The sequence below is a fragment of the Coptis chinensis genome, chromosome 8 (assembly GCF_015680905.1).
Source record: "Coptis chinensis isolate HL-2020 chromosome 8, ASM1568090v1, whole genome shotgun sequence".
Taxonomy (NCBI): Eukaryota; Viridiplantae; Streptophyta; class Magnoliopsida; order Ranunculales; family Ranunculaceae; genus Coptis; species Coptis chinensis.
In genome coordinates, this window is record NC_141463.1 from 24,745,810 (window position 1) to 25,034,167 (window position 288,358).

At 37.5% G+C, this 288,358-nt stretch overlaps 9 protein-coding genes, 4 long non-coding RNA genes and 4 pseudogenes across 27 annotated transcripts; 9 read left to right on the plus strand and 8 right to left on the minus strand.

The window, feature by feature from the left end:
* Positions 1-3,165: 3,165 nt before the first annotated feature.
* LOC147480716 (uncharacterized) lies at positions 3,166-16,712 on the plus strand (annotated as a pseudogene). Its single transcript, XR_015204203.1, has 13 exons — positions 3,166-3,260; positions 3,473-3,572; positions 3,669-3,797; positions 4,029-4,223; positions 5,642-5,689; positions 5,768-5,896; positions 8,200-8,324; positions 10,051-10,160; positions 11,716-11,824; positions 12,025-12,144; positions 13,992-14,148; positions 14,269-14,414; positions 15,389-16,712. The product of XR_015204203.1 is annotated as an uncharacterized LOC147480716 (transcript).
* Positions 14,335-16,712, plus strand: LOC147480717 (tRNA-specific adenosine deaminase TAD2-like). 5 transcript variants are annotated; one of them, XM_086576764.1, is made up of 3 exons: positions 14,335-14,414; positions 14,520-15,191; positions 16,010-16,712. In XM_086576764.1, the coding sequence occupies exon 3, from the start codon at positions 16,010-16,012 to the stop codon at positions 16,631-16,633; it is 624 nt and encodes a 207-aa protein (XP_086432890.1). In that variant the 5' UTR covers positions 14,335-14,414; positions 14,520-15,191; the 3' UTR covers positions 16,634-16,712. The 5 variants fall into 5 exon arrangements, with proteins under 5 accessions (XP_086432890.1, XP_086432891.1, XP_086432887.1 ...); XM_086576765.1 differs by having other exon boundaries at positions 14,520-14,997; XM_086576761.1 differs by lacking the exons at positions 14,335-14,414; positions 14,520-15,191 and adding an exon at positions 15,355-15,489.
* A 2,623-nt stretch (positions 16,713-19,335) lies between these two features.
* On the plus strand, positions 19,336-20,051 carry LOC147480718 (uncharacterized). The gene is made up of 3 exons (XR_015206930.1): positions 19,336-19,515; positions 19,799-19,918; positions 20,016-20,051. It is a non-coding gene; the product is annotated as an uncharacterized LOC147480718 (long non-coding RNA).
* Positions 20,052-77,841: 57,790 nt separating this feature from the next.
* LOC147480719 (polygalacturonase At1g48100-like) lies at positions 77,842-80,252 on the plus strand (annotated as a pseudogene). The gene is made up of 6 exons (XR_015203680.1): positions 77,842-78,505; positions 78,627-78,794; positions 78,892-78,936; positions 79,035-79,242; positions 79,356-79,437; positions 79,529-80,252. The product of XR_015203680.1 is annotated as a polygalacturonase At1g48100-like (transcript).
* A 4,093-nt stretch (positions 80,253-84,345) lies between these two features.
* Positions 84,346-95,477, minus strand: LOC147480720 (uncharacterized). Its single transcript, XM_086575766.1, has 14 exons — positions 95,246-95,477; positions 94,877-95,183; positions 94,679-94,802; positions 94,310-94,368; positions 94,066-94,137; positions 93,251-93,321; positions 93,025-93,121; positions 89,462-89,536; positions 88,849-88,947; positions 87,871-88,014; positions 87,764-87,793; positions 86,457-86,519; positions 84,967-85,044; positions 84,346-84,877 (listed from the first exon to the last, which is right to left on the minus strand). The coding sequence occupies exons 1-14, from the start codon at positions 95,362-95,364 to the stop codon at positions 84,791-84,793; spliced, it is 1,425 nt and encodes a 474-aa protein (XP_086431892.1). The 5' UTR covers positions 95,365-95,477; the 3' UTR covers positions 84,346-84,790.
* Positions 95,478-107,021: 11,544 nt separating this feature from the next.
* LOC147480721 (uncharacterized) lies at positions 107,022-109,857 on the plus strand. Of its 6 annotated transcripts, none has more exons than XR_015204937.1 (4): positions 107,022-107,179; positions 107,286-107,396; positions 107,957-108,013; positions 108,078-109,857. It is a non-coding gene; the product is annotated as an uncharacterized LOC147480721 (long non-coding RNA). The 6 variants fall into 6 exon arrangements; XR_015204939.1 differs by having other exon boundaries at positions 107,024-107,179; positions 107,892-108,013; XR_015204941.1 differs by having other exon boundaries at positions 107,024-107,179; positions 107,892-108,013; positions 108,154-109,639.
* A 7,663-nt stretch (positions 109,858-117,520) lies between these two features.
* On the minus strand, positions 117,521-118,063 carry LOC147480722 (uncharacterized). The gene has a single exon (XM_086578734.1). The coding sequence runs from the start codon at positions 118,061-118,063 to the stop codon at positions 117,521-117,523; it is 543 nt and encodes a 180-aa protein (XP_086434860.1).
* An 11,376-nt stretch (positions 118,064-129,439) lies between these two features.
* Positions 129,440-130,740, minus strand: LOC147480723 (uncharacterized). 2 transcript variants are annotated; one of them, XR_015203515.1, is made up of 4 exons: positions 130,609-130,740; positions 130,217-130,479; positions 129,754-129,924; positions 129,440-129,675 (listed from the first exon to the last, which is right to left on the minus strand). It is a non-coding gene; the product is annotated as an uncharacterized LOC147480723 (long non-coding RNA). The 2 variants fall into 2 exon arrangements; XR_015203516.1 differs by lacking the exons at positions 129,440-129,675; positions 129,754-129,924 and adding an exon at positions 130,037-130,124.
* A 1,924-nt stretch (positions 130,741-132,664) lies between these two features.
* Positions 132,665-136,181, plus strand: LOC147480724 (NADH dehydrogenase [ubiquinone] flavoprotein 1, mitochondrial-like). Its single transcript, XM_086581173.1, has 3 exons — positions 132,665-133,003; positions 133,647-135,093; positions 135,936-136,181. The coding sequence occupies exons 1-2, from the start codon at positions 132,959-132,961 to the stop codon at positions 135,078-135,080; spliced, it is 1,479 nt and encodes a 492-aa protein (XP_086437299.1). The 5' UTR covers positions 132,665-132,958; the 3' UTR covers positions 135,081-135,093; positions 135,936-136,181.
* Positions 136,182-136,335: 154 nt separating this feature from the next.
* On the plus strand, positions 136,336-138,832 carry LOC147480725 (splicing factor U2af large subunit A-like). Its single transcript, XM_086581174.1, has 4 exons — positions 136,336-136,448; positions 137,222-137,255; positions 137,347-137,456; positions 138,628-138,832. The coding sequence occupies exons 1-4, from the start codon at positions 136,398-136,400 to the stop codon at positions 138,721-138,723; spliced, it is 291 nt and encodes a 96-aa protein (XP_086437300.1). The 5' UTR covers positions 136,336-136,397; the 3' UTR covers positions 138,724-138,832.
* A 2,099-nt stretch (positions 138,833-140,931) lies between these two features.
* On the plus strand, positions 140,932-141,870 carry LOC147480726 (protein FAR1-RELATED SEQUENCE 11-like). Its single transcript, XM_086578735.1, has one exon. It carries the CDS (start codon positions 140,932-140,934, stop codon positions 141,868-141,870), a length of 939 nt encoding a protein of 312 aa, XP_086434861.1.
* A 6,318-nt stretch (positions 141,871-148,188) lies between these two features.
* Positions 148,189-152,469, plus strand: EMB2786 (COMPLEX 1 LYR-like protein). The gene is made up of 4 exons (XM_086581175.1): positions 148,189-148,404; positions 148,472-148,516; positions 151,832-151,929; positions 152,079-152,469. Exons 1-4 carry the CDS (start codon positions 148,351-148,353, stop codon positions 152,155-152,157), a joined length of 276 nt encoding a protein of 91 aa, XP_086437301.1. The 5' UTR covers positions 148,189-148,350; the 3' UTR covers positions 152,158-152,469.
* Positions 152,470-154,910: 2,441 nt separating this feature from the next.
* LOC147480728 (putative boron transporter 2) lies at positions 154,911-159,597 on the minus strand. Of its 2 annotated transcripts, none has more exons than XM_086576650.1 (12): positions 158,810-159,597; positions 158,634-158,716; positions 158,194-158,386; positions 157,965-158,103; positions 157,533-157,698; positions 157,173-157,339; positions 156,867-157,040; positions 156,659-156,754; positions 156,359-156,496; positions 155,919-156,238; positions 155,564-155,831; positions 154,911-155,391 (listed from the first exon to the last, which is right to left on the minus strand). In XM_086576650.1, exons 1-12 carry the CDS (start codon positions 158,911-158,913, stop codon positions 155,089-155,091), a joined length of 2,151 nt encoding a protein of 716 aa, XP_086432776.1. In that variant the 5' UTR covers positions 158,914-159,597; the 3' UTR covers positions 154,911-155,088. The 2 variants fall into 2 exon arrangements, with proteins under 2 accessions (XP_086432776.1, XP_086432775.1); XM_086576649.1 differs by having other exon boundaries at positions 154,911-155,394; positions 158,810-159,326.
* A 21,842-nt stretch (positions 159,598-181,439) lies between these two features.
* On the minus strand, positions 181,440-184,274 carry LOC147480729 (boron transporter 1-like; annotated as a pseudogene). Its single transcript, XR_015205447.1, has 5 exons — positions 184,147-184,274; positions 183,917-184,055; positions 183,563-183,650; positions 181,872-182,217; positions 181,440-181,784 (listed from the first exon to the last, which is right to left on the minus strand). The product of XR_015205447.1 is annotated as a boron transporter 1-like (transcript).
* Positions 184,275-226,819: 42,545 nt separating this feature from the next.
* On the minus strand, positions 226,820-228,630 carry LOC147480730 (uncharacterized). Its single transcript, XR_015207025.1, has 3 exons — positions 228,482-228,630; positions 227,240-227,342; positions 226,820-226,983 (listed from the first exon to the last, which is right to left on the minus strand). It is a non-coding gene; the product is annotated as an uncharacterized LOC147480730 (long non-coding RNA).
* Positions 228,631-232,825: 4,195 nt separating this feature from the next.
* On the minus strand, positions 232,826-233,822 carry LOC147480731 (uncharacterized; annotated as a pseudogene).
* A 20,219-nt stretch (positions 233,823-254,041) lies between these two features.
* On the minus strand, positions 254,042-256,405 carry LOC147480732 (GDSL-like Lipase/Acylhydrolase superfamily protein). The gene is made up of 5 exons (XM_086580558.1): positions 256,051-256,405; positions 255,140-255,325; positions 254,782-254,942; positions 254,430-254,700; positions 254,042-254,344 (listed from the first exon to the last, which is right to left on the minus strand). Exons 1-5 carry the CDS (start codon positions 256,298-256,300, stop codon positions 254,112-254,114), a joined length of 1,101 nt encoding a protein of 366 aa, XP_086436684.1. The 5' UTR covers positions 256,301-256,405; the 3' UTR covers positions 254,042-254,111.
* Between the last annotated feature and the right edge of the window lie 31,953 nt (positions 256,406-288,358).

The following is a 288,358-nucleotide window of genomic DNA, read 5'->3' on the forward strand; positions in this document are numbered from 1 at the left end:
GAGGGGGGGGACTCGGAGGCCGTCGCCGCCATCAAGAGGAAGATGAACAGATTAGAATAGAGAAACGATGTTAACAGTTGTAGGGGAAGTATAACGAGAAGGGATAGAAGCAAACAAAGAGGACAAAACGATAAGAATAACAAGAACCATAAAAGACCAACCTGAAACGGAGTCCAGCAACGCCAAAATCCGGTCGGAACCAAGCCAAAACGAGTCAAGTCAGGTGAGAAAGCACAAGGAAGTTAGAAAAGGGAAGGGAAACGCAAGACAAGGAAGACCAAAGGCAAAAAATGGGAGAAAGAACGAAAGCGGGAGTTTAAATAGGGCGAGGGTAAAATGGTAACTGCCAAGGTGCGGAAACCGAAGGGACTACAGGGGAACCGTTAGAAGCTTGACACGTGGAGCGCAGTACCCGAGGAGACGCAGGAGCGGCGCACGCAATGAGTGACATGCGGCGCGTGCAAACCCCGAGGGAGGACCAAACAAATCTAACTAATGACAAGGGGTGTAAGGTTCTCGGCCTCGGGCCAACCTCAGAGGCCGCGAAGCCGAGAAGGGGCATTTGTAGTGGTAGGATTCGTGATTACGAAGATTGCTGGACGACGAACCGATGCAAACGGCCATGGCGGAATGAGGGAGTAGAGGTTAGATGGGAATAGGGGGGCCGAAGTAGGACAAGCGGCAGAGTCGAGTGTACAGGATCAGGCTCGAGGTAGTATAAGAAAGGGAAGGCAGGAAGCACCGGATGTGGGCCGCAGCTCTGCAAAAGTGGGTAGGCCGTACTCAAGCATGTGGGGACAGAGCGGTCAAAGTCCTATAGGAGACAACTTAACAGAGGAAGAACAGGTGGCATGACAGCTAGTCCGCGGAACCCTAAGAGACAGATGCGCTAAGATGGACCGAAGGATGAGAGGAGATCAAGGGGTAGGAAAAGAAGAGGGGCAGTATAAAAAGAAACAGTGTAGAGGAAAAAGAAGGGAAAGAAAAAAAAGGAGGAAGTGGAGAGGAGGTGAGGTTGGAGGACATTGAAGGTTGGGGGTAGTATATAGTGTTCTTATATATATATATATATATATATAACAAAATAACAAATTTTATTAGTATATATTAATCATAGAAGATTCCCGAACTTTGCTTAGGGCCCCCGATTATCTTGATCCGCCCCTGAATTTACGGTAAACAAATATACAGAAGAGATTTTACAGAGACAAGAGAAGCAGCCTCACATTACATTACCCTTTCACTACACATAGCACAACAACATGCATGGCAATACTTAAAAAGAAGCACCACATTCAACTAATTTAGCGTGTTGTTAAGACATGACATTCATTTATAAGCATACACAAGTTTTTGTTGGAATTATTGCCACAGGCTAAAAATGGTGTTGGTCAGTTCATTTAATGGGTTTGCAGTATTATTCATGTTGCATATGCGTGATCGATACTGAAAAATATGAAAAAATAAACGGAGAAACCGAAGTTGTTACCTGATAAATCCGAACTTGTCTCCGCTGTGATGAGAGTTTGGAGAATGTTTACTGGTCACTGCTGTAATGGGCTTTGACCCAATTGGGACAAGTTGTGGGCCTTTCAAATATTGCCTCTGGGGCTAAACTCTCCTTTAAACGTAAGTTATTACTATGTTCCTTTTTGGTTCCTCAAACAAATGATACTAGATTTACTGCTATGCAGTGGGTGTGAGCGTAGCGGAGGTGGAGAAGAGAGAAGACTGAGACAGAGAGAGAAGAGAATAGGCTGGGTATGGTGAAAAAGTAGAGAAAGGATGAGGGGGGAGGTATACAGACAGACAGAAACGAAGTGAATATCAGCGAGGCTTTTGGAGACAAACCTCAAGAGTTCGAAGTGAGAGAGAAAGAGAGAAAATGTGGAGGGAGTTTTTTTTAGTTTGGGGGGTACAGACAGACACCACGAAGTGGATTTTAGAGAGACTTTTAAAACCGACCTCAAGAGTTCACTACGCTCACGGATGATAGAGACTACTAAGATTGAATCCAATGGCTCCTTATCCCCTTAAAAGTAGAGCTAAAGTCAACAGATTTTACTCTCTATCATTAATTTCCTCTTTATGTATACAAAAGATTTTATTCTCTATCCTTATTTTACTCTCTAAAGTCAACAAATTTTACTCTCTATAAAATCATTTATATACAATCATTTGTATACATAAAGAGGAAATTAATGATAGAGAGTAAAATCTGTTGACTTTAACTCTACTTTTAAGGGGATAGGGAGCCATTAGACTCAGCCTAAGTTTACATCAAATTTTAAGTTATTACAGTGTTCCTCTCATGTCCCCATTTACAATATCATTAAGCCTACTAGTGTCAAGAGGGGGTAAATAATAGAGTAACTAATCATCAACAGAAAAGGCTCATTAAAATGCCTTCAAATATGGACTCAACAATGAATCCTACAAGCAACACCACTAGTACAATGGCTACACCACTGCCATTTCAAGTGTTCAGCAACATAGTTTACAACCCCATTCGCCCTATCTGTTGAAGAACATGAGTCTTTATACCCTCCTTTCTGCTTCAATTCACTCTTTACCTGAGCTCAAATAGAGCATACCATAAACTGTTTCACACATCGAACGTTCTTATACGACTAAAAATTGATTGGAAAAAACTAAAGTTTTTGGTGGAATACATGAATTAGTCATTATATACGTAAGCAAACAATCCAAAAACCAGAAAAGTGTTTGAGAACATTCAAAATCATCAAATGCCTATACCCAATTTAAGAAAAGGATTATAATGTTGAATTCAAACGACATAACAGATACTTAAATACCACAAGAATAAGATAGAAGCAAAACTAAATTTAAAGTTCATGGAGCTGAGCCTATATTCAAGTGAGCGGAGCGAACGTTCTGGGCGGGGGATATGTGAACAAAATGTCATTTGGTTGGTTTCTGACTGTCTTTCTGTCCTCATTCCTCATTTCTTCTCTTAGTCCATCTCTCTCTCCACGCCCTCTCAATCTCTCCCTTTCCCTCTCCGCTCAGGCCCCCACGGGATAGTATAGTAGTCCTAAGTGTTAGTACTTGTAAATAGTAATGGGCTTCGGCCCAATTGGGACAAGTTATGGGCCTTTAAAAATATTTTTTCTCTGTTTTTTTTTTTTTAATGCGTGGGTGCGTGAGTGCGTCATGCATTTTGCTCTGCCTCTCACTCTTGTAATATACTCTTCTCTCTCACTCTACCATTTATTTATTGTTTGGCATTTTGCATTGAGGTATGTATGACTATGTATGTCCACTAATAATTCCAACTGATTTTTCTGTCACTTAAATTTTCAGCAACACTAGAATATTATCTTAATCGTGACATGTGACAAATAGAATCTTAAGTTGACTTTTCTTAGATGCAAGTTATTTCATGTTTATAACTAAACATTTTGAAGATTGAAGAAACCACATTCCAAACACCAAAAATGCATGCAAACAGGCTTGATGATTTAAGGGAAAAGCTCACCGCACACTTTAGACCTGTGCAAAGGTCGTTCCAATTCTGGGTTCGTGCTGCTGATATCTATACTGGTTACAAGGTCTCTCTCTCTCTCTCTCTCTCTGATTTCAGTAATGTTAATATTTGTTTAAGTGTTTTAAAAGAAAAAAAAACTTATATTGTTGGGGTGCCGCAGGTTTTTCAGTTTCGTGTGAATTTTGTGAAAGACGCAAAGAAGCAAGAGCTTATGTGGGAAAGACAACATGAAATTGCTGCTGAAAAGATCTACTCAATGTGCTCTGAACTTGGTGGCTTCTTTCTCAAGGTATTCCACAATTTTTATTTTTCACCTTACATGGTGTCTCAGTAGTATGGGGCCCAGTGTCTTCGGTTCGATTCCCACCTTCACAGGGAAAAGGGGTTTTAAGGGGTCAAGGAATAAAGTTCCCAGGAAAGAAAACAGAAAAGAAAAAGAATGCCTATTTTAAAACTATTGTGATTTCTATGTCTTCTTCAAATAATGAATTTGGATCTACATTTTTCGAATTTGAATTAGGTTGCTCAGATTATTGGGAAGCCTGATTTGGCCCCACCTGCATGGGTGAGAAGGCTCATTACATTGTGTGATAGAGCCCCTGCAACACCATTTGAAGTAGTTCAGCTTGTTTTGGAGAGGGAGCTGGGTTGTAGTGTTGGCGAAGTATTTGAACGATTTGATGCAGAACCGCTGGGATCTGCCTCAATAGCACAGGTTTCTGTATCTTATAGTCTTATTCTGACTCTCAACTAACTATTGATCTATGCTTGTCTTTCGACATGTATAAGTTTTCTTTAGCGATCAACATTCATATATGAATAAAAAATAAGTTTGACTCTTGATTTTATAAAGTGTGTTGCACCTATATGACACGAGGATACATGATATCATTACACAACATTTTTTTTTGAAACAGTTTCTCTTGTGTGCTTGTCAGTACCACAGGTAGCAAACGACATGTTTATGACATTCCTATATAATGCTGAATAATATGCTGCCGTTGATAAATGATGAGGTAGAATGAAATGTAAAATTTCTAGGAGACATGAATTTTGAGAGGGTATGTGGCTCCAAAGTAAAAATTGCAGGGCGCATCAATGGAAAAGAAATTGTGCATGTGGAATGCACGATGTTGAGATTTATGAAGACCTCCATTAGGTTTGAAATAGGACTGCAAGTATAAGATAAAGATACAATATAGATAACTATGACATAAAACAACTCTTCTTGATTTGAAAGAAGAGGAAGGATAACTAATCAGCAACTATAAGATATGAGGTATTTTGGTTGCTTTTCTCTCTCTGAATTTATCAACACAATACGATCCTTGTTCCAAAGTTTGGTAGTCTTAGAGGAAGGCTCCATTCCCAAATCATGGTAGAACACTTAGAATCTATGAAGCATGGATGCGGACACTGACGCGGCGACACATGCATATCTTAAAAAAGTAGGACACGGACACAACACGGACACGGATATTAAATACAATTTAAAATTTTATTTGTATTTATGTAACATTGGGTTTAGGGTCATATATCATAATATATCAAGATTCAAAACCACAAGAACAATAAAAAGAGTGGTTGCTGGGGGCAAGAGACTTTACAAACTTTTGGAGGCGATTTATGAAGTCTGTTTAGTTGTTTAGACTAGACTATTATTAGGTTGTCCAAATTAGAATTGTTCTTTTGGGTTTTTCCTTTTCTTTTTATTCCATTTCAGACTTTTGGACCTTTTCTTTTGAGATTTTTCATTTCTTTTTATTCCATTCCAGTCCTAATCCACGTCCATGATGTGTCCAATCCACGTCCAAACTGCTGTCACGTGGAACACGCATGTGCCCGTCGGACACGCGTCCAAGCCGCGTCTGACACTGACACAGTGAAATTTTTGCCGTGTCCATGCGTTAGAGCTTAGAATCTCTGTAAAAACTAGCTAGCTGCTTAATTCTTATGGAATTTTCCCTCCTCTCCATGCCATGATTTTGTAGAGGAACTTCTGCCAAGAAACAGTACTCTCATAACCCTGTTCCAAACAAATCCTTCCAATATTCTTTGTTTCTGCAATTCACCAACAAGGGCCTATTTTATATTTCTATATGGTCCTCACATTTGCATCATCCTTGATCGTAGGTCCATCGAGCTAGACTGAAAGGTGCAAAGGGCGATGTTGCTGTGAAGGTAAGATAAACAGGATACATGTTATCTTAAAAGGATCAAAGCACTCTTGAGTAGTTGATTTCTATGTGCTCTTTATAGGTGCAACATCCTGGAGGTCAGGATCTGATGATGACAGATATCCATAACTTGCAAGCTTTCGCATTATATTTGCAAAAGTCAGATATCAAATTTGACCTTTTTTCTGTGACTCAAGAATTGGAGAAACAGGTGCATATTGCATCTTTGATTGTCTTCATGATCTACATTTAGCATACTTTTGTAGTATCTTGTATGTTGGTTTCTTAATAGATCCTTCCACCTAAATTTGCTCTATGCAACAATCCTGTAACAAAAAATAGTATATTGAGATGAGGTCCCTCCCATTCAGACTGCATCAGTGATACAATATTACATGTTTTCCAATTGGCGCACCACATTTTAACATGAACAGAAAAGGGTCGAACATTCCTAACACCTGTTCCTTGTGGAACTCTTTTGAGGAGGATGTGTATCAGATCTTAGTCTCTTGTTTGGTGGCAGTTAGTATTAGTGAAAATTTCTCTCTTGCATTCTCAAACCATGTGCTCTGCCACTCAACATCATGGAAGCTGTGGGCAACAAAATCATTATCCACTCACCCCCTCCGGCGAAATGGTCGCTGGAACATTTACCCAAGATTATTTGCACATTATGGAATGAATAGAATAGAAGGGATTACGATCTAGAAGAGTGGGATATTCATCGAATCATTATAGACATCAAGGAGCTTCTCTTCAATTGGGCTTCCGGGGTATCTACTATTATAGGATGGAAATCTCAGAATTTGTGTTTAGTTCAGAGAATATAGTCATGTAGGCTTGCTTTATATTTTCCTTGGAATTTGGAATTGGCCTCCCTTTAGCGTCTTGCTAATGGGAAAAAATCTGGTCGCCTTTACTTATCCGCTATAATTTGTGGTTGCATTAATAGAATGCAGATCTACTGACAAGAAATACACAGAGAGTATATATTTCATCTCGAGGGAATTGAGTATGAGAAGGTATATAAGAGAGAGTAGTTTATGTTTAGAGTATGTGGGTTCACCTGAGTTCATGCAAGGTTGAGTCTTTGTAGCCATTCTCAAGAAGTTTGTGTGACTATTAACTTCAATCAATAGAGTTTTATTTCTTCGAAGATACATTTCGTTGAAAGGGATGGTAGGCATCTATGAAGCACCGATACATCTGTAAGGGTGAAGTATCGGTGTCCGACACGGATATGCCCCGATACGTGTCGGATACGCGATTTGGAGTATCCGATTCTATAATTAATTTTTTTAATTTCCGACACGCGGGGGACACGCCAGAATAGTAATCTCACAAAATTTTTTTGGAACTTCAACAAAAAAAAAAAAAGTGAAATAAAATCCAAGATAAGAAGAGATGCAAGAGAAGAAAGATGAAGTGATTAAGTGGTACCTGACTAACTAATTTTAATCTGCAAAAAATAGGAACTTCCTTTTAAAACCTCCATGGATAAATCTTCAAAACCTTCCTTTTAAAACCCCATTAAATCAATTGGAGAGAGTGAGAGACGGATATCAACGGGAGAGAGAGATAGTAGAGATTGAAGTTGGACAACTTGATTGACAAATCCTTTGTATTGTTTTGAACTTTTTTGTTGGCATTTGCTTGCAGTGTTATACAATTATACATGTAAGTTGCTGCTTAATGTGTTTGAATTGGTCATTTTATGAAGTAGAATTGTCATTTTAATTTGAATTTGGTGAAAAATGCTCAATTATATATATATATATATATATATATATATATATATATATATATATATATATATATATATTATTCAAACGGTCCATGACGATCCATGTCCTATATTTTTGAAAAATGCCGATCCGTGTCGGTGGTCGTGATCGTATCCGTGTGTCGCATGTCCATATCCGTGCTTCCTAGGTAGGCATCCCATCTTCCCACCATGCTTGCACACACCGATTTAACTACCACCATTGTGGACTACCCAAAAAGTTCCTTTCTTCATCTACCATGTAAGTATGTAATACTGAATTTTGTGATTGCTTATTATGGGACAATTATATTGAGTCTTTAGAAATAATAGATGCACTGGTTTATGTCTAGGTTACATTGACATGGGCACGCGCGTGTCGGTGTCCGACACGGATATCACGGGTGTCGGATACGGGCGAAAGCAAATAAGATCGACACGGGGACACGGATAGGAATAATTAATTAATTTTTTAATAATTATAAATTTATTAAATTAGATGGTAAATCAGAAATTCGAGGTAAATTAAATACAATATGTGTCCGACATGGACACGGACACGGACACGGACACGGACACGGACACGTGGATACGTATCCGACACAGATTTTATTCAAAATAAGGCGTGTCCATGTAACCTAGGTTTATGTATATCTTTGTTCTTCATCCCACCTCCTCCCCAGATATGACATGATAATTCAAGAATGCAAATAATGTGACTGTCTTCTTTGTTTTTGTGTGCATTTTGTTAGATTGGATATGAATTTGACTTTTTGAGGGAGGCTGAAGCTATGGAGAGAATTCAACGCTTTCTGTGCGTACACAACAAAAAGCCTCCTGTATTGGTGCCAAGTGTAGTTCGGAATATGGTGACCAGGTACTTTCACACTAAAGGATCACATGGTTAATATGGTTGAACATGCAGAATTTGAATCAAACAGACTCTTTTTAGGTCCCTCCTTTCTTAGGATTCTTTCTCGTAAGATTAATTATTTTAAGATGATTGATTCTTTCATTCTACATGATTTATAAGACGTTGATTCGATATGCTATACTTTTTTAGGGATGTCACAAGCATTTTGTTAGAGATATTAATTTGTCAAAGGTGTAGTCCTTTTATGTCTTTTAGCTCTATTATGGTGTCTGCGTTCAATCAATAAAGAAAACTAAAGTTTTCTTCTTGGCTTATTCTTTTCTCAAGCAAATATGGAATAACATCGGTCTGTCTCTCTCCTTTGGCTCTTTCCTTTTTCCTCTTATTTAAATAATAAAAAATAAGAAATAAAAGGAAAAACAAAAAAAGCAAGGTTCTGATTCTGTCCATCTGTATCTTTTTTATTTTCCTAGTCAATGAGCTTCAAGCCTTTTTTCAGATGTGACCTTAATGCAATCTATGATCATGTTGATATAAATCATTTGTTCCTTTGTCGACAAGTTCGAGCTCTTAGAGAAACTGGTCCCCAACATGGTGTCAGAGCGGTTCTTCCTAGCAGGTCGCAGGTTCAAATTTGTTCCATAGTATCTAAGAAGTCTATCCAGCTGTATCTCTATTGAGGTGTGCATGTGGGTGTCTGCCTGCTCTAGAATCATAGATAACACACGTTCCTACCTAGCTTGTGTTTGTCGTAAGCCTATGTGTTCTCGGGAAGGGAATGCTTTGTCACAAGGGGAAGTTTTTGTTATTGGGAAATGATTTGTTAAGGGTTGTTGCTAGTGGAATTACATCCTTAGGGATGAATAAAATTAACTAGTTTTCAAGTGAACTCTTTGGTGAAGACACTACTACCAAAGACGACTTAAATTACATTAATGACGTACCCAAGAAAAATAATAAAAATGAAAGAAAGAAAGAAAAGAAGAAAATGAGAGGTTTACATGGTATGTACTGTCTAGGACATAGTTTTAGCTCTATTCGATAGTCTTTTGGTGAGAGAACTTTGTCACAATGTTATTAGAGCCCTCTTCTATGTCTCAAACTTTGGAGCATCCATCTCAAAACCAATTGGTGATGAGTGGAGAGACCCACTTTTATACCGTATTGCAAGGCTTTAAACACCACATACGGGCTATTCTAAACATCTCAATGTACCCCCTAACGTGTGGCGCATTTGAGCCTAACACGTGAACAAAATATTAGGGTGACATGGAGTAAACATGCCTTTTGGCCAAATACATTAGCCTGCTCTAATGCCATCTCAAACCATTGGAGCATCCAAATGAAAACCAATTGATGTCAATTGGAGAGGCCTAGGAACTTTTATACCGTATTGCAAAGCATTAAACATTCCATGTGGGACTACACTAAACATTTCAACAGAGTCAATACGAGTTGCTTTGGCATTTCATTTTCTCATTTATAACTCTCAAATTGTTTAGGGTGTGTAAACTCACATTTGTTTGTGCCTTCACTTTTTTGTCATCACATCTTCAGATACTTCCTTGACATCAGTTCCTCTTCTTTGTCACTTTAATCTACTAAACATTAGATCTAGGAATGCATTGCTCGGTTAACCGAATTTTAGTAGTATGTGTTTTAAGCTGGTTTAGATCTTTAAATCCAATGTTGAAAGCATTAATATTACTTTTTTTCTTGATTTTGTTAGGAAGGTTTTAGTAATGGACTTTGTTGATGGAATCCCAATCCTTAACCTTGGTGATGAAATAGCTAAAAGAGGCATAAATCCTGGTGGTAAGGTTTGGCTGCAGCAAAGCAGTAAGCTCCTTCTACTTATCCTACAGTATCATATCTCTTTTTGACATTATTTATTTTGTCTGAATAAATTTCCACTTACATTTATTTGAATCAACAGACATGGATCAATATGTTATCTGTATATGCTCTGACATATAGTTTTTCCTTGTTCTTATTAGTACACCTTCACTCTGCTTGCTTCCAGTAGTTTATCTCTCCTTTATTTATGAGTAGCCTTTCATAAAATTAGTGTCTTCCTCTCGTCTCAGTGTGGGGTTTCCGTAAAGTAGCTGAGATGATCACAAAATGACGTCAATTTCACTCTATCAAAATACCCTGTAAGATCGCAAAGGGCAATAAGCTCCAATAACGGTTACCAGCGAAAGAGAATGGACCTACATCCCAGCTCTTAAGCAAATCCTACATAAACTGTGAAGCCTTCTTTGGAATAGTTCAATAACCGGATGCCAGACACGTCTTCGCTCAAAGTTGGTCCCTATAGGATGTCCCGCATATCGACAAGGGAGCTTTTGTACTCCATATTCTAATACTAGTTGAATGCTCCAAATTTGGAACACGCCAACACAGAACATCCCAAAGGATTGAAGATTTTGTCAAGCTAGTTTCCAAACTGGGTACCGCCTAAAAAATAACTAATATCTTGATTCATCACTCACCAATGCTTGTGTGAGGAACCAAAAATCAACAATTTGTAGTAACTCTCTGGCCTCTGGACCACCATCCGCCAGCTTGTGTCCACCTAATGAACCCAAAAGATATTGCCCTGTGAACAGTCTAATCAAGCGTAACATGACAATGATGAAAGGAAAGGAGAAAGTGGATTTCATTTGCAAAGACCTTCTTTCCTATGTACTTGGGGACCCATCGTGGCTTGAACAAGTGAACAAGAATTAATGTCGAAAGAGGATCTCCTTTGGATTGTTGTTTTTGAAGACCTATCATTACTTGATCAAGAAGTAAACAAACGTGATCATATCTTCCATAACGGACTCAAAGGCTTATTTCCCATGTGTCAGCGTTCCTACAATATATAAAACTTTCATCAGATCAATGGTTCAATTGTAGCTGGAATGGAAAGGATCATATATAAGACAGCAAACCCATGCAGTTCCACTGTATTTTTTGTTTGGACAGTTGCAGATGGGATCTACTTGAAAGTGTGTTTCCGTAAGACCAGGAACATTCACTCTGACTGATTCAGGTTATTTTTTGATTTTGAGTTGAATGATTATCCTTTGCATTTACCTTAACAACATATTTATGTCCAAAACCTTATTAAGCCATTATGCCTACTTCCTTCATATTATTTCATGTCATTCTTACCTAGTTACCTCTTTATACTCTTCTTTGGAACATTCTTTTCCCACTGCCACCCTAAGGTGTATATGCTCTTAAATTTTATCTTCTTTGGTTCTTTCGGGTGAATCTTTTGTTATTCTGCATTCCTCGAGACGCATCTCTATCAGTGACTTTTCTGTATCTTTTTAATATATGAAAACTCAAAATTGATTTTTTTTTTTCCTTAATATTTTTCTCTCTTTTCGTTTAAATATAGGAACATTCTTAAGAGTTTGATGCTAGTATATGGCCAGATGATCTTGAAGAGTGGTTTCTTTCATGCAGATCCCCATCCTGGAAATATCCTGATATGCAAGGGGTCACAGGTAAATTGATCTACTAATGCTTAAGTATTCAAAGTTTTATCACATTCTATTTCTGGGTGTTTTACAGTATATGTAAAATTCACAATAGGGCTCATCTTCAGTTTCAGCTGAGAACCAATAGATAGTCCTACCCTCCTAATCACCCAACTTGTTTCTAGTTATCAACCAGAATGCTCAAATATTTAAGCTTCACTTTTCAGGTTGCTTTGCTAGACTATGGCCAAGTGAAGGATCTCCCAGACAACCTCAGGCTTGGTTTTGCTTAATATGATCCTTGTTATTGCTGACGATGACCCTACTAGGGCATCTCAAAGTTATAGGTACTGTTTTTTTTTTTTTTTGTGCTCATCTTGGTTATGGAAAAGTAAAAAGAAGATATGGCCTTCAAATGGGAGCAGAAGGAAAGTTTTATTCATGTGTTACTTGTTGGGCTCTACCGAGGGATTGATCTGCTTGTCGTATCATATGTTTTATATGCCTTTATACCCTGGAGTAATATGATAGAGCATATTGTGGAGTCATTTAATCAATAATACATCATCTTACAAACTTTCATTATATACTTTGAAAATTTGAAGCATATTAATATGAAAACTTATCATGAAAGAATCAATAAACTCTTACACATAACACAGCATGTTGCAAATTTGCAAACAACTTTTTTGTTATATTTCAGTGTTATTATATACCCTATCTAACCCTATTATATATATAATTTTATTACCAATTGTTGAATTTCTGCAATGTTTGGATCAAATGCCAAAATTTTGCAGAAAGCAGAGTACAATTACTCTAAACAAAAATAAACCTAGGATTAAAGGCTCATGGTGGTTAGAATACAAAGGGCAGTCAGGATTGTCAAGTATGAAAGTCATCAAAGTGGTGGGTCACTTGAGCATGGTGCCACTTGATGCACTGCAGTAGGTGGATCACAAGAGGTAGTATAGCCATTAGTCCCATCACAGTAGAAGTGTCGTAATACTACATTACTATATAATTGATTATCTTATGACTCAAGGACAGTAGGGGTCTGGGACTGATGGTAGTGAGGAAGATTGTAAGTATTTTGGTGATAGTCATGTAGGTCAACACTCAATGGCTCTTGACGACCTTTTATGGTCTTTTATGATTCATCTACCATGGCCAAATTACTTGTAACAGTAAAATTATATTATTGCTAATGAAGAAGAAAGTTTAGAGAAACCACCATGGTATTGTATTAACTTAGTAACAAGCATTAGGCAAATGGGTTCTAGATTTGAGAGAATGAGCTTCAAACATGTATATAAAGAAGCCAATAGGTGTGCTGATTACTTAGCATCTTTATCCTCTTGTAATGAGTCTTGTCAGTTCTTTTTATACCTCCTCTAGGCAGTCGACTGAACTCTTTTGTTGAGGAGGATAAAGCAGGACATATTGTTTTGAGGTTTTATACAGGTTTAGGCTCTACCTAACCCACCTAAAAAAAAAAAAAAAAAAAGTTTAGAGGGAAAGGAGAGAGAAAGAGAGTACGGCTTAATTAGTTTCGCCTTCTCTCACGCTTCTTATATAGGAAAGCAGTTTGTTTACAATATGTAAAACCTCAAAAAAATCCGGTCGGGGGGTAAGGGGCCTTTATGTTTAGGGGAACACTTCCTCACTCTTCTTCGGTGGGCTAAGTGTCCCACCTATCTAATGACTTACGCAGAACTCTAACAATAACATTGCACATAATTTAGGAATGTGATTATTAACTAGGATTATTTGACTGTTGGATGCATGTGACTTTATCTTGTTTTCAGTCAAAGTTGTTCTTGGTGGGGCCCATCCAACGTTTTGTCTTTGCATCTGTTGGAAAAAATATATATATATGAGACTGCTGGTTATGTCGAAATTATTATTGTTGGAATTTTGCATTTGTCAGCATATAGACACTGCATTGGACTGGCATATTGACATACCAGCACTAGAGAATATTGTGCCCTTCCTCAGAATCTCTGTAGAGATGTCGAGATAATGCGCATTTTTCCTTCTATGGATGTTGATTCTACAAGGAGCTAATGTTAATGAGATGTGGTTCAGCAACATGATCCTTCATTTCTTTTCTGCCATGATTTAAAATTAAGCCAGAATCCTATTTTAAATTGACAATTGATTTTATTTCTTCTTTTTCTTCCAATTTGTCCAGGCAGCTTGGTATAGAAACCTTGAGCAAATGCAAGGATGAACAGAAAGAAATGCTTAAGTTGGCACAGTCTATGTTCGATACAAAATTGCCTGCTGGCTCCAAGATGTTGCAACCATTTTCAGAAGACTCCTCGTTGAAAAAAAAGATTGCTGTTCGGGTATGGAATATATACTTGCACAGATACAATGACTTTGTTTGCTTGTTAGTTCTCTTAATCTTAAGAAGAATGGAGTCCGAGGCAGATACCCTGTTATACTAACTTTAAGAATTATGGTAGAGTTTTCCAGAGGAGTTGTTTTGTGTTCTTCGCGACGGTGCATTTATTGAGAGGACTTAGTGTTGGTATGGGCATCAATATATCAGGTGCAGAGCAATGGAGATCCATTATGAAGAAGCGTTAATATGACGCTGGGAGAAACGAAGGTTCACATCTTTGTCGAATTTTAGCTAATGTTAATGAGATGTGGTTCAGCAACCTGATCCTTCATGTGCTGCGTGTGTGATTGTCGTTTTGTGATACTTTTTCAGGTAAAGACCTCAAGGGAATGGTACATAAGCGTGGTTTCGTAAGAAGAATATTTGGTTGAGATTGATATAATATATGAATTACAAGTATTTTATTTTATTATGCTGGGTTTGTCCGTCTGCTGCAATGCGGAGAGGCAAACTTCATTCTTTATCATTGTATATATGCACCACGAGGTGGTGTATTTTTTTGGGCGATTTATTACATCACTTTGACCAAATCTTCATAACTTGTACCATCCATATGAGCGTGAATATTGTGCCTTATGCATTAAGTGTAAACATTGCCTTATATTCAGGTAGCTACATGGTCATTATACTATTTTGATTCCAATTCACACGTACAAGGAATTGCAGTAAAAAATGGATCACAATAGGCCCACGTTCGAAGGTCCGCATTTCTCTGGCCCATGTATTTTAAATTGTTTTGAAATAAAACGAACTTGTTGGAGGGAAAGAAGAATCGTGTTCGGATCTCGAGGTAATCCTTCTTCTTCTGTTTCTCCGATGCATTTCGAAATATGGCCTTTTTAGATGACATATCATTGACATTCCAAACTGCATTTATTATGATGAAATAAGTTTGTTGTTTGTTTGATAAAATGCACGTGAGACGATTAATTAAAGTTAATAATGCAAAACATCTTTCTTATTACTAAACAAGAGTAATCATAAGTAAGTCTTTCTTGTTCTCCAAGCTAACAAACAAAATATTTTGATACTACTTTCAGCTAGGATCTGGAGTATACACATTTTTAATCAGATGCATTTCAATGATTACAGATTCAGAGAGATTTCGTTTAATACCTAGTTCTGAATGAATTAAGAATTGTTGAGGCTTCAGGCAACTTAAAACCATACTGATTTTTCAGGTGCTCTGGTGTTAGGTTACAACTTTAGAAGCAAAAGCTGTGTTACTTCCAAAGGACAGGGTTTCGGTTTCGATCTGAAGTTTTTATTTGGACTAATGGGAGTATTGCTCAAGCTCTGAGCCTTTGATTGTTCGAAATGCCTTTTCATCTCTTTCCCCGCTCTAATTATCTTCTTTCATCTGATTAGCTGTCTATGCAAGTTATATGTGATGAATTTGTGTATCTGGCTGTTATGAGCTTGTAAGCTGTAACATTGGAATATTTAAGTTTTGAAACCATAGCATGTTATTTTTCTGCTTCCGTTTTGTTACATGTGGTGATTCAAAATTACATAAAAGCATATGGGCCTTTGCTATGTGTGCTTCAACTTAGTTTTTCTGATTTTTGTATGAAGATGTTGGTTTAGTTTATCTTTTCGTTCTCTGTGGCATTAGGCTGAATTGGGTATTTCTTTATCCTTAGTCGTGCGCAGCAAATTTTACCTCCTGTATAATAACAGGTTTTTTTTTTTGGTATCATGAACACTGGTTTACCTTAGGATTTCCATTATAGCAATTAGTTTTCTCTTTCAATCTACTTCTGAGATACTGAGATTGACATCTTTCTATATTTTCATTGCAGATGGCCTCATTTGGGGAAGAGAAAACCGCAGACACTCTTGCATTCATGGAGCTTGCAATGCAGCAAGCAAACCTTGCTTTGGAAAATCTAGAAGTACCAATAGGGTGCGTGTTTGTCGAGAATGGAAAGGTGATCGCCGCGGGGAGAAACCGGACTACAGAGACACGCAATGCAACCAGACATGCGGAGATGGAAGCAATTGACGATTTACTTAGAAATTGGCAAGAGATTGGATTCTCAGCAACTGAAATTGAAGGGAAGCTTTCAAGATGTGACCTATATGTCACATGTGAACCATGTATAATGTGTGCATCAGCCTTATCGATTCTTGGGATAAGGGCTGTGTACTATGGTTGTGCTAATGATAAATTTGGAGGATGCGGCTCGATCTTGTCATTACATTCGAGTAGCTCTGATAAGCATAGGAGCAATGGGGTTTCACAAGGAAAGGGTTTCAAATGTACTGGAGGAATAATGGCCTCAGAAGCAATCTCTCTGTTAGCAAGATTTTTTGAACAAGGGAACCCCAATGCTCCAAAGCCTCATAGGCGGCTTCAAATATCAAAGCGAGTCATGCAAACATGTAAGATCTTTGTGTTTAAATTAGATTATGAAGTTATATGACATTTTTTGTAATTGCGTTGGTTGTACTTTAGGACATATTATATTGCTCGCATTAAAATGCCCTTTACCTCTCTCCTCTTACCCTCCCTTGTAATGGATAATAGTTGCAGAGTATTTCTAAACTTATATATTGAATTTAAGTGGGACAGTTGTCCTTATTTGTGCCAACTATAATAGAAAAGATAGCTTTTGGAAGAAAAATAGTATGGTGAGTGTATAGTTTGCACAAACTGTTTTACTGACTAGCATCAGTACGCAGGAAATGTAAAACCAAAATGTTTAAGTGTTAGTACAGTCAAAATAAATGGTACATCATAGATAGGTTCATACTATAAAGATTATATAGTGAAAGAGTATGTGATACAATCAACAAGTGATATTGTGGATATAATGAAGTAGTCTAGATGGATCTATGTTTTAGAAAACAGTCTGTTTAGAAAATTGTCTGTCTTTCTGTTAATTTGAGGTAGAGACTGTTGAAGTATAGCAATTTTGTTTGTCATGAACGTGACCTGTAGGAAACCTCAAATGAATGTTGATAGAGTCGCTATCTTTGATTTTCTAATCTATTACTAATTTACTATGAACCGCTCTTTAGCTTCCCAAGTTGGGGTTTTTCGTGTTGGCACCTATGTGAACTGAGATAAAAATGTACATGTTTCTTAATGATTTCTTGCACAGAGTGATATGAAAATGTGCAGGAATTGAGGAAAATGCTTTATATTCCTTTATTTTTGTTGCGAAATAGTAGATACCATTTAAGGAGCTGGGCATTGTTTCTACTTTAGGTCATGGCCTGAAGAACCACTGGGAACTGGTTTGGCCTCATTATCCATGTTGTCCAATCTTTGTGTAGGACCTGACACGAGGTTATTTGTCCTAAATCTTTCTGATCGAGAGGTTACTTGTCCTAAATCTTTCTGGCTAGGTAATGCTTAAACCATCGACAACCTAACCACTGTAGCTCCGAAGCCCAATCTCTCTGACATTGTCGTAGAGGCTCTAGTGCAGAAGCTCAGTAGTGTGAGTTGTCACGGTACATCTGTGAGTGGTAATATTTCTCTCAAGTTGTTTATTGTTCTATCTATCCTATCTCATCCTACATCGCAAAACTTGTGAAGTGCCAACTAATTTGTGAATTGCTGCTGGACGGAGAGAGGAGCAATTACTTGGAGCTTCAGAGAAATGTTCGGCCGTGGGAAATGATCGATTTGAGTTCATTGATTATAAGCTAGAGGTTGAGTACCATTGGTGGCGGAAGAAGTTATAGTTTCAGGAAGCTGTTGTTGGATGCTAGGTGGTGAAGGCCTCAAGACCAATGAAGTAAAGTTTGCCGGTTTACACTGATAAAGATCAATCTAGAAAGAAATATGCTTTCTTTTGCAGGGAATGTGGTTTTACTAGTACAGTCACTTTCTGAGCTCATATTCTTTGAGTCCGTCATATCTTTTAACTTGCAACTATAGTTTACATGAGCTGAAATTGTCTAACATCCTCAGAATACAGTATATCTTCGTTACTCTGGATCCACTTCGCATGAAAGTAGCCGAAGGAGCTAGTGTACTTTGGCTGGACATAATGATTAATTTTGAGGCGTGTTCCCATCTAAGGAGGGCTTATGCTTGTGCTGTTAACGATTAACTCTGAGGTTCACTGAAGCAATGCCTGGTAGCTAAACTATTGACCTACTTGGTAAGTAGCATGAGGTTGCATGGTTGCTATACGGTTTGCTTCAGCCGTGGGTTTTGCTGTGCTCTCGCTTGGCCTATTCAAATTACACCGAAGTGCAAGTCCTAGCCGGGACCCTAAGGCCCTACGTATATTGCATATTTGTCTCTCTGGCAATCTGGCGTGGTCATAAGCCAACATGGATCCTGCAAACCTTATATCGGATATTAGATTCACGTATATCGTTATGGGTTATTCTAATTTCCATCTAATCTGACTTCTTTTCCTTACAACATCCCCGCCAATCCATTGAAGTTGTACACTACAATTTTTCAATGATACACATGGAATCTACCAAACTTCCACAAACTATTTTCTTACATGCTTGTGATAATAAATTCTTTTGTCAACGAAGTACACAGAGTGAAATGTTAAATTGTGTTAAATTCTATGTTAGTGGTGATGCGTAGGAGAGTTGTGACATCTTTATATATATATAATAGCAGTCCCTTTTCCTGCTCTCTGAGGGTGTCCACGTAGGCTAATTTTAAGTACCCTTTTTACTCACGAGAAATCAGGATGGATTAAGAAAAAAAAAACGGAGAAAAAACTGGTGAACACCTTAAAAAGTCTGCAAAACCCACCGAATCTTTGTTTCGTATGAAACTCTTCTAGAATCAATTGCGAAATTATGAATGTCGGGATTACCATGGGCAGCTTTTCTTTTTATTCACTCCAAACTCACTCTTCAATCTTATTTTATGTTAGCTGATTTATGGGAGTCTTTTAAAGAATGGAGTGCTTTTGGCTAGGGGCACCTTTTTTAATACTCAATGATAGTGACGATGTTCTTCAATACTATGTGCCTTATGTATCCGATGATCAAATATATAGCGACTTCGATGAAATCGCCTGAAAGTTAAGGTATTGACTCTGCTCGTAATGATGGGTTTTGGATTATCGCGCGATGTTGTTTTCTTTATTCGAACTAATTTGATTATTTGTTTTGAAATAATTATTTTTATGAATTCAGATCCATTTGGTCCTTCGGTAAGATATAACTGTTTTCTAGAGGAAAATGACTTGGAAGAATTCGCTAAGATGGTAAACAATGAATCGGGAAAAAAAAAAAAGGGGGAAACAACAAAACTGCTGTAGAGGTCTCCCACTCAGAATGGAAGGTTAACTCTAACCTCAACCGCTCTTCGAACCTGGTAAGAGAAACTCTAAAAGAATTTTTGTTTTGTTTATTTTTCACGGTGCTGTAAAATTATTCGTACCTGAAGTGCAACGGAGCTTGAAATCAGCTACTTTTCTTCTTCTCTCGGCTTTGCTTTCTCCAAAACCCATCATTCTCATTAATTGTTTCTTTTCCTTTTTCAGATTCCCTTATCCTGTTTATATATACCCTATGGAACTAAAGTATTATGTGCCTTCTCCAAAACATTCTCCAAAACATTATTATATGCTCATTAATTGTTTCTTTTCCTTTTTCAGATTCCCTTCATTGCTATGTACCGTAAGGAAAGTTGCCCCACATTATTGAAAGATTTTTCCGAGGAAATGACTGTAACAGAGGATAGGAATAAGGATACACGTAAACTGAAGTGGCATAAGGTAATTTGTTTTTCATAGAAAAGATGAAGGATACTCACTCATCATCACTTGCAGCAATGAAACTAAATGTTGAGCAGTTGATGGTACGTCTTTGTAGGTACTTCGGGCCATCAAGGATTCGGACAAAAAGTGGTCTGCCGCTTGAAGAAGAAGAGCTTTAGTCATACTATAAGAAACGTTACGAGGAAGAGTCAAGACGGGTTTATGATCTAACCAGACTCAATTTAAACCAGAAGCTTTTCGAATCAATCATCGATTCGCTTAAGACCGCAGAAACAAAAAGAGAGGTTGATGATGTCGACTCAAAGTTTAATTTGGGTTAAATAATTAAAATAGTTTTGGCGGTTATTGCAAGTTATGAAAAAGAAAAAGGGTTCCGGATTTCTAAGACAACGATGATAAGGTTCTTGTCGGCGGTTTTCAAAAGGATGGGTTCTTTGGATGATTTGGACAAGTTGAAGGGAATGTATAGTAACAAATCGGGCTGAGAATTCTATGAAGCAAGTGGCTTCTAGGATTTCTAATGTTATTAATGAAAAAAGATTGGTTTGATTTCCCAAATGACGCCCAAATTAAGATACTTGATATCAACCGTATTTGGTCTCCGAAGTTAATTAAAATGGTAGTTGAGAAGGTGGTTGGTAATCCACGGAAAATTCTTTTCTTCCGGTGGTTTCAAGTTACTTTCTTTTTTTACCCGATTACTTCTTATATGATGCTGTGGTTAAGGTTTTAGCCCATTCACACAATTTTCGTTACATTGGGTGCATGCCTTTTGGCATATTGTTGTGGAAATGAAGGCATGTGGTCATGAAATGGAGATGGAGACATATTCTTTGTTATGCTACTGTTTTGTAAGAAGCAACTTATTGAGGATGCCGTGGAGTTGTATGAGTACAAGATGGGTTCTCGCAACTAAGCCTCCCGCTCGTGATGATGCGTGTCTCTCTTCAAATGTTGTAGAGTGGGGTAGAGAGTTAGATATCGCGGTTGTTTTCTAAAGTTGTGGAGACTTTCACCGAGGGTGGATATAGCCCGACAACGCCTATTTTTGATGAAGTTGTTAAGTCATTGATCGTGTTGAAAAAGTGAAGGAATGTGATAAAATCCTCAAGGCCATGGAAAAAGGAGGATGCGCACCTTCCAGTGAACTTTACAATAAAATCATCTACCATCTTGCTACCGCGGAGGTGAAGCAGTTTTGATGATGAGTGAGATGAAAGCATCCGACACATTCCCGATTCCAAGACTTGGACTTATTTGATTTTTGGGCAATGCGTGGCTGGTGATGTGAAAAAGGCATCCAACTCGTTGAACGATGGTCAAAAACTTTGGGATCACAGATGCCGGTCCCGCTTTTGAAGAAGTGGTGAACGGGTTTTGCCAAAGAGAAAAAACTACAGAGGCGCAAGTTTCGTTCAAGACGGTTCGTGAACACCACTTAAAGCCTCGGATTCAACATACAAAATGTTGATTTGGAAGTTGTTGGCTGAGGGAAGGTTCAATGAGGCACTCGATCCTTCTTGGATTGATGAACGGTCACGGTTTCTCACCTTTTCTTGATCCATTTATCGATCATATCTCCAAGTCCGGTCCGGGGATGATGCTATTAGCTTTCTCAACGCGTGGATCTAATAAGAAGTTTCCATCTACTTCTGTAGTTCTCCGTATGATTGAAGCATTTTTGAAGGTTGGGAGGCATAGCAAGGCACGTGATTGCTTTTCAAAGTGCCCCAGTTATGTTCGTGAATATCTAATGATGTGTTTGAAACTTTTTGTTGCCCATGAACCTGAAGGTGTCAATGCTACTGCTGTTGCAGCTTAGGCATCATGGCATGCTGACTTCTATTGTAATTCTATTTCTCTATTCGCATTAGTAAGGAAAGCAGTAGTGAAGTAAAGGCCAATGATACATTATATTGCGACAACTATAGTTTTAATGAGCCCGAACACAAATGGCTTTTACAGAGAATTACTAATTATCCAGTGATAGGAAGTGCAAAATATTTTGTGAAAGAGCTATACAAACCTTGGAACTTCAATGTTTGAGGTTTTTTTTTTATCACTTTATGGAAGTTGTTGTAACGAGGGTAGTACGATATAATTATCGGGCATGAAAACACTTATTTTGGAGTTCTTTTTTAGGATCTAAAGTGTCTCCAGATTGAAAGACTCTTCTCCACCGATAGCCAGTTCAATGCACCTCATGTTAAGATATCATATCGTATACAGAGCTTCTTACTGTGTTTGTGTCTTCGAAAAACTTATAAATGGTGAAACTTTCTAGAATCAAATTGTATTAAATTGCTCTCACCATACCCCCTAAAAGTCATTGGATACAATTTAGATTATGTTTTCTTTAAGAAAAGAGATCTATTCGTCATAATGGTTACAATCTTAGTTTCTTTGATATTCTTTTAGAGTTATACAAAGCTTGACAATGGTAATGGAACTATAGCAGTAGCCTCGACCAATATACTAGATCAAGTGGAACATTCTATCCAAATGCCTATTTTATAAATTGATTGAAATATTATATTTTATGTGAATGTTGGCTAAAACATCGGGATTCATGCACACTTGATATGAACATATCATACAAGTAAATTATATGAACCTTATTTACAATAAATTTACAAATTTGAGATGACATTATCAAACTTTCTGATTTGGTCTTAGATATATGAATTGTTTGAATATGATCTTTTATGCAATTGTAGGGCTTCAATCTCATGATGATAAGCGATTATGAACGGGTACCTCCATCTTTTTGGGATTTTTGCACAAGCCACAATCATTGATTTAAAATTCTCCAATTAATAAGGTATTTCTCTTCTTCTTCTTCCAGTTTTTTTCTAAATGTGTATATTTCGTTAGAATCACATACTTTGAATAAAGATGGTCAATGTTAAATGAATACCATTGGCCCTATCTTGAAGAATTACTGAATATCAAATTCTACTTCAATTCTTCAAATATGTATGCCCTATCGTGTTAACAAATATATCTTTTGATTATGTACTATGCAAAATTAGTAACTTTGACTTACTACAAAATCAATGCTTACAGGTTTATCTTCACTCAGATAGTTTAAAATGTTTTTGGATTAAAATATCATTTTAGACATTTTAAGTTTTGGAGCAGATTGGCTAAAGTAAAACCAAGGAAAACCACAATATACATATTTTTTAGTGTGTTGTCCAGATTTCACAATTTGTTTAATGAACTATTGACATGCACTATCGACATACTTGAAAATTTTGATTGGCACATTCAAATCAATATAGACACATCAATATGCTTTTTAGTGTGGTTACCACATCAATAAGCTATTCAACACTGGGTTTGAAAAGTAGCATGTTTAGAAGAAATTAAATAACATACCTAGACTTTACTTTATTAGTATTTTTTGTTTGTAGAAAAGGTTTTTTGTTGGACTTGATCTATCTTATGGTTCTATGTATCCCGAAAGGATCTTTAGCTTAGTAGAAGAGTGCTTAAGTGTGTTACTACATCTTAAGTGATTGTTAGAATGTCTCGCTGAGTTTGTTTTAAATACGTTATTTTGAAACTATGTTTTGCTTTCAATTATCTACAGCCAAGTCCTTTGATGTGGTAAAACCAAAAAAAACCATTCAATCGTTGCTCTCGCAATTCTCAGGTTTGTTTCATCAATTCTTATATGACTTTTATTCCTTTATCTTTCCTTTAGTGTTTCAGTATTATATAATTATTATTTTATTTTCTTTGGTTTCACTTTGTTTGAGTAATACAATAAATTGGATGCATGTTTAGTAGAAGGGGTAAGGACTAAGGACTTTTGATTAGTATCAGAGTCTTTTCTGGGATGAAAGAGAGGAGGAAATCACCAGTAGATTGGTGAATATGAAAAGTTCTCAGGTTTTGGTTTATTTCATTGCTCTTATTGTTTTCATGTTTTTTAACAGTTCACGAAAAGATAATGAAAGACACATCAAATTGAAGAAATCAAACCGAGAGTCGTTCTCCTCAATCGATCCCATTCTCCAGTATGACTAATATCCCGTGATCTTTTCATTTTGTAATGTATATTATATTAGAGTACTTATATCTCTTATAGGAAATCGTTATATAGAAGTTGGTTTTTTCCTTTGGGTAGGTTGCCATGAACATGAAAGTACTCAAGGATGTGTAGGAGTTGAAACAGGATGCCGAAGAGTTGAACATAACTAAGGATGTGGATGATGGGAGAGTAGCTAAGGCTAAGGGGGAATCCAAGCTGGTTGGGGATATTGAGGAGTTAAAAATTAAGCTAAGAAAAGTGGAGACGAAGCTAAATAAGGTTTGTCAGTCATCTGCAGTTACATCTCATTTCCAAGTAAACTTATTAATGGGTGGCTTGAATTGGTTGGAGAGGTACAATATGAAATTTTGTTTCAAAGAACAAAGTAGATTTATTCCAGCTTATGTTGCTGGACTTTGTGTCCTTCTCATCCTCAACATTTGCAGTTACAATGGGGATTGTTATCAGTATACACTGCATATGAGACACCATCTCAGTCAATATGTGCATTATATTAAGCATATCACCTATATGAATCACGACACTATCTTAAAAGCCTTTTTCTGTTCTGATTGATTGTTGAAAGTGGTTACTCTAAGGTATTTTCCATCTGCGAATTATTTCTAATAAGCCTACCTTTCCCTAGGCAAACCGCCTCCATATTTTATCTTTATATATGCTGCGTTGCACAGTGTTGCAGAGTATTGGTCCCTGTTGGTGCATGTTGCAATAACATAACTCACTCAACAGTTTTGTATGTGAAAGTCATTGAGAAATGTGGATTGCATTTGCAGGATGAAAGATAGTTACGAGGCTAAGAGAAGACAAGCGCATAGTTGCTACAGAAAGGCAGAAGTTAATACCATAACCAGAAAGTTGGCTTCTAGATATCATAGAATATTGTATTCCTAAAAAATGAGTTATAAGTACGATTGCTTTTCCATGTTGATTGATGGTCTTATGCTCATTATCGAGGGAAGAAAAATTGATATTAAACCTGAATAGTCCGAAATGTTTCATATCAAATTATTGCATTAGTTGTTTTATCTATAATGACTATTTTCTTTTTTCTCGTAAGTAGAAATGCAATACTTTCTGATTACATATTGTCTTTCCCATTGCAGCAATATTGGAAACACAGATTAGTCGAAAAAAAAAAATCAAGTGGATTTCCTCTTTCTCTTTTGTTTGTGTGATGGCCCTCATTAGTCTGGAACTTGGATACCAATTATTATTAGGCTCATAGAAAGAACGTTGGTAGAAACAAGTCAAGAATTTGGAAGGTCAACTTGCCTTATGAGTGGAGAGTTTTCCTATGGCAATGCATGGCTGGAGTTGTGTCTACAACAGACCGCTTTGCTTCTCATAGTTATCGTCGATAATGCTTGCTTTGCTACCGAGAAATTCAGAAGGTACATTCGTCATTTCAACCACTGTTTATGGATATTGAAGAGATTTGTAGTCAATCAAGATAGTTAACATTACAATGGTGGTATAGAGAGGCTGACAAGTTAGCAGTTTAATGACAGGATTTATCCGACTTCTTTTGCTTCTGCCTCGAATACCCTGATTCAATTCCCCCTCCCCATTTGCAACAAGCAGCAATACATTCAATGGCTTCAGTTTGGTGGGTAATCTCACCAGCATTTTTAGCTTAATGTATTTAGTATGATGTAATTGATTAAGTACTCACTATTTTATTCTAATCTCCTTCTTAAGCATCGTCTATTGTTCTCGCTTTGTTGATGATCACAAAGTAACACTTTGCTCATCCTCCACTTCTCCCTAATAATACCATTTGGTTTTTGCTTTTTCAAACACATCTTTTGTCTGTCCCTTTTTTTATTTTATGTGAAATGGTATGGGTTTTTCAGTCCCTAAGCCAGCCTTACCAAAAAAAAAGAAAGGAAAAGAATGGACTATTCTCTATCATGGATGTTTAAATGTTTACAAGAAGACTATAAGATAGAGTATGAATGTATGATGAAAATTTTAATTTTGTTTTCACGAAGGTTTACATTGTGTATATGGGAGCTCTCACTAAGAGCGCATATTCATCTCTAGCACACCACCAGACCATTTTAGAACAATTTCTTGAGAACAGGTACAATTATTGCGTATTAGTTAATTAATTCTTCACATTACTTGGGGATTTCTCTACTTTTTTGTATCCTGATTTAATCACCTGTGATTATTTTTTCTATAGTTTTTTTTTTTGAGTTTCCAGTTCGCTTTCAGATTCCTTGGTTCATAGCTACAAAAGAAGTTTCAATGGATTTGCAGCCAAACTCACTGCTAGAGAGAGGAAAAAGCTTGACAATTAGTATAGTACTTAACTTCGATTTTAATAATTAAAGCATAGCATCTTGCATGCTATATTATTCACGTGATATCTTTGACACATTTGCATTGGAGGGATTGTATCCATCTTTCTGAGTAGAACAATAAGTCTTCACAAGACAAGATCATCAGATTTCATGGGGTTCGAGTACAAAATGTGGAAAGAGTGGCTACGAGAGCAACGTCATAGTGGGCGTCATGGACACCGAATCGGCCGGTATAGAGTTTTAACGATGAAGGCTTTGGTCCTCCACCGAAAAATGGAAGGGTAGTTGCGACGGAGGCAAAAATATTACATGCAACAAGTATAATCCCATTTTTAATTGACGTAGAAGTCTATCAAGTATAAGTTACTTTTGTCCTAATATTATGTCATTCACGCTCGCTAGGTATGAAGCTAATATAGCAAAACATTTTCAACGCTTGCCCACCTTAATTGGGTGTAGAAACTATTATATCATTTATTTAAGAGGGTTTCTAACATTGAATGAGAGCTTATTTCTAATAATTAAATATTTGAGGTTTTTCACGTTGATTCATTGTAAATATTATGTGCTTTGATTTTCAACTCTATAAAGGTTGAGATTGACCCAATAATTGATAGCGGAAAAAAAAAAAAGATATTGGCCCAATAATTTGACAAATATCTTGCTTTTACTGAACAGTTAAGTAATAGGATACTTGATAAATGTTTAACAAAACGTATTATTTTGTTCAATATCATTATCTTTGGGGATATAGTTGTATGTGGCAGTAACAATATAGTATGGATCACAAAAGTGAGTAGTCGATGCTTTCATTTCCAATGCACTGGATTTGGGTAACGATTGGCGAATGAATGACACTACAAACCAAATGTTTTGCACTGCCAAGGATGGTTCTAACCCCAACTCCCCAACATGCTGCAGGCACCATATATTAGATTGGGCGTGCGGGCTTTCGACATTAAAGCAGGGTAACCATGCAGCCATGCTACGTACCTGACAATGTAGTTGCACATGAATCCTATGCCTTCGATGCATATTATTACTAGATGGGAATGTAGTATTAGTAATTTAAATCAGAAATTTGAGTATCTTTGTTAATCCCATACAGTGAATCATTTATAATTTTTTTTTTGGTGCCATGTTTGCAAAGACACTACAAAATGATCATTAGAAATTGGTATTACACACTATCTTAGATAATTAACGGGAAATCCAGTTTATCTTAGATAATTAACGAAAAATCAAAAACTGGATACAACTGCATTGATAAATTAACTTCAAAGAATAATTAACGAAAAATGGATACCTCATAGAATAATTAACGGAATTCAAAACTGAATGGATGCAATTTCACCGAATTGACCTCAAAGAATGATTAACAGAAATCGTGAAATTGGATGCAACTGCATTGAACAAATCTTAAAGGATAATTAACTAGAAATCAGAAAGTGAATGCAAATACATTGAACTAACCTAAAAAAATAATTAATAGAAAATCGGAAATTGGATGCAAATGCATTGAACTAACCACAAAAAATAATTAACAAAAAATCGGGAATGGGATGCAAATGCATTGAACTAACCCCAAATATTAATGGGAAAGAAATTGAAAACGGGACGCATTTGCATTGAGCTAATCTTAGAGAATAATTAACAGAAAATCAGAAATTGGATGCAACTGCATCGAAGAATGATTAAAAGGAAATCGCAAACTAGATACAAATGGAAACGAAAACTAGATGTAACTGCATCGAACTAACCTGAAAGAATAATTAATGAAAAATCGAAAACTAGATGCAAATGCATTGAACTAACCTCAAAGAATAGTTAACGGGAAATCAGAACCACAAAGAATGATTAACGGGAAATCAGAAAAATGATACAAGTGCATTGAACTTAGGGGTGTGCATGGGTACCCAATTACAAGAAATTGAACCGAAATTGGAATCGCTTAAAATGTTAGACCCATTAAAAGTGGATTTTCAATAACCGAGACCATTTGAACCAATAGTAAAAACCGATGGGTACCAAACCAAAACCAAAACCGATTATTATGATTTTCATGGGTGGGTTTTTTCTTTTTATGGAGAGTGGAGTTTTCACATTATAAGAAATTTGAACGAGCAATCAATATAATATAATATTCATATCTCACAATAGCAAATATTTTTCAGAATAATTTATATAACGACACCCGTTTGTAAGACGGGTTCAAAAACTAGTTGATATATTAGAGAAACCAATAAGAAGAACAATGGAGACTAGAAATTGATTAGGGTTAAAAAGTTATTAGACACTAAACTAAAACATGATAATAGAAACTACTAGATATGGATGTCTACACTTATAGAAACGTGAGACTTTTCATATTGGACATTCTAATACTGACATATTCTAACACTCTCTCTCAAGCTGTAATTACGCAAACTATGCAAATTACAGCTTGGATTACAAAAAACAAAAGATAAAAATATTGCTCCTCATTTCGCATAGAACTGTCTTTAGTTGAAGAACTCGAACAACTGTTGAGACGTTCTGGAGGTGAAACTATCAGTGTAGGTATGACCTAACTTGAATACTGAAGGTGTACAATAGTTACAAACTGAAACCATAACACCGATTTAGTGGCGCTCTGCTTGGCTACTACTCACTCCATTCACTGTTATGGCTGTCATAATATAAATTGAAAACAATAACACTGATTTGATATGCGCTTCTTGGTTGCTACTATCAATATCACTGTTAATGTCAACAAAATATTTTTATGGGTACTCTTGAATACAGAATACTGATGCAGTTTAGGCGCGCGGATCGTTATTACAAACATAATGCGGCAGTTTAGGTTTGATCGCACCTCGAAACATAATGCGGCAGTTTAGGTGTGATCGATACACTGAAACATAATGCATAGCTTTAGGCGGATCGCTACACAAAACATATTTGTAGTTTAGGCTTGATCACACCTCGAATCTTGATCAAGACCTAATAGTGGATATGCTTTATCATGAAGAGTTCGTCAAGGCATGCTGGAATATGGAGACATGAGTACTCTTTCTCATACGTCTCCATATTCTCCTTCCCTCATATACTACTGAATGTCTTCATATCTCCATATTCCCCCTCTCAAGTTGGAATATACAAGGCTGAGTAGGAACATACAAAGACTTGTCTATTCCGACTTGAACTTGAAACAGAGAAAACCAAATACCAACTTATACAACCAACCAATGCCCACTTCAAAAAACAATACTTCATACTCCAATACACAAAAAAAAATTCTAACAGAACATGCATCGAACAATACTCACTATAGAGGGTGGAGGGTGGGTCGCGCCTTTTTGTGACTGCGAACTTCTGGAATAGAGGAAGATGGAAAGAATAATTCCTCGTGAGATAGAAATCATGTGCCCCTATAATACTTCAAACAAACAACTTGATCATAACCTAGAAACTGAGACAAAAGACGGCATTAATACCAACTGCGCGGAAGCTAGAAACCCAAACATCCATAACGACATACAAATAATATGACCCCTCTAATCCTGGATGAGAGTGCAAACTACCTTCCAAAGGCTTGATGCTTAAAAAATCTTGAAAACTGATGTGTGGAGGCATGGGCATGGGCACGCTCTTGACAAGCAAATTTAGAACGCGTGCGCGCCCTCAGTATTGTTGTTTTGCGAAAGTTTTTTTTTCTTCCTTTCACAGCATGGGCGCGTGCGCCTTTTGGGCCTGGCTATACTTGAGTGCGTGCGCGCCCTCTTCACTGGAAAAACAAATCAGTACATAGAAAACTTACTTATTTTTCACGGGCATAGGCGCGTAGCAGAAGGCTTAGACTTCGCGCGTGCGCGTCTCTTCCAATACTAACTTCAGAGACTGCGAGATACAAAGAGGTTGTGCCCCTCTTATCAATACTAAGACAGAGAGATTGTGGAAGACGTAGACTGCGGAAGCGAAACTATACTAAGAAACCAATACTGAGAAACTTTGGATCTCTTTCCTAGCATTCTTCAAACAAACTTTAAACACCAGCGGAATCTTGAAAACTTACTTCGAACCATAGAGAATAATGAGACGAGAGATTCCGGAACTTAGAATACTTAAATATGTCGATGAATAGTACAGTAAACAGTGCTTATGAATAGTACCGGTGAACAGTACTGATGAATAGTGTTGGTGAATAGTACCGGTGAACAGTAAATTCTTCAAAAGAAAGATTGAAACTTGAATTGAGATATAAGAACTTCTTCTTGTGAGAAATCTTTCTTCTTCTTGAAACTTGACTTGAATACTATACTGAAAAACTTAAAGAAACTTGATTTTTTTTCTTGGTAAGGGATTCCTCTCCTAGCATACCACTGAACCTCGCTCCAATACCATATTGAATTCTATGTTAGTGGTGATGCTAGGAGAGTTGTGACATTGATATATTAGAGAAACCAAGAAGAAGAACAATGAAGACTAGAGATTGACTAGGGTTAAAAAGTTCTTAGGTTTGAGATATTGTTCTCTACCCAAAATTACATATTTATACTAAACTAAAACATGATAATAGAAACTCCTAAATATGGATGTCCACACTTGTAGAAACGTGGGACTTTTCATATTGGACATATTCTAATAGTGACATATTCTAACAAACTGAAAGCGTCTACACTAACTACTTATATAGTTGCAGTTTAAGTTTTTTTTTCCAGTTGTTTGATTAACGTAAGTTCGCTATTTTAGTAGTATTTAAGGATCCAAGTCATTAGAGTGATTATTTGCTCCCAACGGATTTGAGTTCAAAATTAAAACACTTTGAGCTCTATATACTTACTTAAAATTCAAACTTCTAGTCTCATCATCTCTATTCATGCACAAGATGGAATTTTCATTGAATGTGTTTGAAGTTTGAACTACTATACTTGTAAGACCATTATAGAGTCAAGAGATATAAATGTGTTTGAATTGTGTTTTAGTATTGTCATTGTTTTACAGAGTCTGAAAAAAAAATATATAAAGTTAAAAACAAACACAAAACCAGGGCCGATAAATATCGTCAAAAAATCTTTTCAGCCTACCGACTTCGAAACATTCAAAATATCAGCTCCGAAAATTAAATTAATTTTAAACCGATATATATCGGTAAAACCGATATAATGATACATATATTGGCGATATATTCTGATATATTTCGATATATATCGTTTGACTTGGTTGGACAGTTTGACTTTTGACTGATTTTGTTGACTGTTGACCGATATATCCCGATATATATCGTTATATATCGGTGATATTTCCAATATATCCCAATTTTTCAATTTTTTTAAATATTATCACTAAAATGGGCAAAAATGATATATCAATCCAACTTTTCGATTTTTTCGATATGTATCGGTTTTGGAGGGTCCAAAATATCTTCAAATCCCGAAATTTTCGGCCATGCACAAAACCAACGGTGCACTGCCTAACAGCTTTAAGTAACTATATAACAGTACAGGAAAAAAACGGAAACACACAACCTACGTTTTACTTGAGGGTTTATACTCAGTCCATTCGACATACCAAATTCAGCCCCACAGTGAGATCAATGATTTCCTTTTTTTCACTTTTAAAAGCAGTTCAAATATGAAATGAATCTTTGAATGATTCCTTGATCAATAAAATTTTCGAGTAGGAGACATGGAACACAGTTTCTTCATACATCATGCAATGTATAAACTAACTTTTGATTATACACATTAACAATGCTCCAATTCCTAAGACTTGTCAAAATATTTCTCTATTTGGTGCTGTACATACACCATAAACCAAGGAAACATATAAGATATTAGTGTTGGGACCCCCCATTAGCGTTTGTTGCTACTATAGCCGTTTAAAGGTTACAATGCTATGATCCATTGTAGGATTTCTGCCTTACCGTACACCAACAACTTACAAAAATGAAATTGACACTTCCGAAAGGACACGCACAATTTTTTTTCAAATTTGAAGCAACCAAAAAAGTGAGCATCTTCTTTAAGCAACAAAGGGTAGTTTAGTCTAGCAAAAAGACATACATGAAGACCAGTGTGTTTAGGAGACTTTAGATTATAAAATTCGAGCAACTTGAAAAGAAAAAATCCAACAAAATGACATGATTCCAGCGGAAAATGCTGCTAATTTATGTGAAGTGAGTACGACCGAACGTTACCGGTTGAACCGGTGATGACTACTACAACTTAAACATCTCACCAAATCCCATGATTTGCGGAATTTCCGTTTGGAGTTTTAAATGCTCTTATCCATTCATATTCTAATTGTCAAATACTAATATGTCAACATTATTGAATGACCAGAGAGCATCTGCATCAACTCCATATTTGCCTCTACCATTTTGAATTTTCTAGGTGGAGATAAATGTAGAGATATCAACTGTCAAGCTCCATCTGTGGAGGCAAATTTGCAGTTTGAGATGCGGATGCTGTGCGATAATAGTTAGTTTTTTTTTTTTTTTTTTTTTTTTTTTTTTAAAGAATGGTAGTGCAGCACTCTCACTTTCGCTGCAATATTGGTAGTGTCACGTGGATTTTTTTTTTTTTAACTTTTGGAATGGTATGTATGTACAACAGTGGTAATGTCGCGTAGGATAGGTCCTACATGAAATTTAAGATTCTGGTTTGCGTCCACTTAGAGTTGGTCATTGTTTGTAGATGTTTGCCTCATATAGTTGATACCTCCATCACCTAGAAATCCTCTTAGCCTTGACTCTAATATATCTAATTCTCAAAAAAATTTGGATAAGCAAGAGTAAATGGTGAAGAGAGACAAAGTGGTACATAACTTGAGCAGTATTGGGAACTTGTTATATTCCACAAATCCTGTATCAATTTATAGCATAGTTAGGCTTTTAGTGAAGTGTTAAACATTTCCTTATAATTCTTCTCCACTAATCAAACGTAACCTTAACTTTAAGCAATAATGCAATTGCTTCTTTTCAACAAGAAACAAATGGACAAAATTCCATTACAAATAATGGTCCTTATATCCTGCTTTAACTAACAGAGGCTAACCGCTAATGACAAGTGCCGAGGGGGGGATTTGAAGCCTCTTCCTTTGACAACGTAATCTTAACCGCCATGTAAATTAAATTGCATTCGTTTGGTACTAAAGGAAATTACACTTGGTTGAAAAAAACAGAAAAATAAAGAACGTACTGGTTTATATACTTGGGGTTCATGGATGACGTCGATTACTATACTTGCAGTTTCGCAATGACAGTCACAACTCACAACACACAATTGAGAATATCCGGTACTAGCTAGGAGAAATTAATGAACATCGATTAGTATGCACTCTGAGTCATGGGGGGTGTAAACCGTATAGAGTGGAAATTTTACACTCAAAATATCAAAAAACTCTCTCGGGGGTGCCGTAGGTAATAGTGTATTAGCTAATAGAGAGGGTGTGGAATTTCCCCTCTCGCTATTAGTTAATAAAAAGCCCGGACGCCACTTAAAATAACGTCTGTTTAACTTAAAAACTCGGACATCACTTCAACACACGTTTGAAGCTTTATTTTTCTGTTTGCGATGGTCTAAGTCCGTCGCTCAATGATTTATGAATGTTAAAAACACGGACGTTGCTTTGAATGACGTTTGAAAGTGGACCACTATTTGTTTTAAGCTTTTGCGACGGACCAAATCCGTTATTGTACATTATTTTGAATGGGTTGTGACAGTTTAAGTCCGTTGCTATCTATTTTTACACATTTGCCTCCACCTACCATTGGAATAACCACAAATAGTAAATATACACTTTATGTATTTGAGATTTCTCTAGAGTATATAATCCTAATGGCGCCTATGTGGAGCCTATGTGGAGGTGGATTTTTCCACTCTCCATTGGAGATGCCCTTAATCAAACAGGTCACATAAAGTAAGACATCTAGCTCAAAGATGTTAACAAGTGATAAAACATACTTCGCAGTAGTCTTACTTTGTGAAACACATTCATTGCACTTGTTGAATTTTGAGCGGATCGACAACGTTCTATTTGGTTACACTGACACTCTAAAGTCTAAACCCTTAGTGAGAACATGAAATGGGGCAGTTGTTGGTCATAAGTCTAGCTCTGCCATTGTCACCAAGTACGGTACGGGTTTAAAACGGTGTACTTGAAAAAAACTTAGTTCGTGTTTTAAACGGAACGTCTCGGAAAAAAAACGGAAAAAAAAGCGTAAAAAAACGTGGGGCATAAAAAACGGGTTTAAAACGGTAAAACGGGTTTAAAACGATAATACGTGATAATACGTAAAAAAAACGGTAAAAACCGATGATAAATAATATAATAGATAAAGAGTTTGATTTTCTATAAAAGTGGAAAAAAAAATAGACACATAAAAATAAAAAATAATAATAATACAAATAAAAGAAAATTCAAATACATGAAAATATCAAATTATCATTACTCATCCAAATACTATAAGTTTTAGATTCAAAGTGCAAAACACTACTCAAAATAAGATACTACTAATTACCAACCATAATGGCATAATTAAGTACTACAAATAAGTTAATAACTTTAAAATTTTCAATTAATTATTAATAGTCCAAAGCAAAATAGAACGGTCTCAATAAAGTCAATCTAACGCCCACTCTTCAAAAAGGTAAACTCCAAAACCCTTTCTTTTCTAGCGTTTAAAAAAAAAAAAAAAAAAGATTTTCAAAAATTTCAAAATCTCGGTTTTAAACGCTTTTTAAGTTTAAAACGGGTTTAAAACGCGTTTAAAACGCGTTTTTTTGAAAAACCCGGGTTTTAAACTGGAACCAGACGCCTTGGCAATATCTCGGGTTTTAAACGCCGTATTTGGTGACAATGAGCTCTGCTACTTCATTGCAAATCAATCAGGCCCACTAGTTATCCATAAATCAATCCAATCGCAGAATTTGATCCATGTGGCTCAAGAATTTACCATTTTTCATTTGGACACATCACCCATCTAGTAGGAGCAAAAGTCCATACCGAAACTATTCAAATACACGTCAATGAATGACAATAATTTTATCAAGTTGATTTCTTAGGTTCGGTGCAAATGTGAAATGTAGGACTGTAGGAGTCTATGGATCCATTCCAATACGTACATGTGGTCCTTTAAGAATGATCTAAGTTCTAAACATAACTTGATTGATGAATTGTAATAACAATGAATATATTTGAGCTCGGCATCTCTATAAAAAAACCACTTCTATTATTAGCTCCACAATATTTTCTTTTTGATTGGTAAATATGTTTTAAATGAGATCGGTAGTTTTTTGATACTGGTGGAGTTCGAGTCCCAAACTTCTAGTATCATCATCATATTGCTATAACATGAAACCAAACTAGAAAGGGCCAAAGGGGAGCAAATTGTGTGCTAGGCAATTTGATTAGGATTAGGTTCTTTGTTTTTTGTAATTCCAACTATTTGGTTCTAGAATCAAATTATTCAAAGTGAAAAAAGGTCAGTGTTAATTGATATATATAAAAAGGTGAATAGAATTTGGAATAGAACCGTACTCTCAATCTTAAATTAAATCGCTGGGTACGAACCGGCGACGAACATGAGGGAGGAAAGGAAAAGTGACTGAAAAAAAGAAAAAGTGACTGAAAAATATATCTATGGAACCTTATTCTCAAGTGTTTCCACCGTGAAGTTCTTGTGGATTGTAAAGGTGTGATTTGGTTTTCCTTACAAAACAAATACCGGGGACCGAATAGGTTATTGGATGAGACCGAAGTTCGACTTGAGAGCTTTAACCGCCTACGATCTTACTCGGGTTGTATGGGGAGAGTAGAATCGTCCGGCGTGGATTCATAGGAGGGTATTTATAGAGATTGAGAGTGTATCCTTGCTCACCACGTAAAGGATCTTCCAAATGAGGGGTGGAGATTAGGATAGCACGTGAGAACATGCTCTCATAGGTCCGGCCAGAATGATGTGGAGTTGCAGGTCAGTACAAGTAGCTTCGGCCCGCGACCGATGGTCGACGGTCAAGACATGTGCAAGTACACCTTTAGTCATGATTGCTTTTGGATAGGGGATCTGTGTCACTTCCTAGCGTAGTTCACGTGATACTGCGATCTGCATGTAGCGTTCTACTAGCTCGTGGATGCGACTTGTATCCATAGGTCGATGTGCCATTCCCGCCATGTTAGGCGCGTGCTGGATAGAGAATATCACTCCCCTACACAGCCCCCTCTTAGTAGGTTGTGAAAACGACTTGCTGAGAGAGATCGGTAGCGCGCGTGGAGTATGTTAGAGGTGGAATTTTCCAACGACCTGTGAGGAATGGCTCGTGTTAACCATGTGAGCTGGTGGGTGCGAACGTTTGACGCCGCGTTCAAAGACGCGATGATCCGGCGATTCGCGAGAAGAAAACGTGGCGCCCCGTTTTTTCGGGATGTGAAAAGACAGGACAGTTGGTTGGAAGTCGTGGGCAGCTAGGGCTAGGGTGTAATCATGATGCCTTGGAAACTGGAGGGGTGGTTGCTCAAAAATTTCACTTGCTCTTTTGAGACTTCATTTGGCTGCTTCGTCTGGTAGACAGAACTTCATTACCGCATCATCCTTCAGGTTAGTTCTCTGCCATTTTTGAACCTTTCTTCTTGTTTGGTGCTAAGCCTCTGTTCTAGATTTGTTAGGATACCCTGTTAGATACTAGTAGCTAGGCTTGTTAGGGTTAGAAGAGAAACAATGTCGGACTCCGATGACACTCGATCTAATGAGGTTCGCGAAGTTTCTCTTGGCTGGGATGACGAAGGTGATGAGAAAGATGAGTCTGTGTGTGAGGTGGGTGAGAGTGATGATGAAGGTGAGGTGGCTGAGGGGGCTAGCAGTGAGGAAGATGTGGCTCGATCTGCGTCTGTAGCTGCTGAAGCTAGCACTTCAGTCGCGCGAGGGGGGCGCCGTCTTCAAGCCGGCCGCCGCTATCGTGGATAGACATGCTTTGAGGGCGTTCCCATATCCGAAAAAAAATGGGATAACCATAAGTCGATCCGAGATCCATGAGCCCGATCGAAACGCTCTAGTTTATAGTGATAGGTACACCCCCAAATCATGGGGTGATCATCCGCGAGGGACGGTGAGGGCGCATTACGACGATACCGTTCTCCAAGCCGGTTTGGCGAAGTTCCCGAACCATTGTGGCAAGGCTTTATTGTTCTCAGTTTGGGGTAACACGTGGCGATTATTCAAGGTTTTTGACCTCTCCACTGAACGCCAGTGGTGAGTACCGAATCGAGGTCGCTGATGTTATCGAGCACTACCTCGTAAAGCGATCTAGGTCGCTGAACTTTAGCCTGCAAACTCGAGCTACGCTGTCGGGCGTTCTGGATGGTAAGAGTAACGAGTCATGGGACAAACGACCGCTGCTCCTTGTAGGAAACTACTGTGCTAGCGGGTTCAGTGTGGACCATAAAATATGCGACTTTATTGGTGGGTAGCAGCGCGTTGTCTGATTAGGTGAACTTGGTTTTGTTGAACTTATACTAAAACTGTCGTCTTGTTGCCTATGCAGATATCCGCCTGAAAAAGGAGTCGAGTCGATAGGTGATCGAGAAGTTCGCTAGGCTGACGCTGAAATTGAAAAAAAAGCAAAGCTACCGAAGTTGCGCATTTCTTTGAAGAGCGCGGAGGACCTGCAATCCAGGAGAAAAGAGAAGAGCAGAAAGCCAGAGCGCGGGGTAAGGTGAGTGGGGAGACGTCGAAGAAAGCTGTGATGGAGAAGCGTAAGAGCGATATGGTGACGCGGGAAGACAGGCAACGAGGCCGTACTGGGGTGAAGCGACCCGTTGGAAGTGCTGGGGCCTCTGGGTCTGGAGCGGGGAAGGGTCGAGAGGACGCTCCTTTGGATGTGGACGACGTTCTCTTCGACATCCCAGAGTATCGACCTGCGAAGGCTGCGAGGGTGGCTGAGACCGCACTAGGTGGTGAAGTGCGAACTGGGGGAAGGGCGGCTCGCAACTCGAGGGCGAGGCTGATGCCCGACTTCAGCGATCCTAGGTGAGGACGCCCCGGAGGTCGCTCGACCCAGGGTTGTTGGAGATCCCTCTGGCAAGATGAAGGGAAAGGTTGGTGCAAGAGAGACTAGTAAGGGGCACTCAAGTACTGGAAAAGATGAGCTGGAGCGCAACCTGATGTACATCGATGAGGTAACTGGGAAGAAGTGCTATGTGAGGAGGTCAGACTGCAGCTACAAGTCCGCACTAGGGGTGTCCATGGTTCGGTTCGGTCCGATTTTAGGTAAAATTTAAGCCGAACCGGTAGTACTCAGTTCCTAAAAAATAGAACCGGTAGCAAACCGATGGATCACAAAAACCGGGTATAGACCGAACCGGTTTACGGTTCGGCTTAAAACCGGTGCTTAAGCCCCTTTTCCAAAAATTCTTATTTAAGCCTGATTTGCACCAAGCCCATACACTAAAAGCCTTCGTACAAATTGAAAAGCCCAAGTACATGGTCCAATATTTTTTAGTTAAGTCCAACCTCTTTAAAGACTTCTCCCAACAGTTTTCTTATAATTTTAGGTGATGTGGGACTAAAAGAAAATGAAGTTACGGTGGACCAGGTAGAAAAGTACTTGCTGAGACAAATTTAGTCCCACATGGGCAAGAGAACACCATATATAGACAAAACTCTTAATAAATAGAGTTACCCTTTTACCACATTTCATGAGCTGTTGGGTTGGACTTTTCATAAGTGCGGTCAAACTTCAATACTAACTCTTGGGGTGTGCTGTATATAGCCGGTTCGGTTCGGTTTAAATGGTTGACCGAGAGCATAAACCGAAGACCGAACCGAAATGATTCGGTTTACAAAATAAAAACCGTTAACTGAACCGAACTGTGAATAAACCATTAAAACCGGCCGGTTCGGAGCGGTTCGGTTCGGTTTTTCGGTTTTTCGGTTTTCCGGTTTTAGTGAACAGCCCTAGTTCGCACCCATAGCTGCTTGCTTGTTGGAGGGGATGACCCTGGACAGTGATAGGAAGGACCTGGATGCTAAGGAGCTGGAGTCGAACCTGAGGGGGATGGACAAAACGATGTGCCTGGTGAGTAACCCTTTCGTTCTACTTGACTGTGTTATCGTGTTACATGCTGTTTGTTTGGTAACAATGTGATATGTTATGTGATCTATCGCAGCTAATCGCTGGGTACCAGAAGCTGAAGACGGCTGCGCAGATCGCTGAACTGGAGAAGGCGGACGTTGAGTCACTAAGAGACGACTTGTCGAATCTGCGAGCGGTGCAAGAGGCTGAGAAGGCCGAACTGGATGCTTGGCGAGGCCTCACCACCGCCCTCGACTCGAGAAGACCTCTGCTGTGAACGAGTCGATCGAGTTGAAGCATGAGGTGGAGGCGTTGAGGGGCCAACTAGCCGTGGCGAACACCTATGCTGAACGATGTAAGACTTCCACTCTGCAAGCAAAAAAGGCCTATCTCACCATCCGCGCTGAGGTGGAGGAGCTGGAAAGGAAGCTGGATGACCTGCAAGAGGAGTGGGAACGCCGGATTTCGGGCGAGCTCGAAACCGAACTGCCTGAAGATGCCGCCCCTATTCCTGCAGTCGTGTCACCCCCCACCGGGTCCGATGAGTGAAGCAGCCTTCAGGGTCCAAATGATCTCCATGTGGTTGGTTGCCGGTGCGCGATTGTGGCGTCTTCTGGTGATCCAAGCTCCGTCTTCGTTTTGAATGTCGCTCTTGGAGAAGGTTTAGACAAAAATGTTTAGAAAATTTGCTGTTGTATGTGGTTGTACTGGGCCTCTGGCCGTAAACAATAGAGCTGGGTTCCTAGGTTGACCTGGGCAGCTCGCTTTTCTAGTTTGTTATTAATTATGATACTAAATGATTAACTGTGCTGGATTTCCTGAGTGTTCTCAGCAGCACGGTTAGTCTGTGAACTGGGGCGTCCCTCTTGTCGTTAGGTCGCTCCTTGTATGAATGTGAATCTTGTTGCTCTCTCCCTTCATACCTAGCCTTGTGTATGAGAAGAATGTTTGTATTTGTAAGCGTGTGCATGCTGTTGCGAACTAAACGGTGCAGGTTGCTCGTCTCTATGAGGGCGCCAGGGCGTTCTGTACTCTGGAGCGGCCTGAGCTATAGTGTGTGTGTGGCACGTGTCGGGATGTGGGCGGTCGGGAGATATGAAATGATGGCTGCCAGGTTGGCTGGCGTTTGGTGTCTCGATGCCATAATGGTGTGCCTTGGGAAGAGACGTTTCGTGGGTATAAATACAACCGGTCTTGGGAGAGCAACGGTATTTGCTCTTCTTGTTCTTCCCATCGCTGCTCCCCCCTCCCACTTGCTTTTTACTTTCGCTTTTTCGCTTTTTACCGTGCACGCGTTTTCCTTCGTTTAGATCATGAACGTAGAGGTTACTGGCCGCTCTAACCATCTCTGTTTTGTTTTTTGTGCTCAGCTTTCATTATGGCTCGGTGTTTCCCCTACGTCAGAGGAGAAAGGAGTGCAAGAGCGGGTTCCCCCCTGCTCATGGAGGAGATGGAGTTCCGTCCTCATGTGCATGGGGACCGCGGGAAGAGGAAAGTTGTAGCGTCTGGGGGCAAGAAGAACAAGCGATCCAAGGGATCAGGTCGCTCTACGGGCGGCGTTGTATTCGTCGCCGCCCGCGGCGAATGCTCCCATCGATCACTGGCGAAGCGGGGACCAGGCAAGGTCATCACATCGCTAGTGAGAGTTCGCTTCCTCGTGTCGGGGACGTGGGGAGCGAATTCTACTATGTGAGGAGAACGGGAAAGAAGCATGCTGTAAAACACTCTGATTGCAGCTTCCACTCGGCTCCCATAGCGACTAGTCTGCTGAAGTCGAGGATGAAGACATGGATACGCTGCTGGGGACCATGGATATGGCTAGTTGTTTGGTGAGTGTTTCTCTGTCAATGTCGCCGCTTTGTTGTTTAAGTGATTCTGATTGTGATTGTGTCCTTGTAGTTTCTGGCTGGGTACGATAAGCTTAAGAACGCTGTGCAATGCGCTGATACGGACGTTAACTCCCGGGTCGAGCTGGGATGCTTGCGAGCTGCCTGGGGGGCTGACAAGAGGAAGCTGGAAGCGATGACGGCGAAGCACCGTGCTGCTGTTGACGAGAACGCTCAACTGGTCGCTGCAATGGCTGAGCTGCAAATAGAGGTAGCGGAAGTCACTGAGTACGCTAAGCGATGTCAGCGGGTTGCTCGCAAAGCTCAAAGCGCGTATACTACGGCCTGTAGCGAGTATGCCAAGCTGGACGAGAAGTATTGTCAGCTGACAAAGGCAGACGGTGCTCAAGGGACGGGTATGCGCGTTGTTCTACGGGCTGCGAGGCACATTCCTTCGACCAGCACAGCTCCTCAAGATAAACATGTGGTTGCAGCTCCGTGATGGTGATTTCTCTTCTTGGTAAGAAACTTAGTTCGTGTTGAAGTGACTGTATCTGTTCTTTGCCCCTACGAGGGTTAAACATTAGAGCTGTGTTTTCAGGCTTGCCCCGAAAGCGGTTAAGCTTTTATTTGGTACGAGAACCGTATCCACGAAAAGTGGCGCTTCGTTAATTTTCCTTTCTTTGTTCACCGGTCCGATCCGGATTTCCGGGTAGACCCAAAGAGACGGTGGGTTTGAACCGGTTACCCGAAACCCGTTGTATAGCTCCATGGTAATTGTATCTTTGAATGTTTACCTTTGCTTTGATCACCAGAAGCTATTAGTCTCTTATTTAGCCTCATTGGGCTTGTTTCTCGAGATGTATTCTCGTAAAAGCGTTATGCTTGTTTAGTATTGCTTCGGGAGAGCGATCTAGGAGATGTAAGTGTTTGATTAGCTTAGCTTAGGGGGAACGTGACCCCGCAAGTTCCCCGAGGTCGTGGTTGCTTTCGGCCGAGAGCCGCTCTTACGTAGTTGATCTTAGGAGTATAGGTCCTCAACTAGCGAGGGCTCGAGAGGCTATGAACCGTAAGCTCCCGAGAGCGCTACGCTTTGAAAGAGCGTGTAGCCCCCCCCCGAGGGCTTTGCTCTCGAGCATTCTCCGAAGTTGATCCTAGGAGTGTAGGTCCTCAACTTAGCGAGATTCAAGAGGCGATGAGCCCGTAAGCTCCCCGAGAGCTACGCTCGCGCTTGAGAGCGTCGTAGCCCCCGAGGGCGTCTTTGCTCCTCGAGCGTTCTCGCCGAAGTTGATCCTAGGAGTGTAGGTCCTCAACTTAGCGAGATTCGTGAGAGGCGATAAGCCCCGTAAGCTCCTCGAGAGCCGCTACGCTTCGCTGAGAGCGTCGTAGCCCCCGAGGCGTCTTTGCTCGAGCGTTCTCGCCGAAGTTGATCCTAGGAGTGTAGGTCCTCAACTTAGCGAGATTCGTGAGAGGCGATGAGCCCGTAAGCTCCCCGAGCGCGCTCGCCGCTTTGAGAGTCGCGTAGCCCCCCCGAGGGCATGCCGCCTCGAGCCGTTCGCCGAAGTTGATCCTAGGAGTGTAGGTCCTCAACTTAGCGAGATTCGAGAGGTGATGAGCCCGTAAGCTCCTCGAGAGCCGCTCGCCGCTGAGAGCGCGCGTAGTCCCCGAGGGCGCATCGCTTCCCGGTGAGCGTTCTCGCCGAAGTTGATCCTAGGAGTGTAGGTCCTCAACTTAGCGAGATTCGGAGAGGCGATGAGCCTGTAAGCTCCCCGAGAGCCTGCTCGCCGCTTCGCTTGAGAGCGCGCGAGTCCCCCGGGGCGTCGCCGCCCGGTAGAGCTTTCTGGGTTGATCCTAGGAGTGTAGGTCCTCAACTTAGCGAGATTCGGAGAGGCGATGAGCCTGTAAGGAAGCAGTGCATATGGTGCTTGCGTTGCGAGAGGCGTGGTTTGGAGATGCGAGTAAAACCGCAGTTCATGATAACAATCTTGAGTATCTTACACTTGAGCTTGTAGTCAATGGAAACATGAATTACAATACATAATGCAACTACTGGTAAAACTGTTTTAGCAAGTATGTGTTCCAAGGTCATGGCCACAACTTCCCTTCCTGGGTTTTAATCCAATACGCTCCATTGCCAACGACGCGTTCCACTATGTAAGGGCCTTCCCACGTTGGCGCTAGCTTAGAGTCATCTTGAGTTTTCTTCAAAACTAGATCCCCCGGTTGAAAAGATCGAGGATGTACTAGTTTGTTGTAAGATCGCTTTAGGACTTGTTGGTAGGATGCTACTCTGATAACTGCTAGATCGCGCCGTTCTTCGAGGAGGTCGACCTCTCGAGCTAATACTGAGTCATTATGACTTGACTCGAGAAGCTCAGATCGGGTTGTTGTGATTGTCAGCTCGGTGGGGATGACGGCTTCGGTGCCATAGCATAAGGAAAATGGTGATTCGCCGGTGTTGGAGCGAGCTGTAGTGCGGTGAGCCCATAGTATGTTCTCGAGCTGATTTGGCCATTGGCTCTTGTTCTTTTCGATTTTCTTCTTCAAATTCTCTAGAATGGCTTTGTTGCTGGCCTCCGCTTGTCCATTGCTTTGAGCGTACTGGGGCGTGGAAAATGCATGAACGATCTTCCACTTGGCCAGGAACTCTTTGACTGTTTTGCCTTTGAACTAGGAGCCATTGTCCATCACCAGTGTGTGTGGTAAGCCAAATCTGGTGATGATATGAGTCCAAATGAAATTCCTGACATGTGATTCTTTGACGTGTGCCAACGGAATTGCTTCGATCCACTTAGTGAAATAATATGTGGTAGCTAGGGCAAAGCGGAAGCTCGTGCTCTTCTGAGGGATGAATGGTCCCATAATGTCCATGCCCCACATGTGGAACGGCCAAGGGCTCGCGATGTTGATCAATTCGCGGGCTGGCTGTATGATGTTGTGACCAAATGTTTGACATTTGACACACTTGAGGACATAAAGATTTGGCATCAATCTGCATAACGGGCCGAAGTATCCTTGGGAGATCGCTTTGTGGGCCAATGAGCGACCTTCCCAAGATGATTGCCACACTCTCCTTCATGAATCTCAAAAAAATTAACCGACCTTTGCTCGACTGATGCACCTCAGATGAGGTCCCCCTGCGGACTTGCGGAATAACCTGTCATTCACCAAACAATAGCTACATGCCTGGTGGGGAACCTTTCTGGCTTTGGTACGCTCATCTAGGAGTGTGCCGTGCTGAATGTATTGTATAATAGGCTGCATCCATGTTTGACTCATCTGATCTTCAGAGAGTGGGCACAGGTCACTGATTGCCAAGACATGGTCCGCTTGTTAAGCTGGTCGATCGACCACTTCAATGGTCAATTGTCTAGGGGCACAGTTCGGTGTCTGAGTGGCTAGGTATGCTAAGCTATCTGCGTGACGGTTCTCGTCATGCAAAAAATGGTGTACCGTAGCTCTGCTAAAAGAAGGAAGCAAATCATTAACAACTTGAAGTACTTGGAAAGGTTACCTTCGCTGATAGTGTACTCTTTTGCAATCTGGCGAACGACCAGTTGCGAGTCACTAAAGATTTGGAGCTCCCTTACACCGAGCTGGATTGCCGCACGCATTCCCATTATTAGTGCTTAGTACTCTACTTCGTTATTGAAGTCATAAGTCTATGCGATCGCTTTCTATCATAGCTCCCTCGGGGGATACTAAAACGATTCTGATACCACTGCCTCCTGGGTTACTGGAACCATCGACGTAGAGGGACCAGATTGTTTTTATGTTCGCTTTTGTGGGTGCGACCTCTGTTTCTGCCTCCCAATTGGGGTCGTCGATTGGAAAATCTGTTAGGAAATCTGCGACGACCTGACCCTTCTGCGACGTGCGGGGGACGAAGTCCATGTGGTGCTCGTCCAATTCTTCGGCCCATATTGCCATCCTAGTGGTCTTATTTTCCTTGTGAAGGATCCTCTTCAACGGGAGATCGCTAAGTACTTTGATTGGATGGGCTTGGAAGTAAGGTCTGAATTTTCTTGCCGAGTATAACAAAGCAAGGACTGCTCTCTCTACGGGGGAGTAATTCCTCTCGGCTGGAGTGAGTGTCTTACTTGTGAAGTAGATCAGCTTTTCTGAATTGTGTTCCTCTTTGAATAGGACCGAACTGATGGCGAAGTCCGATACTGCCATATAGAGCCCCAGAGTTTCTCCGTCTGTCGGCTTAGCTAAGACGGGAGGTGTTGTGAGGTATTCCTTAAGAGTGGAGAATGCTTGGTGGCATTGATCGTTCCATGAGAACTGCTCGCCTTTTTTAGTATCCGAGGAACGGCCGGCACTTATCCGATGTTCTCGATATGAATCGGTTGAGTGCAAATGACCATGCGACAACTACAACTTCAGATTCTGCTTTTTTTTGTGGGTCGGGCATGTCTAAGAACGCCCGAATTTGGTATGGATTCGCTTCGATACCCGATACCGCCGAGACCGACATCCGAGAAATTTTCGAAGGGCGACGCCCAAAAGGCACTTCTCCGGGTTCACTTCATTCATTCATTCCGCTCGTCAGAGTCCGGAGAACGCTTGCTCGAGGTGAGTAAGGTGGTTGCCTGCTTTCTTGCTTTTGACAACCATATCGTCGATGTAGACCTCCATGGTATCTCCTAACATGTCCTGGAACATGTCAGTTACTAGTTGTTGATATGTTGCCCCTGCATTCTTCATTCCGAACGGGAGAACATTGCAACAATAAATTCCTTGCTCAGTGATGAATGAGGTCTTCTCCTGATCTTCTTCAGCGAGTGGTATTTGGTTGTACCCACTATATGCATCCATGAATGATAGCAACTCGTGCCCACAAGTTTGGTCGACAAGTCGGTCGATTCTGGGTAGTGGGAAGCTGTCCTTTGGAGTTTCTTGGTTGACGTTGGTGAAGTCGACGCACAGGCGGACTGTACCATTCTTTTTCGGAACGACCACTATGTTTGCTACCCAATCTGGGTAATCGACCTTCCGGATGAAACCTACTTGTTTGAGTTTATCGACCTCATCGTTGACTGCTTTTTGAAAACGTAATGACAATCTTTTAGGTCGTTGTCGAACTGGTTTGGCACCAGGGTTGACGTTTAACCGGTGGCATGCAACGCTAGGATCTATACCAAACGCGCCGATATAATGACCAAACGAACACATCTTTATTCATGGACGAAAAGTTTACAAGATGAGCCTTAAGTGTGGGGTCGAGGTTAGCCCCGACATAGACGAAGTTTAGTGGTCGCCTTCGTTCCCGTGATTCACTTGTCGCCTTTCTTGATTCGGTTCCGGTTCTCAGGCGCTTTGAGTGCTCTCTCGAGGATTGCACTTTTGCAGATGTTATCTTTGGTCCGATGACCGGCCGTAGTAGCCGTAGGAGCTGGAGCGTCTTCGTGGGTTACGACAACGAGGTCGAGGTGGATTTCTTTGTTGCGCGACAACAACAGAACCGGGTGGTTTTATCGCGACTCATTTGGTTGTATGAGAGCTGGTGGGGCGATCGCTAGGCTTTGCTTGCACTTGACGTTCTCCACTGGGGCGATCTCAAGGACTTGCAACGGTGGCACAACTACTGCCTTGGTGGAGGTCGGGGTCTGGGCTGGTGGGAGGAAGTTTTTATTGGAGCCCCCAGCGTTCTGTTTTGGTGTGTTGGCTCTCACCTCGGCCACTAAGTCCTTGGCCATTGTATAGCTGGTAGGCTCGTTTCTGACGATGATGGGAGATTCGGCGATCTTGCTTGCTGCGATGATCTGGTTACAATGATGGGCCTCGAGCTGGTTGCTTCGAAGCTCCATCATTCCCCTTGGGCCCGGAAAACGGATCACTTGGTGCAAAGTGGATCGGTACTACCTGCATTTGATGGATCCACCGTCGTCCTAGAATGGCGTTGTAAGACGACTTGGTATCGAGGACGCCAAACGCTGCGGTTGAAGCCGACCTTTGTCTTCTGAGCCCATCGAGATCGGAGTACGATGTCTCCTATTGGGTTGGCCCTGGGGCCATTGAATCCGAAGAGGGGTGCGATTGGGTCTATGAAGATCGACTTTGGCAGGTTCATCTCTTGGATCGTGTGGTATAACAAAATATCGCAAGAGCTGCCAGGATCTATCAAAACTCGCTTGACGGTCCGGTCGCTGATTTTGACGTGGACCACGAGTGTGCATCGTTGTCGGGGAGCAAACCTTGTTGAGGTCGGCCTCTCGAGAAGGTGATGTCTCCCCGCCCCGCGATCCCCGAATCGCGTGGATGGTGCGACACTGTGAAGAAAAGTTGTAAACTTCATGAAGGGGCCAACGCGCCTCTCTTTTCGCTAACTTGGGAGGAATCATCCCGGTGTGATCATGTGGATGGTTCTGTCATACTCACAACCTCTTGATGGTTGACGGCGATCTTGACGTGAGCGGTCTCTGGAACGTCCTCTGCTATGAGGACGACTTTGGGACCGCGGATCGCTACGTCGGGGTGGGGATCTGCTTCGTATTCTACGGGCCATGAGCTTGTGATGCAGGTCGCCGTCGGGTATATTGGTGTATTGCTTGATGTGTCCGGCTTCAACCAGGTCCTGCAAATAATGCTTGAGCCCCCAGCACACGTCGGTCTCATGGCACCTAGCACGGTGAAACGCGCAGTAGGGCTGGTCGGGGCGATCTACTGGTTGCCTTATCTCTGGTCGGTAGAAGGCAGCTCGCTTGATCTTCTCTAGTATGTAACTAGGAGATCTGGTGAGTATGGCGAATTCTCGGTCATTGCTTAGTTTGGGTTTGGAGGGTTGCTTTTGTTGTCGGGGTCGCTTTTTAGAGGATGATGTTACCTCGTAAACCTCTCCTTTTTCTGTTTCTTCTTCTTCTTGGTTCTGATTTTTCAAACCTTCTTGCAGCTTGATGTATCTATCAACTCGAAGGCATGTCGCCGCTTCGTTCGGGCCGCTTTCTTTTCGGGAGCGATCCGGTGAGAGTCGGGTATTGTGGGTGCGGCAGGCGTTTGTGAAAGCCACTGCAGCAAATGACTCTTTGAGGCCGCTTTCCATGTCCAAAAGTTCTGTTTTGAACCGGCTTAAGAAGGAGTTGTAGGTTTCCTCCTTACCAAGAGCGAGCTGGAAGAGTGAATTGAGATCACCCTTCTTACGTCTGTTGTGGACGTATTGGCTTGCGAACAGGTCGGTGAGTTGTTCGAAGCTTTTTATTGAGTCTGCCTCGAGGGAGAAGAACCAGTCGAGTGAGCCATCTTTTAGACTCGCCGAAAACAGTCTGCAATGGAGATGGTCGAACTCTGGTGCACTGTAGAGTGCAAGACTTTGAACATACCGCTATATATCTTTGGCTCGGCATGTCGCGCCGTCGTTACATTACATCGAACCGTGGTTGGACAAAGTTTGGAGGAGAGACTTTGTGAAGTATTTCAGCAAAGAAATGGAGATCGCGCCGATAGGTTTTCGGCATCTTTTGCACTATCCGGGTGGAATCTTTCTTTACCGCGATTTTTGTCGAGCCTTTGGCTCACCGTTGATCCGTTGGTAGCGTTGATGACGCCGTCCTCCTCAAGGGTGACACCTAGTGGGTTCTATGTATCCACCGTAACGTAGTGTGACGCTTTTGCCCGAGCTCGGCTATTTGCTCGCTCATCGCCTCTAGTTGTCCCCGCTAAAAGGTGGAGTTGAGCTTCGATGCTTGCCATGCTTTGTGGGCTTGAGAGTTTTGACTACAGATTTGTTTGGAAATGGTTTGGTTTCTCAAGCAATCGAGACCACAGACGGCGCCAATGTAAGGTGTGATTTGGTTTTCCCTTACAAACAGTCACTGGGGGACTGGAATAGGTTATTGGATGAGACCGAGTTCGACTTGAGAGCGAACTACCTACGTATCTTACTCTGGGTTGTATGGGGGAGAGTAGAATCAGGTCTGGCGTAGTTCATAGGAGAGGTATTTATAGAGATTGGGAGTGTATCCTTGCTCACCACGTGTAAAGGATCTTCCAAATGAGGGGTGGAGATTAGGATAGCACGTGAGAACATGCTCTCATAGGTCTGCTGTAATGATGTGGAGTTGCAGTCTGTACAAGTAGCTTGCGGCCGTGACCAGTGGCTGACGGTCAAGACATGTGCAAGTACACCTTTAGTCATGATTGCTTTTGGATAGGGGATCTGTGTCACTTCCTAGCGTAGTTCGCGTGATACTGCGATCTGCATGTAGCGTTCTACTAGCTCGTGGATGCGACCTGTATCCATAGGTCGATGTGCCATTCCCGCCATGTTAGGCGCGTGCTGGATAGAGAATATCACTCCCCTACATGGATCAAACATTTTTATAGGCGCTGGAATCAGCCAAGTCTAGAGTCTAGGCATCCATGTCTGTCCAAGATCACCTCGTCCAGTCTCTATATATAGAGGCAAATATGTGTAGGAAACACACTTGGCTAGGAGTACGTTCTTGACTTCTTGTGCGTGATACATATGCCATTATATATGCATGAAAAATAGAAGCGATTTGCATATTGAAAAGCAATTTATTTTTACAGAACAGCGCAGTTAAAAAACAACTGTTATGAGCTGTGACTCATGAGTATACCTAATGCCATTAACACCATTACAATGAAGCAAAGAACACCAATTGTGTAGCAACTAGCAGCATGGCATAACGTTGCTAGTGTCATGTAATGTATAACACCCCGTGTTTTATAATTTTTTCCTTATAATAATAATAATAATAATAATAATAATAATAATAATAATAATAAGTTAAACTAAATATAGATAACTATCAGATACGGATAAAAAGCCCGTAGGTAAATGGATAAGTATTGTCCTTGTTTTTCGGGAGTTTTTTTTCTCTCGTAGAGTTTTTGGGAAAAAAACACAGCGAGGGTTTTAGAAAAAAATGGGAGTTTTGATCGACGAGAAAAAAGGAAGTTTTTCTGATAGCTGACTGATAATCGGAGAGCGCTACAGGTGAGTAGATTTTATCTTTCACTGACTACTAAAACTATGATTTTCGTCTATTTAGAATTTTCGGATTTACTGTCTAAAATATATAAGTTTTGTTCATTCTTACGGTTCTTTCTATTCGATGCCGAAATATTCTGCCGGTTGTGAAAAACCAACTTATACTGAAAAAAAAAATGGAGGCGACTACTAATTAATTTTAATTAATAATCCACATATAATCAACTATTAGTGTGAGTATCGTTGTTTGGGTTATCGGCTTTCTTAGTTTTGGGTTGGACTGTGTTGATTGGTTGTCGGGTTAGAATTGGGGCTGGTGGCCGGACTTGAGCAGTGGGAGGTAGCTGTGGAGGAAGGGTTGATACAATTTCAATTAGAAATTTGTCTCGATGTTGGTTGAGAACTGATGGATTGGTGATGGGGCGCGGATGTTGGTTTACTGGTAGAAGCTCGGAGAAACCATTAATGGCGTCGGTTTGAGATTTTCGCAGTATAAGGAAATCAAAATTTTTGGATATCGGCATGTAGGGTTTTTCAGGAGGAGTGGAACCGATATGATGGAATTGGAGGAGGAGGAGAAATACGGTGGTGGCTGGCGGTGGAGAGGAGCTGCTGGAGAGAGGTTGGAGGAAGAGGACGACCTGTTGGGCAAGTTGGGCTTTGGGCCGGTTTCTTATTTTTTGTGGGCTTAAGTTTTGTGGGCTTAAGTTATTTTGGGGCTTAGGTCATTATGTGGGATTAAGTTATTTGTTTTGACTTTAGACTTTTGGGCCTCGATTTTGGGCCTTGGTTTTTGGGGCTGGTCCATAGTATTTTAAGTGGATCTTCAGGTTGGGCCAAACCAGTTTATGGGCTGGGTTAAGGCTTAAGTTATTGAACCTGGTCAGCTTAAATAAATCGGTTTGGGACTGGGTGACTGCTGTTGACCCTTGGCAGGTCGACTTTGACTTTGACCAGAGTTGACTTTGACTTTGACCAGGATTGACTTTTGACTATGGTTGACTTTGACTAGTTAACTCAATTTGATCTTTTAACTCGGATTATGATTTGGGTTATTAAGATAGGTCTAGGGCTATTAGCTTGTTTGGCTTTAGGCTAAGACCTTTATATATACGTGTGTATGTGTATTAACTACTATGTGAGATTTTCGTCTTTTATGAAATACAATGTTATGACACTAAGACATCCCTGAAATTAATAACGCGTAAATCAAAAATACATGAATCAAGATACTCTTTCGTTCTCTGAAATAATATATGAAATAAGGTTCAATAATGCGTAAATAAATTTACCGCACTCTTTTAGAACTCTCCACGCCTCAAGTTTTGGAATTGAGGTTATGACTGATGATGTCATATGTTAGGTGGGCATTTATTGAATGTGCCATAAATGGCCCGTTAGCGTTATCTATGGGTATTCATTGAATGTGCCATGAATGACCCAGGTATTCATTGAATGTGCCATGAATGACCAGATTGTTTGGACTACCCTGAGAGGAACTAAGGTATTAAGCCTTGCGGGGTTAGTTGTATTCCTTGAGTGTACGGGAATGTAGGATTTGGGTATTCCTTGAATGTGGCAGGAATGACCCAGGGCATTCATTGAATGTGCCATGAATGGCCCGTTAGTGATATGATAGGGTATTCCTTGAATGTGGCAGGAATGACCTAAGGTACATAGGTTGTGAAATATGTGTATAAGAAAAGTAATTGATTAATTAATAAGAGAAATTAAGTTGATTGTGCGAGTGTGTTTGGGTTTACTTTTGAATGCCTAATATAATATCTACAAAGGTTATCTAGAAGTTCTAACTTTCTTTTGCAGGAGGGTAGGACTTAATAACATTTTGTGCAGGGACGCGGTCCTACCCTTATACAGCAGTGGATATCGGTAAGTTTTAATTCAATGGTTTATATATTAAAATGAGGCATTATAATGAGTTATATAATGGAAGTCTTGCTTGGGAAGAAATTATGCCGGTTAAAATGACGGAACTACCTGTCTTCCAAGCTGTGAATGATTGAGTTATGGGATAAAATAAAGTGATTGTTTGAATAATTAAAGTATGATAATGGTTATATGTGGTTAGTCTACTCATACCAGCAAATTCCATTTTGCTGACCCATGTTTGCTTTGTTTTGGCAACGTGGGTGTGTTCTTGGGAACATAGGTGGAAGGCAGTGGAATCGCGGCGTGTGATTGAGATTCTTGCCTGGAGCAGTCTGGGAGTTTAGTTTATTAGGTATGATCTTTTGGAAGGATGTAATAACGTAGGTTACATTTTCATATGACATGAAATACAATGTTGAAGACCTGTTATTCTTAAAGTTTATTTATGTTTGTATTGGGATGGAAGAAAGTTTTTAATAAAGTGATAGTTGAGGAATTTGGAGATTTTTGTTGTTAAGTTGATCCTGTTGTGATGTGGGTTTTAGGTTTTGACATGTGTTGTATCACCCCGTCATAGCCTGGGTTTTTAGACAATTGAATATAGTGATGTTTGAGATATTTATATTTCAAATATTCATTATTTTAATTGTTTAGAAAATCGGGCTGTGACATAATGCAATCCAATAACCCATTAAATTTCAAATATTCCCATACGATTTGTTGTAATGAATTGATGGCGTAATTTATTCGTTTTTTAATTGTAATAAATTGATGGTGTAATTTCTCCTTTTTTAGTGAAGAAGACAAAGTTTAATTGGAAAATATTTCTTATATTGTGGGACTCTTAAATAGAAAAACAGGTTAAGTATCTTTATTTTTATATCTACTATCTATATACTAAAACAGAGACCTTTAAAAGAGAATTTTTTTCTCTCCTATTTAGCCCTCTAATATGAAAGTTAGTCTTTTCTTTATCCTATGTGACACTCTAATATGAAAAATAGTATTTTCTAATAGTCTATATCCACATGGAACCTCTTTGGAGAGTTTGAGTGTATTTCTAATTCCTATATTTGGAGAATTTGAGTGTATTTCAAATCTTATATATTTGATAAAATAAAATAAAAATTGCTAAAAAATAGGTGATTTGTAGACGGTAATTTTCTATTACGAATCAAATACTTTTAGTGTTTCAATTCTTATATATTTGATCAAATAAAAAAAATTGCTAAAAAATAGGTGATTTGTAGAAACTAATATATATCTATATCTATATCTTAATATTAAAGTTTTCACAAGGGGTATTTTTCGAGCTCTATTAAAATTCCACGTCATCAACTTAATAGTTAACTTAAAAGGAGAAACTCTTTTCCTTTTAGAATCCAATTTCAAACGAGAATCTCCTTTCCTTTTAAAACCAAAACTCAAATAGTATCATAAAAACTCTTTATTTCTATATTAAAATGGTATCCCTCCCCCAATTAAAAAACATGGGTTTTTAAAACATAATTAAAACAATTTGTTAAAAAATTAAAATGGGTTTTTAAGACTTGATTAAAACAATTTATTAGGAAATTAAAATAGGTTAGCGATGAAAACAGGAATCACAATTTGTTATGATTGTTGAGCAAATTTTTAAAAGAGCCAGTGTGTATGCACGGGTGGGTCTACTTTCTAGTCTTAATATTAAAGCTCTCATAAGGGGTATTTTTAGAGCTCTATTAAAATTCCACGTCATCTCCTATTAAAACATAAGTTTCTCTCCTATTTGAAAATGGAAATCCTTTTTTATAATGAGAATTTTTCTCCTATTATAACAGGAATTATTCTCCTATTAAAACAAATTCTAGCACCTTTAATTAAAGCGGAAATCCTTCTCCTATTAAAACAGAATGTCTCTCCCAATTGAAAAAATGGGTTTTTAAGACTTAATTAAAAATAATTTGTTAGAAAATTAAAACGGGTTAGCGACTAAAACGGTAGTCCCAATTTTCTAAAAAAAATTTACATGTTTTCAAAAGAGCCGGTGCATATGCACGGGCCAACAAGCTAGTCTTAATATTAAAGCTCTCACAAAGGTATTTTTCGAGCTCTATTAAAATTCCACGTCATCTCCTATTAAAACATAAATTTCTCTCCTATTTGAAAAGTGAAAATCCTTTTTTATAATAGGAACTCCTCTCCTATTATAACGGGAATTATTCTCCTATTAAAACAAATTTTAGCACTTCTAATTAAAGTGGGAATCATTTTCCTATTAAAACAGAATCTCTCTCTCAATTGAAAAAACGGGTTTTTAAAACTTAATTAAAAATAATTTGTTATAAAATTAAAATGGGTTAGCGACTAAAACAATGGTCCCATTTTTCTAAAAAAAATCTAAATGTTTTCAAAAGTGCCGGTGCGTATGCACGGGCCTACAAGCTAGTTCCATATTACAGATCATACAATTTTAGTGTCTATGATAAAGCACAGACTTCTTTCGAATATATCCTTAACATAACCTCAAAACATAGTTAAAAACAATTATACAAAAAATAACATCACAAAATATATAATAGAAAATGAAAAAAAAAAAATAACGGCAAAGCAATAGTGACAAATATTTTAAAATATGTATAATACTGAATGAAACTAACGTCAAAAAACAATTAATGGGGAACCGGAAATTGGATGCAAATGTATCGAACTAACCTTAAATAATATTTAACGGAAAATCAGAAATTGGATGCAAATGCAAGTATTAAACTAATCTTAAAAAGTAATTAATAAAAAAATCAAAATATGGATACAATTGCATTAAACTAACCTCAAAGAATAATTAACGGAAAATCAAAACTTGGATGCAAATACATTAAACAAACATCAAAAAATAATTGTTAGAAAATCGGAAACTGGATGCAACTGCATTGAACTAACCTCAAAGAAAAATTAATTATAAATTGGAAAAATAATGCAAATGCGTGGAACTAATCTTAAAACATAATTAACGGGAAATCAAAAACCGGATGCAATTGCACTAAACTAATCTCAAAAAATAAACTTGATGCAAAACCTCAATAAATAATTAACAGGAAATCGGAAACTAGTTGCAAATTCATTGAACTAACCTCAAACAATAATTAACAAGAAATCGGAAACTAGGTGTAAATGCGACTTTATCAAATAATAAATAAGAAATTGGAAACTGGATGCAAATGCAATAAACTAATCTCACAGAATAATTAACGGGAAATCAGAAAATGGATGCAAATGAATTAAACTGACCTCAAAGAACAATTAACAGGAAATTGGAAATTAGATGCAAATGTATTGAACTAACCGAAAAGAATAATTAACGAGAAATCAGAAACTAGATGCAACCACATTGAACTGATCTCAAAAAATAAATAACGGGAATTAGAAATTGGATGCAACTGTATTGAACTAACCTCAAAATATAAATAACTAAAAAACAGAAACTGGATGCAAATGCATTGAACTAATCTCAAAACATAGTTGGGTTATATATTGTGGGAATGTCTCGATAAGTATAGTTTTGCATTTTAAAATGATTTTTATCTTATCTCTTTCCGTATGATTTGGAACTCTTTGCTATTCAAGTAGCTTCAATATATATGAATTTCACCTTATTAGGCAATCTCACAAAACTTCAATCAAACTTTTATTATTAAACAACAAAATAAAGTTGAGGGGTTTTATCAAAGGTGAGTTATTTTTTTTTTAAATGGAGAGTGAGGTTTTCACGTTATAAGAATATGGTTGAGTGATCAATATAATATTAATATATAATAGTTCTGCATATTTGCAAATATTTTTCAGAATAATTAATATAACAACACCTGTTCGTAAATAATCTTTAAAGATTCCACATAGTGAGTCATGCATAATTTAAAGAATAATTAACGGAAAATCGGGAACTGGATAATCTTCGATGATCCCACATAATAGATTAAGCATAATTTACTTTTCATGTCATGTTTGCAAGGACACTACAGATGGATAAGTAGAAGTTGGTATTACACACCACATTGGATAATTATAAGGAAATCTGAAATTGGATTCAAATACATAACTAAGCTCAAAGAGTAATTAACAGGAAATCAGAAACTTTATGCAAATGTAATAAACTAAACTTAAAAAGTAATTAACTAGAAATCGGAAACTGGATGCAATTGCATTAAACTAACGTCAGAGAATAACTAACGGAAAATTAGAAATTGGATGCAAATCTTTGAAAAATATTTAACAAGAAATTGGAAACGGTATGCAAATATATCAAACAAACCTCAAATAATAATTAATGGGAAACCAGAAACTGGATACAAATGCATTGAACTTAACTCAAAAAATAATTAACAGAAAATAAAAAAACCGAATGCAACTGCATCTACTATCTATATACTAAAGTAGGGACATTTAATGGAGGATTTTCTCTCTCCTATGTGGCACTATAATATGAGAGTTAGCATTTTCTCTCTCATATGTGGCACTATAATATGAAAGATAGTCTTTTCTAATAGCCTACAATCCCACGTACATGAAATATCTTTGGAAAGTTTAAGTGTATTTCTAATTCTTTTATTTGGAGAGTTTCTATGTATTTCCAATTCTTATATATTTGATGAAATAAAAAAAATTGCCTAAAAATATGTGATTTGTAGAAGGTAATTTCCTACTACGAATCAAACACTTTTAGTGTTCTAATTCTTATATATTTGATCAAATAAAAAATATTTCTAAAAAATAGGTGACTTGTAGAAACTAATTCCCTATTACAAATTATACAATTTTAGTGTCTATGATAAAACACCGACTGACTTATTTCGAATATATCCATAACACAACCTCAAAACATAGTTAAAAACAATTATACGAAAAATAACATCACAAAATATATAATAGAAAAAAAAAATATATATATATATATATATATATATATATATATATATATATATATATATATATATATATATATATATATATATATATATATATATATATATATATATACAAAGCAATAATAATGACAAATATTTTAAAATATATATAATAATCTTGAATGAAACTAACGCCAAAAACAATTAATGGGGAATCAAAAACTGGATGCAAATGTATTGAACTAACCTCAAATAATATTTAACGGAAATCGAATGGATGTAAATGCAAGCATTAAACTAATCTTAAAAAGTAATTAATAGAAAATCGGAATATGGATACAACTGCATTAAACTAACATCAAAGAATAATTAACGAAAAATCAAAACTTGGATGCAAATACATCAAACTAAAATAAAAAAAATAATTGTCAGAAAATCGTAAACTGGATGCAAATGCATTGAGCTAACCCTCAAAGATTAAATTAACGGGAAATTGAAAACTGAATGCAACTGCATTGAACTAACTTCAAAGAAAAATTAATTATAAATTGGAAACATAATGCAAATGCGTAGAACTGATCTTACAAAATAATTAACAGGAAATCGGAAACCGAGTGCAACTACACTGAACTAATCTCAAAAAATAAACTGGATGCAAAACCTCAAGAAATAATTAACAAGAAATCGGAAACTGGATGCAAACTCATTGAAATAACCTCAAACAATAATTAACGGAAAATCGGAAACTAGATGCAAATGAAACTTTATCAAATAATAAATGAGAAATCAGAAGCTAGATGCAAATGCATTAAACTAATCTCACAGAATAATTAACGGAAAATCAGAAATTGAATGCAAATGCATTGAACTAACCTCAAAGAACAATTAACAGAAAATTAGAAATTGGATGCAAATGTATTGAACTAACCGAAAAGAATAATTAACGAGAAATCAGAAACTGGATGCAACTGTATTGAACTGATCTTAAAAAATAAATAACGGGAATCGGAAATTAGATGCAACTGCATTGAACTAACCTCAAAATATAAATAACGGAAAATCATAAACTGGATGCAAATGCATTGAACTAATCTCAAAACATAGTTGGGTTATATGTTATAGGAATGTCTCGATAAGTATAGTTTTGCATTTAAAATGGTGTTTATCTTATCTCTTTCCGTAGCTTCAATATATATGTACTTCGCCCTATTAGGCAATCTCACAAAACTTCAATCAAACTTCTATTATTATATAACAAAATGAAGTTGAAGGGTTTTATCAAAAGTGAGTTCTTTTTTTTTTTATTGGAGAGTGAGGTTTTCACGTTATAAGAAATTTAGTTGAGTCATCAATATAATATTAATATATAATAGTTCTGCATATTTGCAAATATTTTTCAGAATAATTAATATAACAACACCCATTCGTAAATAATCTTTGAAGATTCTACATAGTGAGTCATGCATAATTTAAAGAATAATTAACAGGAAATCGGGAACTGGATAATCTTCAATGACCCCACATAGTAAATTAAGCATAATTTACTTTTTATGTCATGTTTGCAAGGACAATACTGATGGATAAGTAGAAGTTGGTATTACACACCACATTGGATAATTATAAGGAAATCGGAAACTGGATTCAAATACATAACTGAGCTCAAAGAGTAATTAATCAAAAATCGGAAACTTTATTCAAATTGCATTAAACTAATGACAGAGAATAACTAATGGGAAATTAGAAATTGGATGCAAGTTTTTGAAAAATATTTAACGAAAAATCGGAAACGATATGCAAATACATCAAACAAACATCAAATAATAATTATTGGGAAATCGGAAACTGGATGCAAATGCATTGAACTTAACTCAAAAAATAATTAACAAAAAATAAAGAACCGAATGCAACTACATTGAACTAATCTCATAGAATAATTGGTGGGAAATCGGAAACTAATGCAAATGCATTGTAATAACCTCAAAGAATAGTTAACGGGAAATAAAAAATCGGATATAATTGTATCAAACTAATCTTAAAGCATAAATAATTGTAAACTAGATTCAAATGTATTGAACTAACCTTAAAGAGTTATTAACGGGAAATCGAAAATTGGATCCAAATGCAATGAACTAATCTCAAAGACTAATTAACGAAACATTGAAAAATGGATGAAACTGCACTGAACTAACCTAAATGAATAATTAACGGAAAATTATAAATTTGATGTAACTGCATTAAACTAACCTCAAAAAATAATTAGCGGAAAATCAAAAACTTGATGCAAATGTATTGAACTAACCTCAAAGAACAATTAACATAAAATCGTAAATTGGATGCAACTACATTGAACTACCCTCGAAGAATAATTAACGAAAAACCAAAAATTGGTTGCAACTGCATTAACATAAAATCAGGGATTAACTAACGGGAAATTAGAAATTGGATGCAAATACATTGAAATAACCTAAAAAAATAGTTAACTAGAAATCTGAAGTTGGATGTAACTACATCGCACTGACCTCAAAGCATAAATGTCAACTTTTTTAGCCTTCTCACATGAGTAATTACGAGTAATTAGGAACCCAAAATGAAAGTGAGTTTATAAAAAGAGACTCTTACATGTATGCAAACTGTATAGAAATTGTAAACTATCGAACTAGCCTAGAAAAACAATTAACGGGAAATCAGAAACTGGATACAGATGTATTGAACTTACCTCAAAGCGTAATTAATGGGAGATTGGAACCTGGATGAAAATGCAATGAACTAATCTCAAAGACTAATTAACGAAACATTTGGATGCAACTGTACTGAATTAATCTTAATGAATAACTAACGGGAAATCATAAAGTAGATGCAATTGCACTGGACTAACCTCAAATAATAAATAACGAGAAATCGAAAACTTGATGCAACTACATTGAACTAACCTCAAAGAATAATTAATGAGAAATTGGAAACAAGATGCAACGTACTACATTAAACTAACCTCAAAGAATAATTAATGGAAAATTAGAAACTTGATGCAAATGTATTGAACTAATAACCCAAAAACATATTTGTATTATATGTAGGGGGAATAAATGTCTCGACAAATATAGCTTTACATTTTAAATAGTGTTTATTATAATTCTTTTATTGTGATTGGGAATGCATTGCTATTCAAGTAACTTCAATATTATCTTCGCCACATTAGACATTTTCACAAAACTTCAGTCAAACTTCTATTATTAAACCTAACAATAAAAAGAATTCGTTGAGTTTTATCAAGGTTTGGTGCTTCCTTTTTATAGAGAGTGATGCAATAAATTTAAATGAGTAGTTAATATAATTTTCATATCTCATACTTATGCATAGTTGCTAATATTTTTTAGAATAATTTAATATAATGACATCCATTCAGTAGGACACGCGCTCATGTGATAAATCTTTTCAAGTGGAAGTAGTGTATTCTTTGAAGATATATAAACAATCAATCTGTTTTAGTGATTTGTACACATTAGTAAATAAAAATCGAACGGTGATGATTTACCGCTAAATCACCATAAATCTAATAAAACTATTATACAAGCTAGATCGAGTTTAAGATAATTCCATCTGAAAATTACGGATTAATATTCTAAACCACAAAGTGAAGAGGATATCTCAATTTGATCACTTAGTTTCCAAGTACTTATGCACTATAATCGCTGCTCATTAATGTATTTCAGTTTATTTTTAATAAAAATATATTCTAATTCGAAAATTTGCCGTTAAATCACCATAAATCTAATAAAACTATTATACACGCTAGATCGAGTTTAAGATAATTCTATTTGAAAATTATGAATTAATATCCTAAACCACAAAGTGAAGAGGCTATATCAATTTGATCACTTAGTTTCCAAGTAATTATGCACCATAATCGCTGCTCATTAACGTATTTCGGTTTATTTTCAATAAAAATATATTCTGATTCGAAAATTTGCCGCTAAATCACCATAAATCTAAGAAAACTATTATACACGCTAGATCGAGTTTAAGATAATTCAATTTGAAAATTACGGATTAATATCTTAAACCACAAAGTGAAGAGACTATCTCAATTTGATCCCTTAGTTTCCAAGTACTTATACACCATAATTGCTGGTCATTAACGTATTTCAGTTTATTTTCAATAAAAATATATTCTGATTCAAAAATTTGTGTGAAACATTTTGTAAAGCCTTTTCAGCACACAAAATATTTAATAGATCCCGGGCGTATGCCCGGGTCCAAAATCTAGTATATATTATAGTTCTACCCTCTTCAATTGAGGAAGCGTTTCTAGAGTGTCCACGTGTCATGGCTAATTAAGAAAAAGTAAGAGATAAAATAGGAAGCAAATATTTATCTTTATCTTTAGATATATATTATAACTATACCCTCCTAGAGACTCTAGTATTTTCTAAACTCTATTACTAAATATAAAAAAATATGATATAAATAAGGAAACAATCCCATCTAAAGTTTCACAGACTCTCCAACTTTCCCTAAATACTATAGCTAATTACAAAAAAACAATCCTAATTATAGCTCTACCCTCTTCAATTGAGCAAGCGTTTCTAGAGTGTCCACGTGTCATGGATAATTAAGAAAAAATATTACGAAAAAACAATCCCATCTAGAGTTTCACAGAATCTCTAACTTTTCTTAAACAATATAGCTAATTACGAAAAAAAAAAATAGGAGACAAAAAACTAAATTGCTAAAAACAATAATTTCCACCGAAAACGATTTTCCTAAAACCATTTCGATTTGATGCGCCATTCACTGTGTGATTTAGACATTTATTCAGTTAAGGATTCAAAAAATCACAATTACGGGCACAATAATTACGACATATTCCAATTCCTTAGATATATATTATAGTTATACCCTCACCAATCTATTTTTTGGAATACTCGCAGGGACTCCAGTTTTTTCTAAACTATATTACTACTTATAAAAAAGTAGGATATAAGTAAGAAAACAATCTCATCTAAAGTTTCAAAGAGAGTTGGACTTTCAAGTAAGTTCTTCTGGAGCACTACTGTCCCTACTAACCAGCCACCGACGTCATCTCTGACGGCCAGTGGCTGGATTTGCTACCCACCCCATCTCTAGCACGCGGTCTCTCTCAAGAGCACTCACAGGAGGCAACAAAAGCTTGGACTTGGCTGAACGTGTTGGATGTCGATCTTGCCGACAGATCTGAAAGGTATAATAGGTACAATTGTTCATTATTCATGGGTAGAGAGGATAGTTGTAATAGCCATTTTCATAAGATGGGCCTTTATAGGTATTGGGCCCAGAGAATAGGCCCAAGACCCTACTAGGCCCCATGAGGTAAACCTAAAGAGGAGATATAAAAGTGAGGAGAAAAGAACTTAAGAGAGGGGGGAGAAAAAGATGAGGGGAAGGAGAAAAGAAGAAATGGAGGAAAGAGGCACCAAAGAGAGCAAAAGAGAAAGGTTGAGGGGAGGAGGAGGGAGGAGACAACCAAAGTAGGTGGAGACGACGGCCAGAGGAGACGTCGGCCAGAGAGGAGGCGGAAGAGGAGGGGAAATCTAGATAAGGGGAGTATGGAGACGTCGGCCAGAGAGGAGGAGGAAGAGGAGGGGAGATCTAGAGAAGAGGAGAAGAGAGACGTCGGTCAGAGAGGAGGAGGAAGAGGAGGGGAGATCTAGAGAAGGGGAGTATGGAGACGTCGACCAGAGAGGAGGAGGAAGAGGAGGGAAGATCTAGGGAAGAGGAGCAGGGAGACGACGGCCAGAGAGGAGGAGGAGTATTGAGATGATGTCCCGAGATGAGGAAGAAGAGAGGAGGAGATATCTATAGTAGAGAAGGGAGAAGACGACGGCCAGAGAGGAGGAGTAGGGAGATGATGTCTCGAGATAAGGAGGAAGAGAGGAGGAGATATCTATAGCAGAGAAGGGAGAAGACGACGGCCAGAGGAGACGACGGCCCGAGGATACAACGGCCAGAGAGGAGGAGTAGGGAGATGATGTCTCGAGATAAAGAGGAAGAGAGGAGGAGATATCTATAGTAGAGAAGGGAGAAGACGACGGCCAGAGGAGACGACGGCCCGATGATACAACGGCCAGATAGGAGGAGTAGGGAGATGATGTCTCGAGATAAGGAGGAAGAGAGGAGGAGATATCTCTAGCAGAGAAGGGAGAAGACGACGACCAGAGGAGATGACGGCCAAAGGAGACGACGGCCAGAGAGGAGGAGTAGGGAGATGATGTCTCGAGATAAGGAGGAAGAGAGGAGGAGATATCTATAGCAGAGAAGGGAGAAGATGACGGCCAGAGGAGACGACGGCCCGAGGATACGACGGCCAGAGAGGAGGAGTAAGGAGATGATGTCTCGAGATAAGGAGGAAGAGAGGAGGAGATATCTACAGCAGAGAAGGGAGAAGACGATGGCCAGAGAAGACGACGGCCAGAGGATACGACGGCCAGAGAGGAGGAGTAGGGAGATGATGTCTCGAGATAAGGAGGAAGAGAGGAGGAGGTATCTAGAGCAGAGAAGGGAGGAGACGACGGTCAGAGGAGACGTCGGCCAAAGGAGACGACGGTCAGAGGAATCGCCGGCCAAAGGAGACAACAGCTAGATGAGACGACAGCCAGAGAGGATGAGGAATAGGAGGGGAGATCTAGAGAAGAGGAGAAGGGAGACGACAGCCAGAGAGGGGAGGAGGAGTAGGGAGATGATGTCCCGAGATGAGAAAGAAGATATAAAAATAAAAAAATTGTGAAATGGGTTGCAACAAATGGCGCCGTCTGTGGGGAAAAGACGAGCTATCCCTGGATATAGTTCGCACTACCCGAAAGCGAGCGCGCTGGGAGGAGTCTCCATGGACCTCGTGGTCCAAACAAATACCGCCGTGGGCGTGAGTAGTCCCCCCCACCTCGCGGTCCGGCCTCGAAATAGATAGGATCCACGGACCCTCATGTCCAAACAAATGCGGGGCAAAAGCCGAAGCCGCCCCAGATCGGGCGTGTCCGGCCTCGAAAGGGATAGGATCCGCTGACCCCTCATGTCCAAACAAAGACATGTGGGGCAAAGCAGAAGCCGTCCCGACCCTCGTGGTCCAAGTCTCGAAAGGGATAGATATATGGACATGAGATCCGAGTCAAGCCTGGGGGCAAGCGGAGTTGCCCCTCATCAGACTCCACTCCTGAGCAGAGACAGCGGGGGGGATGAGCCCTCCGCGAGATGAGATCCGAATCAAACATGGGGCAAGCCGAAGTTGCCCCCTCATCGACTCCACCTCCAGTGAGCGTAGATGGCGGGGATGAGCCCTCCGCAGAGATGAGATCCGAATCAAACATGGGGGCAAGCTGAGTTGCCCCTCATCAGACTCCATTCTAGAGTAGAGACAGCAGGGGGATAAGCCCTCCGCGAGCCGGAGTTCCAAATTGCAATTGGGAGCAAGCAACATATCTAGAAGGAATAATACTATTGAGTTCGACAAAAGAGAAATAGAGGGATGAGGCCCTTCAGGAAGAGATATCGCGGCTCCATGAGTAAGTGCAAAGAGGAAGAGACCTTGGCGGGATACAATGTCGAAGTTCTATGAAAGGGTGAGACACTCATGGACATAGTGGCGAAGCCCGGTGGAGAGATGCATGGTGGTCGAGGCGACACTCCGCGCATATAGTAGTAAGTTCTGCGGAAGGAGAGTTTATGGCGGGTGACACCCGCCGACATAGTGGCGAAGTTTTCGGTGGAGAGATGCATGGTGGTCGAGGCGACACACTCCGGACATAGTAGTGAGTTATGTGAAGGAAAGCTTATGGTCAATGAAACACCACCGACATAGTGGCGAAGTTTTATAAAGGAGAGATAGTGGCCGAGGTGAACCACTCCGCCGACATAGTAGTATGGAAGATCGCGGAATGAGAGCTTGTGGTCGGGCCGAGATAATCCGCGACATTGTGGGCGAAGTTATCTAAAGGAGAGATGGTGGCTGATGTGTGATACTCCGCGGACATGGTAGTGAGTTCTGAGAAGGAGAGCTGGTGGCTGAGGTGAGGCGTTCCACTGACATGGTAGGGAGTTCTATGTGAAAGGTGCTAGCTGGGTTAAGTTGAGACACATCATGGGTATTGTATTGAGTTGAAGAGTGAGAGTGAAGGGGATGAGACCCTTTGTGGATACGTTAATGAGGTATATGAACGAGAACCGATGGATTGAGACACTTCACGGACATGATAATTGATGGTGAAGACAGTGCCACGGGAAAGAGACACTTCGAGGAATGGTAGTGAATTCTATAAGAAGATCTAATAGCAGAAAGAGGGACTAAGTACCTTACAAACATACGATCCAGTAGCAGAATACATGGATATGAACGTCCTGAGGAGAAGAATACTGCAGACAGTCTCAAGATACTGCGGATATCTAGAGTTCAGAGGGAGAGACAATGAAGTTCAGACTTCGGTCCGGCCGTCATCATCACCGAACCCGGTAGGGGCAAATGTAATAGCCATTTTCATAAGATGGGCCTTTGTAGGTATTGGGCCCAGAGAATAGGCCCAAGACCCTACTAGTCCCCATGAGGTAAACCTAAAGAGGAGATATAAAAGTGAGGAGAAGAGGACTTAAGAGAGGGGGGAGAAAAAGAGGAGGGGAAGGAGAAAAGAAGAAATGGAGGAAAGAGGCACCAGAGAGAGAAAAAGAGAAAGGTTGAGGGGAGGAGGAGGGAGGAGACAACCAAAGTAGGTGGAGACGACGGCCAGAGGAGACGTCGGCCAGAGAGGAGGCGGAAGAGGAGGGGAAATCTAGAGAAGAGGAGTATGGAGACGTCGGCCAGAGAGGAGGAGGAAGAGGAGGGGAGATCTAGAGAAGAGGAAAAGAGAGACGTCGGTCAGAGAGGAGGAGGAAGAGGAGGGGAGATCTAGAGAAGGGGAGTATGGAGACGTCGGCCAGAGAGGAGGAGGAAGAGGAGGGAAGATCTAGGGAAGAGGAGCAGGGAGACGACGGCCAGAGAGGAGGAGGAGTAGTGAGATGATGTCCCGAGATGAGGAAGAAGAGAGGAGGAGATATCTATAGTAGAGAATGGAGAAGACGACGGCCAGAGGAGACGACGGCCAAAGGAGATGACGGCCTGAGGATACAACGGCCAGAGAGGAGGAGTAGGGAGATGATGACTCGAGATAAGGAGGAAGAGAGGAGGAGATATCTATAGCAGAGAAGGGAGAAGACGATGGCCAGAGAAGACGACGGCCCGAGGATACAACGGCCAGAGAGGAGGAGTAGGGAGATGATATCTCGAGATAAGGACGAAGAGAGGAGGAGATATCTATAGCAGAGAAGGGAGAAGACGACGGCCAGAGGAGACGACGGCCAAAGGAGACGACGGCCCGATGATACGACGCCGAGAGGAGGAGTAGGGAGATGATGTCTCGAGATAAGGAGGAAGAGAGGAGGAGATATCTCTAGCAGAGAAGGGAGAAGACGACGGCCAGAGGAGACGACGGCCAAAGGAGACGACGGCCCGAGGATACGACGGCCAGAGAGGAGGAGTAGGGAGATGATGTCTCGAGATAAGGAGGAAGAGAGGAGGAGATATCTATAGCAGAGAAGGGAGAAGACGACGGCCAGAGGAGACGACGGCCAGAGAGGAGGAGTAAGGAGATGATGTCTCGAGATAAGGAGGAAGAAAGGAGGAGATATCTACAGCAGAGAAGGGAGAAGACGACGGCCAGAGGAGACGACGGCCAGAGGATACGACGGCCAGAGAGGAGGAGTAGGGAGATGATGTCTCGAGATAAGGAGGAAGAGAGGAGGAGGTATCTAGAGCAGAGAATGGAGGAGATGACGGTCAGAGGAGACGCCGGCCAAAGGAGACGACGGTTAGAGGAGACGCCGGCCAAAGGAGACGACAGCCAGAGAGGATGAGGAATAGGAGGGGAGATCTAGAGAAGAGGAGAAGGGAGACGACATCCAGAGAGGGGAGGAGGAGTAGGGAGATGATGTCCCGAGATGAGAAAGAAGATATAAAAATAAAAAAATTGTGAAATGGGTTGCAACAATAGTTGACCCCTCTTGATCCAGAGAAGTCCTTTGAGGTTGGGTTGTGTCGAAGCATGGATCCATTACTGTGGTTGTTCTTGAAGGTTTGAGCTGAACAAGTTTGGATCTGGGGTGAGAACTTGATAAAGTTTGGGACTTGAAACAAAGTTGTGTTTGGCTGGAAACAAGGGAGGCGATAACAGTTAATGGTTACACTTCAATCACCTATTCTCTATGGGCAGATATAGTAGATTGACTGGTTAGAAATCGTTTTTCTTGGCTGATGAACATTGTTATGATTGTTGTATTTGGGTTTTGACGAGAGGAGTTGGTATTAACTTCTCGAATTGGATAATCCATAGCCTTGAGATGGGGAAGACACTACCTTAGGCGCTGGTTGCTTGCAGGTGGGTAGAGATGGAGGAGTTCGGGTCGTCCAGTTCCTTCCTCTATTCTTGGGCCTGATCCTGTTCGGTCGGCAGACATGAAATCTTGGTCTCTTTTTTGTCTTTGGGCTTGGCTAGGTTGTTAGTTCATGGGCATGTTGCTAGCGCAGGAAAATAGCTTTTGTACGGTCCATTTTGGGCATCCTCTAGATATAGATTTATACGCAGTTCTTGAATTCAATACAGGTGAGGGTCTACCTAACCCTAGCTTATTTGTTGAAAAAAAAAAAGTTTCAAAGAGTCTCTAACTTTTCCTAAACACTATAACTAATTACGAAAAAATAATCCCATCTAGAGTTTCACAGAGTCTCCAACTTTTCCTAAACAATATAGGTAATTATGAAAAAAAATATGAGACAAAAAACTAAATTGTTAAAAACAATAGTTTCCACAGAAAACGATTTTCCTAAAACCCTTTCGATTTGATGCGCCATCCACAATGGGATTTAAACATTTATTCATAGTTAAGGATTCCAAAAATTACAATTCTGGCCACAATATATATATAATTCGGCGGAATAACGAGATTCAGTTAAAGTGGACGTTGGGATTAAATAAATTATATACCAAAACAAAACAAATTACATGTGGAAAATTAAATTATATAAAAAATAACATCACAAAATATAAAATAGAAAATGAAAAAAAAAAATAACGGCAAAGAAATAATGACAAATATTTTAAAACATATAGAATACTAAATGAAACTAACGTCAAAGAACAATTAATGGGGAACCGAAAACTGAATGCAAATGCATCGAACTAACCTCAAATAATATTTAACGGGAAATCAGAAACTGGATGCAAATGCAAGTATTAAACTAATCTTAAAAAATAATTAATAGAAAATCAAAATATGGATACAACTGCATTAAACTAACCTCAAAGAATAATTAACGGGAAATCAAAACTTAGATGCAAATACATCAAACTAATATCAAAAAATAATTGTTGGGAAATCAAAAACTGGATGAAACTACATTGAACTAACCTCAAAGAAAAATTAATTATAAATTGGAAACATGATGCAAATGCGTGGAACTAATCTTAAAGAATAATTAACGGGAAATTGGAAATTGGATGCAATTGCACTGAACTAATCTTAAAAAAATAAACTAGATGCAAATGCATTGAACTAACCTCAAGAAATAATTAACGGGAAATTGGAAACTGGATGCAAATTCTTTGAATTAACCTCAAACAATAATTAACGGGAAATCAGAAACTAGATGCAAATGCAACCTTATCAAATAATAAACGAGAAATCGGAAACTGTATGCAAATGCATTAATCTAATCTCACAGAATAATTAACGGGAAATCAGAAACTAGATGCAAATGCATTGAGCTGACCTCAAAGAACAATTAACAGGGAATTAGAAATTGGATGGAAATGTATTGAACTAACTACAAAGAATAATTAACAAGAATTCGGAAACTAGATGCAATCGCATTGAACTAACCTAAAAAAAAATAACAGGAATCGAAAATTGGATTCAAATGCATTAAACTATCCTCAAAATATAAATAACGGAAAATAAAAAATTGGATGCAAATGCATTGAACTAACTTCAAAACATTGTTGGATTATATGTTGTGAGAATGTCTCGATAAGTATAGTTTTGCATTTAAAATTGTGTTTATCTTATCTCTTTCTGTATGATAGGTAACTCGTTGTTATTTAAGTAGCTTCAATATATATGAACTTAGCCTTATTAGGCAATCTCACAAAATTTCAACCAAACTTCTATTATTAAACAACAAAATGAAGTTGAAGGGTTTTATCAAATATGAGTTTTTTTTTTTAATGGAGAGTGAGGTTTTCACGTCATAAGAAATTTGGATGAGTGATCAATATAATATTAATATATAATAGTTCCGCATATTTACAAATATTTTTTAAAATAATTAATATAATAATACCTATTCATAGATAATCTTTGCAGATTCTACATAATGAGTCGTGTATAATTTAAAGAATAATTAACGGGAAATCGGGAACTGGATAATCTTTGATGATCCAACATGGTAAGTTAAACATAATTTATTTTTTATGTCATGTTTGCAAGGACACTACAAATGGATCAGTAGAAGTTGGTATTACACACCAAAGCTCAAAGAGTAATTAACGAGAAATCGAAAATTTTATGCAAATGCAATAAACTAAACTCAAAAAGTAATTAACTAGAAATTGAAAACTGGATTCAATTGCATTAAACTAACATCACAGAATAACTAACGAAAAATTAGAAATTGGATGCAAATCCTTGAAAAATATTTAATGTGAAATCGTAAACGGTATACAAATACATTAAACAAACCTCAAATAATAATTAATGGGAAACCAGAAACTGGATGCAAATGCATTGAACTAATTAAACTCAAAAAATAATTAACAGAAAATTAAAAACCGAATGCAATGCATTGAACTAACCTCATAGAATAATTGGTGGGAAATCAGAAACTAAATACAAATATGCATTGAAATAACCTTAAAGAATAGTTAATGGGAAATCAGAAACTGGATGTAATTGCATCGAACTAACCTCAAAGCATAAATAATAAATTGGATGCAAATGCATTGAACTTATAACCTCAAGAAATAATTAACGGGAAATCGGAAATTGGATGCAAATTCATTGAACTAACCTCAAATAATAATTAACTGGAAATTGGGAATTAGATGCAAATGTAATCTTATCAAATAATAAACGAGAAATCGGAAACTGGATGCAAATGCATTAAACTAATCTCACAAAATAATTAACCGAAAATAAAAAACTGGATGCAAATGCATTGAACTGACCTCAAAGAACAATTAACATGAAATTGAAAATTGGATGCAAATGTATTGAACTAACCGCAAATAATAATTAACGAGAAATCGGAAACTGGATGCAATTGCATTGAACTAAGCTCAAAAAATAAATAACAAAAATCAGAAATTGGATGTAACTGCATTCAACTAACCTCAAAATATAAATAACGGGAAATCAGAAACTGGATGCAAATGTATTGAACTAATCTCAAAGAGTAATTAATGAGAGATTGGAACCTGGATGCAAATGCATTGAACTAATCTCAAAGACTAATTAACGAAACATCGAAAACTGGATGCAACTGTACTAAATTAACCTTAATGAATAATTAACGGGAAATTATAAAGTAGATGCAATTGCACTGAACTAACCTCAAATAATAATTTACGGGAAATCGGAAACTTAATGCAACTGCATTGAACTAACCTCAAAGAATAATTAATGAGAAATTGGAAACTGAATGTAATGTACTACATTGAACTAACATCAAAGAATAATTAATGGAAAATTAGAAACTTGATGCAAATGCATTGAACTAATAACCCTAAAACATGTTTGTATTATATGTAGGGGGAATAAATGTCTCGACAAATATAGTTTTGCATTTTAAGTAGGGTTTATCATAATTTTTTTAGTATGATTAAAAATGACATGCTATTCAAGTAGCTTCAATATTATCTTCATCACATTGGGCATTCTCACAAAACTTCAATCAAACTTCTATTATTAAACTTAACAATAAAAAGAAGTCGATAAGTTTTATCAAGATTTGATGCTTCATTTTTATAGAAAGTGGTGCAAGAAATTTGAATGACTGATTAATATAATTTTCATATCTCATAGCTAAAAACGTTATATTATCCTAAAACTATTATTTGTTTAATACTGATAAAAAATACTTTTTTTGTATTTTTAAATATTTATATTTTTTTGTATTTTTTTTAAAACATTAAACATTCAAAATCTAACTAGTTTCAAATCACTAATTAACAGTTTGATTAATCAAAACCTAGATAATTAAACTACTGTGATCAAGATTTTGTACCTACAGAATTTCATTCTGTGAAACCAGAGGTGCGGGTGCGGGTCAAAGAGGCGCGGTCACGGGTCAATGCGCAGACGTGGGTTGAAGGAAGCATGTACGCGGCACTGGATGAATGGGGCGCGGGCAAGGCTTGAGTTGCTCCGTTTGCTCCGAATTTCAGACGGCTTTTTCAGGGATTCCGATCCACCGTGTTCCGATGGTGGTCTCCGTTTGATTGAATCTACAATAAAAACATGAAAACACGAATTAGTAAGTGATATAAAATAAAAAAAAGCTTTAAAAACTTTTTTAAAAAAATGAAAAAAGAGTTTAGAAATGGTTGTTTGTATCCATCTTTCTTCCCAAGCTCAAATCCATGACGGCGGCGCTATTTTTGAAGTTATGTAAAGTGGTGAGTATGTTTTGGGTATTGAGTTGAAGTTTATTCTAAATCTTAAGATGAGAAAAAATGGTTGATGGCTAAAAATAATAACTTCTTCAACTTTTCTTATTCATTGTTTTAACTTAATCTAAAGGGTATTGAAAAACTAGTTTTCTAGGAAGGGAAAAAGCATTGAAAACATTGAAGTTGATTAAATGAATTAAAACTTGCAAAGAGAAAGAAAAAGAGATGACTTTGTGAACAAGTTACACTCATTTGATGTCTTCAAATGAGTGTAACTTGTTTTATTCGGATTTAAATTTACAATAAAAGTTTAGAAACAAGTTTGATTGAAATGACAAGATTGAAAATAAAGATTGAATACAATGAAAACTTGAAAATAAAATAAAGCAATAAGATTGAATAAAAGAAAATAACAAGACAAGAAATAAATTTGCAATAAAATAAATCTATCTAAGAAAGCATGATAAAATGATCTCAATTCTTGGTTTGTTACGCTAAATATTGGAACATGTTTTCTCTCTACACTTTTTGCTTTTATACTCCTACTTTTACAATTATAGATTTGCCCTCTTCCTCTAGATTTAAGACACTTCACACACTTGTTTTTTATTTTTCCTTTTTGCTTTATGATTTTTGCTTTCTTCTTTCTTCTTGAGCAAGCTAGGGTTTGAGCAATGCTACTTTTGAGATAAGGCCATCATCTTCAATCTTTTGAGCTAAGGACAAGATCTTTAGTCTTTTGGGTTTGAGTTCTTGACCGTTGACTTTGACTTTGCCTTTTCAGTACTTCCTTATATAATCTAGAGTCTTCATAGCAAGCGTTAATAGAGCTCCTTTTGGCACTAAAATGCATTTTTTACGAAAAGTAGTCTAAAATTACATGTAACCTACAAAAGATAATAAAAGCTAAGAATGGTTGTAATGTAGTAATGTAAAGGGATAAATATGCATATTCGCGGTCTGATCACAATACCTGTCAAAAAATGGAGTGAATTAATAACCAACTAAAATTAAATTAAAAACAATATGAACTTAAGTAAATTACTGAATTACCTTATCCACTGGGGCCTCCTTGACTGAGGGCTGCAACATACAACATGTACACAAGGCACTCCTGACATTTGCAACTCAATGCAAGATCATTCAAGTTTGGCAATATCAACATTGTATTTAGTACGTCCCAGTCTTCCTGTTGATTGCTAAATATTCAACATCCGATACACCTTTTATCCCATACCAATTGTATCTCAACTCCCTTTTTTTTATCATGAACAACACATTTGGGACTACATCACCAGTCATTAATGACATTGACAATTTCCTTCTACCATAAACCAGTTGCAACAAATCCAGGTTGTACTTATCCAAAAAATTGACCAATGGTCTATCTCTAATCTTCAATATCCAGGAATTGAAGTTTTCACTGAAATTATTGGTCAACTCATCACACTTTGATATCGAGTCAAAATGTTCCCTTGCCTAACAACTCCTTAGCTCAGTGTCAACCAATCCAAAGCTTTACTGTCAGTTTTGTTGATAACACCCAATATCCTTATGAGTTCTTGTTGCTTATATGCTTGTTGTGCTGCCCCCATGCTAGATTTTCCCATAATTCACCACCAAAAAGCTTTTTGAAGTTTTTGTACATATTCTGAAGCAATACCTATAACAAATAACATACACATATTGTCAGTATAACTCAAATTTGAATCTGGACCAACATATACATATACATATGCATAGACATAGACATAGATACCTGTAATTTGAATATGGAAAATACTCATCAACAACACTTATTAGTCCCTTTTGTTTGTCACTGACGAAGGTAAGTTTGTCTTTATGCATGTCAAGATATGGTTTCATCTCACATAAGAAGTGCCTCCATGTATCTCCATTCTCCCCTTTGCATATATAAAAACCAATATGGAATATTCCATTCATTGCATCCAGTCCAATAGCTGTTAAACAACAACCACCATACTTCCCTTTTAGAAAATAACCATTCAAACCAACTATTGGTTTACAACCATTCAACCATCCATCAAGTGATGACTTGAATGCAACAACAACACCAATGAAACATTTACTATTAGCACTCACAAAATTCTTGGCAAGGCCACCTGGTTTAGACTTCATAATCTGCCTACACGTCTCTAGGGCTTGTCTATAACCTTCCTCATAATTGTCATTAATCACTGCAAGCATCAATGTCCTAGCATTATTCCAAGCAGTCTTATAGGATATGTTAACTCCATACTCATAAAACATCTCTCTTTGTATATATATCTTTTGGTTTGTATTCATCTCTCATCCTATTTTCAAGGGCTTGAGCCACCCATGGAGCTTTAGCCTGAGTATACTTGTTTTTCTCATTAGCTTCACATGTGTGTGTGCATCATTATACTTTCTCAGAATAAAAGTGTGCATGTCTGTTCTAGTAAGGGTAGAAATTATTGTCCACTCACAGTTAGGATATTTGCATACCAAAATGTATCTCTCCCTGTCATTTTTCAGTTGTTGTGTACTAAACTTGTGCTTAATTGTCATTGTCTGGAAGAAGTCTCTATATTCCTCTATAGTAGCTCATGTCATTTTAGGCTTCAACTCACATATGCCAAACCTTTTAGAAGCTTCAACTGGGTCAACAACCTTAGCCCATCTCCTCATCCTCAAAAACATTAGTTGTTGCCTTCATAGAATTTCCTAACACAGTGTCTTGCAATTCTTCTTCTAAATTATATTCTTGACTTCTTCATCAACCACCATTGTATCAATATCATTGTCTAACTCATTCTCAGAGTACTCACTATCTGTAGGACAATAGTCTTCATTATCACTCTCTTGTTCACTGCTATCATACCCTGTATCCATCCAAGTACCAAAAATTGGTCCAAATGTTTGACCATACTCATACCTAGCCTCTTCAATATCACTTCCACCATGATTAAATTCCTCATCTACATCAACCCTTACAGCATCACCGTGATTATTATTAGACTCATTCAATTCATCTAGAAACTCATTAATATTCTAAGTACAAAAATCATGCTCAATAGGATCTAGTTGAGACAAGTGCACATCATTCTTAGATGGTTGAACACCAATGTGCTCCTCAACTACATTCTTAATCAACTCATCTCTTGCTTCTGGCTCAGCAATTTCTTCATCATCAGAAATGTCTAAGATCATTGGCTCTCCATTAGGAACTAAAAGTGGTTTAGTTGTCAGTATGTTAAGCCTATTATATTGGACTTTCTTAAAGGTGCCATTGGTTGTTTAGTGGAAACTAGTTTTTGTTTTTGAGTGGCAAATGGTTTAGATTTTTTAGATTGAACTGGATTAGGTTGTTCTTGAGTGGAAACTTCAATGGGAACTGAAATTAAACTAGATTAATATTACATAATCTAGGTGATCTTCTAACACTTTCACAGACTAGCTTGTATATGTTTTTTTGGTGTTCTGGGTGCGGATTTAAGTGGTGGTGGAGAGTTAACAGCAGTAATGTTGGCTTCTGCAGTTGGTGGAGGTGGGAAGACAAATAGGCGGTATTTTTCAAGTTTAAGCTTATCCCACATATCCATCAAATGTTTGTCTCTGTTATCCTACATAAGTTCCCTTCAATCAAACTTGTAATATGAAACTCAACTCCTTCACCAACCAGTTTTTGCACATCCATTTCCAAATTTAGCAAAAAAAATCTCATCCCTATCATACTTTACAGACAGACTCTTGCTTACCCCACATTGTATTCACTAATCTTAATCTTCCCAGAGATAGTTCTCCCCCACTTACCACCATAATGAATGACAAAATCTTTTACTCCTAGTAAAAGACTGGCCATAGTACTCAACTAACAAGGCTACCAACATACAAACAACATATGGAGTAAATCAGATAGTGAGAAACAAATTTGATTCACAATTACATTCAAACAAAATTCAAACCAGTTTTAGGTGAATATATGCACACAAATTCGCATGCACAACTTCAACTTCATACAAATAACATATCAAATTTATATTTCAATTTCAATTAGCTACAATATGGCTTTAGACAAATAGAATATCCGACAACAAAATAAAACAATTACATTGAATTGAAACAATATCAGCAAATCCATCACTAATACTTCATACAATATTAGTCCTACTAGAAAATAAAAAATTAGATTTTAGTCCATGCTTCACTTTAGTGTTTTAGTCCATGTTTTTACTACTACACCAAACAATGCAATGATAAAGTCGCAACCGAACAAACTATTTGAAATTACTTTCACTTTGAAATTTTACCAAAGAGATTCCAAAAAGATATATGATAAAGCCACCGTATTTCCAACAGAACAAGCGACTATTTTCATGAAAAAGCTTTCAAACTTCATGAAAAATGATATTTTTAATTACTAGAATTGAAACATATAAAAACCTAACCTTTAAGCAACAACCTTCCTTTATTTTATAACAGCAACTGAAGATTACCTCAAATCAACGACGATCACTGACTCATAACCAGTTCATAACCTCAAAAGAACGATGATTTACAACAACACTTCATGAAACTTCATAAACAACGATGACGATCACCAACTCGATCAAACGATAAAATTCTATTGGAATTCGTTATGAGAGAAGACGAGGAGTTGGTTTCGGTGTTAGGCCATTGTTAAAGTTAGTGTTTTCACGAATGAAAGAGGTTGAGTGTGTGGTGAGCTTCGGTGAGAGAAGTCGAGTGCTAGCTAGGGTTTTGGTGTGAGAGAGAGAACAATGCAATGAATATGTGGTGGGAATTTTCTCCCCACATTCTCGAGATGCTGCGAAATGTGAAATTTAAGATCTAACGGTCACACATTTTACATTACTCAAAATTATTAAAAGTAAAATCACGTGATGTTGCATGCGAGGGGTATTATTGCCATATCTAAAATACAAGCAGATTGGCCATAGTCAACTGAGTTGACTTATGGTCAAGTACCAGAAGTAGGACCAAACCCTAATATTCAAGTTTTTCTAGACCAAATCCTAATAAACCAACTATTATTATTAGGACCAAGACCTAAAAACCCCTAAAAAAACTATTAACAGTTAGATCTTGATTTATGCCTTCCTCTCTATATATGCTCCATCTATACCTGCTAATTAAAAAACCATTTGACCCCTTGGCTTCAAGGAATAATCACCCTTTGTTTATATCAACTAACCCAACCCTATCAGACAAAAGCATACAAAGTGGCCTGGTATTAAAAGGTGTCAGCAAAAGAAGTTGTTTAGCCGACTACACACTAATAAACTAAGCTGCGCGCATAAGCACTGAAAGTGGGTATTTCATGTCACGTTACATAGATAAATGCAAACAGAACAATAAAGCTACTATCTTTTTCAGCATGCATACAATCTCTCTGTTCTATATAGCATGTCAAATTTGAATTCTTTGAACTTCTAGCTAAACTCGATCTACTGGTGACATGCTTAGATCCACAATATATATGCTGCTGGAATTATAGGAGAAAAAGTATCTTAATTGATTATGACATTAACCATTAATGATGTTTATAGGTATCTCAGATTTCAAGATTATACCGAAAAACTCTGTGGTTGATCTCATGCTACTCCTTTTAGGAATAACCTTGGCACCTTGCTCCTTCAGCATCACTTGTTGTCTCGGTGGGACAAATTCTTTCTCCATCAACATTTGCATGCCTGTTTTCATTTTAATTGTAATCATCCTATTATTGTAGGTAGATAAGAGTTTCACTAGCTAGTATAATAATAATCTTAATAGCAATAATAATGTTGTTAACCATTGCTGTTTTGAACACTTCTAGATCAGTAAATGCTGTTCTGTATACTTTAGTAAGCATCAATGAACCGCAGTTTATGGATGAAGTAACAAAGTGAAGCTGAATGGTATGCTAACAATGGTAAAAAACTAGGTTTGGGACCAAAGAAAGTGAAAGTTGTGGGGATGAACATGGGAATGTTATCTTCAAGTTCTACCCATATGATCTCTTCTTATTCTATCTGCCTTTTCCCTAAACAGTCATGCATATGCACACTCCACATTCTCCTTAAGACATGGCTAAATGGAATTGGTCGGTTCAAGCCATTAAAATATCGTAAGGTGCAGGAGAACTCAAAAGAGCTTCCACTAGCACTTCCTAGTATAAATGTAACTCAAGCCTGGTTGATATCCTATCTCTGTCTTCCTGAACTGTTAGTTTATATGATCTTTAGCAAGTTGCTTCTGTTCACCGTGGTCACACATTTACTAAAGAAGTTCAAGTGTGTTACGACTTCCTGAAACGTGGGGTGTGTAGATTATCATCTTATCAATCTAGTTGTTGAGTGCATATAGTCACAAATCCCATCAAAATCCAAGTTGAATTCTTAAAAATTCGGAAGCACGGTTTTGACTACCAAGCGAAAAAGACCATCTCTAGGATAGTGATAGTTGGATCTATAAGTAACTGAACTCACCCTGTTCCATTTATTCCTTAACTAAAATCTGGAATGGAATTTGGACGTTTGTTCGTACTGTTTTGCTGCATGTATGCCAATTTGTTCTCTCCTTCTGTCCAAGGTATACTACACAGTCATACAAAATACAAACGTGGTTATTATCCCATATCTCAAATCTCAATAACACCCTCTTCTTCTCCTTCACCTGAGCCTTCTGACGAACCGAATTCAAATTCTCCTAAGCATAATGCTTTTGATGTACGATCATTTGGTGCTGTCGGAGATGGTAAAACAGACGATACACAGGCCTTTCAAGATGGCTTGGGACACAATCTGCCAGACTGAAACTGAATCAGTTTCCCTCCTTGTTCCTCAACATCACTCCTTCATGATTCAATCTACAATCTTTACAGGTCCTTGTCAAAGCAAAATCATACTTCAGGTACGGTATTAATGAACTTGGGAAACCCATAATTTACCCTTTTTTTTTTTTTTCTTTTTACTGACAAGTCGCGATACAGTAAGTTTTATATGAACTAACGTACGTTCTGAACTATGTAAAGGTTGATGGTACCCTTATGCCACCTGATGGACCTGATTCTTGGCCAAAACGTAATAGTAGACGCAATTGGTTGGTCTTCTACAGAATCAATGGAATGTCCTTACAAGGGGGTGGTGTCATTGATGGAAAAGGTGAGAAGTGGTGGAACCTACCATGCAAACCTCACAAGGTAAAATAGCTACCTTGAGCATTATATACTCTTATATTTCAAATTCTTGGAGTTTACTGATTAATTGATGATCACATACTCTGTGTGAATGGAGCAGGGAATAAATGGAACAACACTGCCTGGACCGTGCGATAGTCCTGTTGTAAGCCGCGCAAGAACTCAATACCTTCGATCAGTTTCAAATTAATGCTTGCCCATTAATATAAATAGGTTATTCTTACGAGATTTAATTTGATGCAGGCCATAAGATTTTTCATGAGCAACAATTTGTTGGTGCAAGGAATTAAAATTCGAAACAGCCCTCAGTTCCATCTCAAATTCGATAACTGCAAAAATGTACTTGTTAATACTCTTACAATAAACTCACCTGCTTTAAGCCCCAACACTGACGGAATTCACATTGAAAACACAGAAAATGTGGGGATATATAATTCAGTAGTTTCGAATGGTAAGTTCAGTGACTTCATTTGTTTATTAGTTCATTCCCCTACTATCATGATCAAGCATCATGATTAACGAAAAAAATGATCAAGCATCATGTGTTCTCTTGTTGTCTTGTAGGAGATGATTGTGTATCAATTGGAACTGGTTGCTATAATGTAGACATAAGAAACATTACTTGTGGACCAAGTCATGGAATAAGGTACTTTTGGTGCATGCACATTATTCTTCCTTAAAACCTGTCTTTTCAATTCTAAATAAACTTAGTCGATCTTGTATGACACCATGTACAGCATTGGGAGTCTAGGCAACTACAACTCAAGGGCCTGTGTAAGCAATATCACAGTAAGTGATTCAATCATAAAGCACTCAGACAACGGGGTTAGGATCAAAACATGGCAAGGAGGATCTGGTTCAGTCTCTGGTGTGACCTTCAATAATGTGCACATGGACACTGTGAGGAATCCACTCATGATTGACCAATATTACTGTCTTTCCAAAGGCTGCGCCAACCAAACTTCTGCTGTTTTCGTGTCTGATATAATGTACACAAACATCAAAGGCACCTATGACGTGCGAAGCCCTCCTATACATTTTGCCTGTAGTGACTCAATTCCTTGCACTAACATAACACTGTCAGAGGTGGAGCTGCTTCCAGCGCAAGGAGATATACTATCAGATGCCTTCTGTTGGAGTGCCTATGGAACTTCGCAGACACTCACTATTCCACCAGTGTTCTGCTTACAAGAGGGCCTACCGCGATCAATCCTAGGGATTGACATAGATCGGTGTTGAGTGATTAAGTACGACAGTGTAAAATATATAGATACAGATCAGACGTTATGTGTATTTATAAGAAATAGGAGTATAGATGGACGTATTAGATATTTAGATTAATAATTTAGATGCAAGAATAAGACCATCCTTGTTTGACAAGGCAGTTTGTAGTGTGAGATTTTGAGTGTGATATACTACAAAATTGAGAAGAAAAATACACTTCTCTAGTTCTCTTTAAAATGGACTATTGTGTACTAGTTTCGAAGTAGTTGTTTCTTCTTTTTTCTTTGTTGATTGGAAGACAATTCAAAGTCAAATGAAAAGGTGAGCAACTAGCAAAGTTGGTAAAACCTTTGGGAGTTTGGGTGATGAGCAACAATAACATATATGACTATTGAATAGTATCATATATGACTGTTTAATCAGAAGCTCACAGCAGGCCGGAATCACCCACCCTTTCTCATTTTATGTAGAATACATGATTTAATTTGTTCATACTGTTTTATCCATCAATTTTCTGTCTTTGTCTTCGCCAGATCTTTTGTGTATGATTTTTGGTCGTTCTGTTGCCATTTCCTTGCACCAGGCCAACTTACTGATTAAATTTTGATCGGGAAATATTCAGTGTCCAAGAAGAAACACGTGTAATTTAGTAAAAAATATAAGGGATAGATAACTGAAAATATAAAGATAGATTTGAAGGCAGTGGTTTCTAAACCATGCTATACATACCTGATTCTCTAGTAGTTTGGATGTATTACATATTTTTTTCTGAAAATGAAATTATTCTTACATTACCAACTAAGATCCATTTGTCCTACAACAGAAAACGATTATCATGACAGTTACGTTCTAACAACTTTGTTGCACGCAAGTAGGGATATATTTTATAAAGAATAATGTACAAGTTAAAGCTTCACATGCTTCAAGGGCTTACAATTCCAGACTTAACTAAATCTGTAGTATGTCCAAAGTCCAAATTAAACAACACTTTGGTGTGCAAAACATACATAGGCTCTTGGCCTTGTTCAAGAAAAACTTACTTGGATGGATACACTGCGTGCATCAACTGATGGAATGGTCAATGGAGTGTGAAAAACTTGGGTTAGGACTACTTCCTAGGTTCTACTTTTTTTTACATAGAAGAGCCACCAAGCCTAGCTAATTTAATTCCCTTGTTTGAAGGAAATGTTCTGTTTCTTGGACACACAAGGAAAACATGTTAATGTCATCTGAGACTACCATACTCTTTTTGAGTTAGTGGGCAATGGAGGGTGGGTCTGGAGTCCTGACCATTCGATATATTGAGTGATGTATTTTTGTTTTGTATGGGCAACACTATTCTTAGTTCCAATACTATGTGGGGACATGGGTACTAATGTACTATCCCTCTGGAGGCGAGGCATCCATGCTAGGGGCGGATCCAGAGGGGCGGGATGGGCTACAGCATACCGGCGGATCCAGATCGAGGGGCGGGGGTGGGCTGCAGCACACCCAACTTTTACGTAGAAAAAAAAAATAGTTATAATAGTGTATAATTCACCCAAAAAAAAATATTTGTAGTGTATGTTAGTTGTAGCAACCCTCTTGCAGTGCCGGCCCTGAGGCAAAGCCACACAAGCAAGCGCTTTGGGCCCCCATTATTTTGGCAAAGTAAGGGGCCACCAGTCCACCATTAGAGTCCACTGAAACATTTTAACGCACCTTGCAATATACACTTACTAATAAGAACAATATAATTATAGGCTTAATCGAAGTTTATATATAGCTAATGAAATTATTAAATCCACTTGCTATTTCACAGATTATGAAGTTAAAAGATGCATAAAATCTTATTTGTTACATAAAATAAAAAGAAATTCGACTAAAAAGAGGAGAAAACAAATGATAACGCGAGGCAAAAAATGCATCGATGTTTGTTTTTAACATGTGAATAGACACATATAGGGCCACATTTTAAAAGTTGGCTTCGGGCCACCATAAACTCAGGGCCGGCGCTGCCCTCTTGAGTGGCAATCCTGGACCTCCCCAGACCCATGCCGACCTTGTTAAAGCGAGCATCCCCAGTAACCTGCTACTCTGCTAGGGTCCTCCAAGGAGACTTTAACATGAGACAATGAGAGTTTGAGACCCCTTTGAAGTATGGTCTACACTTCTACCAACTCAGCTAGGAACTGTGTTGTGCCGGATGAATGAAGTTGCAAATGAAGGAAAGAAAACTTTACTTAATTCACTTATTTTTCTCCGAATTGCCATATTATCCGTCTTTAATACACGGGCTTTTCGCTCTCTTTCCAATAATGAGGAAAGGATATTTTACTGTCGCATCAGTTCAATGAGAGTGACTTAAACTGATGAGCTAGGACAGTGACATAGATATGGCGTTGGATCTTGCAACTTTGCAAGTGAGTAAGAAGTGGAGGACGGCAGTGGGGCAATTAGATTGTTGATTCTAATAATTCTCACTCACGCGCAGCGGCTACGACAATCATGGGATGAAGAGTAGGCGCTGACAAAGTTTACAAAAAGGTCTGGGTCCGTGCACCAGCTAACTTCCAAAAGCAGCCCCCACCAAAACTCAACCATAGGAACTGCTTCAATTAGGCCAATCTCCTGTTAGTTAACAAATTCAAGGATTGATGCATAACTCTTGGGAAAGAATGCAGTTTGTATACACATTACTACATTAGGGAGTTAACAGTTAAGCTGACCTCATCCAATATTTTAAGGGTCCTTCACTCCTTCCTCTGCTTTTACTGGACCGTACCTCATCCAAAAGAACTTCTCCTTGAGAGCAATTATTTCCTTGCTAATTGTATATTTGAAAAGTTAATTTTCTTTTAGACAGAGGGAGAATAAATCTCCACATTTAGGTCATGCAACTTTTATATTCTCAACCTCTGTCTTATCGCAGGTTTCTTTCTTGGTTTATGACCAACTTACACATCGCACTTAGCAACAAACTGTCGGTGAATAAGATAATATTTTCAAATGTTTCCTCCTTCCTAATTTAACTAAAGGGGTATGCAAGAATGTAACCAACTCTTTAAAAACCCTGCTTTCCTACCCAAAAAAAAAAACTAAATTGGAATGGTTTAGTACTTTAGTATTATGCATGAGCATGAATTTTACTTAACGAAAAAAAAGTATTATGCATGAGCATGGTACTAACTCACTGAATTTTAAAAGCTAAGTGGAGCCGCCACCATAGACGAAATAGCTAATATCGGCCAATGACTATAGAGTAGGCCAATAAAGACGTTGACATTGGAAGCAATGTAGTATGTTAGGATCATACCTAGGTAGCTTAATGCCGCTTCTTGACAGCTTAGGCTTTTGAGGAATATCGGCTGGTTACTTAATAATTTTTCAATTATCTGACCACTAACTCCGGCTCCAAGTATTCAATTCGACCCATAACATTGCAACATGGAAAATAATTTATGTATTCGGATTGTCATTTGCACTTTATTTATTTATTTTATATTTTTTGAATAAATACAATAGAAAAACATGTGTGTTTTAGCCTTTTAGGGTTAGGACTTGGGATTTTAAAAGGAGTGGGGTGGGTTGGCTCTATTTGGCTAGGAGTGCTCAGTTTTGTTTGTAATCACTTTAAAATAGAGGTTGTGATGGTCTCACTGCCAGGAAATATAGGTATGTGGTATGTGGTATGTGGTATGTCGCATGAATGCGGAAGGCTGCTCAAAGCATGCCAAAAAGAGAAAAGGAAGCAACAAAAAGAATCTCGACATTGCAAAGCCATAAATTACATAATAAAGTGAACACGTTCCTTATGGGAGATTAATACGTTATATAGAGAGTAAAGAGAAACTGGCAAGGAAGAAACAATAGTCAAAGACAAAGCTGGGTCTCACAAAGGATAAAAGATCCAAGAATGCTCTACGGTCAAATTTAAAATTAAAAGCTAAGTAAGTGTCTTTTAGTTCGGTTGGTAAAAATTTTGGGTGATGATATCAGAAGTCTAAAATTTATACCCACTACACACAATTGAGTTACTGATCTCTTTAAAAACAGGCTTGCCCACACATTTTTTTTGTAGGTGCCTTTTAGCTTAGTTGGTCCAATCAAAAAAAAATTAAAAACTAACTAGACACCATTCCATCTTTAGGTGTATATATATCCATGGATAACACGCAACAATAGAAAAAATTAAACAAATTTAAAAAATAGTTCAGAACTTCAACAGAATAACTAGCAGTTAAATTATGTAAGAGTGAGAGGCGGGTTCACCACAAGACATAGTTTTCTTCCCCAATGGGTGACTGGGAATACTAGGGGGCACAAATATTTGTGAGGTTCGTCCCATGCGTATCATGAATTTAGCCATTTGCTCATATTTCAATAACATCTCCGCGATAGGATTCTGTGCACATCAAATTTTTGCCATTTTGGTTTGCCCAGTCGATTTTACAAATTTTGACACTAAAAAACAGAGTATGAAGTTCTACTTTTTGACCACTCCAAAGATTTGAAATATAATCCAGTAAGAAATGCTTTACAAAATTTCATGCTCTAACATTAGGTACTATTGCTTTGGCCACAAAGATACCTCTCGCACATACTGCCCCAGTACTCAAACAAACACCTGCACGTCACCACTGATTTTATAATCCAAAAAGAAGAGGGTGACAACTGCACGAGTCCACAGATCTTCCAAAATCACCTGTGGGTAGTACAACAATTCAGGAATCACCGTACAGACAACAGTTTTGCCGTCAAAACCCCAATAATTACAGTTTTCCATGCTACATTCATCAAGCTTCTGGTGCAGGATCCACTTTCCGATTGCTGTATTTCCCAAATCTTCGGGCAACTCCAGGATCAGATAATGTGTCCCATACCTGCAACCATATTCAGTATGATCGGTGTTCCTAATGTAGTACAAAATCAGAAAGGAATGTCAGAAGCAAGTGATAGTTTTGCAACTTACGTGCAATTTTCCTTTGGAACCTCCAATGGCTAGCAAGAACGGGCTTTCCTCTGAGAAAGAAATGGTAAAGACAGCACCCTGATAAAATTTGATAGCAAAGATGTCAGATTGAACAGGAGACAATGCCGTAAAGGTAAAGGTTGTTAATATCGACAGTACACCAAAAAGGATCAAACTTTTGAAATAAGAAGAGAAATAAGCATTGGGAACACATGCAAACGTTCGGCATTGCTACTTGATTCACAGGTGATGGATATAAACTGATGCCGTAGAATACATGATGTGGTAGAATACGTTACCTCTTTACTTTTTAGAGAAAATGAATACCTTACAAAGAATATATTATTTGTGTACAAGAATGAATTTGAATATGAACACCTTTGAAACTAAATAAAGTACAACCAATGTTAAATGGCAGAAGAAGGCACTGGCTAGTAACCTTAGTTTACTTTCAGTTTATATCGATAAAATGTAAAATTTGATATTAGATCAACACCTAGAAATTAGCCAGAAGCTAATACTAGGACCAGGACTCAGACCCCAAGACCCCATACTCTACTAGTATAATCCCTTACAGGAAAAAAAAAAAAAAAAAACACCAATCCTGAAACCACCGAAGCACCAGCAACCAGCAACCCCCATCCTGGTCTGTTCCTAGCTACACCACATTGTCTCCTTCCATTAGTTGTAAACTAAGATACAAACTAAGATCACTAGCACTGGTACATGTGTCGGTGTCCGACACCGCGACCTAAATGTAGGTCACGGGAACACAGCTAAGTTAAATGAAAAAATATTACTATTCTTCAGTTACTCAACTATTTCTTTGGGCCCAAGACATCACGAAGCCCTCCTTACATATAAATTACTGTGCAAGTGGCATATCATGGAGTTGTGACTATGTAATTGATTGTGTCCAAGTGTTTGACACACATCGGACATGGATTTTATTGAGAATATGAAGTGTCCATGTTACATAGCTTGTAAAGTATGCTGCACAGTTTACTTGTAACTAATTACAACAGAATAAACCTGGGAATCACAAGGGAACAGATAAACATTTACTTGGCATAACTACAGTGTATGGATATTACAGAAAACACTAAGAACAAGACGTTCATCGCAGTAAGAATAATATTCAGGAAATACTTCACAGCAAGGAGAAGTACTACTACAGATATCTAAAATTCCACAATCATTAACTGTAATTTCACTTGCTAATAGACGGGATGAATATAAAAACAAACGGGGGAATAAAAGAGCTTTTGGTGGCAATGAATCAAAACACAGATTTCTAACATATAATGCATTGATTGGGGGATTTGTGTTAATAGACATAGAAGTTGAATGATGAACAGCCCAGTCATCCAGAATGAGTATATCAAAAATAAAGTTGGAAACAAAATGTACTCCCGAAGACTTGCTACATTAACAAAGTTGGACTCCACCTTCCCCAAAAGTAAAAGTATACATAAGTTGAGATAGCTTACAGCTTTAGGATTGTTGGATGCAACACATGAAGGTTGGCTGTTTGATAGATCCCATAGTTTTACCTGAAATCAGTATAAAGAGTACTCAAAAATCACATAATGGTAACAAGTTAAGAACTGACTCATCTTAGACACAAAGTAACTTTCTTGGGGGATGTTGTTCAGAACTTCAATATTGGGTCAGTTATCTTGCAGTCCTACAAAAGGAAGGACACCTGTTCAGAGTTCAGACTTCCCACCGCTCTTCATATGTTGTTAATTTCTTTATTAATAGGAAGTTAAAGAGTGCAGTACCCATTACGCTATTCAAAATTGTTCAATTACAAATACAAACACATACAAATACAGCTAGAGTTTAAGTAGCTGAAAGTTATTTGCCAGATACTAATGTGTGTGTCACTATTTTATCGACAAGACATACCTTTTGCTTATCACTAATATACCCAGAACCATTATACAAACTAGCCAGTCAGTAGAGGATACGGCCTTAGCTGGTTTCGGCCTATATATAAGAATATAACAGGGAGATGTCCTCTTAGAACTTTCACATGGATTTTAAATCTTAAAAAGGGATTCACATGAATACATGACTTATATAACACCTTAGTGTTTAATCCCCTCCAACAGATGTCGACAGCTAAGGGTTAGCTATCTTGTTTGTAACACTCTTATTATTATTGGGAATGAAATTTAACTTTTACGGATCAAAAAAAAAATCCCCTCCAACAGATGTCCTCTTAGAACTCTGACATGGATTTTAACTCTTAAAAAGGGATCCCCAAGAAATACCTTAGTGTTTACCTAAAAAAGTAAGATAAAAAAAAAACTCAAATACCATAGTGCTGCTATCTGTAGATTAAAGCAATTTATGTGTAAGAAATAACTAAAAGTGTATCTCGCTGATTGTAATCTTATTTGAGTTATTTCACACAGTTACACAATGCGTAAGTGAAGTGGGGTCATTACTCCTGTCTCTACCTTTTTGGAAGAAAATAATGTAATGACAAAACTATCTATCTTAAGATGAGACTTTTAAGAGTATATAAGGGCAAAATAATCTACTAGACGATCATGTAAATTTACGTATTTGCCCAACTTTTTATTTAGCATGTAAATTATTCCAAGGATCACATTTGGTATTAAAGGAAAAAAGGCAATTGAAAATCCGATGCCGAAGCCTTTATAAGAGGAGAGGTTTCACTTCCAATCAGAAAAGCAAATTACTGATGAATTTAGTTAAAATCAATGTATGATGAAGTAAGAGTTAGCCTAGAGTTCTTTAAAAAAAAACACAAAAGAGTACATACCATTTTATCAGTGGACCCCGTAGCAAGCAGCTGCAAACAAACCATACAATCAATTAAAGCAGCAATTCAATTAGAAAATTTGGGGATTTTGGGTGAGAAACACATGCCTTAGGTGCAGTAGTATTAAATGAAACTGTAGTAACAGCCTCGTCATGAGCATGGAGAGTGAAGCATGGCTTGCAACCAGAATCTGGGTTTGATGCAGCACCCCGGACGTCAAAACCTTGCACAGTACCATCTTGAAGACTGACCTAATAACACAATTGAAGATAAATTCATTCAACTCATCAGTATTGGGGAGATCTCCCGTAAAGGGAATTGGTCGAACTTGAGAAAACTTATTTAGACCTAAAGATCATCTTCTTTGTTGGGGGCAGGAATATACCATGCTTTCTTCACCACATAATTTCTAACTTTTGTTTGTTTGTTTGTTTGTTGGGGGGGGGTTGGCTTATTTAGACCTAAAGATCATCCTCTTTGTTGGGGGCAGGAATATACCATGCTTTCTACACCACATAATTTCTAACTTTTTGTTTGTTTGTTTGGGGTGGGGGTGGGGGGTGGGATATGCATGCAAGGAAATATTCTATACAATGGTACTGATCGGGAAAAACAAAGAGTATGAAGTCCACGATCATCACCAAGTACGTCTCGCCCATGAACAAGAGAATATTAAACCTGTCAACAGCGAGGTGATATGGTGTCACATAGTATACTCTGTTTAGACTTGGATTTTTTTTTTTTTGCTATTGTACTTGTAGGTTGTTTTTTCTATGAAACTCAACTAATAAAGAATCTGTTACGTCATATTGACAGAGTATGAAATTACAGGTTGATATATGGGTGTTTAAAAAGAATCTATTACGTCATCTTGACTGAGTATGAAATGAAATTACAGGATGATATATAGATGTTTTGGTCAAAAAGATCCAAAAGGCAACTATAAAAGCTAGTTCCTAAGCTCTAGCACAAAGACTCAACGACATGTGCTCTGCCATCTTGACGGACTATTCCCGTCCCAACACTAGATTACATGTTGATGACGAAAATAAATTTCAAACAGCATTTCAGAACGAGTAAATTACCACAAATGAGTTCTGATCATTTGGGTCCCATGCCAAGCTTTCAACGTCAGCTGTAACTGCTGACCTGATACCTGTATGTGAAGGATACCTCATGTCCATCTGCGTGAAATAGAGAGAGAAGAAATCAGGTTTAGTACTTAACTATTTATTTAAGCACTTGTAAACTTGCATTACCAGCAAGCCTTCAGGAGAGGCATGGTAAGATCACCACTTTAATAGAAATGTAGTTTTTTAAACATAGGATGTCAGTCGATTGCAATCCAAGCTAAAATCAATACACAAGCCAAATGTTCAGCAAGTCAATTTTTCAACTTTTCATGCACAAATTGCTAAGTACACATAATTCAAGCGCATTGGTTCTAGCGTAATCAAGTCGCCTAGAATGCATATAGATGCTACTAGCTTAATCTTCCAAGGGTCCCAACCTAATTGGGATATACAAGGACATAGAGATGCAGCTAGCTCATTGTTCCAAGGGTGCTAACCTACTTGGTATCCCTTTGGACATAGAGATGCTATTCGCTCACCCACGCCACATGGTATTCTATTTTCTAATCAATGAAAGTGCAGATCACCAGAGAATAAAATAGGGCAGGACATATATTTCTATTACCAAGACAATGGAGTGATCAAAAGATCCACTAAGAAGAACATCTGGCACATGCCTATTCCATGCAACTGCTTGAACCTGTAATAAGAAAATTAGAACTAGAAGTCAGGACCCATAAAATTATACTGAATTTGTTTTACACGAGGGGGTATAAGCGTTGTATATATAGCTCAAACTCAAAATATATTGAAACTTTACCATAAGTCAAACAATCAAGCCAACATATAAGAAAAAGTAGTTAGTAAAATGGCAAAAGAACTGCAAGAGTAAATAAACCTAAAGTTCACAAAGTCTAAAGTACCATAAAGGTTTCAAAAAAGAAATTTCTGGTAATTCAAAATCCCATGGAAGTTTTTTTTTTCTTCTCACCCACATTCATTTTTCCTTCCTTCCCACCCATTTAACAAGATGGTCGGCTTCATTGAGAACAATATGAACCCTCAACCTCATCCTCTCCTTCCTCCTATGAACATTCAAGGTCCACTGAGTCGTTGAATTCAGACTTCTACAAAAATGAAATCATTGGTTCTGGCAGTTTCTCCTCTCTCTCTCTCCCTATCCCTTCTTCTATCCTCCTCCACACTTGCCAACATATTTCTAATTATCTCCTAATTTTTTTCCACCCTCACCCCCCATCTCTCACCAAATGCCAACATTGACTCCGCTGAGTTTCCTTTATCATCAGCTCCTTCCATCCCCACACAAGCCTGTCCCTGACTAACCTCTCCAACCCACTCCGCCATGTGCTCCTCCACACCTTCACCTTCCTCACTATTTTCTCTCATACCCCTCTCACTGCCCTCCTCAATATCAGGCTAACTCCAATGGTCCGCTCTCCCATCAAATATGAGTAATAGTATGGTCTAATGGTATACTATAACACCAATTCGTCAACGTAATCTCGATAAATTTACCCATATATGTGTCGAGTTATTGCAGGATGGTGTATGCTCTACACGCTATTGGCAGTGGCGCACATAAGATATTGTCCTACACGCCCATGCCAATGGGCAATGGCAGAAGGAATTGAAGTCCAAATTCTTACACGCCACTGTTAATAGTGTGATATTTTGTGTTGTCCAAATTCTTACAAGTAGCATTTGTTTTTCCCAAAAACATTTCTTAGTTAGTTTGTGTTGTTCAAATTATTATACGTGGCATTTGTTTTTCCCATAAAGTTTATTTTTTAGCTACACGCCACTAGGAGTGGCAGGTGGATTTTTATCCATTGGGTTGGACTTACTCCGTCCCACTAACTTTATCACTGTGTAATTGTGGCCCAAACCATTGCACACAGCCTCAGGTTGCACATGTCCCTCCTCTTTGATGCATGGGCATGGAAGCTTCTAATTATATTATTAGTAGTTATTATTAAGTTAGAAGAGTTTCCTATTTGTTTTAGATCTAAGTTATTTAGTAAGGTTTCTATTTTGGTTTCTAATTAGAATTAGGAACATGGTTTACTATATAAAGGCATCTAGGCCTTCATTGTTAGATGGTTGCCTTCATTGTTAGATGGTTGTTTATGAATATTATTTCTTTCTTCACGTTTGAAGGTTTAAACCCTAGATTTAGGTGTTTTGTCCATTAATCGTAATTGATGTTCATCCATTGTTGAAGCTTCCGCCAACAAGATACATCACTCTTTCTCCAATGTAATACACAGTACCTAATTTTGGACATCAACCCCTTCACTGATTACTGTCTCCTCCTGCCTAGGCATACTTCCTACCTAGACATCTGCCCTACTTGAGATAATTCACTACCATCATCTGCCTGCCCTTCGAATAGATCCTCTTGACTACTGTCAACTTTGGCATTCTCCAGCACGCACACCACAGTCTTTCTTCTGGAAGCGCGATGTTATATCCTTGTTCTGAAGCCTCATGGGGATAAGAACTTGTTCCTGAAATTTGCTGAGTAAAAGATCCAGTTTCTCTAGAAGACCTCTTATCTATGACAGGCCCAATATCAACATTAAATGATAACTCTGAGATACATATGCCTTCCTGGTGCGGGAGCAAAGTCCTGTTACATTCTAATGGGCTGCCCTTAAATCCATGGCCCATTACACACTATTTAATAATTGGACCAAGATTTCAGGCCTCCAAGTCCGTCATTCTGCCTACCAGCTAGATTCTCATTTCACCCGTAGTTGGTGTTGAGCACGAACCCACACTATGGCCCACTGGAACTAACGAACAGCCTACATATCCACCCTATAACCACCTGATCTAACTTGGTCAAGAGAGTCCACATTCTGGTCCAACCCTAATACATTAGCACATGTGCCCACCTGCCCATCAGACTGAGCTGAGCCCTCCATGTGCCAAAGATCTAACCTGTAATTCAGCCCACAGTTTTCATCTTGACTCCCAGGTAGGGTTTCCATTACCACCAAAACATCCTCTTCCATTGGCTGACCCCTCTGACGTTCTCAACATTCACTGCCATGTGCCACAGAACGTGCCACGTCAGCTTCTTCTTCCCCAACCCTTTCCTCTATATTCTGTACACAAGTTCCTTTTGCTTCTCCTCTCAGCTGGATCTTACAAGAAAACCCCCTCTTTCATAGCAAATTCCTTCTCTGAATATGTACTATGACCTCCATTAATCATAGACCTCATGGTCTAAAAAAATTCCTCCACCAAAGCCCACATCTCTTGCTATGACTGTTTGTTCCTTGCGATGTGTTCCCATAGCCACGCCAGAGGTCTCCCAGTATGAATTGCCTCTGCTCTTCTTGCCAATAGAACATCACGATAGGAACGGTCTCCTCTCCTCTCAAAACATTCAAAGATAGGTTTTTGTTCTCCCTTCTATGTTGTGGTGTTAACACCTCACCCTCATAGAACTTGCGGAGACCTTCAGCTAGATCTATCCATCCTTTCCCTTCCTAATCTTCTGGCACACAAAATTTTGTTACCTTCCCCTTTCTAGAAGGGGTATCGGTTGCTTCACGGAATCTCCCGAAGGAGTTACTTTCAAACCTCAGCTCCACTATAGATTGCCTAAATCTGTTCCTTTTCTAGCTCCAGAGTGACTACCATCCCCAGCAGCTTATTCACCACCCATCTTGCCCCTCTGTCTTAGTGGCCCCCCTACTCAGAACTCTCCCACTCTTCTCAGTTATGGAAATCAAGCTTCTACGAACAACACCAATCCACCACAGATTATAAGTTTTTTTTCTCCATCCTTATCTTCATCTCTTCATCAAAGTTGGCAGCAGAAATAATTCAAAGGACACCTACAAACTTCTGTCACAGTTCACAAATATCTAAATATTTTCTCGGCTACCTGGAAAACATCATTGGCTCCCCAGCCTTTTGTCGTTCACCACTTCACCTAACTACCAAATTTCATGCAGGTAAAACTGATAAAAACAAAGCTAACCAACATCCTTTTGCAAAATATGTTCTAAAATTTTAACAAAGAGTCCAGATTTATAAGGTACTCCACTTTTTCTTCTTTTTAGTTGATCAAAGAAAAAAGAACGGTTTAAAGCATACTATGGCATCCTAATGGCATTCAAGAACTTTTACAAAGATGAGAGTAAGAACTATTGCCTTGTCGGTATGGTGTTCCCTTGTGTTAAAACATTCTCCTGTAAACAAATCCCAAATCTTAACAGATTTGTCTGCACTTGCACTTGCGAGGTATTTCCTGATTTCAGATAAGAAGAGAACGCCAAAAAATTCTTCGTCATAATCAAAGTAGAGAAATTCAAACTTGCTAATACGATTCAAACAGAACTAATAATGACATTTTTACTGATTGAGGGTCTGGGCTCACCTGGCCACCTTGTTCCATGCAAGGCAAAGAACAGAATCTGTATGGCTATCCTTTTTGTATTTGATAGATGTCTGACATTAAACAAGTTCAAAGCTTTGGTAAAAGATGCAAGAAATAGAAATGTAAGAATTCACAAACAATGGTGACAATATGCCACTATACTTATCATATCTACAGAGTGTCAAAAACGAAAGGTTTTTCACTCTATTGATTGCCAGATAAATCTCTGGTGAATGGTCAGTGACTTTAAAAGAAACAGACAATTGTAGATTTTTTAATCATTTGATCAACATTACTTTTTGCCTGGGAGATCCTTGATGAGACGGACTAAATCTTTTCTTTTTAATTTTGTGGGTTATTGTATCTAGTAATTATAGCATAAAATTCGTTCTTACAAAAAGGTCATACACTTGACAAAAATTGCTGAAAATCTGTCGTTACAGACTTTCAACCTATACTTTGTTGAAAGATTCAAACCTTCAAGAGAACTGTCAATATGTTCACGGATACGGAAAGAAAACACTGAAGGCCAGCTTAATGTCAACTGCTTTGTCTTTAAGAAATGTTTGTTTTTAAGCCAATTTTAAAAATAAATGAAAAAAATAACTAATGGCCCAGGAGCAATCTAATTGGGATGCCTTATATCAGTCAGATGTTGGGTCCCCTCCCTCTTTGTTGTATGCTTCTAGACTTGGTAGTAGTTTGAAAAAAGTCAAAAACAAACCCGCCCTATTAGAAAAAATCGACAAGACTACATTCAAAAAGCAAAATCATGTACGAAAAAAAAATATTGAGAGGATGCATGATTTGGACACCTTTTTTCTATTTTTCTTCTTCTTAGCAACAGCAACACCCCCTAATACCAAAAAAGGCTGGACTTCATCAACCTGAAAAAGGAAAGCATGCTGAGATGATAATACATTGTAAATAATGAGGTAACTACCAGGGAAAAAGAGGTTAAAAACCTTAATAAACAGACATATGAAACACCTTATGTTATATAAGACCAAGTTACAGCAAACAAATAACTGGAAAGAAAAAAAGAAGATTTTTACGTACGAGGTCAAGGTCCCAAATTTCAATAGCAGGTTCCATTGAACCAACAGCAATAAAGTTTCCTGCAAATAAATGTAAAGGGAAGAGGTTTAGGAGAAAATATATGAAAAATAGTCACGTAACAACATACCATCCGAAAGCAAGTATATCACTACAAGTTAGCTACTTAGCATAATAGAGGAAGTCCACAAGAATAGTGGTCTCTTACGAAGCCAGAACGGAAAACTCTAAAGATAACCATGAGTCTAAACAGTTTATGTAAAATTGCAAAGGTTGCAATGGTGGTGGCTTGGAGTTTAGGCTTTGGCCTCTATGTTTGTTTTTGCTTTTATAGACACAATGATGAGTTACATATTCGAAAACTCAACTCACCTCTATCTCCACCTTTTAGATTACAATCAAACCACTCCGTGCAAAGTGGAAAAGCTGGAAGTATGATATCATGATGAGGATAAAAATTAAGTTCCCCATTTTCCAGTTCTTCCAATATACATACCTGGCATCAAGAAAAGCATAAAATTAACTAAACTCCGATTGCAATATTAAACTTTGATATAAAGTGTAACATACCTGAAGTTGACTAACATCATCCTCATGACTAGCACTAACGATAACCGCATCGGTTGGTTTTATAATCATGTCCTCATCTTCAGAATCTTCATCATCTTCCCCTTTCTTAATAAATGGATCCATGTCGTTACTTGCATAGTAAGTATCCCCAATTCCAGCTCCAAAAAGCTCCACCCCGTCTTCTTCGTCATCGTAATTATCCATATTAAGTTCACCAAGAGCATCAGTAACATCTTGTGTAGCAAAACTAGTAAGTGCATTAGCAGCAGCTAATGCTTGTGAGACGTCATTAATTTCCTCATCCTCGCTGTAGAATAAATAAATTATTAAGATATGAATGAACAAGGGCGAAATACTCAATTTTATTACCTTAGTTTGATAGCGTTTTGCTTCAGAATTTCTTCGATTTCTTCTTTTGTGGGTGGCTCGGCTTCGGCTGGAATAGGTTTTGAGACTCCCTTTGGAACCCAGGATAAGGATGAAATCATTTTTTTCTTTTTTCAGTCAAGGAGAGGTTTTCAGTTTTCTTTTATTAGGGTTTACGGGCCCAGTACTTGAGAACGTGGGTTTTCGGTTTCTTTTTATTTTAATGTCGTATGTGAATTTGAGTGAACAATGATTTGGAGTGACTTTATATACGGTGGAAGGGATTCTTAGCGTTCAAGGGATCACTGTCTATTAATTTGTAAAAAAAAAAATGATTTTGTTTATCGAAAAAAAAGATCCGGATTCTTAGCGTTGAAGGGATCAAAACGTCTATTAATTTAAAAAATGAAAAAAATCCCAACGAGATATGGCCACACCGCTGGACTAAAGTCTCTCAACGATATGGTCACACCGTTTGGACTTAGTCAAAACGACGATGTGGTTACGCCAATATCGATTTGAGGATTTGAACTTCAAAAAAATTCAAAGTTATGTTTTTTCGCTCTTGACCGCGTGTGGCAAGTCGCTTGAAGTCCCAAACGGTGTGGCCAAGTCGTTTGGGATTTAGTCCAAACGACTTCAAAATTCGGTCGTTTAAAGTTTGGGTTTCAATTCAATTTTTTTAATCAATGGCATACTTGTAATAATTTTTTTTTTTTTTTTTTAAACCAATGGTATACTTGTAATAATTGTTTTTTTGTGGAGTCCGCCCAACACAAATTGGGGTCCGGCAGTAATAGGACCCAATAGAAAGAAACAAGTGATACAAAAAAGTAACTAATACGAAATAAAACTACTCCCTAATGAGTTGTGCCAAACTGAAAACTTTTTCTTCGATCATCTCTTCTTTAAGTCCTAAGTGAATACCCATAAAGTCGCCTTGATGGGTAACAGCATAGAGTTCATTGCTGCAACTTGATTTCCAATGCTTGCTTTCCATAGTGCCTGGCATATTGTCACATGTAATAGATACCTACACCATTACCCCTTCCTTTAGGTTTCTTATCACATTGTAAATTGTGCTGCTTGCAAATACAGCGTGCATTTCACCCTTTCTAGCCCTTTCTAAAGCGCAATCACTTTTGGCCACGCCAGGATCAAGTTTTGACACTGTAAGCTTGGGTTTGTAGTCCGAAATTCCATAGTAAAGTAGAATTCGCAGTCCAAACTCCCACTGTAAAGTAGAGTTTACACTTAACAGTTTTTCCTAATGTAAAATCAATCTTCACAGCGACTTTTTACTTTGTATGAAAACATGTAAAATGACCCAAAATCTCCTTTAATGTCGGTAAAGAGGTCGGCGACTTGGTAATGCCTGTTTTCAAGTTACACGAGGCGTTGTGAAATTGGCCAAACATGTTTCCTTTATTAAAAAAGAGGTTGCCCTGTCTATCATAATTTAATTAGTTGACTGGGAAATTGGTGAGCCTTCAGCCCAGTTTTCTTTTTGATTTAGCGAAGCCTTCTTGATTACAGTAGTGGTTCAATAGTCATAATCTCACTAATATTTGCATCTAAATAGTTATTAGGTGATGTACTTCTTTTTCTATAGATTTAATTAGGCATTTAGCTTTGCTCGATCTTTTGTCTAATAAGATGTTATAAACATAACTGTTGTCTCATCCTTATGTTATCCTAAATAATATTCTTGTATTACATTGGTGTAATGGTGCTGAATCACAGCCTTCTTTATTTTGACATCTAATGTAATACTAAATATTCATAGCCAAATTGTAATTTCAAAATCAAAATTCGATCTATTTATTGTCATTGTTCGTTGGTTCTCTTTGATTGGCAGGCAGGTACACTATAGCTTAAAAAACTTCATACAGGGACGTACTTCATATTGCTGTCTCTCTTGGCCAGTTGGATGGAACTGCAATATACTTTATTACATCCTTCTTGAAGGGCGATAACTTTGCTTCCAACCCCTATTATTATTATCTGTACTACGTGTTCATGAATTCCTTTTGGGTTTGGATACCAACACTCATAGTTATCAGTAGCTGGAAGAGGATATGTACAACATTCCAAGCTGAAGCCCAAAGTAAGAAAAATTAAGCACAAGACTTTCTAAGGTAATACTGCAAGAAACCAACCTCCGTGTATGGAGAAATCGGATTTTGTTGTGCAACTCTTTCGTGATATTTATGGTGTGTAAAGGTTAGATTTGGATTAACCTTACAAACGTAGGCAATCGGGGAGAGATGGGATTGATGGTTTGGATTTGACCGAGTTCGTGTGGACGAACTGCCTACGTATTAAGTTCTCTCTAATGGGGGGAGACTTGAATTAGGTTAGATGTAGTTCCTCATCCTCTTTATATAGGCAAGGTGCCCGCGTCTCTTGCTCTCCCATGTCAGGTCAGATATAGGTCTTCAGGTCACTTGCGAGCCATGATGGCAAGTTAAGGACATTTACCTTAGATTCACTGTTTTCATATCATATTACTCTCATTACTGAAATAGTTTAGTTAGTCTAGATAAGTATTAAAGTACGTGCAAACAAGAGTGGATCGAACATGATTACTCCTATATATCAATACGTTTAGATAGTATTATTATTGATTGATATGCATGATTTAGTACTGTAGAAACACTGTTTTTACATCCATTAAACTTTAGTTATCACGAACCAAATGTTCTCCAATATGATCTATCGAGATTGTATAACATGGAATGTGATGATCTCTGGATACTCCCATCACGGGCTTGGTAGGAAAGCTCTTTTGGTCTTTTATGGGATGTTAGCAACATCAGAAGTTCCTAATTATATGACCTTTATCGGGGTGCTATCTGCTTGTGCACACTTAGGTCTTGTGGATGATGATGGATTCTACTATTTGAACCAGTTGATGAAAGAAAAGGGTGTTGAACCTGGGTTGGAGCACTACACTTGCATTATCGGACTTCTGGGTAGGGCTGGACGATTCAATAGATGAGAATTTCATGAGGTATATCTCAATCAATTGGGATGTTGTTGCATGGAGAACCTTGTTAAGTGTTTACCATGTCCATCGTAACCTTGGTTTAGGAAAGCAAGTTGTAGAGATTATACTAAAGTTGGATCCCGATGATGTGGGAACATATGTCATGTTATCTAATATGTACACCAAGGCAAGGAAATGGGATGGAGTTGCGAATGTTCGAAAGTTTATGAGGGGAAGAGAGATAAAGAAAGAACCAGGAGTAAGTTGGATACAAGTGAAGAATAACACCCATGTCTTTGTTTCAGAAGACAAGAATCACAAAGAGTCAATTCAAATCCATGAGAAACTTGCAGAACTTTTGTCACAGATTAAACTTTTGGGATATGTGCCTGACATCGCTACAGCGCTACACGACATGGATGATGAACAAAATGAATAAATCCTTAGCTTTCACAGTGTGAAACTTGCAATTAATAGCTTGAGGCCTTCTCAAGACTCCTTCAAAAGCACCTATCCATGTAATAAAGAACCTTAGAATGTGCCATGATTGCCATATTGCAGTGAAACTCATTTCAGAGGTCACTGTTTTCATATTGCGGAAGAAAAATAGTTGTTAGAGATGCTAATAGATTACACTGTTTTCAAAGTGGTACTGACCTACTTCTTTTGTGTTTATTAGATGTGGATGGTATATGGATTATGTAGATAGATGATGTAGATGGATGATGGTCGTTGAATAAAATAGAAGCGTATCAAAACCTAATTATCCCTCAATAAGTAAAGGATGAGTAGGGTATCGTTCCACTTTTAAGTATATGTTATATGAAAGACAGGACTGGAAAAGGGGTTTGAGGGATTAAAAACTATTATTATAGATATTGTAGATTCTAATGCTAAACTAAACTAAACTAACTAAACTATTGAGAATTTGTAGGAAAGGGAATTCAAGATATTAGAATCCACCGATACCTTTGATCTGTGACCTTTTGCTTCATGGTTGTTCTCACAAGTAGACTACAATTAGGCAATCGAGTGAGTGTCGATGCCGTCTTGGATGAAACATCGTTAACAATTAACTATATTTAAGGTTGTTCCTATGTTTATGCTATTAATATCTTCTTTCCTTTTATATGAGCTTGGGTAGATATTCAATGAATTACCATCTAAGGCAAACACAAGGAATACTTTCCTTACTCTAAAACAACACACAACTAGAAGAAAAGTAGAGAATAATAGTATAATATTCAATTACAATAAATAAAACCCTATTATAGCATTATATTCGATTGCAATAAATAAAAATATGTCACTAACAAATATTCAATTGCAATAAATAAAACCCTAAACTAGCATGATATTCGATTGCAACAAATACAAATTTTAATCACTACTACAGAATGACACTTATATCACTGTTTTTAAGTGTGGTATAAATATATTTACCACTGTTATACAACCGTGACAATAGGTGGTGTGGTATATAATAATAACAAAATTGTGGTATATATGTTTAACGAATACCATGGTTTTTCAAAGAACCGTGGTTTGTAATACCCATTATATACCACGGCTGTCAACATAACCGTGGCATATAAGCTATTGAAACCGTGGTTTATATTAGTGTATGTGTTATAATACCGAGGTATATAGTTATACTAAACACTACGGTTTATGCCAAACTGTGGTATATATATATAATAATAATAATAATAATACTAGTAACAGTCTTCCACTTAAAAACCGAACTTGCATAACAAAATTTACACAGCTTGCCTACATACAACATTTCTATCTTCCCAACAAATTCCAAAATGTACAATAAACTATCAAACATTGCAAAAAAAGATAATAATAATAAAAAAAAAAAAAACTCCATTAATTTTTTGAGTGCACTAAGAAAACAAACTTCAAATTCCTTTTCATAAATTAAAAAAGTAAGACTCATAAATTAAACTGGAGAGGTCCGAACATTGCTAAAACTCATCCTCATTCGCTTCCGACTGAAACACTCCATTTTCCTGGATGAACTGAATAATATCGAGTCGAACACCGTCAAGTTTATCTTGCGTGTATGTCTCATTCAGTTCTAAATTTGTTATCTGGATGAGTCAAAGCACAACATGTGGAGTTACTATATAAGAATAAGGCGAAGTCGTTGAGCCAAATAAAGTGTTTGTCAAAACTTTCGAATACCTTATTTTCAAATGATCCAATTGAACAAGCTTCTACTATTTCCCTCATAAACTTCATTGTATAATACTCACAACATCTGCATCACTTCCTTGATGCTTTTCATCAGTCTTATTCAATAACTTAAGTCTACTCTTTGAAGGGCACTACCTGCAAAAGGAAAATCGATGAACCAACTCGTGAAGATAATTGCTTATGATTGCAATGATATACCAAAATTGACTAAAATAGGATTTTTGCAACACTCCCACAATTAACAATGGACAAAACTATAATAATCAAGTTTCGATTGAAAAGAGATGTAACACAAGAAACAATGTTTACTTTGTTTAGTCTTTATCATCGCGAATCGGTACATTGAATGACTGAATAAATATGATATGGAGGTCGTCTAATCATGCTTTCTCCTACACATTATAGTAACTTCCATTTTAAGTTAAAAAGCGGGATTAAGAAATCTACATGATCATCAACTATAAAAAAAACTATTACTCATTTGGTGCCCGATAAAATATTTAAATGCTCTTTAAGTATAAATAGTAACGGGACTTGATGATTACTCAAACAGGAAATTACCCTGTACATACTATAAGAGCTTGTATTTCTAAATTAGTTTGCATACATTTATGTGGAATTTTATATTTGTTAACATTCATCTACATCAACTATAGAAATCACTCATTCATCTACATCAACTATAGAAATCACTCGATTTCTTGGGGTTTTCGTAAAATATTAGCTACTCTTCCATATTAATATTTGTAAAACTATAGACAGATGTATAGAATTCAATTTCTTGACATATAAAGAGTGATGCAAGGCACTAATAATGACTAGTCTCGAATTACCATCTAAACTATAATAAGCCTATCGTGAACTAATAACAAACATATTATGAACAAAAAATAAAATAAGCTTATTCTAGAGAGAGAGAATATTGTTAAATCACATAAGACAGTTCATATTCCAAAAGATTAAAAGACACACGATCTATATAGCAACATAAATTAAAAAAAAAATACCATTCGGTATGATCAAGGGTGAATCCTAATTCCTAAACTTCCAACACGGACACTACTTAACTTAAAAGAAACTGTCACATCTCTTACAAATTCAAAACGGATCTCTTACCAACAGGTGTCTCCTTGTAAACATACTTTCGAAGTATTCCCATTGTTGTGCACTAGCAAATGCCTCAAGTATTGAGCTATATGTAAATGCATCCGGGTAAGAAAAGAACCACCACTACAGTAATGCAAGATCTAAAAACCAGATTCCATCCGCTTTGTCCTCTCAAACATTTCCCGAGCTTTAGCAAACATGTCATTAGACCATAGACTTTTAACATAGCATTTATGGTTCCAATGTTAGGGGAACAATGGTTGTCCATTTGTTCAAAAACTGAGATGCAATCACCCACATGTCCACCATCCATACAAGACATAATCATACCAAGAAAAAGCTACCTCCAAAGGTTTAGTGAGACGAACCTTTTTCAGCTTTTCAACCCAAAAAGCGCATCACATTTCCACAAGCATTATTACTTGACCTGAACTTGCCTAAAATCATTAATAACAGGAGAAATTGACACAAATAGAACTACACGGTTTCACAGTTGTAACATATTAGACATTAAAAGAGGATCAAACTATGTAACTTTGTCGAGAAAAAGAAACGTAAAACATCCGGGGAACAGGGGATTGAAGGCGGGGTAGCCACAAAATATGGGTTCAAATATATGACCTCCAAGCAATGAAAGTTCTAAAATAGCAAACTACATAGATAAGAATATACCTCCAAAGATAGCATCCTTCCATCTCCCATTCCCGCAAAGGCAAAGCATGCTAATTAAGTAATAAACACCGGCAGTTCCAACAACTCCTCTCCGTTCCATATCCTTGACCTGCTTCAACAGCTTCATTCACTTTCCCCTCCTCCCAAAAGGCTCTCACTAGAACTGCACAGTTTAAATAGAATGATGTAAAATAAAAAGTCTCATAAACTTTTTTTTTTACACCATAACATCAATCTGTTCCTAATTAGACTCTGCCTTGTAATTTTGACTTTTTCAACTGTATTGGGACATTTTTGCCCATGCTCAAATTTGCGGAAAAAGCCCACGTGGACCTGCAATAGTCTCTCTCCTATCTACAACACTCAACAACCTCTCTCCTATCGCCACCAATTTTGATCGGTTTAGGACTCAGAAACCACCACCGATTAAGTCGAGATCCAAGATTTACAAATGAACGATGCAGATCGTTTAAGGGTTTTTAATATTTTTTTATTTATTTTGACTTTGATTTTTCAAATAATCATCACCATACAAAACCAAATGTCAACCTAAACATATCCGTAGTGAACATTCATTGACTCTTTTACATCAAAAGAATCATTTCTCTACTTTAGAGAAGGATATCCACCAAAATCAGACCCTCCAAATGGTTCCGTTCTAACTGGGTTTTCATCATGTACATAAGTTAAATTCCTAAGTACGGGAGATGGCGATGGGATACCAGGCATACGAGCTATGGCTTGCGCAAATGAGAATGTAACATACCGACATCTTTGAAGAAAAAAATCAAACGAAAAAATTAGTAATAGTAGTAATATGCATCCAATTGAGTGCTTCGGACATAACAATTTAACAAATAACTTACGTCGTGGACCAATTAAGCTTCCTATCGGAGGGAGGTGGAGGGAGGCAAAGTTTTCACATGGATGCTTTCGGGGAGGAAAATTGTTTCCAACTTCGGAAGAGATCCGGTTCGATTTTTCCTGTTCACCACGTATTGGCATATTATTTGACAATGAAGAATCACTAGCACTCTTACTATCTTTATCTCCACTATTAAGGGGGATACATGATATTCGATGGGATCTTGACATTGGATGTATTATTTTGGACATGTAGAACAAGATTATGATGTGAGACATGGCCTTACGAGCATCTTCATCCGAACACGCCAAAAAAAAAAAGCCAAATCGTTTCTAAAACAAATACAAGGATACTAGCAACAACAAATATCCAAAACTAATTACTGTAATAATTGGCTTGTTAAAAATTAGAAAATTTGCATCTCAGACGTGCATTACCTAATCAATAGCTTAAGATAACGGAAATAGGGAGCAATGTACATATGTATGTTACATTAGGATCAACCATTTGTGGCTATACATTCTGATGATGGTAACAACCCAACAAAAAATCAATCTTTCTTATTCCCAGGGGAAAAAAAAGTCAAGATAGAAAGTCTAGATGTTATGATGTTATGCAGTTAACAGGTTTGTGGATCACATTGCCATATAAGATAACTAAAGTAATGGTCGTGGAATGGTGGTCACATTTCAATCATTCTCAAAATTCGACAGTAATGATGCTATCTGGCTCAGAGTAGTGTAGAGCTATGGGTACTGATGACTTATCCAGTGATCCGTGAATCCATGATAACCTTAGACACCTTGACATAAACAAGTAATGATTCGCTAAAGAAGAAAATTCCAAGACGACTGATCACATGAAAGCTAGCTTATAAATGAAAATAGTTAATTATGATTCACTAGAAGAGAAAATTTTAAGACGATCAGTAGCATGAAAGCTAGCTTATACACATTGCCTTAAGTCATACCTTAAAGAGCGCGACAAAAGAGCAACTTAAGAAGATAATGAGAGACAAAAGATGCACCTTTACTAACTGGGACAAAAGCGACATGAGAACTACAACGAAACGACAACCGGAGAAGCATTCCAACCCTCCTTCGCCCGAAGAATTTACCGATCCATGGAAGAATTTTTCCCTTCTCTCTTACATTAGATAAAAGCATCTTTGGCGGTTTACACGCAACAACATGTGTATTATAGATTGGCAAAACAACACTATTATTCGCAAATGTTGCAATGATCCATAACTTCGAAACCGCATCGCCCGATGAATGACCCTCCACTCATTGCTCATCAAAATGCACACAAGGTTTCTCTTTCATTTCCCCTTTTCCTCCAAAATCAAAACTCAATCATAACAACACCCTTTAACTATTCAAAAATTAAACTAAACCGCCCCTTAAATCACATCACAAACTAAAACCCACTTCTCAATTTCAATCCAACTCAATCTTAACAACTTACTTCAATCCCACTAACTCTTTTGATTGAAGTGTATCTCCCCTCGATTCCAACCAATGCAGAAAGGAGATCATCGATCATTAAGAGCTCCTACACATCAAGTAAAATTTCATTCTGAATGTCCAAAATCGTAGTACAATCGACATTATGAAAATGAGGATTAACAACTTACTTGAACAGAAGCATTGTAACATCCAATGGGACTTTCCGAACCAGGACTGTTATAATAAATGGAAATGTATAAGTACATAAATTTTTTTTACATAATATTATGAGATGATAAAATGAGTTAAACTGTATACCTGAATGTCTCCATTTCGAATAGCCTTTATAGTGTGTGTGTTGAGAAGAAGGTTTTATTTCCTGAAACAAATTCTTGTGAGCATCCAGATGATTTTATTATTATTATTATTTTCTTTATGCAAGATAAAATTCAAACCTGGTGAAAACGACCAGTGAGAAATGGTCATTCTATGTTCCATCGAGGAGTTGAAGGGCACAAAGCAGAATTTTCCATGTGCAAATAAAGATGCTGAACAACAGTAAATTCGATATAAAACTCAGTACTGCCACCGTGTTAAAAAAAACATAAATAAATGGTAATTACGCTAAATTAAATGTTTGCAGACACTCAACATTCAATCGAAAGAGTGAAAGTGAGGGAAAGCTCTTAACCACTACAAAGTGGCGTGAGCGGAAATATGGTACCTTTGTCTAAGATGAAGAAATTGAGATGAACAAACTGCTTCCTTTAGTTCAATTTCATCGAAATTTGGGGAAGATGAACGAAAATGAGGTGGAGTTCGAATAGATCGATAAAAAACATGGAGAAAAGATCAGGCAGAGTTAAGAGGGTAGGGTTTCTCTTTGTTGTGTTCTTGAGTTGAGGTCGAGAAGAAATCCAATTCTTTGCAAACAATTCCGAGTTTACGCCTCATCTTGTTGCACATGCCCATCATGTGTGTTATTATCTCACTCCTCCTTGCCGTCACTATGTTTTCTAAATATTTCTAAAAATAAATAAATAAATTATTTGATTTACTGTGACTACAAAACCCAAATAGTGACGCTATTATGGAGTCACAAATTTTCTGATGTCTATTTGGCGTCACAAAACAGAAAAAGCCCCTGTCACAAAAAAATTGTGATGGTGTAGTGTATTACCTACGGTCAATAATCGTGGGTGAATCAGCAAGGATTCATAATCGTGGCAAAAGATACCGGGCATCCGTGGGCAAAAGTCCATTTTCTTGTAGTGTAAGAGTCGTAGAACTGTGAAGTTGTGGGGAGAGACCGAGAGAATAGCGGGAATCCAATTTGAATGAGTTTCGTACTGTGTATTTTTTTTTCCGTGTATTTGACTATTTGGCATAAAGTCATAAACCACGGTAAAAAGTGGAAAATTTATATACCACTGTTTATGTTTAAGGTAGTGGGGATGTGGAGTACTCTCATGCTGAAAAAAAAACTAACCGTGGTATATGGCCCAACTTATCCCACGGTTTTCATGTAAATGTGGCATATACTAGTAAACCAATGACCAAAGAAATTTCCGCCGTTGGTATATATATGTATTTTCCACGGTTTTTGGAAGAACCGTGGTATAAACGTTCTTATTCACCGTGGTATATGTGTCATTCTGTAGTAGTGAATCTATACTTCCATCCCCTGGTCTGGGCAATAGAACTAATAACTAAAAACATAAAAGAACTAACCTGATTGAAGAACACCATGAACCAAAAGAATCAACAAACCCTAAGCACCGGCTTCATCTCCTCCCTTGAAGGAGAAGATTAGTCTTCCATAAAGAAGGAAGAACACGAAGAACGAAAAGAAGAAAAGTCGAAGAACATAAGACTAGAAAAACTAATTTATTAAGACTCGACTAGTTAAAATCAAATCTTTTATTATTAATCTCTCTCTGCCTCAAGTTCTGGAGACAAGAGTATAAGTGAATTGGCAAAATACATGAGGCATTTAAGTCCTCTATTTATAGGGGTTACAATAAGTTCTAGAAGCATTCCAAACCGCCATTTGTTTCCTAATACAAATCAACTTCTTTCAGAGTCCAACTTCGTCTCCAAAACTAAGAAGGAATTGGCTACAGTGTTATTTCATGCCTCTGGACGCACAATCCATGCGTCTCAGACACGAGCAATGCATCTGGACGCACAATCCATGTGTCCCAGAAGCGGAAGTCTATTTTCCCTCTTTTGCTCTATCCTTCTATCCTCTTTTGCGGGCTTTGGTCCAAGCCATGAATTTTTTTGCCTTGGGCTTCCAAATATGCTTTAAAATAGGTCCAAGTCGCATCTTTAATAGCTTCAATTCTTTGGCCTTCTCTATGATTGTCCACGGGCTTTCCATGTGATCTTTAATGCTCCGAATTGCTTCGTTTTACCCATTTTTCTCTAATATTCTACAAAACTCTCTTTTCACCTGTAGAATCATAAAACATAACTTACAAACACTATTAGTCCACTAAGATGGCTAAACAAGAGGCATAATCGAGGGTTAAATTGCATTTTTTGTGCACTTATCAGGTACCTATACTTGTGGGGATTATTGGTGATTGTCGTTACTGATTTTATCGTCAAGGGAGATGATTTGGAGGAAACCATTGTCTTCTAGACCGGTAAATGCACTTGTACTTTTTTATTCTACACTGACATCTTAGGGGAGAACTCCAAATTAAATTTGATATTTTTAGAAAGTAACAAAAATATAAAAATAACTTACAGGCATCTGAAACTTGTAAAGTGGAGGTCTCACAGGCTTCACAGCTCAAAGTGGAGGTCTTGATTTGTGGGCTCACAGCATATTGTATCATTTATATCTCTGTCGATCTAATGGTAACTATATTCCTTTATGTGTCTTTCATTTGCAGGACCTATCTGTTTTTTGTTGTTCGGATAAAATTATTCTTAGCGACCTTGCTTATAGAATTAAGGTGCAGGTGGCCTATTATCTATGACAGGAAACCATGTTTGTTGTTTTCTAGTCTTGTTCAATGGTGTTACTGTATCTGTATGTTGTTAGTTCTGATGTACACCCAACTATTGCCGAATGTGTAGGTCCATTACGTGTTCTGCGTTGTAAATCATAATGTTAATATTGCCACCACATCTTTGTGAAAGACCAAACTTGTACTCATTATGCAAATGCCAAGGCAGCTGGTAGGGTTTTAGTAGTTGGTTCGATATAACAGATATTCGATGCTCTCGTGTTGTCAAAACACCAGAGAATGAAGTTGGTGGAAACACAAATAGTGATGTTTTGTTTTATTTTTCTATTGTCAAGTCATATACCATTCATTCTTTTCTTTTCTTTTTGGTTTTTTGGTTCAGGTACTATTCTCCTCCTATCATATCATGTTGATGTAAACATGCCGAACTGATGTCATTTTTATCAGTGTGAAAAGGAATTTCAGCTTGGCTGTTTGATGGATCACCATATGGGAGATATGGAGGTGCATATTGTTTGTTGGTTATTTCAGTTATCTGTTACTTTTTGTGAAATTTTTTATGCTGTAGAATGAGATGCTCATTTGCCAGAAGGGAAGTGTGGCTTTATAGTTGACACGCCAACAGGATTAACTCTACACTACAGATGTGTGTACTATGTTGATCATAGGAGCTCCCTTGTTCTACCAGAAAACTAATAACAATGAAGGGAAGGAAACAACTCACAGTCTTGGTATTAGATGGAGGCTTCTTGTAAGAGGGAAATTAGCTTCTCCTTGGGGTCAGTCATTGCTTTCCATGTCTCTTGCATTCTTCATGCAAGTGTTTGTGCATGCTACATCATGATAGTTCTCCAGCATGCCTAACAGCTAGAAACACTGAATTGTGCAGTTACATGAGGTCAATAGGTACTTCTCAATTCTAACTCATTATTTATGTTAGTTCTACAAGCAATGCTTTGTAGTTTAACTGCATGCATATCGTCCTCATCTTTTGTGGTTGCAAAGTCTTAAGTTTAAGCAAACCCTCAATACCATAGTTTTTTTATTATGATTATGGGTTTGCTGAACAAGGCTTGTAGATTCGGCAAAAATTCAAGATATCCAAGTCAGGTTATGGCCATAGACTTGGTACTAGCATTCTTTGGATTGCTTGCTATCATTATTTTTGACAGTGTGTTTTCAGTTGATTCAAGACCTTAATTAGTGTTGACTGTTGAGCACTAGATACCTAAGTTAGATAATTGATTTGATCAAACAACCTTATAGATATTCCTATATGCTTACGTGACCGCCAAAGGTATAATTGAATGTGCTCGGTTGCCATTTTGTTCAATCAATCAAATCAAAGGTTACATTATGAGATAAGCTTACTGCCTCAAAACAATTTATAGACAAGGACGCATAAGATGTTTCCCCAATTTACTTTTTTTTCTGACAATCAAATTGCCTCTTTGCACCCATTTACTTCAAGTACATCAGATATGCTTAGTTAATGTAAATTCCTGTTCGTATCACGTTATAAAATTGGTATGTCACATGGGGTAGCTTATTGTCTTACTTGTTAATGCCCGTGCCAGCCGGCACTCAAGACGCAATGTTTTTGCTTGTACTTCTTTTTCGTAGAATAACTCATTTGCATAGTGAATGATTTTGATATTGTAAAGGTAAGTGTAGTAGAGGTGACTGTAGAAGATTAAGTCACTGGACTTGTGCCTTTCTGTTAAGAATGTCCACTTTTTAGTTTGTACTGAGCCTTAAACTTACGTTAGGGAGATAGGAAGATGAAGCAGACCAAAAGGTTAAAATATAAGGGTGTGAAAAGGTTTAATTTTCCAGCTACTTTTCCAGCATGCAGACCTGGCATATCTTTCCAGGCATCAGAATATGAAATGTTGTGAAGAGAAGGAAATATAATCAAATGATAAAGCAACTAATTAAGCTTAAACCCAATTCATTATTATTTTTTTTGGTTCCCGGGGTGTTCTATAAGAAAGCTTCAATGAATACATATAATCTTTCAATGTTCACTTTAATAACTCAAGACTTAAAAAGAAGTTCAAATGATAAAAAAAGTCTTCTCCATTCCAGTTTGATGCAGCCAACCTGCATAGAATTTATCACCACAAATAAAAACCTCAAGCATAATGTAGGTATCGCCCTCATATTCAACGACACATTAAAAACACAAAACTACCTGAAACTTGCTAATTGCCTGTAGTTTTCGAGCAAGGAAGCTAGAATTTCTTTCCTAGTTTGCTTGTGAGCAAGCAGTGTCTAGTTGTATAGATGAAATGAATGAAGTTTATTCCTAACAATCTCACAAACTTTCTGCAAGGTCTCAGGTTTGGCCTGCCAATCAACCTAATATAGGCATATGCGGCTTTATTAGATAAGCCGTTCCTTGTGAACATCAAAGGAAGAATAAGAAGTAAGAAGAATCGCAAAGTAAATTATTTACCGAGCAAGAAAAACACACGGAAACCAGTGCACTTTAGAGAAGGAAAACTCTTACTTTTCCAACCTGCATGAGTAAACTTTACTGTGGATGTCCTCACATTTACCTGGACACATTTTCAGGTTCACGACTTCATTATGTTGTCTTCCATGCATTTTTAGGTTTAGACCATGAGACACATTTCAAAAGCGCGCTATATTCAAACATACATTTTGTGCATATTTTTTTTCCCATGCTTGTGATCACGGGTGGGCGGGTGGCTCAAGATAATTTGCAGTACCACGTAAAAACAAAAAAAATAGTGAGTAAGTACAAAGTAGTAAGGACTTGTAAACTAATTATTATACTATTTTATTAACTTGCTTTCTTGAAATTATTATCTGTCTAATGCATATTATCGTTCTTGAAACATTATGGAAATGAATAAAACAGTTTTGTCAAAAGGAAACTTTTTAACTTGCTAAACCTTCTTTATAAGTTGCAAACCTATCACTTTAAGCACTTCTATTAGAATTTGTTTTTTTTTATTTGTAAACCCCTCTTTAGCAATTCTGTGGTGAGCAACTGAGATCCTATGCTAGATTGCTAGCGTGTCGCAAGGTTCACACTACTGCTACTACTTACGGTAACAATGAAACTAAACAAATAGCATAAATAAAAGAGTGATATCTAACCATTACACAGTTGGTTCTCAACAATACCTGATATCACTTGGATAGTATGCACTTCGCGACGGTGGAACACAGAGATAACATACGGAAACTTCTGAATTCCTTCACTTTAACATACGGAAACTTCTGAATTTCTTCACTTTCAATGATGGATTAATCCCATCTTGAATAAATTCTTCAATATGATTTGTAGTCACAATCCGCCCACTTCCAACTCAACACCATTACATTAGTATATAGTCATCCTACTTGTAAACATCCGGTCAGTACACAGTCAAGGGTTTTTATAATAGTCCAACGTTTCACCAAACATCTTGGCCATTCTTGAAAAAGTATATAGACACTCTACCAAACACTATTGGTGCACTACATATTCATCCTACTTATCACCATCCAGTCAATACAGAGTTTTAATAATAGTTCAACATTTGACAAAACATCTTTGCTTTCCTGGAAAAAAACACGATGCAAAATATGCCTACAATATATAAGCGAAATCCTCCATTCCGACAAAAGTTTTTCTAGGCGGATCTCTGTAAGATATACTGATATCACTTTCTTCTTTGGAGTGAATAATGTGCAAATTCTAAGGAAAGAGGTACAAAACCACAAATTGAAATGAAATGGATAAATAGAGAAACTCATGCCTCCATTTTCAACCGAAATAAATTTGAAGATAATAAAAAAAATTAAAAGGGTTCATTGATACCCATCAATAGTCTAGCAAGTAATGGAACGTCCCTGCTATAACTCTGTAAAATGGCAACACAATATTACCACCTAACGCTTCTCCCAAATTGTAATTGAAAAGCACACTATAACATGATGAGTGTAAATAGAATGTAATAAATTTGAGATAAGGAAGAAATAGAAATTCGAAATAAATAGAATGGATTTTAAGCAAAAAATGAAGTGTATATACGTTGTTGGAGAGTTCCAACAAAGGCCTTCTTATATGATGTCTTAAGATGGTATACTTTGGTAACATTGTAGGCGTTTAAAGAGAAACTGATGATCATATCGAACTATGGTGCATTTTGTGGAATATTTATACCATAAGGCAAATTATTGTTGGGGTATTGGATTTTCATCGCTCTACTGATTCTACTCAATCCTATATCCTATATCTTTTAAATTACTATGAATAAATTCCATGTAAACTTACATAATGAAATCGAAATTCCAAATTCCATGTATTAAGGAAGACATACTCGAAATAAATAGGGCGACTAAAGAAAAACTTATTGAATCCAATAGAAGAAATGGAGAAAAAGAGGTAGTAGTCATATCAGTTGAAGAATCTAGCCAAAATTTAAATCAAACTTAAAATATTGCAACCCATGAGAAAACCAAATTAAAAAAAAAAACGAAAATTTATGGAATTGAACTTTGAGTAGATACCTCGAGCAAGAAGATGGGTATTGAACTTTGAGAGGGCGATATCAGATTTGCAGAATGGTAGAGTGACCATGGTGTAAAGTACTGAAGTGTAAACATCGAAACTTTTAGGAAACGCCTAATGTTTCTTGGGTTCGAGCTCGCGACCTGATGGAACCGTAAAAACCAAGTAGGATCCGTTCCCGTCGATGTCCCATTTCAAAATTCTAATTGGAACTCTTATCTCGAGGTTAATCGGCCGTTCAACAGCCTTTAGATTTCGCTAGAAACGATCTGGACCGTCCTGTGTGTTATTTTGTCCTTTAGTGGAAAAAAAATCCTATCTTATTAGACATATAGAGGAATTCTAACTTTCTTGTTTTCCTTTTATCTGTTCTTTTTCCGTTTGCGGGAACTTTCTATCTCACCTAAAAAATTGGAGCATCTTTTAATGGTGCATTTAATCACTACACAGAAGTTTGCTTTGTCCCTCTGGTCTTTTTCTCTCTACTCTCTCACACGTATTAAGGAAATCAAATACAGGTATGCATATGTGAAAAAATAAAACCAACGTATTAAGGAAATCAAATACTCTCTCACATGAAGTACTTTTTGAGTTTGGGTTCAAAATTTTCAACATAATTTGTTGCTTCTAAATATAGTTTCATGTTCAAGTCCTTAATAACTAGATATGTATGTATATTACTCTTGCTTCTAATTAACTTAATCCACCTTATTCAATTTTATAGTTTGTGAGTAATTGGAGAAACAGATACTTGTTTTGGTCTTTTAATTCATGTTTAAACAAATAATATATATATATATACAAAAGAAGTTATACGCATACCAGACTGTTGATTCTCCAGATTCATTAGCATTGGATTGTTAATTGATGTACCAATGATTCCAATATTCTACCCATTTACCTTTTCATGAGATATCCCATAAGAGTGTAAACATAGATGGATATAGGGGGTGCGTGTGGGGGTGTACCCCGTGAGATTAGAAAAGCTCTACTATCACATAACTAATTGACTAGAAAAATCTTCAAACTATAAAGACTCGCACCCCCAAATTTTTTAACAAACTTCTACTACCGCACTCCTAAAATTTTCACAACTATAGTAAGAATATTATCAACAAAAAAAATAGTATGAAAAAAAAAACTAATAAAAAACATTCCAATAAACTAACTTTTTTTTACTTCTTTTTTTGTCCTTACAAAATTATCATTTATAATTTATTTTGAGTTCAAAACCATTAAAAAATGACAAATGTGTCTTTGAATATTTGATGGGTTAATGAGACTAAAACAAATAGGCAAATGGTTAGTTTGTATAATTCTAATCACTCATAACAAACTCGTATGCTCTTCTTCCATTATTTCACTCTCAATTCTTAAACAACCGGTCAGACCTCAACCCAAAAATAAATAACAAAAAAAAAAAAAAAATAACAAAAAACACAAATTCATAAAGGACTTGCGGCGCAACGCAGCTTGTTGTACGTTTGTCCTAATTATTTGTAAAACTCATCCTTATTATCAATAAAATTTCCACTTAAAAAAAAAAAAGATATTTTTTATTTTCAATGTTAATATTTTATAAGTCTATATAACATTATATAGACTTATAATGTTATAGTAATTTATAATTCTATATAAATTATATATAGACTATATAGGAATTTATAACATTATATAGAAATTTATAAGTTTATATAACATTATAAAAACTTATAATGTTATATAGACTTATAGCATTATAGGAATTTAACAATTTGTTGAATTGTTGAATTGTTGAATTGTTGTAGACTAGATTATGTAGATATATGTAGATATAGTAATATCAATTAATGACTTAAATGTTTAAGTAGTTAACTTCATCAGTCCATATTAAATTTTTAGTAGTCAACACACTCTAGTTTTGTGAATTGAAATAAATACATCATTTTATTGATTTTTATTGTTTAGACCTTTTGACAAAAATAAAATTGCATACGATTTTGATTTTGATTTTGATTTTTTTTGATTTTTTTTTTTTTTTTTTTTTTTGGGGTGCGGTGTGCACATAATTTTGCACCCACTTGCTTAGAATCATGGCTCCGTCCCTGAGTGTAAGTGCCTCAATCCACTTATAATTCCTCTAATAAAATAGAGAAATTTGAAAGTTAAAACTATTTTCAATTATTAAACAAATATTTAAACTACTATAAAACATGCTGTGTTAAAAGTTTACCTGATAAACTCTATGAAATATGGAGTCGGAACCCTCTAATTGTTGTACTGGCTTTGATGCCAGAAGGTTGTGCAGTTGCCCACAAGTTTTTGCAATGTTAAATCATAATGCCATTATGCCAATCCCATTCACTAGCCTCATTGCCCTCAATCCGATTACATTGGGGTGTTGAACACTAGAAATGGATGTGTAATTGTGTCGCGCATGATCACCATCGTGTAAAATAAAACGTGAATCTAAAGGCACAACTTGTGTATCATTCGTAAGATGAATATTTTCAGATTTTGCGTCAGTAATCTTAAATAGAACATTAATAAATATCTACATATACATAACAATATATTTTAAAAAATAATACTAAAAAATAATAATAAAAAAGACAACAAATTTACAACAATACTAGAAAATGGAGGAAACTTTTACAAATTTACAACAATAGTATCTGTCCATCCATTTCAAATCTTGAGTTGTTAGCTGAGAAGAAGAAAAAGGTAAAAGATGGTGGTTCAAACTCGCACCTTAACAAATCTGAGAAGAAAAAAAGTGGAAAATGTGGTTCTTCATTTCGGTTATTAAGAGATTCATTATTTACACACATTTTTTATTGATATTATTAAAAAAAAAAGTGTATTAAAAATACAAAAATACCGCACAAATGAGTCGCTTTTTAAATATATTGATATAAGTAATGATGTTATTTAATAATAAGTTAAATAAAACCATATATTTCAGGTTGTAAACTATATTTTTATATTATTTATAATATTAAATACTATGAAAACTACATATTATACTAATAAATAAAATTTAGTAATATATAAATGAACGTTTTGAGTTTTTATATTATTTATTTCAATATTTTTTATGTTAAAAGTACGATAACGTTGTTCCGGTCTGATTTTTTTGTTTAAAAAACCATTCGATTCCAGTTCTATATGGTCCTTTTTTTTTAGTATCCTTTTTTAAACGGTTCCTAAAAATAGAAACCAAAACCATAATTTTTTCTACGATTTCGGTTCTGGTTAAACGGCAACGGTTCCTAAAAATAGAAACCAAAACCATAATTTTTTCTACGATTTCGGTTCTGGTTAAACGGCAACGGTTCCTAAAAATAGCTACCAAAACCATAATTTTTTCTACGATTCCGGTTCTGGGCACCGATCGACACCCTTAAATTGATATGATAGGTGATTAGTGAAGGGAAAAGAAAGTGCTACAAGCCGACAATTTGAGACTGAAGAGGCATTACCAAATCAAACTCCTAAGGAAATTGCACCAAATGCTGTGAGGATCTGAAGATGCATGACTATATATCCACGTCATGAAATCAGCCCCGTTATTGAGGGAGTTGGTTAGTAAATAGTCTGTCGATGGGGAAGGGTTCAAATTTCTTTTCTCAGGCTGGTTTGGGCCTTTGATAATTGAACTGCTTAACGTTGAATATACTCAATATAGTTGCTTAGCGACCAAGAATATAAGGAGTAAACACCCGAAAAATCATTGCATCATATGAATATGATACGATTTAAAATCCTCGGGCGAAATATATGCTTCTGCATATATGCTACTAAATCATATATCTGGAAGATTTAAGATTCTCAGGATTTGCAATTGCTTGGATTTGTGCCTTCTTGTTTAAGAAATCTTGTATCAACAATCTATTTGCTACGTACAATTGCGGTTAGTGCATCTCTCAACACATCTTAAGAATCAAAGTTTCTACTAACTTCATCAACTGCACTAGTCATGTCAGTCACCGGACTGTAGATAAAGTAGGTCCCTATTTTCCAAATTATAAACCAAATCATGGTTTAATTTTGTTACTCATTCAAATAAACCATGAGATTCTTCATGATTTAAAAAAAATCATTTATTCAGCTTGCATTGAATGAAGATTAACATGATTTTACATTCTCATGGTTTTACATTTTGACATATATAGTTCCTATTGAATCCTTGTAACCTCCATATTTTCGAAAAAAAAAAACTAATTTTCCAATAGTTTAGTTCTCCATTTGATTATGTGATTTTGGACTAGTTTACTTCTGTTATATACTTATATACGATGCGTTTGAGTTTTGGCTATGAATAATTTGGTATTACTTGAGCTCTAAAGTTTTTTTTTTTTTTTTTTGAAGCAACTAGGGGTTAAGGTAGACCCCAACCTTTATTAATCATCAATGAATTCTCTCATACATTATTCCAGACGCATCCCGCTCTAGAATATTACAAAGTTTTGCATCATATGGACCTATGAAAAACTTCGGATGATCGGCCGCCTTCCTTCTCGCTTAGAGAGAAAAAATCAGTGCTTGATTGGACTCTCTAAACACATGTATCACATTTACTCTCTCAAAAGTTCGGATCTTAGCCATGATTGAAGCATGTAGATCAAAGACCGCATTACCATGGGACTTCTTCTCTTCCTTGTATTGCATTGATCGTCCTTAGGGAATCGGATGCTATCCTCGACTTTCTTACACCCAAAGAATGTAGCACCAACTAAACCTTTATCTACGCCATTAACTCTTGATACAATCTCGATTTCTTTGTAGAGGATCCCGTATGCTAGGAGAGTGTTCCCTTGTTTGTTTCTTATCACTCCTCCATATCCGTTGTTGTTATCCTCTACTAACCCATCACCATTTAACATGAGTTCATCTTCTTCCTCGGTCCGCACCATGTACACCATATAGAGTTCTTGGCTTTGAATCTCACATCAATGCCGAAGTCCGAGAAACAATTCTCTACATTTCGATTGTGTCGGGTACCTCCTTTATACTCCCTTGCAAGTAGATCTTTAGTTCCCCGATCATCTTGTCATATACTTGTTGCATACTTCTCGATTTAGCCCTGAATTTTCTCTTTGTTTCGCTCCATCCATATGGCATAAATCATTGCATTGATAAAGACTTTCAACACTTCAGTCTCTATAGAGTTCTTCCTACACCTTCCGAATATTGAATACCATTCTTCATTCGATCCATCGACTTGGCTCTTCGAGCCCAAGGAAACTTTTAGTTTTTGACCAAAGCCACCTTGTTTGGGGGCATTCAAAGAAAAGATGTTTGAATTTTCCTACTAGCATTACGAAGCTACAACTTGAGTGGGCAATCACTTTCTTGTTCACTAATCTGTCTTGAGTAGGGATGTGTCCACCAAAGAGCATCCATCCCGTGAACGAGTGTCTAGGCAAGACTAATTTCCCCACACAACTCGATACCATTTAACGTTTGGTCTTACCTTCTTCAATTTGAATAGGCTGATTTTATCAGAATCTTCCCGTGCTAGTCGGCGTCCATACCACCATATCATCTTCAAGATTAGAGTGAATCTTCGCTTTGAGAATCTGATCCTTTAGGCCACAGTTAGGGAGCTGATGTATCACTTCATTCCACTCACCATTAGAAATTAAACTGTTTACCGTAGCATTAGCTGGTATTGTCAAAAGGCTAGCATTTTCATGGAACAATAGAGGTTGCTCAGTGCACCAAGGGTCGTGCCAGATCAAAGTTTGAGCTCCTCTTGCTATCAGGTATCGGAAAAGATGAATAACTTCTTTTCTATGCTTGAGGATGTTTCTCCATACCCAAGAGACATCTTTGGGTATTTCCATAGTCCAGAAGAATTTTTGACCAATGTGATGCTTCCAAACCCATTTCACCCAAATGGTATCGGCAAAACATGCTATCTTATAGATAAGGCCACTGTAGGCAGCCTTGTTCCACACACCTGGATCAACTATAGCTAGTCCACCTTGTTCTTTACTCATCCTGACAGTCCCACTACTGGCATGGTGCATTTTCTTTGACATTTCCGGTCCAGCCCATAGAAATCTATTACAGATTTTTGCAACCTTTTCCAACACCTTTTTGGGGAGAATAAAATTTCTTGCCCAATATGTATGTAGAGATGACAATACCGAGTGCACTAGTTCCAGTCTACCTGCCTTTGATAGTGATTTGTTCTTCCAGTTGCTTATTCTTTCCGTGATCTTCTCAACTAATGGCATGCATACTCTGATTCCCAATCTTGTGGCCGTAAGGGGTAATCCCAGATATATTATGGGAGGTTCGACTAGTGTGACTCCAAGCAGATCAGCCACTTGGTTGCTTTTCGATTGCTAGACATGCTACCAAGAAGGATTGAAGTCTTTGAATAATTGATGTGAAGCCCTCACACTCTGTAAACTTTGTAATAACCCCTTTGATGGCTTCTAGAGATCTCATATCTCCCTTGCTAAACAACAAGATATCATCTCATGAAAACGGATGTGAGTGATGCCCAAATCCTTACATTTTGAATGATACTTGAAGTCCCCTTCTAAGACACTTTGCTCTAGTAATCCATTCAAAATCTCCATGACTAAAACAAAGAGATATGGGGATAAAGGGTCTCCTTGTCTCAAACCTTTCTTTCCTTCAAAATACCCTTGGGGAGAGCCATTGACTAGGATTGAAGAGGTTGGTGAGGTGTAACACATTTTGATCCAACCAATGAATTTTTCTGGAAACCTTAGGTGATGCAGCACTCTTTCAATGGTAGCCCAACTAATTGAGTCATATGCCTTCTTTATATCAATTTTCATTGAGCAGCGTTTCGGACCATGGCTTCTAGCATATCCTCTGATCAATTCATGTGCTAACAGAAGATTGTCTTGAATTGTTCTACCTGGGATAAAAGCCGACTGATTCAGGGATACCAACTCAGAGATAATGAGCTGAATCCTATTTGTGAGCACTTTGGATACACATTTGTAGACCACATTACAACATGCAATTGGTCTAAATTCCTCCACCTTTGTAGGTTTTGAAATTTTTGGTATCATACACAAGTGAGTTGAGTTCACTCCTTTATGGATGCAATTCTGAGTGAATACCGAGTGGATAGCTGCAAGAAAGATATCTTTCACACATTCCCAATTCCTTTTGAAAAATTCTGCATTGAACCCATCAGGCCCCGGGGACTTATTGTCTGCCATACTAAAAAGAGCTGCCTTGATTTCCACATCCGTAACATCTTTAGAGAACATCTGAGCATCATCTTGTTGTACAACATTCCTAAAATGTAACAATTCAAGGAAATTCGGAGTGCACAAGGCTTGAGAAGGAGAACCGATTAGGGTTTTGTAATAAGATACAAAAGCATTGCTCACAAGTTCATGTCCTTCTATTCTATTCCCAGTATTATCACTTAGGCACCATATCAGTTTCCGTCCTTTCTTCTCCTTCATTGCATTGTGAAAATACGCATTACACCTCTCCCCATAAGTCAACCAGTCTGTATACGTTCGCTGTTGAAAATTTGCACACTCCATGTCAATAAAATCACATAACACTTGTTTAGCTGTTCTCTCCTTTGCCATGAGTTGCATATCTAGCGGTTGGCTTTGAATCTCCTTCTGAATGTTTCTCAGTTCCACACGAGCTGCTGCTGTTTTCTTATAGAGATCAGAACAATGATGCCTAGCCCAACCTTTCAGTTTATTCTTAAGCAATCTGAGTTTCTGTGACAAGATATATAAAGGACTGCCACCTACATCCAATCCCCATGTCACAGTTAACAGCTCCTTGAAGTCTGAGTGCAACATCCAAAAATTGCACATTCTAAAAGGAATGTTCAGTTTTATCAATTCCAGAACTGTAAGCATGATTGGCGAATGATCAGAGATATCAAAGGTGAGGAATTCAGCAAAAGAATAGCTAAATTGATTACTCCATAAACAGTTTACCACACATCTATCTATCTTGGAATACTTCCTTGCAGCGCCATCACCAAAATTGGTCCAAGTGTAGTAGTTTCCTGTTGTATTCAACTCGTATAGACCTGCAGAGTTAAGGCAGCTAGCAAATGGTTGAGTGTCCCTTGGATGAACTGCAGCTCCCACCCTTTCAAATGAGTATAGCACACAGTTAAAATCGCCCAACAAGCACCAGGCTCCATTTAAACTCCTGTGAATACTATCAATTGAGTTCCAAAGAGAAACTCTTTCATTCCTATTATTACTACCATATATGATTGATAAGAAAAGGCTCTTATTCATGGGAAGTATCTGAACATGGCAGTGGATCATCTGATCAGTTTCCAAAAGCTTTGTCACTGACACAAAATTTGGGTCCCAAGCTACCCATATTCTTCCACTCGGGTTCGAACCATAATTGTTTTCGATAGGCCATAAAGGGCAGCAAATACTGCTAATGCTATGGAAACGATTTGCCCTTACTTTTGTTTCTAATAACCCAAACAAAACCATTTTACTCTCCAGTCTAAACTTATTTATCTCCTTTGCTTTATTGATGTCGTTCAGTCCCCTCACATTCCATACACACATCTTCATCTATGATTTGTATTGTTTTTGTTTCCCGACCCTTTCGGCCTGCCTTTGTTCTTTTTCTGTGTTCCTTTCTTGGGTTGGGTCTGGCTCAGTTGTTGTTTTGCTTTTGTTTCCCATTCTTCTGAGCCCTTGTTTCCACCATACTCTGAGAACTAAGTACCCCACTTGGTTGTTCTCTTTCCTTGTGCTCTGTAAAGATTTCTTCATTATTCTCTGATATGTCATCCTCCATATCACTGTCACTCTCATCTGCAAGTTCAAAAATCCCATGTTCTTGACAGTACTGTTTCTCAATGATCCCCTGATTTGTTTGCAGTGGACTTTTCTGATTCCTTTGTCCTCCTGTACTGCGTGGCCTCCCCGTTACCTTTTCTATAGATTTCCCTTTCCTCCACTGAATTATTGGTATGTTGTCTCCCTCTTCTGCATTTTCATCTTGTATGCATTGGAATTCATTGTAGACTTCTATTTCTAAACATTGAGGTGTAGTCGCCACCGGTACAATAGTCTCTACGATATTTTCTGGTACATGCTCTGTGCATTCCATATCATTTGGTGGAAGTTCTGTCCTGGTTTCTTCATATACTTGTGATCCATCATCAGACAGTGTATCCTCTTGAGCAGTTTTGCCATTTGTGTTTACGTCTGCCATCACTGTGTTCTGATTTGCATTTTCTTTCTCTACCATAGTCCCTCTGACCGTGGTGTCTGCCCTGACCATAACCATCTGTGTTCCATTCTCTGCTCTCTGTTGGTTTACATTTCCACTAGTACTTCCATGCTCCACTGTTGTACGAGCAACCCAAGTCTGTGTCGTCCTCTTATTGCATTTAGAAGTGTTATGCCCAAAAATCTTGCATTTCTCGCAAGACGATGGTTTCCATGTGTATTCTACTCCAACCACCACTTCTCTTTCCTCAACCTTTAGCTTGACCGTCGGTTCATACTTATGATTTACCGGAATCTCAACACATATTCTTGCAAAGGAAAGTCTTTTCCTTTTCGCTGTAGCTTCATCCATGAACATAGGTCCCCCAACTAAGCTTGCCACATAAGAGATCCCATCTAGTGTCCACATCTCTTTTGGTACATCATTAAGCTTAACCCAGATTGGAACTGTAGCAATCTTACTCCTATATTTTTCTATCTCAACTGTCCAAGGTTTAAGAACAAAAACACGACCTGCAATGAACACCGCCCAAAATTTCAAGAATCGTTTTTCTATCCTCACCACTTGAAAAACTAATATAGAACAGCTCCTTATCAGTTGTGATTTCGAAAGAAGCTTTCAATTTCCAGTTTTTTGTAAGAAATTCCTTTACCATTGGAAAGGAGAGGCGTTTTTCTAGAAAATATCCAATTAAGTAGTCTTTCCATTGAGTTTTACCTTGATTGATTATATTCTGAGGCACTTGAGCAACTCCGTCTTGCATAACAGGAGTAAAACTCTTCAAGGCAGTATTTGTGAGTGCTGATGGGCCTTTAAATAAAGAACTCCATGGAGAGGCAGTCATTACCGTAGCATTGACAACAGGAGGAGCTTGAGAGATATCCATTGTATGTCGATTGGAAGCTGGTTTCAAGTTGCCTGAAGCAGATCTATCTCTTTCTTCCTTGGTTTGTGGATGCTTTTACCCGAAAAGGAAGGTTTTGGAGGGAAAGAAAGGATAAGAAAAACTGCTACCGAAAGTTTTGAACTAAAGAAAGAAAGTTAGGTACACAGGATCAAGAATGTGTCATAACACTAAGTTACTCCCATTCTTTCACTAAAGGTCCCCATAGTTAAACACGAACTTTTCTCTCGTTAGAGCTGAGCTCTAAAGTCTAAATACACATGTGTTCTAGGTTTTAAAAGAGATTTAATAAAATTGGAATCTGATTAACCACGTTCCAAATACGTGGCATAATATTCTAGTATAAAGACGCTAATAAGTGATACGACCACGTGTCACGTTATAGTGTGTAGAAAAACAAAACAACTACCTAATCCATACAATCATCTATATAACAAATTAGGGTGGTGTGGGGCTAGCGCAGGGAATCGGGTCGGGTAGACCCGAATCTGACCCGACCTGATTACTGAATATATTGGGTTCAGGTCGATTTTCATATCCGTTTATATATTTGGACGGATTCGGATTCGGGTATGTCGGGTTCGGATTCGGATTCGGATATCATTTTTGGGTTTTTTTTTTATTTTTAGTGTTATCCGATCGGGTTAGTCGGGTTTGGGTTCGGATACTGTGAAATTATTCGGTTTCGGATTTGGATATAGCCATATCCGACCCGATCCCTGCTAGGGGTGTTCATGGGTCAGTTCTTATCGGTTTCGGTTCTGGGTCTATTTTTAGCGGTTCCTATCGGGTTCGGTTCTTTCAGGTTTTTTCTTATATTTTGAAAACCTGGACCTATACCCATTAATTAAGTCGGTTCCGATTCCGGTTTCGGTTCTTTATCGGGTTATATATTTTTATTGCTAAAATTATTTTTTTTAGTTATATAACCGATATAAAAGTTGGTTTACGGCGACTATAACACTTGTCATCGATATTTTTGTCCTCTCATAAGAAGTAATGGTCCTAAATTCAATAATAATATTTGCAAGTTATCTAAAAATTTTAAATACATTCTCATACATTATACGCATGTATATATTTTAAATCAAACATATGTATATTATACTATACGTAATGCGTCATATATAGAATAAATACCACACGTACTACAATTGTTAGTTAGCATTGCACGTATTCGTTATCTAATATATATACATGTAATATATTCAAGCACGTACACGTTCATGCATTAGTTAATACTAGCAAAATACACGTGCTCTGCACATGAACGATACACAAAACTTATTGAAGAGAATGTGAACATAGTTATCAAGAAGAGAGTTAAGCTGCTCCATATTTAACTATAGTGCCTTCTGCGAAATTTTCATAGCTCGTGTCCTTTTTACACCTCAACGCCCAAAGTTTGTACAGCTGGAGTGGATTCAGATTTAATCCATATTTTAAGAGATCCTTGCTCCACTGCACTCTAAATACCCTGAAGGATGACCCAACATTCACCAAGTAACTTGTACTCTCTGGCAACCTGCAAGTAGGTGCTCGCATAACCCGCCCCTCATTCCTGTATATCACCCATGCACCAGCTGGTCTTAGGTTACCTAATGATGCCCTATCCGATTTTTTTTCAAAGCTACTTGGCAGCTTGATCTCCATCCTGATAACTTGGGGTGTAGTTCATTTAGTAATCCTAATTGGCCGAGACCTAGCAAAAGTACATGTGTGTTTCACATGATTATAATTTTGTGAAGTATGCAAGGGTTCCAAACTAATACAAATGATTACTGTAGCGAGGGTGATTTTTTTTTTGGTAATGTTGTAAATGTGCAGGTAACCAGAGCAATACATTGAAATGATTTCACTGATATAATTTTTTAGTAGACTATTTCACTAATTTATTAATTAATGCAATGAAGAAAAGGAACCTCTTATAATAAGCAATTACTTTTGACATAAGAAGTAGCCAAATCAAAATTTCAGTATGCTTCTTATAAAGGTACCAAATTATCATAAAACACATATAAAAAAATGGTTATTGTGAAAATAAGTAGAAACCCTAACGGCTCTATATTGAAATTAAGGACAGCCCAGAACATCATTATGTCCGGGGTGGAGATATCAGTAGTTTGGAGGTAGAACGCTTTTCATATCAAACCCCCCTTGTGCTTGAAGCATTAGTGCTGATGTGACCGAATGAACTGTGGGAGAGTCACCCTGTGCCTTTGTGAGATTGAAACCAGAAGTAGATAAATAAAAAATGCTTGTAATCTGGCCAAAGACATCACTGAATTTGTAAAGCGAAGACACTAACTTATTGGGTTCCAAACAGTATGGTCTTTGGTACCTTGTCCAAGACTGCGACAGGATAGATGCATGGAGAGACTACGTCAGGATAGATGCATGCGACGAAAGCAGCGATTCGATTGTAGTGCAATTCAAATTTTGGCCGATGTGAAGTACATAGTTGGATTGTGTTTATAATATAACCCTTTGACCCTCAACATCTTATTTGGAAATTTGAAAGACGATAAGTTGTAAAGGATTGTTACAACTTATAACCATGATTAAATTGATTTTTAGGATGAACACGAATTGCTACAAATGCCTGACTGTTATTAGTAGTCAAGGAGTGTTATTGGTAGTCTGACAGAGTGAGTGACTCCCTTTTTGCTAACTCATTGCTAAAAGGTAAAACATGCAGATTCTTGTTAAAACAATGTCAAAAAGTAAAACATGCAATTCATTATGAATTCTGATGATATATCTTTGCAGAAGTGGTGGCGTCAATTACTACATCATACAAATATCAATTCTGCTGATGTGTAATATCTTCTGCTGTCTGTAAGTTAGATTCTGCTGATGTGTGGCTGCACTAATGCATTCTGCTTTTGTCCTTGATCACAACATCAATTCTATGAAATTTTTGCATACAAAAGCAGTTTTAAAAATAGAAACATGATATATACCATACTCCTGGGTAAAGAAAATTTAAGATGTCCATTCGATCAATCTCTTACATAATTTTACATTTTTAATCTTTTGAGGAGATCTCTCACGGATTTATAATTTCTCCGGCTTTCAGCGTCATCTTTAGCAATCTTGCACAACACCATGTTATCGGCCTGTATAGAAACAAAATAAATAGTAAGATTAGCTACAACTAATGAAGAAATGGATGAGGTCCACCTACATTCCTAACAAATAGTCACAATTCTAGTTTGGAATAAAATTACCCTTCTTTGATTCAGTTCAAAAATCTGCTTGTACAAACATGTCAATAAATAAGTAATACCTATGTCAGAAGCAACTAAGAAAGTGATGCGAGACGGTTTAGCATATGCATATGCTCATTAAACAGTAGTATGGTTGAAAATGCTCCAATCAAACCACTTTGGAATATGAAAGTAGGTATCGGCTAATGAATCAGTCTCAAAACATTAAAAGATTATGAAAAATTGTTGTACTGAATGTAAATTTTCTTACCACCATTCCTGATCCACTTGTACTATATATTCATGCATAATCCAATCTGTCCTTTCATCACGACCAGGCCTCCCTCTATAAAAGCTGAAGGGCTTCTTGTACCCGACATTCCCATTTTTGTCGTAAATTTTTGCACTACTTTCCGTAATCTTCCAATATCTACCTTCACCGGCCAAAGCACTAACAACAGTTTCAAAAGGAAATAAGTGATAAAATTCTTTTTTGTTTTTAATAGGTAAATAATCGACGAAGTGCTAATGGAAATTGTCGATGTCTTGGTGTGAAAAAGTATAATGTGTTCTTTTTCCTCCCCTGTCACTTGGATCTCTCTACAAATTAACATGACACAATTTTTAATAAAAATTGTATATAGACTTTATGTTTTTTGTTATTTGTCAAAAATCATTCACCTAGAGGCTGCAGGAAGGTTTATTCCTCCTCATGGCTCATTGGTGATTGGTCTAAATTGTGTGCAGATGATTTTTTTTTCCTAGTTCCCCTTCGTATTGTTTAGTTAGATAATTGAAAGTTCTAAACAATTGAAATACCATTTTTTTTTTTGCATTAATGATTGATTCAAAGTTAAGTGTCCAACAGTTTCAATTGGAAGCGTCCAGTTGTTACATGTGGTCGCTCTGATTCAATAGGGGATACAGATTCCATTGGAAGCCTTCAGTTTGTAGCCAAAAATATATGAACTCGTCCATATGAAGGGGAACTTGTGATTCAACGAAATGAAGCATGAGTGATAAAATTACCAAAGAAGCAAAATTCATCTCCTCCAACAAATATAGTGTCCAAAAGTTCAAAGAAATAGGTCTTACTTGGTGAAAATAAAAAGTCATATACCTTGACTATCCATAGTCATATTATGCTAAAAACTATGCTTGCTCCTCAAAGAGGTTGTTACCGCGTTTAAGGTGAATATATCATAGATATCCTATATATGCAATAACATTTCGTCCATCTTACAATTGTGAGTTATGGTTAATCTCTACAAATGACCATGTTATTTATGTTTCACTACCCATAGTTAATCAGGTGCAATATTAAACTAATGGTCATGCTTCTTTTCAGGTGTGCAATGTTTTATCCTATCCTATCTATCAATGGTGTCGCCAGTAACATGTGATGAATTTAAAGGAAATAGAAGAATGCATGCATGCTTTGGACCATACCATTAAAAAAATCGGTTACCACCCCCTTACATAAATTCAAAATTACGGTGAACGTGGCATTAAATCTACGTAAGAATACATACAGTTTTGATAAAGAAACTTTTGAATAAAAAAATTTTGAAGCCCTATTTGAAGCTCATACATATAGTAAACATTCACCTAACTAACCTAAGGATCATCTCAATGTAAATGGGAGAAAAAAAATCTACCTCAGTTGACCTCTCTCCATTTGGACATGAGTCGAGCGACCCAAAAACACAAAAGTGATTACTATAGGAAGATGATGGGAGAAAGTGGTTCCTCTACATACCTGTCAACACGTCATAATAACCAATCTACTGTCAGAACCAAAAACGGAATTGATGAAACCACGAGCTAAATCAAGAACACACCATATTCAATCAGCATGAATTAAGAGCTAACCCAACAATCTAAAGGTTCTGCTATAAACAAATTTGAGAGCACGGATTTGAAATGAAGACCATCATCTTTGTAACTATTATAATCATGCTAAAGTAGTGATGTTGTAACCTTAATCCTCCGTATTGTCATATATACTGAAAAACAACATAACAACCTTGATCGTTATGATTTTTTCTATGCAACACAAAAGCTTAAATTTCCAATTGAAACATATGCTAAAAGTTCCAAAAGTAATCAACAACATTAATGAGAAACCTTTTAACGACAGATTATCTCATCCCACAACTCACAATTTCATTTTCCATTGAATTTAAGGAGTAGTAGTTTGTCCTCGAAAATAAATCCAAGGTTCATTATAACAGGGTCTTCCTAAAGATAAAAATAATATACCATAGCGATTCTAACGCAATAATGCTCCCCACGCCCCTACTCCTGGAATTCCCACTTTGGTTTGGTCTTCCATGATGAATAAATACATATAATTTCCATTCAAAGGCAAATTGAACAAACCATATATATGTAATATAATATCACAATATATTTCTATAGTAGAGAAGGTGAATAAAGATTTTACCAAGCAATGATAAATAGCTCCTTGCCAATTCAGATAGAACTTACAGCTCAGCGCTTTCCATCATCACCTCCAAGTTTGGGACCCTTTGATGCAGCACCACCCTTGGGCACTTTACTCTGAGTCTTCTGTTACTTGGCCATCACCTCAGCTTTCTTTGCTTTATTTTTCATCCTTTGTCTTCTTTATCCTCTCTTTGATTTCACTGTCCCCCAAAACAAAATAATGGTTAGAAAAAAAAAAAATTAAAAAAAAGGCTTGGAAGTTGAATACAACATTGTGCACATGCTCATAACAGCAAAAGACAAATTCCTCCTAGCCATCATCAAAGAAAGGAGAAAAACAGCTTACCAAGAGCGGCTTCACGGGTTGCATCAGGAGTTTCAGTCTTCTCAGTTCTTTTCTTCTGGATAACCTCCAAGGTAGCACCAACAATAGACCTAGAGTATGGTTTCCTTGTGGTGCGACGCCTTGTCTTTACAGCATCTGCAGCAATGTCTTGCCATGCGTACGAAATAAGACAAAAAACTTAAAATCAACCATGAAGACATGCATGGCCAATAACACCAATGACAGGGCAAGAAGAAAAATATAAACTCACCTTATGATGTTGCTTCATATACATGGCCGTCCAGGTAAGCTTTGAAGGCTTGAGGCGGTTGTGGAAGTACCTCTTGCATTTTGAAATTAAATAGAGGAAAACCTGAGGGCATGAAAGAAGAACAGTTTACTTGAAAGGTTTGGAAAATGAGATTGCCACGTAAACTACAACCATACATGAACGAAACTGTGTAAAAATTACTACCATAACTTACCTGAGAATCAGCGCACACAAATCTGATACCCCTGCCAGGATATATCTTAACACCACTGAAACGACAGAGTTCAGTCCTGAAAAGAATTCAAAGTCATTATCAGGATTCAGGAGCTAACCAAAGAAATAAAACCATGCAAAAAAATAAATAAATAAAAAATAAATAAATAAAAATTGAAGTACCAAAGTTCATGCCTTATCCAGTTGATACATGAACATTAGGGTGTTTAGAGTTAGTTTGGATATTACTCAACTATGCCTCTGACTCCATAACTTGAAGAGTTAAAACTTATAATCAATTTAGTAGGAAGTTGAACACCAGATAAGTTGTAACATAACAATAGACTCACGAAGTCTAGAAATGAACCGATTAGACCCTCCAACAATTGCAACTTTTTTGAGTTAATACCCAAAACGGCTTTAAAATTTCTTGAAAAAACCCATGAAATACCCAAATACCAATAACCATTTTCAGAAACCTCTACTAACCATCATCTCCGTCGTTGATCATCATGTATGTAATTTGGGGATTGCAATGAGCTTTGATATCTCTAATCCTCATGCTTCTCTAATTCTTTTTGAAAATCGCAGATTTAACAGACTCAAAACTAAAGGAAGAAAACGTAAGCAATCAAATAAAATTTGTAAGAACATATGTCGAAGACTCCTATGGAGTTGTTATTGGCAAATCCCACAACATAATATAGTTGTTTCATAACACGGCAAATCCCACAACATAATAGTTAATTAAGCAATAGTTGTAGCATGTGCTATAGGCAAAATAGACTGAAGTGAGTAACCCGTCAGAAACAAATAGTAGTAGAACTCGAGAAATATTAACAACACGTGCGATGTCCCCTCTCCTTAACGTTATTACACCTCTGATGATATGATATGGCTTCAATACAACCAAACAACAAAACTATTGTACGAAAGAAGTAACATACTTGTGAGGAAATAGCTTGGGTCATTGTATATTTAGTTTCAGTCTTGAAGTGCCTCCACAAAAACTTGCATTGAACTGGTGTAATCAGCACATCCTTTGGGGAGACCTAAGAAAAATTTTCTTTAACACAATACTTAGGAACTATTACCTAAAGACAAAAACATAGAAGGAAAGAATATAATACCTCTTCCCATATGTTTGAGGCAAGCGGATATGTAGAGATTCCTACACTGCTCTGTTGAGACCCAGGAACAGAAACAATTCCATCCATTAGAGAAGAAAATAGTACATTCTCAATCTTATCTGATTTGTCTTCCAAGCGTAATGCAGCCATTACAAACAAAATCTTCAAGGACTGCAACACATTAATACTAATTTGGCGACCGTTACAACAAAATCACATGCAGATGATTATGAAGCTCAAAATCTTGTGCTTAAAGGTATAAAATAGTATTTAGAATAGTAATACCGTAGCACGTGCATCTTTTGTTATTTTCCTAATGTCTTCCTTCCCAGTCCAAACCCTTGGCATTGAATCATTGTCATGACTGAACACTGTTGAAAACCAAAACGTAAAAAAAGATGGTTAAAAACAAAATAAAGGAAAGTTGAAGTAGATACAAAGTTTATAGGATGAAAATAGGTACCTATCCTACATTCGGATCAACACCTTCCCAGCTTCTTCTTTTGCTTTTTTCTCCACAAGACTTCTCGCGAATTGCCGTAGATCCAGAACCATTCCATTATAAGTTGCTTGGTCCAACTCAAAACCAGAGAGGGAAGTTGAGAACTTTGGAAGAGCAGACTCAGTTTCACATCGAAGTAATCTTCTAATTGATGCCCAAGTGTCTCGACCAAAAACATCTAATAGGGATTCCACGGGTTCAATGAGTGCTTCACTGAGTTGTTTCTACAAATCATAAAAGCATCATTGATGAATTTTCAGTTCAAAGTAGCAGGTGTATCAAGGACGATATTTCTACGGGTTCAACATGCTTTAATTGGAGTGATTACAAAAATGAAATCTTAGGTACAACACCTAATATTTGGCTTTCAACTCTAACAATTAATTTCTCACTACAGACAGATGTTGCATGTGCTTCTATATCACGTCGAAGTTTTTCTCTGACTTTTGTAGGATCCCAGTTGGTCTGTTGTATGGCAGTATCTGGAAATCAAAACACACATGAGCTGGGTATTAAGCATGAATATCGGCAACACAACAAACATAATTTAATACTTCAAAGGAAACTTTTTCAATTGGACATCACAACTCATGGTTGTAAAGAAGTTTGTCAACTATCTATAGCCCAAGAATGACCATTATAAGTTACCATATTAGATAACTGTAGATTTGAGTTAAGCCCACCTGCAGCTCCTTTATCAAATTCAGACATGCAAGATCAAGGCATTAACCCCTAACCGATCACAACAAATGGTTCTCCTTTGTTAAATGAATTTTCTAGTCCTTTCTTAAAATGCTCAAAAGCTCTAGACCTTAGATGCCCCAACATGCACTGGTGAGTAGGCTGCACATACTGCACAATACATAAACAGCAGTTATTATAGGAAAGACAACTTTAAGCTATAATGCACAAATACTTATTAACATGCACACAAACCTTATGCGTTATTTTTTTTTCTTTAACTGACAAACACGTTTTTATATTGAGTTCCCGTAGAGCCACAAGTAACACAAATCTTATTTACTCAGCAATACAAATATAAAAATGACAGAACTCATGTCATTTTACTCTTGATGATAAAAGCGAAGATCACAATGCTGAAGTTGGCTGAAAACTAATAAAATGTTGAACTATTGCCAATGACCACGTCATATCCTGTTGCATCCATAACTCAATTCCGACTCCTTTAAATGACTCCTTGTCTCCCTCCCTATAACTGGACACAGTTGATTTTTATAACACATCAATTTTTTATGATACTGGTTTAAGTAACTTACTTTCTTTACTAACCTTAAATTTGTAATTTGCACTTTGGAAGTATGGTTTCAAACATGAATCCGAATAGATCTTCTATTCTGCTCTTGGGTTTAGGGTTTCTATTATGCTCTAATAATAATCGGCAGTAGAGAGACAATCAGGTATGTTATTTTTTTTTGTGGCTTTTAGTTTGAGGGAGAGCAAATTAGGGGAGATTTGGGAGAGAGAAGAAGAAAAGAGACGGTTGGTTTCTCCCATTTAATTTCGGTATAAAAGGTAATTATTTGGACAATTAATGAAAGGTAAGTCGCGAACAATTAAATAGTGGCGTGCAGTTGATTTCCGACCTGAATTTACACATACGTCCTTAAGTTTCTATGTAATTTTAAGGGTATAGATGGTAGTAAATTTTGAAATGACGAAACAGTCCTTTTTAAAGGCATTGAATAATTGATTTTAATATTTTATCAAAGATATTTCATGGTAGAAAAAAAACTGGTCAAATTTAAATGTCCATATTAATTATGGTATACTCTACTAATTGAGATAGACAGTGCATTAGTTAATTCATAGTATATGACCATACATATAGACGTAGACATGTAAACATTATTATTAATATTTATAATACACATATTTAATGTAATATTATAAAATATGCATTTAATAACATACATTCACTATTATGCTAAATGTTATATATATTTAGTATAATTTTACACATAACAAATATAGACTATATATAATAATAATGTTTGGGGTTGTTTTTATTTAGTGTAATATAATACTAAATTTTATATATCAAAATCAAACTAATCGGTTTTGGTTTCGGTTCGGGTACCTATCAGTTTTTTACTATTCGGTTCTAACGATTTCAGTTCTTTATCGGGTCGGTTATTGAAGACCCACTTTAAATAGGTCTAACATTTTAAGACCCAGACCCGCTATAAATGGTTCCGATTCCGGTTCGAGTTCGGATAATTGGGTACCCATACACACCCCTAATCCCTGCCCTATGTGGGGCCCCTAATTTGTTAATATAGAAACCAACCCTAACCTTTGGATCTACTTATAATGCTTATGACGTGGTAGATCTTAAGGCTTATGGGGCATGAACAATATAATAAATGGCAACAAGAGTACTGGATGAAGTCAACAAATGCGGCTGGGCTTTTTGGGTGGGCAGTGGAGATTTTTTTGTCGTGCTTCTACTGGGGTTTTTTAGTGGCGTACGACACCCCAATCCCTAACTTTTGGATTTTCCAAGAGTGCAGCTGGGCTATATTTGGACTGGGCTTCGGTAGCAATTCGGATGGGTTTTGTGGGACAAATGCAATTTATTACTAGTTTAAGTTATTTATTTTTATGATTGGTCAGACCTTTACTCAAAATTGAGTTCCGCATGAAATTCTGATCAGAACGCATATAATATAATCAAGAGAGAAGATGTTGGGGATTGTTAGGCGTACAGTTGGATCTGATGCTTCTTTGGTAATGATTTTGATTGATAGCTCATATTGTGTTTTTAATCATGGCTTTGCTTAATTTTGTTAGAATTTGTTACTCGAGATGAAATTCACGAGTTTATTGTAGTTTTATGATGAAGGATGTCAATTGTCGATTTCTGATTTTCAATTTAGAATTCAACTCAAATTGTTGAAGAAGAAATGCATGATTTTGATTTGTTTCCAACTTAAACAAGACACGAAACGAGCTGATCCCAGCTGAAGATGTGTGTGGATTTTGTAATGTAGTCACCAGCCAGGACAGTGGTTAACGTGAACTACCTTTTATGCTCTAGTTTTTTGTCTTGAAAAAGCTGTTGTTTGTATTTTGTTGAGGGGACGGGGGATTTTCCTTCAGCATCCTTTAATCTGTAGTTAGTCTCTAGTTATCTATTCCTCAGCAGACGGAGATATGGAGAGGACGATTACTTATAACTAATAATTAATAATGTAAGCGACACAATAAAAACTTTAACTGATGTTTAGTTTGAATGAGTATTTAGCATTTGACGAAACAAATATTTGGTTTGCTCCTGTATTTAACTGATGTTCCCTGGCAGTTGGAGGTTATTTATCATTTATGATTACTTTGCTTATGGACTTTTGTGAAAAATGTTCTGTCTATGTAGAGAGCAGCTCTGCTTCGTCATTACGGTGAGAGGTGTAGCACAGTTTGTAAATCCTTTAGCACCCTGGCTGCAAGTACCTCAAGTACTCCACAACCTCCTCTCCCTCCCCCTCCCCCACCAACTGAGAAAACGCATTTTGGCAGCTTGAAAGACGAAGACCGTATCTTCACTAATCTTTATGGGTTGCATGATCCTTTCCTTAAAGGTGCTATGAAAAGAGGTGACTGGTATAGAACCAAAGACATAGTAATCAAGGGAGCTGATTGGATTGTCAATGAAATGAAGAAATCTGGTCTTCGTGGGCGTGGTGGTGCTGGTTTTCCTTCTGGTCTTAAGTGGTCTTTCATGCCAAAGGTGTCTGATGGCCGCCCTTCTTATCTTGTTGTCAATGCTGATGAGAGTGAGCCAGGTACATGTAAGGATAGGGAAATCATGAGGCACGACCCACACAAACTATTAGAAGGATGCTTGATTGCTGGGGTGGGCATGAGGGCAACTGCTGCTTACATTTATATAAGGGGAGAATATGTAAATGAGCGTCTAAACCTTGAGAAGGCCAGGAAAGAAGCTTATGAAGCTGGACTTTTGGGGAAGAATGCATGTGGATCTGGTTATGATTTTGATGTTCATATCCATTACGGTGCTGGTGCTTACATTTGTGGTGAAGAGACAGCACTGTTGGAGAGTCTCGAAGGGAAACAAGGGAAACCAAGGCTGAAGCCTCCTTTCCCAGCTAATGCAGGGCTATATGGCTGTCCCACCACAGTTACAAATGTTGAGACTGTTGCTGTTTCTCCTACAATTTTAAGGCGAGGGCCTGAGTGGTTTGCCAGTTTTGGAAGGAAAAACAATTCTGGGACCAAGCTGTTTTGTATCTCAGGTCATGTTAACAAGCCTTGCACAGTTGAAGAGGAGATGAGTATACCATTGAAGGAGTTGCTAGAGAGACACTGCGGTGGAGTTAGAGGTGGATGGGACAATTTACTTGCAGTAATACCAGGAGGTTCATCTGTCCCACTGCTTCCTAAGCACATATGCGACGATGTACTTATGGACTACGATGCTCTCAAGGCGGTTACATCTGGGCTGGGAACTGCTGCAGTTATTGTGATGGACAAGTCGACAGATGTTGTGGATGCAATTGCAAGGCTTTCTTATTTTTACAAGCATGAGAGCTGTGGGCAGTGTACGCCTTGCAGAGAGGGGACAGGATGGCTTTGGATGATCATGGAAAGATTGAAGGTCGGGAATGCAAAACTGGAGGAGATTGACATGCTTCAGGAAGTTACTAAGCAAATTGAAGGGCACACCATCTGTGCATTAGGCGACGCTGCTGCTTGGCCTGTGCAGGGTCTCATCAGACATTTTAGACCTGAGCTTGAAAGGAGGATCAAGGAGCGTGCAGACAGAGAATTATTAGAGGCTGCTGCTTGAGTCATGCACCAAGGTTTGTTCTTGACATCCTGACCTTTCCTTTAACTACAAGAACATGCTTTATTTCCTCCATATCTAGTTTGAGACAGTGAGATCAAGGCTAAAATATCACTTCAATCGCCATCCCGTCACTTCATAATTAAAATGTGGGAATTTAGGAATAAGATGAGGCACATAAGTGTGTTTCCCTTTCCCAACCTTTCACGATGGAAAGATAGCAAACCACCTATTCTATCAAGTTCATATGGGAAGTTCCAAAAAAAACAAACAAACTTGTATTCAAGTATTTAACCTGTGATTTTAGAACAAAAGTGTATTTTTCTTTCAGATGTGCAATATGTTTGAGAACTGTGATATAACTTTTCTTTAATGGTGATATTCTTATAGTGTTTAAATTAGTAAGCAGATGATGAAGAAGACGAAATCTGCACTATTGAGTTTTCTTTTTCATTTTCACTGATTTTTTTTTCCTTCTTTTTTCTTCAAAAGGTTAAGGTGTTTTACACTTTTACTCGTTCTACTGCCATAAAATTTTTGTAGTTAAGGGAGAGTAGAGCGAGATGGGAAGAAGAAAAGAATGGGAGGAGAAAGAAACAAAAAAAAAAAAAAACGGTTGGTAGACGTGGCGTTCCGCCACATGCACAGCATATTCTATCACATAGGAAATTTTATCTACTGGTTGATTCTGATATTTTGAATTTTTAGACCTGCATTGGCTTTCCGTCTAAGTCGTCAACCATAAAGAATCTTCCTTGCAGATTTTATCTTAATAGTATGTGCAGAGAAAGCTGCACCCCTGAACAGTGAACACTGTTATTTCATGGGTCATTTACTTGTTCATGTTTTGTTCTGCAGGGATATATACCTATCTGGTGGCTATGGTGGAATAAAGTTTTTGAGCAGTTTTTTGTTCGGGGAAAGAGTTGTTTCCATGTACTGAATATTTCTTTCAGAAACTGAATGAATTTAGTCTTGTCTCTACGTTCAAAAGAAGATACCACCATTCCTGTACATTTCAGGAAATAACCATGAATGACTTTGTGTTGTTTACATTTTGGCTACTAGTATGAACTATGATCAATCTTAATATTTTCTAAAGCATGTTAAGATTGGCGTCTTTGACTGAATAACTTGTGTTGATCCATTTCATGTACTTTCCTAATATAGTCTCTTTGCCTGGAGTGATTGAGGTTTATTCACTGGGATGGAGGTAGTTTAAAGTTTAAACAGTTGTGTACATAGTAATAGAGAGTACACCTTGATCAATTCACACAGTTCTTAAATAATCTAATCTCGCTAGTCCATCGGTTTTAGTATATGTTTGTCTCCACAGAAAATGGGATCCAATGGGTATTGCAGCTCTTCCAGGTTGGTTTGCAACTCTGTATTTCTTTAACCAGATTTCTATTAGTTTGCTCAATGCTTATCAACCCGAGATGCTTTTTAGGCGGCTTTCCCACGGAGAAGATTAGGTTTTTTTTTAAATTACTGTAGCGCTTTTGATTATGGCGAGTGTATATAGGAGAGAATCTAGTGTCAGGTTGCAACATGAATCACTTACATCAGTGTTACCAGTCATGATTTTCTTGGAAGTAAAGTGCAAATGGATGTAGTTTCTTAAAATAACCTTAGCTCCATCAGATGTGTGAATGGGTGCAAATGCATCTGCCGCCGCCTATATGTACAACTGAAATGTTACCCAAAGAAAAACTTAATTAGCAGACTCCAGACTTTAGGTCATTGTTTTATGTATTTTCCTATAGTTTTTTAAATTTAAGTCTTAACAAGATCTAGGATTTTCAGCTTGTTGTATCATGCTATGTTATCACATCTTTCACATTATTACATGATTACCTGTGTTACATGGATACACCATATTTTAAAAATAATTCTTGTCGGATGCGTGTCCTTGTCGGACATGACCCGACACATTTTGTATGTGATATACATCAGGTTTTTAGATTTTTCCGTGTCAAACACATTGTATCCGTGTCGGATAAGGACACATGTATCCGTGGGTCAATGTAACTTAGATGATTGCATGATTGTGTTTGAAGTGGTGAGGATCCATACCAATTCTAATCTATTTCCCCCCCTAAATTATGATATATTTACAGTTGTTATTCTAACTCTTGAAACAGGGAATTGAAAGATTGTTTAGTGATTTAGTGAAAGGTCAGTTCCATTTCACAATTCAAGCTCTTGTGATCTATTTGTTTGTTTTACGTGTTCATTACAGCTATCTTTTTTTTATTTGTGCTTTTAGGTTCTTTAGTGGATGTCTACATTAATCAAGAAAAGAATTTTGCTATTGTTGAATTGAGATCTAGTGAGGAATTAATCGATGCAATCAAACAAGATGGGATATGCTATGAGGTGCCAATTCTCTCCTTTTTTTTTTATTGTGGGAATGATCATATTATTCTTGTAAGCAATATCAATATGATGATTTCTCTGGTTGATAATATTTTTTATAATTTCAGTCAATCTGTTGCTTTTTGGGTGTCTTTTGTTTAATTGTTACCTGAAGTTTGTTGTTGGTGGGTGCACATGTGGGTAAATGTGGTTTTCGTTTTTCCTTTCTTTTGCTGGTTAGTGCTAAGGAAACAATTAATGGACTTGCAGTGTTACATTTTGTAGGTTAGATGGACTTGGATTTACTTAAGTATTGACAAAATTTGGCCTTAACCTTAAAATGAAGAGAAAAGACACAACTCGACTTATGTTGACCTTTCGGCAATGAAGATTTGCTATCTCACTTGACGGAGGCATTATCTTTCCGGTGAAGGTCCGTGATGTGTGAAGAGTTTTGGGTATTAGAATCTTTTTCCCCCTTCATAGGTAGTAGCTAATAAGCTAACGCTGTTGTGGGGGAAAAATATGGCCTCTTCCCCCACTGGCAAAATTATACATGTGGACCAGGACGGATGATTTCCCACTTCTACAGTGAATCTGACTGTGATTTTCCCACTTGCTTGATTCTATTGGACGCCTGGAAAATTGCCTCTATTCAATTTCAATAAAGTGCATAAATTATTTTTCCATCAAAAGTATTCCATTTTTATTCAACTTTAATCGATTACATTGGAGAAAATACCATGATATATGGAAAATTATCTGCCAAACAGAGATATTTGGGAGATTACAACACACTAGTACTGGTTTATGTATGCGCGTTTTTGAATTTTTTAATACTGATTTTTTAGCCTAATTGGGTTTCCTAAATATCGAAGTTTACTGTTTTCCAGTAATTAACAGTAATATTTTGCTTCCATTAATTTTGGCTAATTGCCTTCTTTCATATACGTCACTAAAATGAGAAAGGTAGTACTCATATTGACATGCTCCTTGTGCTACTTCAACTCGATCAACACTGAGGATATTCCCTTTTTTGGGAGGGAACAACCTTAGAGTCCTATTCATTCATGAGAATGGGTGTACCACATAACTCATCTATTCGAGAGTTGCCCCACACGTGATGTTTGCTCACTTGGTGATATCTTATTGTTGTTAAGTTCTTCATTCTAATGTTCTTTTATCAAAGCAGGGTGCCAAATTGAAGATTCGTAGACCTACTGACTACGACCCTTGGTCGGATGCTGTTGTTGGATCACGATCTCCCACTACTGTTAGTTTCACTTAATTGTATTAACTCTTTTATAATTTTTATATAAGCATGCAGACAAGATTTTCAATAAGTACTATATAAATACTTGATATATTTGAATGAAACTGGAATTTTTATGTACAAATCTCTCTAGTTGCAATTCCGTTGGGGTTTATATTCAAATGTCAATGTCTATGCTGTTGACGGCACCATTTTTGAGGGATCCGTTTTGCATACATTTTAGTCTCACCTTTTGTAGACCCTGGTGACCAAGGCAAGGTGCTATAGGGCGTTACGTAATATATATTTTTTTTCATCCTTAAAAGGCGTAGGTCCACTTAACAGTAGCTATACCTTAACTATTATGTCTTCTAAAGGCGTGCTTGTGGTTGTGTCCCAACTGCTGGAGAAATGTCCACTGTGCTGAAATGTGGTTGTAATGATAGAGGGTTATGTAGTTTTGTGTAGGGGTATGTGCGGTTGGGGGGATGGGGCGGGGAATGTGTGCGGTTGGGGGGGGTGGGGCGGGGACTGTGCTTGCAGTTAGGGCTAGGAATGGTATGGGATCAACCCGAATCCGATCCATATCCGAATTCATTTTTATCCGAATTGACCATATCCGAATATAAATTATCCGACCCGAATATCCGAAAACCCGAACTATTTTAACAAGATTCATATTTTGATGCCTAAAAATAATTTATATCTTACATTTATATATGAAAATCATTAAAATAGTGTATTTTTTGTGTGTTTTTAGTGGATATGGATATCCGAAATCCGACCCGAATCCAGATGGATCCGGATATGGTAAAGAGTTTTGAGTGAAAACCCGACCCGAACCCGCTCCATTTCCTGCCCTACTTGCAGTTGACACTTTGTTGGTTGGCATATACGATATTCTTTACCGTCAGAAAATTGATTTCACAATGGGATGTGAAAATCCATCGCCGTTGTTCCAAAGTGGGATTAAATATTTCTCATTGTTGCGAAGGATCTGTTACCTGTTATCTAAGTACTGATTAATCACTTTGTTTTAAATGGAAAAGAAGAAGAGTTCCCAGCAACAAGTAAATTTTGTTTTGCACTTTCTATTTAATCAAAACATAATCCAACAATGGCTTTATATAGCTTTAAAATATGACAGGGTATTAGACAACTTATCAACTACAACACTCATTTTAATTAAGGGACTGGAATTTTCCACGACCACTTTTCACACTTCCCCGGATTGTAAAATGATATGACCAAAATACCCTAACTTTTTGTAAACAACAAAAGTCAACCGTCTCTACCTACTTTTCTCCTTAATACCCCACACCGCCCTTCTCGTTTATAGAGGGTAAACATGAACCACGAAATCGAAAAAAAATGTTTTCCCGCCCTTTTTACCATTTCAATGTAGAAGACAAAAAGACTCACTTTTCCCCATACGAAAGAATTTGGTTTCCATTTTAGTTGATTTTCTCTTGAAGCAACAACATTGAAGTGGTATAGAGTTTGTGATGGATTGAAACTTGGTAAAAGGATAGTGAATTCAAGCTGATGAAAAGGTAAGTCTTTAGTTATTCTTTCAATTTGTGTTTTGGCATTTGAAATCTTTTATTAACCATGTAACCCTCGTTTAAATCAAGTTTTCAATTTTAACCCATTTTCCCCTTCTTGTGTACTTAAAGCATTATAGGCTTGACTATGTTGATTACTTAAAGTAGATAATATGTTGTAGATATTGAGAATTCAATTGTACGGGATTCAATTGCACTATTGATTTTGTTGTATATTATTTTGCCATTGTAAATGCAGTCAAATTGCAGACAAGAAAAACTATTGATAAGTACGTCAAGGATATTATTTGTGTTGTTTATGAAAGAACATGGGCGTTGAAAAGGTGATTGCGTATACAAGCAACCATGAGAATGAAACTGAACAATTTGAAGGGGTAGTTGAGTGTGAAAATCAAGAGCATCATGTACATCGGGAGATGCTTCCGCCACCACCAAAAACGTTTATTAGTCGAGAGGACCTACTTCAGTATGTGCATAAGTATTCTTTTTCCCAAGGATATGCAACAAGCATTAGAGATTCTAAGAAAGATAAATATGTCGAATTGGTCGGAGGAGGAGGCTTATCGACATAGGTCTACCGCAAACGAAGAAATGAGAACAAGCTCTCGTCTTATCAATTGCCCCTTCAAATAAGGGGTAACAAACAAGATGATGGAATGTGGAACTTCGAAAGTTAAAGATGGATCCCATAATCATGAACCATCAAAGGATATGTCCGGGCATCCTTCGTTTAATGTCACATGATGAGTTCTTGAGAGTTAAAGAAATGACAAATCCGGGTATACCACCTCGGCAAATGATTACTTCGCTGCGCAATGCTAATCCAGATATTCTAGCAGTATCTAGAACCATTTACACTGCAAAAGCAAAGATTCGAAAAGATGAGTTAGGAGGTCGCACGCCGATTCAAGCTTTGTTAGAAGACCTTTCGGAAAAAGGGTTTATGCATAACATTAAATGTGATGCAGAAGATCGTTTAACTCATCTATTTTTTTCGCATCCTTTCTCAGTTACATTAAGTAAGAGCTACTCGAATATCTTTGTGATGGATTGCACTTATAAGTCTAACAAATTCAAGATGCCGCTGCTTAACATTATTGGAGTGACAAGTTTTAACACTTCTTTCTATTCAAGTTGTGTTTTCTTGCGGAAAGAGGAAGAAAGAGATTACATTTGGGCTTTAAATATGTTCAAGGAAATGCTAGGTGATACTTGTCAGTCTCTTGTAATTGTAACAGATAGGGAATTGGCATTGATGAACGCTATTCAAGTTGTTTTCCCGACGAGTACACACCTTCTATGTGTTTGGCACATTGAAAAAAATATATTGGCCAACTGTAGGCCACTCTTTGGAGAAGACCAAGATTGGGCTGATTTTTTATCTTTATGGACTAAAGTGATACAATCTCCTACAGAATCGTTGTACCTTGATGCTTGGAAAGAATTTGAGGATGTCTACGCCCATCAAGTTGTCGCTATCAACTACATCAGAAGTACATGGCTTCCTTTAAGAAAGCGGTTTGTGAAGGCATGGACCGACAAGCATTTACACTTTGGCAATCACGTTACTTCTAGAGCGTATATAACGTTAAAGAAATATTTGCAAGTTTCTCGGTGATCTTCGTGTGGCGACCGCGTAAAATTAGTCTTGCCATTGAGAATAATTTTAGAGAAATCAAGACTCGGCTTGCAAGTGAAAAGATCCGAATCCCTCATTTTATTTTTGTCCCTTTTTTAAAGAACTATTTCGTTTATGTCGGTATTTGCATTGGACAAGCTTTTGAAGCAAAGACAAATCAGTTTCAAGTGGGGCTTACATTACCTCCATGTACGTGTCATTTTTTCGCCTCTATGGGTCTTCCTTGTGCACACATGATGAGAAGTATGAACAATGAGTTGCCTTTTACTTACATACACCAAAATGGAGAATCGATGGCGGTCGTTTGAACTCATGCCGCACAATCAAGAGAACCAACTCAAAGCACTATTTCAGGATTTAGAAAGTAAATATGAGCGAAGGCCTATAAGCCAAAGGGAAGCTGCAGAGAAACAATTGTTTCAAATTATAAAAATCCTACTCCTATAGTATTTGACCCAATTGTTCACCTCATAAAGGACGACCATTGGGAGCCAAGAGAAAGAAAGCAAAGCAATGAACACCATTAGAGACCCTTCAGCATTTGAATTTGTGGAAAGATCGCGAAAGTGTAGCATTTGCAAAGTAGTTGGTCACAACAGCCGAACATGTCCACAAGCAAATTCAAATTCTAATGTTGTTATGCTCAACCTTGCTGAAAGCGAAAGCTCCTCACATGGTGTAGACTTGAACTCATTACCTGGCGACATTGGTTGCTTTATATGACTGAAGAAGCTGGTAAGATTATGTATATATCATCTCTTCAAAAATTTACATCACATCAAGTTAGACTTGCGATTATATGTCGCTCTTGACTTGGTAATATTGTCTGATTGTCGCTAAACTTAACTACGTTTTCTTGTTGTTCGTGTGTGTTTCTAAGCAGGGTGCATTTGGGATTATGGCCTGCAACTAAAGTTTGGTTATTACATTGATTTTTTTGCGTGCCGAATTGTTGAACATGGAGGAACTTGCAACATAAAGGTGTGGGGTCTCTGGATGGGTTTTAGGTGCTTGATCATGGTTTGATATATAAGTTTTGAGAAGGGGATGAATGTGTATGGACTGGGCACTTACAGGATGTTTTCATCTGTGTCCTGCATGGTGCATTTTTTTTTTGGGTAAACCTGCATATTGGCATAGGGATCCCTTAGCATATCGGTTGCTCCATGACTGTTGCTATGTTTTTTGGGTAAAAATTCAGTTGCTACTTGATTTTATGAAGAACAAGATATATAATTAAATCGAATCTAAATTGAATGTTCCATTTGAATCGACTCAGTTATTTTCAATTGCTTCGACTAGTGTATTATTTACAAGTTAGAGCAAATGTTGTTGCTAAATTGTACCATTTGCAAAAACTCTCGCAATATTCGAGCTGTATACAGGTGTGTTTAGGACAAACTCTTATATGAGTTTTCTGGAAGTGAACCACGTACTACAGCGCTTTCACCTTTCACCAGGTACAGCAAAAAGCAAGGTCTTTTGGGCACGTACACAGCATACAAAAAAACCATCCTGTAAGCTAAAATGGCATTTTGGGGTGTTAAGTAAGAAGGTGGGCAGAGAAACAGCTGGCTTTTTGGTGTCTGACGGTTTGCAAAAAGGTGAGGGCATTTTGGTCAAGTCAGTTCACAATCCGGGGAAGTGTGAAAAATGAGCGTGGAAAATTTCAATCCCTTAATTAAAGACTTCTCATTCTTCTACATATTATTATTTTTTCATCTCTTCCCAACTCAACTCTTTGACTTCTCCAAATGTGGTTTAGTTTTCCAACATTACTGCTAACTGAGATTTTTGAGGCTAACATCATGTATGTGTGTTGGTGTGGTACACGACTTCCCAACCTAGAGTACCTAGGTCCTTATTGAACTGGGGTTCTTTCCAATCTTGAGTTGTTGCAACTCTTTGAGAGTGGAGAGTATTAGAAATCTAAACTATTATAAAAATCACGACTCTTATCTAGTTAAAAAAATATTTTTTTATGTAATTCTAAATCTCTTCAACTTTACTATTTTGCCCCTATGTATTTTTTAAATACCAATAATAGTTTCTATAATATATAATAATAATAGTTGAAATAGAAAGATAAATATGGAACTAAAAAAAATATAAATCATCACCAACTGGGTTATTACTAATATGGTGTTATTCCAAACGTGCTTCGCACGTGCATGACACTAGTTTATATATATAGAAAATTAGTCTAGAGGAGTTAGTTATAAATATTTAGTAGTCCTAAGACTCCTTTTAAATTTGTTTAGAATTTAATACCCCAATTTTGACCAGAATATGAAACTAACCACCTGTTATCCAACTTTATCAGGAATAGACGAAAATATCTTCATTTGGAAACAAACATAACCGACTATCTACCCAGTAATATAGTGAGATACAAAACAAAAAATTCACTTATAACTACCTGCCTTCACATTTAAAAATGCATATAATGAAAAGAGGACATCTAGGGTGCATCAGAGTGTATGAGTGCGCAAGAATGAGAGCCCTTTACACTAATCTTGTGCCTATATGAGTGGCCCGGATGTTATAACGAAAGTACACCCTACGCACACTAGCTTTTCGGTAATGAAAAAACTAAAAATATTATGCCTCCAATATTTTGTGGAGGCATTTGACACTAGTCGTTAAGTCTAAACTCCAAACCACTAGACACTAAACCCAAAATCATTATAAACTAGACTCTAAGCCTAAACCCTAAATCTTAAGACACTAAACCATAACCCCTATAAACTAGACCCTAAGCCTAAAGCCTAAACCTTAAGACACTAAACCATAATTCCTATATCCTAAATTTATAAACATTAAACCCTAAACCAACCCGTTTCATTTAATAGTAGTTAATCAAACCCACAAAATAAACAATTAAATACATTTTGTATCTGCATTTTAAAATGCGTAGTGTGTATGCATTTTAAAATATATAAGTTTATAACGTAGTGCATTTGCATTTTAAAATATATAAGTTTATAACGTAGTGCATCTGCATTTTAAAATATATAAGTTTATAACATGATGCATCTGCATTTTAAAATGTATAAGTTTATAACGTCCATATTCGGATGAAAACAGGTAGTGTCAAATTTAACTTTTGGAGCAATACACGGTACTTTTTGCTAAATTCTATTCAAACCCAAAATCTACTATTTTTGTTCTAGTAGTTATTTTATCTAAAAGTAGTTATCTTATTCAATTTTATTCTGGTAGTTATCTTATCAACAAGTAGTTATCTTGGAAGGGTGAAAAAGAGAATAATTTATATTAAAAAATAATAGGTGGCACCTGGTCTCGAGTCAAAAGCTTATATTCTAAAGATTTTCTATAAAAAAACACTTATGGCGGATAAAAACAATATAGGGGTATTAAAACCCAAAAAAACTATGGATAGGGCTTTTGAGTTGTTTTTTTTTTAAATGAGACTCTCTAGCCCAATTTCTTGTTTATATATATGGAGAGGCTTACGGGAGATGGGCATTTTAGCCGATGATGTGGTGTTCGTGTCTCTTTGTAATTTTTGTCTTTTTCATTTCTCTTATAAAAGTTTGTTTGTTTTTTTTTCGATAATTGAAGTGTTGGTAGTATACCTACCTTCATGAAGACCATGCACCACTTTGAAGAACAACTCCTTTTATGCCTTATTTTTGGCCTTATAATTTTTTGAGGATATCTAGACGTATTATTTCGCTGTTTTAGACAATTAAATTTATGGTTGTCATTTATTTTCTTATCTGTACGGTCAAAATTTTGACTACAGACTTGCGCATACAAATTACTCTTACAAGTATATACATATGTTGTTGGAATTCACGATAATATCTATTTTCCATTCGTGCAAAGAGTGTGAACAGTGTTAAAGTTAATACATCTTAAAGAGTTCTTTGTTGGATACTTGGATGTCACCCACAATATTACATTGGTTTTGAGTCGCATAAGTGGGGTTCATAAATCTCTATGATCGATCCCTTGGGTGTGAATTTCCTTAAGGTGGGATTATCTCAACTTTAGTGTCAGAATTGTCTTTTGGAGCACAAAGTGGGTGTCTCCAACTTAGGATCTCCTGTACTGTGAACCCTTTTAAATTGCAACTCTGGTTAGATTTTAAGAGTTGAGTGAATCTGTGTGCTTCAAGCTCGAAAAAACGTCATTTTGCAACGTTTTGTCGTTTTCTGTTTAAATGCATTACTCTAGGAATTGTTTCAAAATGTAGTTACTCTACTATTAATAGAAACCTGTGATTCCAGGAAGAACGATTGGGAATGTCAAACCATTGCTGTTAGTTATAGTCTGTATGCCTACATGTAAAGGTGGCCTTGGGCCTTCCTTCTTTTGTATTTTCACAAGGGGATTTGTCCCTCAAATCAACCTTTTGCGTATTGGTGCAAGTGGATACCCGGATTATTTTTTTTCGGTCATGAACTTCTAGACTGTCTTTTAAATTACTAGTTGGTATGTTTCCCATAACAGGGTTCATGAATCATGGTATCTTTTATTGTTGCCTTGTTGACATTACCCCAGCACCACTTGCTTGACAAAAAAAAAAAAATTCAACTTATCTCAAACTCATCTTCTCCAACTCGATCAGCAAAAGCCCCGAGAATTAAATTCAACTGTTGAAAGAAAGAAAGAAGGTTAAAAGGGTAGGTCTGGTATTGTAAAGAGTCACTAATGACTGTTGGAGGACTGTATTAAGTTATAACCCATAGAAAATAGTGAAAATGGGGGTTTCTAGTCCAATTTCATGTAGCTGGAACCAACTCTGAATCGGCCAAAACATACAATGGCGTCCATCGTTTAGGCTCATTGAATAAAAGTTATAAAGCTGAAAAAAAAAAAATCCCCAACTATTGGTGTATGGTGTAGTTCCGTAAGTTGTTTTTTTTCTCCATCATTGTATAACTGGTAAGAACTAAGAAGCTAAACTAATTTGATGTCTATAAGTGATAGTTTGTTCGGTAGACTGTCTGGAAAAAATTTAAAGATCAAGATATGTTGAATTTAGAATCGTCAGACCCAGTAAGGGAGTACCTGAACCGAACCGAGCTGAGGAATTCAGTTAATGAAGATATAGGTGAGGATGGTTTAAAATGCTAGATATACTGAAAACTTATGCAGCTAATTCAGTGCTAAGTCTGTAAGTGATTATCGACGTATTAAATGTTGTCCGTTTAAAAGTGCTCTTATGCAGCACTTCGATAGTAAGTAACTAATTACTGGTGACATGCATGAATCATGGCTTGTTTCTGTTTATTCTTCTCGTTGATCGAACTCATTTTCTTCCAGAATGCTTCCATCTTCCTGTTTTTGAGGTTGACTACCACTAGCATTAGTTTGTACTATAGTGGTTTGTTAATATCAGCATCATTTTATTCCAATTATTTTGATGCATATTTTTTTAAGCCTATTAGGAAACTTCACTGTTTATAAGCTAAAGTGCCTTCTTGCCTTTTTTTCTTGCCTTTTCTTACTGTGACATGGGGCAATCTGACACATTGTTTTGTGGAATTGATTTTGTAGGGTTGTGGGTTGGGAAAAAGATGGGCGTGAGCGTAATATATTCTAATATTTTTATGAAGAGAAAGCAATGTTTAAGGCCTATGACACAGATAGAGGATGGGAAATATGCCTTAAAGTCTATGAAGAGCTTGATGTCTAGGACAACAGAGAAGCTCTTACAGAATCTATGGTTACTAATATAGATTTGTGGGCAAAATTATTCTTTGATGCCTCCTTTGCTAAACTGAAGGAGTTATATTCCAGATTCCAGATTTGATGCAACTAGTGTAGAACAAGCTGAATTTTGGGCTGCTTGTTTATATTCCAGATTCCAGATTTGATGCAACTAGTGTAGAACAAGCTGAATTTTGGGCTGTTTGTTGGGATTGGTTGGCACATGAGTTTGAGTTATAGAGCATCTCTAGGTGGTGGTAGTATCACCGGCAGATTTGCCTCCAAAATTTTGAGAAAACTTTCCTCAAAATCTAACCAACTCTAGGTGGCCGCAAATTTCACCCCGCACGCTATTGGTATTGTCACACCCCATTGGTATTATTACGTGACCATTCCCAATGTTGGCCCAAGTTGAAAAGAGTAAAAAAAAAAAAAACCCAAAATGTCGCGCTAAATTGAAAAAGTAAACGAAAAAACCCACGTGACATTTGCAATGGCGTGCGATATTACCATTGTTGCACCGCATCCGTATCCGAAATTTCAAATTTGCATCTACAGATGCAGTTAGACAGGTGATATTACTGGATTTGCTTCCACTTAGAATTGGATTTGAGTTTTGGAAACAAATTTGGAAGTGATACTAACTCTTTTTGGGTTCACACCTACTGGGCCTTGGATCGAACAAGTGTTTTGATCCTATTTAGCAAAGCCCGAGCCCATTTGAGATTGTTGGAGCCGCCCAAGTGAGTGACTAGTAAGAAAAAAAAAAAAGAAAAGATGCCTTCGCTTCAAACCGCTTTGCCACCGGAACTTGCAAATAATGCTATCAGAGTAAGTCATAATATTTTTTTTTTATTAATAAAATTAATTTTGACATAATGTTTTATTTTTATTGTAGCTATATCGTGAATGTCTCAGAAGGGCTCGGTTTGTTGGTCATCAGGTAATATTTGTTAAACCAAAATCTCTAGTGTATTATTATTAATAGTAGAATTCATGTGTAAGATCAACTTTATTATATTATATAACATCGCCAAGGTAGCGGAAGCCCTTCAATAGCCAATAGCCAATAGCCCTCACCTCTTTTTAAAGAAAAATAGAAATATGAATAAAAGTTATTGGGGCCTTCAGTTTCACTTATCAAACTTTATAGCGCAGGTTTGTTTTTTTCTAGTTTTGAATGAGTTGGAGAAGAGCCTTGAGGCATAGGTATGTCATGAGCCTTTTCAACAAACAAATTGGCTAGAGCCTCAGTGCATTTTTTTCGTCTATGATGATTGAGGCACACTTCGAGGCATTAGCCTTTTGGGGAATTTTGAAACCGTTGTTATGACATACTCATATATTCTTTGGATGGAAAAACATAGTTTTGACTTGGTTCACATGATATATTTGCGGTTTGTAATATGACAGTATATGTCATGTTTCTTGGCTAGTATATCCGTTGAATCTAACGTCCCTAGTAAGAACCAAATAGTCGAGAGCTACATATAAATAACACAGTACCAGTGATGACAGAAATACGAAAGAGATAGGGGTGGTCTAGCCGTTTACTTTTTCAAGTTTGCTGATGCTCTTCAAGTCCGCCTGTAAAATGGTTGTGGAATCCTTAATTTATGTATAGAATTTTTTACTTATTTCCTCCTATATTGGAATGCTTTTGGACTGGTTCTGATCGGAATCTATGATCCTAGCATTAGATATATTTTGCAATCTTTGGAAGGTTAGGAGATACAAATGACCTGATCTCCTTTGGGACTTCTGTGCTGCATCTGGTGAGAATCATAACACAATCAAATTTTCTCATGAATGGGAGTGAGTGTGCTCGAGCGACTAGAAGTATTCTGGGCTTTGCAAACAATGTGCCCATAACTTGCACAAACTGTTAATGGCATGAATTTTTTTGTTGGGCCAATTGCCAAGATAATCTACTCGTGCAGGTTGCATAGGTTCTGAATTTGAGGTCAATTGATAGCTTAATTGCATAGTTTTCTTAAGAAAATTTTCTTGTGCTGGGTTTAATCCTTTTCTCTTATTAGTTAAATTGGTAGAAACATTAGAGTTTGCCTACATGTAATGTTGTGTTCATGGCATAGGTCCTGAATTTGAGGAATGAATCGAGGAATGTGGTGAATTTTCACTTTAGAATGATTGTTGGAGTTTGTTCCATTATCACTAAATTTGAGAAACTAAGAGGGTAAAACACTAAAAGCCTGGGAGCATCAACGTGTTTTCAAAAATTGAAATATAAAAAGATGTAATCTTGTTGGACCATGTTTACTTGTTGATCGCTGAAAGTTGAGGATATTAAGGGACCGGAAATTTTTGAGGTTGAGAAGCTACTCAAGTTGCTGCTGTATCAGTTGGAAAGGTTGACGTTTTTTTAGAAGAAGGTGGAAGAAAGGAAATTCATTACAGGACTAATTACGTTACAAGACTTTGCATAGCTATTGTGGAAAATGAAGCATTAATTCCAACGCTTGTTAGTTTAATACTCATATTCATATATCTATATGTGGAAATAGGATCTTGAGGGGTATTGTTTCCAATATTACTTGTAGGAAAGCGTTGGCTATGGAATGACTTTGAGGATGATGAGATTTTAGTGCTCTGAAAGTACCAAAGAGTCGCAGTCCTGCAATGGGGCCGAAGCAATTCATTAGGAAGAACAGAAATTACATGCAATCAAGTGCTTTCGCGAAAGCTAATTGAACCGGATCATACAAATCAAAGGGAAAATCCTTAGTGTTATTCCATTTGTACTTGGAAGTACTTGGTTTTCACCGAAGTGATAACGAACCAACATTATATGTGAAGGTAATAGGTACTGACCTTTTCATTATTTGTGTTTATATGGATGATATCATTTACACTGGATCTTCTAGTACTCTCATCAAAGAATTTAAGGAGAATATGATGCGAGAGTTTGATGTGTCAGATTTGGGCTTATCGCATTATTTTCTTGGTCTGCAAGTTTGGCAAACTGATGATAGTATATTTATGATTTACTTAAGAAGTTTAATATGCTGAATTGTAAGACCTCTTCTACACCCATGAATGCTAGTGAGAAGCTATCGATGAATGATGGAACTGTGAAGGCTAATGAAAGGTTATTTAGATGTATTGTTGGTGGTTTGATGTATTTGACAAATTCCCGTCCGGATATCATGTCTCCTGTCAGCTTAGTTTGAAGGTTCATGCACAGTTCTTCTATTCATCATCTTGGAGCTGCAAAGCGAATTTTGCGCCACATCCAAGGGACTGGTCATTGTGAAATTTGGTATAAACCAGTTTCTGATTTTAGTCTGCTTGGTTATACTGATAGCGATTGGGCTGGTTTTGTAGACGACAGGAAGAGTATGGATTTGTTTTTAGCCTTGGTTCGGGACCAATCTCATGGTGTTCAAAGAACCAAGACACTGTTGAAATGTCGTCATCTGATGCTCAATATGTTACAGCTTTATCAGAAGCTGTCAGGCTACTAGGATGCGAAGGTTTTTAGAAAATGTGCACCAGACTCAGAGATGCTACCGTAATCTACTGTGACAGCAAGTCAGCGATTTCAATGACCAAGTTGCAGATGGGTTTACTAAGGTTCTTTAATTTCGCAAGTTTGTGAAGTTCAGATCCTGTCTTGGTGTTTCTTATATTTGCAATTTTGCATCATGGGGGAGGGATGAGATATGATACAAATACATACGCTATGTTATTGTCTAGTGTTTAGGCTGGGTCGTACAGCCATGTGTCCCTCTTTAGTTTAATGTGTTGACTCAGTTGTAGATCTCATTGTGAAAAGGCCTATTGCTGCGTGGTTAGAGTAGTTAGTGTGTCTCGGTGTATGGGTTCAGGTACTAAGATAACGGGAGTGCCCACTATGCTTGTTCAGTTAATAGAAGTTCATTTTGGTTGTAGAGAACTAAGTTTCTCTGTTATGTCAGACTGTGCATGCATTTTGAAGATCTTTGATTAATAAATGTATTGTGTTGTTCTCCATTCTCATCTTTCTATTCCAACAATTTTGTGGTTTCATTTTCTTACTTTCCATATTAGTTGGCTTTATACAAAGTTGGAGTTCCTTGGCTTGCATGGACTCATAAATTCCTTGAGTTGATATGTTTTGATCAGCATCAAACTATCATCTAGCTTTCCATTTTTATGTACGTAGTCACAAATATTATCAGTTACTCATTCAATTTTCTATTAACTTATGTAAACTATTCAGCAAATTGAGTGATGACGTTGTTTTCAAAATATGTAGCAACACAATACGGAGCTTGTAGTGGATATGGTGAGGCAGCAATTTAAGAAACACATGCACGAGACAGATCCAGAGAAGATCCAGAAATTGAAGGATGAGTAAGTCCCAGTTACTTTGTTATGAGTCACATTGTTTTATTTTGCATCTATACTGGTTCCTGATACCTGCGCCCGACGTGCAGCTTTTAATGATTAACGCAGAAATTAATTGTGGTACTTTTTCTGAATGTTTGTTTCTTTCCTTGCAGTGCTGCAAGAGGACTTATAAATCACATACTACATGAATCTGAGAAGATGTCTGGTCGCAAATTCAGCAATAATTCTTAATACCTGTTTTAGACTACTGATTATAGTGCACTTCCCTTCTGGAGCATTTGGTGATTTTTTGTTACTTTTTTCTCCATGTATTAAACTAATAATGACTGTCATGAGTCGCTTACATGGAGATTTTAAATTCCGTTATTTAATTGTAATTCCACCTTGTGGCACTGGCAATGGACAGACTTGTTTTACATGGATCGAAAAGTCTGAACTTGACAATGAACACTAGGGTTGAAGGACTTGCATCTTTTCCTTTAATGAATTCTTGTAAGATTCGACTAGCAGTGAACTTAATCAACAAGGTGCTTTATATATCTACATGTACTCTCTGGGCATAGAGGTTCGTTGTTTCAGAGGGTTCAGTTTCGAGAGGATTAGTGAGCATTCATTGATTATTAGTCCGTTATTGTTAGATGTGAGTTTATGTTCGATGATGAGCGTATGTTATATGCTTATATCGGGCAGTCTTTGCTTTATATGACTATTACTTACCTGAACCAAGCACAAGCTTATCTTATTTGATTAATATTGTTGACTTGTCTCTGTTTTTGTGTCCCTGGGTGTCTTTCTGTGCAATATGTGCGCAGAACTTCATTTCCAACTACCCGAAAGAGTTACCATTTTAAAGGACTGCCTTCTTACTGGTTCACTTTGTAGGAAAAATTCGCTTTGATAGATGTCAGTATGCTAACTTGGGTGGAGAGAATTCGTAAATCATAAGCCATTAGTCGCAATATATAGGGGATAATCCCTTTTAAGTCTGCAGTCAAAGGAAAAAAAACTGCCTGGTTAATATACATTATACACACATTGTGGAGAATTGAAGGAAGGGTTTACTCATCTTAGAGAAAGTTATTCGACAAATTTTTTGTGGCGGACTTGTAGGTATTTACTATTTGGCAACAGGGTAAAGATCCGACAATCCTTTTGGTGTTTGCAGCAGGCTTGGGATAGCATTGAAATGATCTGTACTTCCTAAGTTCTTGGTTGAAGGAATAACTCCCCAACTATCTGATCTGATTTGTCTCTATGAGTTGAATGGGCGCATATGATCCACTGGGAAGTCCGGTAGTTGGGATACAACACAAATGATGTCAATTATGATATTTAGGATGGACCTTTGAGAAAACTTAGAAACTTTTATAGATTTTCTTCATTTGTGTGGAGTCTGAAATCTTCATTTTTCTATCTTTGATTGCCAAGGCCACTTGGTTAAGGCATGAAGACCTTCTATATGGATTATTGTCCTCGAGGATTTAACAATAGTACAATATGTTCAAAGCCAACATTTATTTCAGTACTTCACCACTTCCACAGGAACGTGAAGGGAAAAGAATGGTCATGGTATTCATGGACCACTAATGGATCAGCTGATTAGTGTCTTTCACATAGAATGATAGGCGTACTTTTAAAAAAGCTTCCACTGCAAACAGAGTACTTCCAAAAGTAAGAACCAGGATCCTTGAAATTATTACACAAAGACTGAAAAAAGCCACGGGCAACGGGGCAAGTCAATGGCATGAAAACTACATATTGCAAACACGTACAATTATGTTCAACTTTGAATTGTTTCCGGCCCCAGTTCTTTTGTTTGTGAGGGAATGTGATGTGAGTGAAGCACAGCCTTTGCTGTCTTTCCCTACTTTCACTACTCTTCCATCAACCCCTGTTTAGCGAAGTTTAGTTCTCTGAATGCAATACATCCTGCTGTGGATTGTGCCATTGGATGTTTTCAAACATCAGCGCTTTTGTCAGGTACCAATGAGTGGATTTCCATGAGGACGAAACGCTACAACTAGTCTATAGGTTGTAAAGATGTTTATTTGTGTTTCCATGAAAGCCATAGAATGTTGAAATGATGTCTGTATCTTTCTTTGATTATTCTTTTTTGTTAAGACAATTAATTACGTGCGATGATTAATGTGGGTACAAGCTCATTATTTAGTGTATGTATCAATGTATGGATAAAGATGCAGTGCTATCCTAGAACTTACGAGGACTTCCAAGTCTTCAACTTTTGCTTTCCGCCCACCTATATTTGAATATCAGCATTTTTATTTCTCTTTTTGGGTAGTTTAGATAATCAACTTGTGTTAATGCAGAAAGTAAGCTCTTTCTCTCATTATCCTTCTACTCGTTTATCCAGTATCATGTTGGTATTAGTCTCTGAATCTATTTTAGAGTCCATTTAATTCTAATGTGAAGTACATTATGCGTTCTTGCTTCCTTCTCTCTGTAAGTAGTAGACGTGAGCTGGTAAATTGAATGTTAGCTTTGTTTCGGATAGAGGAATCTCCGATTCGGAAGCTATTCGCTTAATTTGAACTATCATTCTTAGACCAAAATTCAGGTACGTGTGCTGAACTAAGCACATCTTGATTTTGATGGCCATCTATCATGTTGGCGTTGAATTCAAAAGGAAAAAGAGGAAAGGAAAAGAAAAAGAAAATCCATCAATACAACCTACCGAGAAACGTATCACCTAGAGCTAAAGGGCACCTATAAAGCGAGCAGTATGAACCTCTAATGCTAGGCCTTTTGACACCCTTTTTGAGATAATCAGTTCATCTGATCTTCTTTTGCATATCTGCAGACTAATATTGCTCAACTTAGCCCACATGTCTCTGCAGTGATACATGAAGTAAATGCCCACAAACAATGATACAAAATGATGTTTTCAGGTGTATCCTGTACAGATGCATACTGAACGGTAATAACTGTTGTAGACATTTTTTCAAGGAGAGGAAATGGAAGTAAAATACTTTGAAGCGGAGCACATTCACTGTATTATTTCTATATTACAAACGCCTTTTAGAAAATTATACAACAGAGGAGATATACAAAATTAAATGTCAGAACGCAGCACCAAAGACAACTTAAGAAACGAAGTACTAGATATTCCCAGTAAAACCACACACTAATTAACCAAGTATATGGTTAATTCAAAGGCGAGCCTTGAGCACCCTTTCCCAATTTAGATGGTTTGGCTTCTCCAGTCCTTGGACTGAGTGGCCCTCTTCCACCAAGCTGAGGACTTCGCTCCCCTCGCAGTACACTTACACGAGGGCTGAATGCTTTGTCCAAGTACCTTGGGCTCTGAACGCTTTTAGAATCTTTCATTGGGGTCGATGTGGAACTTGTTACCTTGGGACTGCTTGTATGCCGAATCTCACCGCGGCTGCGAGTAATCATCTCATCCAGAACTTCACCAGTCTCTGCAAAACACCCCGTTTCGCCCTCCTGCTAAGAGACATCCAATATGTGAGTATAATCTTAGTTGAACATAATAATGACCTTAACATAGTTACTTGCACACAAAGTTCGTGCTTCTTATTTTAAATACTGTATATAAACGAAACAGTATTCCAAGTACTAGAAATTGATTTTATCTTCTTTAGGAGCTTGAACTTACACAAGTGAGGTGGAATGGTAAAGCTGGTGCTTCTTCATACTCTGCAGCATCTAAATCTTGAAGGTGTGCCCCTTTAAAAAACTTGGGCAGGAAGTATTGTCTAACCGGAACTAATAACATGATCAGTAGGGGGAAAAGAACCCCAGCTAATGGAACCCATGTAATTCCAAAACACATGAGTAAGTAAGTTGTCTGGAAAATTGTAAAAGTAGCAATTGTCTTGAAAGGCACGGTTTCTACAAAAGTGGCATGGTACTCCTCAAGCACCCTGCAATGAAGAAGGTCAGTCACTGAGTTTAGAAAAAATGGTGAAAGGTAAAGACAAGCATGTCTGGACAAAAGAATGAGAGTATACTTGTATCTTCGGCTAGGAGCAGTGAAGAGTAATAGGATCCTCTCCCAAAATTGGTTCCCAGGTAAGCTTTCAATGGCCATGAAGGCAAAGTAACCCCAGAGTACTGATGTTGGGATCATTTTTAGCAAAGGCATGGCTGCAACACAGCCTCCCACCATTGTAGATTGAAGCAAGTTGCTAACCCTCTGCTCTTTGACCTCAACAGGTAACAAATCATCAATTTCCTTCTCAATGTCAAATATCGTCTCATCTACTGGGGCATCGATATTTCCCATGCTTGAAGCCAACTGAACTGTTGATTCTTTCAACTCGTTTAGTCCCTGCTCAAGAAAATAATTGGGACAGAGTTATTTGACTGCGCTAGAGATCTTAAACTAGTTAGGATGAGCCTGGACTTGAACTGAAATACATATTCAACTGAAGAAATGTTGGTGTAGTACCCTAGCTGATGCATCTTGGTAGATCAATGGAGTTTGCATCTGTTGGTAAGTTTCTTGCATATTTCCATAGAGTTGTCCCAAGCTTGCATTCTTGCCCATACTTCTGTGTGCGGTGGCCACGAGCCTGCTACGAAGCAACTGCCAAAACCAGTTATATTAGGCAACAGTCAGATAGTTGTGAACAAGAAACCTCTTGCGCCACATCATCCATACTAATTTAAGAATGATGTGACAGGAAAATTGAACCGCAACTTGGTTGTACTAAGTTTCAGTGTAAAGAGGGATCCATGGATAGCTTACTTGATGCTTAAGAGTAGCCAGACTTTTTGTATGCATCGGAGACTGCGGGATGACACCATTTGCTGGAGGGATACCTAGAAGCCCACACACTAAGGTCTGCGATAAAAAATCAGGCATATTAGCATCTCAGTGGAGATATATCACACTATAGAAAGCCATTACGGAATATTTATGTGAAAACCATGAAGGGAATTAGAGATTTTTATACCAAAAAGCCTAAAAGAAGTAAATCGTAATGGAATGAAGGCGGCTTTCTCAAATTGAACTCCTTTTGCTGAGCAAGTTGAGATGCCACACTGTGATCAAAGTAATATAGAACTGCAATCATTGTTGCTGGAATAAAAGCTCCAATTATGTACAGTACCGGGACGTTCAGCATATCCTGTAAATTTAATTATAAATTGTAAACCACAGTTATTGTCCTTAAGTTACCAACGATCTATCAGTCCAAGCAGTTATTTATACAGAAAAACAGGAATCGCTTGTGTCCAAAGGTAAGATCAATGAGACATACCTTGACAACCATCCAATTTTCATAGGCACCAGGTGACCATGGATTTGGACTGAAAAGGCGTCGTGGAATCCCATGAGGAACACTACTGGTTGGTATGTAGGAAACTCCAGTCCAGACTAGAACCATCAAAGGCACACCATAGTCTGCTATGAGACCTCGAAGCCAGCCTGTAAAAAATAACAAATATAATCTTTTTCAGGTACAAGTTGGAGGTCAGACCATAATGAAACACAATTTTTGTATATATAACTTAATATTGCGAGTGCAACAGCTTAATAAGTTGTAGACCACAGAACTGGTGAAATATTTGTTCTTTCTGTTCAGTGTTGATGCTTTATAAATCGCACTATTATTGCTTACCAGCTCCATATCGCCATGAACGTGCCTTTCGGCTTCTCAATGCTGTCAGAAGTAGGCCAAATGATAGGACTAAAGCAAACATTCCATTCGCGAATCTCCAAGATGGTATAAACTCTGTTTGCCCTAAAGCTTCTCGATTTGGAACACGAAACTCATCCACAAGTCCCTAGAAAACGAAACTGAAAATCAAAATAATGACATAAAACTGCACTTGTAGAACTAATTAGTCGAATTTATTACTAGTTAAGAATTTCATTCAGATTATTAGTTGTCCATAGACAATCAAAGAGTCTACGTTTTGTAACATAAGTACAAGCTGACCGAGAAACATCGTTTAACTTGAACATTACCAATTACATGCCTTCAGTGAAACTTCACAGCATGAAGCAAGGTAAGAAGAAATTAGAGAACATGAACAGCTTTAGGTCTTACCGTGATAGCTTGCTGCATGAATAGCATTGCTATAAGCAGACCAAACAGTTCTCCTGCCACGCGAGTAAACCTGTTGATAATTGAGCAAGCTCCCAAGATAGCGAGCAAGAACAACAAGATTGCTGTCCACACACAAACCCTGCACATTACAATGTATGCACAAAAACCATATAAATATATCGAATAACTTTAATAAACGCGACTTACAAATGAAGAAGATATAACATACCATCCAGCCCATGCCAAGAAGAGCTTTGGTCCTAAATCAGGTCTATCTTTAACAAAGTTAAACATGAACGTGTACATCAGTACAGTGGGCTCTGCTACTCCAAGTATCAGTAAAGGCTGACCTCCAATGATCGAGTGTATGATCCCACAAAGCGCAGTAGACGCTAACGTTTGAACGGCTGTTATCACCCCATCTGTCGATACCAAGTACAAATTAGATCATAGCATTTGACAACATAAGATGTGTACTCGATATAATTATTTGGTGGTTTATATGTTTGTTAAAGAAATTTCGTGTACACACCCCTAGAAATTCATTTAGCTGTATTGAGCTTAAAACAAATAGAAATACAATGCGAAGGCTACAGATTGTAAAGATAACCATAAACACAATGATAATGTACTATCTTTATGCTGATCGAAATTAAGAATTTGCTTTACCAGTATTTCTCTCCAATTGTTCTCCAAATGAAATGACCGGTATTGCAGAGGCGAAAAATATGTAAGTTGTTGGAGCCAAAATCCTGGAAACAATCATAACGTGTTACAACATTGTCGTCGCATAATATCTGACACTATGTAAGGAAATATCTGGAGATTCCTCATGAGATACATACCTGAGCCCTGCAGTGAAACCACCAGTCCAATCTTGCTTATAGCACGTCAACCTTGCTTTGACATCATTCTTGATTCCTTGAAAAGGTACAAAGGTCTCCTCCATGGTTTTAAATATACGAACTGGAATGTCTTGCTGAATTTGCTTAAAAGAACTAGGGGCAGAAAGACACAGTATGCAATCTTTTCTTATGGATGTTGTGGTGCCACCATTGTGAATTGGCTGTGCACTGAGATGGTTTGAAATGTATTCTATGCTGAACTTATTACATGATTTGGTTACTGAACAGATAGCTCACAAGTCAATTTAGTTCAACAAGAAGGCAAGATACACATATGGAGAAATTCAACAAGGTTCTGTTGTTCAAAACACTATCAAACATCAATAATGACAACAGCATTACATGATTCAGTACTTGAACTGGACAAAACACAGCTGTTCTTAAACAATTCAACTAAGGTTCAGAGCTCAGCTTGTGCTATAGCCTATAACAAAGAGAGAGATGGAAAAGATACACAGGGATGGTTTGGAGGAAAGCTAGAAATATATAGAGATATGAAAAGTGTTGAAAAGGAGACTGTAGATTTGATGCAGATGCAATGTGGGTCAAAAGAGTATCAGGAAAACTTCACTGTCAGTGCACAACAGCAGAAACAAATATATAGTATTGTAAACTCAATAAAAATAATGATAACCCAAAAGGCTAAAGCTCCTCCAGCAGCAAAGTAATAAGCTAAACTAAAAAAGATATCAAATTAAAACTGAGAGTGAACATTATAATACCAGCTCAAGATACTTGAGAATGAAGAGATAATATATCCCCACTTTGTTGGCATTAAAGAAGAAGAATGAGAAGTAAATGCCAGTGCATAACAAGCTGGCATTTGGAACTTTGGAAGTACCAGTGTAGCTTCTCTTTCTCTAATGTAACATTTCTATCTATTATTATTTTGAGACAAATAGATGGTTACAAAACTTTGATTCTTTCATAAGCAATGATACATTTACACCTAATTAATTATCAAGTCTCGACAACTTTGATACATAATAGGAACACACACCGTTGACTTGAATCTCTATCAATAGAGAGGGACCTACATTATTATTAAGCTGTTAGGTGAAGGAGAACAAATTTGTTCACTGATCACAGTTGTTGAATATTGAGTTTTAACGTTTTGATCTAGGGAGTGCTCGTTGACATTTTTTTTTTTAATCTTGTGTGAACAATATTGTTCACTTTCTTCATTGCACACTATTGATTCTGCATCGGGATGCAAAACTGTTTTGCATCTCGATGCCAAAAAAATTAGTGTGCTTTTGGTTAATCTCCTAGGCAGAGATGGTGGTGACAATGAGAATTGTTATGCATATCTTTCTTCCTGTTTTAATTAATTGTTATGTGCCCTTAAGATTTTATTTTATTATTATTTTTATTTTTCGCTATCAATATTTGAGATGCTTTCAATATGTCGAGTTTCATATTGTTTTTTTCTTATTGGTCTTCAAATTCTAAAAATATGAAATTCAGCATCATCTCGAATTCTCTACACATTATTTTAACTTTTAAGAGATGCACTCCCCTGAACTTTTTAAGAGCTCGTCACCCAAATTCCCAATCTGATAGAAATCACGTGAAGCAGTGGTTATTGCTGATTCACTACAGCTATGCATGGATTTTGACTTTTGAGAGTATGTGGTCTAATTTTTATATGCACGTTGGTGCACGCTTAATGCTTTGAGTGCAGAGCACTGTTGAAATCGTTGAATTGTGTACAATGAGTCAGTGATCAAAGGAAAATTACGTGGCTAAAAAAACACATTTGCCGAGATGCAATGCGGCATTGTGAGTTTGCGACTAATACTCGTGACTGCGAAATAGGCTCTGATATCACATACCACGTAGATACGTAGACACTTTTCAGCACGCACTCAACCAGCTAAAAGCCGAAAACTTTTTGAAGAAGACGGCAATTGTGCAAAAGAGCTGCACCCACAGAAACTGTTATTTTTCTTCCCAAGATATTTATGTCATTAGGTTCTCTTTTGCTATATGAATACAAAACAAATACAGCCTAATACTAGTTACCAAAATAATAAAAATACAGCCTAATACTTTACCCAAAAAAAAAAAAAAAAATACAGCCTAGTAAGGCTTTACCTAAAAGAAAAAAAAAATTGCAGACTAATGAGAAGACAAACTGGAGAATAGATGGTCTCATATAGGATGTAACTTCCGAGTAATGCATTGGCCCCATCCTACATTGGAGTGTTCTAAATCTTTTCTGCAATCGATCAAGTTAGAAGTTGAGATAACATTCGATAATTGATGAATTCATGGACTGAGACATGGACATTATCTATCTTTCGGCAGTAGAGAAAGGGACATCTTTCGATTAAATGTTAATAATCCTCTAATATGTCAAGCTACCAATAAATGCTTTCACGTACTTAAGTGATTTTTTTTTTAATCAGTAAAAAGTGTTATATTATATATAAGGTAAAATAGAGTTGTGTTACAATTTGGTACTGTCTCTTCATGTCATTGAAAAATAGTATGAGTGAGAGCCTCACAGATTATACATCACTACAAAAAAACACATTACCACTGGTTGTCGATGATTCTTGTCCAGTTGAAAACCAAATCCGAAAAGTAGTGAAAGCTAGTAACAAAGCGCTGTCATGGATATGATATTTTAATTTAGAGCATTATAACTCCTAATCGTATAGTCGTCATTACGATCCAGATCCAAGATTTACTGATATTAACATGCATGCACTCCTAACTCCTAAGTCAATGTGTACTTTCTTTAAGATTTTTTTTTTTTCAATATTATGATGGTGTGAAAACAGAACATGTAAAAGAATTGGGATGAACTAATGATCCTTCTTAACTGATTGATTCATCACTTCTTCATCTGTGGTTTATTAAATGTGTTTACAGCCATACCCTTTTCAAAGGTACCAGCTGATTAGTTGAAGCCTTCACTATTATTTCTTAGTGGTGGACGCTCCTAACTCCTGATGCACCTAACCTGGATGTGCCTACTTCGTGGGGTCTAAATTTTTTGTCAACCTTACTCAAAAATCCTAATATCTAAATTTTAGAAATTAAGACAGAGAACCAAGGTCATATATATGAGAAAATATTGACATTTGGTGCGAAGTGGAAGAAAAGTGGCTGACAATAATTTTATACATTTTGTTACTTCTTAAAACTAAACACTTTCCGTGACTACGTGTGACGTAGCTTAGGATCTCTATCGCGGAATATGCCGGCGCCAATTGCTCTTTCCATCTCAGCCACTGAAGGTTGTTTCTTTGGAGTGGTGTTGGACTTGTGAGTTGCATTTCTTATCTTGTTCACACCCCTTGGCTTAACGATCTCTTGGTTATGGATAATAGGAGGAATACTAGATGAGCTGTGTTTTTGGGTACTAAAGAGGCAAAAACGAGAGTGTTGGTAGTGGTGGTGCAGCTCAAACCAAATTTCAAGTCATCCAAAGCTTTCATGAACGTCATCCACTCAAGAAAATATCTAATTTTTTTGCAGTTCTGATTGTTGTAAAACTTTACGGACTATTATTGGTCTTTGACTCCTTGTATATGGGATTAGTTATCAAACTAACACAAGCATAAAATAAGGATTTTAGTAAGAAAAAACTACATAAACTGGTTCCAGTATGAAAATTTTCCTATCTTTGACACTTGATTTTACTTTCTTACTAGGAATGATGGTATTAGTGGATTGGATTTTGACCGTTAGAGGTCACAACAGTCAAACTAAGCAACTCAACACTTTCAACCATGTAGGCATCTAGTTTTATCACTTAAAAATACTTCGATGAAGATGTGCCTTGATCAATTCCAGGAGAACACCTGCAAGTAGTACAGGGCTACAGGCAATGAAGGAACTCAATGTATCAATTTGCTAGTGAATTTTCAGCATATATGCCTTCACTCCGAATTTTAATACCAATGAGTAGAATAATTATATTATAGGGTCCATAATTATACCTGCGAAGTTCACTTAATTACATATTAGTTTCTTCGTCAATATAGTACGCAGAACTTGAGAGTTTGTTATAGACTTCCAGTACAGAGCCAATCATGCAACAAGCCTAATAGCAAAACGATGATAACATACTATTAACGGGAGAAAGGGAGAACAAGAAGAAAATGAGAAGGGAAATGCATACATTATTCATGTACTTTGGAAAGTCGGGTCCAGTTGACAACTTGACATCATTTAACTGCGACTAGGATTAGTAGGAATATAGTAGAAATATTTCTCAAAATGCAGTTGATTTGTCTTCCTCAGGTACTCATATTTTGACCTGCATATTATATGATATATATGCCCAACTGTTAAGAATATTAATTCACCAGTAAGAGTTTGTCATCATTGTTCTAGATCTACACGGAGGACCGGCATTGTAAACTCTATCCATAGTCTTCTTCGCCTGAACAAGAAAGATAGTAGCAAGTAAATTTGAATTGCTGATGAACTAAGGACAGTCAAAGTGTCAAACGGTTTTCACTTCTTCATCCCAGTCAGTCCGTATGGTTATGATTAGAAGGAAGAAGGATTGTACAAAAAGCGCACATGTAACTCCTAACCAGAGTCCCTGTTAACAGAATTTAGGAGCAGAGTAAGGAGTGAATGTCATTTCCATATTCTGGTAAATGCACAGATGACCAAAATACATGTGTATGTCCCTGGTTTAAGGGAGTTTTTCTCTTTAACCATACGTAGTATCAACTATCAAGGAGGGTTCAGTGTTTCACACCCTCCACCAAGGCATAGACTATTTGTATTCATATAATTCTACAACATTCTCAATCTGCCTAGCATTTACTCTAAAAATGACTTTACCTTGATCTTTTTCATAACCCATAAGAACCAGTACTCCGGTAGATCGAGTACTTTGAAATAGGGCGGGTGGTCATGAGTTGAGTTTTGCCATGCTCAAGCTCCACTCCGAGAGTTTAATATTGGGCTCAAGCTCGACTCGTCCAGTTGTACTAATAGCTCGAGCTTGACTCGGCTCAACTCGTTTTGCACTACGAGCTTGGGTTCGAACTCAAGCTCAGTTATGCTCGTTTGAACTCAAACTTGAAAAAAAAAAGTATAAAACATTAAAACGGGTATATGTTATAAAATGGGTATGGACTTATAAAATGAGTAGCTCACGAGCTACTCAAACTCGAGCTAGAATGAGAATAACTCATGAGCTACTCGAGATTAAATTTGAGCTTAAATTAAGCTCAAGCTTGACTCATACTTTTGTGCAGGTCGGCTCAATGACCAGCCCTACTTCGAAATATACTTGTACTACATCAGGTCATTAGGTCCCTTGAAGCTGTTCTAGGAAACGAAATTTGTTGAGATGTATAGGGACTACGGTAGTCGGGCATTTAAAGGGCCGTTTAAAAGTCTAGGATCATACATAAGGTTCCTGGGCAGCTGAGCTCCATCCACTCATGACTCATTGCAAAATGGTTCTCAGTTGGAATCTCCAGTGTCCCTACAGTCCATGTACTCCAAATCACCCAGTAAATTCAGTCAACATGTATGTTCGGCATATATATATATATATATGGGAGGGATAGAGCCACATCTAACTTTTTTAAAGAGAATAGCTCGGTGAACAGTGGATCTTTCCGGTTATACCTTTATATGGGTTCAATTATTATGATTAAGGTCAAAATGATATTATGTAATATTATAGGTGAGGGAGGGGTAAAACCGTCAATTTTTATTGTGAAATTCAGACATTTCTCTCTCATTTTAGCAAATTGCTATTAGTTTTTCAAAAAACTTCGAGATTGTCACTAAACTTGGATTTTTGTGGTTGCTCGGCCCAAACCAGCTTACCCCACATGTAATTTAGCACATTGCCATCAGTTTTGTAAACAACTATGATAATGCCACTGACTGAAAAAAAGACGCACACGTGGTGTAGACACGTGCTAGTGTACTAATTCTTATATATGCACACATTATAGCCACATTTTCAATATATAAATTAATTAAGGTCTGGTTTTTTGTGGAGATGATTCCCCCACCATGAAGATCATTCTCACAAAAAATTATAACATTTGGATATGTCTAACCATATAAAAATTAGTGTTCATTTTTGTACTTTTCATCTAACGGTCCAAATTTTTTGTAAATTATAAATTGATTTTTGGTAGAGATGTTCTTCCCACAATATAGATCATCCTTAAAAAAAAAAATTAGTTACAGTGTTATAAAATTATCCAACGGTCCAAAATTTTCAAATTTCAAAACAATTTTGGACAAAGTTAAACATTTTCGTTGGGCTGATTTTTTTTAGGAAGATTCTCTGTGTAGCAGGTAATTTATGTTTGTAGCTGATTTTCATTGCTTGATATAATTACCTCCCCGCAGAATTAATTACAGGATACAGACAGTGATTTTTAATTTGATTTCGGTCTTAATAGATGGCGATACATTCACACATAACATTTAAGTTCATGTCTTTGCTAAGCATTTTAAATGGACATTCTTCTAGTAGAGAACCCCACAATTAATCTTTAATGTGGTTATCTTGAATCTTAATTTGTTTTATTTTACTCATTAAATATTGTTATCCTAATGATATTTTTGTCCCACCACGAAAATAATTTGATTTATAGAAAAATGATCAATTTTGATTCTCCACAACTACCAACAACATTACGACAACCTCCACTTCAAGAATCAATTAGGAAGAGCAAAGCTATCAAGAAAAAGTAATTGAATTAAATATATGTAATGGCAAGTTCAAAAGAAAAAGTTTACTCGAGAGAATTGTTTTTGATCCAGGGTATCCTTAAATCCCACGTAGTTATATTCATTGAATTCGTGAGAACTTTTTTATGTCCAATGGTTTAAAATTAAAACCGCAATCAAGTATGTCTATATTATGCGGAAGATAATTTGCACTAATGAGCTTTTTTTGGATCTCTTTATGAAGTTTTGAGAGATGCTTAACAAAGTTGTGCCCACAAAAAACTCAAACTAAGAGAAATATAAGTGGAATTATTGTGTCTCTGGCCAGTACTATGGTTTGCTAATTATTTGACTCAAAAATGGATGGCCAAACTTAATGACTATGACAGTACGTGAGTTGGGCGCGTTTGTTTTTGCTTTTAAACTTGAGTTCCGGTTAATTTAAAAAGAAAATGAGTTCTTAATAAGACTTTAGCCTGTATTATATTGTTTGATGTCTTAAAAAATTTCACTGAAAAATCTGATTGAATAGGTTCATGTTAGAAATCAGATTAGATGATTGGAACCAACTTCAAAAAAAATAGCTGACCAGAACCATCAGTTTCTAAGTTTGTCTGAGTGAAGATCGCGAGGTGAAATCATCTGGTACTATACCATCATGATCAACAACTTTTGTTTTTTCGATCAGCATCATGATCAATACCTGAGTCTTTACGTTTCTATCACTCTTAATAACGGAAGTCTTAGTGTCCATGACGTAGTTCTTTATACTTTATAGTCTATTCTATATTTCTATTTGTCATGAAGCTCAGGTCATGGCGTTGTTCTCTATCATGAGAGGCCATTTTCATCAGAAAACTAAACACGCTATGACATTATAGTGATTCTACTAATGATTTTGTCTAGCACGAGAACTTTTAAACTTAAACCTAGTCGTCGGTTAATTGTGAAGTGAATAGTGACAACTGACAAAAACACATGTCGATAAAGTCATGCATATAATTCTATCAATTGGCACAATTAATCTCAACCGATGCAAGTGGTAGTAGCCTAGTGGGCCAAGAATGATGGCTAGAAACTTTCTGCTTTTAATTTGTGAGTCTCAACTATGCCGTGTGGTGAACTCATGGCTCCGTTGGCTTTCACCAAGACTAAAATTCAACATCCATCATAGGTCATGTAAAGTAGTGTTCTTCAGTAGATGCTCATAATCGCATAGTACAGTCCATGTTTTGTTACGGATCCTACATTCCTACGTTTCTGTTTAAGGCTTTGCATTTTGCATTTTTGTGTTCGACCCTTCGAGAGCATATATTTGAACAGACTTGAAAAATCCGATGCAAGGCTGTTTGACATAATCGATACAAGTGCATGGGCATATCACTATTGATTTGTATCAACATACCCGCCGGAGTATATTTCAGCTTAGTAGAGACGTACGCCTAGAGTTACAGTTCAATTAATGCAAATCAACCTCACCACGATAATTAATTAGAGACTACTTTACTTCACCAAAAAAAATTAGAGACTTCTTTACCATGTTTAGCCGTTTAGGGTCATCCATAAGGAGATACTTATCATGTCTCCTGATTAGATGGTAACCACACATCAATAGCATCATTAAAAGAACCTATTTTATTTTATGTAAGTTCCATTCCCTAAAATCAAGTGAATCTGTGAATGGAAATCCTTTATACGACAGTATGGAGGCTTGATTGAAGAATAAATGTGCTTATGTGCATGGGGCTCTAGCGGCATTGGCATATGAAGTCATTTCAGTGGTCACTACAAAACCGAAAATAATAGAGGTGACGCACGTGTGTTTCCATGACAGTTACTAATCAATTCGTACTATTTAGAATGGATTTTCAACAATTTTAACAACAGAATAAGTTTGTGTACAGGCAATTGTTTGCTGTCCACAAGGCCTCAGTTTTTGATTGGTCTAGTAGCTGCCCAAAAAAACTGTATTACTGCCTAAAAAAAACTGTTAAACTGATCGAAAATGGACAAATGAGATTGACTGTAGGAACTAGGAAGTGTTTAGTGATAAGTACAACTGTTTAGCTTCAAGATAGGAACAAAGAAAGACAACAAGTATCATTTGAATAGCAAGGATATATTCCATTGACAAATGGCGTGGTCTTTTCGCAGTTCATTTGGTCGGTGATTTGAAGTAAAGCTCAAACAAGTTTCATGCCTTTCTAGCTCTTAGAATTCGAATGGACGGAGAACAGAAACAGGAAAAGCTGAATATCTAGTCTATTGCCTACTCCATCGAATGTTTTTTGAGTTGCAAATTAAGCCAATCACGCAAGTGTAATTAGATACTGTCGACTTATACTATACTGGAACGTCCAGCACTAGACGTTAAAATTGGTACTGTCTCGGGAAACACTGAAACCATTTAGAACATGGCTCAATAACATACTTAAGAAAACCTATAGTATATATGTTCTATGAGGGGCATTCCACGCGTTTAACAAAATCCGGCCTAGTACTACAACTCAAGATAGTCGCCTCTTTAGGCTAGCAATTGTGCACGCAGCTTGACTGTTGCGTCCGCCACTCCGCAGCAATGTTCCCTTCTCTGAAAGTGTGAGATTCTAAAGCCATTGATCTGCCTGATTGCTCTGTTCCATCTTTGCATCAAGCACCATGGTACCTCTGCAATTTGATCATGGAAATATGAAATAAACCTAATGTATTCACGACTTTTAGGGCAATGATTTTAGGCTCAACTGATTGTGGCCTTAGTCGGGAGGCGCACGCACAGAAAAGAAGTACTTTGCATTTAGAGAATCACGTAAATGAACAACTTCCAAAGTTTTTGAGCGGTTCTAATGGAATATAAGTCCTTGCCAGAGTGTGTTTAGGAGTGTATTACTAATGCTGGCAAAATTACCTAATCTATAGATCCATACTCGAGCCTATCCAGAAATTAACTAATACTATTGTAGAACACAACAACTAATTAAATAGACAAAACATAAAATTTATAGTGGTTCAGTGCCATTGGGGCAACCTACGTCCATGGGAGAAGAAAGAAGTTTTATTGTTTGATGGATAATTAGGGTTTGGTTACAGAGATTTATATAGGTACACACAGGTACACAGTCGTCTGTAGTAGTTTCTAAAGATATGGCGTCTGCACTTATAGAAACAAATCTATCAAACTTGTTGTGAACTGACTAGGGGCGCACGCTCCTTCATCATGCACAACTGAAAGGCGCACGCCCTGTCTCTTTCTTCTCCCACACTCCCCTCAAGTTGGTGCGAAGATATCCAGCGAGCCCAACTTGGAGAGTATATCATGGAATTTTGATGCTGGAAGTCCCTTGGTAACTAAAAATGTCTGCAAGCACTGCGAACAAAGGAGGTGCATAACAACAATGTTGGACTGTACTTTTTCACGCACAAAATGACAGTCAACTTCAATATGCTTAGTTCTTTCATGGAACACCGGATTTGCAGCAATGTGCATAACAGCTTGATCATCACAGTAAAGTGTAGTTGGCAGATGCAAACCAAAACATAAATCCTTCAGAAGGGCTCGCAGCCATATAATTTCACTGGTGGTGGAAGTCATAGCCCTATACTCAATTTCAGCACTAGAACGAGCCACCATATTTTGTTTCTTGCTCTTCCAAGTGACCAAATTATCTCCAACAAAGGTACAATAATGAGAAGTAGACCGATCAATCCGACATCCCCCTAATCAAAGATCTCAGATAGGCGTAATAGATGTATGCCCATTTTTCCGCATTCAAATACCTTTGCCTAGCGATCCTTTCAAATATTGCAGTATTCTAGAAACTACATTCATATGTTGGGTCCTTGAGCGTGTATAAAGTTTACTAACAAACTTATCGCATAAGAAATATCCGGTCGGATAATAGTTAAATATATTAGTTTACCAACTAATTGTTGATACTCACCGTGTCGAGAAGAAGATCACCGGTGTTGTCCAACTTGACTCCAATCGGCCGTCTTTGGAGAATCGATGGTTTTACCCCCAAATTCATGCTTCACGAAAAGATCCAACATATACTTTCTTTGATTAAAAAATATGTCCCTTTTTGAATAGGCAATTTCGATCCCAAGAAAATACTTCATAATACCCAAATCCTTGATGGCGAATTTATTGTGCAGTAGATCCTTGAGCTTAGAAATTTCGATATGGTCATTACCTGTAATAACTATGTCATCAACATAAATAAGAACAACAACCAAGCCTGACCTGCTAGACTTAACAAATAATGAAGGATCAGCATCACTCCGCTTAAGACCGGTTATGACTAGAACTGAATTGAGCTTGGCATATATACCCTGCTCGTGGAGATTGTTTAAGTCCATAGATAGTCTTTTTTAACTTGCATACTAATCCAACCTTAGCCTCCTTCGGATGTCCAGATGGGATGCTCATATACCCTTCTTCTTTAAGATCGCCGTATAAGAAGACATTTTTAACATCCATCTGAAACAATTTCCAGCCTTGATTTACAGCTAGAGATACAAGAACTCTAAACGTGTTCATCTTAGCAACTGGTGCAAAAGTCTCCTTGTAGTCATGACTATATGTTTGGGTGAATCCCCTTGCAATGAGTTGAGCTTTAGGCCTCTCTAAAGAACCATCACTGTTGAACTTGTTTCTGAACACCCAATGACAATCAACTGTTTTCTTTCCGTAATTTAGCATAATAATCTCCCAAGTTTAATTTCGTCTAGATCACGAAGTTCTTCTTGCATCGCTTTTCTCCATACTGGATGAGAATTAGCTTCTATAAAGTTCTTTGGTTCTTGCACATCATCGACTGTACTCAAGAAAGCATGATGAGATGAAGTAATATAGGTGTTTCGACCAAATATGATCAAAACACCAAGTGTTGATAAAAAGACGAAGAACGTAGAAAAGTAATTAGAAAAATGATGGTGATCGGGGGAATGATGAGATCAGACCTTTATGGTTGCCTACGCACTCCAAATTATCGTTGGGATCAAGTCTCAAGAACGTGGTTCTAAATGAAAAAATAGTTTTGTATTTATATAGGTAGAGTAGAGAATCCTTGTAGCTCAAGTATTCTTGTAGCTTGAGTCATTGTGATATAATATAACTCTCAACCGATAATTATCTCTTTGATAAGAAATGAATCGACATAAATCAATGTACATTAGTGGCAAGCCATGTGGCTAAGGTTCAAAATTTTAGACACATGAGTTAATGGGCCCGTACATTGATCCATGGTATTGCAAATTGGGCTTTAGCCCCCGATTAAATGAATAAAATAGAGACTCCTACCAATGGACGTCACACGTAGGTGGGGTCGAAATATCGCTTCTTTGTCATGCGAACAAAGTTCACATGGCAAAGAAGAGAAGAAAATCAAGGAAAACTTGGAATAAGAAAAGAGCAAGCGGAATGTATAACAAAGTGTCGTGTGGACGTAAATGATAGGAAAATGGCAATCGGAAAAAATTCGTGAATTTATCGGAAACGACATAATGTCAAATTAACGTATACAGGACGCAATGTAATAAAAGAAGGCCGAAAAGGCATAGAAAAAATAAAATATGCACGTAAATAAAATTGCAAAAGAAATCGATTGCCAAAAATCAGATCAACGCGACACGAAAAATACGAAATTTGAATTCGACGACGCGTGCCAGCGGAATAGCGATACGCGGATTATATCGTTAAAAATTAAATAGAGGGGCAGTTTAGTAATAATATTAATAAAAGGAATTTAAAAACGAATTGGACTCAAAGTGTTCGGATAAGATAAGAATTGAGTGTAGAGATGAAGTCGAGTTGGAGAAGAATCCCACCAAAGATTGAAAACCTCAGAAACCTATATAAGCCGTAGTCGCGACATCCCATCCATAAAAATTGTATTCTCATCCAACGTAATAGACGCCCATAAGAGAAGTTTTGAAGCTTGTTCCGTCAAGCGCTTTGACTAACCCGTGCATGTTCTCTCACCATCATAGTCAAGCTCGCTCCATTCATATAGTTTTTCCAAAGCATGTCTTTCCCCGCTTGAAAAACCAACCGCTCTAGAAATAGCTCTTAGTTGCACTTCTATTATGCCGAGAAACGCCAATGATGTTGGAGGTCGCCGGATCAATTCAATATATCCACTCTAGGAATCACATCACAGTGTATTTTCCAGTGAAGGAGAATTTTCCTCCTCTCGCGTGCATTCAGTTATAAACACGCCTTTTTAAGGAAGTTCATCCTTTATCGCACTATTTAAAATCCCAATCTCGATTCTCACCAAGTTCATATGGTTATTGCCCATTGTAATTTCTGCCGCTTTGAATTATGTGGAACCTCTGGACTGAAAAGAATGAGGAAGAAGACGCAAGTGTTTGTAGCTGTGATTCTTATCCATATGAACGCTTTTAGGGGGGTTGGGATTTTGTCTTTGTGATTCACACCACCGGCAGAGGAGCCATTAATGGCGTCGACCTCGATTTTGTCAGTATAACAAAATCGCGTGTTGAGGGTATCGGTGGATAGGGGTTTTACAGAGAACCAAACCGCTGGGTTTTTTGTGTAAAGGTTGCCGGTGGTGGCAGAAGGGTGGCCGGATTGTTAGTGGGCCGATGGAGCTAGAGAAGATGAACGGTAACAAACCGAACTTGGGCTTGGGCTTGGGTCAAGACTAAGTGGGTCGGTTGGGTTTGGGCCCGGATTCTATTTTAAGTTGTGTGGGTCGTAATTTAAATGTTTTGTTTGGGCCCAACTTAATTAAGTTTTGGGACCAGTTCTATTTTGTTTTGTTGGGCGGTTTCGAGCTTTACATTCCGATTTTCAATCTATCCGAATCCGATGCTATGTGTTTTTTTCCGTGAAACTACCGTAATATACGGATGAAATATAATCGAGAAGAAAAAACTCGATGACCGAGCAGACTTGGTGAGGTGGAAAGAAGGTGACAGATACAAATGACCATCCGAACCGCCGATGGTCGCTAAGGAAATACGTAAAATACTAGGACTCGAAAATTTGAGATGGATGAAGCGTAACGAAGTTTGAAACGAAGTCGAAGAAGATGAAGTAGTAATGGCTAAAACAATTAAATTGCGGTGAACGCAATTCCGCTGAGCAAAGAAATAGCTTAATTATCGGAGTGGTGGCAAATTGCACCGGACAACCGCCAATATCGCTCGGGCTAATCTTTACGAGCTACCGCTTACAAAAATGAATTTAACGTAAGGTTCGGGGCTCAAGAAATTTTCGCTGATAATCGACCGAAAAGCCATAACCGACGAAAGGGTACATAAAATTTGAAATTGAATTCAAGATTCAAATAGAAGTTTTAAAAGGGTTTCCAAAAGTATACCCGGATGGGATAGATTTCTGCATCGCCATGGCGAGGGAAGTGGAATCCGGCTGTGAGTTTAAAGTGCCGAACAAATTTCGAGGTAAGCCAAAACATAAGTATTGAAAACTATACTACGATTAAACCGCTGACTAACACGAAGTTATTTTTGTGTCTAACGTAAAACGCGAGTATACTACCGCATATTGAATTGACAAGGAAGTGGAGAGCAATCTTCGGTTCTTCTTTCATGAATGCTCGATGAAAGATTGGTAGATCCGAGCTACTTTGATGATATCGCCGATTTCGAAATTATGGGGTATCGAACAACGGCCCGATAGGTCCAAGGAGACACAAAAGCTTAAATGGCAAAGAAGAATAAGAGTCTCGAATGCAATATTCGGCAAATGCGATAGTGAAAAAGAAGATGGAACGGAGTTAACACGGCGAGAATTAGTGCCGAAGTTTGCCAAGCAAAAAAATGAACTGCATAAAAGAAGATGTGCCACAAGAAAAAACGCTTAACGGAGACCAAGAGAGACAACCCACGGTATTAATGTATGATGCCTCGAGGGACGGAGACTACAATGCACCAAACATCCTGCATTTAAATATAATACATACGGAACACCAAGAGGAAAAGGTATGCAATCAGTAGAAAACATAAATATGTAAAAGTGTGGTGAAATGTAATATCTCGCTCGGGTTTGGTATATACAGAAAAGAATGAAACAGTGATACGGACAAAAGATAGTGCAATGATCACAAAGTCGGTGAAAGAAAATAAACGGCAAAGCAAAATGCAGGATAACGAATCCAACAACCACCGCAAGTGGCGCCGTGGGTAATACTACGATGGAGGAAAACCACGTAAATCGTTAATGGTAAGTTGATCGCTGATTTTATTATTGGCGTTAGGACGGTAAAGAAATGAGTGTCCAACACTAATCCGATGAAATTGGTAGTTGAAGCGTAGATGTTCAAGTCCGAAAACGGCGAAGGAGTCGCCGGGATTACGCCACGATGGGGCTCAAAAATATCAAAAAATGTGACCGTAATACACGAGAACATCGGAGAATATGACAGAGCAATGTCAATGATCTTCGATAGTATAAACCAGGTATGATAGTATTATTTTTATCAGTTATTGCAAACTTGTGTTTAAGTCAAAAAAATGATGAACTCAGATATATATATATATATTTTTTTCCGCAGGTTAAAACGGCGGTAGTACGGGCCAAAGAAATTCATGAAAAAGTCGTGAAGAAAAATATCGTTCTGAATGAAGTCAATGCCTTAGAAGAAATAAAGAAAGCGAAGATACTCAACCAAAAATTGGAAGAGGCAAACAAAGCGTTAAGCGGAACCATCAAAAAGTTAGAAGACGAAAACAAAAACTTAACCGAGCGGACGGAAGAAGCAGAGGAGAGATGATGCGTCTGAAGAATTTGGGAAAGCCTGTGAGATAACGGAGGAACACAAACACTTAAAAGCAGATGTGATAGAATTGAAGTCACTCGTGGCGACCAAAGATCAGGAACTTAAACGTGCGCAAAAAGAGGTTGAGAAAAATAACAAGCGAATGACAGATTTAAACGAGCGGCTCGGCCAAGATCATGTGCAAATGGCACACTGTGAATCGTCCGTAAGACAACTGACAGAGACTTTAGTAGAAACGGGAGATGAACTAGAACGTGAGAAGATGAATTACAAAGATTTGTACGAGTTGTATATGCGAAAAGTTGGGAAGAAACCATTGGATTTTCCCAAACCAATGAACATGTGATTGCGAGTATGTAATACCGTAGAGCTAAAAATTATTTTTATGAAAATAAAGTATGTGTTGGCTATTGAATATCAGTGTGATGTCAAATAACATACCTATGGAAAACTGACAATGTTGTTGAAACGCCCCAATGCTAACTTTAAGCTTGCAAAATTAGATTGAGCTTAAAAATGTTCGATGCGAATCGACGCGAACTAAACGGGCACTTCATCGATGTTGTCATACATAGCGAAAGTAACCGACTAAGCGGAAATGTAAAATCGTTCAATTTAGACGGACGAAAATTAAATGTGGTAAGTTCGTCAGATTTTGTCGTATGATAATAATATAATGCGATAAAAGCTGTTCAACTTAGACCCACGAAATTAAACGTGGTAATTTCGCGATTTTGTCGTGAGCAAAAATAACGACTAAGCGTAAAGTGCCGCTCAAACTTAGACCGACAAAGCTAAACGCTTTAACCGTCCGATTTTGGTGTAGCGATAGTAATGAACTAAGCGAAAGCGTAAAAAGCTGCTCATCTTAGACCGACGAAATTAAACGTGGGTAATTTCGCCGATTTTGTTGTAGGAAGATAGTAACGCTGCTTAAGCGAGCCGTAGCGTGCTCGACTTTAGGATCCATCGAAATTAAACGTGGTAACTTCGCCAGATTTTGGTGTAGCGATAGTAATGAACTAAGCGAGCGTAAAAGCGTTCAACTTAGACTGACAAAGCTAAACGTGGTAACTTCGTCAGATTTTGGTGTAGCGATAGTAATGAACTAAGCGAAATGAAAAGCTGCTCAAACTTAGACCGACAAAGCTAAACGCCAAACTTCGCCGATTTTGTTGTAGCGATAGTAACGGCTAAGCGAGCGTAAAAGCGTTCGACTTAGACTGACGAAATTAAACGTGGTAACTTCGTCAGATTTTGGTGTAGCGATAGTAATGAACTGTTTGTTTAAAAGCGTTCAACTTAGACCCGATCGAAATTAAACGGGTAATTTCGGCCAGATTTTGTCGTAAATGATTATAAGGTTCGCTAAAACCAAAATCATACCATTGAACCGGCGAAATAACCCGCTTTTTATTGATTACCGAAGTCTTACAAAATGCAAAGATAACAACGGAAAATACATGCCCGAACCGGTAACAAACTAGATATTGTATTATTTTATTTCTCCGGGATAACGGAAAAACACAACTAAAATCTACTTATAGAACTTCATGCAGATGAAACGATTCCACGGCTTTATCGAGAACATTCCCATCTAAATCTCGGAGAAAATAAGATCCTTTGGTGGTAGGGCGATCTATGATGTATGGACTGTCCAATTTTCTCCAAATTTACCTAATCTATCAACCTCGCTTTTCGGCCAGAGTACCCAATCATCTTTCTCAAACACTTTAAGTCTAACTTTCTTGTCATATTTTCGCTTCATATCAGCTTGATAACTTAATTAACTCGCGAAGAAGACCCACATCTCTTTGTCTCATCTATCAAGGCTTTGGCTTTGAGCAAGTGCTGATCATTCGACTCCAATTCCACGCTAGAAGTTCGCGGTGGTTGGTGTCATCAACTCTGTAGGGCAAGACCGCCTCCGCACTCGTAAAAGCGATTAAACGGAGAAAATCCAGTTGAATGCTTAGGTGTGGTTCGATAAGCCCACATAACCGCTAGGAAGTTCCTTAACCCAATTTCCTTTGGCCCGTTGAAGTCGTCGCTGAGCATTGCAAGAATGGATTTGTTAGTAGCTTCAAATATTGTCCATTAGCTCGAGGATGGTATGGTGCCGGTGAAATTGTGATTAATCTTCAAGTCGAACAAAATTGTCAAATTTCTTCAAGATCAAATTGTTTGCCATTGTCTAAGTCAATGATGTTGGAATACCAAACGACAAACAATGTCTCGCCATAAGAATTTTTAACATCCGAAGCATGGATCTAGGCTAAGGGCATAGCTTCAAACACTTGGTAAAATAATCAGCGCGACGAGAAGAAAACTAACACGCCAGAGCTTTTGAAGAGGACCGACGATGTCAAGACCCCACTTTGCAAACGCCAAGGGCTCAAAATTGGATGAAGTTCCGTTGGTCGAAGATTTCCCATGTTAGCATATTTCCGACAAGGAACACACTTCGGCAAACGCTTAGCATCCTTTTGCATGTATCGCCACCAAAGATCCTTTGTGTCGGTTGTCATGAGCGAGCCAGACTTCGCCTCGAGTGGTTCCCACATAGGCCCGAATGAATTTCCGCCAGATCGAGCAAACCTTCTTTCTTTGCCGAGACAACGGCATAGGGTTAAGACTTGTGCCTTTGGCGATAAAGTTGCAAATGTAATCGTTCAAGTCGATATGAGACAATATTTCCAAGCATCGCTTTGACACCTATCACTCACTTTATGATGACGGAGGCAAGATGATCATGTAAATATGCGATATAAGGAAGACGCCAATCATCTTCATCACAAGGTGTAAGTGGAAAACTTAGCTCTATATCGTGAAACCTCCGGAGCATTGTCGCTTCATGATCGCCGTCGGTGGTATGAACCGAGACAATATCATTGACGATCATCATTGTGGTCATCTGATAGCATAAGTTGTGGATCGCTGCTTTTCTGCAATGATGCCTTGATTATCAAGATCACGCTTTGCGCCCGAAATGCGATGGAGATATCAAATTGGCATAACGCGATTCCTCCGGAAATGTCCAGATGAAAAACAACTCCCAGCGATGCATATATCGCGACATCCTCGATGGACAGATCGATACTCGGGTTCCTTTGAAATTCAATGGTTATCCGGGCGAGGCTTATCCGACTTAACCGCCGGATAAATAAGCAAGAGAATCCGCATGTCGCGACGTCATGACGCGGACGCCGCACAATATGATAGAATCAAAATTTCGAACAACCGGCGAATTAAGTCCACATAAGCCGCCATTCTATCGCCACGAAGCCGCATAATGATCCACCAAACCGGCTGCAAAACCTTAGAATCTGTGAATAATCAAGTTTAGTCGCCTTCAAGTGAAGAGCAAGCGCCGCGAAAATGACAGCTTTTCAGCATTCTCGGCCCTCATTATTTGAAGCCAAAACCCAAACGCATCGACTTCTCGGGTTTTTCTCCATTCGGTTTGCAAGATTACACACCCAATACCGAGCCATATTTATTATGCGAACCATCGCTGTAAAATAATCCAACAATCGCCAGATACATCCGATAAGTTTTGGCAAATCATCATCCCCGAGAGGTAATGGCGGTTGTCGATTTTACATCTCTTCGCCTAGTAACGCCGTCCGACATAAGAATATCCTCAATCGGAAAATCAGCCATTAAATGGCCTAAAGCTTGTCCTTTCTCAGTCAGGCGAAGTTTCAAACACAATGCTATAAGCTTAAGGTAACTTTCCATCTCCGCGAGGCTTAATTTGATTCCCCGAAAGCATTACGGGTGCTTTCGCAGCGGATATTCCGTGATAAACTTTGACGACTCGGCCCCTCGAAATAAGAAGTTTAAGACGCCGGGCAAAGATGAACCAAAGCCAATGCAATTTTCCACTCGAGAATATCTTGTTTCAGCAGCTTGTAAGAGTCTTGCTAACAAAGAATATAGATTTATCGCCACCGCCAATCAAATAAGACGAAGACTTACTGCGATGATGATCGGCGCTAACATGCACTCCATAGCCGCCCTCCCGCTGTCGGACCGGGTAAGAACCGGAGGTTGGACTAAAAGCTTTCAAATGATCGAATGCAAATTCACAAATCCTCCGGCCCAAATTGACGGCCTTTCAATGTTTGGAAAAAGGACTCAAGATCGACGTAATACCGAGATAAAGCCGATTTTAGTAAGTACCAAGCCCTCCGTAAGTCGCCAATTTTTCTTTGACGCCGAGAAGGCATTTTGTTGACAGTTTCGATCCTGATTTGTTTCCACCTGGCCTAGTCATCATGTATCCTAAGAATTTACTGATGATAAACCCAAAGAAATTATCTTATTGATTTATTGTTGACTTGTCTCTGTTTTTGTGTCCCTGGGTGTCTTTCTGTGCAATATGTGCGCAGAATCATTTAACTACCCGAAAGAGTTACCATTTTAAAGGACTGCCTTCTTACTGGTTCACTTTGTAGGAAAAATTCGCTTTGATAGATGTCAGTATGCTAACTTGGGTGGAGAGAATTCGTAAATCATAAGCCATTAGTCGCAATATATAGGGGATAATCCCTTTTAAGTCTGCAGTCAAAGGAAAAAAACTGCCTGGTTAATATACATTATACACACATTGTGGAGACTGAAGGAAGGGTTTACTCATCTTAGAGAAAGTTATTCGACAAATTTTTTGTGGCGGACTTGTAGGTATTTACTATTTGGCAACAGGGTAAAGATCCGACAATCCTTTTGGTGTTTGCAGCAGGCTTGGGATAGCATTGAAATGATCTGTACTTCCTAAGTTCTTGTTGGAAGGAATAACTCCCCCAACTATCTGATCTGATTTTGTCTCTATAGAGTTGAATGGGCGCATATGATCCCTGGGAAGTCCGGTAGTTGGGATACAACACAAATGATGTCAATTATGATATTTAGGATGGACCTTTGAGAAACTTAGAAACTTTTATAGATTTTCTTCATTTTGTGAGTCTGAAACTTCATTTTTCTATCTTTGATTGCCAAGGCCACTTGGTTAAGGTATGAAGACCTTCTATATGGATTATTGTCCTCGAGATTTAACAATAGTACAATATGTTCAAAGCCAAACATTTATTTCAGTACTTCACCACTTCCACAGAACGTGAAGGGGAAAAGAATGGTCATGGTATTCATGGACCACTAATGGATCAGCTGATTAGTGTCTTTCTACATAGAATGATAGGCGTACTTTTAAAAAAGCTTCCACTGCAAAAACAGAGTACTTCCAAAAGTAAGAACCAGGATCCTTGAAATTATTACACAAAGACTGAAAAAGCCACGGGCAACGGGGCAAGTCAATGGCATGAAAACTACATATTGCAAACACGTACAATTATGTTCAACTTTGAATTGTTTCCGGCCCCAGTTCTTTGTTTGTGAGGGAATGTGATGTGAGTGAAGCACAGCCTTTGCTGTCTTTCCCTTACTTTCACTACTCTTCCATCAACCCCTGTTTAGCGAAGTTTAGTTCTCTGAATGCAATACATCCTGCTGTGGATTGTGCCATTGATGTTTTCAAACATCAGCGCTTTTGTCAGGTACCAATGAGTGGATTTCCATGAGGACGAAACGCTACAACTAGTCTATAGGTTGTAAAGATGTTTATTTGTGTTTCCATGAAAGCCATAGAATGTTGAAATGATGTCTGTATCTTTCTTTGATTATTCTTTTTTGTTAAGACAATTAATTACGTGCGATGATTAATGTGGGTACAAGCTCATTATTTAGTGTATGTATCAATGTATGGATAAAGATGCAGTGCTATCCTAGAACTTACGAGGACTTCCAAGTCTTCAACTTTTGCTTTCCGCCCACCTATATTTGAATATCAGCATTTTTATTTTTTGGGCAGTTTAGATAATCAACTTGTGTTAATGCAGAAAGTAAGCTCTTTCTCTCATTATCCTTCTACTCGTTTATCCAGTATCATGTTGGTATTAGTCTCTGAAATCTATTTTAGAGTCCATTTAATTCTAATGTGAAGTACATTATGCGTTCTTGCTTCCTTCTCTCTGTAAGTAGTAGACGTGAGCTGGTAAATTGAATGTTAGCTTTGTTTCGATAGAGGAATCTCCGATTCGGAAGCTATTCGCTTAATTTGAACTATCATTCTTAGACCAAAATTCAGGTACGTTGTGCTGAACTAAGCACATCTTGATTTTGATGGCCATCTATCATGTTGGCGTTGAATTCAAAAGGAAAAGAGGAAAGGAAAAGAAAAAAGAAAAATCCATCAATACAACCTACTGAGAAACGTATCACCTAGAGCTAAAGGGCACCTATAAAGCGAGCAGTATGAACCTCTAATGCTAGGCCTTTTGACACCCTTTTGAGATAATCAGTTCATCTGATCTTCTTTTGCATATCTGCAGACTAATATTGCTCAACTTAGCCCACATGTCTCTGCAGTGATACATGAAGTAAATGCCCACAAACAATGATACAAAATGATGTTTTCAGGTGTATCCTGTACAGATGCATACTGAACGGTAATAACTGTTGTAGACATTTTTTCAAGGAGAGGAAATGGAAGTAAAATACTTTGAAGCGGAGCACATTCACTGTATTATTTCTATATTACAAACGCCTTTTAGAAAATTATACAACAGAGGAGATATACAAAATTAAATGTCAGAACGCAGCACCAAAGACAACTTAAGAAACGAAGTACTAGATATTCCCAGTAAAACCACACACTAATTAACCAAGTATATGGTTAATTCAAAGGCGAGCCTTGAGCACCCTTTCCCAATTTAGATGGTTTGGCTTCTCCAGTCCTTGGACTGAGTGGCCCTCTTCCACCAAGCTGAGGACTTCGCGCCCCTCGCAGTACACTTACACGAGGGCTGAATGCTTTGTCCAAGTACCTTGGGCTCTGAACGCTTTTAGAATCTTTCATTGGGGTCGATGTGGAACTTGTTACCTTGGGACTGCTTGTATGCCGAATCTCACCGCGGCTGCGAGTAATCATCTCATCCAGAACTTCACCAGTCTCTGCAAAACACCCGTTTAAGCCCTCCTGCTAGAGACATCCAATATGTGAGTATAATCTTAGTTGAACATAATAATGACCTTAACATAGTTACTTGCACACAAAGTTCGTGCTTCTTATTTTAAATACTGTATATAAACGAAACAGTATTCCAAGTACTAGAAATTGATTTTATCTTCTTTAGGAGCTTGAACTTACACAAGTGAGGGTGGAATGGTAAAGCTGGTGCTTCTTCATACTCTGCAGCATCTAAATCTTGAAAGGTGTGCCCCCTTTAAAAACTTGGGCAGGAAGTATTGTCTAACCGGAACTAATAACATGATCAGTAGGGGAAAAGAACCCCAGCTAATGGAACCCATGTAATTCCAAAACACATGAGTAAGTAAGTTGTCTGGAAAATTGTAAAGTAGCAATTGTCTTGAAAGGCACGGTTTCTACAAAAGTGGCATGGTACTCCTCAAGCACCCTGCAATGAAGAAGGTCAGTCACTGAGTTTAGAAAAAATGGTGAAAGGTAAAGACAAGCATGTCTGGACAAAAGAATGAGAGTATACTTGTATCTTCGGCTAGGAGCAGTGAAGAGTAATAGGATCCTCTCCCAAAATTGGTTCCCAGGTAAGCTTTCAATGGCCATGAAGGCAAAGTAACCCCAGAGTACTGATGTTGGGATCATTTTTAGCAAAGGCATGGCTGCAACACAGCCTCCCACCATTGTAGATTGAAGCAAGTTGCTAACCCTCTGCTCTTTGACCTCAACAGGTAACAAATCATCAATTTCCTTCTCAATGTCAAATATCGTCTCATCTACTGGGGCATCGATATTTCCCATGCTTGAAGCCAACTGAACTGTTGATTCTTTCAACTCGTTTAGTCCCTGCTCAAGAAAATAATTGGGACAGAGTTATTTGACTGCGCTAGAGATCTTAAACTAGTTAGGATGAGCCTGGACTTGAACTGAAATACATATTCAACTGAAGAAATGTTGGTGTAGTACCTAGCTGATGCATCTTGGTAGATCAATGGAGTTTGCATCTGTTGGTAAGTTTCTTGCATATTTCCATAGAGTTGTCCCAAGCTTGCATTCTTGCCCATACTTCTGTGTGCGGTGGCCACGAGCCTGCTACGAAGCAACTGCCAAAACCAGTTATATTAGGCAACAGTCAGATAGTTGTGAACAAGAAACCTCTTGCGCCACATCATCCATACTAATTTAAGAATGATGTGACAGGAAAATTGAACCGCAACTTGGTTGTACTAAGTTTCAGTGTAAAGAGGGATCCATGGATAGCTTACTTGATGCTTAAGAGTAGCCAGACTTTTGTATGCATCGGAGACTGCTTGGGATGACACCATTTGCTGGAGGGATACCTAGAAGCCCACACACTAAGGTCTGATAAAAAATCAGGCATATTAGCATCTCAGTGGAGATATATCACACTATAGAAAGCCATTACGAATATTTATGTGAAAACCATGAAGGGAATTAGAGATTTTATACCAAAAGCCTAAAAAGAAGTAAATCGTAATGGAATGAAGGCGGCTTTCTCAAATTGAACTCCTTTTGCTGAGCAAGTTGAGATGCCACACTGTGATCAAAGTAATATAGAACTGCAATCATTGTTGCTGGAATAAAAGCTCCAATTATGTACAGTACCGGACGTTCAGCATATCCTGTAAATTTAATTATAAATTGTAAACCACAGTTATTGTCCTTAAGTTACCAACGATCTATCAGTCCAAGCAGTTATTTATACAGAAAAACAGGAATCGCTTGTGTCCAAAGGTAAGATCAATGAGACATACCTTGACAACCATCCAATTTTCATAGGCACCAGGTGACCATGGATTTGGACTGAAAAGGCGTCGTGGAATCCCATGAGGAACACTACTGGTTGGTATGTAGGAAACTCCAGTCCAGACTAGAACCATCAAAGGCACACCATAGTCTGCAATGAGACCTCGAAGCCAGCCTGTAAAAAATAACAAATATAATCTTTTTCAGGTACAAGTTGGAGGTCAGACCATAATGAAACACAATTTTTGTATATATAACTTAATATTGCGAGTGCAACAGCTTAATAAGTTGTAGACCACAGAACTGGTGAAATATTTGTTCTTTCTGTTCAGTGTTGATGCTTTATAAATCGCACTATTATTGCTTACCAGCTCCATATCGCCATGAAGCGTGCCTTTTCGGCTTCTCAATGCTGTCAGAAGTAGGCCAAATGATAGGACTAAAGCAAACATTCCATTCGCCAGAATCTCCAAGATGGTATAAACTCTGTTTGCCCTAAAGCTTCTCGATTTGGAACACGAAACTCATCCACAAGTCCCTAGAAAACTAAACTGAAAATCAAAATAATGACATAAAACTGCACTTGTAGAACTAATTAGTGAATTTATTACTAGTTAAGAATTTCATTCAGATTATTAGTTGTCCATAGACAATCAAAGAGTCTACGTTTTTGTAACATAAGTACAAGCTGACCGAGAAACATCGTTTAACTTGAACATTACCAATTACATGCCTTCAGTGAAACTTCACAGCATGAAGCAAGGTAAGAAGAAATTAGAGAACATGAACAGCTTTAGGTCTTACCGTGATAGCTTGCTGCATGAATAGCATTGCTATAAGCAGACCAAACAGTTCTCCTGCCACGCGAGTAAACCTGTTGATAATTGAGCAAGCTCCCAAGATAGCGAGCAAGAACAACAAGATTGCTGTCCACACACAAACCCTGCACATTACAATGTATGCACAAAAACCATATAAATATATCGAATAACTTTAATAAACTGTGACTTACAAATGAAGAAGATATAACATACCATCCAGCCCATGCCAAGAAGAGCTTTGGTCCTAAATCAGGTCTATCTTTAACAAAGTTAAACATGAACGTGTACATCAGTACAGTGGGCTCTGCTACTCCAAGTATCAGTAAAGGCTGACCTCCAATGATCGAAAGTGTATGATCCCACAAAGCGCCAGTAGGCGCTAACGTTTGAGCGGCTGTTATCACCCCATCTGTCGATACCAAGTACAAATTAGATCATAGCATTTGACAACATAAGATGTGTACTCGATATAATTATTTGGTGGTTTATATGTTTGTTAAAGAAATTTCGTGTACACACCCCTAGAAATTCATTTAGCTGTATTGAGCTTAAAACAAATAGAAATACAATGCGAAGGCTACAGATTGTAAAGATAACCATAAACACAATGATAATGTACTATCTTTATGCTGATCGAAATTAAGAATTTGCTTTTACCAGTATTTCTCTCCAATTGTTCTCCAAATGAAATGACCGGTATTGCAGAGGCGAAAAAATATGTAAGTTGTTGGAGCCAAAATCCTGGAAACAATCATAACGTGTTACAACATTGTCGTCGCATAATATCTGACACTATGTAAGGAAATATCTGGAGATTCCTCATGAGATACATACCTGAGCCCTGCAGTGAAACCACCAGTCCAATCTTGCTTATAGCACGTCAACCTTGCTTTGACATCATTCTTGATTCCTTGAAAAGGTACAAAGGTCTCCTCCATGGTTTTAAATATACGAACTGGAATGTCTTGCTGAATTTGCTTAAAAGAACTAGGGGCAGAAAGACACAGTATGCAATCTTTTCTTATGGATGTTGTGGTGCCACCATTGTGAATTGGCTGTGCACTGAGATGGTTTGAAATGTATTCTATGCTGAACTTATTACATGATTTGGTTACTGAACAGATAGCTCACAAGTCAATTTAGTTCAACAAGAAGGCAAGATACACATATGGAGAAATTCAACAAGGTTCTGTTGTTCAAAACACTATCAAACATCAATAATGACAACAGCATTACATGATTCAGTACTTGAACTGGACAAAACACAGCTGTTCTTAAACAATTCAACTAAGGTTCAGAGCTCAGCTTGTGCTATAGCCTATAACAAAGAAAGAGATGGAAAAGATACACAGAGATGGTTTGGAGGAAAGCTAGAAATATATAGAGATATGAAAAGTGTTGAAAAGGAGACTGTAGATTTGATGCAGATGCAATGTGGGTCAAAAGAGTATCAGGAAAACTTCACTGTCAGTGCACAACAGCAGAAACAAATATATAGTATTGTAAACTCAATAAAAATAATGATAACCCAAAAGGCTAAAGCTCCTCCAGCAGCAAAGTAATAAGCTAAACTAAAAAAGATATCAAATTAAAACTGAGAGTGAACATTATAATACCAGCTCAAGATACTTGAGAATGAAGAGATAATATATCCCCACTTTGTTGGCATTAAAGAAGAAGAATGAGAAGTAAATGCCAGTGCATAACAAGCTGGCATTTGGAACTTTGGAAGTACCAGTGTAGCTTCTCTTTCTCTAATGTAACATTTCTATCTATTATTATTTTGAGACAAATAGATGGTTACAAAACTTTGATTCTTTCATAAGCAATGATACATTTACACCTAATTAATTATCAAGTCTCGACAACTTTGATACATAATAGGAACACACACCGTTGACTTGAATCTCTATCAATAGAGAGGGACCTACATTATTATTAAGCTGTTAGGTGAAGGAGAACAAATTTGTTCACTGATCACAGTTGTTGAATATTGAGTTTTAACGTTTTGATCTAGGGAGTGCTCGTTGACATTTTTTTTAATCTTGTGTGAACAATATTGTTAAACTTTTTCATCTGCACACTATTGATTCTGCGGGGGATCGAAACTGTTTTGCATCACCGATGCCAAAAAATTAGTGTGCTTTTGGTTAATCTCCTAGGCAGAGATGGTGGTGACAATGAGAATTGTTATGCATATCTTTCTTCCTGTTTTAATTAATTGTTATGTGCCCTTAAGATTTTATTTTATTATTATTTTTTATTTTCGCTATCAATATTTGAGATGCTTTCAATATGTCGAGTTTCATATTGTTTTTTTCTTATTGGTCTTCAAATTCTAAAAATATGAAATTCAGCATCATCTCGAATTCTCTACACATTATTTTAACTTTTAAGAGATGCACTCCCCTGAACTTTTTAAGAGCTCGTCACCCAAATTCCCAATCTGATAGAAATCACGTGAAGCAGTGGTTATTGCTGATTCACTACAGCTATGCATGGATTTTGACTTTTGAGAGTATGTGGTCTAATTTTTATATGCACGTTGGTGCACGCTTAATGCTTTGAGTGCAGAGCACTGTTGAAATCGTTGAATTGTGTACAATGAGTCAGTGATCAAAGGAAAATTACGTGGCTAAAAAAACACATTTGCCGAGATGCAATGCGGCATTGTGAGTTTGCGACTAATACTCGTGACTGCGAAATAGGCTCTGATATCACATACCACGTAGATACGTAGACACTTTTCAGCACGCACTCAACCAGCTAAAAGCCGAAAACTTTTTGAAGAAGACGGCAATTGTGCAAAAGAGCTGCACCCACAGAAACTGTTATTTTTCTTCCCAAGATATTTATGTCATTAGGTTCTCTTTTGCTATATGAATACAAAACAAATACAGCCTAATACTAGTTACCAAAATAATAAAAATACAGCCTAATACTTTACCCAAAAAAAAAAAAAAAAATACAGCCTAGTAAGGCTTTACCTAAAAGAAAAAAAAAATTGCAGACTAATGAGAAGACAAACTGGAGAATAGATGGTCTCATATAGGATGTAACTTCCGAGTAATGCATTGGCCCCATCCTACATTGGAGTGTTCTAAATCTTTTCTGCAATCGATCAAGTTAGAAGTTGAGATAACATTCGATAATTGATGAATTCATGGACTGAGACATGGACATTATCTATCTTTCGGCAGTAGAGAAAGGGACATCTTTCGATTAAATGTTAATAATCCTCTAATATGTCAAGCTACCAATAAATGCTTTCACGTACTTAAGTGATTTTTTTTTTAATCAGTAAAAAGTGTTATATTATATATAAGGTAAAATAGAGTTGTGTTACAATTTGGTACTGTCTCTTCATGTCATTGAAAAATAGTATGAGTGAGAGCCTCACAGATTATACATCACTACAAAAAAACACATTACCACTGGTTGTCGATGATTCTTGTCCAGTTGAAAACCAAATCCGAAAAGTAGTGAAAGCTAGTAACAAAGCGCTGTCATGGATATGATATTTTAATTTAGAGCATTATAACTCCTAATCGTATAGTCGTCATTACGATCCAGATCCAAGATTTACTGATATTAGCATGCACTCCTAACTCCTAAGTCAATGTGTACTTTCTTTAAGATTTTTTTTTTTTCAATATTATGATGGTGTGAAAACAGAACATGTAAAAGAATTGGGATGAACTAATGATCCTTCTTAACTGATTGATTCATCACTTCTTCATCTGTGGTTTATTAAATGTGTTTACAGCCATACCCTTTTCAAAGGTACCAGCTGATTAGTTGAAGCCTTCACTATTATTTCTTAGTGGTGGACGCTCCTAACTCCTGATGCACCTAACCTGGATGTGCCTACTTCGTGGGGTCTAAATTTTTGTCAACCTTACTCAAAAAATCCTAATATCTAAATTTTAGAAATTAAGACAGAGAACCAAGGTCATATATATGAGAAAATATTGACATTTGGTGCGAAGTGGAAGAAAAGTGGCTGACAATAATTTTATACATTTTGTTACTTCTTAAAACTAAACACTTTCCGTGACTACGTGTGACGTAGCTTAGGATCTCTATCGCGGAATATGCCGGCGCCAATTGCTCTTTCCATCTCAGCCACTGAAGGTTGTTTCTTTGGAGTGGTGTTGGACTTGTGAGTTGCATTTCTTATCTTGTTCACACCCCTTGGCTTAACGATCTCTTGGTTATGGATAATAGGAGGAATACTAGATGAGCTGTGTTTTTGGGTACTAAAGAGGCAAAACGAGAGTGTTGGTAGTGGTGGTGCAGCTCAAACCAAATTTCAAGTCATCCAAAGCTTTCATGAACGTCATCCACTCAAGAAAATATCTAATTTTTTGCAGTTCTGATTGTTGTAAAACTTTACGGACTATTATTGGTCTTTGACTCCTTGTATATGGGATTAGTTATCAAACTAACACAAGCATAAAATAAGGATTTTAGTAAGAAAAAACTACATAAACTGGTTCCAGTATGAAAATTTTCCTATCTTTGACACTTGATTTTACTTTCTTACTAGGAATGATGGTATTAGTGGATTGGATTTTGACCGTTAGAGGTCACAACAGTCAAACTAAGCAACTCAACACTTTCAACCATGTAGGCATCTAGTTTTATCACTTAAAAATACTTCGATGAAGATGTGCCTTGATCAATTCCAGGGAGAACACCTGCAAGTAGTACAGGGCTACAGGCAATGAAGGAACTCAATGTATCAATTTGCTAGTGAATTTTCAGCATATATGCCTTCACTCCGAATTTTTAATACCAATGAGTAGAATAATTATATTATAGGGTCCATAATTATACCTGCGAAGTTCACTTAATTACATATTAGTTTCTTCGTCAATATAGTACGCAGAACTTGAGAGTTTGTTATAGACTTCCAGTACAGAGCCAATCATGCAACAAGCCTAATAGCAAAACGATGATAACATACTATTAACGGGAGAAAGGGAGAACAAGAAGAAAATGAGAAGGGAAATGCATACATTATTCATGTACTTTGGAAAGTCGGGTCCAGTTGACAACTTGACATCATTTAACTGCGACTAGGATTAGTAGGAATATAGTAGAAATATTTCTCAAAATGCAGTTGATTTGTCTTCCTCAGGTACTCATATTTTGACCTGCATATTATATGATATATATGCCCAACTGTTAAGAATATTAATTCACCAGTAAGAGTTTGTCATCATTGTTCTAGATCTACACGGAGGACCGGCATTGTAAACTCTATCCATAGTCTTCTTCGCCTGAACAAGAAAGATAGTAGCAAGTAAATTTGAATTGCTGATGAACTAAGGACAGTCAAAGTGTCAAACGGTTTTCTCACTTCTTCATCCCAGTCAGTCCGTATGGTTATGATTAGAAGGAAGAAGGATTGTACAAAAAGCGCACATGTAACTCCTAACCAGAGTCCCTGTTAACAGAATTTAGGAGCAGAGTAAGGAGTGAATGCCATTTCCATATTCTGGTAAATGCACAGATGACCAAAATACATGTGTATGTCCCTGGTTTAAGGGAGTTTTTCTCTTTAACCATACGTAGTATCAACTATCAAGGAGGGTTCAGTGTTTCACACCCTCCACCAAGGCATAGACTATTTGTATTCATATAATTCTACAACATTCTCAATCTGCCTAGCATTTACTCTAAAAATGACTTTACCTTGATCTTTTTCATAACCCATAAGAACCAGTACTCCGGTAGATCGAGTACTTTGAAATAGGGCGGGTCATGAGTTGAGTTTTGCCATGCTCAAGCTCCACTCCGAGAGTTTAATATTGGGCTCAAGCTCGACTCGTCCAGTTGTACTAATAGCTCGAGCTTGACTCGGCTCAACTCGTTTACCTTCACGAGCTTGGGTTGAACTCAAGCTCAGTTATGCTCGTTTGAACTCAAACTTGAAAAAAAAAAAAGTATAAAACATTAAAACGGGTATATGTTATAAAATGGGTATGGACTTATAAAATGAGTAGCTCACGAAGCTACTCAAACTCGAAAGCTAGAATGAGAATAACTCATGAGCTACTCGAGATTAAATTTGAGCTTAAATTAAGCTCAAGCTTGACTCATACTTTTGTGCAGGTCGGCTCAATGACCAGCCCTACTTCGAAATATACTTGTACTACATCAGGTCATTAGGTCCCTTGAAGCTGTTCTAGGAAACGAAATTTGTTGAGATGTATAGGGACTACGGTAGTCGGGCATTTAAAGGGCCGTTTAAAAGTCTAGGATCATACATAAGGTTCCTGGGCAGCTGAGCTCCATCCACTCATGACTCATTGCAAAATGGTTCTCAGTTGGAATCTCCAGTGTCCCTACAGTCCATGTACTCCAAATCACCCAGTAAATTCAGTCAACATGTATGTTCGGCATATATATATATATATATATGGGAGGGATAGAGCCACATCTAACTTTTTTAAAGAGAATAGCTCGGTGAACAGTGGATCTTTCCGGTTATACCTTTATATGGGTTCAATTATTATGATTAAGGTCAAAATGATATTATGTAATATTATAGGTGAGGGAGGGGTAAAACCGTCAATTTTTATTGTGAAATTCAGACATTTCTCTCTCATTTTAGCAAATTGCTATTAGTTTTTCAAAAAACTTCGAGATTGTCACTAAACTTGGATTTTTGTGGTTGCTCGGCCCAAACCAGCTTACCCCACATGTAATTTAGCACATTGCCATCAGTTTTGTAAACAACTATGATAATGCCACTGACTGAAAAAGCTGACCGCACACGTGGTGTAGACACGTGCTAGTGTACTAATTCTTATATATGCACACATTATAGCCACATTTTCAATATATAAATTAATTAAGGTCTGGTTTTTTGTGGAGATGATTCCCCCACCATGAAGATCATTCTCACAAAAAATTATAACATTTGGATATGTCTAACCATATAAAAATTAGTGTTCATTTTTGTACTTTTCATCTAACGGTCCAAATTTTTTGTAAATTATAAATTGATTTTTGGTAGAGATGTTCTTCCCACAATATAGATCATCCTTAAAAAAAAAAATTAGTTACAGTGTTATAAAATTATCCAACGGTCCAAAATTTTCAAATTTCAAAACAATTTTGGACAAAGTTAAACATTTTAAGTTGGGCTGATTTTTTTAGGAAGATTCTCTGTGTAGCAGGTAATTTATGTTTGTAGCTGATTTTCATTGCTTGATATAATTACCTCCCGCAGAATTAATTACAGGATACAGACAGTGATTTTTAATTTGATTTCGGTCTTAATAGATGGCGATACATTCACACATAACATTTAAGTTCATGTCTTTGCTAAGCATTTTAAATGGACATTCTTCTAGTAGAGAACCCCACAATTAATCTTTAATGTGGTTATCTTGAATCTTAATTTGTTTTATTTTACTCATTAAATATTGTTATCCTAATGATATTTTTGTCCCACCACGAAAATAATTTGATTTATAGAAAAATGATCAATTTTGATTCTCCACAACTACCAACAACATTACGACAACCTCCACTTCAAGAATCAATTAGGAAGAGCAAAGCTATCAAGAAAAAGTAATTGAATTAAATATATGTAATGGCAAGTTCAAAAGAAAAAGTTTACTCGAGAGAATTGTTTTTTGGATCCAGGGTATCCTTAAATCCCACGTAGTTATATTCATTGAATTCGTGAGAACTTTTTTGCGTCCAATGGTTTAAAATTAAAACCGCAATCAAGTATGTCTATATTATGCGGAAGATAATTTGCACTAATGAGCTTTTTTTGGATCTCTTTATGAAGTTTTGAGAGATGCTTAACAAAGTTGTGCCCACAAAAAACTCAAACTAAGAGAAATATAAGTGGAATTATTGTGTCTCTGGTCAGTACTATGGTTTGCTAATTATTTGACTCAAAAAATGGATGGCCAAACTTAATGACTATGACAGTACGTGAGTTGGGCGCGTTTGTTTTTTGCTTTTTAACTTGAGTTCCGGTTAATTTAAAAAAAGAAAATGAGTTCTTAATAAGACTTTAGCCTGTATTATATTGTTTGATGTCTTAAAAAATTTCACTGAAAAATCTGATTGAATAGGTTCATGTTAGAAATCAGATTAGATGATTGGAACCAACTTCAAAAAAAATAGCTGACCAGAACCATCAGTTTCTAAGTTTGTCTGAGTGAAGATCGCGAGGTGAAATCATCTGGTACTATACCATCATGATCAACAACTTTTGTTTTTTCGATCAGCATCATGATCAATACCTGAGTCTTTACGTTTCTATCACTCTTAATAACGGAAGTCTTAGTGTCCATGACGTTGTTCTTTATACTTTATAGTCTATTCTATATTTCTATTTGTCATGAAGCTCAGGTCATGACGTTGTTCTCTATCATGAGAGGCCATTTTCATCAGAAAACTAAACACGCTATGACATTATAGTGATTCTACTAATGATTTTGTCTAGCACGAGAACTTTTAAACTTAAACCTAGTCGTCGGTTAATTGTGAAGTGAATAGTGACAACTGACAAAAACACATGTCGATAAAGTCATGCATATAATTCTATCAATTGGCACAATTAATCTCAACCGATGCAAGTGGTAGTAGCCTAGTGGGCCAAGAATGATGGCTAGAAACTTTCTGCTTTTAATTTGTGAGTCTCAACTATGCCGTGTGGTGAACTCATGGCTCCGTTGGCTTTCACCAAGACTAAAATTCAACATCCATCATAGGTCATGTAAAGTAGTGTTCTTCAGTAGATGCTCATAATCGCATAGTACAGTCCATGTTTTGTTACGGATCCTACATTCCTACGTTTCTGTTTAAGGCTTTGCATTTTGAATTTTTGTGTTCGACCCTTCGAGAGCATATATTTGAACAGACTTGAAAAATCCGATGCAAGGCTGTTTGACATAATCGATACAAGTGCATGGGCATATCACTATTGATTTGTATCAACATACCCGCCGGAGTATATTTCAGCTTAGTAGAGACGTACGCCTAGAGTTACAGTTCAATTAATGCAAATCAACCTCACCACGATAATTAATTAGAGACTACTTTACTTCACCAAAAAAAATTAGAGACTTCTTTACCATGTTTAGCCGTTTAGGGTCATCCATAAGGAGATACTTATCATGTCTCCTGATTAGATGGTAACCACACATCAATAGCATCATTAAAAGAACCTATTTTATTTTATGTAAGTTCCATTCCCTAAAATCAAGTGAATCTGTGAATGGAAATCCTTTATACGACAGTATGGAGGCTTGATTGAAGAATAAATGTGCTTATGTGCATGGGGCTCTAGCGGCATTGGCATATGAAGTCATTTCAGTGGTCACTACAAAACCGAAAATAATAGAGGTGACGCACGTGTGTTTCCATGACAGTTACTAATCAATTCGTACTATTTAGAATGGATTTTCAACAATTTTAACAACAGAATAAGTTTGTGTACAGGCAATTGTTTGCTGTCCACAAGGCCTCAGTTTTTGATTGGTCTAGTAGCTGCCCAAAAAAACTGTATTACTGCCTAAAAAAAACTGTTAAACTGATCGAAAATGGACAAATGAGATTGACTGTAGGAACTAGGAAGTGTTTAGTGATAAGTACAACTGTTTAGCTTCAAGATAGGAACAAAGAAAGACAACAAGTATCATTTGAATAGCAAGGATATATTCCATTGACAAATGGCGTGGTCTTTTCGCAGTTCATTTGGTCGGTGATTTGAAGTAAAGCTCAAACAAGTTTCATGCCTTTCTAGCTCTTAGAATTCGAATGGACGGAGAACAGAAACAGGAAAAGCTGAATATCTAGTCTATTGCCTACTCCATCGAATGTTTTTTGAGTTGCAAATTAAGCCAATCACGCAAGTGTAATTAGATACTGTCGACTTATACTATACTGGAACGTCCAGCACTAGACGTTAAATTGGTACTGTCTCGGGAAACACTGAAACCATTTAGAACATGGCTCAATAACATACTTAAGAAAACCTATAGTATATATGTTCTATGAGGGGCATTCCACGCGTTTAACAAAATCCGGCCTAGTACTACAACTCAAGATAGTCGCCTCTTTAGGCTAGCAATTGTGCACGCAGCTTGACTGTTGCGTCCGCCACTCCGCAGCAATGTTCCCTTCTCTGAAAGTGTGAGATTCTAAAGCCATTGATCTGCCTGATTGCTCTGTTCCATCTTTGCATCAAGCACCATGGTACCTCTGCAATTTGATCATGGAAATATGAAATAAACCTAATGTATTCACGACTTTTAGGGCAATGATTTTAGGCTCAACTGATTGTGGCCTTAGTCGGGAGGCGCACGCACAGAAAAGAAGTACTTTGCATTTAGAGAATCACGTAAATGAACAACTTCCAAAGTTTTTGAGCGGTTCTAATGGAATATAAGTCCTTGCCAGTGTGTTTAGGAGTGTATTACTAATGATGGCAAAATTACCTAATCTATAGATCCATACTCGAGCCTATCCAGAAATTAACTAATACTATTGTAGAACACAACAACTAATTAAATAAACAAAACATAAAATTTATAGTGGTTCAGTGCCATTGGGGCAACCTACGTCCATGGGAGAAGAAAGAAGTTTTATTTTTTGATGGATAATTAGGGTTTGGTTACAGAGATTTATATAGGTACAACACAGGTACGATCGCCCTCGTAGTAGTTTCTAAAGATATGGCGTCTGCACTTATAGAAACAAATCTATCAAACTTGTTGTGAGGCCCGACTAGGCGCCGCGCTCCTTCATCATGCACAACCGAAAAAGGCGACTGCTCTCTTTCTTCTCCCACACTCCCCTCAAGTTGGTGCGAAGATATCCAGCGAGCCCAACTTGGAGAGTATATCATGGAATTTTGATGCTGGAAGTCCCTTGGTAACTAAAAATGTCTGCAAGCACTGCGAACAAAGGAGGTGCATAACAACAATGTTGGACTGTACTTTTTCACGCACAAAATGACAGTCAACTTCAATATGCTTAGTTCTTTCATGGAACACCGGATTTGCAGCAATGTGCATAACAGCTTGATCATCACAGTAAAGTGTAGTTGGCAGATGCAAACCAAAACATAAATCCGGAAGGGCTCGCTGACCATATAATTTCAGCGGTGGTGGAAGTCATAGCCCTATACTCAATTTCAGCACTAGAACGAGCCACCATATTTTGTTTCTTGCTCTTCCAAGTGACCAAATTATCTCCAACAAAGGTACAATAATGAGAAGTAGACCGCCGATCAACTGGACATCCTGCCCAATCAGCATCTGTATAGGCAGTAATAGATGTATGCCCATTTTTCCGCATTCAAATACCTTTGCCTAGCGATCCTTTCAAATATTGCAGTATTCTAGAAACTACATTCATATGTTGGGTCCTTGGAGCGTGTATAAAGCGACTAACAAACTTACTGCATAAGAAATATCTGGTCGGATAATAGTTAAATATATTAGTTTACCAACTAATTGTTGATACTCACCAGTGTCAGTAAGAAGATCACCGGTGTTGTCCAACTTGACTCCACTGTCAGTTGGAGAATCAGATGGTTTTACCCCCAGCTTTCATGCTTCACGCAAAAGATCCAACATATACTTTCTTTGATTAAAAAATATGTCCCTTTTTGAATAGGCAATTTCGATCCCAAGAAAATACTTCATAATACCCAAATCCTTGATGGCGAATTTATTGTGCAGTAGATCCTTGAGCTTAGAAATTTCGATATGGTCATTACCTGTAATAACTATGTCATCAACATAAATAAGAACAACAACCAAGCCTGACCTGCTAGACTTAACAAATAATGAAGGATCAGCATCACTCCGCTTAAGACCGGTTATGACTAGAACTGAATTGAGCTTGGCATATATACCCTGCTCGTGGAGATTGTTTAAGTCCATAGATAGTCTTTTTTAACTTGCATACTAATCCAACCTTAGCCTCCTTCGGATGTCCAGGTGGGATGCTCATATACCCTTCTTCTTTAAGATCGCCGTATAAGAAGACATTTTTAACATCCATCTGAAACAATTTCCAGCCTTGATTTACAGCTAGAGATACAAGAACTCTAAACGTGTTCATCTTAGCAACTGGTGCAAAAGTCTCCTTGTAGTCATGACTATATGTTTGGGTGAATCCCCTTGCAATGAGTTGAGCTTTAGGCCTCTCTAAAGAACCATCACTGTTGAACTTGTTTCTGAACACCCAATGACAATCAACTGTTTTCTTTCCGTAATTTAGCATAATAATCTCCCAAGTTTAATTTCGTCTAGATCACGAAGTTCTTCTTGCATCGCTTTTCTCCATACTGGATGAGAATTAGCTTCTATAAAGTTCTTTGGTTCTTGCACATCATCGACTGTACTCAAGAAAGCATGATGAGATGAAGTAATATAGGCATACGTTATATACTCTTGTAGAGGATATGAAACATCATGTAATGAATAAAAAAATTGATGAATCACTGGAGGATAGATGTCGTTCTCTATCAGATTTATAGTAATCCTTGAGAGTTATTGGAAGTCGTCTCTCTCTCATTTAGGTTGTCGAGGAACTGGAGGAGCTTGAAGCTCCGGTGGAGGGCACACACACCTTAGTTGTGCAGTGGGTGAGGGCACACGCTCCTCAGTCTGAATAGGCCCAACAAGAGAATCAGAATCAGGAACTTCTACAGTAAGGGGGAGCGCGCCCCTTAGTTGCTCGTTTGGTGAGGGTGCACGCCTCTATCTGTGCAACGTCTTCAGTAGTACATGTGCCAATAACTTCTGCAATAGGTTCAAGAACTTCTGTGGCAGGAACCATACCTTCACCAACTACTGGGAAAGGTGCCAAATCTGCCAAACACTCCCCCTGGGACCGATTCCCAGGCACAGCTAGAGCTTGAAAGAAAGCTTCAGATTCTACAAATCGTACATCACGAGAGACAACTAGTTTTATTGCCGTCGGATTGTAACATATGTAGCCTTTCTATGTGGTAGAATAACCAAAAAAAATACATCGACTAGCCCGAGCATCGGATTTATCTCGATGAATAACTTGTTGATGCACATAACACACACACACACACAAACTCACAGATGAGAGAGATCCAGTGGCCTATATTTGAGCACTTCCAATGGTGACTTAAAACCAAGAACCCGACTGGGAAGACAATTAATCAGATATGTAGCAATTAAGATGCCATGCGACCAGTATTGCTTAGGAATATTCATGCCTAACATAAAAGCACGAATGATCTCTAAAAGATGTCTGTTTTTTCTTTCAGCCACACCATTCTGCTGAGGTGTGCCAACACAGCTAGTTTGATGAATTATCCCCTGGCTACGAAGGTACTCAGGTAACATGCCTTTAGAAAACACGGGGCCATTGTCAAATCTAAACATCTTGATTTTAGCACCAAACTGATTAGTAACAAGATTATGAAAATCTTTGAAAACAGTCACAACCTCAGTCTTCGATTTCAACAAATATAACCATGTAGCATGAGATTTATCATCAATAAACAACACAAAATACTTATAGCCATCATACGAATTAACAGGAGCAGATCCCCATAAATCAAAGTGGATTAACTCAAACAAATTATTATACATAGTATGTGAGTTTGGAAAAGGTAAACGAGTTTGTTTAGAAAATTAACAAACATCACAAACATCATCAAAGTTTATAGAAACAAGCGGAAACAAATTTGACAGGACACGACTAGATGAATGCCCAAGTCTTTTATGCAAAATGCGACTCTCAACTAAGTCACTAGCTTGACACGCTTTCTTATGCGAATTTAGCAAATAAAGCCCATTGGAATAAATTCTTTCACCAATTGTCCTCTTCGACTTTCGATCCTGAAAAATGACAGAGTTAGGAGAAAAAGTGACATCACAATTTAAGAAATTTGTAATTTTTCCAACACATAGAAGTTGAACTAGGAAGGTAGGAACAACAAGTAAGAGCATCACTATTAGGACTTTGATTAAAAAAATCTACTTGACCACTACCTAGAATGGGGACAGTGGATCCATTTGCCATGGAGATATTATGTTTTTCTGTCTTAGACACAAAATTATGGACAGAGAAAGGGCAATTAGCCATATGATCAATAGCCCCCGAATCAATTATCCATGAATTACAATTTTCTGGTATAGTGAAATAGGCATGTAAAATACCTAACACAGGAGTTGAGGCATACTGACCTTTGCTAGATGGTATGGACTTAGTGAGTTGTTGGAGAATTTGACTCAACTGATGACTAATATCTGAGTTGAAAATTGATGTCTTGGCCACTGCAACATGATTTTTCTTGGACAATTTCCTTTTAAGGTGCGGATGTAATTCCCAACAACGGTCCTTGGTGTGCCAGTGTTTACCACAATGATCACAGTGAGATGGTTCCCTTTTTCCCTTAAGATGAACCGCGCCCTTACGTTTTTCGAATCCCTGTGACTTCTTTCGAAAATCGTTTTCTGCAAGTAGTACAGTAGATTTAGAGATTGAAGACTTCAACTCAGAGTTCATGGTTTTCTTCCTTGTTTCCTCTCTTTGAATAGTTGCACAAACAGCAGCAAGTGAAGGAAGAGTGCTTTCCATTAGAATATTGCTTTCCAGATATTCATATTCTGGTTTAAGACTATGAAATAATGTGAAGATTTTATCTTCTTCAGCCCATTTCAAAAGAGTATTAGCATTAGTGGTGTGTGGACGATATATGCTTAACTCATCCCCAAATTTTTAAGATTCCCAAGGTGTTCTGTAAAAGGCTTCTCACCTTGTTGCGAAGCATCGATTGCAAGTTGAAGTTCAAACACACTAGCAGAATTGTTCTGGTTTCCGTATAAATCTTCAATTGAATCCCACATCTCCTTTGCAGAATCAGATAAAGTAAAAATTCCAGCAATATTTGACTCCATCGAATTGAGTAACCATGATCGAACAAGTTGATCATTGGACACCCAATTCTTATATTCGACATCATTAATGGCAGAGACTCATTTGCACCGTTAATGAACCCTAGTTTTCTTTTGCCACCCAGAGATAATGAAACAGCCCTAGACCAAGGTATATAGTTTGTTCCATTCAAAAGAATTGATGATAGTTTCCAACCGAGATTAGATTCAGTCTCTATTGTTACAACAGACTTTGGATTTGGATTTGAATCTGTCATGGTTTTTGGTTTAAGTTAGTTAAGGTTGATTGAGAGAAGAGATTAAACGCTCTGCTCTGATACCATGTAGAACACAACAACTAATTAAATAGACAAAACACAAGATTTATAGTAGTTCGGTGCCATTGCGGCAACCTACGTCCATGGGAGAAGAAAGAGGTTTTATTGTTTGATGGATAATTAGGGTTATGTTATAGAGATTTATATAGGCACACACAAGTACACAATCGTCTGTAGTAGTTTCTAAAGATGTGGCGTCTGCATTTATAGAAACAAATCTATAGAACTTGTTGTGAACCGTCTAGGGGCGCACACCCCTTCATCATGCACAACTGAATGGCGCAAGTCCTGTCTCTTTCTTCTCTCACAACTATAGATCTAAATTCGGGCCTATATATCCAATATACATATTGCTATCATAGTTCGGGATTTTGGAATTCTCGGAATTCCGACAAATCCAAAAACTGAAATTGACAATATTTCGACCCATGTCAAATTTTGATTTCAACAAGATTTCGAAATGATTAATATTTCGACCCTATGTTGTATTTTCTGGTTTTTTTAAAAACCAAAATATCCGGTGGAATTCGACATTCAGTTCAAAATCTTGAAAACTGATTGCTATATAAATTCTAACTCGAACTCATTCCTATGCCCCCACCGCTCCCCCCAATCCTAGAAACGGCAAACAGTAAGCTAGTTGATTTCATTCTATGTTGATTGTTAATGGGTCCTAAAGGCCTTAGCACTTTGTCTTAATTTTAGTTAGTTATTAGTTAATCTATAGATCCAAAACATTTAAGGTTGTTGACTTGTTAATACTCCATTTGATTTCTGGAAAGTTCAAAGACTGGTACGAAACATGATGGTTTGTTTTGATTTTGAGTAGCCTTTGGCTACATGATATTTGACAAAACGTTTAGCATTGTGTGGTATTCCACAACAAAAACTCAACCACACTTAATCAATTACTATCATGACCAAATTTAATCAGTCCCGAACAATATGTCGATGATCATGACCTGTTAACACCAACAATAAGTAATATAGAATGAAAAGTAAAGAGAACAAGACATGGATTTTTATTGTGGTTCGGCCTAAAAAAGATGCCTACATCCACACTGATATTTGTTAATCATGTTTGACTTCCAATTACAAAAGTTGAGATCCATTTTTTGCTTCTCCTCCCCCTTTCTTAAAAGTGGGGGAGGTTATTTAAAGATTTACAAGAGCAATCCTTGATTAGTTGATGATCACAACTAATCTCTTGATTTATGTAGTGGGAAAATATCGTGCCTCTAGGCATTTTATCTGATATTTCAAAGCTTGAGATATTGACATAAGGGTCAATATCTCGGTATATTTTGTGGTTATTTCAAACATTTGCAGGTATTGAGCGGGAAAGGAAGGAGAAAGACAATGGACATGTGTTGATCAGTGATTGGAGATGGGAACTCTATATAAAGATAAGATCAAGAAGGAAACAAGACCAGAAAAGGAAGAATCACTTTCATTTTCTAAAAACATAGAGTGAGTATCGAGAGCTAGGTCATGAGTGTGTAATAACTTCTTCATTGAATAAAGTTCTTTGATTCCAAAATCAATCTTCTTTAATCATTCAAACTACATTTTCACCATTCATCTTCAATTACGAGCATTAATTCGAGTGATCTTAGAACAATTAAGATTGATTGTTCTTAGACATCACATTGGTGTCGACTGTGCATCGAGAACAAGAGAATTTTAAATTTTCTTCTTCTTCGATTTCGAATATGTTGTTTTCTAAGTGTGAGTGAAAGAAGAGTGAGTAGTGGATTGAAAATTGAATCGCAATGGCTCCAAAGAAAAGAAAAAACAGCAAGCGGTATCAAGAAGAAAACAATGAAGTAGAAGTTTCACTTCGAGAAGTGTTGAAGCGGTTGAAGGAGGTTGAAAAACAAAATGCGCTATTAATTAAAGAGAATCAAGAGATGAAGAATGCAAGTCCAAGCTAGATTTTAAAAGATCCGAATGATGGAGAGGAGGAGGCTTGTAGTTCAAAGTCCCTTAGTCACCATATAGAGAAAGCATTGACGAAAGACGAAAGGATTGGGAAAGTATCGATGATACCTATAATGCCAATACCACATCCAATCACCCAAGAAATGATATAGGAAATGATGCAGAAGCAGTTGGGTGACCAGCTTCTAGAGAAAACATCAATATTGATAAGGAGGTTGGCCAATGATGTCAGTAGGAACCCTATTCATCAAAGTGTCGAGATGATGCCTCTTCCACCCAAGTTCAAGATTCCCAAGTATACTCAATATGATGGGGCGTCGGATCCTATGGATCATTTTTTTGGGTATCGACACCAATTTTCTATCTATCAAGGAACAACTTATCTAGATTTGTTGTTATGTAAATCCTTCTTGTCAAGTTTGAAAGGGAAGGCCTTAAAATGGTTTTGCTCTCTGCAAGCGGGATCAATATCATGCTTCAGGGAGATCTAGGAAAAGTTTCTAACGAATTATGGTCATCAGTGAGTAAAGCCAAAGCAAGTATCGGTGTTGTTTCAACTCAAGCAAGAAAAGAAGGAATCTCTAAAAACCTTCTTGTCACATTTCAAGGCAGAAGTGCAGCTGGTAGAGCATTTAGATGAATAAAAAATGACAGTGGTAATGGCATTTCAAACATGGCTTATTCCAGGTTCAGATATGCACAAATATCTACTTCAAAAAGATATTAAAACTTTGAAAGAGTTGTATGACAAAACTGAGAAGGATGTGCAAGTTGAAGAAGGTATTCTAGCAGCATCGGTTTAACCAGTGTTGCAGGTATCTGAATCAAATAAGTCTGCCCAAGAGGAGAGCTATGGTAAGTCAGATAAGAGAAAATCGATTGAGTCTTATCCAAAATTAGAAAATCAACCTCCACAGAAAAAGAAGTTTGAGAGATCTTTGAAAGAGGAATTAGATCCAAGCAATTACATAGCTATTAATACTACTGTGGAGGATATTTTAAAAAGGGTGGGGAAAGAACCTTATTTCCAACATCCGACGTATAAGCTTCGGGAGATAGCAGATAGACCATTCTGTAACTTTCATAAAATCAAGAATCATGAGACAAACAAGTGTCGGCAGTTGATTAGAGAAGTGGACAAATTAATGAAGGATGGAAAGCTTAGGGAGTTCAGAGCTAAAACTAGGCATGCAGTGACATTTATGGTGAATGATAAGCCCCTAGGAGTAATCAACATGATATACAAAGGGGTCATCCCACAGAAAAAGATTATAAGGGACAAGATTTGAAAGATATCGACAGTTAAAGAGGTACTAGAAGTGAATATCGAGCTGATACCGGTGAGCCTTACACTAGTATCGACAAGCATACCTGGATCAATCATGCTTGTACCTGATGATCTATCCAAGGTAATGTTACCTCATGATAATGCTTTGTTAATTACTTTGAGGATATCAAGATATGATGTGCAAAAAGTGTTGGTCGATTGTGGAAGTTCAGTGAACATTCTTTTTTGGAAAGCTTTCACGGGTATCGGATTTGATAAGTCGCATATGAAAGAACCACATTTTAATCTGTTTGGTTTCAATGGAAGTTCTACTAGACCAGCTGGAGAAATTAAATTACCAGTGAGAGCTGGTCCACAGATGATTATGACTAAATTTATAATCATCAAACATCATTCAGATCATAACGTTATATTGGGAAGAAAGTACATGCTATGAGAGCAGTTCCAAGTACTTTTTACCAAGTTATTAGATTTCCAACGGTTTATGGGTTACATGAGATAAGAGGTGATCAGTCAGAATCCGAAAAATGTAACTTTGTTATTGTCAAAGGTATGGTGAAAGAGAAAAAAGTCGATACTGGGGGCGTCTCGGAGAGCACCAGCTAGCAATTAACATAATCTTCATCTCTAAAATCCGATACAAGTAAACAACAAGAGGATTTTAGGTTCACCTAAGAGATGAAGACAGAATTGGAAATGGTTCCAAGCAAAACAATTGAAGAAGTACAAAAAGTAAATATCGGACAGGATAATGAAAGTTGTTTTACTTTCATTGGCACATAGATGAGTTCAAAAATCAAGCAAGATTTGATAGAGTTCTTGATGACAAATAAAGATGTGTTTGCTTGGTCGATGGCCGATCTTCTTGGTATCAATCCTCTTATATGTTCTCATAAGCTAAATATGAGAGAAGGAGAAATTTCAGTACATCAGAAACATATGAGGGTCAGGCCGATATATGAAAATATGGTGCAAGAAGAGATTTAGAAAATGCTAGAAAGTGGAATCATCAGGGAGATCGATAATTCAGAATGGATAACAAATATTGTTGTTGTACCAAAGAAGAATGGCAAGGTTAGAGTCTATGTGGATTTCACCAATGTTAATAAGGAATGTCCCAATGATTACTATCTAATGCCAAGAATTAATGAATTGGTCGATTGAATAGCTGGGTTCGAGTTGTTGAGTTTTTGCGATGGCTATTCAGAATACTAGTTTCAAGTTATAATGGTAGTACTAGACGAACTAAAAACATCATTCGTTGTAGAATGAGGTTTTTATTGCTTCATAGAATGCCATCGGGTTTAAAAAATGCAGGAGCCACGTATCAGAGGTTGGTGGAGAAAATGTTCAGAAATTTGATCAAACATATTGTCGAAGTATATATCGATGATATGGTGATAAAATCTAAGAAAGCAGATGATCATGTGAAAGACCTTGATATGGTGTTCCGAATATTCAACATGAAGCTCAACCCAGAGAAATGTACATTCGGAGTAAGTTCATGGAAATTCCTGAGATATATAGTCACAAAGAGAGGTATTGGTGCTAATCTAGATTAGATTCGAGCTTTTCAACAAATGCCTTCTCCGACTACCAGTAAGCAGATACAAAAGTTAACAGGAAGAATTATCGTTTTGAATAAATTTATATCAAGAACTTCTAACCGATGCAAACCCTTATTCAAGTTGCTGAAAAAGAATATGAAATTCATATGGGAGGAACAATGTGAATTAGCATTCTCAGAATTAAAAAAGTATCTTCAAGAAGTGCCAACTTTGATAAAGCCAGCGGAAGGTGAGACTTTATTTTTATATCTGGAAGTATATGACTTTGCTATTAGTTCAGTACTAGTAAAGGTGGAAGACCATGCTCGAGGCTGAAACTCGATATTCGATGTTGGAAAAATATGCATTAGCTCTCCTCTATTCTACTCAAAGGTTGAAACCTTACTTCCAATCCTACTTAGTCATTGTCATGACAAATCTTCATTTAAAGCAAACTTTAGCCAAGACAGCTAAGTTAGGAAGAATGGCGAAGTGGTCAATGCTTATAGATGAGTTTGGGATTGAATATTGGAATAGGGTTTAAGAAAAGAGCCAAGTCTTGGCAGATTTCTTAGCTAATTTTCCTTCTGAAGATGAAAATTGGAAGATTGAAGAAGATGGCTGCTTAAATTTGCAAGAACCAGATGATGTAATGGATGAAGATGATCCATAGGCTGGCACAAATGGGTGGAGACTTTTTGTGGATGGATCATCATCACAAAAGGGGTGTGGTATCAGAGCTATTATGATAACCCCTGAAAAGCAGAGACTCGAATCAACAGTTACTCTGGGTTTTCATGCTTCTAACAATGAAGCAGAATATGAGGCATTGATAATAGGGTTGGAAATGGCTAAATCGCTAAATGTCAAAGAATTATCAGTATTCAGTGATTCTTAGTTAGTGGTCAGCCAAATCAATGGAGGATATTCAGAAAAATGCGATAACATGATTGATTACTTAAGTTTTGTTAGATTGAAGCTCAAAAACTTCAACAAAATCAAATTTTATCACCTCAATCGAGGAGAAAATCGACATGTCGATGCTTTGGCATATGTCGCTGCTATACTCACAAATACTGAAGGACGTCTCTTGCACATTAGGGTCCAGCAAAAACCAAGTATAGATACTGAACATTTAGAGGTTATGGAGGTCGATACATTGGGGGCGTCATGGTTAAGTAGCTATGTTTCATTTTTGTCCAAGGGTGAATTACCAGAAGATAAAAATGAGGCCAAAAAGGTAAAGGCAGGGGTTGAGAGATATCTGCTAATTGATAATGAGTTTATTGGAAGAACTCGGGTGGACCACATTTAAAATGTATATCGTCTGCAGAAGCTAGCTTAATCATTGTTGAGATGCACAAAGGGTAATATGGAAATCATTCAGCTAACAAAATAACGCGGCAAGGATACTTCTGGCCACAAATGCGAAGAGATTGTCTTCGATATGCAAAGAAATGTATCCAATGTCAGAAGCATGGGCATGCTATTCATGTTCTAGCAGAAGAGCTGCATTGTGTATCGAACCCATGGCCATTTGTATTATGGGGAATGAATATTGTCGGTCCACTAATACCTGGGAGAGGTAGGAAAAGATTCATGCTTATTGTAACTGACTACTTCACGAAATGCATAGAGGCTATAGTATTGTAGAATATCAAGGATCAAGACATTATCAAATTTCTGTTTGAAAGAGTTGTTTGTTGATATGGTTTACCATATGCCATCATATCGGATAATGGGCTCCAATTCATCGATGGCAAGGTGAAAGATTTTTAAGAATCATACAAAATTAAGCACTGCACATCGGCACCTTTATGCTCAAGGTAATGGGCAAGCTGAAGCAACAAATAAGACTATTATAGATAACATCAAAAAGAAGCTGGAGGACAAGAAAGGGTTATGGGTTGATGAATTAAACAGCATGCTATAGGCATATAGAACAACTCCAAGGGTAGCTACTGGGGAGTTGCCATTCACTCTGGCCTAAGGTATGGAAGTAGTCACTCCAGCCGAGATGGTAGTATCGACGTCCAGAACAACGCTTGTTGAAAATGGGCTTAATGACCAAGGGATGCATGCAGAGGTCCTAAACTTGGAAGAAAGAAGAGAACAAGCAAGAATAAAGCTTGATTCTTATCACAGACAGCTCCAAAAGGCATTCAATAAAAAGGTAAGAGAAAGAAGTTTCCAAGAGGGCGACCTAGTGCTGAAAGAGGTAACTCAAGCGACAAAAGAGAAGGGGGCTGGCAAGCTATCAACAAACTGGGAAGGCCCTTACATTGTCCATAAGGTTGGAATAAATGGGGCATATTATTAATTTGAAGAATGCTGATGGAAAGTTATTGCCAAAACCTTAGAATGTTAATAATCTGAAGGTATTCTATCAATAATTTAGTTTTCAATTTTATCACGTAATGAGCTATGTAGCAAGAATATTCAGTTCAATAAAAAAATTCAAATTTCAAAAGAAATGATGTTATAATATGCGCATAAAGCCCTGATATCGACAGAAATGTTGGTATCAGGCATATCATCAAAAGTCTTGGTATCATAAATAGTGGCAGATACCAGACATATAAATCCCTGATATTGACAAAAATATTGGTATAAGGCATATCGTTAAAATTATTGGTATCAGAAATAGTGGTAGATACAAGTTGGCACATAAAGCCCTGATATCGATAGAAATGTTGGTATCAGGCATACCATCAAAAGTCCTGGTATCAAAAACAGTGGCAGATACTAGGCATATAAAGCCCTGATATCGATAAAAATGTTGGTATCAGGCATATTGTCAAAAGTCCTGGTATTAGAAATAGTGGTAGATACCAGGCACATAAATCCCTGATATCGATAGAAATATTGGTATCAGGCATATCGTCAAAAGTCCTGGTATCATAAACAGTGGTAGATACTAGGCACATAAAGCCCTATTATCAACAGAAATGTTGGTATCAGGCATATCGTCAAAAGTCCTGGTATCAGAAACAATGGCAAATACTAGCTGGCACATAAAGGCCTAATATCGATAGAAATGTTGGTATTAGGCATATCGTCAAAAGTCTTGGTATCAGAAACAGTGGCAGATACCAGGCATATAAAGCACTGATATCGATATAAATATTGGTATCAGGCATATTGTCAAAAGTCCTGGTATCAGAAATAGTGGCAGATACCAGACACATAAATCCCTGATATCGATAGAAATGTTGGTATATGGCATATCGTCAAAAGTCCTGGTATCAGAAACAGTGGCAGATGTCAGACACATAAAGCCCTGTTATCGACAGACGTGTTGGTATAAGGTACAAAAAGCTCTGTTACCAATAGAAATGTCAGTATCAGGCATATCGTCAAAATCCCTGATATCAAAATTCGATGCAGATACTGGGCACAAAAAGACCTGGTACCAATAGAAATATGGATATCAGACATATCATAAAAAGCTCTGATATCAAAAATTGTCAAAAGGCAAAAAACTTATCAAAAATCATCCAATGGTTAAGGTATGTTTTTCAGAGCTATACATTGCTAAATATCAAGGATACTTTTTTGGTTACGGGTACCAAAATCTCATTCTCATAGATATATATCTAAGTATCAATGATACTCTTTCTCTGTTGGAGGGTAATGAAAATTTCATTTTTCAAAGATATATATTATAAGTATCATTGATACTCTCTCTTTGTTGGAGGGTAGCAAAAATTTCATTCTCATAGATATATGTCTAAGTATCAATAATACTCTTTCTCTATTGGAGGGTATCAATTTTTTTTTCAAAGATATATATTCTAAGTATCATTGATACTCTCTCTTTGTGGGAGGGTAGCGAAAATTTCATTCTCATAGATATATGTCTAAGTATCAATGATACTCTTTCTCTATTTGAGGGTATCAAAAAATTTGGTTTTGTTTATTATAAGGTGAAAAAATTGAATGTTTAGACACAAATAGTACGATAATAAACTGTTTATTCTTTTTTTCTTCAAAAATAAACAGAACGTTGGAAAGTAAATAACATAAAGAAAACATAGTCATCATCTTCATCTTCATCCTCATCATCATCTTCATCTTCACCCTCATCATCACCATCATCCTTATCACCACCATCATCATCATTAGTTGAATACCCATCATCACATTTTTCATAGCAATAAGGGTCTCGAAGCCATTCATCTTCATATTCTTCCTCTTCGTCCTCTTCTTCCTTTTCTTTTTCTTCTTTTTCCTTTTCTTGTTCTTCTTCATTGTCTGAATATTCGCTGGTAGAGTGATAAGCACCCAAAACTATAATACTAAACCCCGTAGAGACATAACATTTTGGTTAATTATGTGTTTAATAATCATGAAATAATTATATTTTCGTACTTCTGTAGGTTTTCACAGCTAATGTGAATATGATGATAAAACCTGCATCAAAGTCCGGAAATACTGTGCATACTCAAAGTCTTCCCACTCAGCCCAGTGAAGGCCAACAAAGCCTGACTAGAGCCGAAAATTCCAAAGGGACAAAACCAATGCAGAACGGGACTATGTGTAAAGAAGCAGCAAACTTTCGAAGCTCACATCTTTCAAACCTGGATGCCGATTTCGGTAAGTGAACTGCCAAAATGACCAAGGCGACGAGCTCTACGTAAAGACAAAAAGTTGTAAAAATGCCAAAATTGGGCCGCCACTGGACACAGCACGTGGACCCACTCTGCAGGCCCACAAGAAATGATGAGTTATTATGCATGGACAAGTGGCAAGTTATGGACACTTTGGTGACACATGGCAAGGAAAAGACAAGACAAAATAATCAATGCGTGACTTGATTGTTGAAATGAAAAGGAAAAGACAAACTTATTTAAAAAGGTTTGGATTTTTTGGAAACAAAAAGACAAACTTGTAAAAGAGGTTTGGATGTTTTGGAAACAAAAAGCCAAATGGGAAATAAATGTAGGAAGGCTTTATGAGAGAGAAGAGGAGATATATATTTTGGGAGGTTAGAGAAAAGGGATATTCATTCTTGCATTTCATTTTAGTTTTTACATTTTCATGCTTAGTATTTCCTTTCTTTGAAGTTTGTATTAGGTTGGTACAATAAGTCTTGAACTTCAAATAAAATTTATTTTCTTCAAGTCAAATTCCAATTCTTCCTTTACTTCTTTCCACTTTTCATTTCATACATGCAAGGCAATCAATCCATCCAAGGACCATGAGCTAAAACCTTCCCAAGGGGAGGGTTAATGATGCTCATGTGAGGATCAAGTTGCAATTTAGTATTCCAGAATCACTACTTAGGAAATAGGTTTTGATTATACATTCGGTCCCAAAATGACTGAGTCTGACTAAGTTTGGAGTACTGATCGATACTCCAGACCAGTCTCATGAGAGACCCAGTTAACACTAGGTCAAGTCTCACGCGAGACCTTATGATGGCCATTAGCCCTCTGGTTTGTCCTGCTGATGTAAAATCAAACCAGGAGCTGAAGTGATATTCCAGAGATGGAATGTTAATTCAACTCCTCATGCTAGTGAGATGAACTCAGAGATGAGTGCATCTTACTAGGGATCGATACTTGACGCCGTTTGGGTTTGTCTATGAACTCGAGACGGATTATAGCTATAGTGATAAGGTACTCTGAACTTTTGTAACTGACCTTACTTGATTATGATTGACCTTCTTCCTGTATCTCTCTCTATTTAGTTTACTTAGAAATCGATCGTGTAATTTTACATTAACTTGCATTCCAAGTTTTAATTGAGCAACATAAGAAATAAACTAAAATCGTACTCACTAATCCCTTAAAGCTGTAAATTCTATTGTGAACCTTGCCTAGCCCTAAGGTTTGGATGATCCCTTACTCGATCTATGCTACTAACCCATATGAGTAAGGTAACTTGACTAATCAGACATTTTACGGACTTTGGACTCAAAAGGACAAACCCTAAATGACTGATTATCAAATGGTGTCGCTGCATGCCTAAGGACTTCGAACATTTAACATAACAACTGGAATACATCACTAGACAACCCCCATCCTTTTTTCAATTTTTCATTTATTTTGCAATACTAACATTTCTCTTAACTACTTGTACCAACTTTTATTTTTCTGCTTACAGGAACCTTTGAACCAGATCGGAATTCTCATCCTTAGAACCTTCTAAGAACGATGTAAGAAGGTGAATTTCTGCATTTATCTCATAGTCTCGGACGAGACTTTCTAGGGTGGTGCACGAGACTACACTGGAGTATCAGCCCTCCATTTTTCAGGCCCAAGTCACCTCCCTTCTCAGTGCTGTTTTGGACTCTCGGGACCTATTTATCTAACTTCTAGTACGTGCATGAGTTCAACTTCTTTAAGGAGTTAATTCGGCCGTTTAATTCTAATATGTCGAATTGCAGGAAGCTCTAGGTTTCACATTCTTCAACTCCTCTTCAAACTTTGTCGATGAAATTATTTAGTTGATTGTTATAACCTGTTTTACACCGCGTTTTTATATTTTGGCATTAGAACTCTTTGCATGTATAGAATTTTTCCTGAGTATGTGTGGTTCGTCATTGCACATTGTCATTAATACGGTTAATATGATTCGAATATATTTGGATGTCTGCGTGATTTCAACCCGCCTGCTTAGATTATTTTTGTATGTGTGTGTTACATCCATTCACATACGCATCATTACTTTGCATGAGTTTGTCCTCGATATTCTTCTAGCTCGCATTTAGTTGTAAACATAGGTTATATTTTCTGTATGTGTAGGTATATATTATTGCATGCGTAGGACGTGTTTATATTCACGTATGAGTAATATAGAGTTGCATGTGTAGACTTCCTATGTAAAACTAGCATGTGCTAATTGCATGATTAGTCATCTATTTTGGCATCTCTCGTCTTTATTTGCATGTTTGTTAATCACATGTTTAGGCTATATATACGGTTGCGCGAATATATTACCTCTATTTTCCCCCCCTTCTCTATAATACATTAATTACATAAACTTAAGCAAAAAAAAAATCCTAATAATAAAATTTCATCATAATCATATTAATAATAATCGCATAATATACCATCATCAATCATCATCCTATTCCATCAGTATCTAGCAAACGAGAAAGATTGAGGATTATCTAATTAAGGAACGTACTAGCACGGACAACCTCCCTCAAATTCTCTCATGTGACCTGGCTGTTGGAATATTCACACATTTTTCTAGCTTACCTGCTCAGTGATAAGAGTCCAAAATTATAGTTTAAACCCTTTAATAGTATTTCTATTTAGCCAAATATGTTATTAATAATATAGGTTTATCACTAATTACATGCTTTTGAGTATTTCAGGCTTCGGAGTTGAATAATAAATGTCAATTCGTTACTAATTAGGCGCTAAAAGGAGCTAAAGTGATTGCTAGAGAAGTTCCATGAAGAAAGCCCAAATTTAATGGAGAAAAAACCCTTAAAAAGCCCAAGTCAACACTATTAAGCGAAAGTCAAACCGGATTAGAGAGTTGAAGAAAAGTCAACAGAACTTCAAAAGGCCATATCTTTGAACTTAGGCCTCGGAATTAGGCCTATTTTATATCAAAATGACCGGCTCAGAAAGCTCTTTCTAATGGTCTAGGCCTTGACTCAATCAAAGTAGTATAAATTGGTGAAATTACGTGCTACAGTAACACGACCAGAATTAGAAGTCTTGGATTTACCCAATTGGGTTATGGACTTGATTTATGGGTCCATAACCTAGCCTAAAAGCCCATGCACAAAATTTTAACCTAACCCTCTCCTATATAAAGAGGGTTAAGACTAAACAAAGATGGGCTACTCCCATTTTAGTTTAATTAAATTAGCGCTCTCTCTCTCTCTCTTTAGTATAACCTAATTTATGTTTTCTTTAGCCTAGCTACCATTATTTCAATCCAATTCAAGTTATTATTATGTCTTCTTTTTTTTGTTTTAGTTTAATTAATCTAATGATATTAGGCTAATCCCCCCATTAGAGGGAGTGATTATGAAGCCTAATGAGAAATAGATTACTTAGTAGAATTATTTAATTGTGTATGTATTACAATGAGTTTAATTTATTGTATGACTTCCAAAATAAGCATATAGTAAATTAAACTAGGGATTATTATAATTAAGTCGAGAGACTTGGTTGTAATAATCCTACATGCTAGTAATAATGACTATAAAGATGTAGGTTGTTGCTAGGGATGATAAAGGTTGAGGCTTTAGGTTGAATCATTGCGTGAAAACCTAAATATGATATCTTTTCAATAAATAATTCGATTCTTGCATGAAACTAGTTATTAGGTGGATTGATTATTTTTCTTTATAACTTTCTCTTCCATCAAAACCCTATTTTTATTAGTTTAGTTATTTGAATCCATAGTATAACCGTAGAATAGAAATCTCTCAACATAACATTACTCTCACCATTGTTCCTTTTGTTTGATTAGTTGAATTCCATTTATGTCTTGATAGTTTAGGAGTGGAACGAATCCGTACTCTTTATATTACTTGATTATTTGAGAGTAGGAATATTGATCTAAGCACTTGTTTATGTGATTGATTATTTGTGTTTACGCAGAGATAGTTAATTTACACGTAAATTTGTCTTTATCACTCATGTTAGCAACAGCTCAAGAGGACGTGGTTCACCTCCCTCCTTCCGTAATTCCTAACCCTCATGTCATAATTCGTTCCTTATGAGCCTAGAATTAAAATTTGTGTTTGCATGAGACTACGGTCTGGTACTAATAAGGAATTAGAACATACATATCATCGTCGAAAATACGATAAACAACTGCATAAGTTATCCCTTAGACATAGTTCTTCCTCCATAAACCAACCTTATCAAGTATCTCAGTTGCCATTACCTCCCATAGTTATGGCCCAGGAAAATCCCACAGTAGAGAAACCTCTTTTGGACTTCTATACTGCCTTACAGGAAGGACATGCTTCCTGCATTAAACTCGATGAGATTGTAAGTGATTTTCGCATTCCGCCAAATGTTTTCGGTTTGTTACCTGTTTACCATGGTCTAGACCATGAAAAACAATACAATCATCTTCGTCGGATTCAGCAAGTGGCCACCACTTTTCACCATCCAACCGTTACCAATGACTAAGTATTGCTTAGGTTGTTTCCCTTCACCTTAGCTGATAAAGCTTCAGTTTGGCTCGCGGGTGAAGCACCGCAATCCCTTGACACATGGGCTAAGCTCGTACAAGTATTCATGATAAAGTTCTATACTTAAAAGAAAACTACAGAGATGCTTCAAAAGATTCAATTCTTTCACCAGCATCCCCATAAATCCTTTATGGAAGCATGGAGCAGATTTACTGATCTGCTTCTCGAATGTCCCCATCATTAGCTCGACACCGCTGTCTTAGTCCGATCATTCTTTAATGGTCTCTCTGACCATCAAAAGGAAACACTAGATATCATGAACGGCGGCTGTTTCATAGACAAAGGTGCTATTGAAGCATACACTTTTCTCGAGAAATAGGCTTCACGAAACACCCATTGGGGTAACACTGATTCTTCCAGATCTTCTAAAGATACTCCTACCAAAGTTATGTCTATGTTCGAGGTCAAACCCGATCTAGAATTAAAAACTCTGATCGAGTCCCTAACCAAAAAGGTCAATGCTCTTTCGGTTCAAGTGAATGATCAAAAACCCAAACAAGTCATGGCCGCCAACGCTTCCCCACGTCTTTTTTGTTTAAGTCATGAGCACTTCGATTCATATTGCCTTTTGGCATACGAGTGCCCTCCCCAACCATCTGAAGAGGCTTGTGCTTTCAACATCCCTAATACACCTTGGCGACAACATCCAACTTTGGCTTGGCGTACCCCTGCTCAATAGCCAGCTCTTCTGGGTTTCAACAGCCCTCCTGTACAGCCATCCATGAACTATAATTCCTACCATCAAGGGAATCCTCCGCAATTCCCATAACGGCAAAGTCAGTTTCCCAACACCGCCAATATAAGGTACCAAAACAACTGCAGCTAATCCAAGTTATGGCTACCAAAATCAACCCGTAAGCAATAACCGTGAACTTGTTCCTGCTGCTCCACTAGGAAAATCCACTGCCGATAAAACAACTGAAACTTTATTGAATTACATGAATCAACAGTCTCAAATCCTAACATCTATCCAACAGTCTCTTCAGCTGTTAGCACAAGATAAAAGTCAAAATGGCGTGTTTCCTGGCAAAGCAATTCCCAACCCTAATCCCATAAATACTGCTTTTGAACTCACCAATGCACCAGGATCTAGTAATCCCAGCCAGGGTGAGGTGAATGCCATCACCACCCTTCGTTCTGGCCGAACTATTGACAATCATATACTTATGCCAGACATTCAACTGACGAAAGCCACGGCTGACGTCCTTCCAACTCTTACCTCGCAACCTATACCGGACGAAGTTGTTCCTTCCAAATCTACAACCACGTCCCTGGGGAAAGACTCCACTGATCCATATGCGCGATTCCGCCTAAAAGCTCCGTTCCCTGACCGTTTGGTAAAGAACAAACTTGACGAGTATTTCGATGAGATCCGAGAAACCTTCAAAAATTTGACCATAAACCTACCTTTTCTCGATGCACTTAAGTATTTGCCCAAGCATGCCAAGTTTTTGAAGGACATGTGCACCACCAAACAACGAACGAATTTTTCTCAACAAGCGTTCCTCACTTAGCAGTTTCCCTTCATTACTGCTACTAATGGTGTGGTTAAATATAAGGACCCAGGTCGACCAACTGTGCCATGCACGTTGGGCGACAAGTATACCAAGCAGTTAGTTCTTCATAAATTAACTTACTTCCCTACTACTTATTCAAGTAGTTAGGTCTTCATGAATTAAAACCTACCAGCATGACCCTGCAACTCGCAGATTACTCCAAAGGGCATAGTAGAAAATGTCCTAGTCAAGGTCTTAGATTTTTACTACCTAGTTAATTTTGTCATTCTAGATACCGAAGTTGCCTGTGACTCAATTCCTATCATTTTAGGAGGTCAATTTCTTGCAACTGCAAACGCTCTCATTAATTGTCGGGATGGTTCAATGACAATGTCTTTCGGGAACCTTTCTGTATAAGTCAATGTGTTCAACTTAATGAAACAACTTCCCGATCCTGACATTGAGGGTGAGATTAGCATGGTTGATAGTCTGGCATAGGAATATTTCACAAACACTTTTCCCACATACGAGATACACCAATTTCTTTCTTTTGATACTCCTAAGTTTGAAGATGACTCATACTTGAAGGATGTTCACGCTTTATTAGAGTCCGTACCACTATTTGACCCTATTGTTGCTTTACCAACCGATTCAGAAGAACCTGACTCGCTCTTTTCCATTGAAGAGGCGGTCCCTCACGAATCTTTGATCCCCAATCCTCCAACTCCTGATTTAAAACCTCTACCCTCTGATTTGAAGTACATGCATCTCGATTCCGATGGTAGTCACCCTATAATAATTTCTTCCCACTTGACTACCGACGAAGAAGCACATATGATTCATGTCATTCATGAACACTGCTCCGCTATCGGTTGGTCCATAGATGATATCAAAGGAATACACCCTAGTGTACGCTCGCATAGCATACATCTAGATAATGGCACAAAGACATCGCGAGAACCGCAGCGTCACCTTAACCCCGTCATGAAAGAGGTGGTGAGGGAGGAAGTTTTACGTTTACTTGATGCGGGTATCATATACCCTATCTCTGATAGTATTTAGGTTAGTCCTGTCCACATTGTTCCAAAGAAGTCCAACATTACAGTTGTGATAAATGAAAATGATGAATGCATTTCCACTTGCGTCCCGGTGAAATGGAGAATTGGCATTGACTATTACAAACTTAATGCCGTAACACGTAAAGAACATTTTCCTCTTCCATTTGTTGACCAGATGCTAGAACGTTTAGCCGGTCATGCTTACTACTGTTTTCTTGGCGGCTATTCCGGCTACTTCCAAATTGTCATCGATCTAGCTGATCAAGAAAAAATAACTTTCACATGTCCTTTTGGAACCTTTGCATACAAACGAATGCCTTTCGGTCTTTGCAATGCCCCTGATACTTTCCAACGCTGGATGCATCACATTTTCAGTGATATGGTGGAACGTTATATGGAAGTCTTCATGGATGACTTTTCCATTTATGGAAACTCCTTTGACGACTGCCTATCCAACATTTCTAAAGTGTTAACGCGTTGTGAAGAGAAAAATATGGTACTTAATTTGGAGAAATGTCATTTCATGGTTACTAAATGAATTGTTCTAAGTAATGTTGTTTCGAAAGATGGGATAGAGGTTGATAAAGCTAAAATTGTTAAAATTGCTTCTCTATCTATCCCACGAACAGGTCGCAATATCCGTGCCTTTTTAGGCCACACTGGGTTTTACATGTGATTCATTCAGGACTTTTCTAAAGTTGCTTGACCATTAACCAATCTCCTGCTTAAGGAAGCGGTCTTCGATTTCAATTTCAATTGCAAACAAGCTTTTGAAACTCTAAAAATCGCCCTGACTACCGCTCCTATCATTCAGCCCCCTGATTGGTCTCAACCATTCGAACTGATGTGTGACGCTAGAGACTTTGCTATTGGTGTCGTACTAGGCCAACGACGTGATGACAAACCCGTTGTCATTTACTACGCTAGTAAAACTCTTAATGATACTCAACGTAATTACACGACAACTGAGAAAGAGTTCTTAGTTGTTGTCTATGCTTTGGATAAGTTTCCGCCCATACCTAGTCAGATCTTCAACCATCGTATACACTGACCATGTCGTACTTCGGTACCTACTCATGAAAAAGGATGTGAAACAGAGATTGTTCCGTTGGATCCTTCTCTTGCAAGAATTCACCCTGGAAATCAAAGATAAGAAAGGAACAAAAAATGTGGTGGCCGACTATTTATCAAGGCTGGTTAGTGACATTGATAGTGATTTTGACGCCATTTGTGATTCCTTCCCATATGAGCATTTGTACTCCATTTTCTCTTCTCCATGGTACGTGGATATCGTTAACTACCTAGTTATTGAAGAAGTTTTTTCCTCTTGGTCACGCCCTGATCGTAAAAAGTTTTTATCCACTATAAAATATTATTTCTGGGATGACCCCTACCTTTTTAAGTATTGTTCTGACTAACATACTCATTCGTCGCTGCATTCTCGATTGGGAACACACCGACGTGTTATATTTTTGCCATGAACAATCTTGTGGTGATCATTTTAGTGGGAAGAAAACTGCGGCCAAGGTTTTACAATATGGTTTTTACTGGCCTACCTTTTTTTGCGATGCACACGAACATTGCAAAGCTTGCATTTGTTGTCAGCACCTGAGTCGCATTACCTAACGCAATATGATGCCCCTTAATCCCATTTTAATTGTGGAAATTTTTGATGTTTGGGGCATTGATTTTATGGGACCCTTCCCTATTTCTCAAGGTTTTCTCTACATTCTAGTCGTTGCGGACTATGTGTCCAAATGGATTGAGGCACTCACATGCCACTCAAATGACCATAAGACTGTCGTGAAATTTGTAAAAGAAAACATTTTCTCTTGTTTTGGTGTCCCCAAAGCTATCATCAGTAATGGGGGTACATATTTTTGTAATAAAAATTTTGGGTTTTTAATGAAGAAATATAGAGTTACTCACAAAGTTGCTACTCCATATCACCCACAGACGAGTGGTCAAGTGGAAGTCTCCAACAGAGAGATAAAGTCTATTCTGGAGAAAACTGTCAATTCCTCAAGAAAAAACTGGTCTCTCCGTTTATCGGATGCCTTGTGGGCATACCGAACGGCCTTTAAGACACCTATAGGGATGTCTCCTTACCACATTGTTTTTGGAAAATCTTGTCATTTACCGGTTGAACTTGAGCATCGTGCCCTATGGGCCATCAAAAGCCTCAATTACAATATAATGCGGCAGGCGAGAAGCGATAACTGCAATTAAATGAGCTTTAGGAGATTCAGAGTAATGTTTATGATCTCTCGAAATCCTAAAAAGCTAATATGATAAAAGTGCACGACAAGCACATTTTGCGTAAAGATTTCAAAATTGGCCAAAAAGTTTTACTTTACAACTCCAGATTACACATTTTTCTTGATAAATTGAAAATTTGATGGTCTGGTCCTTTCATTGTGTTAGCTGTGGCTCATTATGGGGCAATCTCTTTGCTTAATCCACAAGATAACAACGAATTTCAAGTAAATGGCCAATGCCTCAAACATTACCACGAGTTACGCTCCCCAACTATTGAACAAACTCTTCTTTAGGATCCGGTCTACATAGACTAGATGTTTTGTTTGACGTATTCAATCTTGTTTGTCTATTTTGGTAACCGGGTCATCTTCTATTTTATGATCTCAAAAGCACTTTGAAGTGTGTGGTTGCAAGCGCCGGAGTCATAGTCCATAAAAACTCTATTTCAGAACTGAGTATAAATGTCTTCTGAAACGCGAGAAAATGTTCCTACTAGTAAATGATGGGTTCCAAAAATTTCTCCTCCTTTTTTCTCCACTCTTTTCTACTCTCTCCCTGCCCACATTCAAATCATCATTTGGACAAAGTTCACCCCTCTCGAATTGGACAAGGTCGTAGTACTTTTGCTCGTCGACGACGTGCGCACAGAATGGGGTGGTGTATGCATTGTCAAACCTCTAACTGCCCTGGTCTTTAGTCGCTTGGTGAAGGTGATTATTTTTTTGTATACACTTGTTTGACACCAGCAGCTCGAGATAAACTTCGCTAGGTCGTTCCTCCCACAGGTTGGGATTCGTCTTAAGGATCTGACGTTAAAAGACTCACCTTGTATATATGTATATATTGTTGTCTTCCCCTCGCTTTGACGCTGTGCACAAAGAGATTCGTGTTCAACCTCGGATGTTGCCTACTTGGGACACGGGCAATGGATTCTACCAGACCAACCCTTATATATTGGTTACTTTGAGTTCCATTTGGGGCGGTTTGAGAATAGCCATATATAATAAGGGTAATATTATTAGACCGTAATGCGCACGGTCAAGGATGGTACCGTCCTGCACCCTAGACCTATAATACATAAAGGTGAAGCCACAGTCTGGCTAGATTGGATTCGCTCCAGAGCCGACATGACAGTTGCCTGAGAGTTTAGATGGCGAGTCTTCTGGCCATCTAGTGTTGTTCACATTAATCTCCCTTGTAAAAAAAATAAAAAAAATATAAAAATAAATAAAAATAAAAATTGACGTCACACATAACGGCAAATTTTCCGTCAACTAACGATTTACAAACGGTCAAAAGACGGTCAGAAAACGGTCATAGACCCGCCACCGAAACGGTCAGAAAACGGCTCCATTTCCTTCCTATAAATAGAATGTTCATCACATCATTCACATTCACTCCTTTTATCTTCTCCCCTCTATATTTTTCTTTAAATTCAATTACGCTTTTGTTCTTACCAATCTTCAAGTCATGGATGCACTAGAAAATTTTGAGCAGTAGCAAATTGAATATGCTACTCACGTCTTCATGCTCGTTAGTTTTATTATCGTAATATTGTCGATATGGCATATAGTCCTATCTAATATCTAGATTTGTATTTTGTTTTCCCATTGTCATTATGGTGTGTTTTCACATCCCTATACGTTGTTACAACTTATTGTGAGATTACATTTACGCATTCCTTGTTCTTCTATTTAGGCTCGAAAAAATAATAATAATATAATAATAATTAGGAAGAGTGCGCCACTCCTTGTAGTAGCATGCCCTATTCTTTCCATTCCATACTACATCCACTTTTGCGCCTTGTTGAATTGACTTATGAATATACAAGTTGGTCAAACTACCCTGTGAAACCTTCTCTTGTATATTCAATCTTTTCCCACGTCTGATTCACATTTTCAGGGATTTGACTTTAAACTATCTTTTGGGCAAGCACCTCGATAGAATTATTTTAAAAGATACACGTGGTCTAACTACCCTATGACATCTCGATCCGTATTTTCTTAACTTTCGGATTATTGCCTATTTATAGCAAGGCTAGACACCTCTCAAATCTAGTCTTCCCTTTTTCACTAAATTATCTTCACCACTCCATTCCTTCCATCTTTACTGGCGCGACCCTCACTCGAATTTTCGTGGCCGAGCAAAACTTTATGAAATTTTTTCAGAGCGGTCTATTTCAACCATATTTTGACACTGAAATTTTACGTCGAGGATGGTTCCCTCTATTACATCATAAGGAGGCACTTTATTCCAGAGAATTGGTTCTACATTTATATAAACACGGTTATTTCCAAAGCGGGTAATTCTTTTTCCGTGCAAACGGATGTGAGCACGAATTGACTATGGAAATCATCTCCGAGGTTCTTCAAATTCCCATAACAAACCCTGAGGTACACCTTCAGGATTCACCATTCGACAATATAAGGCATCTAATGTTTGCAACTATTCTTTACGGCGAATACAACAGGAAAAACCGCATTGTTTATCAGCGATCCTTGCAAAGGAACCAATTATCTATGATCTAATGGCTAGCCCATAATGTGCTCGGCACTTCTAAGACTTTCGAAATAACAAAACCCCTCCTCCATCTACTTTGGGTATTGCAGACTAAAAACAATGATTTTTGTATAATTCAATTTCTCTAGAACACGATCGCACGTGCCAGGAAAAAGTCAGCTCATTTGCCAACCATTGTGACACTTATCATGGTGCATTGGGGTTTTCCTATTACTGCTCCTACTACCTACCTTAGAACAGCTAACATTCTCACCATTCACTCCATCTGCATGAATGGTTTTTGGACTCCCAACGTTGCAAAGAACCATGCCGGTGCAGAAAATGGCGAAGCTTGTTCCTCTGTCAACATCTTCACTGAAAATGCAATACACAACATATTTAATCCTATGGAAGGCCTTAGTTTAATTCACCAAGGACTAATGACATTCTACACACATTAGAACATCATCATCACTAGTCTTCTTGAATTTTATGACCTTCGGACAATACAAGACGAGGAACAAGCACAATTCTTGCACAGTCATAACTAGTTCTTGGCAAATCACAATCTCATAATGGAGAACCAATCCAAGATTTATCAGGCACAGAGCGCCCTATTGCAACAGGCTGTTGCATGGATTAACTTTATCAAGAATTCAATAAATTGATTTCTCCCACCTAAGGATCCTTGTCGTTACCCGGGCCATGACCCAAATTAAATTTCGCGAATTTCCATTAAAATTTCCGTTCTTTGTCATTTTATGTTTTTTTTTTAGTTTTTAGTAATCCTAATTAATTGTAGTGCAATTTACCTGTTGTAATCAATGTCATTTGTTTTTAGTTAGTCATTTCCATCGTATTCTAAAATTCGGTTTATTACAGGTGGTGTCTTTCATCACACGTCTTCTGCATCTCTAATAATGACACCTCCAAAGATCATCCCTGAACAATCCTTCCAGGCTTTGTTGGATTATCTTGCGTATGGACTTCATTTCAGAGACCTTATCAATCAAGCTTGTTGGTCCTCCCTCGTTTTGCAACCTGAGCAGACATACTCTCCACGGTTAGCGACTTATTTTTATGATCATATGGAGGATACAACAATATTTAATGTCGTATGGGGTTTCTTTTTGAATGGATTCACAATCCATATTGGTAACACCAGACATCTCTTTTACAAGTCAACAGTTGCTATGACTTTGGACCTTCCCTATAATCAGCCAACCCACACCATTCAATACATCATACAAAACTCCTTTAATCACAACTTTTGGGAAGATTTTGCCGGACTCTATGGCGATGGCCTCACCCAAGTCATTGAACGTGAGGAACCTGGCCGATGGCTAGACAAAACAATTCCCCTAGCAAGTATGACAATGAATGTCGGGACTGCCTGAACATCATGGGGGATTGGCATTTTTCCACTACCTCCGAATCAACTTGCAAGACTTTCCATGCTCTCGCTCAGCAACATACCTTCTTCGACATCATGAACCTCGTAATTGAGAACCTGAAAAGGGCTCATCTTTTTTGACACCATTATATCACCTTGCCAGTTACCGCATGCCGGATAATGAGGGCATTTTTCCCACAGTTTTTGGCCCACTTTTCATGACTGGGTACGAGTAGATTCTATGTATTCGGCGAACAGGATAATTCGTTCTTTGAGATTTCAGGTCTAGCATCGGTGCTCTTCAAGGTACCTGAAGTACGTTCGTTGCTTCCACAAAGACAAAGACATGATAGCTCATTTGGACACTTCTAAAAAGAGTAAGTAGAACGAAGTTTGGCATACCATAATAAACTGGCGTGACACCAAAGAATGACACTTCGATAGAGATGAAGCTAGAATGGACATACCCCTAATTCTTAATTAGGGCAGTGTAAGTTGATGTACATATTTGTTGTTTTAGTTCTTGATGTGCCCTTTTCCTTTTGTTTTGGTATAACATATGTTGTGTTAGCATAATTTTATGTTGAAGATATCAGCTCTATTTTTGTAAAAAGCCTCTCAGGTATATTCTTTCTTCCTCTTGACACTTTGAGGACACATCGTCCTACTGTTTGGGGGTGGTTAGAACCTTTCACAAAAATTAAGCATTTATAGGTTGTATATAGTTTTATTTTTTGTCTAAATAAGCGTATTTAGTGACAAAATCTTGTTTCCTTTTTGTGATGAAAAATATCTAGAAATCTCACCCTAGCATTAGAATTGGGATTTGTTCTTAGAAACTTAAGTTAATACGTATGCAATAGTTTTTACATATTTTCATGAGCAGTCATGTACTGACTGTCATTGAATGTACATAGCAGTAAGTTTCTGGGACCCACGGTTAGATAACTTAATTTCCATATCCTGTGAGAATCTAACCAAAAAGCCTCAACATGTGTGATATATGAGTAATGACACAGAGGAGTAGCTTTTCCGATTAGAGAAAATCACGAGTCTACTTACTTTATCACTACCCGAATCCTAGGTGAGAATTTTTAGGCCTTCTTTGGATCGATATAGCCAAAAATTCATATCTGTAAAATTTTTATCGTTAGTCGCCCCACTGAACCTTTCATTAACCCATTCATTTTCACCAAAAAAATCCTTACCCATCTATTAACCACAAATAAATAAGCTCACCTAGATGATGAGTATAAGAAATAGGATGAAGTGTGGAAAAATGAAGAGAAAAACTTGTCACAAATCAAAATTAGTTACCTGCTTCAGAAAGAAAAGAAAAAGAAAAATAGAAATATGTTTCCAAAAATCAAAATAAAAATCAAAGTTAGAATTTCCCCCAAAATCAAATCAAAAGGAAATACAAAACCTTAAAAAGGCTAAGTATGGAAACTCGTGTTAGAAGTAGGAAAGAAAATAAGGATTTCTCTAGTGTAAATATCTCGAAGACCTTATTCTCTCATACTTATCATTTTTGAATTTTCCATTTCATTTTCTTCTACACTACCACCTAAGCCTCATAACACCTAATAAAGACATCTTGCTCAATTAGGATTAGGATGGTGTGATAATAAGTAGTATATGTGAATTCTCAACCTCGGCTCTTCTGACTGTCATTGAGTATGTGAGGAAATGTGTGCCCATTGCACACTAGAGTTAGCAAAACTTGAGTGGAAAAATATGAGAGAATTTTGTGCCGACACACATACCGTGAGAACTTACTGGGGACATTTATCCAAAGGATCCAGAAACGGCCCTGCTAGTACATTTATTTGTAAAGATCACTGCATGCATATATTTATATGTAGATGTTTTGATTATTATATGTATATTAACTTGAATTTTAAAAGAATTAATCCTTGTTTGCCCCGCTAGTGAGATGTATAGATATCTGAGATTAATTAAGGGAACAAACCTTTGTTACTGAGTCATTGTAGTATAGATGAAGTTTGTGAATATATTCTCTGGAAAACTCTCATGAGGCTATAACTCGTCCACTAGGGAATTCCTAGTAGTTTAAGGCCTTGTTGCATACGGTCAATGCAACCGCACTCTGCGAAATGAGACTTAGTTTAGGACAACATATTTTTGGCCACTTATCATTTTAATGTCTCTTCTTTGCTTGAGGGCAAGCAAAGTGGTGTGATAAGCACCCAAAACTGTAATACTAAACCCCATAGAGACATAGCATTTTGGTTAATTATGTGTTTAATAATAATGAAATAATTATATTTTCGTATTTCTACAGGTTTTCGCAGTTAACGTGAATATGATGATGAAACCTGCATCAAAGTACGGGAATATTATGCATACTCGAAGTCTTCCCACGCAGTTTAATGAAGCCTGACTAGAGCCGAAGATTCCAAAGGGACAAAACCAATGCAGAACGGGACCACGTGTAAATAAGCAGCAAACTTCCGAAGCTCACATCTTTCAAACCTGGACGCCAATTTCGGCAAGTGAACTGCCAAAACAACCAGGGCGACGAGCTCTACACAAAGACAGAAAGTTGTAAAAACACCAAAATCCAAGCTGCCACTGGACACAGCACATGGACCCCCTCTGTGGGCCTACAAGAAATGATGAGTCATCACGCATGGACAAATGGCAAGTTATGGACACTTTGGTGACACATGGCAAGGAAAAGACAAGACAAAATAATCAATGCATGACTTGATTGTTGAAAAGAAAAAGACAAACTTATGAAAAAAAGTTTGGATTTTTTGGAAACAAAAAGACAAACTTGTAAAAAAGGTTTGGATGTTTTGGAAACAAAAAGCCAAATGGGAAATAAATGTAGGAAGGCTTTATGAGAGAGAAGGGGGATATATATTTTGGGAGGTTAGAGAAAAGGGGTATTCATTATTGCATTTCATTTTGGTTTTTATATTTTCATGCTTAGTATTTCCTTTCGTTGAAGCTTGTATTAGGTTGGTACAGGAAGTCTTGAACTTCAAATAAATTTTATTTTCTTCAAAGTCAAATTCCAGTTTTTCCTTTACTTCTTCTCACTTTTCATTTCATACATGCAAGATAATCAATCCATCCAAGCACCATGAGCTAAAACCCTCCCAAGGGGAGGGTTAATGATGCTCATGTGAGGATCAAGCTGCAATTTAGTATTCCAGAATCACTACTTAGGAAATAGGTTTTGATTATACATCCAGTCCTAAAATGACTAAGTCTGACCAAGTTTAGAGTGCTGATACTCCAGACCAATCTCACGAGAGACCCAGTTAACACTAGGTCAAGTCTCGTGCAAGACCCTATGGTTTGTCCAGCTGATGTAAAATCAAACCAGGAGCTGAAGTGATATTCCAGAGATGGAATATTAATTCAACTTCTCAGGCTAGTGAGATGAACTCAGAGATGAGTGCATCTTACTAGGGATCGATACTCGACACCATTTCGGGTTTGTCTATGAACTCGAGACGGATTAGAGCTGTAGTGATAAGGTACTCTAAACTTTTGTAACTGACCTTGCTTGATTATGATTGACCTTCTTCCTGTATCTCTCTCTATTTAGTTTACTTAGAAATCGATCGTGTAATTTTACGTTAACTTGCATTCCATGTTTTAATTGAGCAACATATGAAATAAACTAAAATCCTACTCACTAATCCCTTAAAGCTGTAAATCTAGTTGTGAACCTTGCCTAGCCCTAAGGTTTGGATGATCCTTTACTCGATCTATGCTACCAACCCACGTGAGTAAGGTAACTTGACTAATTGGATATTTTACAGACTTTGGACTCAAAAAGACAAACCCTAAATGACTGATTATCATAGAGCAATCCGACCAATGAGACCACTCTGGCAGAACCATCTTTGTTGTTTTCAATAAGAGATTTACAAAACACAAGTTAGACTCATGCAGGTTGAGAGTCTTTTTAAAGAAGTAAAAAGTTATGAAAATGATGAATTTTAAGGGTGATTAGCAAGAAAACGAGGAGGTTTAATGGGATTAGTTGAAAATTTAATTTTTTGTTATCTGTGCGCGGGACATTTTAAGAGTGCTAATTCTTTGAATGGTAATTCATTAAATGCATGTTGGTTTTTGAGTCAGTTTTCTAATTTCATTTATTGATGATAATGTGAGTCTTTAAGTTGAGGAAATATTCAAGATAGTGGGTAAATATTACAAGATTCATTACCAAAACTGTCATCAAAAGCAAATATACTAGTTCAAATCCTGGTATTGGCAGTACCCTTGACTCGATACTAGGTCAAAGGGAAAATTTTGGTATCTGTAGTACTCTTGACTCGATACCAGGTCAAAGAAAGTTCAAAGACAACGGTACTACTACAGAAAAGCTCATATACCACTGTTATTTACAGTGGTAAAAAGCCTTTAGCCACTGTTTTCATACCGTGGTAACAACCACCGTGACAAATACTTCTAACAAAACCGTGGGGAAAAGTACCTCTTATATACCACACGGTTTTAAATAAAAAATGGTGGTATTAGGATTTACAAACCGTGGTTAATAGTCCGAAAAAGTTTGGTCTTATATTTACAAACCGTGGGAAATAGTGATAATATATACGACGGTTGTGTACATGAAACCGTGGAGGTTATATAAACTAATTATACCTCGGTTCTTATCAAACCGTGGTGTATAGTCATTACAAACCGTGGGGTTATATAAATTGTTTATACCTCGGTTCTTATCAAACCGTGGTTTATAGTCTTTTTTTTTTTTTTTTTTTTTTTTTTTTTTTTTTTAAAACCCCTAATTATTTGATTCTAATCATATTCATTCAACCTGCAACCTGCCCATTTTCACCATATATATCCATACTGGATTTAAAAACACATTGCTCAAATAAACAATTCATAGTGCAACACAAACAAAAAAAAATAAATTTACACATCCAACACTAAGACATTGAATTGCTAACACAATTTGAAAACAATCCCTTTCCAATCGAAAATCCAAATTATAATCAATACAAATATATTATAAAAAACCTCCAAACCAACTTATTCTATTTTGTTTTGCATTCGAAATAACTTCACCAAGAACATCCTCCTCTATGTTGGCATTCTCGTCCCAAGAACATTCAGCCAAGATTAAACAAAATTTGGTCACCCTACAAAAAGAAATAGTCGTGATTAAAAATAAAATAAAAAGTACTCATTCAAGGATCAAAACAATTAAAATCGGTGGCATATATTCATTCAAGGAATTTACCCCCCTGTGGACTCTTTAACAAGCAAGCTTACAAAAAAAAATGCAGCATTTGGCACCTTTCTAATAGACGAAGGTAAGTGAATGCATGATATAAATAAATATGCTACAAGTACATAGAGCTCGGATAATATAAGCATAAAGAACCCGGATAATACCTTACTCAAATAGCAGTGATGATCGTCAGATTGGAGAGCATGCAATTCTTTTTTTTTTTTTCTTTTGGTCTTCTTGCTTTTCCCCCTTCATCGAATTGATACCCTACACAACACACCCAACAACAACAAAATGATCTATCGAGCTAGGAAAGTGTCACGCCCCAAATCTCAAACAACTATATACCTAAGATACATGACTTTTTTTCGGAAAAAATTTAGCGAGAATCTCCTCTCGTATTTTCAACATTTCATAAATAAAAAAATCTGTCATAACCTGAAAATTTAAGCAATATACTTCTCATTGATTAACCTAGCTACTTAACCGTCTCGACCAATGCCGAAAGCAGTTAAGTAATCGGTTTGCAAAATGAGATCACAAGGCGGCTTAGTGCGCCAAAGTACTTGAATGTCTCGACTAATGCCGGATCATCTAGCACTTGCATTACAAAAGTCATTATCGAAAACACAAGTTAAATATATACATCCAAGTCCCATAACTATCAAAAAGTTTACATCCTTAACAAATAGTACTTACTATAAAATTTTCTAAATGAGATCTGAAAAGACGTTCAAAGATAATAGCTACGGACCTTAGTCACCTTTTAATACTTTTAACCAACAAACTCTTGTAAAACCTTTCAGCAAAGAGTGAAACCCAATATATAACAAGATTAAAATAAGAAGAATTAGATGCACCAATTCATTCAAAGCTTTCTTTTCCACTTTCTTCTTCTGTGTTCTTGCTACCCACTCCTACCTTTTCATGTAATTATATTGAGGTGGATGAGTGTACCCTCGAAATTGTGAGAGGGAGACCAAGGAAGAGAAACCCCTCCAATTACCACAGAGAGAGAGAGAGTAAGGTGTCCTCCTTTTCCAAAGCCTCCCTCCCCCTTTTCCCGTGGATTCTATTGCACCCCTAAATCCACCTTAGGCCCATTACTGGAAGTAATGGCCCAACTCATTCTTAAGCCCAAAAATGTGGGTTTTACAGAAAGAACTTGCCAATGTGAAAAGATTAATTTACCAAACTATTATAGAAAGTTTTAAAATACTTTAGAAACAAAAACACCACTTCTACAAACCTAGGACTGTCCAAAAAACAATTCTCGTGCATCAAAATGTACTAGCAATCCATGGACCCAACATAACACTAAAAAGCAGGGGAACATTAATCTAGATCTATTTGGTCTCATTCTAGATGAACATACAATGTAAGCAATAAATAGATTCGTCGAGTACCTGAAGCTTCGTGAGGAGATTGATCTGAACTATTTTTCATCTGGAACCGATGGTTTTGAAACTTCACGAGCTTTATCAACTTCCATTAATTAGTTCTTGTGGAGTTCCAGGATTGGGATCGAACTCCTGAACTTGTATTCCAAGATAGATTGTTTCTGATCTTAAGTGTATGCAGATTCTCATAAATTTAAAACAACATACTGAAGCTCTTGGATGAATTTGGTAGTCTCTTCTCGCTTTGAATATAAAAGAAAGGACAGTAATTAAATAATATGAAGAGAAGTCGTGGTCCAAAGAAGCAAGAACAAGATATTGTATACAAGAAGTTGCACTCACAAGATTTGCTATCGCGAATTGATGCAATAATGCATGGGTTAAGAAAATATATTAAGCATCCCCTACCTAAGTTCGGTTAAGTAGTTTAATTTGCAGATGGAAGCTAAAACAAACCCGCTCTATTAGCAACAATATATCTTAAAAAGAAAGCACAACCGGGGCCAAAGACTATAAAAATTGATCTTTGCCGAAGCTCATCACAACATACTTGACCAGAAAAATGCCATTGAAAAAACATAAGACTGCAAAAAACTTACATAGCAAACAAGGGCTCGCGTAACACTGCCGTGATCAGCTAATCTTTTTTTTTTACCTTGTCCTCCATCCAGGCATGAATCAGATGCTCTGCCTCTGGAAGAGATCACTAGGAAGGAAGGATTCAAGTATTTCTTTCAGTGATAAATAATGAACAAAAGAGCTAAGATGTATGCATCTGGAAAGGATAGCACCTCACCTTCCTTCTGTATCCGACTACTTAGTTGACCTATTTTAGATATTGAATCCTGAAGATAGGAATCTTGAGCTTCATCTTTTGGATCACTTCTCGACCAATCTGGAAGAGAATGCCATCTTACAAAATCTTCTAAGATGCACCTAGGGTTTGCAGCTTAACCCACAATATTTAAAACATGTGAGTTTAGATATTGCTACCATTATACAAATACACAAACTAGCATCAAGGCAACTAAGCACCCTAGGGCTTTCCAAAATAAAGAAAAGGTTTCTGCACTTATACTTCACCTTGAAAGCTTGCATGTCGAGAGGAGTTGAGAACATCCAAAGACCACAAGTGAGAATTCAAATATGGGGATTGGTTATTAAAGAAAAAAAAAAGTACAAAGATGACAATAATATTTATGCTAGGGCAGGTAAAAAATTCAGACCCCTTTGATGAATCAGTTATCTCTTCACTGCATTCAAACACTAAAAGTTCAATATCACTGGGCAAAAGAAAAGAAAGAAAAAAAAACAAAGGCAGATTGCTTGCATTTTTAGAGAGCGGGTGACAGATTGTATCTCGGGTTGTTTTGCTTTATTTTTATGCTCTTTTTTTTTCTTTGTACTCATACGCCTCCTCAACCTACATGGTTAGGTTTCCGGATGGTTGATGAGCTCCCAAGCCAAGAACAAGATCCCGGTGCTAACTCTAGCATAAAGTGCGAGCTTGAGCCAAGAGAAACCATCTTCTTTGCCGGTGTTTAGACCGGCTTCTCTCATTATAGATCGTAGTGAATCAGAGGCCATGGAACGACGAATCTTCCTGGAAATACAACAATTAATAACCTGCAATTGTTGATACAAAAGACAAGTATTGAGATATGGACTTTCATCTAGTGGCACGTGAGGTACTGGCTGTCCATCAGACCATAGTCTTCTCAACTGCATATTTTAAGGATTCATCAATTACTTTTCCATGTTTTTCACACTACAACAGAGCATAGTTTTACCAGCGCCATACTCCATCGCTAAAGGTGCCTTTGAGCGTGGCAAAAGATCTGTCGCAACGCACCAGATGGCGTTGCAAAGGCGTGGCTAAAAAGTGCGTCTCAAATACTCAAATGCAACGCCAAAGGTGGCGTGGCAAATGTTCCTAGTTTGTTGCGGCGCTGAGGTCTTCGCTAATACACTAATTCCGTTGCTACTTCATTTATTAAAATTAAATTAATTGCAAATTTTTTTCAAACTATTTGCAGCGCATGGCGTCACAAAAGAGAGCTTGTAACAACTAGGATGGCGTTGCAAAAGTGATACCTTTAGCTATTATTAACTAGGGCGCCGCAAAAGGCAACCTTTTGCAACACTATTTCAGTTCTTGAAAGTTTAAATATTTGCCTACATAGTGCGGGGAAATTTAAATATTTAATGAACATTTGGCGTGGCAAAAGACGCCCAAAATTTTAGCCACACACCAAAGCGTGGCAAAAGATGTCTACGCATTGTAGAATCAAAGCTTTTAGCTACACCAAAATTGTTGTGAATGATATAAACTCATGTGCTTTATTTGGGACGATTTAGCATTGCAAATGGTGCAATTCATACATATAATTGCATTTCCATTTACATAATCCCGCCCAAAACAAATTTTATAGAACACAATAACCCTATAATAATTCACCACAAATCATAACAATTTACAATAACACCGCTGATTTTTGAATGGAACATTGCTTCCCATAAAACTCACAAATGATAAAACTATAAAAGCAACACAAAGTAACTAGCACATATGCCTACAAGAAACACAAAGAACGCTCATGTCATCGCGATATGGGCCTATATAGCATGTTCATCATGGGTCCTTGCGAATGCGTGAGAAAATAAGTTGCATCTGTAGAAATTCAAAGTTCATCATGCATATTTTCTACATTAGGAACTAGTCCGTTATTCACTTGAATCTGATTGAAGCCATCTTCAATAGCTCCGTGTCTCATTTCTCCATCTCCAATCATCCCGGCCTTGATGGCAGCAAGTAACTTGTCTCGCGAACTTGAGCAGGCCAATACGTTTCGCGGACAACATAAAGGACAAAGACAAGAGAAGAAGAGAAAGCCGACCCACTATTATCAACCCGTCGAAATATAAATTTCTCGTGGAACCGCTCATATATAATTTCAAGAGTAGATATCGTAAAGAAGATGTGTGCTACTTCTACTGATTTTCTTAACCCGTCAAGGACGCCCCCGGCGTCGCATGGTTGATAGAAGGTTTGCGAGTCCGAGAAGAATGAGCGGTGTCCCTTGTACTCACTTTCCGCCTTCTTCAATACTCCTGTAGATTCATCCGCACTATCACAACATTTATCAAGAATCTAAGTTCCGGAGATCCAATACATAAGATTTGAACAAACATTTAATTTTGAAAAAATCTCATCACACAAGGGAACAACATAGGAAGATTATGTGGGAAAAGTACACTAAAAAGTTAAAACTCCCATTCAAAAACTTCAAAGCAATAGCAAATTATATAAGTTGCTAGGGTGCTTAAGTTAAAATTATCAACCTGAAGAACATATATGAAAGATCAACCCATGCACCCTAGCACCATATTCTCGATCTAAACCCATTAAGTACAAAAAAAAAAAAAATTGGCGAAAAGCACAGTTCAATGGAGATGGAAATGATTGTTTGTTTTGGTATTGGATACTGATAAGTATTGCAGGTCCATGGTCCACCCTAAAGTAATCCGGTTTATGACCAACGCTTAATCATAATTTCTCTTAATTCTTCAACCCGAAGGCCCCTCTCAATTTCTTTTTTTTTTCAAGAACTAGATGTTCTAATTCATCGTTACTACAGCCAAAATTACTAGATTATAATGGGTTTTTATGTGTTCCTTACAATGATAACTCATCAATGGGTGCTTAAGTAATAAATGTAAGTGTATTAGTTATCTCACATTAATACCGTTATGCATCATAAATAAATTAGTTTGGCATTATGGATAGTGTAGTAACAAAAAGAACCTACCAAAAGTTGTAAGCATGCTCGAACTTCTTTCCACCTCCTGAAAATATTAAATTAGAGAAAACTCGAATAAGGAAATCTGGACAATTATGCAAATGAAAAACTTGATAAAGGGTGATCAAGATGCAAACTATAACCCTGAACCATCGGTTGACGAGGCGCCTCGGGCTATCTGTTATGCTCTCTGCAATAGATGTCATTCCAGCCTTCGATCCGAAAGAAACTTACACATCAAGTCTTTACGAAGTCCAATAAGGATGAGTGAGAGACAGGAAAACAACGTAAAATGTCGACTACAGAAAGTATGCAACACCATCAATACTTTTGCAATGGTACTAGACTACTAGTAAACTGAACAACTTACAATAACTTTTGTAGATAAAAAGAAACAGAAAACAAAAAAGTCCACCAAATTTTAGGGTGTAGCTTTCTAGAAATACATGGTTTGGATTACAAATGAAGACCTAAAACTAATTGCCAAGTATTTAAACATGAATGAAAGCTCTGCTAAAGAAATGGCAATGTAGTGAGTACATACTGCAAATTAGGCACGTATTGTCGATTCTCCTCCACCACCTAAAAGAAGTTCCCTCTGTCAACACAATCACATCACAAGAATAAAAATTAAGACGAAAAATAAGATATTAAAAATTCAAAATCAACAAATAATTCTCACCTCGGCTTGAGCGACTTTCCTTATATTAGCCTTTGCTTGCAAATTAGCATTTCTTAGTCCCAAATGCAAACTAAAACAAATAAAATACTTATTTAACAAACAATCAAGAAAATGCGAGGAAAACATAAAAAAATAGATTGGTAATTATTAAAACCTTTGGTATTGATCCTTCCAAGATTTAAACAACAACCGAAAGCAGATCAGACATCTTCTTGAGTAGGCATTTGTGGGGCAAGAAGATCAAGCCCTAAATTGCAATGATCTAAGCAATGCCAATCCATCTTGTGCAAGACCATTCAATCTCTGAAGAGAATTTCCTTCCTCTTCTGTCCCTTTTCCATACTCTTCAATTGATTTCACACGTGTTTGAGTTTGGGCATAAGTCTCGTCCCACTCTTCTTTCACCTTCTCAACAGCCTGCACAACCTCGTCGTCCATCCACACAACCTACTATTATTGACAGAGAGTACACAACCTATTATTGACAGAGAGTACAACGTACTATGAACACCAACAAAATTCAAAAGGCTCTTTTCCTATCTCTGTTGACTGGGTTTTCAATATGGTGGGCGGCAGCAAGAGAAAAAGATGAGAAAAATAAACCCAATTTAGGGTTTTGGATTTTACTTTTTTATTTTTTGGTTTTTTTTTGGAGCGCCAACAATAAAAATAGGCCCGCCCATACAAAAACCTTTAGAAGAAATTAACTCCCGCCCATAAAAAGCCCAATAGCAACGCTTCTCTAGCTGCAACACATACTACATCCAATAAAACATGGACATTTACAAAAGGTTTTTACAACGAAAGTGGCGTCACAAATGATTGAGTTAACTTTAAAAAGAACAATGGCGTGGTAAATGATAAAGCTCTCTATAAAAATTGCATTTTATGTTTTTGAAAAAAAATTATAACTATTTGCCACGCATAAGAGGTGTCACAATAAATAAATTTATGTACAGTTAAGCTAATAGCACGACAAACCTTTAGCAGCCCCATATGGCGTTGCAATAGGTGACCTTTAACAACAATTTTTTGGCGTTGCAAAAGGGTGCGCTGCAAAAGACCCCTTTTGTTGTAGTGTCATATAGTCTCAGATTAAAGATTTAGTAATACAACAGTATCAATGCATTCCAACAGATTTACAATGCTAAATTAATCCTATCATCACCAATACTTAAATCAAAATCAGCATATATTAACAAGTGATGAAAACTGAACAATTGAAGTCCAGCAATTGAATGTGATGGAAAGTCTAGTGTGACATAGAGTGGTCTTTCTATAGAATTAGATTCACCACCACTCCCCTAATTTATTAACTTGTAGCACCAATATCTAATAGTATATGATTCTAATTTTCATCAGACAAACATCAACACTGAAAACAAGAATTCATAACAATTACATCACAAATCTTAATTGATAAAGGACTATCAGCGACGCGACAACAATTCATATCTTTGGGTGAATGCGATAGAACCAGATGTCTACATTGCTCCGGGTTATTACGATTCAAAGAGTTTACGACTTTACGCTAGATTTATTTTTACTATTTTGATACATCATTCTATGAACAAGATGGTCTTGTGTAAATGAAATTGACTGTTAAATTAATTTTCTTCAAGTACTACCAATTTACTTACTTCTGTGACGACTCTACACCAAAATAATGCCATTTTTCGAAGGGTCTTGAAGCTTCCTATTATTTCAGACAGTCTAACAACAAAACTATATGGAGGGGCACCACCAATTTCTCTTGGAAGAGATGTCATCATTGAACCAGAAACATTCTTCCTTCTGGGAAAAGGTCCCTCTGCAAATATCTCCAGTTGATGAACCAATGAGTGCTTTCTCAAAAGTTGTCAAGTTTTTCATCAAAGTTTGAATCTTTGGACTCCCTTTAGCAGTGGGGTTAATCCAATTTTTTGATTTGGGGGTAGAAATTTTTTGTTCCATTGAAATGGAAATTGAAGAGAATGTGATATTGTTGTTTGGAGGAGATAAGAGAGTGTCGTTGAAATGAGTGAAAAGGTTGTCGAAATTAGTGAGACTTTAAAGGTAGGCTGTGATCGGGTTTGGAGGTGGAAGACCAAGTGATGCAGAGAGCTTGTTCTTCATTTTTGAAGGTAGGGTGCGGGGTTTTGGTAGGCTGCCTTTGTCCACGGTATCCAGGCTATTTTGCAAAACATTCGCCACCTTTTTTGTTGAAACTGTGGGATATATGAATACCGAAACACAAATTAACTGATTTTGAGTCTTTCCGTGGTATATGACACTTTATATGCCACTGTTTTATGAGACTAGTGGTATTTGCTTGTGCCAAAATTAGAAAAGCTATTCTTACCGTGACAAATGCCTATTAGCCACTGTTATTAGTGAAACCGTGGGATATACCCTTGACTCGATACCAGGTCAAAGAAAGTTCAAAGACAACGGTGTCTGTAGAGCTATCTTGATATCCAAGGTATGTTATCAATTGATACTACTTTTAAGTGAAGTAGTATCGAAATTCTAAATTTATTTTCAAAATATTACTAAGTATTAATTGATACTACTTTTAAGTTGAGTAGTATCGAAATTCAAAAATTATTTTCAAAATATTACTAAGTATCAATTGATACTACTTTTAAGTGGAGTAGTACCAAATTCTAAATTTCTTTTCAAAATATTACTAAGTATCAATTGATACTATTTTAAAGTAGAGTAGTATAAAAAATCCAAATTTATTTTCAAATTTTGTTAAGTATCAATTGATACTATTTTTAAGTGGAGTAGTATCAAAAATCCAAATTTATTTTCAAATTTTGCTAAATATCAATTGATACTACTTTTAAGTGGCGTAGTATCGAAATTCCAACTGTCTTTTCAAATATTTATAAGTATCAAAAGCTATTAACAGATATATTGTAAATATTAAACAAACCAGAAGGAATAAAATAGATCTATTTTATAATTTAAAGGAAGTTTAAGAGAGTATGGAAAAACAAACAAATCATTATATCAGAATTACAGACCATAAATAAAAAATTAATTGTTAACTCGGGGAATATTAAGGAGATCATCCACCTAAGCTAAGTCGGGCGAGTTAATAAAAATGGTCTGAGTAGTATTAGCAGGAATGCGAGGAGTTGAGTTAGCTTCTGGGTCGATCAGGATCAGAAGAGGGAGTCACATTTTGAATTTCTTCTTTATCGGCATCATCAGCAGTGAGTCCATGTTCTACAAGGACAGCATGAGGAACATATTGTTTGAAGGCTTCAAACTGATCACCTAGGAGGTTTAAAGCCGAAACAACATTGTTATACTCAACATCAGAAGCTTCCTCATATTTAGCTTTTTCTTTAGCAAGCCATCATTAGCCTTATGCAAAACATCTTCAGTGGCTTGCTTCAAAATTTCAGAGTGTTCGGTGATTTTATTGGTTAGGGTTTCTTTGGCAGTTTGAACAATAGTCCTCAGCCGATGTACTTCACTATTCAGCTGACCTACTTCTTTGTTCAACCGGCTCACTTCTCTAGTCAATCTATCAACTTCTTGCTGCTGAGAAACAACTATTTTCTGAAGGCGACCAAGGTCACGATCTTGTTTGTAATGAGTATCGAATTGGGCCAAGGTGGCCACTTTAAGCTACATAAACAAGAGGAATAGATAAGCAAACATAAAGAGATAAAACCATTATGAGATGATAGAAAAGAAAGTAAGTATACCTTTTCGATATAATCACAGATTAATGTCAAGTGTTCAGCGCTAGATTTGTTGCACATGGAAATTTTATCATTGGGAAGATCGCAATTGGTGGAAAGAGTAATAGCTAACTCATCGATAGGGTTGTCAACAAAAAGTGAGGCTGTCAAAGGGACATCACTTCCATCATTCAAAAGGAAGACATGTTTGAAGCCACAAGTAGTATCGGCAGATGTAACAGAAGCAAGAGTTTGACTAGCCTCAAAACCACTTTCACCCCAGGCAGTTTTTCTTTTCTTAGTAGCAAGAGCAATAGGAACAGGACTAGAAGTAGTATGTGTATTTTGTGAAGAAGCAGGATGCTTATCTTTGGAAGGAGCAGGATGCTTATCCTTGGAAGAAGCGGCATTCTTATCTTGAGGAGGAGCAGTAGGTTTATCCTGCGGAGCTTTAGCCAACACTTTTTCGGTAAATTTCCTTTTTCCCTTATCAGATAATTGGCGACCAACATTTGGGTTTATCGCTACTTGAGGTGCCATATCTGTATACAGCAAAGTATACTAGTCAAATACATTTTGCAAAAAGGGATACTGATAAAAGTCAGGAACTTCTTTTTAAATCTGGGGAAAAAGATCTAGGGTCATTTTAAGGTTATTATTTAAGTAATCAATATAGTATTGGGGAAGAATAGGAGGCAATTCATGCAAAGCGAAGGAGAACAGAAGAAAAAAATGATTATCTAGAGAATTTTCTAAAGGAAACTGAGTTGGAATTGGCGACTGACCCATTCTATAAAGAGCCCTACTTTTAAGAACATAAAGAGGGGGATGGTAATTATCGATGTCTTGAAGATGAACATCAGCGGTGGGGGTGCCTTCTTTATTAGCCCCAGTCTTAGCATCAACTTCTTCATCATATCCTTTCAAAAGTTCGAGTACTCTCTTCGAATTCCCATGAACCTTGTCAAAATAAGGAAGGAGAATTGAAAAGATATAGGCAGGGTTGGGTTAGATTGGAATTCCAATATATAGATATCAAAAATAAACAAGAGGGACAGTATACCTGAAGAATTGAATACTCGATTTTTCAGAGGAGTGGCTTTAGTATCGACACTCCCCCAATCGCCGAAAACTATGATAGGGTACAAAGTCCATTCCTTATCGCTAGTACAATTTTTTGGGAGGATACCCACTGATAAAAGATAAAATTGATTAGTCTACCTACGAAATGAACAATGAACTCAAAACGTAAGTAAACTAAAACTAAAATTTACGTGCCTATATTTTATCAAAGAATTCTACTCTCAATCCTATGAGATATAGTGGAGTAGAGTGATTCGTTCCACTCCTAGTCCTTCCGCATGTTAATGTTCTCTAAGTATAAGTATTCTAACTCTAAAGTCTAATGAGAGATTTACGAAAAGGCAACTAGACTACGATGCAACTACCCACAAGATGCACTAGTCAACTATCAGAACAACTAAGGGAATGCTACGTTGATTCTATGATAAGGAGTTAGAGGGGGATTGATTCCACCTCAACTCGACTTAATCCTATTAACTAATTTAATCGTAAGTAATCCGAATGAACTGCTTCACAGAACAATTGGTTCTTCCTAATCCCTAATTACACATGGCATTCCTACCAATTCATAACTAGCATGTGAACGATTAAACCCATTCTCATGGTGAACTAATCGTTTCTAGAGTGGAAAGGAAATTACGACGATTCTACGATAGTCGGAATCAAGCTTTCATCAAGGCTTCTCAACCCCCTCTAATGGAGGTTTAGCCGAGAATCATTACGCAATCATTTCCGATTAAATTTAAACTAAACATGATATAAGAATTGAAATTTACTAATCTAAATTAAACAATAATTAAAATCTAATTAATAACTAAGAATTGAATAACAAGTAATAAATGAATCAGATCTAACACAAATGTAAATGACAAGAATCGAAATTTAACAACTAGTTATTTTATTAATCAAACTAATTAAGAGTAATGATTCTAATAGTTTAATCTAAAACTAGAATTGGATTTGAAATTAACTTAATTAAAACAATTAAATCTAGATCTAGAAGCTATTCTAATGGCTACTTTCTATTCTAAGCTATCTACCATTAACTATCTACCATTAACAAAGAGCTAAGCTTTTATTTTTATACTTTCAGATCCAAAAATCGTGCATGGGCTTGGAGCCATGTTTTGGGCCAGAGAATCAGGCCCAAAACCCAATTCTTTCAGTCCAAAAAGGCCTCTTCAGCTGCAGTTGGCTTCAACAGACTTTTTGTCCACTTCTGCTCCTCTGATTGGATCACGGCTTAGACCATTGGAAAGCTCTTTCCAAGCTGGTCGTTTTGACATAAGGTAGGCCCCATTCCGAGGTCTGAGTCCAAAGATATGGCCTTCGGAAGTTCTGCTGACTTTGTGTGCTATTTCTGCCTGCGTCGACTTTTCAGCTTTTGACCGGGCTTTAGAAAGGTTTTGTCTTCTTGAATCTTGGCCTTTAATCATGGAACTCCTTAGTAACTGACCTTTGCTCCTCTATCTCGCTAAAGTGGCACATTTCTGCACATAATGGACTTTGAAGCCTGAAATGCATAAAAACACGTAATCAGTGTTAACTCTTAATTATTACTCACATAATTGGTCTAAAAGTATGACTGTTAAAGGGTTAAAACTACAGTTTTGGGCTCTTATCAAACCACCCCCAAACAGCATTTTGCTTGTCCTCAAGCAAAGATGAGAAATTAGAATAAGTGACAAAAATGGAGTTCTATCTACTCGTTTTTTGAAATGCGATTGCATTGATCATATGCAACAAGGCCTTAAACCACTAGGAATTCCCTAGTGGACGAGTTATAGCCTCATGAGAGTTTTCCAGTGAAGGTACTCACAAACTTCATCTATACTACAACGACTAAGAAAGAAAACTATTGTTTCCTTATTCATGCTCCAAATTATCTATACATCTCACTAGCTATGAACAAGAATAACCAAGTCAAAAACCTAAGCTAATATATGCATAATAATCAATCATCTATAATAAACATATATACAATGAATAATACTATGAAATGCCTAGCAGGTTCGTTTCTCGAAACTTCGGGATAAGCCCTTAAGTAGGTTCTCACAATAATAGTCAAGATACAACACTCGATTTTTCCACTCAAGTTTCATTTACTCCGAGCCATGTGCAGTGGGCACACTTTTACCTTACAAATCTCAATAACAACAAGGAAGCCGAGTCGATCAAACACATCCGCCACTTACTATCACACTAACCTATTCCTAATTGAGCTAGAGGTCTTTATTAGGTATTTCGGGATTAGGAGATGGTTTAAGAAGGAAAGAAATGGATATTCAAAAAGGACAAGTCTGAGATAATAGAGTCTTCATATTATGTAACTTAGAGAAAACCTTGTTATTTTCTTTTGCTTCCATACTTTGTTTCCATCCTTAGTCATATTTTCTTTTTCTTTTTCTTTTCTTTGGCTTTTGACTCCCTTTTATTCTATTTTTGGAGTTTTTATTTTATTTCTATTTTTATTTTTCTTTTCTTTGGATGGAAACTTCTTCTCTTTATTTTCTGAAGCAAGTAACTAACTTTTGTATACATAGGTTTTCTCTTCTTCTTTCTTCCTCATTCTATTCTCAGACTTATCTAATTTGGGTAGGTTGAATATCTTTTATTTTGTTTTGTTTTGTAACAGGGTAAAGGGTTTGTGGTTTATGAAAGGCTAAAGAAAGGTTCAAAGGGACGACTAGCGGAAAATAATTCATAGGTTTGAATTTCTGGCTATATCGATCCAAAGAGGGCCTAAATTCTCGCTTAGGATATGGCATAGTGATCAAGCAAGTGGACGTGTGATTTCTCTATCCGGATTTTACTTCTCCCTTGTGTCATTTCTCAAATGTTTCGCTCATATAAGGCTTTAGGCTATATTCTCACAGGATTTGTAGAATAAGTACTCTAGCCTAGATTTCAGAAACTTACTGCTAACAATCATAGATACTCATGTAATATATTTATACATAGATGCAAAGATTATTACCTACATATTAACCTAAGTTTCTAACAATTATTCTGATGCAACAGCTACGTGAGACTTCTAGATTGTTAAAAGCATAGAGAAGGAAAACAATACCACTATTCCTAAGTGTATAGCATAACTTATTTATTTATATTTTTGAATTTTTGAAATTTTAACTAGAAAACAAATGCATATTATACATATCTATATCCTAACAGATGCCTTAATTACACGTGTTTCTATACCCCCCCCCCCCCCCAAAACAAGAAGCATGCTTTGTCTTCAAAGCATTGTAAATAAAGAGGGTAGGAAACATACCATTGAAATGTGTGAAATTCAGGAACATCTACAAAACAAAGTTAGAATGTACTAATAAAGGAAATAAAACTGACGCAACTCTATACGAGTTCTACCCATTATGGGGTTAACAAGAATGAAAATGCTTGGGACATAAGCAGACACTAACTAGAATGAAAACTTACCTTATCTCCCGCATTACACATCATCTTCCTCATCCTCTTCTTCCATAAAGAAGTGAGGTTCTTTTACGTCCTGCCATGCCATGATAATTTGCCAGGCTTCCCGCCATTTATCATCTATTATTGCTAACCTATTAAGAGCCACTTGGTCTAACGGGGTGTAGGGTGCAACCTGATGAGGTTGTATCCTCCACCCTTGCCAAGTCATTGCACGGAAGGATCGAATAATACTATTGGTGGGTAAATGCGATTGTCGAGGCCGTAATCCAATCTGCGTGAAGCGTGTACAAAAAAAGAAAGAAACATAGCATAATACGGGAAACTAGAACAAGCATAAGAAGGAACTTATGCCTCATGCTATGGGATCGAGCTAAACTAGACATCAAGGTTCGGGGAAGGTCATGACACATACGTCCCGTGGCTAAAGCAAGGAAAACGCTGCAAGTGGCATCATTCATAGAAGAAAAACGCCATTCCCCTAAAATGTTTAGCATGATCCAAAACATAACAGTTCCTATGTTCATGGACAGGCTACCAAAAGCGACGTTATAGTCCCCTTGGTCCTCGATACGAAAAATGCCCGCCCCATACGACTCATGCAAAAACTCATAAGTGTAGACATACATATTATCTACCCAATAACACCATGGGTCTTGTATTTCAGCGGGCATAGCAAGTCCAAGAACAAATGCTAGCAAGAACCTGGTAATTTCCATTGGTTCATTATCAATGTTGATGGAGAACACTTGTTCTCCATCTGGTCTTTCAAAGAAAATGCAGTTATCGTAAAAATAAGATGCTAGTGTTGGAGAATAAAGTGCATCAGGTCTTACCATAAGCGGCTCCCAACCAACGCGTATGTGATAAAACCCACAAAACCAAGCACCATAAGTAGTGCTTTGGAGCAAATCTTCAAAGATCGTTCGGTATCAATATTGGAGATGTCATCTCAAAATTACGCCTGGAATAGCTGCGAATAATCCGAAACTACCCGCAGAAAATTGGAATTTTTCTGGTCCAGTGGAAGTCGCCGAGAGTCGCGCTCGATAGATGAAAGTGCGCTCTCGAATAGTTGGAATTTCCAGTGTTTGGATTTTTGGCCGGTCACGCTCAGCTTGAAAAAGTGCCTCGACAAAAATTCAGAAAAAATATGCAGAGCTGAGCGCGCCTGTAGAAGAGCGAAAAGCTTTCGGAGTTTTTGAAACTCGGAAAATGAGCCGAAACGTGGGAATCGTGGGAGTGAAAGGTGAGTGATGGAGTTTAGGTGTAGTGTGAGTTGTGAGTGTAGAATGTATGAAGTTTATATAGGTTTTAAGTTGCTAAAACGGATCGGGAAGTTGCCAAAACTAATTACGGCAGTTTCCGAAAATCCTAAAATTTCCAAACCCGAAAACGGAAACAACTCATTTTCTTGATTCTAATTCAAACCTAGTATCTTTTAGGTTGAATTTATGATAGAATCTACCTATTTAATCGAGATTTCATCCTACCCTTATACTTATTCCTAGATATGCCTAAACGGCCATCTTTTCACCTTGACTCCGCAATAAATTCTAACACGAGGGTTATATAAAAATCATGCTAGAATAGATAAAACCACCCCCAAACAATTTGGGAAGGTGGGATCAATATGAGACAACCATGCATAATAAAAATAACCGCATTATATTCAAATTTTCATTCGAAGTACATTTCACTACAAAATTCAAATTACGGAAATAAAACTTACATTAAAATAAATAACAATAATGAAACTACAAATAAACATAAAAACATCAAACGATGCTATCCCTAACCACTCCGGTACTGGTAGCGGAGGGCACACGGTCCGGAGATTGCTCCTGAGCTCCTGATGGACCAGCACCATTCATTTTTCGGCGACGGCGCTCATGTCTCGAGGGTGTATCCTCAGAAGGGGAATCCCCGTGAGGTGGGAATCGTGTAAGCATCTCGGCCCGGAACTGGCGCTGAGCTTCTAGCTCGGCCCTCATTTGTTCCCACCTCTCGCCCTCTCTCGGTAACGGACCTCGGTTATGATGAATCGTTGCACCGTCGAGTCGAGGAGGTCTTCGAGAGATATAGTGTTGAGTTTAACGATGCCACGATGAATCACAGCCATGCGTTCTGCGTCTGACCAACACCTTTTAAGGCATCCGCATCAAAACAAGTCAAATCCTCCTCATCCTCCGAGGCATTCTGATTTCCCCCATCCTCCTCGGCATTCTCATTTCCACCGTCCTCCTCTTCTTCTTCTCTATCCTCAGCCAACCTCCAAACTCGTTGGACACACTCCCTATAGATGCGTGGGTTTCGGTGTAGGGTGATGTACGACCTATCGGGCGCTCGAAGCCGCTCTCAACCGACATGATCTTGGTTATCAACACAGGGAGAGGTGCAACATACTTCCCTACTCCCCTAATCATGCTAAGTAAAAACTCCAAGATGGAGAACTCATACTTCTGCTCCTGGAGTATCCATAAGATGTGGAGGTAGTTCAGGCCGATGTCGCTGACCTTCTCCTTCCCCAAGACGTTCCGACCAATCCACTGAGCTGTAGCCAGCTGGTTGGTTCTAAGGGAAGCCTGACGAACACAATGCGACCTCGCATTATAGTTCCCTTCAGTAACTGTCTCGTTCATCAATGGCTCTACCCCGTTATGTTGGGACTCCTGCAACGTGACATCCAGATGGATTATAGGCGGAATGCCTAGAATCTCAGCCAACAACCCAGTCGTCACTTCCTTCCTCCTCTTCGCCACCACAACAAAAATCCTAGTCCCTTCTAACTCCCTCGTATTGTAGAACCGTCGGACTAAGTCCTCGTGGTAATAGGCTTCAGTCGAGTACCACAAGCTATTCCAGTCTCGACTGATCATTTCATCACCGTAAAACAACGAAGTGGTGGTCGCTGTAAAAGCTTGCTCTGGTAAAATTCAGCGTTGTTGAGCCATTGGAAGTTTGGAATGTAGTGGGGGTTTAAATGGGATGTGGTGGTGGGATTTGAATCGACCGACTGAAGCAAACAATGGTGGTGGTGGCGCGGCAGCACCAAAATTTGGAATTTTCGGTGGTTTTTGCTTATTTAATTTGGTGGAGGTGGTGGTGGAAAGCTTTTAGATTAGATTTGAAATCGATTTGAACTAGGGGCGTAGGTTAATTAGGTTTTCTTTTTATTTTATTTTATTTTTTTTTTAGGTTTTGTTTGAAGCTTTGGGCGTTAATGGCGGTTTGTGGAAGATGATCATTGTTGTTGGGCTAAGGCTAAGGTAGCGATGAGTGCTCTTGTGCGCAATGGTGGGCTGGTTGAGCCAAGCCAAAATCGAAATTTGTGATTTTTTTCGATTTTTCGCGAAACTTCAAATCAAAATTGCTGCTTTGTTACAGGTCCGATTTTTGCGAATGAGATATGGAAATGATCAGGAGAGAATTTCGAATCCAATGATCCATAAAACACTCTATTTCGACCGTGGATGACATATAAGATAGTGGAAAACACCTCGAAGTGCGTGCATGACGTATGTTATGCGAACAATTAAACTCTAAATTCATGGATTATGTCAACCCGAATCGTAATATAATTAAACAGCCTAAGCAACTGTAATGGGACATAAACATTCTAGGACGGAAACACGAACACCCCACCCCCAAACAAATTTTTTACAACGGAGCTTAGAAAATTTGTTTTAGTAATGGTATTTTAAAGTCGATTCGAGACTTTCTATATTACTATGTTTATTCTTTAATATATATATATATATATAATATATATATATATATATATATTTTTTTTTTAATTTTTAAAAAGAAAACAATAAACAAGAAAGACATAATTCACCCCATAGAGAAACATGACTCAAAAATCCGAGAAAACATGCAAGAGTGGAAAACGTGAATTATGTTTAAACGTGGACTTAGGATCCGGTACTTACAGCCACACACTCCATAGGGAGGGCCCGGTTACCTTAATGGTGCACTCACCAATATATGGAAATAAAAGGAAATGCACCAAACACAAAAGTTGAGTCGTTTATAGTCAGATACTCGAGACTTATCTAAACATATGTATGAACATGCAGTTTATCATATATCAACAACCGAAATAGTTGTAGATCATTCCATAAATAAATATCACAGAAAACATATCCAAACACAATCAAGCACCAAGATTTCCTATGGACGCAACCTAGTAAAATGAAAGTTTAAATCGGATAACCTTATTATGTAACCTAGCATGCACCTTCTTTTTCATTTTTGAATGAGTGGGTGTTCTAGTGAATAAGTGTGGAAGAGTGAATGGTTGTGGAGAATATGGTGGATATGGGTAAGTTGTAGAAGGAAAACATGGAAAAAATGAGGATGTGGGTTTAGCACAAAACTCATTCATAGTGTAGGTAGGGACTCTCGGTCACGAAAATGAAGGTGTCAAACGCTTTTGTCTTTTGAAGTATTTGTTTACTAGGTGAATTTAAAAATTATGAAGCCTGAAGAAACAAAAGGATCGAGTGCAAACTCGAGATTCCTTTGAAAGGGTGGAAGGAGGGGAGTCGAGGTGGATGTTGTGCAAAGTAGTTCTTAATAGGGTGAATCATCACCTGCTCTAAGAAACTCATCGAATTGCTCATCTAGATTGGTCATATCCTCGTTACTATGATAGTCCTCTACATCTTTGAGAAAGTCATCTATCTCATCCTCATCCGTACTATCTGTATCGACTAGTGTAGGAATGGAAATGTTGGAGTCTGAACTTTCAAAGGAAAGAAATTTGGGCATATGATTATCAGGGAACGTGTTGTTGAAATAATCTCGAGCAAAGCTCGATCATGCTAACCTCTCCATCCATAGACTAATCGGGTAAGCGTGTCTTTGTTTTAAAAACATTGACTTCAACACAAGATGGCCAAAAGACATGGACATTGAACCATCGTGGCAATTAATGAGCGCATTGGCAGTTGCCGAGAAAAGGCGCTAAGATGATCGGGACAGAGTCGTTAACGACTTCTGTGTCGAGGATGACAAAATCAGCCGGATAGTAAAAATCCTGAACTTCTACCAGAACATTTTCGACGACACCCTTAGGATACTTAATAGACCGATCAGCTAATTGTAACGTCATTTTAGTGGGTTGCATCTCGTCTAGACCTATTTGTCTATACAAATAAAACGGGAGTAAGTTAACACTAGCCCCCAAGTCTAATAACGCGGTTGTCGTATAAGAATCTCCTAAGGTGCATTGTATAGTAGGACGACCAGGGTCCTTGTACTTAACAATTCCATTATGTTTAGATAGAGTTGGGAATTGTTCTGTTAAAAAGGCGTCTTTTGGTATATTTGTCTTACGCCTAGTAGTACACAACTCCTTAAGAAACTTAGCATGGTGTGGTAGCTTTTTAATAGCTTCGAGGAAGGGAAGGTTTATAGTTAGATTCTTGAAAACATCCCTAATCTCCTCATAATTTGTATCCCTAGTTAACACGGCTATTTTTTGTGGAAACGGCGGTTTCGTTTATATTTAGCAATGGTATCACCGGATGTTTAACCGTGGCACTACGTTTCTTAGGTTGTGTTGTGAATCGGTACCTCTACACGGTTGTAGGCTCTTGGTTTCTATTTCGCTATCTAGTAAAAATAGCGGTGTAGGGCGATTGGTGGGGTAACTATAGGCATAGTTACTTTGTTATCAACCACTCTGCCCGATAAGAGAGTGGTGATGGCCTTTAGCTCACCTACATTTTCATATTCATTACTAGTATTATCGGTTACCTCAAAGGCTGTATTTGTTGTTTTAGGATTAGGTATTTCGTGACTTGGAAACACACCTTTGTGTTGGGCTTTATCTTGAGCCAATTTGTTGGGTTAAATTATTAACGGATTGTAGAAGCTGTTGGTTAGATTGAGCCATGGTTTGGAAAAGTTTTGGCTCACTTGTATGAAGGTGTCAAGACGATCCGGTTGTGTGGGTGTAGTAGTCACGGGTGGTGTGGATTGGAACTATTTCCGTGAATTATTTATGGGTGGATTTTGATAGTTATTATTTCTGGGAACGATACCTCTATTAGCATTATAATTATTATAACTACCTTGACCTTGTGCTTGACCTTGTCGAGGTTGCACTTGGTTGTTATAATTATTAAAATTACCCGACTCTGTCCTTGTCGTGGTGGAGCTTGGTTAAAACTTTGTGTTGGCCTAACATATTGATTATTGTACCACGGAGGTGTGGCGTGTTGGTTATTTCTCCAACCGAAGTTGGGATTTTGATAGGTTTATTAATGGAACCCCGTTCATAGGCTATAGGGTCCTTTTGCGGGGATACTTTTGATCCAGAAACTACAAATTTACATAAGCCTCTTTTGTTGAACAGAAATGGCCTCTACCTTTTGCTTGATTCAAGAAACTACGTGTTTAATTTCAAACATCTAGGACTTCGTATTTGATGGTGGTGGTGGATATCAAGTTATTTCTTTTAGTTTGATCCTCTAAAAATTTATAAGCCCTCCTTTTTGAAACTACCCCATTCATTATGTCTAGGACTTCTTTAAAGTCCTTTGAAAAGGCACGAACTAACGTGTCTTTCGCTAAATTATGATGTGGACACTCTATAAGGAGATCGGTGAAGCGATTCCAAGCCTCGAAAATGATTCATGAGGATTTTGTCGAAAAGAAATGAATCTTGGAAAGCATCTCATCCGTCTTTAGGGGTGGGTAAAAATGTTCCATAACTTGGTGAACAAGTTTAGCCCATGAGTCCTGAGTAATTAGGCGTTTGGGCAGTTAACCACGACACGCCTTTATCGGCTAAGGTGAAAGGGAATACCCGAGTTTAATTTGTTCCGCACCAACCGTAGGATGGTGGAATGTTGTTAGGACTTGTTCAATCCTACGCGATAGCTGATAAGGTTTTTCATGGTCTAATCCATGAAAAACAGTAACAAATTAAAATATTTGGGGATTTGGAAATCCCCCCGGGTCCGCTAGAACGATGCAAGATTTGGGGCTATCGCTCAAGGCTTTGTAAAAGTCGAGAGAGGAGTCTCTTCTTCGTCGGGCATTGTGTCGTGATGTGTGTGAAATAGTAGCTAGAGGTGTAGTGGGTGGTATACTAGATAGACTTGTTTGTTGGCGTTGTTTGTGTAATTACGTTCATTTGTTTTTGTTCGGCCGGACCTTAATCTCATACAAGGCTAAAACCAAATTTAGCTAAACACATCAACACTCCAAACAATTCTGATATACTAGTATAAACCTCTAACAGGAGATGCGAGGTGTGGAAGAAAGGAATACCTGATTGTGTCCTTGCTTCGCTTATGAATAGTGTCTTGTTTACGCGTGTTCAGTGTATATAACAAGTCAGAACACTGAAAAATTTGAAAAATCAAAGTTCGAGTCAAAACTGTAGAATTCCGAAAAAATTAGCAAAGGCGCTGGTGCTCTTCATAGACGCCGGTCGTATTTCGGGGTAATTTTCAAATTACAGTGTTTTTAGGTGGTCGTCTTTCGAGTTCAAGCTATAGAGGCAGTGCGCTCCTTATAAATGCCGTCGGCTTCGGTGTATTTTTTCGGAACTTTTCAACGCTCAATCGGAAAACCACAGTATGAATCAAACAAGGGTGGGTGGGTTTAATGGGACTTTAAAAAAAGAACTTACACTATGAAAACAATGCGAAAGTGAAACTAAGATGGCAGCGGCGCCATTTGATAAAAGATAAAATTGATTAGTCTACCTACGAAATGAACGATGAACTCAAAATGTAAGTAAACTAAAACTAAAATTTACGTGCCTATATTTTATCAAAGAATTCTACTCTCAATCCTATGAGATATAGTGGAGTAGAGTGATTCGTTCCACTCCTAGTCCTTCCGCATGTTAATGTTCTCTAAGTATAAATATTCTAACTCTAAAGTCTAATGAGAGATTTACGAAAAGGCAACTAGACTACGATACAACTACCCACAAGATGCACTAGTCAACTATCAGAATAACTAAGGGAATGCTACGTTGATTCTATGATAAGGAGTTAGAGGGGGATTGATTTCACCTCAACTCGACTTAATCCTATTAACGACGAATCGTCGTAATCCGAATGAACTGGCTGCATGAGAACAATTGGTTCTTCCTAATCCCTAATTACACATGGCATTCCTACCAATTCATAACTAGCATGTGAACGATTAAACCCATTCTCATGGTGAACTAATTGTTTCTAGAGTGGAAAGAAAATTACGACGATTCTACGATAGTCGGAATCAAGCTTTCATCAAGACTTCTCAACCCCCTCTAATGGAGGTTTAGCCGAGAATCATTACGCAATTATTTTCGATTAAATTTAAACTAAACATGATATAAAGAATTGAAATTTACTAATCTAAATTAAACAATAATTAAAATCTAATTAATAACTAAGAATTGAATAACAAGTAATAAATGAATCAGATTTAACACAAATGTAAATGACAAGAATCGAAATTTAACAACTAGCTATTTTATTAATCAAACTAATTAAGAGTAATGATTCTAATAGTTTAATCTAAAACTAGAATTGGATTTGAAATTAACTTAATTAAAACAATTAAATCTAGATCTAGAAGCTATTCTAATGGCTACTTTCTATTCTAAGCTATCTACCATTAACAAACAGCTAAGCTAAGCTTTGTTTTATACTTTCAGATCCAAAAATCGTGCATGGGCTTGGAGCCATGTTTTGGGCGGAGAATCAGGCCCAAAACCCAATTCTTTCAGTCCAAAAAGGCCTCTTCAGCTACAGTTGGCTTCAACAGACTTTTCGTCCACTTCTGCTCCTCTGATTGGATCACGGCTTAGACCATTGGAAAGCTCTTTCCGAGCGGTCGTTTTGACATAAGGTAAGCCCCATTCGAGGTCCGAGTCTAAAGATATGGCATCCGGAAGTTCTGACTTTTGTCTTTGTTTATTTCAGCGTCGACTTTTCAACTTTTGGCCGGGCTTTAGAAAGGCTTTGTCTTCTTGAATCTTGGCCTTTAATCACGGAACTCCTTAGTAACCGACCTTTGCTCCTCTATCTCGCTAAAGTGGCACATGCGCACATAATGGACTTTGAAGCACGAAATGCATAAAACACGTAATCAGTGTTAACTCTTAATTATTACTCACATAATTGGTCTAAAAGTATGACTGTTAAAGGTTAAAACTACAGTTTTGGGCTCTTATCACCCACAATCTCTTTCTTTGAATGTTTTTTGGGATAAAAGTATCCAGTATGTTTCTCATAAAACTTATAGTGAAGAAGAATGTCGGATAATCTGATTCTATAAGTTTCATACTTTTCTGGGGAGAGGTGACTATTGTAATAGTTACAGACAAACATCAACCTCTAGAAATTACCCATGCCCTGACCAGGGGAAATGTTCAGATGGTTTAAAACTTCGTAGTCGAGGTTTGTCAAAGGAAATCTCAACCCTGCAACGATTTGGCTAACAGTGACAATGATGGCTTTCTTATTACCACTTTGGCATTTGGTATATTTCCGAGTCCCAGCATAATGTTGAAGGAAAAGGGAAGGGGGGATTCGATAGGCGGCTTGGACCAATGCTAGATTCGACCGTTTGATAAAGAATGGGTTGAGACCATGTTTCCATCGACTGGTATCTTCGACAGTCTTGCGTTCAGATTCAGAAGAAACAATTTCGAAAGGATGACAAAAAATTCCTTCTACAACATAATCCATTTCCCAGGAGATATTAGGTCGATAGTTCCTACTAGAAATAGAGGCAAAGTTATGACTATCAGCTCTATCTTTAGAAGGAGTATCTTCAATATCGGTTCTAACATTAGAAAGGGTGTCTTCACTTGCCATCACAAAAACTATAAACAAAGAGGTGACGACAAAGGTATTTTTAGTATCATCAATTTAATATAACACATCGTCAATAATACAGTTTAAGATTTCGGAAGTATCGATAATGGGATTTTCAATCAATACATTTGATATGTAAAACAACATATAGAAGTTTATACACACAGACCATATTAGTGAGACAAAGATGCAAACTTTTGAGCATTTTAAAGAATAATACAGTGTTCTCTACTATTATATAGCACAAAAATACACAGATTTACAATCTTCAAGTTTTAAAAAAACAATCTTCAAAGCCCTAAACTGTCGGATTTATTTCTTTCAAAGATTATATGATAATGTGCGTTTTAGTTTAACAAGTAAAGTACAAGAAGTAAATAGCTTACCTTACTGCTTGCAAAAGTTTGTTTATCTGGAGAAAAACATATGATTATAAGGACGAATTGAAGACGAAAGGAGTATAGTGGTTTCTCATTTTCTCTAGATAGTATATGTAAGAAGTTGAAAATATGGGGGAAGGCGAAACGGTTTGGTCAAACTTTTATACTTGAAGCTTGGGCCGGGTTGTTATCCGGGCCCAGTTGCAAAAATAATTTTTTTGATATAACAGTTTCTCGAAAAGTTGAAATTTGAAGTTAAATTTTAAAATTTCGAGAGGGGGCGATGTAGTGGGCAAATATCGTGTCTTTAGGCATTTTATATGATATTTCAAAGCTTGAGATATTGATATAAGGGTCAATATCTCAGTATATTTCATGATTATTTCAAACATTTGCAAATACTGAGCGGAAAAGGAAAGAGAAAGACAATGGACACGTGTCGATCAGTGATTGGAGATGGGAACTCTATATAAAGAGAAGATCAAGAAAGAAACAAGGCTAGAAAAAAAGAATCACTTTCATTTTCTAAAAACATAGAGTGAGTATCGAGAGCTAGGTCATAAGTGTGTTGATCACTTCTTCATTGAATAAAATTCTTTGACTCCAAAATCAATCTTCTTTAATCATTCAAACTACATTTCCACCATTCATCTTCAATTACGAGCATTAATTCGAATGATCTTAGAATAATTAAGATTGATTGTTCTTAGACATCACAATTTGTGCTTTCATAATGATCTCCTCAATATTCTTAACTGCCTGCCATATATGACAAATGGACCTAGCCAGATTCCTGATCACCTCTAAAAGAAGGTCCACACATAGCCTCCTTCTCTGATGCTTGAGTGATCTATGACTCGAGTGTTCGAGAATCCTCCGATAGCGCGGAAAGAGTAGGAGTTACTTCTGTGTACGCTTGCGGCATAGAAGGCATCTAAGCTTAAATCCCTATGTGCCTTTAGTGACGTGGGTGAGTCATGGTCCAGAACTTCCTATGATCCCGTGTAGAGTGTAAAAGGTAAAAAGGGTACGGTGTTTCTAGTTAGACCATGTGTACTTTTGGAAGAGTGGGCAAGTCATGAGCCTAGAGCCCTCAAAAAACCCGTGGGATGTAGGAGATGTTTGTGGTTAGACCCCTATTGCTTCGACAACATAAACAAGTCTTGAGAGCGCCATGTTAGCCTAGGGCGCAGAAGATGTCATTGATTTCTCTTCTGCAACATAGAAAGAGATATGTCTATAGGCTCAATGGCGCATAAACTTGGTGAATCTGAAGTAGCATGGGAGATCCTTAAGAATTGCGACCTCCTGCAAAATTGTTAGAGAAACAAGAAAACAATAATATATCATAAAAAATCAGTGTTACTGAAAAATCAAGTACAAGCCCCCAAATTGGGTGAAGCCTAGTTCATAAAAATGATAGTCGATCAAGATGGTTCATAAATGACCATTGTAATGTGCCAATTACCGGGTCTGATCGAGTCTATTACTCTGTTGTAAGTTCATGATATGGTCGGACACATGCCCATTAATATATCATGGTGTCTTGTATATGGGCTACGATGAGGACTAAGGTCACCATAAAATCAGTAACTGAAGTGGTCCTATTTATTTGCTTGAATATATTTGGCTCAATTAGGACTTGGAAGGAGACGAAAGAATGACCCACGTGATATATCAAAGGGGAGTAAAAATGTAAAATCAGGATTGCAAATGTATTTATATTGCATTATTGCTAACATGATACAATCTCGATAGATAGTATCGGAAAATAAATTGCAAGAAAGGAAAGATGCATGATAGATAGGATGGATTAATTCGAGAAAACCCCATAAACTCTAATTGGTTATATTAAGGGAACCGCCTCCAATTCGCACGGTTGTGCAAACAATTACAATAATCAGTTTTTATTCTTTATTACTCATAAGCTTAAATACAAGTTCATGTAACCATGTAACTTACCGCCACTACAAAGAGTTGTCCACTACCTTACGTCCATTCCCTAGCTACAATTAACTGACTACTACTAGGAGATACTAACTAACTCAAATATAACATATCATGCTCTAGGTTGTAATGTCAATCAGTATTGATGAAACAAAAACGCAAAAAATTAAAACTTATTTGGGCGATCAAGCTTGATCGTTGTGCGCATGATATATTTGATCAAATCTGATGGAAAGTATTGGTGTTAAATATGCATCCCTATGGTCAATCGTTGTGCGCTCCTCAGATCAAGGTTGAGCACTGGATCTGTTTCTTTTGTTCATGTAGGAGAATCTTTGGGCTGTTACTTCTGACTTGAAACGAAAGAGACGCCTGCCTATAGTTTCTGGATAAGAAGTACCACGTGACATGATCTAGAAAACAAGTCACGACAGCACAAATTTTAGAACGGCATGACTATAGGGTAGAGAAGTAGAGAACACGACTTCTTGTTTGTCGGGGCTGATTAAATCTGACTGGGGATTCATTGTCATTGTCATTCTGTGGAGTTGGGATATTCAGAAGATCGATTTTTAAAAGTGTTTGGGTAGATCTGTTCTTTTCAGTTTTTGGGCCTCAACAATTATCACCTTTCATCTATGTTCAAGAAATTACTCAGAGATAGAAGTAGTTGTTTCCAATTAGCACTAGTTCGTTTATGTTTTATCAAACCTGCTTCACAGAAAGGAATCTACAACGCAGAAGCTTTGAATTATGTCCCAAAAGGCTGCATTAGAAAATATCGTACATTCATAGTTGATCAAGATTGACAAAAGTAATTGAACTTTAATTGCGGTGTGGAATAAGCTGTAGAAAGTATTTTGGATGCGATGATCGTGTTAGCAGCTTCAGTATAATGAACTCCATCCCAGCTTATGTATCTAGACTCCACCCTGCAGATGTTGTTGCCACCCTGCCCGCATTTCAGATTTATGTTGTAGTTGTAAGGAGGTCCACCAAATCCACAACACGCCATTAAAGGATTTTCAAGGCCTATAATAATAATGAAATGAGTTTCTTTATCAAAAAACTTGCATTGTATACTCGAAATCATAACAAAGATAAGTTTTTGACTTACCATATTTAGTAGCATTGGCAATGAGGTCATACTTGATCGTGTATATATCCACATAGACAATGTTAACATTCTTCAACTTGGATCGTAAAGCTTCACAGAGAGCAAACAATCCTCTATTAAAGATCTTTGTTGCGTCGTTGTAGGGAACTACACAGCCGTGCTGATCTAGAAGTCTGTCATTTTTGTTAGCTATAGATAGCTTTTGAGGTAAACATCCTAATGGACCTGTATTATGGATCCAGAAGTTTTTTCCACCTTGCGCATATATAGTCTACATGTTGTACAAAATAAAACGCGATTGAGTGATAAGAGTGAAACAGTCAAAATTCTTAAGCTAACTAATTGGCTTTACCGTAATAGCATATCTGATTTCTGCTAGGACTAGAGGAATTCTTCGGACAACTTGGGCATAAGATAAGTTCTTAGAGAAGGCATCCGAGAGGTCGTTTTGTCCAATGTCAAACATGTATAGTGCATCACGAAATCCTTGATCATCCATCAGATGTTTGAAATCTACAAAGAGAAAAATATACTCATACCATATTACTATATTATCACCTTCAACATGCAGCATATTGTCATGATTCCTGAATTAACACAAGTATTCAAAATGCAGAATCATAGAAGTATGTTGGGCCTGTGGACCACGTATAGAGCATTAAGTCCAGCCCAGAAAAAAAAAATAGAGAATAAAGTCCGTGAGAGGATACCTTGCTTGATAACTTCAACTGAACGGGCCTTGAAATGAAGGAATTGCATCGCTTGAATATTTAGAGAGAAGGGTAGATATTTAGGGAGAGTTGATGAGCCCACTATTGCAAAATTAGCTCCATTCTCAAAATTTGATCCCAACGAATCCAAGTATGGGCTCAAGTAACTTGAGTTCAAGCTTTCGCCTGCAATACTCACAAATATACTCCATTAAAAACAAAATCCATGTGGAGACTGATGATCAGAATGTGGAATCACATATAGATTGCTAGAACTTTACTATCAAATTGGGTTCTACGCATACAATACAAAATTAGTTTTCTGCAATGTGCACGAGCCCATCACAGTCACAATACTAGTACAAAATGTTAGAAAATTAGAAACCGCAGGAGCATGCGTGAGCGTGAGCAAGTAGTAGGTCCCATAACCAAAATCTCGTCGGTGGATTTTTACATAATTAGATTTGAATAGTCTAGAACCGGTCTCGTGAACAACAGGACAAGGATAAGGGCCCGCGTGTTTTGTGCTCTTGAACCTCACGCTAGATCTTCTTCCACAAGACTACAATGTCTCTTTGCCAAGAGAAACAGATTGTAACATAATCAACCTTGCTAAATGTTAAGTTTCTTCATCATGTGGACATTACTTTGGTGGACCATTTTTAAGTGTAGTTAAATTCTGGCATTGATTAAAATCAAATGCCTCAAAATCCGGTCGTTGTGAAACTTATATCCTCAATAAATGTACATTACGCTTTCCATTGCACTTGCACTAGTTCTTGATATCCATTTCAATCAAAATTTCGAAAAGAAGTTAAAAAAAATAGCACTAGCCAGTATAGTTTCGAAGTAAAATGCACTAAAAGAAAGAGAAACAAATTTGAAGGGTGACATTGGTGTGAGACACTTACAAAGAAAATCGATAACTAACCGCCCATCGGATAAGCGACCGGTTGATCTATGGAAGAAGGTGCGACCATAAGGAAACTTGATTGTGAAACCAAGTCCAGCAACTAGTCCACCAGTGTCTGAGTTGGAATCACCGAAATTGAAGATAATGGGAGCTTTGTTACACTGGGAATAGACACAAGGGAGTACAAGCAGTATTAGGACAAGGAGATGAACGAGTAAATGAGGAGAAGCTCCACCATTTTGACCCATGTCCCTTTTGGCTAATAACTTTTCTGTTTCTATTGGACTCACGCTCACCTGGATTTATAAAGTTTTTGGAAATGGTAGATAGAGTTTTAATTCTCCTTTTTTAAAAATAAAGAGAACGGCCATAGATTTGCCAAGGGTTACCGAGTTTTTTGTCCAAATTTGACTCAAATGCCCTAAAGACTACTAGTGGGCTCTGGTGTCACGGACACGCTTGGTCGTAGTGTACATACCAACTGAGGGGTGTCAAAATGGCCCTCAAACCCTCAGCCAGTCTAACCCGGCCCATAGGCCGAAAAAACTCTCAAAATGTGGCCCTCACACATTCGTGGGCTGGGCTTACCTAGCCCTCAAGCCTTTGAGGGGAGGATAATGGCCTAGACTTTGAAACTTAAGCTCGACCCTCATTAGGCCATCAACATTTATTACATATATTTTAATAAAAATTTTTACAATATATTTCATTTTAGCATTAATATGCAAAAAATCACTTAAAAGAACGTTTATCTATTAAGTTTGACAACTTTATAATTTCATTATAATATTTTATAAAATGAATTTAACTTATCTTAATTGACTAATACAACTTTAACGAGCGTTTTTTAGTAGTTTGAAGGTTTAATTGTGAAGTGCATTCAATTTTATCATTTTTAACTAATGTTTCTAAATTTATTTTGTAAATCAAATGTATAACATAGTATCCGGCCCTCACGTTTGGCCATCAAGCCCGGCCCTTCAAGCCCTCTCGAGAGGGTTGAGGGGCAGATAAAGGCTTCAAGATTTAAGCATTGCCCCGACCCAACCCGGCCCTCGAGGTAAATGAGAGTAGGGTTGGCCTGGCCCTCAAAGCATGAGGGCTTCATTGTTTGAGGGCTGGGCCCGCCCGATCGGCCCATTTGACAACACTACGTACCGTGCGGCGTTTGAGCGTAACCGCATAACTTGTCCCAAGCAAGCTTATTATTTGAGTGTGCGAGCTAATGGTGTTTGAGTGAACAGTAATCAGATCACAATTGTACGTAGTGAGCGGAAACAGTTCATAGGAAGGCATTAAATGCCTTTCATTCGAGTAATTAACAGTATAATTGTGGCAAGCGAAGACAACAATCTTGGTTGTAAATGATACTTGTTATTCCCCTACATATATGTCAAAACTATTTTTCCCATACAATCAAAATGGAACATTGAACCATGTTGAAACTTCAACTAGGCATAACTCCCAACTCGATGCTTTGATTTCAACAACTCGTTCAACAAAACTCAATTTGGGAATTTGTCTCAAAAAATTGGCGCCTAATGTCATTTGTACAATTCGGACTCTAGTTTCAACATATAGTTGACATACTATTACAATTGTTGTTACACTCTCCCCACATACGCCCTCGTTCGCGTTGTTGTCTTTTCTTGGTACTAATCTGGATTGGCTTCGAAAATGGTGATGTGACAAATACTCGGCTAGAATCTTCTAGCATGGAGTTGAATATTTTTCTCGAGCCAATGTGGTATCTAACTATCAGCTTTGAGAATGGAAATTTGATCTATCTTGAGGAGGTGGACTTGAAAGATATGGGGAACCTAGATAGGCTTGAATAATAGTTCGCACCTTTTCGACCAAGTTTTTCCTACTATGAATCTGCCATCTCTGTCATTGACAATGTTGCTTGGTATGAAGTGATGTAAATTTCTTCAGTATGGAGTTGAATATTTCTATCAAAAACTATCACTTTGACTTTGGAGAAGTTGTGCTTGATAAATAATTCTAACTATCGGTCTTTTCACACCCATTGACAATGTTGCTTGGTACACCCTAGTACTTGACAATGTGCTTGATAAATAATTGTACGGTCTTTTCAACGGTACAGTTCTTAGATGCTGGCATGAAGGTTGTATACTTGGAAAACCTGTCGATGACCACTAAGATGGTACCATAGTTATCCACCACTGGAAGGCTGGTGTGTAATCCATAGATACACTCTCCCAAAGACGAGTTGTAAGAGGCCAATCGGCTTGTGTCTCTCCACTTTGTCCTGCTGGCATATCAGACATGTGTGAACATAATTCTGGACGGTGTCATGCATCTTGGGCCAGAAGTAACCATGTTTGAGAAGTGTCAACGTGTGGTGCCAACCAGGATGACCGGCCTATAGAGTATCATGACACTCCTTGATGAGATCTTTGTGCAAACCGGCCACCATTATTGGAGACATAGAGGCGAGTCCCTGTGGTGTATAATAAGTTGCTCGTCATCCAGAAACGACAGGTTTGCCAATCTTTACTATATCAATGAGTATTTGTGCTTGATCGAGGATCCTTGATGAGACCCTCCTTTATGCGACATATGAGATCATTATTGACAGAAGTGGCTGAACTTTGGTGGTCAGCCTGTATGGCTGCAAATTTTGCTTCGCGGCTGAGAGCATCCGCAACATTATTGATTTGACCCGGATTGTACTCTAGTACTAGGTGATACTCACCTAAATATTCTTGTCATTGAGCTTGCTTTGGAGATAGGGATTTCTGGGTCATGAAGTGACTGGCAGCAAAGTTATTAGTCTTGACTAGGACTGGTGATCCAAATACATAGTGTCGCCAAACATGAAGACAATGTATAATGGCAAGATGCTCCTTCTCCTATGCAGTGTAATAACGTTTTATTTCGTTAAGTTTCTGACTCTCATAAGCAATCAGATGTTCTTCTTGGAGTAGTACTCTTCCAAGAGCAAAATCTGAGGCGTTCGTCTGAATTTCAAACGACTTGTTGACATCTGGCAGTGTGATAACTGGATCAGTCATCAGTGTTTGTTTAAGATCTTCAAAAGCCTTCTTGCAAGGCTCTGGCCAAGAGCATGATCGGTCTTTCTTCAGTAAATCAGTTAGAGGCGCTACGAGTTTCTAATAATCCTTGATGAACTTGCGGTAGTAATTCACAAAACCAAGGAAGGATCTCAGTTGAGATGCTGAAGTAGGAGGTTTCAATTCTTCGATTGCACGGACCTTGTCTTTGTCCATACTGATCTTTCCTTCCCCAATTACATGACCGAGGAACTTGATTTCCTTCTGAGCGAAAGAACATTTATCCTTCTTGACATATATACAGTTGATTCTCTCTGAGGATCTGGAGTACCAAACCAACGTGCTGGACGTGCTCCTCCATGGAGGAACTCTAGATAACGATGTCCAAGTATATCACCACGAACTTGTCTAGGTACTTGCAAAAGTGCTCATTCATGAGTGTACAGAAGGTGGCAAGAGCATTGGTCAAGTCGAATGGCATGACTAGGAACTCATATGCTCTATATCTGGTGGAACATGTAGTCTTGTGTACATCCTCCATAGCAACACGAACTTGATGATACCCCGATTGGAGATCTACTTGGTGAAGTACTAAGTTGGTTGAAGTTGGTCGAAAAGATCTGCTATCAACGGTACGAGGTACTTGTTCTTGATCGTGACTTTGTTAAGAGCTCTATAGTCCACACATAACCGCAAGGAACCATCATGTTTCTTTTGAAATAGTACTGGAACACCATATGGAGATTTTGACGTTCGGATAAATCTTGCATCCAATAGTTCCTCGATTTTCTTCCAAAACTGCAAGTTCCAGAGGACTCATGCGATATGGTGCTTTGGCAGGTGGTTTGGCCCCCGGTTCTAATTCAATTTGATGATCGACGGATCTTCTCGGAGGTAACACCTTTGGCAATTCTATAGGCATTACATCTTGAAATTATGTAAGGATTTCAACCATATGAGGTGATTCTTCACCTATCTCAAACGTGTCCTCGTCCATAGAGCGGATAGTGACTAGATATGTGGGACATTTCTTCTGAAGTCTTTGCTTTAGCTGTATAGCAGATAGCAGCTTGTTGTTACTTTCTAGCTTCTTTGTGGTAACAGGTAAGAAACATGGTCGGTCGCCAAACATGCCCATAGAGTTTATGAAGGGCATGGGTACCGCTCTGTTCACGTTCAACCCGGAAATCTAGTCCAAGGACTACTTTGAAGTCATCCATGGTATAGTAATAGCAAGAAGGTCAATGGTACCTTCCCATGAACCAATTTGAATAGGTACAGACTTGGATTGGGTGTACCATGGACTGGAGGTGAGATCCTCCACTTTGAATAAGTACTGACTTGTTGCTGGAGAGAGGTAACCGTCCCTCTTACTTCTTCATGATCGTCCATCATGTCGTAGACTTGTTCTTTCAATCTACTAATTCCATCTGGAAGTTTGGCAATGACAGCCATTTGCCTTTCCAACGTCAGGAGATGTTCTTTGTTTGGCCGCGTGGTGTTTAGATCAAGATCAGTTTTGTCGATCTCATGGCGACAAGGACAACAATTTCTTTTCCTTTCGCCATGATTGGCAAATATCAAGGGAGCCAAACCTAGCATTAATACCAACTATCATGAACACGCTTGGACATAGTGTGTACTGTGCGGCGCTTAGGCGTAACTTGTCCCAAGCAAGTATGGTATTTGAGTGAGCAGTGCGAGCTAGTCATGTTAAGTTTGAATGAACAGTAATCATATCACAATTGTATGTAGTGAGCGGAAGCAGTTTATAAGAAAACATCAAATAACTTTCATTCAAATAATCGACAGTAGAGGATGCTTGTTATTCCCTACATATATGTCAAAACTATTTTTCCCATACAATCAAAATGGAACATTGAACCATGTTGAAACTTCAACCAGGCATAACTCCCAGCTTGATGCTCCGATTTGTACGTTCGACCACTCTATTTGGGGTGTCTCGAAACGTACGTACTAAAACATGGAAATTAATTTGGGAGCATGCAAGAAGGTTTGAACCTCCAAAATGGCATATATATGCCTAATGTCATTTGGAATGGTTCCGACTCTAGTTTCGACATATAGTTGACATATATATAATTATTACATGAGTATTACAATTGTATATCCGTTACAACTAGGCACTACGAATACCAATGCACGTTCAGCCCAAAGACCAAGGTAGCAAATCTATATCTATGTGAAATTGTTATCACCAAGGAGTGGCTTCTTAATGTGTCCCTGGATTCAAATTCTATGCGATCAAGAAGAGGCATCTCTATGAATAGTACAAAATATTGTGATATATATCACGATAAATATCGAGATTTCAACAAAAGATACATAAATAGCGCAATAAGTCTAGAGATATATACAACTGCAAATATCGGTGATATTTTGATGATATTTTTGATATTTTAGGATATATTGCGATATTTTGTGATATTTTGTTTAGATAATAATTTTATTTAATATTTACCATTATATTTTAAATAAATATAAATTATATATTGTGATATATCAAAAAATATCCACAATATCCACGATATTTGTTAATATTTTGGATATATCCATATATCAAACAATGTAAAATATCTGATATATCCACGTTACATATCAAGAAATTAAGTATCGATAAACACCCATATCCTAATATTTTGTACTATGTCTCTATGTACAAGGTTAGCAGCACACATAGGCAGGGCCGACTCAAGCCTAAATGTGGCCTTAGGCGACCAATCCAAGCGAGGCCTTTTTTCCTTTAAAAATTCATTGAAAATTTGAAAGTAGTGTGTGTGCATGAGAGAGACGTTGAAAAGGAGAGATGAGAAGGAGAGACGTTAATTAATATGCCTTTAATATATGTGTCTTTAATTAGTTAAGTTAAGAAGAATTGGAAAATGCGCCATAAAATGTGGAGATTCTAGCATATATTGTGGGATTTTATATTTTCTTTGATTCTTTCTAATTAGAATATCTAACTAAATGAGGACACTCCCACAAAAATTAAGACAACTACGTACTAGCAACCATTAGATTCATCATATAACTCCAAGATGCAAAATTTTTTAGTGGTCTATTGGATTAAATTTTCTTCAAACCAATTCACTCCCGAGATTTAGTGCGTGGGGAGAAAACAAATAGATTCCTAATATCATTTTGATATATATCGCGATAAATATCGAGATTTTAGCAAAAGATACATAAATATCGCAATAAGTTTAGAGATATATATAACTGCAAATATTGGTGATATTTCGACGATATTTATGATATTTTGTTTAGATAACAATTTTATTTAATATTTACCATTATATTTTAAATAAATATAAATAATATATCGTGATATATCAAAAAAATATCTACAATATCCACGATATTTGTCAATATTTTAGATATATCCACTATATTTGCATATCAAACAATGTAAAATTTCTCCAAAGAGAGGGATATATCCACGATACATATCAAGAAATTGAGTATCGATAAACACTCATATCCTGATATTTTGTACTATGTCTCTATGTATAAGGTTAGCAGCACGCACAGGCAGGGCCGACTCACGCCTAGATGTGGCTTTAGGCGACCAATCCAAGCGAGGCCTTTTTTCCTTTAAAAATTCATTGAAAAGTTGAAAGTAGTGTGTGTGAGAGAGACATTGAGAAGGAGAGATGTTGGTTAATATGTCTTTAATTAGTTAAGTTAATAAAAAGTGGAATAGGCGCCATAGAACGTGGAGATTCTAGCATATATTGTGGGATTTTATATTTTCTTTGATTCTTTTTAATTAAGATATTTAACTAAATGATGACACTCCCACAAAAATTAAGATAACTACGCACTAGCAACCATTAGATTCATCATATAACTCCAAGATGCAACCCCTTACACGCAAAAAAAAAACACGGTTAACCCAATTTGACGTTTTTTTTTTAGGAGACCCTAATTTCCAATCTGGGGGGGGGAGGTAATACTAGTTAACCCATCATTTTTTTTTTCTTTATAAAATATGGTAATATCAAATTTGTGTAAGGAGAAATAAGAAAATTTTGAGGCCTTCTAAATCTGAGGCCTTAGGCAGCCGCCTAAGTTGCCTTATGGAGAATGTTCTAAAAAATGTTAAGCGGTAATCGGGTGGTGGGAGAGCACCTAGGGCTTCTAGGCAGTGCCTAGACGGGCTAGGCGCTAGGCAGTTTTTTTTCCCAATTTGTGACGCCAAATAGGCGTCAGAAAAGTTGTGACGTCAAATTGCCGTCAGTATTGTTGTTTGGCATCACAATAAATCAACAAATTAGTTTTACTTTATTTAATTAATTTGTTTAAAATATAGTGACGGCAAAGAGGCATCACTTTAATAAAGATCCAGAGTCACGTGTTTGGCAAGTGCGACAGGATGAGGCGTCAACTTTCGATATTTGCGATTTGTTCTCAACTTTTTTTCTTCTAAACACATAAACCCCTTCCCACTCAAAACTCTTCTCCACTTTTCTCAATATATTTGAATTCCACTCTCTTTTTCATTCATTTTCCCCAAATTTTGATGAAAGTAAACTAAATGAGGTAATTTGTTCATCTTAAACCAAGTTACCATCTTTCCGATCTTTTAAGGTCAGTTTCTATAAAGATTAGTTTTTTTTTTCGTGATTTTGGTTTTTGGGTTTGCAATTCTTGATTTCGTTTTCTAGGGTTTTTAATTTTCTTAGTGAATGAGTTTGTTTATAATAGTTGGTTATTATAATGATAAGAATGGTTTTTCTTCTAAGTTTGTAGTATGTTCTGTTTTTACCTTTTAAACGTGTTATCAATCAATTAGATGGAGGAGTTTAATTATGAGTTGAATAAAAGTACAAGCTTTGTGATACCCATAGTTAAGCATCTAAAGCACTCTCCTCTAAGATATTAAGTCAGATACTTTTATATGCTTGTTGGTTTTGACTTTTGACATACACAAAATGGAATACTCTAAGGTGTGTGCTTGTTTATTTTAACTTTTGTTTGTTATTCTATTTTTTTTTCCAGTTTCCCCACATATAAGATGCCGTACAGATTTGGTGTTTTTAAAGTGGTGGCTTGAAAGTCGACAAGGTAGATATTGTTCATGCGTTTTATCCCTTTTTTTGCGTACTTTTTCTTTAGTCATCATTTCTTAGTTAATTGAAGATGAGTTTCAAATGCAGGAAAAGTACAAACTTCTTACACTTAGCTTGGAGCTTTAGGCTTCGACATTGATTGTGCTCCCAGTGCTTGACTTCAGGTACATATTTCTTCAATCATAGTGCCTACCATTTATTATTTTTATTTTTATTTATTCATTTATTCATTTATTTTTTTCTATTTCTAATTGTTGTTGGTGCAAAACTTAGAGCATTTCCCTTAGGAACATCTTATGTACTGGTTTTCTTTATGGTTCTTGGAGGATATACTATATTTAATGGCCATACTTGATCAAATGTGTGCTTTTTGGGCTTCTTTGCTTGACTGTGAAGTAGAAATATATTAAGGCTAACCTCCTCAATAGGAAATTGAAATGTTTGTTTCTTAGTTTTATTAGTTGGCTAGTTTGTTCAGTTTTTGGTATGGCCTGAACTATTTTAAAGAATTCGCATGTTGATTAATATGATATTTTTTCGTGTAGTGTCTCTTTAATCCTATTTTATAGTTGGCTATGTTATAGCAAGAAATGGGGGTAGGCTTTTTTTTTCCTTTACCTATTTATGGTACTGACAATTAGCTTAAACTTTATGATGGCTTGAAATTAACTAACTCTAGAATTGTCTTTCTTGTTTCCATTCTTAACTTTTTATCTATATAGGGGTAGAATGTCACGGCCCATTCAAAAGGACTGGATTCATGAACCAAACCAAGTGAGCACCGTGTACAGACAAGGGGTAGACGATTTTATTGATTTAGCAAAAGAAAAGTATGAAGGATTTACAACATGTCCTTGCCCATGTACAACATGTCGGAATAGGAAAAGATTGGTGTTTGATGAAGTCCGAAGGCATATAGTTCAAAATAGTTTTGATCTAACATATACGGTATGGTCCTTATATGGTGAAAAGCGATCGAAGTATCCTGTGGTAGACATAGTTGGAGATGAAAACATTAAAGATAGAGGGCTTAGGCTAGGGAATCTTGTTGATGCTTCTTATGGTATACATGAAGGTGGAAAGGGTGATGTGCATGGAGGGGATGGCGGTCAAATTTCTGATTTTGAACGACTTTTCATTCCCAAACTAGATTTGGGTAAAAAGTATGTGGAATACAAACTAAAAGACGAAGAAAAATTATACCTTTCATGTTAGGGGCCTGTGACAACTCTATCTGCAGTTGTAGAGCTTCATGACTTAAAAAAATAGTATGGTTGGCCTGGAAATAGTGTGAGTGCACTCTTGTCTATGCTAAGAACTTGGTTACCAAAAGAAAACACTTTGCCTGAAAAGTGGCCAGTAATGAAGAAAATATTAACCGACCTAGGTATGAAAGTGAAACACATCGATGCATGCGAGAATAATTGCATCTTGTATTATGGGATAAAAAAAGCTTTTATGATATGTCCTCATTGCGACTCACCTAGATATAAAGTGGAGGGTAAATAGGGAAGGAGTCAAAAGTGTCTAAAAAAGTATTGAGACATTTTCCTTTAGGTCCACGACTCCAACAATTGTATACAATACCATCATTAGCACATGAAATGACATGGCATACTCGAGCAACACCTTCATGGGATTATATGCGACATCCTGTTGATTCAATCCAATGGGCAAAATGTAAAGAGAGATGGCCAGAATTTGCTAATGAGGGCCGTAATGTTTGGCTCGCAGTTGCAACTGATGGCTTCAATTCTCGTGGTATTCAATCAACTGGCTACAGTTGTTGGCCTGTCAAACTAGTGCCATACAATCTCCCACTTTCATTATGTATGAAATCCGACTTTCAAATGATGTATTTGTTGATACCTAGACCAAAGGTGCCGACTACAAACATCGATGTTTTCCTTGAACCACTATCTGATGAGTTGAAACAACTCTGGATGGAGGGAATCCCTGCGTATGACATACACAAGAGGGAACACTTTACTCTAAGAGCTATGTTGATGTTGGGGATACACTATTTTTTGGCTTTTGGAAACTTATCTGGTTGTGTGACACATGGTTATAAAGCATGTCCTGTTTGTGGTGACAACACCCCCTCAGAGCGTCTACCTTGTAGTAAGAAGATTGTGTACACAAACTACCACTTGTTTCTTGATCCGGATCACCCGTTTAGGTATAATAAGCACTTAAAATATTGACTAACTTTTTGAATTCAAGTTATGTATAGTAAGCAATTCTAACACTCTCTATCTCCAAGTATATTAAGCACTTCAATGGGGAGTAAGAGCATAACCTTCCTCCAACACGTCTTAAAGGAACAGATATTGACAAAATACTGACCCGCGTTAAATATGTACCTAGTAAGATCCAAAAAGGTTCCAAATGGTCAAGAGTTGATGGGAGTGTAAATGTTGCTAATGATGATGATGATGATGATAATGATGATGACAACGACAACAACACTGGTGTTGAAGTTACAGGGGCTTTTTATAGGAGGTCCATTTTCTTTGAACTGGAATATTGGCCAAGTCTTGAAGTTTGACATTGTGTTGATGTGTGTGATGCATGATGAGAAAAATGTTTCTGAACATATATTGAACCTGATCCTAGATGTGAAAAAATCAAAGGATACAGTCGCTGCTAGAGAGGATTTGAAGATGAAGTGCATCCGTAGTAGTTTGTGGATGCAAGATGACTTAAATACCGATAGACAGAAAAAACCAAAAGCCTCCTACGTCTTAGATGTTGATGAGAAAAAACATTTCTTCCAAATTTTGAAAGACTTGAAGCTTCCTTCGGGTTTTTCGTCTAACCTGAGCAACATTGTCGGTTCCAACCCACCTTCTTTGCTCACGATGATGTCTCATGACCATCATGTTATAATGGAATATGTGCTACCTGTGTTGCTTCAACATGTTTTTCCAAAAAATAGCAACTTGCAAAAAGACTTACACCAGATAAGCTTATTCTTTAGACTCTTGTGCTCAAAGGTTTTAAGTCGTAAGGATATGGAAGGTACCAAATTCATGATTGTAGAAGCGTTGTGTGTCCTGGAGAAGCATCTTCCACCATCTTTTTTCGATATTAGTATCCATTTGATGGTTCATCTAGCCGATGAAGTGTTAATGGTAAGAGACATCATTTGAGAATTAGATTGCCTCTTGCTGGATATGGTTGGTGTAATGATGCAAGGTTTAGGAGTGAATTAATCTTAATTACTATTGATATTAGTTGTTAATATAATGATGCCAGGCTTATTTGCTTAAGTTGAAACAAAGGGAGGGATTTATAATAAATATGTTATTTGTTTAATAGTTTTAGTTTATAAACATAAAACCTTTTATAGAAATGGAGTTTTTAGTTTTAAAAGAAAACAAATTCGAAATTCAAAGAAAACTTGCGATTTCAAACAAAATTTAGAGGGTTTTGTTTAGAAATGATTGAATTGAGGTCTCTAAGTGATTGGGGTGGTTTTGGTATTGATTTGGGTGCTGAAATTTAAAGCTTTTAAGTGATAAGTTGGCTAATTTTTCGTCCTCTTTACTTTTTTATTTATTTATTTATTTTATCATCTAGAATCGAATTTTGAGTAAAAATTTATGATTTAAACACTACCCTATCATTATGCTATGAGAACCATACAAAATTCTTTAGTTTTTAAGTGTTTAGACATGATTTTTCATGGGTTTTTGTTAGGTATTTGTAGAAACACGAATTTGAAGCTAATTAGTTGTAATTTTTATTGTGTTAGTTGTTGTTAGTTGATTATATTGAATTGAGGATATGAACAGTAACAGTGGAGTTGATTTCGATTGTCGCCGATGAATTTTAAATCATGTAGAGTGTAGTAGTGTTTGGTATTACGGTTAGAAACTAGGGTATTCTTGTTAGTTTAGAGTATGACTAAATGATTAATATAAGTTACCAATATTTATTTCAGTGGTTTGGAATGGAAGAGAACTAGTGGTTGCAAGTTAACTGAAGCTTGGGTTTCGGTTGCGAGTAGAAGGTAGGTGGATATTACTTCTCTTAGTCATTTATGAAAAATATATATTGTATGATATTTTGATATGATGCGTGTGATAGCTTGGTTGTGTTGTAGAATGATTGCCTATGTATGGTATTGGTTTTAGAGATGGAAGTTAGTTGATGGTGTAGTTTGCTATATTATTGAGTTATGATTACAAGATTGAAGAATGTATATGTTTATAGTGTAGTCAGTACTTTATCTTCTGGAAGGTGTTGTGTATATGTTTTGATGGGGTTGTATATATTTGGTTTTCGCGTTGTATATAGATATGTTTTGGTTTTCAAACTATGTAAAGTTATATATAACTTGGAAGGGTTGATATATGAATATTATGTTATTTTGATTTTCAGGTTATGATAGGTTTTAGGTATATGAAATGTTGAAAATACAAAGGAAATTCTATCAAAAAAAAAAAAAAAAAAAAAAAAAAAAAAAAAAAAAAAAAAAAAAAAAAAAAATATATATATATATATATATATATATATATATATATATATATATGATGATTTATCGTTGATTTTAAATTATTAATATTGAACGTAGTCTTATTAGCCTCGAAATATTTATTTGACTTTGGGGCGTTACAGTTGGGGGGCTAATAATTGCTCTTTCTGATTTGTCCTATAGGCAGCTGAAGAACTTTGAGGATGGGTAGGAAAGCTAAAGTCAATATACAGTTCTAGAATAAAAAGTTTGGATGAGGGAGGTTTGAATTTGGAAAGTGAAGCTGATGAGCAATTTGGTTTATATTCCTTTCACTCAAGCTATATGCATTAGCATTGAAGGACCTTGAGATGAAGGTGAGTTTATTTTACTCATTATCTTATGATTTTCTTTTAGTAATGCTTATAGCTTTGAATGGTATTGATGTCATTACAATTGATTGTCAAGAACCCGAGTTTGTTATATATAAACTTAAAAAGTGTTAAGATCGAACAGTGAGAACCTTTGCGCTAGACTAACTACTTATGTGTCTTTGCCATTTACACAAGATATAAGATTAGATGAACTCTTACTTCACTAAAACATAGTCAAGCGTGTGTTACTTCACTAAAAACACAGTTGCTCGTGTGTTATTATGATTAAACCTGAAAATTGATGCCTCATACCTATATTAAAATCAAAGTATCTTAGCTGATTATACACAACATCTATGTTAATGTCTAGAGATGTACTGATTCTCATAATATGGGTTAATTTCTAAATAATATGTTTTTAATTAATTATATTAAATATATATATATATATATATATATTTTATATATATATAATATATATATATATATATATCCCAGTTCATTATCACTTATCGGCACCTTAAATGTATGTTTACTTCATAGGTGATAACTGAGACTCTAAGGATGGAGGAGAACTACAAGGTTAATGTGTAAGGCCATGAAGATGTGGAGATAAGGGGTGGACTGTTTTCATATATTTTAAGTTCAAGTTTGAAAATTCTTTGTTTTTTTTTCTCGTGTAACTTGTGGTTTCTTGTGCTTACCAATACTTCCATGCATTCACTAGTGTAAATAAATTGTGAAAACGTTATGACATTGCCTTCGACACCGGTTTTTGTTGCGTCTTCAAACCTAGAAGTTCTATGTTTAAGTATGTTTTGACTATATATCTTTAGTGTAAAATAAGTCAGAACTAAACTATCTCTCGTTATAATTTAAGTAGATTAGTCTATCTAAACTATGTTAAATGAAACAGGCAAAACATGTGGCATTGGTTTGTCTTGCCTTGAAGAATGGAGGTGGTCCTTATTGCAACAACTTGGGCACTTTGATAAATGTAAAATGAATAGTTTACCTACGAAATGAACGATGAATTCAAAACGTAAGTAAACTAAAACTTATCTTACGAGTCTATTTTATCAAAGCTTCTACTCTTGATGCGAATTGCACTAAGTGGAGTAGGAAGTTCGTTCCACTCCTAGTTCCCTAGCATGGATTGTTTTCTAAGTCTAAGAAATCAGCCTTAAGTCTAATGAGAGCTTTACGAAATGTTATGCTAACAAGACGCGTTAATTTTAAATAACAAGATATAATAATATAATAAATAACAAGAATAAATATAAACTAAAGTTAATCTACGAAAGCTACGGAAATACGATTGTTTGAATATAGATAAAGAAATCGGAGGGAATTGAATCCACCTCGAATCCAACTTAACAACCTAAGCGTAGAATGTTGTATCTCAATTCTCACGTTCTTACTGGAGAATTTCGAAGTTCTAATCCCTAGTGTTCATGGCATTCCTACGGGATACTAACTAGCATGTGAGGTCGTCCACCCATTCTCATGGCTTAAACACACGACCTTCTAGAGTGGAATAGATTCTACAACCAATTCTATACTAACCACTAAGTTTTCATTAAGGCTTCATCAACCCCTCTAATGGAGGTTTTAGCCTTGAATCATTACGCAATCATTTCCATTTAGATTAAAACTAAACATAATATAAAGCATTGAAATTTACTTAATTAAACAATAATGAAATCTAATTTAATGACTAAAATGAAATAAACACAAGAATTGAAATTATATCTAGAAATAGAAATGACGAAAATCGAAATTAACTAATAGCTATTTATTTATTAATACTAATGAAGAACTATGATTCTAATAGTTTAATCTAAGACAAGAATTTGAATTGAAACTAAACTTAAGTAAAACAATTCAATAAAACTAGATCTAGAAGCTATTTTAATGGCTACTTTTTACTCTAACCTATCTACCCTAATTCTCTACTCATTAATCTACCATTAACAATGAGCTAAGCTTTTGTTTTTATACATCCAGATCCAAAAATCGTGCATGGGCTTGGAGCCATGTTTTGGGCCAGAGAATCAGGCCCAAAACCCAATTCTTTTAGTCCAAAAAGGCCTCTTCAGCTAGATTCGGCTTCAACAGACTTTTCATCCACTTCTGCTCCTCTGATTGGGTCAAGGCTTGGACCATTGGGAAGCTCTTTTCGAGCCGGTCGTTTTGACATAAGGTAGGCCCAATTCCGAGGTCTGAGTCCAAAGATATGGCATTCGGAAGTTCTGCTGACTTTTGCTTCTTTATTTCGCTAAAGTGGCACATTTCTGCACATAATGGACTTTGAAGCCTGAAATGCATAAAAACACGTAATCAGTATTAACTCTTACTTATTATTCACATAATTGGTCTAACAGTATGATTATTAAGGGGTTAAAACTACAGTTTTGGGCTCTTATCAAACCACCCCCAAACAAACATTTTGCTTGTCCTCAAGCAAAGATGATAAATTAGAATAAGTGACCAAAATGGAGTTCTAACTACTCGTTTACTGAGTCGCGATTGCATTGACCATATGCAACAAGGCCTTAAACCACTAGGAATTCCCTAGTGGGAGTTAGTTATAGCCTCGTGAGAGTTTTTCCATGAAGGTACTCACAAACTTCATCTATACTTCTGGCGACTAAGAAAATAAAACTATTGTTTCCTTATTCATGCTCAACTATCTATACATCTCTCTAGCAATTGAATAAGAATAACCAAGTCAGAAACCTAAGTTAATATATGCATAATAAATCTATCATCTACAATAAACATATATACACAATGAGTAGTACTATAAAATGTTTAGCGAGGGTTTGTTTTAGGAGAACTTCGAATAAGCGTCCTTAAATAGGTTCTCACAATAATAGTCAAGAAACAACACTCGATTTTTCCACTCAAGTTTAGCTACTCCGATTAATACGAGTGGGCACACTTTACCTTACAATCTCAATGACAACAAGGAAGCGAGTCGATCAAACACATCCGCCACTTACTATCACACTAACCTATTCCTAATTGAGCTAGAGGTCTTTATTAGGTGTTACGGGGATTAGGAGATGGTTTAAGAAGGAAGGAAATGGATATTCAAAAGGACAAGTCTGAGATAATAGTGTCTTCATATTATGTAACTAGAGAAAACCTTGTTATTTACTTTTGCTTCTACACTTTGTTTCCATCCTTAGCCATATTTTTCTTTTTCTTTTCTTTGGCTTTTGGCTCCCTTTTATTCTATTTTTGGAGTTTTTATTTTATTTCTATTTTTATTTTTCTTTTCTTTGGATGGAAACTTCTTTTCTTTATTTTCTGAAGCAACTAACTAATTTTTGTTTACATAGGTTTTCTCTTCTTCTTCTTTCTTCATCATTCTATTCTCGGACTTATTCTAAATTGGGTAGGTTGATTTATTTTTTTTATTTTGTTTTGTTTTTTTTGTAACAGGGGTAAAGGAATTGTGGTTTATGGAAGGGCTAATGAAAGGCTCGATTGGGGCGACTAGCGAAAAAAATATACTTAGGTCAGAATTTCTAGCTATATCGATCCAAAAAGGGCCTAAATTCTCGCTTAGGATATGGTTTAGTGATCAAGCAAGTGGGCGTGTGATTTCTCTATCCGATTTTACTTCTCCCTTGTGTCATTTCTCAATTGTTTAAGCTCATATAAGGCTTTAGGCTATATTCTCACACGGGATTTTGTAGAATAAGTACTCTAGCCTAGATTTCAGAAACTTATCGCTAACAACAATCATAGATACTCATGTAATATATTTATAGATAGATGTAAAGATTATTACCTATATATTAACCTAAGTTTCTAACAATTATTACGATGCAAGCGACTCATTGAGACTTCTAGATTATTAAGAGCATGGAGAAAGAAACAATACCAATATTCCTAAGTGTATAGCCTAACTTATTTATTTATATTTTTGAATTTTTGAAATTTTAACTAGAAAACAAATGCATATTATACATATTTATATCCTAGCGGATGTCTTAATTACCGTGTTTCTATGCCCCCAAAAACAAGAAGCATGCTTTGTCCTCAAAGCATTTAAATAAAGAGGGTAGGAAAAATACCATTGAAACGCGTGAAATTCGGAAACATCGCAAAAACAAGGTTAGAGCGTACTAATATAGGAAATAAAAGCGTATGAACTCTATAAGAGTTCCACCCATTATGGGGTTCACAGAATTAAATTGCTTGGGACATAAGCAGACACTAACTGAAACTAAAACTTACCTCCACTCCCGCTGTTATTCGTCATCTTCGTCATCCTCTACTTCTATAAAGAAGTGAGGCTCCTTCGCGTCCTGCCATGCTATGATAATTTGCCAGGCTTCACGCCATTTATCATCTATGGTTGCTAACCTATTAAGTGCCACTTGGTCTGATGGGGTGTAGGGTGCAACCTGGTGAGGTTGTATCCGCCACCCTTGCCAAGTCATTGCACGGAAAGATCGAATAATACTATTGGTGGGTCGCAACGTGTCTACCCTAATCCAATCCGTGAAACATGTACAAAAAATAGGAAAGAAACATAGCATAATCATTGAAATTAGAACAGGCATAAGAAGGTACTTATGCCTCATGGTATGGGCTCGTGCTAAACTAGACATCAAAGTTACGGGAAGGTCATAGAACCGGGCGTCCGTGGCTAAAGCAAGGAAAACGCTGCAAGTGGCGTCATTCACGTAAGAAAAACGCCATTCCCTAAAATGTTTAGCATAATCCAAAACATAACAGTTCCTATGTTCATGGACCCGGGGCTACCAAGGGCAGCGTTATAGTCCCCTTGGTCCTCAATCTGGAAAATGCCCCATAAGCCTCGTGCAAAAACTTCATAAGTGTAGACATGCATATTATCGACCCAATAGCACCATGGGTCTTGTATCTCAATGGGCATAGCAAGTCCAAGAACAAATGCTAGCAAGAACACGGTAATTTCCATTGGTTCATCGTCAATGTTGATGGAGAACACTTGTTCTCCATCCGGTCTCTCAAAGAAAATGCGGTTATTATAAAAATAAGATGCAAGTCTTTGGAGAATAAAGTTCAGCCGGTCTTACCATAAGAGGTTCCCGATAGCGTATGTGATCACCTCATGAAACCAAGCACCGTAAGTAGTGCTTTGGAACAAATCTTGAAAGACTGTTCGGTATTATTATAGGAGATGTCATCTCAAAACTACGCTCTGGAACAGTACCAAAAAACAACGGGCACAACTTCGCGGAAAACTGGAATTTTTACGGTCCACGAAAGTCGGTGGCCTTTAACTAGGGCGAGTCGGCTCTTTGTATTTTGGAATTCCGGTGTTTGCCTTGAGTCACTTGACTTGTTGCTGGCGGCGCCTCGAGCAAAAATTTTCTCGTCGAAGTGAAGTGTAGAAGTGGCAGCTCCTGAAGCCGAAGCGGCGAGGATTTGATTCTTGAAAATGGAGGCGAAGCGTGGGAATGCGGCGGGTGTGAAGGGTGCGTGATGGAAGTTAGATGTAGTGTGAGTTGTGAGTGTAGAATGTATGAAGTTTATATAGGTTTTAAGTTGCTAAAACGGATCGGGGAAGTTGCCAAAAAGTATTTCTGGCGTTTCAGGAAATCCTAAAATTTCCAAACCGAAAGCGGAAACAACTCATTTTCTTGATTCTAATTCAAACCCGGTATCTTTTAGGTTGATTTTATGATTGAATGTACCTATTTAATCTAGATTTCATCCTACAATGATTCTCAATCATAGATATGCCTAAGCGGCCATAATTTCACCTTACTCCGCAATAAATTCTAACACTAGGGTTATATAAAAATAAAGCTTGAATTGATAAAACCACCCCAAACAAGTTGGGAAGGTGGGATCAATATGAAACAACCACACATCTTGAAAATAACCCCCTTATATTAAAATTTTCATTCGATTACCTTTCGCTACAAAATTCAAATTACGAAAATAAAAGTTACATTACAATAAAAACAACAAAAATAAATAAAACAACAACCACTATCAATCCTCACACTCTCTAAACACCTTGCCACCGGTGGTGGCGGAGGGCACACTCTCTAGTGGTGGCTCACGGGCTCGAAGGTCCGGCAGCGGTCGTCCTTTCGTCGGCGACGCTCATGCCTAAATTTTGTGTCCTCGAGCGAGTGCGTATGAGGTGGGAAGCGTGCAAGCATATCCACTCTAAAGCTGGCTGGGCTTCCATCTCACCCTCGCTGTTCCCATCTCTCATCATCCTCTCTGCGGGTGCGGAGCTCGAAGTTGTGATGAATAGTCGCTGTCGAGTCAGGAGGCCTGCCACAGATAGTGTTTAGTGAAGCGATGCCCCTATGAAGCCAGCCATGCGTTACGCATCGACCAACACCTCTCGGAAGGCATCCGTATCAAAGCAAGTCCGTCCTCCTCATCCTCCTCCGAATCATCCTCATCCTCCTCCTCTACCTCATCATCCGTTCCCTATCCTCGGGCAATTGCCGGCGTTGTTGGACACACACTCCTATAGATACGCGGGTTACGGTGCGGGGTAATGTAAATCATATCGGGCGGCGGAGTGCTTTCATCTTGGCATGATCTTGGTAATTAACACGGGGAAGAGGTGCCAAAGACTTTCCGACCCCCTAATCATGCTCGGCAAAAACTCCAAGATACTGAAATCGTACTTACGCTCTGGAGTACCCATAAGATGTGGAGGCAGGTTCGGACCGATGTCAGCGACCTTGTCCTTCCCTAAGACATTCGACCCAATCCATCGAAGCCAGAGGTGGTTGGTCCCGAGGGATGCTGGCAAAAACACAATGGGAGTTTGTATTGTAGCTCCCATTGATGGCGATCCGCCCATCAAAGGCTCTACCCGTCAAAACTGGGGCTCTGTCGTAAAGTGGCATCGGATGGATTCTAAAGGCGGAATGCCTAGAATCTCGACCAACAATCCGATGGTCAACTCTTTCCTCTTCTTCCTTACCAACACAAAATCCTACTCCCCTCCAACTCCCGGTGTTGTAGAACCGTCGGACCAAGTCTTCGTGGTAGAAGGCTTCGATTCGAAAGTACCATAAACTACTCCGTCTCTACTAGCCATTTCGTCACCGTAAAGCGGTAGCGAAGTGGTCGGCGATGAAAACTTGCTCTCGGTAAAATTCGGCGTTGTTGAGCCATCTAGTGTTTGGAATGGGTGAGGGTTGAAATGTGATGTGGTGGTGGGATTTTAATAGGCGGTTGAAGCAAAGTGGTGGTGGTGGTGGAGTGGTGGTGGTGGCAGTTTTGAATTTTAATTTTTCGGTGGTTTTGGTGGTTTGAATTGGTGGTGTTTGTGGTGGGTGGAGTTTGGAGTCGATTTGGGTTGGGATTTGATTTTGGCGTGGGTTTATTGTATTTTCTTTTTAATTTTTATTTTTGTTTTAGGTTTTGGTTTAAGCTTTGGCGTTAATGGCGGAATGGAGGAAGAAGAAGAAACGCGAACTGTTAGGTGGAGGTAGGGAGCGGCGCTATTGTCGATGTGGTATGCTGGTTGGGCCCCAAGCCCAAAATCGAAATTTTGATTTTTTTTTTTTTTTCGATTTTTTCGCGAACTTCAAATCAAAATTGCCGCCGTTTACGGTCCGATTTTTTTGCGAATGAGATATGGAAATGATCAGGAGAGAATTTCCTATCAATGATCCATAAAAACACTCTCTTCCGACTTCGGATGACATACGAGATAGTGGATAACGCTACCGAAGTGCGTGCATATGCGTAAGTTATGCGAGCGAATGAACTCTAAATTCTGGATTATGTCAACCCGAATCGTAATACAATTAAGCGGCCTAAGCAACTCTAATGGGACATAAAACATTTTTAATGCGAAACATTTAACACCCCACCCCCAAACAAATTTTTTACAACGAAGCTTAGAAAATTTGTTTTTAGCGATAGGTCTTTTAAAGTCGATTCGAGACTTCCTAGATTACTATTTATTTTTTTTATTTATATATATATATTTTTAGAAGGAAAACAATAAGCAATAAAGACATAATTCACACCATAGAGAAACATGACTCAAAAATCCGAGAAAAACATGCAAGAGTGGAAGCGTGAACTATGTGAACCGTGGACTTAGGATCCGGTACTTACTGACCCACGGACTCCATAGGGAGGGCCGGTTACCTTAATGGTGCACTCACCAATATATTAAAGTGAAAGGAAGTGCACCAAACACAGAAATTGAGTGGTTTATAGTCGGATACTCGAGACTTTATCTAAAACATATGTATGAATATGCAGTTGATCATATATCAACAACCGAAATAGTTGTGGATCATTCCATAAATAAATATCACAGAAAACATATCCAAACACAATCAAGCACCAAGATTTCCCTACGACGCTTTTGACCTAGTGGAATGAAAGCGAAGTCGGATAACCCCTATTGTGTAACCTATCATGCACCTTCTTTTTAATTTTTGAATGAGTGGGTGTTCTAGTAAATAAGTGTGGAAAAGTGAATGGTTGTGGAGAATATGGTGGATATGGATAAGTTGTAGAAAGACAACATGTACACAATGAGGATGTGGTTTTAGCACCGAACTCATTCATTGTGTGTGTAGGGACTGTCTCAATTCTGAAATGAAGGTGTCAAATAGTTTGTCCTTACGAAGTATTTGTTTTTGCTAGGAGGATTTAAAAATTATGAAGCACAGGGAGAAACAAAAGGATCGAGTGCAAACTTCGAGATTCCTTTGAAAGGGTGGAAGGAGGGAGTCGAGGTGGATGTTGTGCAAGTTAGTTCTTGATAGGGTGAATTGTCACCTACTCGAAGAAACTCATCGAATTCCTCATCTAGATTGGTCATATCCACATTACTATGGTAGTCATCTACATCTTTGAAAGTCATCTATCCGATCCTCATCAATAATATGTGTATCGACTAGTGTAGGGATGAAAATGTTGGAGTCGACTTTCCAAAGGAAAGAATTTTGGGCATATGACTATCGGGGAGCGTGTTGTTGAAATAATCTCGGTTTAAGCTCTCGATCATGCTAACCTCTTCCTCCATAGATGAATCGGGTAAATGTGTCTTTGTTTTAAAACATTGACTTCAATGACAAGATGGCCAAAAGACATGGACATTGAACCATCACGGCAATTAATGGCGCATTGGCGGTTGCGGGGAAAGGCTCCCCTAAAATGATGGGACGAGTCGTTAGCGACTTACGTATCGAGGACTACAAAATCAGCGGATAGTAGAAATCACGAACTTTTACCGGCACATTTTCGACTACACCCTTAGGATACTTAATAGACCCGATCGGCTAATTGCAGCGTCATTTTAGTGGGTTGCATCTTGTCTAGACCTATTTGTCTATACAAATAAAATGGGAGTAAGTTAACACTAGCCCCCCATGTCTAATAACGATGTCGTCGTATAGGAATCTCTTAAGGTGCATTATGCGATGGGGCGACCGGGGGTCCTTGTACTTAACAATTCCATTATGTTGGATAAGGTTGGGAATTGTTACGTTAAAATCGTCTTTTGGTATATTTGTCTTCGCGCCTAGTAGTACACAATTCTTTAAGAAACTTAGCATGATGTGGTAGCTTTTTAATAGCCGAGGAAGGGAAGGTTTATAGTTAGATTCTTGGCGTCCCTAATCTCCTTGTAATTTGTATCCCTAGTTAACATGGCTAATTTTTGTGGAAGCGGTGGTTTACGTCTATATTTAGCAATGGTATCACTGGATGTTTAACCGTGGCTTTTACGTTTCTTAGGTTGTGTTGTATGGCTGGTACCTCTACGGTGGTAGGCTCTTCGGTTTCTATTCGGTATCTAGTAAAATAGTAGGTGTAGGGGCTCTTGGTGGGGTAACTATAGGCATAGTTACCTTGTTATCAACCACTCTGCCGAGCGGAGAGTGGTGATGGCATTTATCTCACCTACATTTTCATATTCATTACTAGTATTATCGGTTACCTCAAAGGCTGTGTTTGTTGTTTTAGGATTAGGTATTGCGTGACACGGCAACACACCTTTGTTTTGGGCTTTATCTTGAGCCAACCTGTTGGGTTAAATTATTAGCGGATTGTAGAAGGCTGTTGGTTAGATTGAGCCATGGTTTGGAAAAGTTTTGGCTCACTTGTATGAAGGTGTCAAGCGCGATCCGGTTGTGTGGGTGTAGTAGTCACGGGTGGTGTTTGGAACTATTTCACGTGAATTATTTATGGGTGGATTTTGATAATTATTATTGACCTTAGGAGCGATACCTCTATTAGCATTATAATTATTATAATTACCTTGACCTTGTGCTTGACCTTGTCGAGGTTGCACTTGGTTGTTATAATTATTAAAATTACCACGACCCTGTCCTTGTCGTGGTGGAGCTTGGTTAAAGGCGTGCGTGGGCCTAACATATTGATTATTGTACCCTTGAGGTGTGACTTGTTGGTTATTTCTCCAACCCGAGTTGGGATTTTGTCTCAAGGCGTTAGGTTCACTATTAATGGAACAAGCCTGTTCATAGGCTATAGGGACGATTGGGAGTCGGGATGCTTTCGGGACTCAACGAAACTACATGGGTTTGAATTTACATTCATGGCGGGGATAGGCTTTTGTTGTACAGAAATGGCCTCTACCTTTTTAGTGAGTGATTCGATTAGAGTTTTAAGCTTCGGAATCGTGTTTAATTTCAAACATACCGTGCCTTAAGCTGTATTAGTAGAACTAGCGGGCGGGAGTAATCGTCACTACCCCCGATTATTATTTAAGCTTAGTTTGGTCCTCTAAAATTTATAAGCCTCAGAGGCTCCTTTACTTAGAAACTACCCCATTCATTATGTCAAGGACTTCTTTATGGTGATGTTGAAGTCCTTTGAAAAAACGAACTAACGTGTCTTTTGCTAGGTTATGGTGTGGACACTCTATAAGGAGATCGGTGAAAGCGATTCAAGCCTCACGAAAATGATTCATGAGGATTTTGTCGAAAAGAAATGAATCTTGTAAAAAGCATCTCATCCGTCTTTAGGGGTGGGTAAAAATGTTCCATAAACAATTTGAACAAGTTTAGCCCACGAGTCCACAGAATTAGGCAGGGGGTTAAGTTAACAAAAGCCGCCTTATAAAACTAAGGTGAAAGGGAATACCCTTAATTTAATTTGTTCCGTACCAACCGTAGGATGGTGGAATGTTGTTAGGACTTGTTCAATCCTACGCGTAATGGCGATAAGGTTTTCCATGGTCTAAACCATGAAAAGCGGGTAACAAATTAAAAATATTTGGAGGGATTCTAAAATCCCCCCGGGGTCTGCTAGAGCGATGCAAGATTTGGGGCTATCGCTCAAGGCTTTGTAGAAGTCCGAGAGAGGAGTCTCTCTTCTTCCCCATTATATCGGTGGTGTGTGTGAAATAGTAGTTAGAGGTGTAGTGGGTGGTATACTAGATAGATTTGATTGTTGATGTTGTTGTGTATTTACGTTGGTGTTTTTGTTAGGCCGGACCTTAATCTCATGCAAGACTAAGTCGAACTTAACTAAACATGCAACACTCCAAACAATTACGATATACTAGTAGAAACCTCTAAGCGGAGATGCGAGGTGTGGAAGAAAGGAATACCGATTGCGTCCTTGCCCGGCTTATGAATAGCGTCTTGTTTACGCTTGTTAGGTGTATATAGCGAGGTTAGAACAACTGAAAAATATGAAAGATCAAAGTTCGAATCAAAGCGCCGAAATCCGAAAAATTTAACCGCGTGGCTCGCAGGCCAAGATAGAAGCGGGCCTTCGGCGCTCGAGTAATTTTCAAATTACAGTGTTTTTAAGCGCCATGGTCGCTCCACATGGGGGCTGGTCGGCTCGATGTCCAAAGCTATAGGGGGTCGGCAAAGGCTCAAGGAGCGGCGTGCATCTTCGATGTAATTTTACCCGAATTTTTCAACTTTGAAATGGACAAACCGGTATGAATCAAACAAGGGTGGGTGGGTGAAATGGGACTTAAAAATGACTAATTCTATTATGAAAACAATGCTAAAGTGCAACTAAGATGGCAGCGGCGCCATTTGATAAATGTAAAATTAATAGTTTACCTACGAAATGAACGATGAATTCTATCCGTAAGTAAACTAAAACTGATCTTTTAATCTCGATTATCAAAGTTTCTACTCTCGATGCGAATTGCACTAAGTGGAGTAGGAAGTTCGTTCCACTCCTAGTTCCCTAGCATGGATTGTTTTCTAAGTCTAAGAAATCAGTCTTAAGTCTAATGAGAGCTTTACGAAATGTTATGCTAACAAGACGCGTTAATTTAAATAACAAGATATAATAAATAACAAGATAAAATATAAACTAAAGTTAATCTACGAAAACTACGGAAATACGATTGTTTGAATCTAGATAAAGAAATAGAGGGGAATTGAATCCACCTCGATTCCAACTTAATAACCTAGCGTAGAATGTTGTATCTCAATTCTCACGTTCTTACGGCGAGAATTTCGAGTTCTAATCCCTAGTGTTCATGGCATTCCTACCGGATACTAACTAGCATGTGAGGTCGTCCACCCATTCTCATGGCGAAACACGACCTTCTAGAGTGGAATAGATTCTACAACCAATTCTATACTAACCACTAAGTTTTCATCAAGGCTTCATCAACCCCTCTAATGGAGGTTTTAGCCTTGAGTCATCAAAACATCATTTCCCATATTATTATAACTAAACATAATATCAAGATTCGAAATTTACTTAATCTAACAATAATGAATCTAATTTAATGGCTGGAATGAAATAAGAACAAGAATTGAAATTAGATCTAGAATGGAAATAACCAAATTCGAAATTGACAAACTAACTATTTTATTTATCTAATCAATCAAGAACAATGATTCAAGAATTTAATCTAAAACAGGAATTGAAATGGAACTAAAACTTAATTAATTAATAAAACTAGATCTAGAATTCTATATATTAATTTAGGTCTAACTAGCTACCATTAACAAAGAGTGAAGCTTTGGTTTTTATACATTCAGATCAAAAATCGTGCATGGGCTTGGAGCCATGTTTTGGGCCAGAGAATCAGGCCCAAAACCTCATTCTTTCAGTCCAAAAAGGCCTCTTCAGCTGCAGTTGGCTTCAGCAGACTTTTCGTCCACTTCTACTCCTCTGATTGGGTCAAGGCTTGGTCCATTGGAAATATCTTTTCGAGCGGTCGTTTTGACATAAGGTAGGCCCAATTCAAGGTCCGAGTCCAAAGATATGGTCTTCGGAAGTTCTCTTTGTCTTTGTGCATTGTTTACACTGCGTGGACTTTGACTTTTCATCTTTTGACCAGGCTTTACAAAGGCTTTGTCTTCTTGAATCTTGGTCTTTAATCACAGAACTCCTTAGTAACCAACCATTGCTCCTTTATCTCATCAAAGTGGCACATTCACGCACATAATTGACTTTGAAGCACGAAATACATAAAAACACGAATCGGTCTTAACTCTTACTTATTACTCACATAATTGGTCTAAAAGTATGACTGCTAAGGGGTTAAAACTACAGTTTTGGGCTCTTATCAACCACCCCAAACAGCATTTTGCTTGTCCTCAAGCAAATATGAGAAATTAGCATAAGTGACAAAAATGGAGTTCTATCTACTCGCCTCATTGAAAGTCGATTGCATTGACCATATGCAACAAGGCCTTAAACCACTAGGAATTCCCTAGTGGACGAAGTTATAGCCTCGTGAGAGTTTTTCGATGAAGGTACTCACAAACTTCATCTATACTACAACGACTACTAAAAATAAACTATTGTTTTTCTCATTCATGTCTCAACTATCTATACATCTCACTAGCAAATACATAAGAATAACCGGTCGGAACCCTAAGCTAATATATGCATAATAATCAATCATCTAAAATAAACATATAACAATGAGTAATACTATGAAATGTAATAGCAGGTCCATTTCTGAAAACTTCGGAATAAGCGTCCTTAAGTAGGTCCTCACATAAATGTCAAGACAAAACCACTCGATTTTTCCACTCAAGTTTATTTGCTCCGATTAATGCGGTGGGCACACTTTACCTTACAATCTCAATGACAACAAAGGAAGCTGGAGTCGATCAAAACACTCTGCCACTTACTATCACACTAACCTATTCCTAATTGAGCTAGAGGTCTTTATTAGGTGTCATGGGGATTAGGAGATGGTTTAAGAAGGAAGGAAATGGATATTCAAAAGGACAAGTCTGAGATAATAGAGTCTTCATATTATGTAACTTAGAGAAAACCTTGTTATTTTCTTTTGCTTCTATACTTTGTTTTCATCCTTAGCCATATTTTTCTTTTTCTTTTCTTTGGCTTTTGACTCCCTTTATTCTATTTTTGGAGTTTTTATTTATTTCTATTTTTATTTTTTATTTTTTTTATTTTTTTTTTTCTTGGATGGAAACTTCTTTTCTTTTTCTGAAGCAACTACTAATTTTTGTTTACATCGGTTTTTCTCTTTTTCTTTCTTCCTCATTCTATTCTCAGACTTATTCTAAATTGGGTAGGTTGATTTATACTTTTTTTTATTTTGTTTTGTTTTGTAACAGGGTAAAGGAATTGTGGTTTATGGAAGGCTAAAGAAAGGCTCAGAGGGGCGACTAGCGGAAAATAATTCATAGGTTTGAATTTCTGGCTATATCGATCCAAAGAGGGCCTAAATTCTCGCTTAGGATATGGCATAGTGATCAAGCAAGTGGACGTGTGATTTCTCTATCCGGATTTTACTTCTCCCTTGTGTCATTTCTCAAATGTTTCGCTCATATAAGGCTTTAGGCTATATTCTCACAGGATTTGTAGAATAAGTACTCTAGCCTAGATTTCAAAAAAACTTCTTGCTAACAATCATAGATACTCATGTAATAGATTTATAGATAGATGCAAAGATTATTACCTACATATTAACCTAAGTTTCTAATATTTATTCTGATGCAAAAGCTATGTGAGACTTCTAAATTGTTAAGAGCATAGAGAAAGAAAACAATACCAATATTCCTAAGTGTATAGCATACTTTTTTTATTTATATTTTTGAATTTTTGAAATTTTAACTAGAAAACAAGTGCATATTATACATATCTATATCCTAACAAATGTCTTAATTACACGTGTTTCTATGCCCCCCCCCCCCCCCCAAACAAGAAGCATGTTTTGTCCTCAAAGCATTTAAATAAAGAGGGTAGGAAAAATACCATTGAAGCGCGTGAAATTCATGAACATCTGCAAAACAAGGTTAAAACATACAAATATAGTAATATAAAAAAAATTGACGCAACTCTATAAGAGTTCCACCCATTATGGGGTTAACAGAATGAAATTGCTTGGGACATAAGCAGACACTAACTTAACTAAAAACTTACCCGCACCCCGGCATTTACTTTCGTCATCCTCCTCTTCTATATGAGGTTCTTTCGATCCCCGCCATGCCATAACAACTTGCCACGCCTTCCGCCGTATCATCAACTAGTGCTAACCTCTCTAGTGTTACTTGGTCCGATGGGGTGTGGGGGGCAACCAAATGTGGTTGCACCGCCATCCCGCCAAGTCATGGCTCGAATGATCTTACCATTGACGATTGGTGGGTCTCATGGTTTCGACCCTTTCCCAACTGTGGTAATCGCGGTACAGAATATGGGTAGGCAAGCCGCAAGATAAATCGCGGCAAACCAAGACAGGCATAAGAAGGTACTTATGCCTCAAGGTATGGCCTCGCCGAGTGAGTAGCAACTAAAACTCGGAGAATGTCATACCGACGACGCCCCTCGCCTAAAGCAAGGAAAACGTCACCGGTGGTATTATTTGGCGTAGTAAACTGCCGTTTCCTAGAATGTTCATCATGATGAACAACATGGTTGTGCCTACATTCGATGATAGGCTACTCAGGGCGATGTTATATTGGTCTTGGTCCATGATACGAAACACCCCTCCCCCATAATACTCATGGAAATAGGCATATTCATATAGGTATGAGTTATCTGTCATATATCCCCACGTGTGCATAGGGTCAGGTAATGGCAACCCCGAAACCAAAGCTATCAATTGCTTACTGAATTCTATAGTCGTGCCATCAATAGCAAGGGAAAATTTTTGTTCTCCTTCTTGGGTACAAAAAAAAGTAATATTATTATAGAAGAATTCAGTTAGCTTAGGTGAAAAAGAATCGTCATCACTCACCAGAAGATGCCGCCATCCTAACTGCACGATCCGCTCGCGGAACGATGCTCCATAGGTATCGGTTCCCATCAAGTCTTCAAATGACTGTTCAGGAATCACTATAGGAGGTGTCATCTCAAAACTACTCTGTAGAACAGCTGCGAAAACCTGGAAGAAACCTCAAAAAATCGGAATTTCCTGTGCTTACGGGAGGAGGGCGCGGCCTTCCAGATAGGGAAGCGAAGTCGCTACCGTAGGTTTTGGAAATACAGTGTTTCATGCTGGGTCGCTTCTAACTGGAAGCGCTTCGTGGAGATTTTTCGATTTGTGTTGTTGTAGGGCGAGTCAGCTCGTTTGGCGCTGGCCTTCGACAAAAAAATTTATGGCGGTGTATAGAGGCGCAGCGCTCTCTTAGCGAGCGCCTTCGTAAGTGTCGTAAAACAGAGTTTACAAGAAAACAAGAAGAAAAAGCTTGGAGTGAAAGGTGAGAGATGATTGTGGGGTGTAGTATGGGTTGTGAGTGTAGAATGATGGAAGTTTAAATAGGTTCGGGTTTCCAAAACGAATCGGCAAGTTGCCAAATTGTTTTAAGGCAATTTTCGAAATAGAAAAGCGCCAAACCCGAAAACGGAAACTAACCCTAGTTTTGATTTCCTAACAACCCTGGTATCTTTTAAACTTGGTTTAGAATAGTAACTTCTAAACTCTCCTACATATCATGCTACCACTACAAAAAATCATAGATATGCCGATATCGGCCTAATTTTCAACTTTGACTCCAAGACAACCTTACGAAAGATGATCAAAATAAATTATATTAAAATAATATGAAATCCAAGCAATCTAAAACAAACAACTTAATATTTAAATCTAACTACTGAAATAAAATTCCACTAACAAAACAATAAAAAAAAAAACAATGAAATAAAGGACACAACTGATGGTGAACACCTAGGCGTGTGAAGAAGATGGTCCCTGAGATGGAGATCGGTTTCGTGGTGAAGAATGGCTTGAGCCATCCGGCTCGGGCGATGACGCTCATGCCTCTCGGACTCACCGAGGGAGACGGACTCATCCACGAAAGTGGCATGCGTCGTAGCATCTCTATCCCGAACAAGCGATGTGCTTCCATCTCGGCCTTGAGATCGTGATAACCGGGCTTGGTGATTACGGTGGATAATCTCCAAGTTAGACAAGATATCTTCTCGACCCCTTTTCGAAAGCATTTCAACTCTCGCCCGAAAGTTCGTTTGCTTATTTCGGCAAGTACAATTTGTCTATGTCGGATATCTTCACGATACGATAACCGATCGCAAAACCAGTTGCAAAGATTATCATTCGTTCTAAATTAGAAGTATGACTATCGAAATTATCCTCAACCAACCATGTCATATCTTCCCTTCATTATCCGACTCAACTTCATTCTCTGCAGACAACGCCAAGTTTCTTGGATGCAATTCCTTATAAATATTGCATTAGAATGCAATTTGATCTTAATAGGAGCAGATTTAGCGACAAACTCTAAATGAGAGCATAATCTTAGTGATCAATACGGGAAGAGGCGCCATGCTCTTTCCCACTCCTCTAATCACATTCAAAATTAAATCGAGGATGCAGAAATTATACTCATTCGTTTGCAAAATCCAGAGAACGTGCAGACACTGAAGTCCGATGTCGCTGACTTTGTCTTTCCCGAGGACGTTCCTACCAATCCACTGAGCTACAGCCAGTTGATTGGTTCTCGTGGTCGTCCGCTTAACGAATGAGATATCGTATTGTATTTCTATGACCGTATCTTTCATCAAAGCAGGAACTCCAAGATATCGATTCCCCGAATGGTCGATCTAGGTTGGTTACAGGCGTGATTCCTAATAGCTCAGCCAACAACTGTCTCGTTACTTCCCTCCTCGTTCCTGCTATCCTAATGAAAATCCTATTTCCCTCCAATTCTCGTTTCTTATAAAACTGTTCTACCAAATCGTAGTGATAGAACTCCTCTGTCGAATACCACAGTCTGTTCCAATCCCTCTTAATCATATTGGCGTCGTAAAATGGTGCGAAATGGTCGGGCCTCAAACGTGCGTTCGAAGAACATTCTTCGTCGTAGCGCCATTGAAGTTTGAACTGATTTGGGGTTTGTAGATGGTGGTGGATGCAAGTTTGATGAAAACCAACTAAACATGACGGTGGTGGTTATGGTAGGTACGGTGGCAGGTTTGAAGACTTGAATTGGTGGGTGTTTTCTTGGTGGAAACGGTTGGAGATTGTGTTGTTGTTTCACAAAGGGCGTGGGTGGTCTTTCTATTTTGATGTATTCTATTTTTATTTTTATTTATTTATTTTTTATTTTTGGTTGCTAGGGTTTAATTAGTGAAATGCGGTTTGAGAAGATGAAGTCGCGATTATGTTTTGGAGGATGGGCGCGGGCGCGCTGTAGGTGCGCGCGAGTCGGCCCAAAGCCCAATTCGATTTTTTGACTTTCGTCGATTTTTAGCACAACTTCAAACTAAATTTCCCGCTTCGTTATCGGTCCGATTTTTGCGAATGAGATATGGAAATGATCAGGAGAGAATTTCCAATCCAATGATCCATAAACTACTCTATTCCGACCGTGGGTGACATATAAGATAGTGGAAAACGCCTCGAAGTGCGTGCATGACGTAAGTTATGCGAACGAATGAACACTAAATTAGATGACGTCAACCCCAATGAACTATACTAATGGACCTAAGCAACACAAATAGAAAGTTCGAGCAATCCGGATGGAAAGACTGATTTCCCACCCCCAAACAAATTTTTTAAACACAAAATTTGTTTTAACATGGGTCGTTTAAAGTCAGATTCCCAAGACTTGTTGGATTGCTAGTTCTCTGGATTTAGATATATATCTATATCTAAAAATGAAAACAATTATTATTATTATTATTATTATTTTTTTAATAAGCAAATAAAGACATAATTCACACCATAGAGAAACATGACTCAAAAATCCGAGAAAACATGCAAGAGTGGAAAACGTGAACTATGTGAACCGTGGACTTAGGATCCGGTACTTACAGCCACACACTCCATAGGGAGGGCCCGGTTACCTTAATGGTGCACTTACCATTAAATGGAAGTGAAAGGAAGTACACCAACGACAAGGGTCATTCCTCATATATAGGGTCCTGTAAAAGGACTTCCTCTATATCAGGG

Coding starts and splice junctions, on each gene's coding strand:
- LOC147480722 (XM_086578734.1), bottom strand. CDS start 118,063: ATGTCAAAGAAAATGCACCATGCCAGTAGTGGGACTGTCAGGATGAGT.
- LOC147480726 (XM_086578735.1), top strand. CDS start 140,932: ATGGATCCCATAATCATGAACCATCAAAGGATATGTCCGGGCATCCTT.
- LOC147480724 (XM_086581173.1), top strand. CDS start 132,959: ATGTTGGGGATTGTTAGGCGTACAGTTGGATCTGATGCTTCTTTG. Junction 133,004..133,646: donor TTGGATCTGATGCTTCTTTG/GTAATGATTTTG, acceptor CTGTCTATGTAG/AGAGCAGCTCTGCTTCGTCA.
- LOC147480728 (XM_086576649.1), bottom strand. CDS start 158,913: ATGGAGGAGACCTTTGTACCTTTTCAAGGAATCAAGAATGATGTCAAA. Junction 157,699..157,964: donor TCATGCAGCAAGCTATCACG/GTAAGACCTAAA, acceptor TTCGTTTTCTAG/GGACTTGTGGATGAGTTTCG. Junction 156,239..156,358: donor ACCAAGATGCATCAGCTAGG/GTACTACACCAA, acceptor TTTCTTGAGCAG/GGACTAAACGAGTTGAAAGA.
- LOC147480725 (XM_086581174.1), top strand. CDS start 136,398: ATGTTTGTCTCCACAGAAAATGGGATCCAATGGGTATTGCAGCTCTTC. Junction 136,449..137,221: donor GGGTATTGCAGCTCTTCCAG/GTTGGTTTGCAA, acceptor CTCTTGAAACAG/GGAATTGAAAGATTGTTTAG. Junction 137,457..138,627: donor AAGATGGGATATGCTATGAG/GTGCCAATTCTC, acceptor TTATCAAAGCAG/GGTGCCAAATTGAAGATTCG.
- LOC147480720 (XM_086575766.1), bottom strand. CDS start 95,364: ATGATTTCATCCTTATCCTGGGTTCCAAAGGGAGTCTCAAAACCTATT. Junction 95,184..95,245: donor CAAAACGCTATCAAACTAAG/GTAATAAAATTG, acceptor TTTATTCTACAG/CGAGGATGAGGAAATTAATG. Junction 93,122..93,250: donor GCATGGAACAAGGTGGCCAG/GTGAGCCCAGAC, acceptor ATCTGAAATCAG/GAAATACCTCGCAAGTGCAA.
- EMB2786 (XM_086581175.1), top strand. CDS start 148,351: ATGCCTTCGCTTCAAACCGCTTTGCCACCGGAACTTGCAAATAATGCT. Junction 148,517..151,831: donor CTCGGTTTGTTGGTCATCAG/GTAATATTTGTT, acceptor CAAAATATGTAG/CAACACAATACGGAGCTTGT. Junction 151,930..152,078: donor ATCCAGAAATTGAAGGATGA/GTAAGTCCCAGT, acceptor CTTTCCTTGCAG/TGCTGCAAGAGGACTTATAA.
- LOC147480732 (XM_086580558.1), bottom strand. CDS start 256,300: ATGGGTCAAAATGGTGGAGCTTCTCCTCATTTACTCGTTCATCTCCTT. Junction 254,701..254,781: donor AAATCAGATATGCTATTACG/GTAAAGCCAATT, acceptor TACAACATGTAG/ACTATATATGCGCAAGGTGG. Junction 254,345..254,429: donor TGCCAATGCTACTAAATATG/GTAAGTCAAAAA, acceptor TTATTATTATAG/GCCTTGAAAATCCTTTAATG.